This window comes from Pyrus communis, chromosome 4 (genome assembly GCF_041283825.1).
Source record: "Pyrus communis isolate YQ-2024b chromosome 4, ASM4128382v1, whole genome shotgun sequence".
NCBI classification, from domain to species: domain Eukaryota; kingdom Viridiplantae; phylum Streptophyta; class Magnoliopsida; order Rosales; family Rosaceae; genus Pyrus; species Pyrus communis.
This window is the reverse complement of record NC_142568.1, coordinates 2,019,297-2,303,398: the sequence shown is the minus strand read 5'-3', so window position 1 is coordinate 2,303,398 and position 284,102 is coordinate 2,019,297. Positions and strand designations below refer to the sequence as shown.

Genomic DNA, 284,102 nt, shown 5'->3' with positions numbered 1-284,102 from the left:
GTCATACCCATATTATATTACAACATGAAGCACGTTCTGAGGGATCCAGCAGGTACCAAAATCCGAGCCCTTAAATGAGCAACATGTGCACACTATTACTCCAACGAAAAGTGGAAGTGCGTGCTGCTTTTGCTTTTGCGGTGGCCTTAAAAATTAATAAAATCAACTATTAAGCTATTTGTTTGATAAAATATGGGTAGGAGTACCTTTCAAATTCAACTAGTTTAAGAGCTCGTTTATAAGTGCTTATAAAATAATTGAAAGTATTATTTAAGAAAATATTTTAGGATTTCAAAAGCATTTTTATAGAAGGAGTCCTGATTACATACTTATTGCAGGAAACATTTCAAGTATTTTTTTTAAATTCACTTACACTTTTATTAAGATCGGTTGCATAAACATTTCACCAAAATGTTACCTACCATTTTAAAAGTATTTCCATACAAAACCATTAAATCGCAAAATGGATTTAGACCCATTTTATAATTTAGCTGAAGTCCCGTATCAATCTCGTTGTATGCACACGCAACGAATCTTTTATGCATGTGATGATTCCGAACGATGAGGATGTGCACATAGGCTGACGTTGGAGGTATTACCAACAATATGTGTTCAATAATTAAGAAAATTAACGAAAAGAGTTCGAAAATTTTGAGTTTTAAAACAAAATAAAGGGTAAAATAAATAGTATCAGGATTGAATTTTTAGTGTAAAAATATAGTTTTTATTAAAGTGAACAATACCGAGAGATTTTCGTTAAAATTACCATAATTATTTTGTTAAACTTTTTGTACTCTGGGCTCCTTATCGGGCCTCTTGCATGTTATATTGGGCCTTTTATTTTCTGAATTTCCCTGTTAGACCTCAAAGAAGCCCAAAAAAACCCCAACATTTTCTTACATGCTTATTATTCGGTTATCGGCAATGCAAGACCTTTTATCCTGAGATTCTTATATTTGTATATGTACTATGTTTACTTGACAGAAATGAAATAGGGTAGGAATGTAACAATTTAAAAATAAAAAATTACAGAAGGAAAATCAAATCAACTGGCCTTTTCATGATACTTACGTTTTGGACTACAAATTTCAAGGAAAGTTAAGGGTCTATTTGGTCTCCTATTTGAAATTTTTTATCATTTCTCAAAACATTTATTGAAAACAATTCTCTGGAAGACTCAAAAACTTGATTGGTTTGCAATTTAAAAATTTTAAATATTACGACTTAAACTAGACAAAGATATCTAAAAAGAGGGGATCGTAGAAGAGGGAGAAAGAGGAGAGAGGAGGAAAGAAAGTAAGAGATGAATGAAGGAAAGAGAAAGAACTGAGAGAATGAATAGAACGATTGGAAGAGAGACGAAAAAGGTAAAAAAAAAAAAAAAAAAAAAAAAAGGAGAGAGAAAGACGAAAAGAGAGAGAGATAGATTTGGAGTAAGAGGGGATGGGGGAGAAAAGAAATGAGTAAGTTTAAAATCTCTAAAAACTCTCTTTTTATGTTTTTAGATAATAGACTATATTTTTGAGTTAGTCTTGAGTTTTGTTTTTGAAAATAATCCTACCAAACAAGTTTTTAAGGTCTAAAACTTGAAATTTGTTTTTGAGTTTAAAAAGTTGGATTCAAATAGAGTACCAAACATGCCATAATATATATATATATATATATTTTTTTTTTTTTCTGATTTCTTAAGTGCCAATAAACACAGAGAAAGTTTTGAAGTAAGCTAATCAAAATGATTTCAATCTCATTCCTTGTAAGTAAACATGTTTTGAACAATCAAAACATTTTTAAGATTTGAAATATTACCGACCAGAGAAATGGGTTAACACAAAAACTGGTAGGGTTAACAAACAATAGTTTTTATAAGGTGGTATGATTTTAGGGCAAGGATAACATGACACGGGCCAACCACAATATCTAAGTAGACACTAAAATTAAGGTATGTTGGCCAACACTTAGAAGGTGATGAAATCATAATATGCAAGTGATACGTAAAAAATACGAATAAATTAAAACTGAAGCATGAAATTAAATTATATTGAAGTGCGCAGTGTGGGATGAATCTCTATTACAATTTACAATACATGCAGTATTAGAACACAGATAAAAGTGCAGTAGAGTATAGAATATTTTCATCCTAGATAGAATGAATGTTTATACAAAAAGTAAAAATAATAAACGTTGGATCATTAGTGTTATTGATAACTTCCATTTACTTAATATATTGGTGAAAAATTTGGATCATAGATTTATGTCGTTATCTAACGAGGCCATTCATTTCGTATAATATCAAACTTGATTGTGCAAGTTTTATCACAAAAATCTCGGTGTAAAATAGAACTGATTAGTTGTAGTATATAGAGAGATTGTTCATTAGAAAATTATATTCCAAAAAATGCACTACCACTCAATAACCAAATTGCTACATATATATAGTAGTACCACTACAAACCACTTAAAACACATATGACACCAATTCAATCGATCAGCAACAACAAATAACAACAACAATAATCAAATCTTACTCACTAAGTGGGGTTGAATGCATGAATTCTACAACGTCATTGCACTTGGTTTTGCACCAATTCAATCAATATATCAGCATGGTAAACCAATTCACCCACCGGCCACCTCCTCAAACTCAAAATCCTAGCTATATGCATGCATGCATGCATGCATAATCTGTGGTTAAGAGGCATTAACATCATGATATAGGATGATCAAAGATAAAACGGACCAGGTAGCTTCAATTACTATATTAACTAGCTAAGATCTTTGGGATCTTCCAGCGTCTTGAGATCAACAACGAGCTGCTGCTGCTGCTGCTCAGGTTGGTGGGTGGTCTGTGCAGCCATGGCAAGCTCAAACTGCTTTAAAGAAATTGAAGGGAAAGAAAGTATTTCTGGAGTGTTGAAATTATTTTCCCAGCTGCTAGCTTTTAAGGGGTTTGCGGTGGTATTGGTAGTGGCAGACCCATCCAGTCCTATGTGTGTCACATGCTTCACGTCCGTCGGCAATCCAATTTCCATCTCTCCTTCCTCATCCTCTTCCTCAATCTCTTCCTTGTAAACTAAAAAATAAACATATAGAGGATTACCAAAAGCATAAACGTACAGATATTAAAAACTAATTAGAAAGAACATATGTTTTTTAATCTTTATAGATATATCATTCACCACAATTAAGTTTTTCTTGGTATGGGACAAAAGGATCTTCTTAGTAAACAACCCAATTCCCCTTTTTTATATTTCTATTTATATATGCGTATCAACATATAACGTATACTCTTTTAAAGACAAAGTTTGTACATTTTTACTAGGATAATACTAGGTGAATCAAAATTTTAAATCAAATTTGCAAATCAAATTATGTTTTACCAATATGAAATAAGTACGTTAATCAACACTTAAAGAATAATTCAATCATCAACAACTACATCATTTGGTTTACTGATATTCACACTCATTTTTATCTCTTAAATATCCTTGTTAATTTTTGTCTATTGATTTTTTTTTAATTTATTCAATCAGACGGCCAGAAATTAAAAGAAATGTGAGAAATAAAAATAGGTATATGAATAACAACATCCTATACATTTTGGTTAACCAAGGAATAGAACCAAGTTTCTCTTTCAAGTATTTGACACTCAAATTTTCTTAGCGGCCGCCCACCAACCTAGTATTTTCTTTCAAAAAAAAAGCCACCGAGTAGCCCGCCTAATAGCAACGCTAAAGTATTTGATCAACTAATTAAAATATTCTAAGCCCGATCTCACTTGCAAAAAAGTTAGCTAACCACCCCATTAAAAATTCCTCGTTCCACTCTTGATCAGAATCACGTAAGATAACACTGTTATCAATTATGCGTTGATCTAATCACAATTTGACCAAAAAAAGATCTAGATTTGATTCATTGCAAGATCATACTAATGTAAATGGGCACTATCTGATCATGCATGCATCAAGAATTCAGTTAGTGGTACATTATTAGGGTTTGTATTCACTATTTGAGCATGCATATATATATATATATATATATACACACACATATATAAGGATTATAGGCAGTGAAATATTGATCCACTTACCGAATATTTGGGAGAAGCTTTTTATGCTTCTGATCAATCTCTGCATCCCACTGGATATTTGAGTCCTCTTAAGAGTCAGGAAGTGAAATGTACCACTCTTCATTTTTTCTCCTTGTGCTTTTGGATCATCTTCCATTGTCAAAAAAACCCAATAAATACCAACCTAGCTAATTAATTTGTGACACAGAGAGAGAGAGAGAGAGAGAGAGAGATACTTGCTGTATGTGGAGGTGGTGCTTTAGATTTTCTTTGTTGATGATCAGCACTTGCTGCTGCGCCAATAGCAACGCTGGACTGAGAAGCGCAGCCAATGCCAAAAGGAAGAACAACAAATCTCTCCATTCGATCCCTCATCCCTTCGGACACAAAAATACAAAGCCTAAGCTTTTTTGTTTTGTTGTGGGACTTACAAACCATGGAAGAACAACGTAATGGTGTTATTATATCGATCAGTTGGTGTTGACTTTATAAACAAGATAGAATGATGCAAATGTGGAATGTTTGATTGATCCACCTTATATATTGTTGTTGTTGCTCTAGTTTGATGCGTGAAGAGGAAAATATATAACAAAGTTATGATTATTGTGGAGTGGGTGCTAGAGTTGTTGGTTAAACTGCAACTTAACCTACTTTTGTGGTGATAGCAAGTCCAATTTGTAGGATTGGTCCACAAACCAACCTTTCAACTGTTCCTATAATAATAATAATAATTATACTTTGATCATTTTATGGTGGGCACTCCTTACTTGCCTCTCTTTGAGACCAAGCCACCTCTCCTTGCTCTCATTCCTTTTCTAGCCAGCCTAGTCATTTTTTTTAAGGAATGCAACACTTATCACAATTTCCATACAACAGTTATACCACTTTTCTAATAGTGATCAGGTCCACAGACATAATAAGAATAACATTTTTATTCTTCTTTTGATAGATATAAATCGATATTAAGAATTAAGTCGTTTTCTAAGTAAATAATTTAATAGATAATATTGATTTATCCAGCTCAAGTGACAAAATGAACTTATCATAAATCCACTAGAAATTTTTATATAGCTATACTTCTTTCTTACACACCTTTAGATTATCTTCAATGGAGAAAAATATTTGTAGTTAGAAGTTATATTTGTATCTAAATTTGACTTAATTCATTTCTAAGTACGCTTTGGCAGTTCCCGCTAACCACAGGGAAAAATAAGCAAGCTAATAGTATATCAAAGCTGTTCGCGTTAAGGCCGCTTGGCGGCGAGATGAGCCTTGGGGCCTAATGATTGTAGACTTTTTAGGCGCTATGCCGAATAGAGTCTTGTAAGCCCTTCAAGGTACGGATAACATCTGCATGGTCCGTCAAGGGAAGGACAATCATATTGAGCTGATAATACACATGATGTACTCTAACAAGTCGAGATATTTTATGTCCTAACATATGACTTTGGTGCTATGTATATGCAAAGTCATATTTTATTTGGATATAACTCTAGAGTTAAAAGTAGGACCTCCACTTTAGAAGATTCAAAAGTTACATTTAAGACTTTAATAATTCTCTAATGTATAAGAGTTAAAAGTTAAAAGTCAAATTTAACTCCGTATGCATAAGATGTTAAACTTACACTACCACATTTGGAATCAAATATGACTTCATAACTTTTAACTTTTTGTTGTAGGATCATGGATAAGCTAGAGATAAAACAAAAGTTATAATATTTAGTGTTTTTTTTAGTAGAATCGATAGTCTACACTAATCTATAGTAAGGGAAAGGAGAAGGATGCCTTGAACTAGGAATGTAGGAAGCTAAAAAGGAAGACCCTAATCACTAGAATAATTCACCACTTATAAAATTATAATATTTAGTTTTCAATGTGGGTAACTTACTTATAAAATTATTATATTTAGTTTGCAATGTGGGTAACTTAGTCATAATAAATTTCAAAACTAAAATGTTTTCAAGTGGGGGAAAGCAAACTAAGGGGCTCCAAAGGTTTCGGACTTCATTCTCTATTGGAGTTTCAAACTCCGTTACTCCTTCTCCTAGTCGTACACTTTGGTTTATTTGTTTGACTAGCACCCGAAAGATGAATTTTTATTACTCTCATACTAATTGATAGCTTTGCTAACATGAACTTGTCTTCCTAAACCTTGGTGTGGCATGACTCACCTCCGCTGAAAGTTTTTGCTTCTTTGCACTTATATTCTTTTGACTCTCATGGTTTCCGATTTTCAAATTAAAGTACATCTCAGCTTATAAGTTAGTCCCGTTTCATGATGAGTGATTTTAATTTTTATACCATGAACCGTGATTAGCCTTCCCATTATTGTATTTATCAAACATGTGAATAGAATTTCAATTTTATTCCCAAGCCATTGGCTTTTTATTTATTATTTTGTTCTAAAAGCTTTGGAGGCAACATACAACGAAGAGAAGAAGAACAGCTGATTCAAAAAGCTTTATTCATATGATGACAACCGCAGATACATACACGTATCACGTCCATAGAGCTTTAGACCTAAAAAATATTACAAAAAAAAAAACACCAAAAAGATAATCAGAGGATAAAATATAGATCCAGCACCCATCCCACGATGAAAATTAAATAGTTTTATTTGAATAGAAAAGTGAGATGGTTGGCTCATTTTTTTCAGGCCGAGTGAGCTCTGCTCAGGCTTTTAAAGAGCAACCTTGATGAGGAAATGGTTCCAACTATCCCAAGAAGGGTGCCAAATGCAATTAGGGTGAGGTTGAGGAACATGAGAGGCCTTGAAATTTGACCCCAGCATATCTTGAGGTAGAAGGCACAGGGCAAAATGATACAAATGCCAACACTCACAAGTGATCCAGTGAGGCTGAGAACATACCCAAAATACGGAACAGAGAGAGCTAGTGCTAGAATCACCAGAAGTAGGACTGAACCGACGCTGCCCCGGATGAGAAACTTTGTTCTGGAGCTCAAAGAGGGAGGAAGGTTATGCTCAAGCTGGATAGCCATTGGTGCAAATTCAAGAGCATATTTGGTCATTGGTGTCAGCACAGTTGCCCACAGTGCAATCTTTGTCACTATAAGATGTGGAGGCATGCTCAGAGTGATTTGAGGATTCACCTGAGGACCATACAACTTGGCTCCCGTGAATGCTAGGGATGCGTAAAGTATTGTCACTAGAGTGAAGCTTATTATTGATACCTGCAAGAATTTAAAACATATAAAAGGTTAAATTTGGAGAAAACAAAGTAAAAATATAGGTCGTATTTAGTTCGGTCTTGCTGACTTTCAGTAGTTTAAGTTCGATACCTAATTATTATTGGCTCATTGGGTTATTACTTAGTCCAAATCCCCACCTACCAATACCGTTATCTAGCGGTTCCATAACTATTTCATTTTAGGTTAGATTGTGCTCATACTCTAACAAATTAAGTCCATGATCACCGAGTTTCAATCAAAATAGAATGATTTGTACTGAAGTTTTGTTCACATCCTAATTAGATTGTTATCCAACAGTTGTGTGATCTGAATTATTTCTTCATGGTTAACGGCGATCAAGAGATTGGGAATGATAGTTTATTTATGTACATGATTGGAGAAATTAGTTAATTAACTTATTAACCATATGATTGGAGAGACTATAAAAAGTATACCTTGGTGAACTTGGATGGGTCTTTCATGGCCTTGTATAAATTGGGGAAAACAACATGTCCTGCAAAGCTGAAGCTATAAAGGCCAGATATTGCAGGAATGTTATGAATCTGGAGGGCAGGTATGGTGTGGTTCAATTTCACCCCTCCGAAAATGGCGGTGCATGCCACTGATATAAAAATGACGAGTGACATGAGAACTCCGCCGAAGGAAAGGAAAGATATGGAAGAGAGATCTCTCAACCAAAGACTAGGGAGAGCTACGAAGACAGCAATCAAGGTTAAGAGCTGAGATTTCTGTAACTTAGCCCACGAAACCTTGAGTTGAATCCCGGAGAGCACTGTGGCTAGATTGTCATGCAGAGAGATGGTGTAGGACACAAGGGCCATGAAAATCTCCACGTAAATGAAGGATGCTGCTATAATTTTTCCTCTGGATCCAAATGCATTGTGTCCAATATCTGTGTAGCTTCTTGACTTGGGATGTTTGTCCAGACATTTTCCAAGGATATGGGAACAATATGCACATATTACCCCAAGTCCTATCAATAGGAATGCAGAAGACCAACCCCCATTTTCTAAGGCATATGGAGTTGATAACTGTCCCAAACCTGCAACCCAAAACGTATGCAAAAACTAATTAATTTACAACATATTTGTTGAAGTTGAAGTTAATATTTTTTTTTTGTAGTGTAACTGGTGTGAAAAGCTAAATGATATATATATATAACGATCTCGATCAAGGATTATCTTTGCAAAAAAAAAAAAAAAAAAAAAAAAAGATTTGGGTTGTTAGATAAAGTGGAAATGAAAATGCAATCAATTTAATGACTAAGATATTGTTGATTAAGCGAATTTGTGGCATGAAAGAGTATCTAAAAAATAAACAGTCCGTTGACTGTACCCCAGAAATTGTACCAACTTTCTCAAGTTGACATCCCTAGTATAACCTAGAAAGCTTAAGCGATCTTGTATATATAAACACACAACCGAAACCAAAAACAAAGCTAAGCACTGTAGTTACATGCACATCTTAGACCTTTTGATCAAATAACTCTAGTTCATGAAAAATTCATTACCTATGAGCATCCCACTCATGTTGACAACAGACTGAGTAACTGAATTGTTGGCCTCTGCATGGTGCTCAACACCACCCGTGACTCTCTTGCCGCTCTCGAAGCTTTGGTCACACGTACATACTTTGGTTTCCTCCAGACAAACGTTGCAGCTCAGATTCGCACGCTGCACTGCGTCGCTCTCAAGAACTTGATTCTGGTGTGGGAGGCAGTTTGATCTTGATGTTCCGAACAATTTGTTCCACATGTTCATGTTCTAGGTAAGCAAATAAAAGGTTCTAGCTAAGAGATACTTGGTGAATGCTTCGTACAAGAAGTGAAAGGGTGGTATATATACACATCATGAACAGAAGCAATATTCCTACAGTACTATACTGCTCACTACTATCTGAAAGAAGTTGTAAGATGTATAAATTTTTGCGATCTTCCAAATCTAGAGGAATAAGAGTGGGTATATTTTTTTAACAAAATGAAATTTATACAGGTATACTTTTAATTACTATTTGCAATTAGAATCTGACTTAAAAATTTTGAAGATGTCTCACCTGGTAGATACCCAGAGAGAGTTAATTAATTTGGTGTCCACCAGGTTGATGCTAATGGGAAAGTTGGCAAAGGGAACAATTTGAAAAAAGTTGACGTTCCACCATAAAATCAGTTGGTGATATGGGGAGTAGTACTATTTCTTATAAACCCTCGCATGATTTGGTTCTTCACCGATGTGGGACTTTATCCTCACATTCTCACAAGCTTCCTCATTTGTGAAGGATTTTCATGCCTAATACGTGGACAACACAAACAAGGTAACGTGGAGCACGTGCCATGAAGAAAGTTGAAGTTTCACTTTAAAACCAATTAACAATATGAGAATAAGAAGTAGCTCAATATCTTGCAAGCCCTAACATGGTTTGGTGCTTCACCGATGTGAAACTTTGTTCTCACATTCTCGCATAATTTGCTAACGCAACCAACTTGACCTCATAACTATTCCCAAATCTATCGAATGCATGTGAATCATGATCAAGGTGCTTCACTCATGTATTAAAATTGAATTTCGGCAATTAATTGGCGGGAAAAGTGCACTTAAAAAGCACATAGACAATTATTCGTATGCCGAGGCTAATTCCCTTTAATTAAGGAATTAATCCCTTTGCAATTTGGCAACATCACGAACCGGCGTAACATGTACGATACAACAATCTTACTCAAAGGTTGATAGCGTTAGAAGAGAAAACGAAAAAGCTAGACACAACGTTAATTCTCCACTAAAAATTTAACAACATGAATTAAGTGAATCAAACAAAATTTCCCACGTTAATAATTGGTTATCAGGTGGAATATCTTTTTCGGCCTAGATATGATGAAATCTATACATGAGTACTTTTAATTTGGTGTTTAAGGATTCGTTTAAAAGTACTTTTAAAATAATTGAAGCGCTTTTGATGATGGTGTTTTGGAACCAATTTTTAGTAAAAATGCAAGTGAATTATAGAAAAACACTTGAAGTACTTCCTGCAAGAAGCACATAACTAGTGCTTCATGCATGAAGCACTTTAAGTACTTTTGGAGTTGATAAAAAACAGTTTCCCCAAAAGCGTTTTTAGCCATTTGAAAAACACTTTCAAACGAGCCCAAAGTTCAAATACAATTTCGGTGTATTGCATTGGCATCTCAGGCGCTACACCTAAACGAATGAACATTTTTTTTTAGGAAATGTTATTAGCACTTCAAAAATCTTATTCTACACTCCTTTACAAGTGTATTTTTCTTTTTAATTATAGAAACTTTGAAGTGCCAAATGAGATTTTTGGAGTGCTAATAACAATTCCATTTTTTTTTTTTTTCATATTTAAGTTGAAGACTATATCAATCTAGCTGCAACTCATTACTAGCATTGTCAAGGTATAACATAAACGGCTGAAAACCTTAGGTCCCATGCAACACCAAGTACCTTCACATCAGCACCTTCACATCAGCACCAAGAATATGATGACACAAGAGCTTCGGTAAATTTCAAGTCAGAAATCCTATGTATGGCTGAATGCGAATTTTCTCATACTCATTATTCTCACAATGTATATATTCGTTTGCTATCTTTAAAGTATAACGAATTGTATAACTAGCATGTTGGATTTCTACCCATGAATCTTAGATTGGATTTTCACTCATGCATTACAGGTTCCAAACTCTTGTAATGGTGATGTTGAGTTTCCATTCATGCATTCCGAGTTTGAAATTCCCTCTTTGTAATAGTTTCGAACCCTTCTTCCCTCCTTAATACTAATAACTTTTTTGTTTAAAATCGAATTCCAAAAACTAGTGAGTTTTGTAGGAAAGCGATGCCAAAAAAATAAAAAATAAAAAATAAAAAATAAAAAAGATGTGAAACGAATTAAGGTATCAAATTGTGACATGGCCTACCCTTTCCCTCCATAAAACGTTTTTATTTGAAAAATGAGACAAGACCTAACTGAGAATATGTAGGGGAAGTTGATTCCAAACGAACCAGATGCGACTGCCAAACAACCTTCATTCCCCTTGCAGCTTGGAGAAGAAAAACATATGATACCATTCATATTGCCTAGAACGCCTAGCAAATATTCTACGATATCTACTTCTTTTTATGGAAATTGTGGGGAGTTGAGATCCTCTCCGGATCTTTGTGTCCGGATCGAGGACCGAGAAATCCAGACCAATCATTTAAAACCCTACGGCGTCTAATTGTTTATTTCATCCGCTCACCTCACACAAACTAAGGATTCAAATCTCTCTCTTATTTTTTAAACGGCCCGAATTTTTTAATCCGTGTGCTCCGGACTTGGGGAGATCTGGAGAGCATAATTGATTCTACTGAGGGTTTGTGCCTTTTATGCACTGCATATTTAATTGTTGCATCTACTTTTTGACATATATGGTTCTAATACATGTCTAGATGGCTAAAAAAAAAATTAGGAAAATGGGTATCAAACTTCATCCGCATCAGTGCAAGAGATCGTGAAGAATGAGAATCTAGCATATGGTTTTTCTAGAAGAAAGCAGGTTTAAAAGGAGGTTAATTTAGATGGAAATGGGCAAAAATGACTTCTAGAGGGGGAGAAATGGCCATGGCTACAAGGACATGTTTGGCATTGTTGTGGGTTAAAAAAAGTAGTTTTGATGTGCTGTGAGAATAATTAGGTGTGAAATAAATCAATTACATGTTTGACAAACTAAGTCTGTAAATGCACTTCGACACAAAGCGCTGTCAATGTGCTTATTAAATTTTGAATAATACTTGTGTCTCGCCCTTGGTGAAACCTCCTCATTCTACCCATTTTATTTAACAAAATTTCTTATGCATATGTTATATTCGAAACTGGTCAGCTCCTAAATCATCATTTCAAGATTATCTATGCAAACTTCAAATACATAGTGATAATTTAGTAATATGTATGTATTAAACAAATAAATGGTTTTGGTAACGATTAAGATCGTCATAGTGAACTTTCCATTGAATTTATACATATAAATGATTAAACAATTTCGAGTTCGGTTGATTTTTTTTTATAAAGATGATCTTGAAATGATGATGATTTAGGAGATGAACGTTTCTAATTATGTAATCTATATAGAAAAAATTCGTTAAATGAAAAAGGTGGAAGTAGAAGAGATGTAAATATGTAGAATGACAAAAAAAAAGATAATGTTCAAAGTGTTTCTTACTTATTTGTTTTGCAAAATGAAACTTAATTTCACTACATATGCTCCTTTTTCTAAAGGGAATTGTTATTAGCACTCTAAAAATCTCATTTAGCACTCCAAACTTTCTATAATTAGAAAGAAAAATACATTTGTGAGGAGTGTAGAATCAGATTTTTGAAGTGCTAATAACAATTCCTTTTTAAAAATATGTATCTTAATTTTCTTTTTTTGCCGAAGTTCGAGGTATCCCACGTTCCGAAAAATAAGACTAATCTAAATTTCCAATATTGAAAAAAATGGAGATAATGTTCAAAGTTTTGCTTATTTGCTTTTTATCCTTTAGTATTCATGTATAACCTACATGTAACTTATGGCCTCCTAGGTGTATGTAACCAATAACCCTTCTAAACGTTTGTCAACCTTGACATTTCACATTCATGTCATCATTACTGTAATGTAAAAGGGAAGCATCACCTGCATGATTAAGATCATAAGCTCTGAAAGCAAATTTCGTTGTCTTTCTTTACTTCTTACTTCTCTCTATCTACCATTAGTCTCATACTTCTCAAGTCTATTCAACCTCTCCACTAGTCTCATAAAATACACGTGACCCATAACAAAGCGAGCCATCAAAAATATGTGTCAACATATAAGAGCTACAATGCGGTTAGCTCGCCACACATAAGGAAAATTTTAACCACTTAAAATTAGAGAGGGTATAAATAAAGAACTAAGGCATAAGCATCGTTAGGGCTTTGTGAGAAAGAAATAGGAGAAAACCAAACTCTCTCCCTATCCTCTCTAATAGTCGGCCGCCTAGAGGTGATTTCACTAGCATCAAATCACTTCTAGATCGTCCATCTCTTCTTCACATCTCACCTTGGTGGGGAAATTTAGAGGCTCCAGGAACTTGGAGATCTCATTCAACAAATCTATCCAAGGAGGAAGGAAAGAAGTCTGTTGAAGCTCAATCATTTATCCTTTCAATTTGTGTTTAGTTTTTGTTTACCTTTCACTAGACTTTTGAATTTTCATGGGATAACGATTGGATTTTGAGTTCATACTTTCATTAATTCTGCTCTAGTACTAATTTTAATGCATATGTTGCTCAAATGATCTTAATTTAATAAAGTTTTTCCTTCATTTTGGGCATGGCCCGCCTTTTCTTCTAGAGCAGCAAAGTGAGTAAGTCCATTGTCATGGCATGTTTAGGCAAAGTGTCGGTATGTTGTTTGTTGGGTGTGTGGGCATAGTGACTGGCGTGCTATGTGCTAAGGTGACCAAGAAACTCAAAGAATGGCATCGAGCTACTAAGAGCGAGGACTTCTTGACTTCAAGTATGAAAAGTGGCGCATATGTCTCCAAGTGCTTAGAGGAGCTTTGCAAACATAGATGGTTGTTGGGCCTTGTACACATGGAGTCATATGATGACACACCTCGACCCAGAATGTCCACCTAGACTCCGAATCGAGTTGTGCTGGCCGACACTAGGAGGATGACGAAGCCATAAAGTGTAGTGACGTGGAAAATGTGAATAAATTTAAACCTAAAAGTGCCTAAATATAAGAGTGCACTTGTGAGCGGGAATGAACTCATTTCACACGTGATGTCAGAGCATAAGTAAAATATAGTAAAGTAGGATGAGAATCATACTATTGAAGGTAACCACTTATACCAAGATTTTCCAAGAATCCTCTTTGACACGAAAGCTCAGCACTAAAACCTGGAGGGGAGAAAAATAAGGGTGAGTGGCCCTAAAAATAAATCTTTGTAAAAACCTTTTCGAAAACATAATAACCCATTGTCGTAAAACAAGTATAGTTTCCAAAATATACATACTACATACAGTAAGAAAATACTTACCGTAGCATGCAATATCTCAAGAATTCAATACGTCATAATATTTCATAAATAAACACATGACGTCCATAATCACATAATCTCACATAAGCAAACATATCATATCGAGTGCTCATCGACACATGCTGACACACGAGTTCATGCAAAGATATCCTGACATGAACATGACTGGGTGTAATAATGATATACATTCTAGTACTACAATCACGTGAAGACTGGCGTTATGCGCATCACATACGAGTCTTAATTGCCTATGGTAATTTAGGACATGACCGACACCTTCAGTGGATCCAAAGTGAGCATACGGTGCGATGTGAACATACACATGAAAGACTGGCCTAGGCCTCGGGCGAGTACTAACACCGGTGCAGCAACGATGAGCATATAACGTAAATATAATCATGCCACAATGATTTGATAAGTCTAGTCAACATAATACTATTCATGTCTGCAAATATAATTAAGACAACCCATAATAGTATGCATACCTATGCATCCCCTATGATTCATAATAATTTCATAGTTTCTATCAACACGCTAAATCTTATAAACGTTAAGCTAATCTAGGTGTATCATAGCAAATTCTTTATGAAATATATAAATGGAAACCAACAAATAAATAAATACTACATAAAAGAAAAGATCCACTCACAAATCATGTCGTCGGGTCGAACCCGCCACCTAGAAACGAAACCATTTACATAAACATAATGTACTAGCGTATAAACGCATTTTTCGTACAAAGTACGACTAATAAATGAACTATTTTAAAACGGTCAAATTTCAAAAAACGGAGGGCAGATTCGGATTCGGCACGTTGAGAAACTTAAGGAGAGACCTCGAGTTCCTCCACGTGTAGCCACAATGTGACTGCACAGGCAGCCACGCGTTGGCCATCACACGCACTACGTGTCGGTCACCATGCACCTTGTTTGTGGTTTCTAGATTTTGCAAATTTTCTTCCCAACTTTTAAAGCTCATTTCGAGATCGATCCTTAACCAAATTCAATGATTTAAAAGTCAATATGAAGCTAGAAATGTACAAAACCATACCAAAATATGGTCGAGCTATGGTCGGCCTTGACTAGAAAAATGTTCTAAAGGTGGTCAGATGGTCACGAACCCTTGCTGGAAAAACTGTAGAATTTTCTTCTTCTGAGGTATTTCAACGTCAACCCTTCACCAAAACGCCTAAACTAAGTCACACATCTACAATTTCAATGAGAGAAGTTAAATCTAATGTTCTCGGACCTTACCTTAGTCATAATCGACGAGAACTCATCGAAGAAGATGATGAACAATGGCAATGGCAATGCATTGTGCAGTGCAAGTTCCACGTCTGGGTTTGATGTTCATGGTGTGAGCTTAACACCGATGAGGAATAACAAGGTGTGGTGGTGATTTGATGGTTTGGCTCGTTAGAGTTGACGAGTGATGGCGGTTCAGGATTACAATTCATAGAGAGTACAAAGACTAGAGGGAGAGAGAGATGAGCGAGCTCGAGGCTATGTCCCTTCGGTTTTAACTTCACAGATGGGTGGTGATCTGTCGTGACATTGATAGGGTCGTGGTACTTCGGCGACTCTGTATTTACAAATAGGGAGAGTGATAGAGAAGGTTTGAGAAAGAGAGTTATGGTAAGGGATGAGAGAGAAATATGTGGAGGAGAATGAACAATGGAGGAAAAAGAGAGTTAGAAGAGAGAGAGAAAAAGTAAGACGTCTGAGAGAGTTGGAAGACACATGAGTGAGGGATGAGTACGGGGTGTAAGCTCTACGTGGTACATAGCCCAAGGCCCAAAAAAAAAAAAAATTATCTCCCATAAACGTGAAATTACTAAAATGCCCTTTACGATCGTAGTTTGGTAAAATTTTAACCGTAGCTCCGATTTCGATTCCGCTTGAGTCTACATGTTTGTACCATCGAGTACTTTGAAAATACGGTAAAATAGTAGGTCGTATGTGTCATGAAATAACGGTCAACGAAAGCCAACAAACTTATATTAAGGGCATTTTCGTTAATTCACTCCATTAAAATTAATAAAATTGTAAAATTAGGGACGAGTTGTTACCTATGACCTGCCCCCAACCTGTGTAAGCATGGGTATTTTTTTTTAAAATTTTTATGTGGGCCTTTCCCAATGATCAACGGGAAACAGGAAAGTAGTGAATTGTCAGGTCTATAGGTTCGTGTTGACTTTGTGCTCAATAATCTTCATGCTCTGCTTCCCAAATTATGCACCTTGTGTTGGCATAATGATGTTGATTGCTGATCATCTTTACTTTGCTTCGAAGATACATCGATTGTGAGAAGAACAAGGTCGCCAAGTTGAATTTGTGATTGGTGCACGACTTAGGCATGTGAAACGTGAGGCTGGAAAAATGGTGAGCAAGTCTTGGTGGTTTTGTGGCGGTCAGGAAGGACAATCCTGCATGAGTTACTGACTCTTCATGTCGGCAAGCCGCGATCACTATATTAGGCGTCATTTTGGTTGGTGAGGAGGATTTAGCTGGCAACTGGGAAGTCCGTATCTATGTATGCAAAATCTTCCCTGGCTTGGGAAAGGTCTAAGGAGGCAGTTGTCAATAATATCATTTTTAGATGGATAAGATTTTCATTCCAAAATTTCGAAATCAGATCAGATCAGATGCATATTACAATTTTCAAAATTAGAGTAATCTCAAAAATTTCGAAACATAATTAAGGAATTCATTTATTTGATAGGTTTTTTGAATATTTTCAAACTTTTTTACATGCAATTTATTGTTCTTTATTAATATTTGGTATGTTATGTGTAAATTTACTTAATTATGTGGTATACTAGCATGTTTATCATTTTTATTATACAATATGTTTAATTAATATATATAAAAAAACGAACAGTTAGTCACTAAAACTAACAATAAAATACAAAAGTTGATTACAAAATACATAAGTTGAATAATTAACTAAAATCGCAAAATGGGAGTTTGGACTTCTCGGAGCCCATTAGGCTCTATGGGCAAGGAAGGCCCAATAATATAATCCGTCGACAGCTAGGGTTTCGATATCACATTCAATTTACATAGAGGTTCCTCCGCGCTTGAGAGAGAGACACAAGGCTTCCCATATTCTTACTGATCCGTCGTCTCCGTCTCTCTTCGCTTCTTCTGCTGCCTCCGCGACTTGACAACATGGCGACCCGTAAGTACAATTCCCCATCTGTAATTTTATCTGTAAATTTCAATGTCTGTTTTCTCTGCTGTATGTGTAAATTTTGGGTTTGGTTTTTGTTGATTTGTACAGCGGGGGCAAGATCGTTTCTTCAGGTGGCGGCGACAGAAGAGGTTGCTTCTCCTCTCAGAGTCGTTCAGATCGAGGGACTGGTAACTCTCTACGGCTTCGGACTTTTTATTGTTCTTCTGCTACTGTACTGCTATAGAATAATGATATCGAATTTGTTTGTAATTTTTAGGGAAAAATAAAAAACCCTGCTCAAATTTTGTTAATATCATTCGAATTGGTCAAATTTTGAGATAATATTTGTTGTGTGAAATCCCTGTTGGTTGCTACTGGAACTGGGCTTGGTGGATTGCCTGATTGTTGGTTTTAATGTGGTTTTTGGTTTTTTCGAAAAACAGGTTATCTTGAAGATAATCAAACACTGCAAGGAGTTTTCGCCGGCTTTGGTCACGGGGCAACTTCTTGGGTTAGATGTTGGCAGCGTTCTCGAAGTTACCAATTGTTTCCCCTTCCCGGTATGTAGATGCAGGAGCTTCTTTTTTTGTGATATCTGAATGGCTTTCTCGCTCCTCTCTTGTTATCAAAATATGCCGCTATATCTGTATGTGTAACTTTTTTTATTCAGGTTAGAGAGGAGGATGAAGAAATTGAAGCCGATGGTGCCAATTACCAGCTTGAGATGATGAGATGTTTGAGAGAGGTTAATGTTGACAACAACACTGTTGGATGGTAAGTAGTTTTGATTTGTCAAATTATTACTTCATTAAAGAAGCAAAGCATGCCAAAAGGGGTCAAATTTTGTGTTTTGTAATATTCATCTCCGACATGTGTATAGTATACATTGTGATGTATGAAGCTCTGAGTATTCAGAGTCAAGTGTGAAAAGGGAAGATATTGGTCATAAGGTTCTCATTCTTTTATTGTCCTCTGCAATATATAAGTCTCTTTACTAATGTTTTTCAGGTACCAGTCTACGTTGTTGGGTTCTTTTCAAACAGTGGAGCTGATCGAGACATTCATGAACTACCAGGTAATGATTTTGCAATTATTATTTTAGTTATATGTACATTCACATCTTTCATTTACTCACATTGTTTGTGGCAGTCATAACCCCACAGAAAAGAGTTTATGGCTAATTTGAGTTACTGAAATTTAAGAAGCTGCACATCTATGTGATTTAGAAATCTGCCTCCAAGTGTTTTTGTGGTTGGATTTCAAGTCTGATGATGGTTTTAAAACCATTTAGTTGTAGGAGGATTTGAGGATTTGTAAGTTAATTTTTGCAAGGATGCGTGGGCCAGTCATATGAATTGAAGGTGGTTTTGTTGTATCCGGTTAAGGATTCAGCAGCAAAGCCAGTTTATTTTTATTTTGTACTGGAAGAGTCTTCGAAAGTTTGCATCAGAGGATGTTCAATATAGAACAATATAGGGTATTGAGAATGCAAAATGACAAAGAAGAAATTTTTTGACAAGCTTGTGAAATGCATTTGCTCTTTTTTTAGAAGAGACAGGAAGAGTGTAGTGCTACCCAGTAGCCACACTGCTAAGTAGCCTTTAACAAACCAAAAGACTTTAATAGAATAAAGTAGGGAGAAGAGGTAATCTTTGAGGAGGAGCTTAGGTGATAGAAATAAAAAGTTCCATAGGGTTGGATGGTTTCTCTATTTTGGCATCCAAATAATGTTGCGAGGTTCTGAAAATGGACTGGTTGGTTGTTTGCAGATTTTGATTGTATTGAGGCGGTTGTTGCTATCAAAAGTTTGATTGTTATCTGCCTTTGTAAAAAAAATTGGTTCTTTGCTGTTACGTTTCAGCCCATTTGTCTAGTCTTAATTTCATGAACAATGTCCTAGGCATTGGAAATAAGGGTGGTAGTGGTGTGAAGGAGCAACCTCACGATCCAAGGATGTTTGTTTGAGGGACACAGATCTTCGATGCGACTCATCTTCACCAAAACTGGCTTTATGCAACACACACATAAAGTCAGTTTTGGTGAACGTGTGATGCAGGCAGACATGTGAGGCAGTTTGAATGCTCATGTATGTTTGTACGAGGGACAACAGATCTTTGATGTGACTCACGTTCACCAAAACTGGCTTTATGCAACACACACATAAAGCCAGTTTTGGTGAACATGTGATGCAGGCAGACATGTGAGGCAGTTTGAATGCTCATGTATGTTTGTACGAGGGACAACAGATCTTTGATGTGACTCACGTTCACCAAAACTGGCTTTATGTGTGTGACTGGCTTTATGCAACACACACATAAAGCCAGTTTTGGTGAACGTGTGATGCAGGCAGACATGTGAGGCAGTTTGAATGCTCATGTATGAGCATTTGAAAGCCCTATCGCAGATCTGCTCACTGATTCTTGCACTTCAACAGTTTCCTATATGCTTATTAAATACTAATTGGTATATTTTGAGTTTATAATGTGATACCCGTAGTTTTAACCTAATGTAAATTTGGTTTCGATCTTGTTTGAAGTTTGTTAGGTATGAAAATGATACCATACTCCATTGAATGAAAGTCAATTAGAACGTTTGACTAAAATATCAATATTGGAAAAACTCTATCATGGAGACTTGTTTTTTTGGCCAAACCTCTTGTTTTGGCATTGTAATAAGCACTGCTGTAGCCTTGGGCTTCCAAAAAAGAAAGCAGCTAAAAGTGATTATGCATGCTTTAGTTTCTACTGCGTACTTTTTGTATTTTTTTCTTTAACATGGCTGTTGTTTCACTTAATTACTTATGTCTTTCCATAAATTTTTTTGTGTTTGAAGGAAAATATTAGACGTTGTGTGTGCATAATTTATGATCCATTGAAGTCCAATCAAGGTGTTCTAGCACTCAAGGCACTGAAGCTTTCTGATTCATTCATGGATCTCTACCGCACTAACAATTTTACGGGAGAGAAGTATGATATCATTTTGTTTCAGTGCTATTATACAAACCTATACGAATGGATGGAAACTCATTTTGTTATTTGTTTTGTGGCATTAGGTTGAGGGAGAAAAACCTATCATGGGTGGATATTTTTGAAGAAATACCTGTAAGTTTGTTGAACTGGATTATTTCGTGCACTAGGATAATACAGTCTATAGATCCTTTATATCAAGACCTATTTGTATAATTTCTCTATGATATCACTTTTCAACTTTTGAATGAATCACAGTTAACCTATCATTTATTCAATATGCGGAACTAGTAATCAGAGACGCTTATTGATGGTCATGCCAGTCACCTGTACTGGAAAAGTAGTCAGATAATTGTTAGAAGTAGTACTTTTTCGTTTTGATAAGAGAAGTAGTTCTTTTTAAGTATGTTAGGTCGGGCATATCTTTTAGCTTTTAAAAAACGAACTTGTTATGGGTCCAAGAAAATTTTTCTTTACGTTATTGAAAACTGTAAGGACCAAAAAGGATGATGCGCTATTGGGTTACTCTTAAAAAACCAGAATAAAGATCTCAGATTTGTTCCTTGTTCGTTATCAAGTTATGTGGTCTAACATGAATATTTCATGCTCTCCAGTATTCCTGATAAAAGGTGGTGATTTTTGGTCCCTCTTTTTTCCTTTATTTTTTTTGCCTGATGTTTGTCTGAAGGTTGTGTACGGATTTACTATTTTCTTTTGATATTTATGCTGCTTGGACTTGGCAGATCAAAGTTTCGAATTCTGCACTTATCAGTGCCTTTATGACTGAGCTGGAAGCTGATACACCTGTTGTCCAGGTTTGTATACGATATTTTTATGAGAAATTCTATATGAGTCTTGAAATTGTCTTAGTAATTATATCTATTTGCTGTTTTAGTGTGATTACGACCGCCTGCAATTATCCACAAGCCCATTTCTGGAGAGGAATATGGAATTTCTCATTGAATGCATGGATGATTTGTCAATGGAACAGCAGAAGGTTTGTCTTCTCCTTATCTGAGTGTTCTCATGTTATGATTGCTCATTTGCATGTCTTAATTTGTGTCTTGTCTTCCAGTTCCAATACTATTACAGGAACCTGTCACGTCAGCAAGCCCAACAGCAAGCATGGATCCAAAAGAGAAGGTAATATATTTCATTTGAAATGGATTCTTTTATTCATGATATTTGATAGATTTGTTATTATGGTGTTTGGCTTCGTTTTTTTTTTTTTGGGATTTTACATGTTGAATGGCGTCAACACTGCTCTTTAATGGTTTAATTATATGTGATTGGCATGTGTTCGTTGGCTTTACAGTTTTTTGTGTACTAGTCATTCAGTTTCCTCTTCTGTGTTTCATAGGGTGGAGAATATGGCACGAAAGGCCGCAGGAGATGAACCTCTACCTGAGGAGGATCCTTCAAACCCCGTTTTCAAGCCACTACCCGAGCCTTCACGTTTGGATAGCTTTCTCATAACAAATCAGATCTCAAACTACTGCAACCAAATTAATGGGTATGTTGCAAGCAGATGCTATCCTCTTATATTTTTGGGCGGCAGAAAGTGGTTTTGCATGGCACTTTCATAACCACCCATGATTCTGAATGGTAGTATTTCTTCTGGCAATTCTAACACGTATTGTGCAATTTACAGGGTTACTGGCCAGAGCTTCAGCAGATTATATTTGACGAAGGCGTTGCACGAGAATTGAAGTAATGCAGTGTTTCAAATGTTAGTTGTAAGGAGAATTAACTTTCCTGTTCTGTTCTACCTGTATAAGATGATGAACATTTAGAAATTTTCCAATTTTACAAATCTGTCAAGTTTTGAGCAATATTTTATGCCTTTAGACCCGGATGTAAGATGATGCTGGTCGTATTCTATCTGATTCCGTTTCCTTTACTCTGAAAATCGTTTGTAATTGCAAATTAATCGTTGCTTTATTTTTTTATAAAACCACAACTATACTAAACTGATTCTTAAAATTTGATCGGCCGGTTTGGTGGGTTCGATGGGATTGGGCCTTTGGGGTGGTTGGATTGGTAGAACTTGTCAAACAGGACTTGTAATTCAGGTTTAAGAGTCTTCTCAAAAAAAAAAAAAAAAAAAGAATGGGTTTAAGAGACCTTTTTTCGGAGTGATTCATCATCATTCCCGAATGTAGCATACAAGTCTCTGTTGTACTGTGTTTTGCAAGTGTGCTTGTTCCTCTCTTCTCTCTGACCATGACAAGTCTGAAATAACTCTGATGAGAAGAAAAAAGAAGGCGTTAAGAGACCCTCATGGCTTAACTCTAGACACTTTCGGATCCTTATTCAAACCTGCTCCTATTTCGAGTCAAAAGATGGATAAATACACATCCCATTGCATTGTTCGGGGGCGTTTCGTAGTGACTGAGGGGGTCAAAGACCAAGCAGTGTGTTAGTTATTAGTCAAGCATTCTTCTTATAGCTAGATCCAATCTCCTGGTCTCTAAGGAAAGGAAAAAGAATTTCACGTTATTCCTTTTCGGAAGAGAGGATTAGGAAAATCCTATTGCTTGCTGCTATAACTCACTCAATTGTGTATTCATAATACATTATGTCTAGTGCGTTTATTTCACATTTTGACACAACAAACAATGAACTAGACACAAGTTCATTTAACTTAGTCACAACTTGTTCCATCCAACCCACCAAACAGGACAGAAGTACCTTGCAACTGACATGTTTATTTATCACCCATTTTTGGCACGACATTACTAGGAGTAGGATTTTCTCCTCTTCTATTCCCATCCCCTTTCCTCCCCTCCTCACCCACATTGCTTTTTGTATTATTGTCTCTATAAAAAAATCAATATAAGATGTTGACATGACTTAACCATAATCGTTCAAGTAGGAGGGAAGAGAAAAGAAGAAAGATTAGGAGGGGAGAGAATTCTCCTACACATTATTGCACCCATCGATATATATTTGGAGAATTTTATGGAGAAAAGAAAAGGAGTAATGTTAGGGAGACAAAATTTGTTACCTAAATGATATGTCACCAATAGGAATGAACACATTTATCAACACTTAAATAATAAACCAATCATCGACTTTCATGTTCTTTAATTTCTAAAATTTTGTTTACAAATTTAATCGCCTTAGCATTACCTGAAAGAAAATAATGAAAAATAATCACGAGCGAACCACTTAAGTAAATTGGCTTACCTTGTTCCCCGTTTTGTATTGGAGGAGGATTTCCTACCCTTCTAATCTCTTTACCCTTTCATCTTCTCCTATTTGAACGGTTACTGTTAAACCGCGTCAACATCTCTTATTATTTTTTTTATAAAGATAATAAGATAAAAAAACAATGCGTGAGAAGAAATGATAAAAGGAGATGAGAATAAGAAGGTAGAGAATCTTCCTCCTTTTTATCGGGGATGAAACGATGATGCAAGATTCCTTGATATTATTTATTATACACAGCTTCATGTCGTTTTATACCACATGATAACATATAATAATATAAATTGATTTCTGTAACGTCACCCGTGAAGAAAACGTTATGTCGGCTACCCCACATCCACAACGAAAGCGTCCAAATATTGACATGTAATTTTGATTTTATCTACCAAATTCACACTTTCATTGTGATAACCTTCTCTCTCTCTCTCTCTCTCTCTCTCTCTCTCTCTCTCTCATGTTCGTGTATAACAGTATAAACCCCGTGAACAAGTCTTTAGCGTTACAATTCTAGTGGATGAATCATGGAGATGCCCCGAGTGTTACAAGTACAATAATTTAAAACTTATTCTCGTAGTTTAAATGAATTTAGTGTAACTGAATTGTTCGTTAAAAAAATAAATAAAGTTTTACTTTCTAAAATTTTGAATTGTATTGAACTGAACTTGATTGTCCCTTATTATATGAAACTAGAGTAAACACTCAAAATTTTACGATGGTTAAGATTAGTCATAACTTGATCGTGCTAACGAGTTTAAAAAAATCCGAATAGTGCAAGAGTGCAGTATGGTCCAGTCTAATTTAATATTTACTTTACTACATTTTACCAAACAAGTCTTAGTTTAATACAAGAGACTCGTAGTTATCGTGGTTCAGAGCATTTTATCTTGTATCAGATATCCTGCCTTGAATGGTAAAACCTAGTCTAGTTCAGCTAACAAACCCATCAAATGTAATGGACATAAAACTTTCATTTCTTCCTCTGGTGCTACAATTCCTTGAGGTGCAAGATTCCTAAACTCCAAGCCAACAAGGCTCCCAGCAAGGATCGGAGGTGGAAGAAACGTCTATCGTATGCAGTCATATATTTGCTTTGCAAAAAGGCTGTTTCCATGACTTGAACCCATAACCTTTCGGTCACAAAGGGACAACCTTTCCACTGCGCCAAGGCAAAAGATTCCTAAACCGATTTTAAAAGTTCACATTGCAATGACACTAACCATTCACATTGAAAACATATGGAAGATCAATTCAAGCTTAGAAAAAACTGATTAAATACACAGAAACAACAAAAGAAAAAACAAACATTGCATATGGTCCAATATCCTAGTGGATAAGATGTTAGGTTTCTACCCATGCGTCCCGTGTTCGAATCAGTAAGCCTCCATTGTTTGTGGAATTGGGGTCTTGATAATCTGCATAATTTGAACAACTTCTGCCATGGTAGGCCTGCAGGATGGAATCTGTGAGGTGCAAACCAAAGCCAACTTAAGCACTGGTAGGACTTCATCCTCTGGGTAGTCACGCATGCTAACATCAATGCACCCCAACGCATTCCCTTGCTCAAGCAAAACCCTAACATGGTCATTCAGTATTACCACATTGTCCTCCCCATACTCCACAGGCCTCCTCCCAGTCACGATCTCAAGAATCAACACGCCGAAACCATACACATCACATTTTTCATTCACCCTTAAGCTCTGGCATGCCAGTTCCGGCGCCACATAACCTAGTGCACTCTGAAATCTGTTACTCACTACATGCCGGTCTATCTTTGTCAGGAGCCTTGCCAGTGCAAAGTCTGATATCTTCGCGTTGTAACTCTCATCGAGCAAGATGTTACTAGGTTTGATGTTGTAGTGGATGATTGGTGGGCGGTATGAGTGGTGCAAATGAGCAAGTCCCTTTGCTGTTCCAAGCAAGATTTTGAACCTATTAGCCCATGAAAGAGGTGGACTTGAATGAGGTCTTTCATGGAGTTTGGATTGAAGGCTGCCATTGGTGGCAAACTCTGTTACTAACAGCTGCATCCGTGGAGTCCAATAGTACCCTTTTAGAGCGATTAGATTCGGGTGTCTTGCTTTCCCCAGAATTCTAACCTCTCTATCAAAATCTTCGAGGCACTGGATTATATTTGATGTGACCAGCTTCTTGATAGCAACTACTCTTCCTTGAGCTCCAAGTGGAATTTTGTAAACTGTTCCAAAGACTCCCTCGCCGATCTCTGAGGCCTTGTTGAGTAGGGATTCAGGACTGCTAATCCATTCCGGGGATGACCTTGAATCGAAGAGAATGAGCTTCCCCGATGCCAAACTACCTGATCGTGAAGAGCTCGAACACATGCTCTCCAAGGCAGTTTCCACAAATGCAGGCCTCCTTCTTGCGGATGCATTCAGAAGACTTATAACAATCACTCCCAAAACAATCAGGCTAGCTGCTGAAATTGCCACAATGGCGGATAAGCTAAGGAAGGTGTGGCGCTGGTCTTTTGTGGATGTTGCAGATTTGTTATGGTGTCTATGACCGCCCATTTGGTTGTTGTACGCAGTTGGATCAAGAACAAGAGGCTTAGGCACATTTAGCGTACACGGTCCCTGTAACAATGGTGAGCAAATTCCCAAATTTCCTTGCAGCGCAGTTTGATCCAAGCTCTGAAATACGCTCCCAGCAGGAAGCCTCCCTACCAACCTGTTATATGATATGTTCACAGCAAGTAGATTTTCTAGTTTTCCAAGTTCTTGGGGTATCTCTCCACTCAACTCATTGAACTCCAATTTAAGAATCTTGAGCTTATTTAGCTTCGAAATGGATTTCGGAATAGTACCACTTAAATTGTTATGTGACAAGCTCCTGAAACAAAAAAATGTGACGTTTCTTTTAGTTCAAATTCATAAGTAAATAAAAAGGCAAATGGGAAAAATTTAGGGAAAAAATAGGCAATCATGGACTTACATCAAATAGAGAGATGAGCAGTTGCCAATTTCATCAGGAATTGAGCCAGTCAATGAGTTTCCATCCAATTGGAGAATTGCCAGGCTTCCTGAATCACATACATCCTCTGGGATAGAACCGAACAAGGCGCTGTTTCGAAGATCTAGCACCGTTAAGTTCTGAAAGAAGCCGAGCTCTGGAGGCATCCTTGACTGAAGGTTGTTCCAGGACAAATTCAAGTACCTCAAGTTGGAGAAAAGTCCCACTTCTGCTGGAATATTTCCTTTGAGATTGTTGCTTGACAAATCCAACATCCTTAAAGATTCGAAGAGTCTGCTGGAACCCGGAGGAATAGAACCTGTAAGTCCCATGTGGGAGAAGTCAATTTCCTCCAACCCCAGATTAAACAAGCCCTCTGGTATGCTTCCAGTGAAAGTGTTACCCCTCAACCGAATCACCGACAAATCATTGCAGTATGCAAGAGAAGTTGGAATAGTACCAACAAGTTTGTTGTTTGACAAACTCAAATAATTGAGTGCTCTGAGGTCACTCATTGAAGGTGGGAGGCTTCCGGTGAAGCCATTGTTCGAAAAATCCAAATATTTGAGGCTGCTCATGCTACCAATCCACTGAGGGAAATCACCAGAGAACATGTTACCTGATAGACTGAAAAATGTCAAAGAATTCAACCTCTGAAGTGAGTCTTGTAATGCATCAGTGAACATATTATAGCTCAAATCAATCTTCTCTAAGTGAGGACATAGCCCTATATCCGCCGGCAAAGATCCCGAAAAGTGATTGCTTTGTAACAGAAGCTCTTTCAAGTTGTGTACGGCTGATATCCCTTGTGACACAGACCCGGAAAAGGCATTGTTCGAAAGATCTAGAGTGCGCAATCTTGCCAAAGACCAAATCCCAGAAGCGAAATCAGGGTTACCGGAGAAATGGTTGTTTGAGAGATTGAGACCGTTCAAAGAAGAGCATCTAGGCAGTGTGCTAGGCAAAGGACCTTCAAGCAAGTTACCAGATAACGAAAGATAGCGAAGCGAAAAGCAGTTATCAAACAGGTTATCAGGGAGTGGCCCTGAGAGTGAGTTCTCGGAAAGATCAAGAAATTTGATGGAGCTCATGTTGAAAAGATTAGTGGGAATTAATCCTGATAAACTGTTGTGGCTTAAATTGAGCTTTTCGAGATTCGGAGGCAGAGCAAGCTTCTCCGGACTAATATCTCCGCTGAAATTGTTGCTTGACAAAGAAAGTACCTTCAAATTTTGCAAGTTCTGAAGCCCTTTTCCGATTTTTCCCCTTAGGCCTAGGCCTTCGAGTGACAGCTGAGAGACTCTTCCGGTGGCTGGATTGCATTGTACATATTCCCAAGAACAAGGGGAGTTCTCATCTTCGTTCCATGAAGCGAGGTACGAGGAAGGATCATGGATGTCGGATTTGAAGACAAGTAGGCCTAGAACGTCGCTGTTGAGCTGTGAAGGAACTGTGGCGTCTCCCATGCAGGCGTGAAGAGATGCTAATATCAATATTGATGGCAGCATATGTTGGAGGAATCCGAGAGAAGCCATTGTTGACGAGAATACAGTTTCTAATGCTGATGGTTTCAGAAGTTATGGAAAGAGTGATGCTTTTACTTGTGTAACACCGTACGTACTTCACGAAAAATCCGCCATAAAAGACTGTTCGATTGCATTATTAGTTACTGTGAACTCACGAGAGAGAGAGAGAGAGAGAGAGAGAGAGTTGTCAAATACCAAATGGAGTGCGTAATGGTTGCTTTGTAAAGGCCAAAATGGGGGAAAAGGGAGAATGTGAGTGTGAAACTGGGACTTTTGAGTAAACTGATCGTCTTCACAGAGAGAGAGAGAGAGAGAGAGAGAGAGAGAGAGAGAGAGAGAGAGAGAGAGAGAGAGAGAGAGAGAGTATTTTCTTGCGTCACCAAATAGGGTTTGTATGGTCCCTTGTGAAGGCCCAAGAGATGAAAATTGTGGGTGAGTAGGCAAAGCTGTGAAAAATAATATTCTTCTACCATCATTTTCAGAAGACGTGTAGCTTTGGGTAAAAAAAAAAACATGTATTTTGTTGTTAGACTATGAATTTACGACTTAAATTCAAAGAAGAACTAACATGAAGTGAGTTAGCATTTGATTTCCATGGGAAAAAAACATTTTTAGTTATATTTTGCTAAAACTATTGCATGTATTTTTTGGAATTTTTAACCAATATTGGTTGGGAGAGAAATGGAGGTGCGAAGTACCACCTAAGATTTACACGTATAATTACATTATTAATAAGGTGATACTAGAAAGATCATTATTTGAAATTTTGAATCATATTTTGCAAATTATATGAAATGGTGGTTGATGGTTGGATTATTTATTTAAATTATTAAAGAATGTATCTTACCATTAACCAACACATCATCTGGTCTACAAATTATGGTCTAAAAATATGGTGTTCCTAGCATTTTACTCTTTACACTTGATTCTCTCTGACTTTAACCCTTACACTCATTATTTGTGTCTCATTTTATCCCATTCCGTCAACGGTTAAAGAATTGCGGGTTCCACTTACGTGGGAGTGACTCTTTTGTTTTTTTAATTCATTTTCACATTTAAAACATCTGAAATCATAAAAAACACTTTTAGAAGAATAATTACCCCAAATTTCATTATTAGCAACCCTAAATAGCTCAATTTCTCAAGATTGTTATTGAAACGCACAATTTCATTAATCTACTCCTAAATTAACGGCTTAAAAAGACTACACAACCCTTATCACATCAACGAAACTGAAACTAACTTTTCTCTCCACCCGTTGACGAAATGAAGTAATATTATAGGACGTGGAGGACAACCGCACAAGGAGTAATGTAAGACACAGTAGAGTATTGGAGGGTAAGGTGCGATTTTATGTCGAGTGTATTGACATATCTAAAAGTATGTCTTACTAATAATCAAGATTCACACATTTGACAACAGAAACATCTTACATTTCCCTAAACGTGAAAGAAGAGAGTGTTGGATGAGAGATAAGAGATTGAAAATTTGAAGCACCAAGGTTACGACAGTTTTGGTCAATAACGTGGGTCTAAGGGTTCCTTCTAATTACATGTGCCTGCCAACCGCATACCAAGTCAAATTTTCTTTATCTTTGTCGCTTGCTTCAGCTTCTTTGTTGCCTCGTTACTTCACTTTCCGTTTCCAAATAACATCTAATAATGCAAATGCAGGACCAGCTGCATCTGCATGCAATCCATTTTTTCCACAGAAGATTATTTTTTACTATTATTGCTAAGGAAAGTGAATTTGTATACATGCAAAAACATATTTTTGATGAAAAATACAAGGACTTTGAGTACCACTTGCACTTGCCACTTGGTAGAGTTAATGATCTCAGACATAATAATTCCAACTCTAATAATCTGTTTGCATATCAGCAGATTGAACGATTTGATAAAAATATTACATTGTGAGTAGTAAAATATTCCCCTTTTGAGTCCTTTTTATGCAAGAATATTATATTGCATGCTTGAAAAACACGTATTAATATAAATGGTATTTGTCACTTAAGTAGTGGAAAGTATATGCTGGAAACGGCTACATGATTGCATTCATGCCATGAAACTAGAGGGTGGCTTGAGTGCATCCGTGGAAAGCCCTTTAGGTAGCAACCAACCTCTATTACCACCCGAACCTCATCCACAATGGCTCAAACCCACCCAAAATTTTCCGGCATCATTGTCTGGACCCAAGATTTTGTGTTCAATTCCTTCATCTTTAGCGTAGCTTGTATTATAAAATAAAAAATAAAAAAAAATAAAACCCAGATTGAGACTAAATATATGTTGTGTTTGCATGTTTCAGGAGTTCCAAAAGCTCGCTAGTAATCCATTATTTTCATGTTTTACCTAATTTTGCGTATAATTGTTTCTTTGTTTGTATTCATTTGTCATTTTTACTACCTTTGAATTCCCAAATTTCAATCAAACCGTAACCGGTCGAGGATTCCTTTCGAATGTGTGTTGTTTTGGCCTGATAAAATATTAGGAGGAATTCCTACTTTTAGTGAATATTTTCTGCACTCTAAGCATCTTTTAAATTTTAATGAAACACAAACGACAGATTTATTCATTTTCTTGTGTCCTTCGAACCTAAGTTTAACAGTTTATGATTAAATAAAAAACATTCTTGTCTCTCCTCTCTCTGCCACTTTCGACCCCAACACCTTTTGGATTTGAAATTTTGAAATGTCGTTCAAACTCGAAGTAGGGCTTTCTCTCCTCCAATCCCCTCTCCTTCTCTTCGCTCTCACTTTTTTCTTCGTCTTTCTCTCTCTCTATAAACAATCAACAAAGATGTTGACGTGGCTTAATTGTGACTGTTCAAATAGGAAATGAGGGGAGAGGAGGAGAATTTGAAGAGGAGAAAATCATACTCCCTCAAACCCAACAACATATAAGGGAATTAGCAAATAAAAAACATTCACTCCTGAAATCTACCAGGAACCAACAATTGGTATATAGATAATTAGGTAATGCTTAAACCGATTCATGATAATTTTACAAACCTAACTACGAACCGAAGAAGAAAAAATTGAGCAGAATATCGACACGTTTGGTGTGCGTGCTCGTATTAATAATTTCAAACCTAACAACCAACATAAGAGGAAAGAAATGAGAAGAATCTATACGCAAGTAGGCAATTGAGTAAATCGAAACACATATGCATGCATGGTGGGTTGTGACTTGAGAGAAAGACACCGGCAGGGCTCACTCACATGGACCAACGTATGGTTCACGGGGACGCCCTTGGCAGCTAGCAAACATGTCACGGGCAAGGACAAAAGCAGCCCACTCGCCTCCTCACTTTGCATCGCTGTCAGTGTCACAGCCGAGGGAAGGAGTAAATCAAGATCTAATGGTTAAAACATTCGGAGTAACATCCAAGAATTTTTGTTCCACGGACAGTCTTAACTAGATATTGGAGCAGTGGGGTTCCTCTGTCTTTTTACTACAGGAGAACCTTGGCTTCCAGTTCCATTGGGACAGTGCAGAGATGACTCACACTAGTCTTACTCTTACAGATAGATTTGCAGTTTCATCAATTTCATAACCTTACCTTTTTTACATTTCATTGGCACCACAGATGAATTAGAGCATGACACTGGATAACGGAGATCAAAGAGAAATCACAAGTGAATACTCGAAGATAAACAACTCGCCACTCTAAGGAATCCACCAAAGAGATAAGAGTTTATGGATAGGAAGAAAAACACTCTTCACTAAACCAAGTTTAAAAATAATTCTTAATTTCTGAATAATTGTATTTCCATACATAAGTAGTGGTTTTAAATAGTTAGGCATGGAATAACCTTCTACCTTCCATGAAGAGGTTACTAAGCATAAACTTAATGTAAGACTAATCATGAACTTAACTGAAAATATGAACCATCTTTAAATTAAATATGATGAATGCACCATGATAATTAGACGAGTCCAAATTCGGTGTCAGAGCATTTTGAAGAGATGCTGCAAAATAACCAAAATTCTATTTTTTGGAACAAACGATATAGTATATACACTAAGAAGGGGGGAGGAGTAATGTGGTTTAAATTAAAGAGTCAAATTAAAAAAAAAAAAAACACATAACTTCATAAAAGAATCTCTCTTATGGCAAACTGAACAGTCACTCTTTAAATTTATAGATTATTAACCGTTCATCAGCTAAATATTAAAAAAATAATAAGACTCTAGCCTTGAGTTAGGAGAAAAGAAAGAGAAAGAAGACTGTATTAGAAAATAAGTGGGTTGAGTTTGAATTGTTAATAGTAAAATATTCAAAGTTCGTTAAAATATAGTGTTGCTATAATTGAAAAGTTGAGTAGAGTAGCTTAATTAATTTTTTAACATTGTTCATTAGCTTGTTTAACAAAAATTTAGAGCTTCTCTTGGAAATGCTCTTAAACAATGCAATCCAAGAATTATACTGTAGAACTCTAATCATTCATGATTAGTTATTACAAATGATAAAAAAAGAGAGTATAAAATTAAGAGCATGAAGTATTGAGATTAAGAGCTCGTTTGGAAATGTTTTTAAAATAACCTATAACAAAAACACTTAAAAGTACAAAAAATGTTTCATATATATAGTACAAAAAATAAAAAATAAAAACAAAAACAGTTAACAAACATACTTGACGATATCACATATTGTATTTCGGGCTTGTCTTCAATAATTGAAGACTGCTGAGTAGTCCGGAAAATGAATGACAAAGATGAAAAAGATTTCTTAAAGTAACCCTTCACGCTTATTTCCTAGACTACTAAGCGGTCCGGAACTATTGAACAAAATTGTTGTATTTCACTTTGCTACAGGAGAGAAAAAGGCACAAGGAACAGCGAAAAAAAGAAGAAGAAAAGATTAGGAAAAAGCAAAAAATGGGTTTATCAGGAAATGGTTTAACAAACAAGGGTTTCACATCACTGTACAAATTCTAAATTCTAATCAATCATTGGCTTATTCCAACTTTAAACTTGGTTTATCAAACTAACCTACACACAAAAAATAGTTAAAAACAAAGAGTTCGTAAACTGCAACCTCAGAGCACTCTTTCTGCTTTTAACTTCTGAGAAAATCACATTGCCAACACTGATGGACAGCCCTTCGCCAAAAGGATCAAAAATAGGAATCCAGATATCCGTACGTATGCCTTCTGTTATACTGTAGCAAGCTGGCGTATGTTCGGTCCCAGATTCCTATATACAGAGACTCATCATCGGGACTCATTGATGCACCGGATATCTCCCCAAAGAAATCAATCTCTTGCCGCCCTTTGTAATCTGCCTTTGTGCTATATATATGCACAAAATATGCAGGTTCCACGACCACCATGAACTGACCATCTGATGAAAAGCAAATTGACCTAGCAGCACCAAAGTTATTCTTCAGAACGGCAACTGGCAATGAAAGATTTCTTATGTCCCAGACTCGGGAAGTCTTGTCCTGGTTTCCGGTGGCAAATATGCGACCATCAGGATGCCATGCTGACGCAAAAGAGTAATCCAGATGACCAACGACCTTAGCAATAGTCTGAAATGACAAAAAAAAAAAAAAAAAAAAAAAAAGCAAAGTTGTATATAGTTAGTAAACTGTTCCCATCTTTGAAAATAAAACCTGGAAAATGCTTTTAGGTGTAAATTTGGAATTTAGAAGCACAACTGCTCTGCTAACACGAAGTTAAGGTATACTAAAAAATAAACAAAAAGTAGATATCTCCACGCTGAACAATTATAAAAACAACTGTGTAAGCAAAAATCTGTTATCGTATTAAAGATTACACTTGTATTGGTATTTTTCCACCATTAACCATTTCCTCAAAGTCTACATGTCTCGCGTTCAATTTTCACAAAGTTTACCTCATCTTATTAGCAAAAATATTTCTATGGAAAGAAACGCAACAAAATAAGTTGCAGACAAGAGTATCATGATCAGAAAAAAGATCTTGGTACCTTCCCATTCTGCGAATCCATGAGCAATGCATCTACATGATCACCAACAACCGCAACCAGCCTACGATCTGGGCTTATTGATGTATGCTGCAAATAAGGTCAGCTCCACGTTAAGAAAAGGAGTTATGGGAGGAATAACCACAGAAACCAACACATTAATTCCAGTTTAAGCAATTGCAGATCACTTCCAGTTTACAAGCACTTAAGTATATTGCACTCTTCTATTTCAAAGAGGTAATTTGTTTGAAGTCTGCAAAATATTTTCAATACTAGGATTGGCTCAATCAACATTTTGTGCTTTTAAGGAGACGGTCAATGAAGAAAAATTTGGCAAGTGGTATCGACCTTAGTTGGAGAGGAAAATTGTTCCTATGTCATTAGCTGAAAAGGAAAATTGCTTCAATTTATCTATAAAAGAACGAAATGTCCATCAAGCTAAACCAAAATATGAAATTAGTCTGCGACCTATACCAGTCACCAATTTCCTTTTATTTTAAAAATTGTCCTTGTCCTCAGCACAACCAATTGAACAAAATAAAACTGATTTGAAAGCTTGACTTCCTAGTTGACATCTCAACAATTTCCAAATATATCAGAAATAATACTCTTCAATGCACAACTTAGCCTTCTAATATTAATATCTAGGGAGGTTGGAGTCAATGAAACTCACAGAAAGTGAAAGTGTAAAGACAAATATGTAGATTCTTAGTATAGAAATAGAAAAAGGCGGGTAAGTTTATCTGACCGAAACCATCAATATGAATTAAGTTCTTAGGATGACTCACATTCACTGGCCAAGGGAAACAAAAGTGATTCAAAAGCTGAAACTTCTCCACGTCATATTCTCTTATGCCGCAGTCATTATTGGATGCCATGAAATGCATTCCACCCCTGGAAAAGCGTTTCTATATCAAGTTGTGTTTTATTAAAAGAAAAAATTCAGACGAACAGATTTTCAGAACTAGCTAAAATACCCCAATCTATCGTATATTTGTGATGGCTTACTCCTTGTTTATCAAGAGACTGCAGATAAAGACAGAAAAATATGATTTAATACTTAACTGAACATTAACCAGAAAAATAATCCTTTAACAGACTAAAGAGCTAGTTTGCATCTGATAATGACAAATATAGAATTACAAGAAACAAATTACACCCAACAAGAAATGAGCGCCTAAAATGCCATCAGTAGCTACCACATCAGTTGAATTTAATCATTTCATTAACAAACCATTGCGGAAACCAAAGATATGAATGCACGGACTAGGTCAAACCATTCTTACTAGTAGTACAACAAAAGAGCAACAAAACCACTTTCCTTATCCAAAAACTGAGCTCAGTGCGGATCCTAGTACACCGTATTAGTTATGCACTTTCCTAATCTAATTCCTAACCAGCATTTGTTTCAGGTTCAAGTCCGGAAGGTGTCTCTTAAGTTGCCTATCCAAGAACAGCTTCCATTACCCTCAACCTCAAGACTATTCCAAAACGTTTTCACATACTTCAACAAACACTTACTGGCACACTGTCACTGATATCCAATATTAGTCGGTTCTTACATTTCATTTAACTTAAATTCAGTCAAACATTTTACAAGATATTTAGACAATTCCCTGTCCATACTAGAATCTCAGCTTCTACATGCAACAATCTTGTGTACAAAATGGTACTCACACTCAATACAACATGTAAAAAATAAATATTAACCACCCCTTTCACAAAAGTTAATAATATTGTTACACAATTCATTTTTGTTTTCCTAGGTAGAAATTATTAATTTCAAGACAGAAATTACAAGCACCACACAACATAGCTCATAATATAAAAACCAAGCTATTCATGTCTGACTCCCCTGAAAGCCGCTATTGCCAGTTGTTCTGATTGGTAAAGGACAAACGAAACTGGAGTTAAAACTCTGGTAGCGAGGTCATATCTCTACCCCAAAAAGAAGTAATTTTCCAAGATCAAATACGGTAACCAAATTTCCAGCCAGCTAATGGCATTAGCTCTTTTCTTGACAAGTCAATGGCAAAGCAAAATCACCAGAATGGCAGGATCCCAGACAAGTCTAATTGTCAGATTTACCAAACAATACGTCTAATGTGGAAATACTTAACTCTCATCAAACAGCCATGCACTGTCAACATGCTATTGAGATGTAAACATTAGAAACTCACTTTACAAGTACGCTCTCCTTAAAAGCCACCAGCAACAAGAAAATTGTCCTTGACTGCCAGTGTGCTTATCTGAGTCTGCATAAAACCCTCCAATAAACTTCCTGCATGTTTCTGCAAGACCATAGAACTTGGCAAACTTAAACTATGGACATAAGTAGAGGACAAATCGCAATTATAAGGAACACTTCAATGTATGTAACATAATTGGGAGAAGGAGAGAGCATAAACCAACAAAAGCTGAAAAAAAATGAAAAACAATCCATTTGATTACTTTATTTTCTTTCAAAGAAACTAGATCATACAAATTATGTACAGGAGGTTGTACTACCTCTGTTGGGGCAACATGTCCTGCAAAATTGAGAACATCAGACAAATTCCCAGATAGAGAGGACCAATGCATGACTGAAAAGTTGGACATGAGGTAGACATCATGCTTTGAAGTGGCCCAAACCAAATTTCTCAGCTGCATGTAAAAATCAATAAAGAACGTCAAGTAGGATATAAAGGTAAACTTCATGAACATTATCGTGCAAAAGTTTTATGAACATTAGCTTGCGAAAACAGCTAAAAGGAGTGGATAACTTTATCTTGTTAGAATAAAAAAAAGTATCATTTAACTAAAGCAAAATTATCTAAGGCAATAAGTTCATACACACAAAACCCATGAATGAGAGAGAGAGAGAGAGAGTGGGACTAGTGGTGAAGTATACCTTCAAAAAATGTAAAACTAATACACAGTTATGGCATTGCAGGTCCACAAACCTGGAAATAAAGGATTGTAGGTTTAACCAGTCCTGTATTATGGAAGAAGTCATAGTAGTTTCCACCTTTCTGCATTTGTTTGCACTCCTGGTCAAAGTTAACACATATTATCAGTGACGTCTGCTAACTTCAATAGTGACTTGCTAATTGGGGAAATGAAATGAAATGAAGAAAATGCTCGAGAACAAGAAGAAAACCTTGTCCACAGCTTCCCCAGATAAAGGGATGTTCTCATAATTCCTGTACTGTTCTAGCCTCGTCAATCATTATTTTTCCCTTGTTATGTTCAATCTGTCCCATGGAATACCTTGAATGTCCTTTCCCCTTCTCGCTTGTGCAGATGACGTATCTGACACTTTGGTAAGCTGCTCAAACTCAAAAACAAGGGATTTCAAGTCCATTTAGTACAACAGGAAAAAACAAAGGATTGAACAATGGGAGCCAAGAGTTGATGGAAACAAACCATGTCATACTCATCAAGACCCATATCTCCACCTTGATTTTCTTCCTCCACATCCTCGACGAAATCAGACATGTCCCCTTCATCCGCCATAAAATCGAACTGATAGCCCTGCTGGTAAGACATGCTCTATCTGCATTCAAGTTCACAATTTCAACATCTTCAACAATTCCAGCACACTTAATAATCACCAAACACACCCAGACATACTTTTCTGGCATCGTTGTCATTATGAGGAAGTTTGACTGGAGCTTCTCGCATCTGTATAATGCCTGCAATTTGAAATTAGACACCCTATGAGATCTTGCGGAGAATTTCCAAACGCAGCTCTGATCACATAATCCTTATTACACTCAATTCATAACTCATAAGTAATTGCTGTAAGAGTAACTAGGCAAAATAAGTTCAAGCTCATACAGAAATTTCATCCTGTAAACTGTTTTTCGAACAATACTGTTTTGTTTTCATGCATATCCTAGATACCAACAAAACTGTGAAATGGATATTTTAATAACACTACTACCTTGACATGATTGATTGGAAATCAAATACAACTTCCTGTGAACTCAATTCCACGTCACCAACCTGCTCACTCAACGAGCAACAACAGCAGTAAGTAATAGAGCTGCGCAATATCATTCTTGCCATGTTGAAGTAGCAAATAACATAGTGAATTATCTGTACCTAGTACATAAGTATGTGAACAACGATGCATTTAAACAAGTGCAGAGATATGAATAATAAAAACCTGAATTTCTGACCTTCTGATGATTCACCATGAAAATGGCTTTGGAGCAGTAAATAAATTCTAGCAGCAGAGACCTGCTGCATATTCTCATTAAGCAACATCATCTGAAAGCCTTGGTGCAGAACATCGAAACTGTGTCATATGGATACAATTTAGGAAATGTGAGTTGATACTGCAAAATCACAATTTTCCAAAAACTAGATATGAAGACCACAAGGAATATTACAATCAAGTAAGATTCTAACGAATTGTTTTGTTTTCATATTAACTTATTTAACATCTTAAAATGCCCACCAAGATGCCCTTTTTCAATCCTACCCCCCATTTCTTCTATAGAAATTTTACAAATAACCCTTCTACTCTTGCTTGTATCCCTTGTGTATCCATTGTATATGGCTCACACATATCCATCCCATACCCAAAAATCAAAATTTCCAAGAAATTAACAAGATACAGATTTGGAATATCTGATATCCATCAAGGCATCATGGGGATGTATTGGTATTGGATCCTGCATTCTCAAGAATTTTGGGGTAACCATGCTATGAAATTATATAAGATGACTTACCTCCTTTGAATAGGTAGGAGATAAAAGTTCTAGTTTTCTTGAATTTCTAGCCGCTTTACAAAGTGGAGTAAAAATGTAGTCACTTCATTAAGCAAGCAACAGTCATTCGCATCCTCATGTTGCATATACTTGCACACGGACTCTGATAGAAATGCGCTCCACTCCTCAACAGAACCGTCAACCAGGTCACCAGGTCCAGTGAGTCATCAGATGGTGCATGAGTAACAAACAATGATGGTCTAGAAAACACACTAATTTCTGTCAGATGTCTCTTCTTGCATATGCCAATGGATATCCTGTGCAAATAATTGAGATATATAAGAACAATAAAAAACAAAAACAAATAATTTACAGTGACAAGCAGAGGCAATTAGATATCCGCAGCACCAACCGTTTCACACATATCATTAAATAGAAATTTTGGGATAAAAAAAAAATTGTTCTGTTTTTTTATTTAAAAAAAAAAAAGGAAAAAAAGAAGCCAACGTAAGAACTAGAGAGCAGAAGCAATCCTACTGGTTACTACTGTGGTATCAAAGATCTGTGTGATCATTATCTTTCAAAGATCTTTCCAAAATGAATCTAAAATTCTGGACTAACCTCTAAATGCTACTGAAAGGGTCTTTACAAACCTTAAAAAAAGCACAAAAGACAACTTATAGGTAGATACTGTAAATTTACAGCTTGAGGCAGCTCAATCACATACTGCAGCAAAGTAAGATAGGTCATCCACAACAAATCAGAAGGCACTTATGCGAAATGCTACCAAGACAGTAAGGCAAAGTTGAGAGATAAGAACAAAACTGCTCCTGAACAGACAAGTCGGCCAAACCATTCAACATAAGATACACAAACAAACAATTCATTCAAGTAGTTGTCCATGAGTTCCAATATTGTCACATTTTCTTAATTCATTCCTTTAAATAGTCAATAATGGCTTAAAGGTCCATGCACAGATGTAAAATGCATGGCCACTCATAAAATTTACATGCTGATACAGAAACAAATAGACTTGTTACCGTGCTTCCTTAATTGTGCATGTGCTCACACAACACAAAATGTCACATTAAATTCAACACTTCTCAAAATTAAAACCAGTATAGAAGAAGTAGTTCAACGTTTTATCTATGCAATATTTCTTAAATGCAAATTAGATGTTCTCTATGCACAATTCTTTATGAGCACTGGATTGAGGTTTATTTGGTTAGGGTTTGATTTTGGGGCTTAGGGATATAAAGGTAAAGGCCTAAGAAATAAAAGCCATAGGAATTTTTTTTTTTTTTCATTTTCTAGGGCATTAAATGTATCATATTCCCACCTAAAAGATAGAACCAAATAAAGAAAAGAAATGATTGAAAATATACATGAAGAGGAAAAAGACATTTTCATGTAAAAGAAATAGTTGAAAACTACAGTATGGAAGAAAAGATGAATTAGAGAGGCAAACCATGTGGCATATGCTATCTGTAGTTGAAGAGCTTCGTCCCAATTGTTAGCTTTAATAAGCCCTTTAATAAGATGAAAGAATGTATCCAGCTCTGGAAAACCACCATGCCTCATCATGTCTGCAAACATCTCCAGTGCCTTACCGACCTTATTTGCATGTGAAAGACTCTCAATCAATGAAGTGTACATATTCTTGTTCACAGATGTAAACGGTGAAGAGGACGAAATCTCTTTAAGCAGCTCAAGAGCCACTTCCAACCTTCCAGCCTTTACAAAGAACTTCGTATATGTGAGTAATTGGCACTGTGTCACATTCACTCATCTCATTTAAAAGCCCAAGAGAGGTCATGAACTCTCTAATGTAACCTTCAATAACATTACGGTAGCCTACCATATGCTTAGGCCAATGTGTTTGTTTCATTTCATCCATAAGCTTATGAGCTTCATCCAGTAGTCCAGTTGAACAGCAATGATTTATCAAAACCCCGTAGGAGATAAAATTTGGAGCACAACCCTCAGAGCTCATTTGTTTAAAAAGCTCAACACACTTTTCGATATTACCTGCTTTCCCAAAGCCATCTATCATTGCGGTATAAATCACAACATTCGGATAACACCCTTTTTCTTCCATCATCAGCATAAGCTTATAGGCTTCATCTGTTTTTCCAACTTTACACAGGGCATCAATCATCTCTGTGTAGATAACAACATTTGGTGCACATGAGTGTTCTAACATTTTGGACAAGACTTTTGAAGCGAGATCCAGTCTTTTATCCTTAAACAACCTATCAATCAAAGAACTGTATGTATACACATTTGGACTGTACCCTTGCTCTGACATCTTAGCAAACACCTCTTGTGCTTCATCTAGCTTCCCATACTTGCAAAATCCATCTACAAGAGCATCATAAATAATATGGTTAGGTTCACAACCTTCTTCTGACATAGCATGCAATAAATCACGGGCCTCTTTAACCTTGTGTGCTTTGCATAAACCACCCACCAAAGCCCCACATCAACATCAGGGACGTCCACATTACCTCTCATTCTCTCATATATCTGGCAAGCCTTTTCAATTCTACCAGCTTTACAATGACCATCAATTAAAGCAGTATAAGTAATAACATTAGGACTGCAACCTTCAGTCAACATCATCTCAAAGAGTTGATCAGCATCAGACACCTTCTTTGCTTTAAGGTATGCATGTATAAGAGCAGTATATGTCACCACGTTTGGAGCACAACCATTTCGTATCATTTCATTAAACCAGCTCTGAGATTGTTCAATAAGACCAGCTTTACAAAAACTATCAATTAAAATAGTATAGGTATAGACATCAGGAACAATACTATTCCCTTTCATTTCTTTAAACAACAAAAATGCTTGTTCTACCTTGGAGGCATTACACAAAAAGCCAATAACATTAGCATACGTATTAGTGTCAGGAACAAAACCCCTGTTCATCATTTCGCTGACAACCTTATAGGCTTTCTCAAATTTTCCGGCACCGCAAAGACACCATGCAAAATTGCTCACATTGACCTTACTTAGCATAACCCCTGCATCAAGCATCTCACCATAAGCTTTTTCAGACCAATCTAACTTATTTGGGCTTGGTAATTCCTTGTTTCCACATATACCATCAATCAAGATATTGTAAACCACGTAGCCTGTCTGGCACTCACATCTTACCATTTTCTTAAGTAACTTATGAGCATAAGAGTAATCTCCGGACCTACAATAAGCATGTACAAGAGAACTAAATATCTGAGGGCTTGGAATACGACCTTCTGTGATCATCATACTAAGAATTCTCTTGCACCTACCGAGCTGTCTTTTCTTCAAACACCCATAAAGCAAAGTCCTATAGGTCACAACATTAGGAATGCAAGAATCGCATCGCATTCCGTTCAAAAAATCCTTAGCTTCCTCAAAAAGTGAAGCTTCACACAACCCAGATATCATCTTCGTGTAAAGAATAGTATTGGGCACAAACTCTTCCTTCTCAACCAATGCGAGAGCTTCCTTCCACCTCCCAGCTTTGCAAAGGGTGTGAACAAATGAACCAAATGTATACTCATCCATCTTAAACCCTGAATCCAACATCTCCACATGGACCAAGTGTGCTGTGTCCAACTTATCTGCTTCTAGAACCACTTGAACTAAAGCATTGTAAGTTGCTTGAGTTGGCTTGTATCCGATATCCTTAAGACTCCCCAGCTCTTCCAAAGCTACATTCCACAACCCATTTTGGCAGTACTTCCGAATCAACACATTAAGCAACTTCCTAAGCACCTCTCTATCAGCACCCTTAATTTCTTGCAGAAACTGTTCCGCTACCCTCTTATTACCACACTCCAATAACTCTAACAACGCGTTGTACACGGGAGCAGTGTGACTATACCCAATTTGTTTACCTGCACATATGAAAAATTTCACACCCAATTCAGGATTTTGTATAAGCTTCAACACCTCCACCACCAGAGTTTCATTCAGATTATCCCTAAACTGCCTAAGAAACTTCTGGGTTCATCAAACTCATCATTATTATTCCTGATAGCATTCGAAATCAAAATGGCATTGTTAGAAAACTTAGCTGATTCAAATTTTGCTATCGAAGACCCACCACCAGCACTGGTATCCAACACCGAATCGCGCAGAGAGGCGAATTCCTCTGCTGAAATAGACTCAACTCCAGAACTCTCCGGCTTGAACAAATAGTTGGGATCGAACAGACCATCGAGATTGTCCTGCCAAGAAGTGCAAAGTAATCTGGGAAAGCAAAGCTTTAGACTTTGGTGGGAGGATTTGAATGGAGAAGGGAATGGTTGTGATGGGTTTGTGGAGAAAAATGGGTTGGACTTCGGAGGGGACGGAGATATGGCGGAAATTGATTGCCAGAGGAGAGTTTTCAACCGCCTTCTGCTCATTTTTGAGCTGCGAGAAGCTTGGAGCGGGTGATTGTTTTCAGGGTTTATGCTGGGGTTTTGTTTTCAGGCCGGGTTTAAAACTGGTTTTGAAAAGACTAAAAAGCGCTTTTACCTGTATTTGGAAGCAAAACACTGTGTGTCTTTAAAATTGACTGAAATCGGTTTTAGAGAAATTTCTGATGCTTCTTCCAAGAAATATTTAAGTTTTTTTTTTAAGATTTACTAGCATTTTACTAAGAATTGTTTCAAAAAATATTTTCAGACATTTTAAAAACACATCTAAATAAGCTCTTCAAGTGTTTTATTTAAAATGTAACTCTTCAGATATAAGTTTGTTGAACTATGTTGCAGTTTGACAACTAAAATTTGTTCATTCACAATTTTACTCCAACTGACTCCACACATTTTATAGTATTTTTAGGAGCTTTGTAGTGTCATTACCATTTCTAAGAAAAACTTCAAAAAAAAAAGGATATTTTTAGTTTAGGTACCAATTGAAAAATCAATCCAATCATCTTATAAATATCACTGTACTTCAAAATAATGGAATAATTGCTACTCAATCTCACTAAATTTTTTGGTAACTAGTGGCCGGCCAATCAACTTTCAGGTGACTTTTATGGCAACCTTCGACTTTTTCGGTGATCGATTGGTCAACTATCCAGTGACTGGTGACCAGTAGATCAATCCTAAACCATTTTGAAAGAAAACATGATTTCAAAATGTCTTCAATGAGATTTGAACTTAAAACTACAAAATAAAACTATCAACATACCAAAGTCGGATCGGATCAAACTTAATTCATATCCAGATCCATGTATAATCAAATTAATGGATTCAAATCATTAGATCTAACTTGTTAATCCATGTCCCATTTAGTATCGAATCAGATCAGATTAAGACATAGCAAAGATTAGAATATCATTAGCAACCTCATTCTTTTATTATATATTTTTTTATTTTTGAGTTTTATCACAAATGATACTTTATGTTTTGTCAATGCATCAATTTGGTCCCTCATATTTCAAACTCATCAATTTCGTCATTTATCTGTTACTCCATTTCATCAGTGTGATGTGTGGGACCCATAGGGGCCTATAAAGCCAATCATAATGATGCCATATGGACTAATCCTTCGTGTTTTTTTTTTTTTTTTGAACAAATAATATTCTCTATACTAAAGGGGTGGGGAAGTGGGCTAGCCATAATAATGTTGTTCAAATTCACCGTTGGCAAGAATCAAACATAAGACTTCTCAATTACAAATGAAGTTGAATACCACTAAACTGTAATACTAAGTGACTAATCCTTCTTTTTTAAAAATAATTTAAAATTCTGAAACAATAAACAACCACTCTCACTCCCTGTATCCACTTTTAAAGCCAATCATAAGGCATTCTAGTTTTGACAAACAAAAAAGTTGGAATTTTCAAATGCTAGTGTTTTTATCCCAAATGGTCCATTATATTATGTCAACTTATTAGTTTGGTCCTTTATGTTCTAAACTCATCAATTTCGTTCTTCATCTCTTGCTTTGGTCGTCAATGTTGTCATTCCATCTTACCTTGTTAATGAAATCCAGGAGTGTATGATGGGGCACCCATATGAGGCCCACAAAGCCAATTACGTAATGCCAAGTGGATTATGTGTAAAACAACAAATAATATAAATAAAAAGATATAAACCCGGCCAAAATGAATTTAGGATACATTTTAAATGCAAATTCATTTGAATTTTAAGTAAGTAATAAAATCCTACAACGTCACTTAAAACAAAAATTACTGACATTGTGCGCTGGTCCCAATTTAAATATGACCGTTGTCTAAATGTGCCACATGGACAAATATTTTGAGGAATATCACATGTTATTGCCACTCTACATACACCACATGGACAAATACTATAAGAGATATTGACATGTTACTACCAATCTGCATACTCCACATGGACAAATACTATAAGAGATATTGACGTGTTACTGCCAATCCGCATATAACACGTGTGCCTTAAACGTATTTGATGGTAATTCTATATAAATCTATTCGATGTTATTGCCAATCCACGCACATTCAGTCTTCCTCAAATCACTATGCATTGCAATTCATATTGCTTTGTAATCACTCTTGTTCTTTGCTTTTATGTTCGACCTTTGTGCCATTCTCGACATCTTGCCAAATTGGCTTGAGCTCCTTGAGCCATGAGGCTTGTTCAAATCCAATCACTGCAATCGGGTTCTAGGTTGGTAGAACAAGTTGTCTGAGGCAAGGGGTTTTTGCGGCTGCGTAGATCAAATGGTCATCGATTACAAACACACAGAAATGGAAAACCAAGGAAGATTAATTCCCCAGCCGAGACGTGAAGCACTCTTCAATATTCCTTTCAGTGTTTCGCTTGATTGATCATCGGACCAAGTCCACAATCTTCGAGGAGCATCGGAGAAGTTGAACTTTGGCAGAGTCAGGTCAAGCTGCATTCCAAGGAGCTTCAGACCCGAGTTAGAGGTATGAAATCTAGAAAATATAAAGTGATGAATATTTTTAACAGCATATCATAGTCCATGTTTGCACAATTTTTAGCTCTGGATCTCTGTCATTTCGAAAGAGATTGTACCTCTACAATGACAGCTTGTCGATCCAAGTAGCTAAAAATTGGTGGTTCTCAACATAAATATATCTTGTCGTAGACTCGTAGAGAGTGTATCTTGGTGCTCTTTTGTTGTGGTTCTTAAGACTTTGTGACGAGACATGCATGAAAGAAATGAGACAGGTTCTTATAGAGGGTATTTTAGGACTTAAAATTACAGAAAACTCCTTTGCTTTGTAACGGCAATCTAAACTTTCAATTTGTTGATTGGATACTTGAAGTGTTTATGTTTATGAAACTAAACCTTACATGCAGTCTGACATGTGTATGAGGAAACATAATGAAACTAGCGGGACTCCTCTCAATTGTGTTCTAAGAGCACATATTTAGGACACAATTGGGTATTTATTCCTTCCAATAATGTGCGCATATGACACAATTGGGAGTAATAATAAGCACCATGACGCTAGGTTAATTCTAGTTCCTCCTACAGAAGTCAGATTGCATGTAGGGTTCAATCTAAGAAACATAAGACACTTCAAGTCTTCAAGTCTCCACCAACATATATGAAGTTTCAGATTGCCGTTACAAAGCAAAGAGAGTTTTCTATAATTTCAAGCCTGGAACACCCTCTATAAGAACCTATCTCATTTCTTCCACGTATCATCACATAGTCCTCAGAGCTACAAAAAAATAGCACCAAGATATACTCTCTTAAGACTTGTAGCTCATAAGACTTGTGATGACACATGGAAGAAATGAGAAAGGTTCTTATAGAGGGTATCCTAGGACTTGAAATTGAAGAAAACTCATTTTGCTTTGTAACGACAATCTAAAACTTTCTATATGTTGGCTGGAGACTTGAAGTGTCTTATGTTTTTTAAACTGAAACCTGCATGCAGTCTGACATGTGTATGAGGAAATGGAATGAACCTAGCATCATGAGTGATTACTCCTCTCAATGAGCAAATATTGAGGACACAATTGGGTGCTTATCCCTACCAATAATGTGCCCGTATGACATACTTGGGGGTCATAATAAACATCCATGAGGCTAAGCTTTTCCAATTCCTCCTACAGATGTTAGATTGCATGCAGGGTTCAATCTGAGAAACATAAGATGCTTCAAGTCTCCAACCAACGATTTGAAAGTTTTAAATTGCCGTTACAAAGCAAAGAGAGTTCTCTGTAATTTCAAGTCTAAGGACATCCTCTTTTAGAACCTATCTCATTTCTTCCACGTCACTGTCATCACATAATCTTAAGAGACATAACAAAAGAGCACCAAGAAACACTCCGTGATAAGATGTATTTATGTTGATCATAATTCGAGCCACCAAATTTTAGCTACTTGGATGTACAAGTTGTCATTATTCAGGAACTATCTCTTCTACAATGGCAGAGGTCTAAAGTTTGAAACCGTGCGAATATGGACTACGCTATCCTCGTGCGAATATTCATCACTTCTAAATTATCTGAATTTGATATCCGTTTCTCGGGTTTGTAGGTCATGGAATGCAGCTTGCTGCAATCCAACCCATGGAAAAAAGCTTGACCTGATTGTGATCAAGATTATTTTGTTGCTTGGACATGCCAACAAGCCTTTGAGTAGTCCGTAAGAAGAAAGGCCAACATAGATGGAAAGAAGAAGAAAAGGCATGCTCAAGCAAATAAACAATGAGCATACAGTGGGTATGATATTCGAGTCTCCAATGTCCTTGGTGCATATATGCAGAATGGAATTGACTGAGAAAGCTGAGGCATTGCATCTGCACACATTGGAGAGAGACTGTCAACCAGATTATAACACATGGGAGTTCCTTATGGAAGGAAGGTTGACAAGCCATAACATAACAAGGCCATTGAAGCGATGAAAAAGGGGTTTAGTATGTTGCAAGATTGTCATTGGAGACCATCGGACAATACTGTAATGGCCTTTGCTGATTATTTCGAAAAGCATGGGAACATTGAGGATGCCAATTGGTATACCAGATTGTGCATCGAAACAAATCCGTTTTATGTTGTCACTAGAAAATTATGCACTGAAAAAATTCTTTTAGATTGTGCACCGAAAGAAATCCTAAGAAATCTATGAAAGAAATCCTTACAAAGTCATAGAAATCTATAATAAACTTACTTGCAAATCTGCCAAAATCCATATAGGATTGTAAAGCGTATTAAAATCATTTAAAATCCTCTGAAATACAAATTGACTATAGTGCCATGAACTTGATAGCTTTTTTTTTTCTTTCATTTTTTTTTTTTCTATAGTTTGTGTGTTTCTTGTTCCACTACAATTGTCCTTTTGGGCACGTTATTTTGTTGACTTATTTTTTCATGGTGATAAAATCGACTTTAGTGCCAAGGACTCGGTAGTTTTTTTTTTTTTTTTTTTTTTCCAAAGGAATTTATAGTTTGTGTGTTTCTTATCCACTACAATTGTCTTTTTTGGGCACGTTATTTTGTTGCCTTATTTTTCGTGGTGATAAAAAGAGGAACACAATACAACTATACTTGGTGGTAATGGTGGATGCACATAGGGACTAGGGTGGTACCATGACTCACCAGATGTAACAACTCGTTCCGGAATTTATGGAACGAAAGGGCATTTTGGTAACTTTATTTTGTTGGGCTAGATATTTGGTTTTGTTGCTTTTTGGTCTTAATTGGTATGCCAAAGGGCCCACACTTTTTTACTTTGTCTCCGGCCCAATTCCACTTTCCTTCTCTTCTCTCTATGTACCCGGTTCTCTCTCTTACTCTCTAACTCTCTCTCAAAATATCTCAACTCTCTCGCTTCTCTCTCATTTCCTTTCACTCCCTCCCTACCCATGAGCAACACTCACCCACACACGCTTAGATCGTGTGTAGGAGTGAGTTTGTGATGTTTCTAAGTAGTGTTTGTGGTTTATGGATGAAGAACCCTTGAGGAAGACACTCCCCAGTTTTCCAGTGAGGAACCCGAAGCTTGTAAGCCATTTTTTGGCCAAACCATGGGGAGTTAGCTGTTGAGAAAAGTACCATTCTCTTCGTCTCGTCGAGAAGTATGATTTTTTTTTTTTTTTGAATCACTTGATTTCGTCGAGTATTGAAGAAGTTATGAACGTTTAAAGTTTTCCCAGTTTTCCGGCGAGCACTATCAGTTTTGAGGCGTTTTCCGACCAAACCATGGTGAGTTAGCTGTTGTGCAAGGCATTCTCTTCATTTTGTTGAGTACTGCAACTTTGGTTTTGAATCACTTGATTTGGTTGAGTATCGAAGAAGTTATGAGCGTTTGAAGCCCTACCTAGAAACCGGCCAATCCTTGGCCTGAAACTAGGTCGACCCGACCCGTGACCCAAGGGTTCGACCCATAAGCCCAGGCCCAAACCCATAAACCAATTACCTAAGCCCAGAACCCAAGCCCAAACCCAAGTCCAGAAACCAAGCCCAACCCAAAAACCAAACCCGAGCCATAAACCTAGGACCGGATCTAACCCGTTGACTATTGACCCGACCCGTTAACCGATGACCCAACCCATTAACTGTTGACCGTTGACTTCTCGGGTTTCGACCGGGACCCCTCCTAGACTAATTTCGACGTCCCGAGTCCGTTTACGATGTCCATTTTCCCAAATTCAATGGTTATAGTATAGTTTTATTAATTGGTTCATTTATGTGCTTATGTGCGTTTGTTAGTGGCATTTCCATCCACCCTTGCTTGCACGGCTCTGCGCCAAAGGTGTAAGGTGAGTGAACCCCTTTTAAAATGCATGATTTCACTATTAGAAATGCATACATGAAAAGCATGATTTTATGGCTACATTTTTTAGTAAATTGGTTCCACTCTTTATGAATTATTATGCTTTATCGATTCTACATTCTTTGTGGTATATATGATGGATGACTATATACTCACTTATGAACGTGGTTTTACGATACTACGTTTCAGTTATTGAGTTTCAATCTGAGATTGATATATATATATATATATATATATTATTTATTTATTTATTAGAAATAGTATGTTAATGTTTTTATGTGCTTATACAATGGTCCTGCCTACGGGTAAATGATATCTATATGTGACTTCGGTTGGGTGATGTAGGGGTCTACGGGTCAAATGATATCTATATGTGGCTTCGGTTGGGTGATGTAGGGGCCTACGGGTCGAATGAAGGCCTATGGGCGAATGAAGAGTTCTATATGCCTACATGCGAATGAAGGCCTTCGGGCGATTTTGATACCACTACTAAGCACACTATATATGATATATGTTTTACGAAGGTTTTATGGCATGTTAGGGTTTTCAGAAAACCTATTACTTATTATGCTACATGAGTTTCATACACCTTGGGGTTAGTACGTTGTTGAATAACTATGTTAGTACTACTTATATATCAACTTGGTCCACTCATGTTTTGTTTTGCGCCCCCTTCAGGACTTAGAATCGAGGCGTATAATCTCGGTGTCAAAACACTCCTGCATCGGCATCTTCGAGTCTTCTCGGTGTAGGGCCTATTCATTTGTTCATTCAATTTTAGATTATTTATTTTTAGTGTCTTGGATTAGTTGTATGCTCTGAACACATTCCTTAAGTGCATAATCATTGTATTTAAATTTATAAGTTTTAATTAGGTTCGATACTTCTCATGCATGTTAGTATGGATTTGTCACCTTCAGGTGTCGGCTAGCACGTACCTACCCTGGTGTTTGGAGGATATCAGGGTCAAGCGTGTCACCAGAGGTTCGAAAAATTCCATTGAAGGTCCTCTAAGAATCTTTTAAACGTATGGTACGAGACTCTTTTGTATCCACAAGTATTCTATAAAATACTTGTATCGCATATCTCAACACTCGAGATCCCTTAAATTAGGACCCCCAGATAGTACTGGATCCAACAACTTTGGTGGTGTTCAAAGAAAATGAAAATGAAAATGAGTGCCCAACAACCAACTATTTCCTTTCCTTTTTCAAAGAAAAAACCAACTATTTCTGAAAGAGAAGTTTATTTGTCTCCTTCCTTTGAAAATAGTCATTGTTCATTGCTATTTACTAGTCAATCACAATTTAACATATCTCCGTCATTTAATATTACGATGTAGCGATGCTTTTTTTACTAGTAAATAAAATCTTAATTTTTACTCTCGTAAATAACAAGTTCGATACAAATTGTCTCAAAATAAAAGAAATATCTGTCCAAATCAAGAATAAAGAATGATTTCTTTTATATGCCGAGCTTTTTTTTTATTCTTTTGTCGAAAAACAAGAAATTTCATTGATGAGAAAAGCCGAATACAATTACATTAAACTAGTCCAGTAAGGTGGGGATAACTGAAGCCCATTCAACAAAAAGGCAAGAAAAAAAAAATCCTAATCTTCAACCACAAAGGCTGACCGTTGTCGCCTCCTTCACCTCCCCAGTGACCACAAGGGTAGCCACCCAAAAAAAAAAAAAAATATTTAATTCCGCGTTGTATTCAATGAAGGTATTCTGGTGCAAAACAATTCAACGTGCAGCAAAAACCACCACACCAAAGAATAGCCAACAAATCCGGGCCACAAACACAAGTCCCTACAAGTAGAACAAAAAGCCCAAAACACAAGGTAAGCAATGGGGCTAAAGGTGCATTTAAACACTGTCACTTTATGCAACACGCTTGGGCCCTATTTTTTGCTTTACGCAATTTCTCCCCACTTCGGACCACAGCCAGCCAGAGACCAAATCCACCGCATTTTCTTCGCCTCTAGTCGTCGTCTAGTCTATAGATAGATGCCCCACAAGTCACCTAAAACATAAATTCATGATTACATCAATAAATAGTTGGATACTATTATTTTTGTCATGAAACAAATGATTAATATTATTTTATAATCCTTAGTGCTTAGTACATCAATTAATTTGTCAAAATGTTGTTCGGCCTTAACAATCATTTCATCTGTCAATTAATTAAACTCACACCCTTTCAGGTTTATCTTGTTTTTACAAAATCCCTTCACGTTTGAATCATAACACTAACATCCCTTGAGGTTCTAACTGGCTTTCACATAACCTCTTTAGGGCTGACATCACCTTAAAACATTTTCTTAAAGACAAATTTGCCCTGATTTTTAATTACTTTAAAAATAAAAACAACTTTTTTTAAAAATCAATATTGGGGTTAGGGCCTCCCCTCTGCATTCACCACAATATAATAAAAATTCTTAACATGTTTCGCCTCCTCCCTAGCCATCCTCCCATGAAGCTACTCCTTCGTCTTGGTTTTTCGATCAATCAGCGTCTCCACAAGCTTGGCCTCACTCTCCACCATAAAAAAATATGAAAACCATCGAATTCCCAAGAATCTTCCTCACGAAATGCAAGTTGTCGTTGGAAACCTTTAATTTTTTTATGCCAAATTCTAGAGAAGATCCAAGTCCATGGTAGAAGAAGAAAGATAACTATATTTCATTAATTTTGTTTTTATTTATTTTTTAATTATAATGAGAGAAAATTTGACCAGAAGGAGTTATGTGAAAGTGAACTAAAACGTTAAGGGGTATTAGTGTTATGTTTCAAACGTGAGGGAGTTTTGTGAAACATAATAAACCTGAAGGGGTGTTAGTGTAATTATATTTTTTTCTTTTTTTTAACAAACAATATTATCTATCGTAAAAAGAAGGAGGGGAATGGGTCAAACCTCACAATGAGTTACCAATAATATGGTTCAATTTGCCTTTGGCGAGAATCGAATCTAGGACCTGTCACTTACAAGTCAAGATGAATATCATTAGATCGTATGTTTGAAATTATTACAATAATTTAAAAGAGAAGAAATTCGAACCCGGGACGCATGAGTATAAATCAACACCCTTCTTCAAACAGTGCGTGAATGGTACACAAAATTCAATGCTTATTATCGAGATCCTATATAGTATGCATCACTATGTAGATACTATCTCTGGAAAAAAAAAATCAACACATGATCTATGAAATCTGTTGCTGGCTATTGGCACATTTTGGCGAGTATTGAATTTGTAGAGATATTAAAGTCGTATGTATCACTTCTGAGAAAACAAGAAAGTCGTGTGTATGATGTATCGAAAATAATTTTGTGGTTTGTTGCAAGTTTTGGTGATCGTTTGTTGCATCCTGGCCACCTTGTCAGTGGTGTTGGTGATTGTTACAAGTTGGAGCATGAAGCTGCTATATAATTTCTCAATACAAATTGAATAATATGATGTCCATCAATGTTTCATCAATCCATCGTGGCATCCTAAACTAATAATGCACGGATTAGGATCTTATCTGAATCAATTTTTGTAGGGATCCAGATGATTAATCAATTTTATCTGTTCATCGTACATTGTGTAGTTAGAAATTATTTTGAATTTTTTATTTAAAATTGAACACAAATAATACCTAAAGAAAACTAGAATACAATGTATGATAAATGGACACGATTGATTGATCATCTAGATTTCCACACAGAGAATCCGAAGCGGATCCTCATCTAACGCACCAGCAAGTACGTCATCCAAATGCTACAGTAGTTCTTGTTGAGATCAGATTACATTAGATGCTCTGCTGAAGATGAAATCGAGCAACAAAGTTGGCACATAAAACGCGTAAGGCCCGGAAGCGGAGCCTATTGGCTTACTGTGTGTTTGCCACTACCATTAATCGTGACTTGTGAGTAGTCAGCTAGCTTTACTAAAAGGTATGAACTGATGATGTTGTTCCCTTAATTTGTCTTTCTTCATGTGTGAACCCGTTGAATTTTTGTCCGCGGAAGGTAAAGGTGCTTGAGTCGGGGCATTTTTCTTTCTTCTCTTTTATGATTTTCTAAGAAAGTCTGAGCACCATAAATTTTTTAATAACTTAAATCAATCTCATTCATCTCAAATATCCCGTTCTCTTTCTTTTGATACATTATCAAGCGTTCGCATCTTTCTCTTCTTTTTTATTCGCAAGTTATCTATTGTTAGTTCCTTAAGAGAAACCCAAATAGATGGATTGTATCATGACTATCTTGAAGAAACTATATTATTTATACTAAAGGATGAGAAAATGGGTTAAATCTCACAATAGGCATAAAAACCGTAGAACCGCGAAACCAAATTGAACCGCGAGAAAATAAACCCTAATTCTAGTTTTCATGTTGATAGAACTGTTTTGAACCGCGAAACAAAAAAAAGTCAACGTAGGTTCAATAACGGAACTGAACCTTTCATACCGATTTTGATTCTAGTTTTCATGTTGATAGAACTGCTTAGAACCGAACTGAACCATGAATATAAATAATTAATTAAATTTAATAGTTGCATACAGATATCATTAAATGAGTGGTGAAAAGTGAAAACCAAACTGGTTTCAACTAGTGCGGCTGCATGGGAGCATTTCGCAATTAGGTTTTTCACTTGCATGTTCACCTATTAAGATAAGGCACATAATTGATAATAGAAAAAATAAAAATAAATAAATAAATAAAAAAGGGGTCATTTTCTATCCTAGGTCTCCAAATTTGAAATTCAGATTTCAAATTCATATTTTTCTTGGATAGAATGATCTTAAGGTGATTTGCATCCTGTTTTTTTATTTCCCTTTTTCCTGGGCATTTTTTTAAATCGCTTGATAAGTTCCTTTTAGGCTTAAGTTATTGTATTCGTACTAAACATTCTTACTACACATTGGATGTATTTGTATTATGAATTTATATGTTCCTTTTTCTTTTTTTTTGGCTTGGTGTCAAGGACATTTGCATTTTGATTTAGTATTTGAAAATGATATGTTTGTTTGTAACTTTTGTATAACCATTTTAAAAGTTGTATTTAAATGCAAGCATGCAAAAACCACAAAAAGAAAACAAGTCAACTTTGAATACCATTTTGATTTGATATTCAAATATTCGGAACTGTAAACCGGCATAAACAAAACAGTGTAAACCAAATCGTACGGTTTTGGTAATAAATTTAAGCGGAACCATACCAAACCAAACCTTTGATATTTTCTAGTTCAAGTTCCTATTTGAGACTGAAACCACACCGTACCCATGCCTAAGCAATAATGTGGTTTGATTAATATTATTATATACTCCTTAGTGCTTAGTCCACATCAATTAATTTGTCAAAATGTTGTTTTGCCTTAACAATTATTTTATCCCTCATTTAATCACTATAAAAAAATAGTAGTTTTTTATTTTTAGCAAACGATATTATCTACACTAAGAGGGTCGGGGTGGACTAAACCTCACAATGGACTAGCAATAATATGATTCAAATTCTCTTTTGGCAATAATTGAATCTAAGATCTCTCACTTCCAAGTGAAGAGTAATACCACTAAATCGTAGTACTAAATGGCGTAATATTCTTCTTTACTTGTAGGTGATTAAGTGCGTAATTTTATGACCGACCTTCAAATATAATGAATTTGATACCAATTTATTGTAACCAACTGATTGAGCGATTTGCTCAAATTTCCTCACTATAGTGCAGTTGTATTAAAAAACCCAATAATTTACATTGCTTCGGTCCACAAAATTGTGAAGAATTCTTTTTTTTTTTTAAAGAATTTATTATTATTAAGAGGAAGGGGGGGGGGACGGGGTTGTTGATGATGATGTTCCCTTAATTTGTCTTTCTTCATCATGTGTGAACGCGTTGAAGCTTTCTACGCGGAAATGATGATGATGTTCCCTTAATTTGTCTTTCTTCATGTGTGAACGCGTTGAAGCTTTCTACGCGGAAATAATGATGATGTTCCCTTAATTTGTCTTTCTTCATCATGTGTGAACGCGTTGAAGCTTTCTACGCGGAAGGTAAAGGTGCTTCAGTTTCTTCTTTTTCCTCTCTTCGATGATTTTCTAGGAAAGCCTGAGCACCATAAAATTTTTAATAACTTAATAAATCTCATTCATCTCAAATATTCCGTTCTCTTTCTTTGCCTCTTTCTCTTCTTTTTTACTCACAATTTACAAGTCTATTGTTAGTACCTTGAGAGAAACACAAAAACAGATGGAGTGTATCATGACGATCTTGCAGATTTGCTGCAGATGGTTAACATTTTCTTCTCCGTCATCTGCTGCTGCTGGAGATGATGATGATGATGGTATTGTAGCTAATATCTCCCCTCGTCGGGAAAAGTATGATGTGTTTATCAGTTTCAGAGGTGAGGACACCCGCCGTGGTATTACCAGCCATCTTCATGCTGCCTTACTTCTGAAGAAAATTGAAACCTACATAGATTACAGACTTCAGAAAGGAGAAGAAATCGGACATGCCCTTCTAAAGGCAATCGAGAAATCCACGCATTCGGTGATCATTTTCTCCCAAAACTATGCTTCTTCCACATGGTGTTTGGATGAGCTTGTGCATATACTCAAATGCAAGGAAACATTTGGCCAGAAGGTTATACCCGTATTCTATGACATCAATCCATCTGATGTACGAAAACAACGCGGGAGTTATGCGGATGCATTTGCTCAACTTGAAAAACGTTTCAAGGACAGTATTGATAAGGTGCACAAGTGGAGGGATGCTTTGAAGGCTGCAGCCGATCTGTCTGGGTTTGATTATTCAAACAATCACGGGTAAGTAACTCATTATTTAACTTGTATAAAATTATAAATTTTATTTAAACTTGTGAGAATTTGATTAGATTTGGTAAAGCATTACTCTATTTTAAACTTGGGGAGGGGTGGGGCACTGTAGCTTTGCTGCAATGCAATTGGGGGGAGATTTTGGTTTTAACAAGACTTCATGCCCGTCCGTTGCTACAGGTCGAAAAATTTGTCATGTAATTAAATCAAATCATAAAGAAGAGTGGAATTTTTCTTGTAATTTAGAAAACAACATCACATCAAAGTAACATGTAAAGAATGGAATAAAATAGAACATTTTAATAGACGGTGCAATCACAAAATATAATATCTTTGCATAAGAAACAGATGTAGAATGCAGTTCAATTAGCTTTTCAAACTTATTACAACAACTCTATCGGCACATATATGTACAATCATATTTACTATTATTTTTACACAAATGCTAATCAGCTTTTTCAAACTTCCTTGGGCAACACTCAGAGTTTGTTTTGCCCTCATATGTATGCTTCTATTTTACAAATTAAAAAATAGAAGTTAATGTAAATCTAAGACATTTTAGTGAAGATGACGGAATAAAAGTGTAATTATTGAAGAGAGACTCTTAATTGCTAAAAACAATTGAATACTCAAGTGCATTTAATATTTAATAGGGAAGTGTTATTGACACTCTAAAAGTCTCATTCTACATTCTTCAAAATTGTATTTTTCTTTCCAAATATAGAAAGTTTGGAATGTAAAATGAGATTTTTGAAATTCTAATAACAATTTCCTATTTAATATAAGTTAAAAACAAAATATATGTTGATGTACGAATTTAAGTCTACCGGAAGGAGAAAAATAAAATTTCTTTTGCTCATGAATAATTAAAACTGACATATGTTAAAGCGTACATATGAAAAGAAAGTGGACTTTTCAAATTGTTCATATCACATTTTCTATTAAGCTAACCACAATAGACTTTTCTATCACAATTATCCGCATCCAAGTATGAATAAAGGTTAACTAATGTGATTATTTTCATCCTATTGTAAATGGTAATATAACTTGCATTTTGCTGAATTGTAAACTGGGAGAAAAATATGCATAAATGTTGAAAAAGATTTATAAGATCTTGAAAATGTAGAAAATGAGTAACAATTACCCTTCCAACTCAACTGGTAAACGAGAAGGAGGAAAACATAAACCAATGACTGGGTTTTCATTTTTTGTCACTGCTCTTTATCATATTTGAAGCAAGCAACCAAATAGCATATAATAATTCCAATTTCGATCCACCCATCACAATCCCTGACCTGAAACTAATTACAACTCTGCAGTATGTACTTCCTAAAGAATATGAACATATAATTGTCACGCCTCGATCCCGACATACGTCCAGGATCGACACGTGACACAAAGACGTAGCGAACATCTTAACATATGTACAAGATACCAAATGAAATACTGGAACTAATACCACAAAATAAACACGATAGTGAACTCTCCCCCACAAAATATATACAAATCTGTACATTCAAAATACACAACCCTCATTAGGGCCAAGACATGACCATAGGCGGTCAAAATATAAGTTCCAAAAGAAATAATACAAAGAAAGATAAAGGGGCAACCTAATCACTCTAAATCTTTGATCTTTGCATTGCTACCCCCATCGGCTCCTTGTAAATCTCCTCAGGCTTGTCACATGTATAATCAGTGCCTAGACTTTGCGTTAACGCACCATAGTGAGTCAAAAAAGCTATCTTTTCTATGTCATCATCTTGGATCCTCAATTGATGATAACCAATCCGCAAATCGAGCTTACTAAAATATTGAGCACCTTGAAGTTGGTCAAACAAGTCATCAATCCTCGATTGCGGGTACTTATTTTGCACTCACTTTATATCCATATTAAGCTCACGATAATTGATGCGCAAACACATGATCTGTCTTTTTTCTTCACAAAGAGAATGGCAGCACCCTAAGGTGAAACATTAGGTCGAATTAAACCTTTATCCATTAACTTCTGTAACTGCGCTTTGAGCTTTCCAAGTTTCAAAGGCGCCATACGATATGGAGCCTTAGAAATAGGTGTTGTCTCTGGCATAAGGTGAATAGTGAACTCAATCTCCCTTACTGGAGGCAAGCCATGTAACTCTGCAAGAAATACGTTAGGGAATTCTCTAGCTACTGGAATGACATTAATTTCACTATTTCCTTGCTCAATGGGTATGACATGAGCCAAATAACCCTGACATCCGTGTCTCATGAGTCGTCTAGCCTTGGCAACTGATACCATTACTGGTGGTGGAACATGTTTATGAACTTTAGCAAACTAAAACGGAGGCCTGTCAAGTGGTTGAAAGGTTATCACTTTCTAAAAACAATCGAAATTCGCGCGATATATCGATAGGTAATCCATGCCTATAATGACATCATGATCTCGCATTAGAATAATCATCAAATATGCTAGCATCTCACCCTGATCCACCTAAGCCTCACAAGATCAAACTACTTGGTCAACAATATGAGGCCTCGAAAAATGAGAGGAAATGGAGTATGTCACATCCATCGTCTCAATAGGTTTACCCAAAGACTTAACAAAAGTACTTGATGTAAAAGAATTCCCAGCTCCAAGATCAAACAATGGCCTAGTAGGGAGCGAATCAAGATGAATAGTACTTGTGACTATGTTAAGCTCAGCCTTGGCCTCCAAAGTGGATAGTGCACAAACCTTGCCAACTCGCTGAGAACCCATTTGAGATGTCCCAACTCCATTGCTCTAGGCCCTAACTCGCTTAGAACTTCTTCCAAGCTGTCTGTCGCTTTATTATCTGGTCATTTGCTGCACAATCCTCTACTGAACCAAGTCAGAATGTTCTTTAGAAGGCCTACTCTATGCCGAATATGCTACTGAGCCCCCAGCAGTAGTAGCAGGTCTACCAGCTCTGTTAGCAGTAGTATGTGGTCAATCTTAAAATAGTGACCAATCTCGCCGCACTGGTACAAGTCTTAGAACCATCTCTACATGCGTCATAGTGTCAGCGTCCTCAGTGAGTACAAATCCATGGAAGTGTCTTCTATGGCTGGTATCGAGATCTTCTAAAATAAATTTTTGAATGTCTTTCAAAAAAAGTTTGGGGTCCGCTCATGTATGCGCTATGAGTACCTCCTCGAAAACGACTCTAAGGACTCACCTCAACAGAATGTTGAGAGCCTTCTCTAACTTAGCTTGGAAATCTCCATGAAAAGTACCCTGTTTTTCTCTATGTGACAATCCATGAGAACCACCAAACGAGAATCTTTGGCATTTTTTGGATATACCCGAAAACGCATCAGATGACTGGCTCTCTGACCAGGCCCTCTTCCTTTGTTTTCCACTCGTTCGTGCCTCCATTCATCATTAAGCTCTGTTGTGCATGCACGATCAATCGCCTAAGCGAATAAAGGCAATCCCTAAACAGATAACAGATTCCTTATACTAGGCTTGAATGCCAAAATAAGTTTCTTCGTTTTCTTTTCCTCATAGAGGTGTTGAGAGAAACAGTAAAGTTAAATAAAACGGGCCACATGATCAGCAACTGTGGTGGTGCCCTGCTCAATAGTGGTGAAATCTGCCTCCAGCTCATCCCAAAATGACTGAAAAATATTGCCCAAAGAATGCAGTCTGAAATCACTCCCAAGTTAAGGGTCCTTCGACTATCAATAAAGAACAAGTGATATACCGCCACTCGTAAGCCTACCTGTTAACATATTCGCTGCAAGGTCTACCTACTCCTCAGGTGAGCATCGCAGAACGGTGAAAACTTTGGCGATCCAATTGGTCCAGGACTCAGTCATTCACGTATCAGTACTACCATCGAATGAAAGCAGTTTATAAGTACGAAACTCTCCATATAGAGACTTCTCCCTACTAGAAGTCGCACGTATGTAAGCCTGCGTCAACTGTGTCAAATCATCAATGGCCTAAAAAGCACCATCGGGTCCATCATAATCGTGGCTAGCCTTTTAATCAATAGCAGAAGTGTCGAGGACATCATCTCCAAGCGGCCGAACAACACCATGTGGGGTTGTCAAAATATATCTAGTGCATAGAAGAATTCAACATAAGCATATACACGAAATTAGAGAAACGAATCCACACGACCTAATTCAGGTCTAGTACCCAACCTACCCAAGGCTTCCTCACTCTAAGGTTAAGTAAATACAGGTACGTAGGGGACGTCTTAACTACTTACAAGATACAAAATGAAATATTAGAACTAATACCTCAAAATAAACATGATAGTGGGCTCTCCCCCTCAAAATATATACAAATCTGTACTCTCAAAATACACAACCATCACTAGGGCCAAGACATGCCCATAGACGCTCAAAATATAAATCACAAAAGAAATAATACAAGGAAGGATAAAGGAGTAACCTAATTGCTCCAAGTCTCTGATCTTTGCACTTCTACCCCACTGGTTCCTCATAATCTACTCAAGCCTGTCACATGTGCAATCAGTGCTGAAGTGCATGTTAGCGCACCCTAGCATGAATATCAAGACGTCACGTACTATCGTCGCCTAGGTCGTGGTCCAATTTGGTCGAGAAGTGGCCTGAAATCACCCAAGACCATTGGAATCCTAAGATGAGTGTTCTTCGAACCCTGAAACCCCAATCAATGCTTGGGTCTTGTTTCTAGGTTCAAGGACAATCTATTGGTGGCGTTGGTCGAAGGAACAAGCTTCAGAAACGGCCAATCGCCATCGAATATTCACGGACCCGTTAGTGGAGTTTTTCGTGAAACCAAGGCAAAAATCTCGTCGAGCTTGTGGTGGAAGGTCGAGAAAAGCCAAAAAAAATTGACAGAAATCATGCCGAAAATTGCAGAGGGTTCGAGTCAGAAGCTGGGTCACAAAGGGGGAATGGGTCATGCTAGGTTCCCTCATCTCTTCTTTGATTGGTCACCTCACTATCACTCGCTCTCTCTCCAATTAGCCCTTCCCCTAAATTAATGGTTGCTTCTAGTTATATATATATTAAACATTTTTATTTTATTTTCTTAATCGAATTTCAAATGTCCATAGCATCTTCGTTATCACTCCAATTTGCGAACGGCTTTCACCCACGCGCTCGTGGAATTGAGTTTGATTCGAAAACACTAATTGTGACCTCGAAAGGTCTACAAATTTTGAAAGATTAATTACAAAAAGTCATACCTTGTAACTACAAAATTCAAATTCTAAAATTGACGGAATTAGAATAAAATAAAAATAATGTAAATACGAAATACGAAATTAAATAATGAAATGCATAATTAATAATGAAATTCTAGGAACTGAATTTCACATATACAATAAAGCAGCATGTTTGGTGAAATTTAGGGTCGTTTAATTGAACATCCAAAACATTCAATCTTATACAAATGAATAGTGTTGCAACCTATGACCCATTCAAACATTCAATAAAGCAACTCCCTCTCTTTCTCTCTATGTAACCCTTCCACTTACCGAATCGCAAATCTCGTATGAACAGGTCATACTTGCCCATGTTCACGGCTCCATCTCTCCTTCTCTCTCTCTGTAACACTTTCCTCAATCTCACCGACTGCAACCCGCACCTCTACCTATTCTAAAATGATAATTGCCTACATCTTTTACCTCAGACCGTTGGATCTAAAATCTGGATGGGCATTACGGTCATTTGACATCGAATCAGGCCTTCCTCCTTAGCCACCCATAACAAAGCCCACTTTAGGCCCAAACACACCAATCATACCCCCGCGTATAGGAATTTTTTTTTTTCAAAGGATAGAAATTCCGTAAATAAATCAAACTCCCCAATTGAAATTGCCCTATAGCTTAGCTACAAGGCCACCCCTCCCAACTTTAGGCTAGGGTAATTACGAAATTCCCATTTTTTAGTGGGTTTGGGGTGGGGTGGCCCTGTTCTTTGGCCAAGCATGTAATTAGTTGTAGTTCATTTAAACGTATCCGATTTCTCTTTAGGGTTAACGATTTCATTAGGGGGACAAGTTCATTTTCTTCAAAGAGATAGTGGGTTGAATGCTATAATATGCAAGCTTACTTAGTTGTATTGTTGTTTACCTAAAAACAAATGTATTTCTATTTTAATATTGCTTTAATTTTATTTTGAGGAGAGAATACACAAGATTTCTTTTCTTGCACAAATATACGGTGTTAAAACTTTTAGTATATTTCTTTATTTACGTGACAACTTTTGCGACTAGCCTTTAGGGCTAACTATTGTTTTTTTCTACATAATCATACATGTATATATGCCAGGACGGAGGCAGATCTAATTAATAATGTTGTCAATCATATTTGGACAAACTTGAATTGTGAATCATCATGTGATTTAGAGGACCTGGTTGGAATTGAAAGCCGCACTCAGCAAATTGAATCGCGGCTGGGCATTGACTCAAAGGACGCCTGCATCACTATAGGTATTTGGGGCATGGGTGGTATTGGCAAGACCACCCTTGCTGAAACTGTATTTCACAAACTCTCTTCTAAATTCGAAGCTTCTTCTTTTCTTAAAAATGTCAGGGAGAAATCAGAACAACTAGATGGACTAGATTGCCTGCAAAAGAAACTTCTAAGTGACATTTTCAAGGAAGAAAATCTATCCATAGAATCAACTATTGTTCGAAGGAGGCTTAGCCGCACAAAGGTCCTCATTGTTATTGATGATGTGAGTAGTCCACTGCAAATGCAATGTTTAGCTGGTGATCTTCAACGGTATGGCACTGGAAGTAGAATCATTATCACAAGTAGAGATAAGGACACACTTAGACAAATTGTTGAAGAGGAGAATATCTGCGAAGTTAAGGTATTAAAATCAGATGACGCTCTTCAGCTCTTCTGTTTGCATGCTTTCAAGAATAACACTACTCGTAGAACAGATTATGAGGAGTTGTCAAAAAAGATCGTGGATTATGCCAGTGGCGTTCCCTTAGATCTTATAGTTCTGGGGTCCTTGTTCTTCAATTGCCAGAGCAAAGAAGACTGGGAAGATGAATTCAACAAATTGAAACGATTTCCTAGACAAGATATCCAGAAAGTGTTGATAATAAGTTACAATAGATTGGAAGAAAATGAGAAGCAAATATTTCTGGATATAGCATGTTTTCATAAAGGGAAGGAAGTGAAGGAGGTAGAACGAATGTTACGTGTTCGTGGATTCTTTGCGATATCGGGAATTAGAAATCTCCGTGATAGGTCTCTCATATCAATTTCAGACAAATGGGAAAGGAAATTCATAGAGATGCACGATTCGCTACAAGAAATGGGAAGGACAATTGTTCAGAGACAATGTATTGAAGATCCTGGTAAACGCAGTAGGTTGTTCACGAAAGAGGAAATCTATCGTGTACTGAATGGTAACATGGTAAGAGCCAAATGCATTCAATGCTTTCTTTTCTTTTCTTTTTTTTAAAGAAAAAATAAATAGCAAACCTGAGAAGATAACACAACAAAATAAAACTCATTTATAAAAAGAAGTCAAATTCTTAAAATATTAATTTGATTGAATTTTATTGCAAAAATGCTATTCTTAATATTTATTTATACCATTATTTGTATCATCTCTCTAATAAAGATGAGACCCCCATGCAATGACGGGTCCTACTTCTATTAGAAAGATAGTACAAATGATGGTACAACTAAGTGATAAGAATAACTCTACTATTTTTTTATTGTGATAGGAAGTCTATGTAGTCTTTGTTATTTTATTAAAATTATCTTGGATATTTTACTAGAAACTTGTACATCATTACCATCGCAAATACTCTAGATTATTCTATAACTTTGTTGAATTCTTTTTCCAAATAAGCATTACATTTTAACATGTTGAAAATATATACATTTAAACTTTGTTCTTATTGTCAGGAAAGTCCAATTGTTGAAGCCATACTCCTTAAATGGCGTAAGGGTGAAGAGCGACGACCATGGAACTTCAAACTGATGTCAAACCTAAGAATGCTATTTGTGCTTAATTCTCAAGTACTTCACTTCGAATTCGTTTCTGTAGACCTTCCCGATTCTCTTCGTTACCTTCACTGGTTAGGATATCCACTGGAATTTTTGCCGTCAAAATTTTCGCCTGAAAATCTAGTTGAGCTTCATATGCCATTTAGCCAAGTTAAGAAGCTTTGGCAAGAAGACCAGGTATATTATATGCCTATTCTAACTTGTATAAAATTTAGTGTAGAAATTATGTTAATTCTTGATATTTCTCTCTACTCTTGTTACAGAGACTTGTCAACTTACAAGTGCTCAATCTGTTTTGCTCTGAAAATCTAACTGAAGTTCCAAATCTCTCTGGGAGTCAAAAAATGGTGCACATAAATCTTTCTAGCTGTAGAAGTTTGGTTGAAATTCCAGAGATGCCAGGAAATATTAAATACTTGGATTTATGTGGCACTGGTATAAAGGAGTTGCCCCAATCAGTTTGGTCTCACGAAAAAATTTCTTACTTGAATATAAGTCGTTGCAGAGACCTTGAGAAACTTCCAACCAACATTTGTAAGTTGAAATATCTCAAGGAGCTCGATCTCTCCTGCTGCTTTAAACTTGAAAACTTTCCAGAGATCTTGGAGTCAATGGAACATTTGGAGTCTTTAAATTTAAGTAGAACAAGGGTTCAAGAGCTACACTCATTAATCGAGTTTCTCCATGCTCTCAAAATACTTGATCTAAAATGTTGCGAAAGGCTTTCAAGTATTCCAAAAAGCATTTGTAAGTTGAAATATCTCGAGAAACTCGATCTCTCCTGCTGCTTTGAACTTGAAAACTTTCCAGAGATCTTGGAGCCAATGGAACATTTGGAGTCTTTACATTTAAGTGGAACAGCGGTTCAAGAGCTACACTCATCAATCGAGTTTCTCCATGCTCTCAAAATACTTGATCTATATGGTTGCGAAAGGCTTTCAAGTATTCCAAAGAGCATTTGTAAGTTGAAATATCTCGAGAGACTCGATCTCTCTAGTTGCCTCAAAATTGAAAACTTCCCAGAGATCTTGGAGCCAATGGAACATTTGAAGTCTTTAAATTTAAGTGGAACAACGGTTCAAGAGCTACACTCATCAATCGAGTTTCTCCATGCTCTCAAAATACTTGATCTAAATGGTTGCGAAAGGCTTTCAAGTATTCCAAAAAGCATTTGTAAGTTGAAATATCTCGAGAAACTCGATCTCTCCTGCTGCTTTGAACTTGAAAACTTTCCAGAGATCTTGGAGCCAATGGAACATTTGGAGTCTTTACATTTAAGTGGAACAGCGGTTCAAGAGCTACACTCATCAATCGAGTTTCTCCATGCTCTCAAAATACTTGATCTACATGATTGCAGAAGGCTTTCAAGTATTCCAAAGAGCATTTGTAAGTTGAAATATCTCAAGGAACTCAATCTCTCTGGGTGCCCCAAACTTGAAAACTTCCAAGAACTTGAAAACTTCCAAGAGATGTTGGAGCCAATGGATCCATTTGTATTCCATTACCATGAAATCAGCGGTTACTGCTCCAGCGTTTCTCCCCATGCTCCAATTTAGTTGATGCTCTTCCAGCGAAGGAAAAAATTTCGGTAAGTAGAACATTGGTTGAACAGCTGTCAAAAATCCCTTTTTAAAACCACTGACAGATGTAAGCAAGATCATAAAGTTAAAGGGTAGGGCAACTTATAGCTTCCAAAAGTCATATGCAATAACATGTTCTCTTTCAAGATAATGTGGCATGAGGGATGGGTACTCATTCTATCAATCAAGATTGCACATTCACACATGACTCAATTTAATTGTATTTATGGATGTTTGTATGTCAATTGGCCAGCAAAAAATTACTCCCAATTACAAATAAAATTTTATATCTACAAAGTACCCATGGCATACGTAAGTTTTTACATCTAAATACGAACACATTATGCAAAGGACGAACATCCAGCCGCAAAGCATCTCGCAGAAAAATATGCTTGATCTAGCCTGTTATGTTCAGGGATTCAAGCTAAACTCCAACAACTAAAACATTGTCAATCATCCACCACCCAGAAGAGGAAAAATAAACAACCTTAACTCCGGGATAGGGATAGTACAAGTTTTGCAAAGATGGATCAGTTCAGTTAACAGCTAACATGAAGAGAAACAAACTGAAGAAAAGAGCTTCAATAAGCACATATATGGCACCTGTGCCTGTAAAACACAAGCCAAAAGATGAATAAAAAGAAAATAGGACTACCTCTTGGTCGTCCCTATTTCAGAAATAGGTCGCGGGTTTGTGCACCAGTGATCTTCCCATCTGTATGCGTCAACTTTCACAAAAATATCGGTGTACTTCTGAACATCAGTTTGCGTCAAACTAAGCCATGATATATGAGACTGACTAGAAGCACAGTTCCCAGCACTGGATGAAACTCTAGTAGCACTGGTCTGAGACCTGCTGGTTTGCTTTTGCAAATGACTGGGCCTGCTGAGGCTGGCTACCAACCTGGGTACTTGGGCAAGCTGAAGACTGGGTCCCAACAAATACTGGCACAATGGCTGATGAGATAAGTACGTTGCCAGGAGGAAAATTCTGCTTTGGTTAAGATGGGGTTGCAGAAAACACATCATCTCCAAACGATGAGTCGGGTGTTGCTGCAAGATTTATCTTGGGTGCAGGTATTCTAGCTTCAGCCGGGCCATATCATGCTGCCTTCACCATTTCTGGCGTAAGTTTCTCTCTTACTTGTGCCACAGTGACAATTCTAAGGGCATTGTAAAACTCTGCCTGACCAAGGATACTAGTCTGCCCCGGGTCTGCACGTGCCCAGCTGCAGGTTTTCACTACTACACAATTGTAATGTAATAAACAATTCTTGGGTCATATAAGTTTATAACACATTTCTAAAGTCTGCTTACCACCTAAGGTCGAAAGAATACACCAAAAAGTAAATTAATGACCTGATAACACAACTATCTCAAATTCACTAACTGTAGTATTGAGTCCTTCATCCTCTTATTTTCTACCATTTGAACATCAATTCCGTATTATACTACGATCGGGAGGGGCTAATTCAAACCCCTCGGGTAAAATAAGAACAGCCCCGACACAAAATAAAAATCTCAGCTTAGATCAGCGAATTACAACATCCCAAGCTCACATTAACCACTTCAACTACAATTAGACTAAAAATTCAAAATCAATCTGATTTGGAACACATTTCCACCAGCATAAATCCCGATCAACCACTATAATTACACAAATATAATCATACACACTACAATATACATCCACTTATACATATAAATATATATAATATATATACACACAAGCATATACATGTGGAGAGAGAGTAACTGCGCAAGACAGCGACTGCTTCATTGCCACTAATCTGGCCATTGCGTTCCAAACTGGCTCGTCGAAAATACGCATTGAAGAGATCCACTTTTGTCGATTGGTTCTACGCCGACGCAATCGCCACCGTCGGATTGCGATTGGCGGAACATTAGACCATGGAATCAATCGAGACCTCCACTCGCTCAGGCTGCCGTACACGTGAGTAGCGCCTGGAAGAATCAGAAAACCACGAATTCGAAGGACAAAGGTTTCGATGCCTTAGAAAACGACGACGTACAACAGGGATTTGGTAGCTCTAAACCCTAAACTTTCAATATGTTAAATGTCTTATGCTTCTAAAACCAAAACCAGCATGCAATCTGACATGCGTATGAGGAAATTAGCATCATTGAGCGCTTGTTCCTAGGACACAACTGGGGGTGTTTATTCCTACCAATAATGTGACCGTATGACAGATTTTAGGCTAGGCTTATTCCAGTTCCTCCTACAGATGTCAGATAGCATGCTGAGTTCAATCTGAGAAACATAAGATGCCTTCAAGTCACCAACCAACTGTTTGAAAGTTTTAGATTGCCGTTACAAAGTAAAGAGAGCAGTCCATATGAAAAAACCTTTGAGTAGTTTCCTTGCTTGCACATGCCAACAAGCCTTTGAGTAGCCCTTATGAAAAAACGCCAACATAGATGGGAGGAAGAAGAAAAGGCATGCGCAAGCAAGTGAAGTTAATCAACACTTAAAGTGATAATCCAAATTAGTTGTCCAAAATTTTAAACCAAATTTGAAAATCAAATGATGTATCACCAATATAAAATACACACGTTAATCAACACTTAAGTGATAATCCAATCATCAACAACCACATATTTGGTTTGCAAATTGGTTTAATATTTTGGTTTCCCTAGCATTACCTTATATATAAACTAATATTACAAACTTTGTCCATTCAAATAAGAAGTTTACCGACTTTGAGCCATTGATTATTTGCTTATAGAATTTTGTTAACCATACCAGTTACCATTGCCTTTGCAAAAAGAAGTTTTTCAAAATTAACGTTGATCAAATCTTTTCTTCGATCAACTATGTCACAAGAACTATTGAATGAGTTAGCTATTTTATGAATTACAAAAAGAATTGGTTGATTAGATTGTGTAAACTTAATTAGTACATTTGCGTCATAAAAAGCGAGACGTGTAATATTTAAGTAATGTTTGTATATCTTTCTTCAATTTATCATTGGTCTTACTCTAAAAACTAATTGTATAAACTACCATGTGAAGTTGCATTCCATAACATATATTTAGAGTTGCTGGTGACCCAACAAACCCAACAATGCTCGGGTATTCCATAACTTTTATACACGTTAATTTAGTTTCATATCCAATGTTTAAGAATCATTTTGATACCCATAAACACAATGTATGAGTTATCAAAGCTTCTTCAAATCACAAAGATAGAACTATGCACAAGTGGGAGAGTACAAGTGCACCTTAAATGCTTCCTTGATAGCCATATCGACTAAATATTCCTCGGTCAAGATTTTAAGCTCATCCACCCTGCACCACAAACAAATGTAGACAACCATTAACAAACCTACTCCACTTTTGTTCATGGCCAGCGATTCTTCAAAAATGATGCCCACGCATCCTATTCCAAACAGCAGTGCCAAGGCAACTCCTGTATCATGAGTTTGTCTCATCAACTTAGCGTTGTAACAAAGCATCCTTTTTAAATGTGTACAATTATATGCTGAAGAAGTACTTACGAAATCATGGGAAAGGCACTTTTCAACAACCATGCTGGAAATAAAATGTTATCTAATTGGCAGCAACCCAGGATTGGTTAATTGCCACTACCCAGTTCCAGCTGCTGCAAATACTGCAATAGCTTTTAGCAAATCAGGCTTTGGCCGGTAACCGGCCTCAAATTCTTGCGAGCTCGTTTCATCAACCGAACATAAAGGATCACATGATCAAGAACTTAGAGTTCGACAATTCAGTTTTCAAACAGCATCAAATAGGCAATCCATGAGAAACCCATGTCTTAACCTATTAGGCAATTCCATTCCCATGAACTAATTACTAAAATTATGTGCAGGTGCAACTGATACATTTCAAATACTCATATCAACGACTCGATCAAAGGGGCTTTCAAAGTTGCTAATTTTCACAAGTTTATCCGAGTATATTAAACTTTTCAGGAATTACACAATTCAAATTTAGACAAAGTTTGCCAAAATTAACCAAAAAATATGGCAGAAATAGCAAAACTAACAACTGGGCACGGTTAAAAACGAGAGCTCCTGCTCCTCTTCCTTATCGCCACCAATATTGTTGGCACCGCTGCTGCCATTCTCCACCAACATCTATCTGCTGCTAGCGTAAAACTTTAAGCTTTAATCGCTAGCGGAGTGCAGAAAAATCAATTCAAAAAGAAAATCCTAGAAATCACTTATGTTGTTATGGAATAAGAAAAGAGAGAAGATGATTCTAGTGCCTTACGAAATTTTCGATTGCGCTTCAGGATCTCCGATTGTGGTCCATAATTTCCGATGATTCTCCCAAAATCTCTGATTGGATGGATTAGGGCTCTCATTTTTCGGTCGAATATGAAAGATGAGAAGGTGGAGGGAGAGAGGAATGAAAGGCGCGCCCGTTCTTTTTCGTCTGAAAAATAAAGCGCCTAATTGAAAACTTAAAACAACATTTAGGCGCTATATTATTATCAGCGACACCATTTGCGACGCATTTAAAAATCCTTGGATCCCTTACATCAGGACCCCTGGATAATTCTGGATACACCAATGGATGGTGCCATGGTGGTGTTCAAAGAAAATGAAAATTGGGTAAAGTACGAAAAACTATCTTGGTGTCACGATATTTTCATACCTTATTTTTTAAAATTGATAATGTCATATCTTATCTTACGAATTTGTGCCAATGTCATTTTTTCTGTTACTTTTTCTGTTAAATGCTGATATGGCTAAAAACAGGACCCATTTTTATTAAAACAATAATTAAATATTAAAAAATTAAAAAAATAAACAATAAACAATAAACCAAAAAAAAAACAATCAACCCGTGTGCCCCCTCCCCAAAAACCCAGATCCCCTCTCTGAGTTCTCCCCCACCCAACCCTCTATCTCATCTTTCGCCTCTCTCTCTTCTCGCTCCCTACAACCTGCATCCCTAAAATTCCAAAACCCAGAAACCATTCTCACCTGAGTCGTCACCGTCGGCGAGCTCTCAATCCTTTGAGCCGACAATCGCCGATTAACCCCAAACCTTTCCCCGCCACTCCCGCTAGCGTCAGAGCTCTCCTTCTGGCACCACATGTGCTTCTGGTTCCCCCACTTCAAATACCAAGTCAAATTGTAATATCCCAAAAGGCAAATATAATCTACATGCAGATTATACAGAAACAAATAGACTCGTTACTGTGCTTCCTTAATTGTGCATGTGCTCACACAACACAAAATGTCACATTAAATTCAACAATTTTCAATATTAAAACCATTAACATAGAAGAAGTAGTTCAATGTTTTATCTATTCATTATTTCTTAAATGCAAATTAGATGTTCTCCGTGCAATTCTTAGTTTGAGCACTGGATTGAGGTTTATTTGGTAAAGGCCTAAGAAATAAAAACCACAGGAATTTTTTTTTCATTTTCTAGGGCATTAAATGTATCATATTCACACCTAAAAAATGGAAGCAAAGAAAAGAAAAGAAATGGTTGAAAATGTACATAAAGAGAAAAAAGAAATTTTTATGTAAAAGAAATAGTTGAAAACTACATTATGGAAGAGAAGACGAATTAGAGAGACAAACCATGTGGCATATGCTATCTGATAGTTGAAGAGCTTCATCCCACTTGTTAGCTTTAATAAGCCCTTTAATAAGATGAAAGAATGTATCCAGCTCTGGAAAACCACCATGCCTTATCATGTCTGCAAACATCTCCAGTGCCTTGCCGACCTTATTTGCATGTGAAAGACTCTCAGTCAATGAAATGTACATATTCTTGTTCACAGATGTAAACGGTGAAGATGATGAAATCTCTTCAAGCAGCTCAAGAGCCACTTCCAACCTTCCAGCCTTTGCAAAAGTATCAATCAGAACTTTGTATATGTGAGTAATTGGCACTGTGTCACATTCACTCATCTCATTTAAAAGCCAGGAGAGGTCATGAACTCTCGATTGTAACCTTCAATAACTTTACGGTAGCCTGCCATATGCTTAGGCCAATGTGTTTGTTTCATTTCATCCAAAAGCTTATGAGCTTCATCCAGTAGTCCAGTTCAACAGCAATGATTTATCAAAACCCCATAGGTGACAAAATTTGGAGCACAACCCTTAGAGCTCATTTGTTTAAAAAGCTCAAGACACTTTTCGATATTACCTGCTTTCCCAATGCCATCTATCATTGCAGTGTAAGTCACAACATTTGGATAACACCCTTTTTCTTCCATCGTCAGCATAAGCTTATAGGCTTCATCTGTTTTCCCAACTTTACACAGGGCATCAATCATCTCTGTGTAGATAACATCTGGTGCACACGAGTTTTCTAACATTTTGGACAAGACTTTTAAAGCGAGATCCAGTCTTTTATCCTTAAACAGTCTATCAATCAAAGAACTGTACGTATACACATTTGGACTGTACCCTTGCTCTGACATCTTAGCAAACACCTCTTGTGCTTCATCTAGCTTCCCATACTTGCAAAATCCTTCTATAAGAGCATAAAAAATAATATGGTTCAGTCACGGGCCTCCTTAACCTTGTGTGCTATGCATAAACCATCCACCAAAGCCCCCGAAGTATAGACATTAGGTTCTCTAATACTCTGATCATCACTCCCAAAATACTTATCAACATCAGGGATGTCCACATTACCTCTCATTCTCTCATATATCTGGCAAGCCTTTTCAATTCTACCAGCTTTACAATGACCATCAATTAAAGCAGTATAAGTAACAACATTAGGATTGCAACCTTCAATCAACATCATCTCAAACAGTTGATCTGCATCAGACACCTTCTTTGCTTTAAGGTACACATGTATAAGAGCAGTATATGTCACCACGTTTGGAGCACAACCATTTTGTATCATTTCATTAAACCAGCTCCGAGATTGTTCAAAAGGCCAGCTTTACAAAAACTATCAATTAAAATAGTATAGGTATAGACGTCAGGAACAATACTATTCCTTTTCATTTCTTTAAACAACAAAAATGCTTGTTCTACCTTGGAGGCATTACACAAAAAGCCAATAGCATTAGCTTCCCGATCCATGTAGGCTTTCTCAATCCATGTACGATTAGCATCAGATTTGGATTAGATGGGACTAAGACCTAGAAATAGGGATGACAATTCTAACCGTTAAACCCGATAACCGTGAATAACCATCTGAATAGAACGGATTTGGATATGGAAGTTTGGGTATATTTTGGATATGGGGAAAAACCGTTTATATTATTCGGTTATGGTTTTGGATATGGTTATAGGGATCCCCAAACCGTATTCGTAACCGAATCCGACCCGAATAGTAAACAATATAATTCATATATAATATAATAGTATAATATATGTATATATATATATGTATGTAGTTGTATATCCATTATTCTCCGAACCATTACCTTGAGAATACACAAGTTGCATTTTGTAGGAAAGTAAAGTTTTGAAGTGCTTATGAGAGATATCAAAGACAAGCCAACATCATCAATGTTTTAATTTTTATACTCAACAAAATCCATTCATTGGATCATTTTATACATCAAATGTTTAATAATGAAATTAATACCTACAAACTTATAATGTCTCAACTAAACGAATATATTTTTTGTATTGACGAAGATGGATATACCCATTATGATACACCCCGACCTAGAATGTCCACCTAGACTCCGAATCAAGCTGTGCTGGCCGTCATCAAGAGGGTGACGAAGCCATAAAGTATAGTGATGTGGAAAAGTGTAGTGATGTAAAAAACAAGGGTGAGCGGGCCTAAAAATAAAGTTTTGTAAAAACCTTTTTGAAAACATAATAACCCCTCACCGTAAAACAAGTATAGTTTCCAAATATAAATATTATGTTTAGTAAGAAAATATTTACCGAGCCTGCAACATCTTGAGAACTCAAAATGTCAGTAAAATTCGTAAAGAAGCATATAACTTCTAGAAATCACCAAATCTTGAAGAAATAAATATATCACATCGAGTGCTCATCGACACAAGCTGACACACGAGTTCATGCAAAGATATTTTGACATGAATAGGATTAGGTGTAATAAGGATTTACGCTCTAGTACTACAATCACGTGAAGACTAGCGCTACAAGCATCACATACGATTCCTAATTGCCTATAGCAATCTAGGACAGGACTGGCACCTACAATGGATCCAAAGTGAGCGTGTGGTGCAATGTGAACATACACGTGAAAGACTAGCCCTGGCCCAGGCGAGTACTAACACCAGTGCAGCACACAATGAGCAGATAACGTAAATATGATTATGCCACAGTAAATTGATAATTTGATAATTCTAATCAATACAATGATATTCATTACCGTAAATTCAATTTAAGGCATAAATAAGACTATGCATACATGTGCATCCCGTAGGGTGTTGTATAATTTCATAATTTCCTTTAATACGCTAATTCTTATACATGTCACGATAATCTACGCATATTGTAGAAAACTCTTTATGAAATGTGTAAATGGAAACTAACAAATATATATACACACACACGCTATAGAAAAGAAAAAACCCACTCACAGATACCGGCAAAGACATAGCCGTTCGAACTAGGAAAGTCGAAGTCTCCGATAGTAATTGCACCTAAGTACAACATTGGGACCCGTTAGTAAAACTTGATTTAAATGTTTGAATTTGGGAAAACGGGGTGCGGATTTAAAATCAGAGAGTCGAAATACGCTAAAGAGAGTCTAGGGAAATTTTCGTAAAAAGTCAACGGTCAACCCTAAAAAGTCAATTAAGACGTCCCGGTGATCAACTACGTTAAAACTTTGGAATTTAACTTTGGTATTTTATGAGTGCGTTTGCGATGTGTAACGTTGTGAGTCAAGCCTATGTTGTTCTCCTCACTTTTTTTACTTATTCCTACCCCCCACACCCCCCCCCCCCCCCAAAAAAAAAAAAAAAATTTCTCCCTCAGTAATTTGTCCCCAGTTTGGACCCGCCAAATAATTTCTTTCCAGTTTGGACCACAGCCGGCCTCAGACCAACTCCACCGCATTTTCTGGGTCAAAAGTAATCACAAGTTAACTAAAATATAATTCGTGATTACATCAATAAATAGTTGCGTACTATTATTTTTGTCATGAAACACACAATTAATATTATTATATACTCCTTATTGCTTAGCCCACATCAATTAATTTGTCAAAATGTTCTCCGGCCTCAACAATTATTTTATCTGTAGGTGATTAAGTGCGTAATTTTATGACCGACTATTAGATACTAACTTATTGTAGCCCACTGATTAAGAGATTCGCTCAAACTTTTTAATTTGTGATTACATCAATAAATAGTTGCGTACTATTATTTTTGTCATGAAAGACACAATTAATATTATTATATACTCCTTATTGCTTAGCCCACATCAATTGATTTGTCAAAATGCTCTTCGGCCTTAACAATTATTTTATCTGTAGGTGATTAAGTACTAAATTTTATGACCGACTTTTAGATACTTAACTTATTGTAGCCCACTGATTAAGAGATTCGCTCAAACTTTTGAAGCATGGGTATAGACGAACACCCTTCTTCAAACACTGCATGAATGATATAAAGTTCAATGCTTATTATCGGGATCAATATATTATAAATCACTTCGTAAATACTATCTCTGGAAAAAAAAAAAATTTCAACATGAGCTATGAAATCTGTTGCCGGCTACTGGCCCATTTTCGTTATTATTGAATTTGTTGAGATACTAAAGTCGTATGCATCGCTCCAGAGAAAAAAACAAAAGCCATGTGTTGCGTCCTGGCATCTCGTCACTGATGTTGGTGATTGTTTATTGCAAGTTTAAGCATGAAGCTACTACATAATTTCTCAATAAATTGAATAATATTATGTCCATCAATGTTTCATCAACCCTAGCGGGCAGCCCTTGGCCTTACCTGTTGTCTTGGCTTTGAACGCGTTGAATTTTTGTACGCGGAAGATAAAGGTGCTTGAGTTGGGGTTTTTTTATTTCTTCTCTTTAACGATTTTCTAAGAAAGCCTGAGCGTCATAAAATTTTCAATAACCTAAATATCCCTTTTTCTTTCTTTCATATATTATCAATCGCTTGCTTCTTTCTCTTCTTTTTTACTCACAATTTACAACTCTATTGTTAGTACCTTGAGAGAAACACAAAAACAGATGGAGTGTATCATGACGATCTTGCAGATTTGCTGCAGATGGTTAACATTTTCTTCTCCGTCATCTGCTGCTGCTGGAGATGATGATGATGATGGTATTGTAGCTAATATCCCCCCTCGTCGGGAAAAGTATGATGTGTTTATCAGTTTCAGAGGTGAGGACACCCGCCGTGGTATTACCAGCCATCTTCATGCTGCCTTACTTCAGAAGAAAATTGAAACCTACATAGATTACAGACTTCAGAAAGGAGAAGAAATCGGACCTGCCCTTCTAGAGGCAATCGAGAAATCCACGCATTCGGTGATCATTTTCTCACAAAACTATGCTTGTTCCACATGGTGTTTGGATGAGCTTGTGCATATACTCGAATGCAAGGAAAGATATGGCCAGAAGGTTATACCCGTATTCTATGACATCAATCCATCTGATGTACGAAAACAACATGGAAGTTATGCGGATGCATTTGCTCAACTTGAAAAACGTTTCAAGGACAGTATTGATAAGGTGCACAAGTGGAGGGATGCTTTGAAGGCTGCAGCCGATCTGTCTGGGTTTGATTATTCAAACAATCACGGGTAAGTAACTCATTATTTAACTTGTATAAAATTATAAATCTTCTTTAAACTTGTGAGAATTTGATTAGATTTGGTAAAGCATTACTCTATTTTAAACTTGGGGAGGGGTGGGGCACTGTAGCTTTGCTGCAATGCAATTGCGGGGAGATTTTGGTTTTAACAAGACTTCATGCCCGTCCGTTGCTACAGGTCGAAAAATTTGTCATGTAATTAAATCAAATCATAAAGAAGAGTGGAATTTTTCTTGTAATTTAGAAAACAACATCACATCAAAGTAACATGTAAAGAATGGAATAAAATAGAACATTTTAATAGACGGTGCAATCACAAAATATAATGTCTTTGCATAAAAAACAGATGTAGAATGCAGTTCAATTAGCTTTTCAAACTTATCACAACAACTCTATTTACACATATTTACAGCAACTCTATCTGCACATATATGTACAATCATATTTACTATTATTTTTACACAAATACTAATCAGCTTTTTCAAACTTCCTTGGTCAACACAGAGAGTTTGTTTTGCCCTCATATGCATGCTTCTATGTTACAAATTAAAAAATAGAAGTTGTTAATGTAAATCTAAGACATTTTAGTGAAGATGACGGAATAAAAGTGTAATTATTGAAGAGAGACTCTTAATTGCTAAAAATAATTGAATACTCTAGTGCATTTAATATTTAATAGGGAAATGTTATTAACACTCTAAAAATCTCATTCTACATTCTTCAAAATTGTATTTAACAAGACTTCATGCCCGTCCGTTGCTACGGGTCGAAAAATTTGTCATGTAATTAAATCAAATCATAAAGAAGAGTGGAATTTTTCTTGTAATTTAGAGAACAACATCACATCAAAGTAACATGTAATCTTATACAAATGAATAGTGTTGCAACCTATAACCCATTCAAACATTCAACCCGCACCGACTGCAACCCGCACCTCTACCTATTCTAAAATGATAATTGCCTACCCACCTTTTACCTCAGACCGTTGGATCTAAAATCTGGATGGGCCTTACGGTCATTTGCACATCGAATCAGGCCTTCCTCGTTAGCCACCCATAACAAAGCCCACTTTAGGCCCAAACACGCCAATCATACCCCCGCGTATAGGAATTTTTTTTTCAAGGGATAGAAATTCTGTAAATAAATTGAAATTGCCCTATAGCTTAGCTACAAGGTCACCCCTCCCAACTTTAGGCTAGGGTAATTACGAAATTGTCATTTTTTTGTGGGTTTGGGGAGGGGTGGCCTTGTTCCTTGGCCAAGCATGTAATTAGTTGTAGTTCATTTAAACGTATCTGATTTCTCTTTAGGCTTAACGATTTCATTAGTGGGACAAGTTAATTTTCTTCAAAAAGATAGTGGGTTGAATGCTATAATATGCAAGCTTACTTAGTTGTATTGTTGTTTACCTAAAAACAAATGTATTTCTATTTTAATATTGCTTTAATTTTATTTTGAGGAGAGAATACACAAGATTTCTTTTCTTGCACAAATATACGGTGTTAAAACTTTTAGTATATTTCTTTATTTACGTGACAACTTTTGCAACTAGCCTTTAAGGCTAACTATTGTCTTTTTTCTACATAATCATACATGTATATATGCCAGGACGGAGGCAGATCTAATTAAGAATGTTGTCGATCAAATTTGGACAAACTTGAATTGTGAATCATCATGTGATTTAGATGGCCTGGTTGGAATTGAAAGCCGCATTCAGCAAATTGAATTGCGACTGGGCATTGACTCAAAGGACGCTTGCATCACTATAGGTATTTGGGGCATGGGTGGTATTGGCAAGACCACCCTTGCTGAAACTGTATTTCACAAACTCTCTTCTAAATTCGAAGCTTCTTGTTTTCTTAAAAATGTCAGGGAGAAATCAGAACAACCAGATGGACTAGATTGCTTGCAAAAGAAACTTCTAAGTGACATTTTCAAGGGAGAAAGTCTATCCATAGAATCAATTATTGTTCGAAGGAGGCTTAGCCGCACAAAGGTCCTCATTGTTATTGATGATATGAGTAGTCCAATGCAAATGCAACGTTTAGCTGGTGATCTTCAGCGGTATGGCACTGGAAGTAGAATCATTATCACAAGTAGAGATAAGGACACACTTAGACAAATTGTTGAAGAGGAGAATATCTACGAAGTTGAGGTATTAAAATCGGATGACGCTCTTCAGCTCTTCTATTTGCATGCTTTCAAGAATAACACTACTTGTAAAGCAGATTATGAGGAGTTGTCAAAAAAGATCGTGGATTATGCCAGAGGCGTTCCCTTAGATCTTATAATTCTGGGGTCCTTGTTCTTCAATTGCCAGAGCAAAGAAGACTGGGAAGATGAATTCAACAAATTGAAACGATTTCCTAGACAAGATATCCAGAAAGTGTTGAGAATAAGTTACAATAGATTGGAAGAAAATGAGAAGCAGATATTTCTGGATATAGCATGTTTTCATAAAGGGAAGGAAGTGAATGAGGTAGAACGAATGTTACATGTTCGTGGATTCTTTGCGATATCGGGAATTAGAAATCTCCGTGATAGGTCTCTCATATCAATTTATTCAGACAAATGGGTTAGGAAAGTCATAGAGATGCACGATTCGCTACAAGAAATGGGAAGGACAATTGTTCAGGAACAATGTATTGAAGATCCTAGTAAACGGAGTAGGTTGTTCATGAGTGAGGAAATCTATCGTGTACTGAATAGTAACATGGTAAGAGCCAAATGCATTCAATGCTTTCTTTTCTTTTCTTTTTTTTTTAAAGAAAAAATAAATAGCAAACCTGAGAAGATAACACAACAAAATAAAACTCATTTATAAAAAGAAGTCAGATTCTTAAAATATTAATTTTATTGCAAAAATGCTATTCTTAATATTTATTTATATCATTATTTGTATCATCTCTCTAATAGAGATGAGACCCCCATGCATTGACGGGTCCTACTTCTATTAGAAAGATAGTACAAGTGATGGTACAACTAAGTGATAAGAGTAACTCTACTATTTTTTAATTGTGATAGGAAGTCTATGTAGTCTTTGTTATTTTATTAAAATTATCTTGGATATTTTACTAGAAACTTGTACATCATTACCATCGCAAATACTCTAGATTATTCTATAACTTTGTTGAATTCTTTTTCCAAATAAGCATTACATTTTAACATGTTGAAAATATATACATTTAAACTTTGTTCTTATTGTTAGGAAAGTCCAATTGTTGAAGCCATATTCCTTAAATGGCATAAGAGTGAAGAGCGACGACCATGGAACTTCAAACTGATGTCAAACCTAAGAATGCTATTTGTGCATAATTCTCAAATAATTGACTTCAAACCCACCGCTTCTGTAGACCTTCCCGATTCTCTTCGCTACCTTGACTGGTTAGGATATCCACTGGAATCTTTGCCGTCAAAATTCTCGCTGGAAAATCTAGTTGAGCTTCATATGCCATGGAGCCGAGTTAAGAAGCTCTGGAAAGAAGACCAGGTATATTGTATGCCTATTCTAACTCTTGTATAAAATTTAGTGTAGAAATTATATTAATTCTTGATATTTCTCTCTACTCTTCTTACAGAGACTTGTCAACTTACAAGTGCTCGATCTGCATGGCTCTATAGATCTCACTGAAGTTCCAAATCTCTCTGGGGGTCTAAAAATTGTGGACATAAATCTCTCTGGCTGTGGAAGTTTGGTTGAAATTCCAGAGATGCCAGGAAATATTAAATACTTGGATTTATCTTACACTGGTATAAAGGAGTTGACCCAATCAGTTTGGTCTCACGAAAAAATTTCTTATTTGAATATAAGTCATTGCGGAGACCTTGAGAAACTTCCAAGCAACATGTGTAAGCTGAAAGTCTCTGGTTCTTTTAATCTAGATGGCTGCACATCTCTTGCCGAGTTTTCTGAGCTTCCGAGGGATATAACTAAATTATCATTGATTCATTGCCAGAGACTTGTGAGTCTACCAACCAACATTTGTAAGTTGAAATATCTCAAGGAACTCAATCTCTCCAACTGCTTTAAACTTGAAAACTTTCCAAAGATCTTGGAGCCAATGGAACATTTGGAGTCTTTAAATTTAAGTGGTACAACGGTTCAAGAGCTACACTCATCAATCGAGTTTCTCCATGCTCTCAAAATACTTGATCTACATGGTTGCGAAAGACTTTCAAGTATTCCAACGAGCATTTGTAAGTTGAAATATCTCGAGAAACTCGATCTCTCTTGGTGCCCCAAACTTGAAAACTTCCCAGAGATCTTGGAGCCAATGGAACATTTGAAGTCTTTAAATTTAAGTGGAACAACAGTTCAAGAGCTACACTCATCAATCGAGTTTCTCCATGCTCTCAAAATACTTGATCTACATCGTTGCGAAGGGCTTTCAAGTATTCCAAAGAGCATTTGTAAGTTGAAATATCTCGAGGAACTCGATCTCTCTTGGTGCCCCAAACTTGAAAACTTCCCAGAGATCTTGGAGCCAATGGAACATTTGAAGTCTTTAAATTTAAGTGGAACAACGGTTCAAGAGCTACACTCATCAATCGAGTTTCTCCATGCTCTCAAAATACTTGATCTAAATCGTTGCGAAGGGCTTTCAAGTATTCCAAAGAGCATTTGTAAGTTGAAATATCTCGAGGAACTCGATCTCTCTTGGTGCCCCAAACTTGAAAACTTCCCAGAGATCTTGGAGCCAATGGAACATTTGGAGTCTTTAAATTTAAGTGGAACAACGGTTCAAGAGCTACACTCATCAATCGAGTTTCTCCATGCTCTCAAAATACTTGATCTAAATCGTTGCAAAGGGCTCTCAAGTATTCCAAGGAGCATTTGTAAGTTGAAATATCTCGAGAAACTCGATCTCTCTTGGTGCCCCAAACTTGAAAACTTCCCAGAGATCTTGGAGCCAATGGAACATTTGAAGTCTTTAAATTTAAGTGGAACAACAGTTCAAGAGCTACACTCATCAATCGAGTTTCTCCATGCTCTCAAAATACTTGATCTACATCATTGCAAAGGGCTTTCAAGTATTCCAAAGAGCATTTATAAGTTGAAATATCTCGAGGAACTCGATCTCTCTTGGTGCCCCAAACTTGAAAACTTCCAAGAGATCTTGGAGCCAATGGAACATTTGAAGTCTAACTTTATTTGGAACAGCGGGTCACGCTCCAGCGTTTCTCCCCCGTCGTCCAATATAGTTGATGCTCTTCCAGCGAAGGAAAAAATTGCGGTAAGTAGAACATTGGTTGAACAGCTGTCAAAAATCCCTTTTTAAAACCACTGACAGATGTAAACAAGATCATAAAGTTAAAGGGTAGGGCAACTTATAGCTTCCAAAAGTCATGTTCGTGGTCATACTATATAGGCTCATAACTGTAACCATGGACAGTGTTCATGCCTGCACTATCAGCTTAAAATGTCATGCAATAACGACGTGCTCTCTTTCAAGATAACGTGGCATGATGGATGGGTACTCATTCTATCAATCAAGATTGCACATTCACACATGACTCAATTTAATTGTATTTATGGATGTTTGTATGTCAATTGGCCAGCAAAAAATTACTCCCAATTACAAATAAAATTTTATATCTACAAAGTACCCATGGCATACGTAAGTTTTTACATCTAAATACGAACACATTATGCAAAGGACGAACATCCAGCAGCAAAGCATCTCGCAGAAAAATATGCTTGATCTAGCCTGTTATGTTGAGGAATTCAAGCTAAACTCCAACAACTAAAACATTGTCAATCATCCGCCACCCAGAAGAGGAAAAATAAACAACTTTAACTTCGGGATGGGACCTGTGCAAAGATGCATCAGTTCAGTTAACAGCTAACATGAAGAGAAACAAACTGAAGAAAAGAGCTTCAATAAGCACATATATGGCACCTGTGCCTGTAAAACACAAGCCAAAAGATGAATAAAAAGAAAATAGGACTACCTCTTGGTCGTCCCTATTTCAGAAATAGGTCGCGGGTTTGTGCACCAGTGATCTTCCCATCTGTATGCGTCAACTTTCACAAAAATATCGGTGTACTTCTGAACATCAGTTTGCGTCAAACTAAGCCATGATATATGAGACTGACTAGAAGCACAGTTCCCAGCACTGGATGAAACTCTAGTAGCACTGGTCTGAGACCTGCTGGTTTGCTTTTGCAAATGACTGGGCCTGCTGAGGCTGGCTACCAACCTGGGTACTTGGGCAAGCTGAAGACTGGGTCCCAACAAATACTGGCACAATGGCTGATGAGATAAGTACGTTGCCAGGAGGAAAATTCTGCTTTGGTTAAGATGGGGTTGCAGAAAACACATCATCTCCAAACGATGAGTCGGGTGTTGCTGCAAGATTTATCTTGGGTGCAGGTATTCTAGCTTCAGCCGGGCCATATCATGCTGCCTTCACCATTTCTGGCGTAAGTTTCTCTCTTACTTGTGCCACAGTGACAATTCTAAGGGCATTGTAAAACTCTGCCTGACCAAGGATACTAGTCTGCCCCGGGTCTGCACGTGCCCAGCTGCAGGTTTTCACTACTACACAATTGTAATGTAATAAACAATTCTTGGGTCATATAAGTTTATAACACATTTCTAAAGTCTGCTTACCACCTAAGGTCGAAAGAATACACCAAAAAGTAAATTAATGACCTGATAACACAACTATCTCAAATTCACTAACTGTAGTATTGAGTCCTTCATCCTCTTATTTTCTACCATTTGAACATCAATTCCGTATTATACTACGATCGGGAGGGGCTAATTCAAACCCCTCGGGTAAAATAAGAACAGCCCCGACACAAAATAAAAATCTCAGCTTAGATCAGCGAATTACAACATCCCAAGCTCACATTAACCACTTCAACTACAATTAGACTAAAAATTCAAAATCAATCTGATTTGGAACACATTTCCACCAGCATAAATCCCGATCAACCACTATAATTACACAAATATAATCATACACACTACAATATACATCCACTTATACATATAAATATATATAATATATATACACACAAGCATATACATGTGGAGAGAGAGTAACTGCGCAAGACAGCGACTGCTTCATTGCCACTAATCTGGCCATTGCGTTCCAAACTGGCTCGTCGAAAATACGCATTGAAGAGATCCACTTTTGTCGATTGGTTCTACGCCGACGCAATCGCCACCGTCGGATTGCGATTCGCGGAAAATCAGACCATGGAATCAATCGAGACCTCCACGAGCTCAGGCTGCCGTACACGTGAGTAGCGCCTGGAAGAATCAGAAAACCACGAATTCGAAGGACAAAAGTTTCGATGCCTTAGAAAACGACGACGTACAACAGGGATTTGGTAGCCCTAAACCCTAAACTTTCAATATGTTAAATGTCTTATGCTTCTAAAACCAAAACCAGTATGCAATCTGACATGCGTATGAGGAAATTAGCATCATTGAGTGCTTGTTCCTAGGACACAACTGGGGGTGTTTATTCCTACCAATAATGTGACCGTATGCCAGATTTTAGGCTAGGCTTATTCCAGTTCCTCCTACAGATGTCAGATTGCATGCTGAGTTCAATCTGAGAAACATAAGATGCCTTCAAGTCACCAACCAACTGTTTGAAAGTTTTAGATTGCCGTTACAAAGTAAAGAGAGCAGTCCATATGAAAAAACCTTTGAGTAGTTTCCTTGCTTGCACATGCCAACAAGCCTTTGAGTAGCCCTTATGAAAAAACGCCAACATAGATGGGAGGAAGAAGAAAAGGCATGCGCAAGCAAGTGAACAATGAGCATACTGATAAGCCCACGACCGCTCCTGAGGGTAGCCGGAGTAGGCGGGGCAGTCTAGGACCCCACTTCGGAGGGGTTCCCTAATTATACATACATACATATATATATATATATATATGGGGATAATGTTAGGGATATCAAAATTTTAAAGGAGTTTTAATGAAACACTCCCGGTATTGTTCACTTTAACGAAAAATGACAATTTTACTCTAAAAAGTCACTCCCGGCACTATTCACTTACAACACCTTTTTATCCTTTTAATTAAAACTCAAAGTTTTAAAGCCCTTTTCATTAGTTGTCCAAAATTTTAAACCAAATTTGAAAATCAAATGATATGTCACTAATATGAAATACGCACGTTAATCAACACTTACGTGATAATCCAATCATCAACAACCACATATTTGGTTTGCAAATTGGTTTAATATTTTGGTTTCCCTATCATTACCTTATATATAAACTAATATTACAAACTTTGTCCATTCAAATAAGAAGTTTACCGACTTTGAGCCATTGATTATTTGCTTATAGAATTTTGTTAACCATACCAGTTACCATTGCCTCTGCAAAAAGAAGTTTTTCAAAATTAACGTTGATCAAATCTTTTCTTCGATCAACTATGTCACAAGAACTATTGAATGAGTTAGCTATTTTATGAATTACAAAAAGAATTGGTTGATTAGATTGTGTAAACTTAATTAGTACATTTGCGTCATAAAAAGCGAGACGTGTAATATTTAAGTAATGTTTGTATATCTTTCTTCAATTTATCATTGGTCTTACTCTAAAAACTAATTGTATAAACTACCATGTGAAGTTGCATTCCATAACATATATTTAGAGTTGCTGGTGACCCAACAAACCCAACAATGCTCGGGTATTCCATAACTTTTATACACGTTAATTTAGTTTCATATCTAATGTTTAAGAATCATTTTGATACCCATAAACACAATGTATGAGTTATCAAAGCTTCTTCAAATCACAAAGAAAGAACTATGCACAAGTGGGAGAGTACAAGTGCACCTTAAATGCTTCCTTGATAGCCATATCGACTAAATATTCCTCGGTCAAGATTTTAAGCTCATCCACCCTGCACCACAAACAAATGTAGACAACCATTAACAAACCTACTCCACTTTTGTTCATGGCCAGCGATTCTTCAAAAATGATGCCCACGCATCCTATTCCGAACCGCAGTGCCAAGGCAACTCCTGTATCATGAGTTTGTCTCATCAACCTAGCGTTGTAACAAAGCATCCTTTTTAAATGTGTACAATTACATGCTGAAGAAGTACTTATGAAATCATGGGAAAGGCACTTTTCAACAACCATGCTGGAAATAAAATGTTATCTAATTGGCAGCAACCCAGGATTGGTTAATTGCCACCACCCAGTTCCAGCTGCTGCAAATACTGCAATAGCTTTTAGCAAATCAGGCTTTGGCCGGTAACTGGCCTCAAATTCTTGCGAGCTCGTTTCATCAACCGAACATAAAGGATCACATGATCAAGAACTTAGAGTTCAACTCCTAATAATATGCTAAAAGGTGATTCAAAACTTTCAAGTTTCGACGATTCAGTTTTCAAACAGCATCTAATAGGCAGGCAATCCATGAGAAACCCATGTCTTAACCTATTAGGCAATTCCATTCCCATGAACTAATTACTAAAATTATGTGCATGTGCAACTGATACATTTCAAATACTCATATCAACGACTTGATCAAACGGGCTTTCAAAGTGCTAATTTTCACAAGTTTATCCGACTATATTAAACTTTTCAGGAATTACACAATTCAAATTTAGACAAAGTTTGCCAAAATTAACCAAAAAATATGGCAAAAATAGCAAAACTAACAACTGGGCACGGTTAAAAACGAGAGCTCCTGCTCCTCTTCCTTATCGCCACCAATATTGTTGGCACCGCCGCTGCCATTCTCCGCCAACATCTATCTGCTGCTAGCGTAAAACTTTAAGCTTTAATCGCTAGCGGAGTGCAGAAAAATCAATTCAAAAAGAAAATCCTAGAAATCACTTATGTTGTTATGGAATAAGAAAAGAGAGAAGATGATTCTAGTGCCTTACGAAATTTTCGATTGCGCTTCAGGATCTCCGATTGTGGTCCATAATTTCCTATGATTCTCCCAAAATCTCTGATTGGATGGATTAGGGCTCTCATTTTTCAGTCGAATATGAAAGATGAGAAGGTGGAGGGAGAGAAGAATGAAAGGCGCGCCCGTTCTTTTTCGTCTGAAAAATAAAGCGCCTAATTGAAAACTTAAAACAACATTTAGGCGCTATGTTATTATCAGCGACACCATTTGCGACGCATTTAAAAATCCTTGGATCCCTTACATCAGGACCCTGGATAATTCTGGATACACCAATGGATGGTGCCATGGTGGTGTTCAAAGAAAATGAAAATTGACTAAAGTACAAAAAACTACCTTGATGTCACGATATTTTCATACCTCATTTTTTAAAATTGATAATGTCATATCTCATCTTACGAATTTGTGTCAATATCAGTTTTTCTGTTACTTTTTCTGTTAAATGCTAACGTGGCTAGAAACGGGACCCATTTTTATTAAAAAAATAATTAAATATTAAAAAATTAAAAAAATAAACAATAAACAATAAACAAAAAAAAAACCAATCAACTCGTGTGCCCCCTCCCCAAAAACCCAGATCCCCTTCTCTGAGTTCTCCCCCACCCAAGCCTCTATCTCATCTTTCACATTTCTCTCTTCTCTCTCCCTGCAACCTGCATCCCTAAATTTTAAACGATCGCCGATTAACCCCAAACCTTTCCCCGCCACTCCCGCTAGCGTCAGAGCTCTCCTTTTGGCACCACAGGTGCTTCTGGTTCCCCCACTTCAAATACCAAGTCAAGTTGAAATTGTGCAGAGGCTTCGCCCTCTCAGAACCCATCGCGATGGACTTCACCTCCACTCTCTTTTCCTCATCCGACCCCCCTATATACACCATTTATCGAAAACTCATACCAAAGAGAGCCACTCTCAGATCACAACTCTCTCCCTCTCTCTATTTCTCGCACCTCCTCTGATTTTCTCGGAAAATCTCGGAATTTTCTGGGGAAAACGAAGAGTTTTTCTATTGGGATTGTTGTTGTTGTTATTATTGTTTTGTTTTTCTCTCGCAAATCGCCGGAGGGAAAACTCCGGGGGCGAGGAGGAGAAGGGAATGTTGTTGTGGAGGTTGTGGCTAGAGTTAGGGTTTGGGGGCGATTGGGAGTCGTGGCTGTCATTGCTAGAGTCAACGACAGAGGTAGGGTTGTCATCAGTGGGATTGGAGAGAAAGGTTGGGAGGGGACGGGTGGGAAAGATTTCTGGGTTTTGGCATTTTAGGGATGCAGGTTGCAGGGAGAGAGAAGAGAGAGAGGCGAGAGAGAGAGGAGAGAGAGAGAGGGTTGGGTGGGAGAGAACTCAGATAAGAGGATCTGTTGGGGAGGGGGGACACGGGTTGATGGGTTTTTTTTGTTTTGTTTTTAATATTTAATTAATTTTTTAATAAAAAATGGGTCCCGTATTTGGCCACGTCAGCATTTAACAGAAAAATTGACGGAGGTCTAACATTGGCACAAATTCATAAAATGAGGTATGACATTGTCAATTTTAAAAGATGAGGTATGAAAGTGTCGTGACACCAATAGTTGAGGTAGTTTTTTTGTACTTTACCCATGAAAATTTGATGCCCAACAACCAACTATTTATTTTCCTTTTAAAAGAAAAACCAACTATTTCTCAAAGAAAAAAAAAATATATATGTCTCACTTTGTAAACAGTCATTTTTATTTACCTACTCACAGTTAAACATATCTTTGCCATTTAGTATTACAGTTTAATGATATTTTTCTTATTAATAGTTAAATGATCTTAACTTTCGCTTTCATGAATAACAAGTTTGAAACAAATTATCTCAAAAAAAAAAAAAAAAAAAAAAAGAAAAGGAAGAAATGTGTCTAAATCTAGAATAAAGAGTGACTTCTGCTATAAGCCAAGCTTTTTCTTCTTCTTTTGTCGAAAAATAAGAAATTTTATTGAATGAAAAATGTCTAATACAATTACATTAAACAAGCCCAATAAGGTGGGGATAACTAAAGCCCATTCAACAAAAAGGTAGAAAAAAAAAGGGGGTTTTTTGAAATAGGTCCAAAGTAACTAAAAATTGGACCTATTTCAAAAGTCAAAAGTTACTAAAAATTGGACCTATTTCAAAAGGTAGTCTATAAAATTGGATCTATTTCAAATTTTCCCAAAAAAAAATTCCTAATCTTCAACTCGCAAAAGCCGACCATTGGCGTCACCATCACCTTGTTCACAACCACAAAGGTAGCCACCCGAATAAAATCAACTATGCATTAAATTCGATGAAAGGTATAACAGCGCAAAACAATTGAACATGCAACAAAACCGTCACACCAAAGAAAAGCCAACAGATGTCGACCGCCAACACAAGCCCATGCAAGGAGAACAAAAAAACCAAAACAAATGGGAAGCAGATGGGGCTAAGGCGGCACCTAAGACCTTGTTTGGTACTGAGGTGATTCTGAAAAAAGCTGGTATCAAAAAAAGCTGAGAGCTATTTTTGTGTTTAGTAAACATTCAGCTTCAGCTTTTTTTTCACAGTTTTGGGTGAAAAAAAGCCAAAAACAAGAAGCTGCAAAACTAGCTTTGAAAAATCGGTTTTTTTTCACATTTGTTTTACATAAAAGTTTACCAAACGCTATAATACTGTTTTTTTTTTCAAAAGCACTTTTACAAAAAAGTTTACCAAACACTCTGCCGCTTTATTTCACAGCCGCTTATTCTCACAACACAGCAGAATCAGCTTTTTTTCAAAGCACAGCAATACCAAACCAGCCCTAAACACCATCGCTTTGGGAAAAGTTGCAACAAGCTCAGCCCTTGATTTCATAGATGGATATTAAATCCCTAGCATATTATCTTTCACTCTAATTTCATGAGTGCATCTGGAATCCTACTAATACTCTATATATAGATGCCACTGAGTGCGTATGGATCCTTACATTTTGTTAAGTCTGTGTGTGTCTAGATCCCTGCATTCTGCACAATTCCATCGGGTTCATCTGAAACCTTACATTTTGTTAGGTTCCGAGTGTGTTTAGATGCATTCTGCGATTCCATTGGATGCGTCTAGAACGTTCATCTTATGGATTCTATAGAGTGAGTCTGGAATCCTACTTCTTATCTTGTATGTCAATTCTATCTGATTCCATAAGTGCGTCTGGAAGGCGAAACATTATGATTTATGTTAGTTCTTGTGTATTTGATCTATTTGATTTCATGAGATCTCGAATGTAGAATGTTTGTGAGTGTGTTGCTCCTATTATTTTAATGTATGTATGAAAGGAAAGCTGGTTGATCGTCTGTAAGGATTCTTCAATTAATTTTGTGAGTTAAGATATTTTATATATGCAAGGGATTGTCCATGTTTTATAAATGAGATCAATTGACTTTTCAATCACATGCGTTTACTGTCATTCACATCATCTTTATAGCTTATTTGGGTTTTTGCTTTTTGCGATGTACTATTACCACTGTGTAGAGAGCCATTTTGAAGGTTCATAAATGTTGATATGTACGAGGTGTCTTGAGTAGCAATGCTAGGAAATGAATTAGGATTTTCTCTCATCCTCTTCCCAACCCCTTTCATCCCCTCCTCTCACATTATCTATTTTGTCTTTCTCATTCTATAAAAAATTAATATAAGATGTGGATGTGGTTTAACCGTGACCATTCAAATAGGAGAGGAGAGAAGGGGAGAGAAGGGGAGAGAAAAAAAGAGGAGATAGAATCCTACTCCCTGAGAAATTGAGCGCTTGGAATGGTTAGGTTAACCTTTTACCTTACTGTCATATTTTGCAGACTTTTTGCATTGTATGTAAGTGGGATAGACCTTACCAATATGTAAATTATGTTTTAAGTGTTTTGGTTGTATAAGTTATACAGTTACGTCTTAAAATTATGTGTCAATCCTAGACCTATCTTGAAATCGGGACATGACATTGTATCAAAAAGAACGTTAGACCATATTCAAAGGAGATGTCAAATAGGATAAAAAGACATTCAAGTGTTCTCCAATGGATATGTCATATATGATGTGGCATATGAGTCATTTGACTCCTTACTTTCTAGCTGCCTTTTTTTACATCAAACAAAGAAAGAGTCAAATAATTTAATTTAATTTTTTAATGCAGAGTCATGTTAACAACCAATAGAATAAAAACTAAAACTAATTTTGATTATTTTTTTAATAGTTAATATAACACTAGGCCCAATAAAATAATAAAATAAATATTTGACACATGCATTCGAAAAAAAAGAGGATTTAGTACTTGTATTCAATTTGCCACATTAGTTATCAAATAAAATTTTGACATATTATATTTGACATCTCCTTTGAAGATACTCTTAGGAAGGTGTAGTCAAATTTGGATTTGATAGGACTTGATAGTATTTTAATAAGACTTTAAAATCCGGGTTTAGTCAATCAGATTTTAAAAGATTTTGAAATCCGTGTATAGTCAAATTAAGATTTTAAATGATTTTAAAGAATACATCAAAATTCATAGGTAGTCGATTATGATTTTAAAAAGTCCACAAGAGTCCAGGTGCAATGAAAAATTATATCAAAGATTTGCAAGGATTTTAGTGAATGATGGATTTTGATGGATTTGAGAGTGGGTGGTATAGATACCAAACACCTTAAATAATCCAAGCTCCACCCATAAGATTTCATTTCTCCTCTATTAAGGCCATCTCCAAGCAAATGGTCCAGAGGACCGAAAATAGCCCGAAAATCTCCTCCAACCGAGGGCTAGGCCGGAGGGCTCGTGGGCCCCATAGAATCTAAAAGGGCCCAAGGGCTGACCCAATCCAGCTAGCTAGCTTGCTCGGGGCTAGCCAGAAATTTAAGAATTGTTGTTGGATATAACCGACAACATTGTTATTATTCTTGTCGGTTATATCCGATAGTATCCGACAACATTGTTATTAATCTTGTCGGTTATATCCGATAGGAATTCTTAAACAAATTTTTTAATCCAACGGCTAGCTGACGTCAACTAACTGTTATTTTTGAATTTTTTTTTTACAGTTTTTTTTTTATTTACAAATTTTTTTTCCTATAACTTCTATTTTTAAATTCTTTTTTTTTATAACCTCTATTTTACAAAATTTGTTTCATATTTTTTTTAAATTCCATTTTTTTCCTATAACTTCTATTTTACAAAATTTGTTTCATATTTTTTTTAAATTCCATTTTTTTCCTATAACTTCTATTTTACAAAATTTGTTTCATATTTTTTTTAAATTCTATTTTTTTTTCCTACAACTTCTTAAGCCATTGTACAACATTAAATTAAATTAAGTAACATGAAACAACATTAAACAATATGAAAAAACATTAAATAACATTAACCAACATAAAAAAAAACATTTAACAACATGAAACTTAAACAACATTTTTTAAAACATTTAACAACATAAAACTTAAACGCCTACTCCATGCTTCTTCTGGCCCAAAGATGTGCAACAAGATCCTGTCGTAAGTACTTGTTTGTGGCACGGGAACGTATCATTCCATAGCCCCTCATGTACTTATTTACAGAGATACTACCAGTTCTTGGATTGAAAGGCAAATTAGGCCCATCATATATTTATAGAGATACTACCAGCCCACTCGCCTCCTCACTTTGCATCCCTGTCAGTGTCACGGTCGAGGGAAGGAGTAAATCAAGATCTAATGGTTAAAACATTCGGAGTAACATCTAAGAATTTTTGTTCCATCGACAGTCTTAACTAGATATTGGAGCTGTCACATCCCGACCCGAGGTCCACCACATCCTAGGCCCAACCCGGAATGTCCACTAGGATCCCGAATCGAGCTGTGCTGGCGGACATGCCTTGATTTCGGTCGAGGTGTGTCAGGAGCAGTGGGGTTCCTCTGTATTTTTACTACAAGAGAACCTTGGCTTCTAGTTCCATTGTGACAATGCAGAGATGACTCACACGAGTCTTACTCTTACAGATAGATTTGCAGTTTCATCAATTTCATAACCTTACCCTTTTTACATTTCATTGGCACCACAGATGAATTAGAGCATGACACCGGATAACGGAGATCAAAGAGAACCCACAAGTGAATACTCGAAGATAAACAACTCGCCACTCTAAGGAATCCACCAAAGAGATAAGAGTTTATGGATAGGAAGAAAAACACTCTTCACTAAACCAAGTTTAAAAGTAATTCTTAATTTCTGAATAATTGTATTTCCATACATAAGTAGTGGTTTTAAATAGTTAGGCATGGAACAACCTTCTACCTTCCATGAAGAGGTTACTAAGCATAAACTTAATGTAAGACGAATCATGAACTTAAATGAAAATATGAACCATTTTAAAATTAAATATGATGAATGCACCATGATAATTAGACGAGTCCAAATTTGGTGTCAGAGCATCTTGAAGAGATGCTGCAAAATAACCAAAATTCTATTTTTTGGAAAAACGATATAGTATCTACACTAAGAAGGGTGGAGGAGTAATGTGGTTTAAATTAAAGAGTCAAATTAAAAATAAAAATAAATAAATAAAAAATAAAAAAAAACACATAACTTCATAAAAGAATCTCTCTTATGGCAAACTGAACAGTCACTTTTTAAATTTATAGAGTAACTGTTCATCAGCTAAATATTAAAAAAATAATAAGACTCTAGCCTTGAGTTAGGAGAAAAAAAGAGAAAGAAGATTGTTTTAGAAAATAAGTGGGTTGAGTTTGAATTGTTAATAGTAAAATATTCAAAGTTCGTTAAAATATAGAGTGTTGCTATAAATGAAAAGTTGAGTTGAGTAGCTAAATTAATTTTTTAACATTGTTCATTATCTTGTTTAACGAAAATTTGGAGCTTCTCTTGGATATGCTCTTAAACAATGCAATCCAAGAATTATACTGTAGAACTCTAATCATTCATGATTAGTTATTACAAATGATAAAAAAAAAGAGTATAAGATTAAGAGCATGTAGCATTGAGATTAAGAGCTCGCTTGAAAGCGCTTTTAAAATAACTTAAAACATTTAAAAAAAAAACGCTTAAAAGTACAAAAAATGTTTCATATGTATAGTACAAAAAATAAAAAATAAAAATAAAAACAGTTAACAAACAAATTTTACAATATCACATATTGTATTTCGGGCTTATCTTCAATAATTCAAGACTACTGAGTAGTTCAGAAAATGAACGACAAAGATGAAAAATTGTTGTATTTCACGATTATTTTCCAGACCACTAAGCGGTCCGGAACCCTTGAACAAAATTGTTGTATTTCACTCTGCTATAGGAGAGAAAAAGGCACAAGGAACAGTGAAAAGAAAAGAAAAGATTAGGAAAAAGCAAAAAATGGGTTTATCAGGAAATGGTTTAACAAACAAGGGTTTCACATCACTGTACAAATTCTAAATTCTAATCAATCATTGGCTTATTCCAACTTTAAACTTGGTTTATCAAACTAACCTACACACAAAAAAAAAAAAAGTTAAAACAAAGAGTTCAGAAAAAGTAAACCGCAACTTCAGTGCACCCTTTCTGCTTTTAACTTCTGAGAAAATCACATTGCCAACACTGATGGACAGCCCTTCGCCAAAAGGATCAAAAATAGGAATCCAGATATCCGTACGTATGCCTTCTGTTATACTGTAGCAAGCTGGCGTATGTTCGGTCCCAGATTCCTATATACAGAGACTCGTCATCGGGACTCATTGATACACCGGATATCTCCCCAAAGAAATCAATCTCTTGCCGCACTTCATAATCTGCCTTTGTGCTATATATATACACAAAATCTGCAGGTTCCGCCACCACCATGAACTGACCATCTGATGAAAAGCGAATTGACCTAGCAGCACCCAAGTTATTCTTCAGAACGGCAACTGGCAATGAAAGATTTCTTATGTCCCAGACGCGGGAAGTCTTGTCCTGGTTTCCGGTGGCAAATATGCGACCATCAGGATGCCATGCTGACGCAAAAGAGTAATCCAGATGACATCTCAACAATTTCCAAATATATCAGAAATAATACTCTTCAATGCACAACTTAGCCTTCTAATATTAATATCTAGGGAGGTTGGAGTCAATGAAACTCACAGAAAGTGAAAGTGTAAAGACAAATATGTAGATTCTTAGTATAGAAATAGAAAAAGGCGGGTAAGTTTATCTGACCGAAACCATCAATATGAATTAAGTTCTTAGGAAACGAAAGTGATTCAAAAGCTGAAACTTCTCCATGTCATATTCTCTTATGCCGCAGTCATTATTGGATGCCAAGAAATGCATTCCACCCCTGAAAAAGCGTTTCTATATCAAGTTGTGTTTTATTAAAAGAAAAAATTCAGACGAACAGATTTTCAGAACTAGCTAAAATACCCCAATCTATCGTATATTTGTGATGGCTTACTCCTTGTTTATCAAGAGACTGCAGATAAAGACAGAAAAATATGATTTAATACTTAACTGAACATTAACCAGAAAAATAATCCTTCAACAGACTAAAGCGCTAGTTTGCATCTGATAATGACAAATATAGAATTACAAGAAACAAATTACATCCAACAAGAAATGAGCGCCTAAAATGCCATCAGTAGCTACCACATCGGTTGAATTTAATCATTTCATTAACAAACCATTGCGGAAACCAAAGATATGAATGCACGGACTAGGTCAAACCATTCTTACTAGTAGTACAACAAAAGAGCAACAAAACCACTTTCCTTATCCAAAAACTGAGCTCAGTGCGGATCCTAGTACACCGGATTAGTTATGCACTTTCCTAATCTAATTCCTCACCAGCATTTGTTCCAGGTTCAAGTCCAGAAGGTGGCTCTTAAGTTGCCTATCCAAGAACAGCTTCCATTACCCTCAACCTCAAGACTATTCCAAAAAGTTTTCACATACTTCAACAAACACTTACTGGCACACTGTCACTAATATCCAATATTAGTCGGTTCTTACATTTCATTTAACTTAAATTCAGTCAAACATTTTACAAGATATTTAGAAAATTCCCTGTCCATACTAGAATCACAGCTTCTACATGCAACAATCTTGTGTACAAAATGGTACTCACACTCAATACAACGTGTAAAAAATAAATATTAACCACCCCTTTCACAAAAGTTAATAATATTATTACAAAATTCATTTTTGTTTTCCTAGGTAGAAAGTATTAATTTCAAGACAGAAATTACAAGCACCACACAACATAGCCCATAATATAAAAACCAAGCTATTCATGTCTGACTCCCCTGAAAGCCGCTATTGCCAGTTGTTCTGATTGGTAAAGGACAAACGAAACTGGAGTTAAAACTCTGGTAGCGAGGTCATATCTCTACCCCAAAAAGAAGTAATTTTCCAAGATCAAATACGGTAACCAAATTTCCAGCCAGCTAATGGCATTAGCTCTTTTCTTGACAAGTCAATGGCAAAGCAAAATCATCAGAATGGCAGGATCCCAGACAAGTCTAATTGTCAGATTTACCAAACAATACGTCTAATGTGGAAATACTTAACTCTCATCAAACAGCCATGCACTGTCAACACGCTATTGAGATGTAAACATTAGAAACTCACTTTACAAGTAAGCGCTCCTTAAAAGCCACCAGCAACAAGAAAATTGTCCTTGATTGCCAGTGTGCTTATCTGAGTCTGCATAAAACCCTCCAATAAACTTCCTGCATGTTTCTGCAAGACCATAGAACTTGGCAAACTTAAACTATGGACATAAGTAGAGGACAAATAGCAATTACAAGGAACACTTCAACGTATGTATAATTGGGAGGGGGAAGGAGAGAGCATAAACCAACAAAAACTGAAAAAAAAATGAAAAACAATCCATTTGATTACTTTATTTTCTTTCAAAGAAACTAGATCATACAAATTATGTACAGGAGGTTGTACTACCTCTGTTGGGGCAACATGTCCTGCAAAATTGAGAACCTCAGACAAATTCCCAGATAGAGAAGACCAATGCATGACTGAAAAGTTGGACATGAGGTAGACATCATGCTTTGAAGTGGCCCAAACCAAATTTCTCAGCTGCATGTAAAAATCAATAAAGAATGTCAAGTAGGATATAAAGGTAAACTTCATGAACATTATCGTGCAAAAGTTTTATGAACATTAGCTTGCGAAAACAGCTAAAAGGAGTGGATAACTTTATCTTGTTAGAATAAAAAAAGTATCATTTAACTAAAGCAAAATTATCTAAGACAATAAGTTCATACACACAAAACCCATGAGAGAGAGAGAGAGAGAGAGAGAGAGAGAGAGAGCAGGATTAGTGGTGAAGTATACCTTCAAAAAATGTAAAACTAATAAACAGTTATGGCATTGCAAGTCCACAAACCTGGAAATAAAGGATTGTAGGTTTAACCAGTCTTGTATTATGGAAGAAGTCATAGTAGTTTCCACCCTTCTGCATTTGTTTGCACTCCTGGTCAAAGTTAACACATATTATCAGTGACGTCTGCTAACTTCAATAGTGACTTGCTAATTGGGGAAATGAAATGAAATGAAGAAAATGCTCGAGAACAAGAAGAAAACCTTGTCCACAGCTTCCCCAGATAAAGGGATGTTCTCATAATTCCTGTACTGTTCTAGCCTCGTCAATCTGTATTTTTCCCTTCTTATGTTCAATCTGTCCCATGGAATACCTTGAATGTCCTTTCCCTTTCTCGCTTGTGCAGATGACGTATCTGACACTTTGGTAAGCTGCTCAAACTCAAGAACAAGGGATTTCAAGTCCATTTAGTACAACAGGAAAGAACAAAGGATTGAACAATGGGAGCCAAGAGTTGATGGAAACAAACCATGTCATACTCATCAAGACCCATATCTCCACCTTGATTTTCTTCCTCCACATCCTCGACAAAATCAGACATGTCCCCTTCATCCGCCATATAATCAAACTGATAGCCCTGCTGGTAAGACATGCTCTATCTGCATTCAAGTTCACAATTTCAACATCTTCAATACAATTCCAGCACACTTACTAATCACCAAACACACCCAGACATACTTTTCTGGCATCTTTGTCATTATGAGGAAGTTTGACTGGAGCTTCTCGCATCTGTATAATGCCTGCAATTTGAAATTAGACACCCTATGAGATCTTGCGGAGAATTTCCAAACGCAGCTCTGATCACATAATCCTTATTACACTCAATTCATAACTCAAAAGTAATTGCTGTAAGAGTAACTAGGCAAAATAAGTTCAAGCTCCTACAGAAATTTCATCCTGTAAACTGTTTTTCGAACAATACTGTTTTGTTTTCATGCATATCCTAGATACCAACAAAACTGTGAAATGGATATTTTAATAACACTACTACCTTGACATGATTGATTGGAAATCAAATACAACTTCCCGTGAACTCAATTCCACGTCACCAACCTACTCACTCAACGAGCAACAACAGCAGTAAGTTATAGAGCTGCGCAATATCATTCTTGCCATGTTGAAGTAGCAAATAACATAGTGAATTATCTGTACCTAGTACATAAGTATGTGAACAACAATGCATTTAAACAAGTGCAAAGATATGAATAATAAAAACCTGAATTTCTGACCTTCTGATGATTCACCATGAAAATGGCTTTGGAGCTGTAAATAAATTCTAGCAGCAGAGACCTGCTGCATATTCTCATTAAGCAGCATCATCTGAAAGCCTTGGTGCAGAACATCGAAACTGTGTCGTATGGATACAATTTAGGAAATGTGAGTTGATACTGCAAAATCACAATTTTCCAAAAACTAGATATAAAGACCACAAGGAATATTACAATCAAATAAGATTCTAACGAATTGTTTTGTTTTCATATTAACTTATTTAACATCTTAAAATGCCCACCAAGATGCCCTTTTTCAATCCTACCCCCCATTTCTTCTATAGAAATTTTACAAATAACCCCTTCTACTCTTGCTTGTATCCCTTGTGTATCCATCGTATATGCCTCACACATATCCATCCCATACCCAAAAATCAAAATTTCCAAGAAATTAACAAGATACAGATTTGGAATATCTGATATCCATCAAGGCATCATGGGGATGTATTGGTATTGGATCCTGCATTCTGAAGATTTTTGGGGTAACCATGCTATGAAATTATATAAGATGACATACCTCCTTTGAATAGGTAGGAGATAAAAGTTCTAGTTTTCTTGAATTTCTAGCCGCTTCACAAAGTGGAGTAAAAATGTAGTCACTTCATTAAGCAAGCAACAGTCCTTTGAACAGGTAGGAGATAAAAGTTCTAGTTTTCTTGAATTTCTAGCCGCTTCACAAAGTGGAGTAAAAATGTAGTCACTTCATTAAGCAAGCAACAGTCATGCACATCCTCATGTTGCATATACTTGCACACAGACTCTGATAGAAATGCGCTCCACTCCTCAACAGAACCGTCAACCAGGTCACCAGGTCCAGTGAGTCATCAGATGGTGCATGAGTAACAAACAATGATGGTCTAGAAAACACACTAATTTCTGTCAGATGTCTCTTCTTGCATATGCCAATGGATATCCTGTGCAAATAATTGAGTTATATACGAACAATAAAAAACAAAAACAAATAATTTACAGTGACAAGCAGAGGCAATTAGATATCCGCAGCACCAACTGTTTCAGATTACAGCTTCCCATACTTTTGAAGTTTGCACCAAACAAGCATAGATTACCTCTTGATAATAGTTTTAAAAATTGATAAAACAAAATAAATAAAGCATATTATCTAAAGTCATTAAATAGAAATTTTGGGATAAAAACAAAATTGTTCTGTTTTTTTAAAAAAAAAAAAAAAAACGGAAAAAACGAAGCCAACGTAAGAACTAGAGAGCAGAAGCAATCCTACTGGTTACTACTGTGGTATCAAAGATCTGTATGATCATTATGTTTCAAAGATCTTTCCAAAATGAATCTAAAATTCTGGACTAACCTCTAAATGCTACAGAAAGGGTCTTTACAAACCTTAAAAAAAGCACAAAAGACAACTTATAGGTAGATACTGTAAATTTACAGCTTGAGGCAGCTCAATCACATACCGCAGCAAAGTAAGATAGGTCATCCACAACAAATCAGAAGGCACTTATGCGAAATGCTACCGAGACAGTAAGGCAAAGTTGAGAACAAAACTGCTCCTGAACAGACAAGTCGGCCAAACCATTCAACATAAGATACACAAACAAACAATTCATTCAAGTAGTTGTCCATGAGTTCCAATATTGTCACATTTTCTTAATTCATTCCTTTAAATAGTCAATAATGGCTTAAAGGTCCATGCACAGATGTAAAATGCATGGCCACTCATAAAATTTACATGCTGATACAGAAACAAATAGACTTGTTACCGTGCTTCCTTAATTGTGCACGTGCTCACACAACACAAAATGTCACATTAAATTCAACACTTCTCAAAATTAAAACCAGTATAGAAGAAGTAGTTCAATGTTTTATCTATGCAATATTTCTTAAATGCAAATTAGATGTTCTCTATGCACAATTCTTTAGGAGCACTGGATTGAGGTTTATTTGGTTAGGGTTTGATTGTGGGGCTTAGGGATATAAAGGTAAAGGCCTAAGAAATAAAAGCCATAGGAATTTTTTTTTTTTCCTCATTTTCTAGGGCATTAAATGTATCATATTCCCACCTAAAAGATAGAACCAAATAAAGAAAAGAAATGATTGAAAATATACATAAAGAGGAAAAAGACATTTTCATGTAAAAGAAATAGTTGAAAACTACAGTATGGAAGAAAAGACGACTTAGAGAGACAAACCATGTGGCATATGCTATCTGTAGTTGAAGAGCTTCGTCCCAATTGTTAGCTTTAATAAGATGAAAGAATGTATCCAGCTCTGGAAAACCACCATGCCTCATCATGTCTGCAAACATCTCCAGTGCCTTACCGACCTTATTTGCATGTGAAAGACTCTCAATCAATGAAGTGTACATATTCTTGTTCACAGATGTAAACGGTGAAGATGACGAAATCTCTTTAAGCAGCTCAAGAGCCACTTCCAACATTCCAGCCTTTACAAAATTATCAATCAGAACTTCGTATATGTGAGTAATTGGCACTGTGTCACATTCACTCATCTCATTTAAAAGCCCAAGAGAGGTCATGAACTCTTTATTGTAACCTTCAATAACATTACGGTAGCCTACCATATGCTTAGGCCAATGTGTTTGTTTCATTTCATCCAAAAGCTTATGAGCTTCATCCAGTAGTCCAGTTGAACAGCAATGATTTATCAAAACCCCGTAGGAGATAAAATTTGGAGCACAACCCTCAGAGCTCATTTGTTTAAAAAGCTCAACACACTTTTCGATATTACCTGCTTTCCCAAAGCCATCTATCATTGCGGTATAAGTCACAACATTCGGATAACACCCTTTTTCTTCCATCATCAGCATAAGCTTATAGGCTTTATCTGTTTTTCCAACTTTACACAGGGCATCAATCATCTCTGTGTAGATAACAACATTTGGTGCACAAGAGTGTTCTAACATTTTGGACAAGACTTTTGAAGCGAGATCCAGTCTTTTATCCTTAAACAACCTATCAATCAAAGAACTGTACGTATACACATTTGGACTGTACCCTTGCGCTGACATCTTAGCAAACACCTCTTGTGCTTCATCTAGCTTCCCATACTTGCAAAATCCATCTATAAGAGCATCATAAATAATATGGTTAGGTTCACAACCTTCTTCTGACATAGCATGCAATAAATCACGGGCCTCTTTAACCTTGTGTGCTTTGCATAAACCATCCACCAAAGCCCCACATCAACATCAGGGACGTCCACATTACCTCTCATTCTCTCATATATCTGGCAAGCCTTTTCAATTCTACCAGCATTACAATGACCATCAATTAAAGCAGTATAAGTAATAACATTAGGACTGCAACCTTCAGTCAACATCATCTCAAAGAGTTGATCAGCATCAGACACCTTCTTTGCTTTAAGGTATGCATGTATAAGAGCAGTATATGTCACCACGTTTGGAGCACAACCATTTCGTATCATTTCATTAAACCAGCTCCGAGATTGTTCAATAAGACCAGCTTTACAAAAACTATCAATTAAAATAGTATAGGTATAGACATCAGGAACGATACTATTCCTTTTCATTTCTTTAAACAACAAAAATGCTTGTTCTACCTTGGAGGCATTACACAAAAAGCCAATAACATTAGCATACGTATTAGTGTTAGGAACAAAACCCCTGTTCATCATTTCGCTGACAACCTTATAGGCTTTCTCAAATTTTCCGGCACCGCAAGACACCATGCAAAATTGCTCACATTGACCTTACTTAGCATAACCCCTGCATCAAGCTCTCAACATAAGCTTTTTCAGACAAATCTAACATATTTGGGCTTGGTAATTCCTTGTTTCCACATATACCATCAATCAAGATATTGTAAACCACGTAGCCTGTCTGGCACTCACATCTTACCATTTTCTTAAGTAACTTATGAGCATAAGAGTGATCTCCGGACCTACAATAAGCATGTACAAGAGAACTAAATATCTGAGGGCTTGGAATACGACCTTCTGTGATCATCGTACTAAGAATTCTCTTGCACCTACCGAGCTGTCTTTTCTTCAAACACCCACAAAGCAAAGTCCTATAGGTCACAACATTAGGAATGCAAGAATCACATCGCATTCTGTTCAAAAAATCCTTAGCTTCCTCAAAAAGTGAAGCTTCACACAACCCAGATATCATCTTCGTGTAAAGAATAGTATTGGGCACAAACTCTTCCTTCTCAACCAATGCGAGAGCTTCCTTCCACCTCCCAGCTTTGCAAAGGGTGTGAACAAATGAACCAAATGTACACTCATCCATCTTAAACCCTGAATCCAACATCTCCACATGGACCAAGTGTGCTGTGTCCAACTTATCTGCTTCTAGAACCACTTGAACTAAAGCATTGTAAGTTGCTTGAGTTGGCTTGTATCCGATATCCTTAAGCCTCCCCAGCTCTTCCAAAGCTACATTCCACAACCCATTTTGGCAGTACTTCCGAATCAATACATTAAGCAACTTCCTAAGCACCTCTCTATCATCACCCTTAATTTCTTGCAGAAAATGTTCCGCTACCCTCTTATTACCACACTCCAATAAACAACGCGTTGTACACGGGAGCAGTGTGACTATACCCAATTTTTTTACCTGCACATATGAAAAATTTCACACCCAATTCAGGATTTTGTATAAGCTTCAACACCTCCACCACCAGAGTTTCATTCAGATTATCCCTAAACTGCCTAAGAAACTTCTGGGTTCATCAAACTCATCATTATTATTCCTGATAGCATTCGAAATCAAAATGGCATTGTTAGAAAACTTAGCTGATTCAAATTTTGGTATCAAAGACCCACCACCAGCACTGGTATCCAACACCGAATCGTGCAGAGAGGCGAATTCCTCTGCTGAAATAGACTCAACTCCAGAACTCCCCGGCTTGAACAAATAGTTGGGATCGAACAGACCATCGAGATTGTCCTGCCAAGAAGTGCAAAGTAATCTGGGAAAGCAAAGCTTTAGACTTTGGTGGGAGGATTTGAATGGAGAAGGGAATGGTTGTGATGGGTTTGTGGAGAAAAATGGGTTGGACTTCAGAGGGGACGGAGATATGGCGGAAATTAATTGCCAGAGGAGAGTTTTCAACCGCCTTCTGCTCATTTTTGAGCTGCGAGAAGCTTGGAGCGGGTGATTGTTTTCAGGGTTTATGCTGGGGTTTTGTTTTCAGGCCGGGTTTAAAACTGGTTTTGAAAAGACTAAAAAGCGCTTTTACCTGTATTTGGAAGCAAAACACTGTCTTTAAAATTGACTGAAATCGGTTTTAGAGAAATTTCCCATGCTTCTTCCAAGAAATATTTAAGTTTTTTTTTCAAGATTTAATAGCATTTTACTAAGAGTTGTTTCAAAAAATATTTTCAGTCATTTTAAAAGTACATACAAATAAGTTTTTTAAGTGCTTTATTTAAAAGCACTTAAATATTTAACGGTTAACAACATTTTGCAGTGTAGAGCATTTCCAACCATTTTCTAAATGTAACTCTTCAAATATAAGTTTGTTGAACTATGTCGCACTTTGACAACTAAAATTTGTTCATTCACAATTTTACTCCAACTGACTGCACACATTTTATAGTATTTTTAGGAGCTTTGTAGTGTAATTACCATTTCTAAGAAAAACTTCAAAAAAATTAGGATATTTTTAGTTTACGTACCAATTGAAAAATCAATCCAATCATCTTATAAATATCACTGTACTTCAAAATAATGGAATGATTGCTACTCAATCTCACTAAATTCTTTGGTAACTAGTGGCCGGCCAACCAACTTTCAGGTGACTTTTATGGCAACCTTCGACTTTTTTGGTGATCAACTGGTCAACTATCTAGTGATTGGTGACCAATAGATCAATCCTAAACCATTTTGAAAGAAAACATGATTTCAAAATGTCTTCAATGGGATTTGAACTCAAAACTACAAAATAAAACTATCAACAGAACGAATTCGGATCGGATCAAACTTAATTCATATCCAGATCCATTTATAATCAAAATAATGGATTCAAATCATTAGATCTAACTTGTCAATCCATGTCCCATTTAGCATCGAATCAGATCAAATTAAGACCTAGCAAAGTTAGAATATCATTAGCAACCTCATTCTTTTATTATATATTTTTTTATTTTTGAGTTTTATCACAAATGGTACTTTATGTTTTATCAATGCATCAATTTGGTCCCTTATATTTCAAACTCATCAATTTCGTCATTTATCTGTTACTCCAATTCATCAGTGTGATGTGTGGGACCCATAGGGGCCTATAAAGCCAATCATAATGGTGCCATATGGACTAATCCTTCGTTTTTTTTTCTTTTTCTTTTTTTTCTGAACAAACGTTATTCTCTATACTAAAGGGGTGGGGGAGTGGGCTAGCCATAATAATGTTGTTCGAATTCACCGTTGGCAAGAATCAAACCTAAAACTTCTCAATTACAAATGAAGCTGAATACCACTAAACTGTAATACTAGGTGACTAATCCTTCTTTTTTTTTTAAATAATTTAAAATTCTGAAATAATAAACAACCACTCTCACTCCCTGTATCCACTTGTAAAGCCAATCATAAGGTATTCTAGTTTTGACAAACAAAAAAGTTGGAATTTTCAAATGCTAGTGTTTTTATCCCAAATGGTCCATTATATTATGTCAACTTATTAGTTTGGTCCTTTATGTTCTAAACTCATCAATTTCGTTCTTCATCTCCTGTTTTGATCGTCAATGTTGTCATTCCATCTTACCTTGTTAATGAAATCCGGTAGTGTATGATGGGGCAACCATATAAGGCCCACAAAGCCAATTACGTAATGTCAAGTGGATTATGTGTAAAACAACAAATAATATAAATAAAAAAAGATATAAACCCGGCCAAAATGAATTTAGGATACTTTTTAAATGCAAATTCATTTGAATTTTAAATAAGTAATAAAATCCTACAACGTCGCTTAAAACAAAAATTACTGACATTGTGCGCTAGTCCCAATTTAAATATGATCGTTGTCTAAATGTGCCACATGGACAAATATTTTGAGGAATATCACGTGTTATTGCCAATCTGCATACACCACATGGACAAATACTATAAGAGATATTGACGTGTTACTGCCAATCCGCATATAACACGTGTGCCTTAAACGTATTTGATGGTAATTCTATATAAATCTATTCGATGTTATTGCCAATTCACGCACATTCAGTCTTTCTCAAATCACTATGCATTGCAATTCATATTGCTTTGTAATCACTCTTGTTCTTTGCTTTTATGTTCGACCTTTGTGCCATTCTCGACATCTTGCCAAATTGGCTTGAGCTCCTTGAGCCATGAGGCTTGTTCAAATCCAATCACTGCAATCGGGTTCTAGGTTGGTAGAACAAGTTGTCTGAGGCAAGGGGTTTTTGCGGCTGCGTAGATCAAATGGTCATCGATTACAAACACAGAGAAATGGAAAACCAAGGAAGATAAATTCCCCAGCCGAGACGTGAAGCACTCTTCAATATTCCTTTCAGTGTTTCGCTAGATTGATCATCGGACCAAGTACACAATCTTCGAGGAGCATTGGAGAAGTTGAACTTTGGCACAGTCAGGTCAAGCTTTTTCCAGCAAGCTGCATTCCAAGGAGCTTCAGACCCGAGTAAGAGGTATGAAATCTAGAAAATATAAAGTGATGAATATTTTTAACAGCATATCATAGTCCATGTTTGCACAATTTTTAGCTCTGGATCTCTGTCATTTCGAAAGAGATTGTACCTCTACAATGACAGCTTGTCGATCCAAGTAGCTAAAAATTGGTGGTTCTCAACATAATTATATCTTGTCGTAGACTCGTAGAGAGCGTTTCTTGGTGCTCTTTCGTTGTGGTTCTTAAGACTTTGTGACGACACATGCATGAAAGAAATGAGACAGGTTCTTATAGAAGGTATTTTAGGACTTAAAATTACAGAAAACTCCTTTGCTTTGTAACGGCAATCTAAACTTTCAATTTGTTGATTGGATACTTGAAGTGTTTATGTTTATGAAACTAAACCTTGCATGCAGTCTGACATGTGTATGAGGAAACATACTGAAACTAGCGGGACTCCTCTCAATTGTGTTCTAAGAGCACATATTTAGGACACAATTGGGTATTTATTCCTTCCAATAATGTGCGCATATGACACAATTGGGAGTAATAATAAGCACCATGACGCTAGGTTAATTCTAGTTCCTCCTACAGAAGTCAGATTGCATGTAGGGTTCAATCTAAGAAACATAAGACACTTCAAGTCTTCAAGTCTCCACCAACATATAGGAAGTTTTAGATTGCCGTTACAAAGCAAAGAGAGTTTTCTATAATTTTAAGCCTGGAACACCCTCTATAAGAACCTATCTCATTTCTTCCATGTATCATCACATAGTCCTCAGAGCTACAAAAAAATAGCACCAAGATATACTCTCTTAAGACTTGTAGCTCATAAGACTTGTGATGACACATGGAAGAAATGAGAAAGGTTCTTATAGAGGGTATCCTAGGACTTGAAATTGCAGAAAACTCATTTTGCTTTGTAACGACAATCTAAAACTTTCAATATGTTGGCTGGAGACTTGAAGTGTCTTATGTTTTTTAAACTGAAACCTGCATGCAGTCTGACATGTGTATGAGGAAATGGAACGAACCTAGCATCATGAGTGATTACTCCTCTCAATGAGCAAATATTGAGGACATAATTGGGTGCTTATCCCTACCAATAATGTGCCCATATGACATACTTGGGGGGTCATAATAAACATCCATGAGGCTGAGCTTTTCCAATTCCTCCTACAGATGTCAGATTGCATGCAGGGTTCAATCTGAGAAACATAAGATGCTTCAAGTCTCCAACCAACGATTTGAAAGTTTTAAATTGCCGTTACAAAGCAAAGAGAGTTCTCTGTAATTTCAAGTCTAAGGACATCCTCTTTTAGAATTAGAACCTATCTCATTTCTTCCACGTCACTGTCATCACATAATCTTAAGAGACATAACACAAGAGCACCAAGAAACACTCCGTGATAAGATGTATTTATGTTGATCATAATTCGAGCCACCAAATTTTAGCTACTTGGGTATACAAGTTGTCATTATTCAGGAACAATCTCTTCTACAATGGCAGAGGTCTAAAGTTTGAAACTGTGCGAATATGGACTACGATATCCTCGTGCGAATATTCATCACTTCTAAATTATCTGAATTTGATATCCGTTTCTCGGGTTTGTAGGTCATGGAATGAAGCTTGCTGCAATCCAACCCATGGAAAAAAGCTTGACCTGATTGTGATCAAGATTATTTTGTTGCTTGGACATGCCAACAAGCCTTTGAGTAGTCCGTAAGAAGAAAGGCCAACATAGATGGAAAGAAGAAGAAAAGGCATGCTCAAGCAAATAAACAATGAGCATACAGTGGGCATGATATTCAAGTCTCCAATGTCCTTGGTGCATATATGCAGAATGGAATTGACTGAGAAAGCTGAGGCATTGCATCTGCACACATTGGAGAGAGACTGTCAACCAGATTATAACACATGGGAGTTCCTTATGGAAGGAAGGTTGACAAGCCATAACATAACAAGGCCATTGAAGCGATGAAAAAGGGGTTTAGTATGTTGCAATATTGTCATTGGAGACCATCGGACAATACTGTAATGGCCTTTGCTGATTATTTCGAAAAGCATGGGAACATTGAGGATGCCAATTGGTATACCAGATTGTGCATCGAAACAAATCCGTTTTATGTTGTCACTAAAAAATTATGCACTGAAAAAATTCTTTTTAGATTGTGCAACGAAAGAAATCCTAAGAAATCCATGAAAGAAATCCTTACAAATTCATAGAAATCTATAATAAACATACTTGCAAACCTGCCAAAATCCATATAGAATTGTAAAATCTATTAAAATCCTTTAAAATCTGTCTTTTGAAGAAAGTCCTTTAAAATCCTCCGAAATACAATTTGACTTTAGTGCCATGAACTTGGTAGCTCTTTTTTTTTTATTATTAATTTTTTATTTTTTATTTTTTTTTCCAATGAATCTATAGTTTGTGTGTTTCTTGTTCCACTACAATTGTCCTTTTGGGCACGTTATTTTGTTGCCTTATTTTTTCGTGGTGATAAAATTGACTTTAGTGCCAAGGACTCAATAGTTTTTTTTTTTTTTTCTTCAAATGAATTTATAGTTTGTGTGTTTCTTATCCACAACAATTGTCTTTTTTGGGCACATTATTTTGTTGCCTTATTTTTCGTGGTGATAAAAAGAGGAACACAATACAATTATACTTGGTGGTAATGGTGGATGCACATAGGGACTAGGGTGGTACCATGACTCACCAGATGTAACAACCCGTTCCAGAATTTACGGAACGGAAGGGCATTTTGGTAACTTTATTTTGTTGGGATAGATATTTGGTTTTGTTGCTTTTTGGTCTTAATTGGTATGCTAAACGGCCCACACTTTTTGACTTTGTCTCCGGCCCAATTCCACTTTCCCTCTCTTCTCTCTATGTACCCGGTTCTCTCTCTAACTCTCTCTCAAAATATCTCAACTCTCCCTTCTCTCTCATTTCCTTTCACTCCCTCCCTACCCATGAGCAACACCCACCCACACATGCTTAGATCGTGTTTAGGAGTGAGTTTGTGATGTTTCTAAGTAGTGTTTGTGGTTTATGGATGAAGAACCCTCGGGGAAGACACTCCCCAGTTTTCCGGTGAGAAACCCGATGCTTGCAGGCCATTTTTTGGCCAAACCATGGTGAGTTAGCTGTTGAGAAAAGTATCATTCTCTTTGTCTCGTCGAGAAGTATGATTTTTTTTTCGAATCACTTGATTTCATCGAGTATTGAAGAAGATATGAACATTTAAAGTTTTCCCAGTTTTCCGGCGAGCACCGTCACTTTCGAGGTGTTCTCCAACCAAACCATGGTGAGTTAGCCGTCGTGCAAGGCATTCTCTTCATTTCGTTGAGTACTACAACTTTGATTTTTGAATCATTTGATTTGATTGAGTATTGAAGAAGTTATGAGTGTTTGAAGCCTTACCTAGAAACCAGCCAACCCTTGGCCTGAAACTAGGTCGACCTGACCCAATAACCCTAAAACCCGACATGTGACCCAAGGGTCCGACCCATAAGCCCAAGCCCAAACCCATAAACCAATTACCCAAGCCCAAACCCAAGTCCATAAACCAAGCCCAACCCAGAAACCAAACCTAGGCCATAAACCCAAGACCGGATCTGACCCGTTGACTGTTGACCCAACCCGTTGACCGATGATCTAACCCGTTGACTGTTGACCGTTGACTTCTCGGTCAATGTTGATTTTTTGTTGACTTTTTTATGGTTTCGACTAGGACCCCTCCTAGACTAATTTCGACGTCCCGAGTCTGTTTACAACATCTATTTTCCCAATTTCAATGGTTATAGTATATTTTTATTAATTGGTCCATTTATGTGCTTAGGTGCGTTTGTTAGTGGTGTTTCCATCCACCCTTGCTTGCACGGCTTTGTGCCAAAGGTGTAAGGTGAGTGAACCCCTTTTAAAATGCATAATTTCACTATTAGAAATGCATACATGAAAAGCATGATTTTATGGCTACGTTTTTTAGTAAATTGGTTTCACTCTTTATGAATTATTATGCTTTATCGATTCTACGTTCTTTGTGGTATATATGATGGATAAATATATACCCACTTATGAACGTGGTTTTATGATATTACGTTTTAGTTATTGAGCTCCGATCTAAGATTGATATATATATATATATATATATTAGAAGTAGTATGTTAATGTTTTTATGTGCTTATACAATGGTCCTACCTATGGGCAAATGATATCTATATGTGGCTTCGGTTGGATGATGTAGGGGTCTACGGGTCAAATGATATCTATACATGGCTTCAGTCCGGTGATATAGGGGCCTACGGATCGAATGAAGAGTTCTATATGCCTACAGGCGAATGAAGGCCTTCAGGCGATTTTGATACCACTACAAAGCACACTATATATGATATATGTTTTACGAAGGTTTTATGACATGCTAGGGTTTTCGGAAAACCTATTACTTATTACGCTATATGAGTTTTCATAAATCTTGGGGTTGGTACATTGTTGAATAACTATGTTAGTACTACTTATATATCAACTTGGTCCACTCATGTTTTGTTTTGTACCCTCTTCAGGACTTAGAATCAAGGCGTACAATCTCGTTGTCAAGACACTCCTGCATCAGCATCTTTGAGTCTTCTCGGTGTAGGGCCTATTCATTTGTTCATTAAATTTTATATTATTTATTTTTAGTGTCTTGGATTAGTTGTATGCTCTAAACACGTTCCTCAAGTGCATAATCATTGTATTTAAATTTATAAGTTTTAATTAGGTTCGTTACTTCTCATGCATGTTAGTATGGATTCGTCACCTTCAGGTGTCGGCCAGCACGTACCTACCCTGGTATCTGGAGGATATCAGGGTCAGGCATGTCACCAGAGGTCCAAAAAATTCCATTGAAGGTCCTCTAAGAATCTTTTGAACGCATGGTACGAGACTCTTTTGTGTTCACAAGTATTCTATAAAATACTTGTATCGCATATCTCAGCAACACTCGAGATCCCTTAAATTAGGACCCCCGAATAGTACTGGATCCAACAACGGTTGGTGGTGTTCAAAGAGAATGAGTGCCAAACAACCAACTATTTCCTTTCCTTTTCGAAGAAAAAACCAACTATTTCTAAAAGAGAAGTTTATTTGTCTCCTTCCTTTGAAAATAGTCATTGTTCATTGCTATTTACCAGTCAATCACAATTTAACATATCTCCATCATTTAATATTACGATGTAGCGATGCTTTTTTTTTACTAGTAAATGAAAGATCTTAATTTTACTCTCGTAAATAACAAGTTCGATACAAATTATCTCAAAATAAAGGAAATATGTGTCTAAATCAAGAATAAAGAATGATTTCTTTTATATGCTGAGCTTTTTTTTTTTTTTTTTCTTTTGTCGAAAAACAAGAAATTTCATTGATGAGAAAAGCCGAATACAATTACATTAAACTAACCCAGTAAGGTGGGGATAACTGAAGCCCATTCAACAAAAAGGCAAAAAAAAAAAAAATCCTAATCTTCAACCACAAAGGCTGACCGTTGTCGCCTCCTTCACCTCGCCAGTGACCACGAGGGTAGCCACCCAAAAAAAAAAAAAAAAAATTTAATTCCGCGTTGTATTCAATGAAGGTATTCTGGTGCAAAACAATTCAACGTGCAGCAAAAACCACCACAGCGAAAAAATAGCCAACAAATCCGGGCCACAAACATAAGTCCCTACAAGTAGAACAAAAAGCCGAAAACACACGGTAAGCAATGGGGCTAAAGGTGCATTTAAACACCGTCACTTTATGCAACACGCTTGGGCCCTATTTTTCCCTTTACGCAATTTCTCCCCACTTCGGACCACAGCCAGCCAGAGACCAACTCCACTGCATTTTCTTCGCCTCTAGTCGTCGTCTAGTCTATATAAATTCATGATTACATCAATAAATAGTTGCATACTATTATTTTTGTCATGAAAGAAATGCTTAATATTATTTTATAATCCTTAGTGCTTAGTACATCAATTAATTTGTCAAAATGTTGTTCGGCCTTAACAATCATTTCATCTGTCAATTAATTAAACTAACATCCTTTCAGGTTTATCATATTTTCACAAAACCCCCTAACGTTTGAATCATAACACTAACACCCCTTGAAATTCTAACTGGCTTTCACATAACCCTTTTAGGGCTGACATCACCTTAAAACATTTTCTTAAAGACAAATTTGCCCTGATTTTTAATTGTTTTAAAAATAAAAACAACTTTTTTAAAAATCAATATTGGGGTTAGGGCCTCCCCTCCGCATTCACCACAATATAATAAAAATTCTTAACATGTTTCACCTCCTCCCTAGCCGTCCTCCCATGAAGCTACTCCTTCGTCTTGGTTTTTCGATCAATCAGCCTCTCCACAAGCTTGGCCTCACTCTCCACCATAAAAAATATGAAAACCACCGAATTCCCATGAATCTTCCTCACGAAATGCAAGTTGTCGTTGGAAACCTTGAGTTTTTTTATGCCGAATTCTAGAGAAGATCCAAGTCCATAGTAGAAGAAGAAAGATAACTATATTTCATTAATTTTCTTTTTATTTATTTTTTAATTATAATGAGAGAAAATTTGACCAGGAGGAGTTATGTGAAAGTGAACTAAAACCTTAAAGGGTATTAGTGTTATGTTTCAAACGTGAGGGGGGTTTTGTGAAACATAATAAACCTGAAGGGGTGTTAGTGTAATTAATTCTTTTTTTTTTTTTTTTTAACAAACAATATTATCTATCATAAAAAGGAAGGGAATAGGTCAAACCTCACAATGAGTTACCAATAATATGGTTCAATTTGCCTTTGGCAAGAATCGAATCTAAGATCTCTCACTTACAAGTCAAGAAGAATATCACTAGATCGTATGTTTGAAATTATTACAATAATTTAAAAGAGAATAAATTCGAACTCGGGATGCATGAGTATAAACCAACACCCTTCTTCAAACAGTGCGTGAATGATACACAAAATTCAATGCTTATTATCGAGATCCTATATACTATGCATCACTATGTAGATATTATCTCTGGAAAAAAAAAAAAAAATCAACACATGATCTATGAAATCTGTTGCTGGCTACTGGCACATTTTGACGATTATTGAATTTGTAGAGATATTAAAGCCGTATGTATCGCTTCTGAGAAAACAAGAAAGTCGTGTGTATGATGTATCGAAAATAATTTTGTGGTTTGTTGCAAGTTTTGGTGATTGTTTGTTGCGTCCTGGCCACCTTGTCAGTGGTGTTGGTGATTGTTTGTTACAAGTTGGAGCATGAAGCTGCTATATAATTTCTCAATACAAATTGAATAATATGATGTCCATCAATGTTTCATCAATCCATCGTGGCATCCTAGACTAATAATGCACAGATTAGGATCTTATCTGGATCATTTTTGTGGAGATCCAGATGATCAATCAATTTTGTCCGTTCATTGTACATCGTGCAGTTAGAAATTATTTTGAATTTTTTATTTAAAATTGAACACAAATAATACCTAAAGAAAACTAGAATACAATGTACGATAAACGGACACGATTGATCAATATCTAGATTTCCACAAAGAGAAACCAAAGCGGATCCTCATCTAACGCACCAGCAAGTACGTCATCCAAATGCTACAGTAGTTCTTGTTGAGATCAGATTACATTATATGCTCTGCTGAAGATGAAATCGAGCAACAAAGTTGGCACATAAAACGCGTAAGGCCCGGAAGGGGAGCCTATTGGCTTACTGTGTGTTTGCCACTACCATTCACTGTGACTTGTGAGTAGTCAGCTAGCTTTAATAAAAGGTATGAACTGATGATGTTGTTGTTGGAATCTTATTTGGACTCTACAAATCATGATAAGGAATTGTCACATTATAATTATAATTATAATCAGTTAGAGTTAATTATTAGGTTAACTTCCTTTAAAGTAGGACCTTAAGGCAAACATGTTGAAGTGATGGAAAGCCCCACGTCTCTAAGGATTGAGTAGTGCTCTCAGTTACCAACTGCTGTCCATAATAGGTGGAATGCAGTTTGGATCAGCATCTATATATGGAATGGTCCCTGCTCAAGAGGAAATGGTTCTATACGGAAACTAGCCCTATTCTAGCGAGAACATAAGGTCCCCATTGAGTATAAGATTCTTCCTTATTCACCGTTTCACGGCTTTATCAGACATACAACAACCAAAGGTGAGAAGTTATTTATTTCTTACCATCAAATGCATTTGGGTTGAATTGATAACCAAACTCTTGTTCAGATACATGTATGTGGATTGTGATTTAGGGATCTTGCTAATTGTAAAGTTCCAACAGTTGTTCCCTTAATTTGTCTTTCTTCATGTGTGAACCCGTTGAATTTTTCTCCGCGGAAGGTAAAGGTGCTTTAGTCGGGGCATTGTTCTTTCTTCTCTGTGATGATTTTCTAAGAAAGTCTGAGCACCATAAATTTTTTAATAACTTAAATCAATCTCATTCATCTCAAATATCCCGTTCTCTTTCTTTTGATACATTATCAAGCGTTTGCTTCTTTCTCTTTTTTTTTATTCGCAAGTTATCTATTGTTAGTTCCTTAAGAGAAACACAAACAGATGGATTGTATCATGACTATCTTGAAGAAATCATATTATCTATACTAAAGGATGAGAAAGTGGGTTAAAGCGCTCGCTTCTTTCTCTTCTTTTTTATTTGCAAGTTATCTATTGTTAATTCCTTAAGAGAAACACAAACAGATGAAGTGTATCATGACTATCTTGAAGAAACTATATTATCTATACTAAAAGATGAGAAAGTGGGTTAAATCTCACAATAGGCATAAAAACCGTAGAACCGCGAAACCAAATTGAACCGCGACAAAATAAACCCTAAAAAATCGGGTTGACAAAAAAAAAGTCAACGTAGGTTCAATAACGGAACTGAACCATTCATACCAATTTTGATTCTAGTTTTCATGTTGATAGAACTGCTTAGAACCGAACTGAACCATGAATAGAAATAATTAATTAAATTTAATAGTTGCATACAGATATCACTAAATGAGTGGTGAAAAGTGGAAAGCAAACTGGTTTCAACTAGTGTGGCTGCATGGGAGCATTTCTCAATTAGGTTTTTCACTTGCATGTTCACATATTGAGATAAGGCACAAAATTGGTAAAAAAGAAAAATATAAAAAATAAATAAATAAAAAAGGGGTCATTTTCTATCCTAGGTCTCCAAATTTGAAATTCAGATTTCAATTTCATATTTTTCTTGGATAGAATTATCTTAAGGTGATTTGCATCCTGTTTTTTTTTTTTTCCCTTTTTCCTGGGCATTTTTTAAATCGCTTGATAAGTTCCTTTTAGGCTTAAATTATTGTATTCGTACTAAACATTCTTACTGCATAGTGGATGTATTTGTATTATGAATTTATATGTTCTTTTTCTTTTTTTTTTTTTTTTTTTTGGCTTGGTGTCAAGGACATTTGCATTTTGATTTAGTATTTGAAAATGATATGTTTGTTTGTAACTTTTGTATAACCATTTTAAAAGTCGTATTTAAATGCAAGCATGCAAAAACCACAAAAAGAAAACAAGTCAACTTTGAATACCATTTTGACTTGATATTCAAATATTTGGAACCGTAAACCGACATGAACCGAACAGTGTAAACCAAATCGTACGGTTTTAATAATAAATTTAAGCGGAACCATACCAAACCAAACCTTTGATATTTTCCAGTTCAAGTTCCTAATTGAGATTGGAACCACACCGTACCCACGCCTAAGCAATAATGTGGTTTGATTAATATTATTATATACTCCTTAGTGCGTAGTCCACATCAATTAATTTGTCAAAATGTTGTTTTTCCTTAACAATTATTTTATCCCTCATTTAATCACTATAAAAAATAGTAGTTTTTTATTTTTAGCAAACGATATTATCTACACTAAGAGGGTCGGGGTGGACTAAGCCTCACAATGGGCTAGCAATAATATGATTCAAATTCTCTTTTGGCAAGAATCAAATCTAAGATCTCTCACTTACAAGTGAAGAGGAATACCACTAAATCGTAGTACTAAATGGCGTAATATTCTTCTTTACTTGTAGGTGATTAAGTGCGTAATTTTATGACCGACTTTCAGATATAGTGAATTTGATACTAATTTATTGTAACCAACTGATTGAGCGATTTGCTCAAATTTCCTCACCATAGTGCAGTTGTATTAAAAAACCCAATAATTTACATTGCTTCAGTCCACAAAATTGTGAAGAATTCTTTTTTCTATTTTTTTTAAAGAATTTAATATTATTAAGAGGAGGGGGAAGGGTACAAAATTATTCAAAATTATTACAATAATTTAAGAGAGGAGGAATTCGAACCCGGGATCCATGGGTTAAACCAGCACTTTCTTCAAACACTGCGTGAATGATACACAACATACAAAGTGCTTATTATTGAAATCATGTATATTATAAATTACTTTGTAAATATTATTTCTCAAAAAAAAATCAACGTAAGCTATGAATTCTGTTGCTGGCTACTGGCCCATTTTGGTGATTATTGAATTTGCAAAGATACTAAAGCCGCATATATCGATTCTGAAGGGGGGGGGGGGGGGGGGGGGGGGGGGGGAAAGCCGTGTGTATGATGCATGGAAAATAATTTCGCGGGTTGTTGCAAGTTTTGGTGATTGATTGTTGCGTCCTGGCATCTTGTCACTGGTGTTGATGATTGTTTGTTGCAAATTGGAGCATGAAACTGCTATATAATTTCTCAATACAAATTGAACGATATGATGTCCATCCACGTTACATCAACCCATCGTGGCATCCTGGACTAATAGCGCACCAACTTCACCCAAATGCTACAGTAGTCCTTGTCGAGATCAGATTACATTGGATGCTCTGCTGATCAAAAGATGAAATCGAGCAACAAAGTTTGTACATAAAACGCGTAAGGCCCCCCGGGGGCTCGAAAGTTTGTACATAAAACGCGTAAGGCCCCCCGGGGGTGGGGTGGTGGGGCGGTGGCGGCGCCGGGCCTATTGGCTTACTGTGTGTTTGCCACTATTATGCATTGTGATTTGTGAGTAGTCAGCTAGCTTTACTAAAAGGTATGAACTGATGATGATGTTCCCCTTAATTTGTCTTTCTTCATGTGTGAACGCGTTGAAGCTTTCTACGCGGAAGGTAAAGGTGCTTCAGCTTCTTCTTTTTCCTCTCTTCGATGATTTTCTAGGAAAGCCTGAGCACCATAAAATTTTCAATAACTTAATAGATCTCATTCATCTCAAATATTCCGTTCTCTTTCTTTGACATATTATCAAGCGCTCGCCTCTTTCTCTTCTTTTTTACTCACAAGTTACAAGTCTATTGGTAGTTCCTTGAGAGAGACACAAACAGATGGATGGTATTGAAGCTAATATCCCCCCTGGTCAGGAAAAGTATGATGTGTTTGTCAGTTTCAGAGGTGAGGACACCCGCCGTGGTATTACCAGCCATCTTCATGCTGCCTTACTTCAGAAGAAAATTGAAACCTACATAGATTACAGACTTCAGAAAGGAGAAGAAATCGGACCTGCCCTTGTAGAGGCAATCGAGAAATCCACGCATTCGGTGATCATTTTCTCACAAAACTATGCTTCTTCCACATGGTGTTTGGATGAGCTTGTGCATATACTGGAATGCAAGGAAAGATATGGCCAGAAGGTTATACCCGTATTCTATGACATCAATCCATCTGATGTACGAAAACAACACGGGAGTTATGCGGATGCATTTGCTCAACTTGAAAAACGTTTCAAGGACAGTATTGATAAGGTGCACAAGTGGAGAGTTGCTTTGAAGGCTGCAGCCGATCTGTCTGGGTTTGATTATTCAAACAATCACGGGTAAGTAACTCATTATTTAACTTGTATAAAATTATAAATCTTCTTTAAACTTGTGAGAATTTGATTAGATTTGGTAAAGCATTACTCTATTTTAAACTTGGGGAGGGGTGGGCCACTGTAGCGTTGCTGCAATGCAATTGAGGGGAGATTTTGGTTTTAACAAGACTTCATGCCCGTCCGTTGCTACGGGTCGAAAAATTTGTCATGTAATTAAATCAAATCATAAAGAAGAGTGGAATTTTTCTTGTAATTTAGAGAACAACATCACATCAAAGTAACATGTAATGTAAAGAATGGAACAAAATAGAACATTTTAATAGACGGTGTAATCACAAAATATAATGTCTTTGCATAAGAAACAGATGTATAATGCAGTTCAATTAGCTTTTCAAACTTATTACAACAACTCTATTTACACATATTTACAGCAACTCTATCTGCACATATATGTACAATCATATTTACTATTATTTTTACACAAATACTAATCAGCTTTTTCAAACTTCCTTGGTCAACACAGAGAGTTTGTTTTGCCCTCATATGCATGCTTCTATGTTACAAATTAAAAAATAGAAGTTGTTAATGTAAATCTAAGACATTTTAGTGAAGATGACAGAATAAAAGTGTAATTATTGAAGAGAGACTCTTAATTGCTAAAAACAATTGAATACTCAAGTGCATTTAATATTTAATAGGGAAGTGTTATTGACACTCTAAAAATCTTATTTTACATTCTTCAAAAGTTTATTTTTCTTTCCAAATATAGAAAGTTTGGAGTGTAGAATGAGATTTTTGGAATGCTAATAACAATTCCTTATTTAATATAGGTTAAACACAAATATATATTGATGTACGAATTTAAGTGTGCCGGGAGGAGAAAAATAAAATTTCTTTTGCTCATGAATAATTAAAACTGACATATGTTAAAGCGTACATATGTAAAGAAAGTGGACTTTTCAAATTGTTCATATCACATTTTCTATTAAGCTAACCACAATAGACTTTTCTATCACAATTATCTGCATCCAAGTATGAATAAAGGTTAACTAATGTGATTATTTTCATCCTATTGTAAATGGTAATATAACTTTCATTTTGCTGAATTGTAAACTGGGAGAAAAATATGCATAAATGTTGAAAAAGATTTATAAGATCTTAAAAATGTAGAAAATGAGTAGCAACTCAACTGGTAAACGAGAAGGAGGAAAAAGTAAACCAATGACTGGGTTTTCATTTTTTGTGTCACTGCTCTTATCATATTTGAAGCAAGCAACCAAATAGCATATAATAATTCCAATTTCGATCCACCCATCACAATCCCTGACCTGAAACTAATTACAACTCTGCAGTATGTACTTCCTAAAGAATATGAACATATAATTGTCACGCCTCGATCCTGACATACGTCTAGGATCGACACGTGACATAGAGACGTAGCGAACATCTTAACATACGTACAAGATACCAAATGAAATACTAGAACTAATACCACAAAATAAACACGATAGTGAACTCTCCCCCACAAAATATATACAAATCTGTACATTCAAAATACACAACCCTCATTAGGGCCAAGACATGACCATAGGCGGTCAAAATATAAGTTCCAAAAGAAATAATACAAAGAAAGATAAAGGGGCAACCTAATCACTCTAAATCTTTGATCTTTGCACTGCTACCCCCATCGGCTCCTTGTAAATCTCCTCAGGCTTGTCACATGTATAATCAGTGCCTAGAGTTTGCGTTAACGCACCATAGCGAGTCAGAAAAGCTATCTTTTCTATGTCATCATCTTGGATCCTCAATTGATGATAACCAATCCGCAAATCGAGCTTACTAAAATATTGAGCACCTTGAAGTTGGTCAAACAAGTCATCAATCCTCGATTGCGGGTACTTATTTCTCACTCACTCTATATCCATATTAAGCTCACGATAATTGATGCGCAAACACATGATCTGTCTTTTTTCTTCACAAAGAGAATGGCAGCACCCTAAGGTGAAACATTAGGTCGAATTAAACCTTTATCCATTAACTTCTGTAACTGCGCTTTGAGCTCTCTGAGTTTCAAAGGCGCCATACGATATGGAGCCTTAGAAATAGGTGTTGTCTCTGGCATAAGGTCAATAGTGAACTCAATCTCCCTTATTGGAGGCAAGCCATGTAACTCTGCAAGAAATACGTTAGGGAATTCTCTAACTACTGGAACGGCATTAATTTCACTATTTCCTTGCTCAACGGGTATGACATGAGCCAAATAACCCTGACATCCGTATCTCATGAGTCGTCTAGCCTTGGCAACTAATACCATTACTGGTGGTAGAACAGGTTTATGAACTTTAGCAAACTAAAACGGAGGCTTATCAAGTGGTCGAACGATTATCACTTTCTAAAAACAATTGAAATTCGCGCGATATATCGATAGGTAATCCATGCCTATAATGACATCTAGATCTCGCATCAGAATAATCATCAAATCTGCTGACATCTCACCCTGATCCACCTAAGCCTCACAAGATCAAACTACTTGGTCAACAATATGAGGCCTCGAAAAACGAGAGGAAATGGAGTATGTCACATCCATCTTCTCAATAGGTTTACCCAAAGACTTAACAAAAGTACTTGATGTAAAAGAATTCTCAGCTCCAAGATCAAACAATGGCCTAGCAGGGAGCGAATCAAGATGATAGTACTTGTGACTATGTTAAGCTCAGCCTCGGCCTCCAAAGTGGATAATGCACAAACCTTGCCAACTCGCTGAGAACTCATTTGAGACGTCCCAACTCCATTTCTCTAGGCCCTAACTCGCTGAGAACTTCTTCCAAGTTGTATGTCGCTTTATTGTCTGGTCATTTGCTGTACAATCCTCTACTGAACCAAGTCAGAAGGTGTAACATCCCATATCGCCCAAGGGAGTGATCCTTAAATGTATATTCCTATCCCTACCTAGCACAAGGCCTTTTGGGAGCTCACTGGCTTCGAGTTCCATGAGAACTCCGAAGTTAAGCGAGTAGCGCACAAGAGCATTCCCAAGATGGGTGACCCATCGGGAAGTTCTCGTGTGAGTTCCCAAAAACAAAATCGTGAGGGCGTGGTCGGGGCCCAAAGCGGACAATATCGTGCTACGGTGGTGGAGCAGGCCCGGGAAGTGGTCCGCCTCGGGCCGGGATGTGACAATTTGGTATCAGAGCCTAACCCTGACCGCGTGTGTGCCGACGAGGACGTCGGGCCCCTAAGGGGGTGGATTGTGACATCCCACATCGCCCAGGGAAGTGATCCTTAAATGTATATTCTCATCCCTACCTAGCACGAGGCCTTTTGAGAGCTCACTGGCTTCGGGTTCCATGGGAACTCCGAAGTTAAGCGAGTAGCGCACGAGAGCATTCCCAGGATGGGTGACCCATCAGGAAGTTCTCGTGTGAGTTCCCAAAAACAAAACCGTGAGGGCGTGGTCGGGGCCCAAAGCGGACAATATCGTGCTACGGTGATGGAGCGGGCTCGGGAAGTGGTCCGTCCCGGGCAGGGATGTGACAGAAGGTGCTCTAGAAGGCCTACTCTACGTCGAATATGCTACTGAGCCCCCAACACTAGTAGCAGGTCTACCAGCTCTGTTAGCAGTAGTCTGTGGGCAATCTTAAAATAGTGACCAGTCTTGCCGCACTGGTACAAGTCTTAGAACCATCTCTACATGCGTCATAGTGTCAGCGTCCTCAGTGAGTACAAATCCATGGAAGTGTCTTCTGTGGCTGGTATCGAGATCCTCTAAAATAAATTTTTGAATGCCTTTCAGAAAAAGTTTGGGGTCCGCTCATGTATGCGCTATGAGTACCTCCTCGAAAACGACTCTGAAGACTCACCTCAACAGAATGTTGAGAGCCTTCTCTAACTTAGCTTGGAAATCTCCATGAAAAGTACCCTGATTTTCTCTATGTGACAATCCATGAGAACCACCAAACGAGAATCTCTGGCATTTTTTGGATATACCCGAAAACGCATCAGATGACTGGCCCTCTGACCAGGCCCTCTTCCTTTGTTTTCCACTCGCTCGTGCCTCCATTCCTCATTAAGCTCTGTTGTGCATGCACGATCAATCGCCTGAGCGAATAAAGGCAATCCCTAAACAGATAACAGATTCCTTATACTAGGCTTGAATGCCATAATAAGTTTCTTCGTTTTCTTTTCCGCATAGAGGTGTTGAGAGAAACAGTAAAGTTAAGTAAAATGGGCCACATGATCAGCAACTGTGGTGGTGCCCTGCTCAATAGTGGCGAAATCTACCTCCAGCTCATCCTAAAATGACTCTGAAAAATATTGCCCAAAGATGCAGTCTGAAATCACTCCCAAGTTAAGGGTCCTCCGACTACCAATAAAGAACGAGTGATATGCTGCCACTCGTAAGCCTACCTGTTAACATATACGCTGCAAGGTCTACCTACTCCTCAGGTGAGCATCGCAAAACGGTGAAAACTCTGGCGATCCAATTGGTCCAGGACTCAGTCGTTCATATATCAGTACTACCATCGAATGAAAGCAGTTTATAAGTACGAAACTCTCCATATAAAGACTTCTCCCTACTAGAAGTCGCACGTACGTGAGCCTGCATCAACTGTGTCAAATCATCAATGGCCTAAAAAGCACCATCGGGTCCATCATAATCGTGGCTAGCCTTTTTAATCAATAGCAGAAGTGTCGAGGACATCATCCCCAAGCGGCCGAACAACACCATGTGGGGTCGTCATAATATATCTAGTGCATAGAAGAATTCAACATAAGCATATACACGAAATTAGAGAAACGAATCCACACGACCTAATTAAGGTCTAGTACCCAACCTACCCAAGGCTTCCTCACTCTAAGGTTAAGGTATGGGAACCTAAACCTAAGCTTTGATACCACCAAAAGTTGTCACACCCCGATCCCGACGTACGTCCAGGATTGACACATGACACAGGTACGTAGGGGACGTCTTAACTACTTACAAGATACAAAATGAAATACTAGAACTAATACCTCAAAATAAACATGATAGTGGGCTCTCCCCCTCAAAATATATACAAATTTGTACTCTCAAAATACACAACCCTCACTAGGGCCAAGACATGCCCATAAACACTTAAAATATAAATCACAAAAGAAATAATACAAGGAGGGATAAAGGAGTAACCTAATCGCTCCAAGTCTCTGATCTTTGCACTTCTACCCCATCGGTTCCTCATAATCTACTCAAGCCTGTCACATGTACAATCAGTGCTAAAGTCCACGTTAGCGCACCCTAGCATGAATATCAAGATGTCACGTACTATCGTCGCCTAGGTCGAGGTCCAATTTGGCCGAGAAGTGGCCTGAAATCACCCAAGACCATCGGAATCCTAAGATGAGTGTTCTTCGAACCCCAAAACTCCAACCAATGCTTGGGCCTTGTTTCTAGGTTCAAGGACGGTCTATTGGTGGCGCTGGTCGAAAGAACAAGCTTCAGAAACGGCCAATCGCCATCGAATATTCACGGACCCGTTAGTGGAGTTTTTCGTGAAACCAAGGCAAAAATCTCGTCGAGCTTGTGGTGGAAGGTCGAGAAAAGCCAAACAAAATTGACAGAAATCACGCCGAAAATTGCAGAGGGTTCGAGTCAGAAGTCGGGTCACGAAGGGGGAATGGGTCATGCTAGGTTCCCTCCTCTCCTCTCTGATTGGTCACCTCACTATCACTCGCTTTCTCTCCAATTAGCCATTCCCCTAAATTAATGGGAGCTTCTAGTTATATATTAAACATTTTTATTTTATTTTCTTAATCGAACTTCAAATGTCCGTAACATCTTCGTTATCACTCCAATTTGCAAACGGCTTTCGTCCACGCGCTCATGGAATTGAGTTTGATTCTAAAACACTAATTGTGACCTCAAAAGGTCTACAAATTTTGAAAGATTAATTACAAAAAGTCATACCTTGTAACTATACAATTCAAATTCTAAAATTGACGGAATTAGAATGAAGTAAAAATAATGTAAATACGAAATACGGAATTAAATAATAAAATGCATAATTAATAATGAAATTCTAGGAACGGAATTTCACATATACAATAAAGCAGCATGTTTGGTGAAATTTAGGGTCGTTTAATTGAACACCCAAAACGTTCAATCTTATACAAATGAATAGTGTTGCGACCTATAACCCATTCAAACATTCAATAAAGCAGCTCCCTCTCTTTCTCTCTATGTAACCCTTCCACTTACCGAATCGCAAGTCTCGTACGAACAGGTCATACTTGCCCATGTTGACGGCTCCATCTCTCCTTCTCTCTCTGTAACACTTTTTTCAATCTCACCGACTGCAACCGTACCTCTACCTATTCTAAAATGATAATTGCCTACCCACCTTTTACCTCAGACCATTGGATCTAAAATCTGGATGGGCATTACGGTCATTTGCACATCGAATCAGGCCTTCCTCGTTAGCCACCCATAACAAAGCCCACTTTAGGCCCAAACACACCAATCATACCCCCGCGTATAGGAATTTTTTTTTCAAGGGATAGAAATTCCGTAAATAAATCAAACTCCCCAATTGAAATTGCCCTATAGCTTAGCTACAAGGCCACCCCTCCCAACTTTAGGCTAGGGTAATTACGAAATTCCCATTTTTTAGTGGGTTTGGGGAGGGGTGGCCCTGTTCCTTGGCCAAGCATGTAATTAGTTGTAGTTCATTTAAACGTATCCGATTTCTCTTTAGGGTTAACGATTTCATTAGGGGGACAAGTTCATTTTCTTCAAAGAGATAGTGGGTTGAATGCTATAATATGCAAGCTTACTTAGTTGTATTGTTGTTTACCTAACAACAAATGTATTTCTATTTTAATATTGCTTTAATTTTATTTTGAGGAGAGAATACACAAGATTTCTTTTCTTGCACAAATATACGGTGTTAAAACTTTTAGTATATTTCTTTATTTACGTGACAACTTTTGCGACTAGCCTTTAGGGCTAACTATTGTTTTTTTCTACATAATCATACATGTATATATGCCAGGACGGAGGCAGATCTAATTAAGAATGTTGTCGATCATATTTGGACAAACTTGAATTGTGAATCATCATGTGATTTAGAGGACCTGGTTAGAATTGAAAGCCGCATTCAGCAAATTGAATCGCGGCTGGGCATTGACTCAAAGGACGCCTGCATCACTATAGGTATTTGGGGCATGGGTGGTATTGGCAAGACCACCCTTGCTGAAACTGTATTTCACAAACTCTCTTCTAAATTCGAAGCTTCTTGTTTTCTTAAAAATGTCAGGGAGAAATTAGAACAACCAGATGGACTAGATTGCCTGCAAAAGAAACTTCTAAGTGACATTCTCAAGGGAGAAAGTCTATCCGTAGAATCAGCTATTGTTCGAAGGAGGCTTAGAAGCACAAATGTCCTCATTGTTATTGATGATGTGAGTAGTCCACTGCAAATGCAACGTTTAGCTGGTGATCTTCAATGGTATGGCACTGGAAGTAGAATCATTATCACAAGTAGAGATAAGGACACACTTAGACAAATTGTTGAAGAGGAGAATATCTACGAAGTTAAGGTATTAAAATCAGATGACGCTCTTCAGCTCTTCTGTTTGCATGCTTTCAAGAATAACACTACTCGTCGAACAGATTATAAGGAGTTGTCAAAAAAGATTGTGGATTATGCCAGAGGCGTTCCCTTAGATCTTATAGTTCTGGGGTCCTTGTTCTTCAATTGCCAGAGCAAAGAAGACTGGGAAGATGAATTCAACAAATTGAAACAATTTCCTAGACAAGATATCCAGAAAGTGTTGAGAATAAGTTACAATAGATTGGAAGAAAATGAGAAGCAGATATTTCTGGATATAGCATGTTTTCATAATGGGAAGGAAGTGAAGGAGGTAGAACGAATGTTACGTATTCATGGATTCTTTGCGATATCGGGAATTAGAAATCTCTGTGATAGGTCTCTCATATCAATTTGTTCAGACAAATGGGAAAGGAAAGTCATAGAGATGCACGATTCGCTACAAGAAATGGGAAGGACAATTGTTCGGGAACAATGTATTGAAGATCCTAGTAAACGGAGTAGGTTGTTCACGAATGAGGAAATCTATCGTGTACTGAATGGTAATATGGTAAGAGCCAAATGCATTCAATGCTTTCTTTTCTTTTCTTTTTTTTAAAGAAAAAATAAATAGCAAACCTGAGAAGATAACACAACAAAATAAAACTCATAAAAAGAAGTCAGATTCTTAAAATATTAATTTGATTGAATTTTATTGCAAAAATGCTATTCTTAATATTTATTTATACCATTATTTGTATCATCTCTCTAGTAGAGATGAGACCCCCATGCAATGACGGGTCCTACCTCTATTAGAAAGATAGTACAAGTGATGGTACAACTAAGTGATAAGAATAACTCTACTATTTTTTAATTGTGATAGGAAGTCTATGTAGTCTTTGTTATTTTATTAAAATTATCTTGGATATTTTACTAGAAACTTATACATCATTACCATCGCAAATACTCTAGATTATTCTATAACTTTGTTGAATTCTTTTTCCAAATAAGCATTACATTTTAACATGTTGAAAATATATACATTTAAACTTTGTTCTTATTGTCAGGAAAGTCCAATTGTTGAAGCCATATTCCTTAAATGGCATGAGAGTGAAGAGCGACGACCATGGAACTTGAAACTGATGTCAAACCTAAGAATGTTATTTGTGCATAATTTTCATATATTTGGCTTCAAATCCGCCGCTTCTATAGAACTTCCTGCTTCTGTAGACCTTCCCGATTCTCTTCGCTACCTTGACTGGTTAGAATATCCACGGGAATCTTTGCCGTCAAAATTCTCGTTGAAAAATCTAGTTGAGCTTCATATGCCATGGAGCCGAGTTAAGAAGCTCTGGAAAGAAGACCAGGTATATTATATGCCTATTCTAACTCTTGTATAAAATTAAGTGTAGAAATTATATTAATTCTTGATATTTCTCTCTACTCTTGTTATAGGGACTTGTCAACTTACAAGTGCTCGATCTACATGGCTCTCTAGATCTAACTGAAGTTCCAAATCTCTCTGGGAGTCTAAAAATTGTGGACATAAATCTCTCTCGCTGTGTAAGTTTGGTTGAAATTCCAGAGATGCCAGGAAATATTAAATACTTGGATTTATCTTACAGTGGTATAAAGGAGTTGCCCCAATCAGTTTGGTCTCACGAAAATATTTCTTACTTGAATATAAGTCATTGCAGAGACCTTGAGAAACTTCCAAGCAACATGTGTAAGCTGAAAGTCTCTGGTTCTTTTAATCTAGATGGCTGCACATCTCTTGCCGAGTTTTCTGAGCTTCCAAGGGATATAACTAAATTATCATTGATTCATTGCCAAAGACTTGTGAGTCTACCAACCAACATTTGTAAGTTGAAATATCTCAAGGAACTCAATCTCTCCAGCGTATTTAAACTTGAAAACTTTCCAAAGATCTTGGAGCCAATGGAACATTTGGAGTCTTTAAATTTAAGTGGAACAATTGCTCAAAAGCTGCACTCATCAATCGAGTTTCTCCATGCTCTCAAAATACTTGATCTACATGGTTGCGAAAGGCTTTCAAGTATTCCAAAGAGCATTTGTAAGTTGAAATATCTCGAGAAACTCGATCTCTCTCGGTGCCCCAAACTTGAAAACTTCCCAGAGATCTTGGAGCCAATGGAACATTTGAAGTCTTTAAATTTAAGTGGGACAACGATTCAAGAGCTACACTCATCAATCGAGTTTCTCCATGCTCTCAAAATACTTGATCTACGTGTTTGTATAAGGCTTTCAAGTATTCCAAAGAGCATTTGTAAGTTGAAATATCTCGAGGAACTCAATCTCTCTTGGTGCCGCAAACTTGAAAACTTCCCAGAGATCTTGGAGCCAATGGAACATTTGAAGTCTTTAAATTTAAGTGGAACAACGGTTCAAGAGCTACAATCATCAATCGAGTTTCTCCATGCTCTCAAAATACTTGATCTAAATGGTTGCAAAAGGCTTTCAAGTATTCCAAAGAGCATTTGTAAGTTGAAATATCTCGAGATACTCGATCTCTCCTGGTGCCCCAAACTTGAAAACTTCCCAGAGATCTTGGAGCCAATGGAACATTTGAAGTTTTTAATTTTATGGGGAACAGCGGTCACTGCTCCAGCGCGAAACGCGTTTCTCCCCGTGCTCCAATATATTTGATGTTCTTCCAGCGAAGGAAAAAATTTCGGTAAGTACAACATTGGTTGAACAGCTGTCAAAAATCCCTTTTTAAAACCACTGACAGATGTAAACAAGATCATAAAGTTAAAGGGTAGGGCAACTTATAGCTTCCAAAAGTCATGTTCATGGTCATACCATATAGCCTCATAACTGTAACCATGGACAGTGTTCATGCCTGCACTATCAGCTCGAAATGTCATATGCAATAACGACATGTTCTCTTTCAAGATAATGTGGCATGATGGATGGGTACTCATTCTATCAATCAAGATTGCACATTCACACATGACTCAATTTAATTGTATTTATGGATGTTTGTATGTCAATTGACCAGCAAAAAATTACTCCCAATTACAAATAAAATTTTATATCTACAAAGTACCCATGGCATGCGTAAGTTTTTACATCTAAATACGAACACATTATGCAAAGGACGAACATCCAGCAGCAAAGCATCTCGCAGAAAAATATGCTTGATCTAGCCTGTTATGTTCAGGAATTCAAGCTAAACTCCAACAACTAAAACATTGTCAATCATCCACCACCCAGAAGATGAAAAATAAACAACTTTAACTCCGGGATAGGGATGGTACAAGTTTTGCAAAGATGCATCAGTTCAGTTAATAGCTAACATGAAGAGAAACAAACTGAAGAAAAGAGCTTCAATAAGCACATATATGGTCGCGGGTTTGTGCACCAGTGATCTTCCCATCTGTATGCGTCAGTTCAGTAAAACACAAGCCAAAAGATGAATAAAAAGAAAATAGAACTACCTCTTGGTCGTCCCTATTTCAGAAATAGGTCGCGGGTTTGTGCACCAGTGATCTTCCCATCTGTATGCGTCAACTTTCACAAAAATATTGGTGTACTTCTGAACATCAGTTTGCGTCAAACTAAGCCATGATATATGAGACTGACTAGAAGCAGAGTTCCCAGCACTGGATGAAACTCTAGTAGCACTAGTCTGAGACCTGCTGGTTTGCTTTTGCAAATGACCGGGCCTGCTGAGGCTGGCTACCAACCTGGGTACTTGGGCTAGCTGAAGACTGGGTCCCAATAAATACTGGTACAATGGCTGATGAGATAAGTACGTTGCCAGGAGGAAAATTCTGCTTTGGTTAAGATGGGGTTGCAGAAAACACATCATCTCCAAACGATGAGTCGGTATTCTAGCTTCAGCCGGGCCATATCATGCTGCCTTCACCATTTCTGGCCTAAGTTCTCTCTTACTTGTGCCACAGTGACAATTCTAAGGGCATTGTAAAACTCTGCCTGACCAAGGAAACTAGTCTGCCCCGGGTCTGCACGTGCCCAGCTGCAGGTTTTCACTACTACACAATTGTAATGTAATAAACAATTCTTGGGTCATAATAGTTTATAACACATTTCTAAAGTCTGCTTACCACCTAAGGTCGAAAGAATACACCAAAAAGTAAATCAATGACCTGATAACACAACTATCTCAAATTCACTAACTGTTGTATTAAGTCCTTCATCTTCTTATTTTCTACCATTTGAACATCAATTCCGCATTATACTACGATCGGGAGGGGCTAATTCAAACCCCTCCGGTAAAATAAGAACAGCCCTGAAGCAAAATAAAAATCTCAGCTTAGATCAGCGAATTACAACATCCCAAGCTCACATTAATCACTTCAACTACAATTAGACTAAAAGTTCAAAATCAATCTGATTTGGAACACATTTCCACCAGCATAAATCCCGATCAACCACTATAATTACACAAATATAATCATACACACTACAATATACATCCACTTATACATATAAATATATATAATATATATACACACAAGCATATACATGTAGAGAGAGAGTAACTGCGCCAGACCTGTTTGGGGAGACCGGAGCCCTGGAAGAAAGCGACTGCTTCATTGCCACTAATCTGGCCATTGCGTTCCAAACTGGCTCGTCGAAAATACGCATTGAAGAGATCCACTTTTGTCGATTGGTTCTACACCGATGCAATCGCCACCGTCGGATTGCGATTCGCGGAAAATTAGACCATGGAATCAATCGAGACCTCCACGCGCTCAGGCTGCCGTACACGTGAGTAGCGCCTGGAAGAATCAGAAAACCACGAATTCGAAGGACAAAAGTTTCGATGCCTTAGAAAACGACGACGTACAACAGGGATTTGGTAGCCCTAAACCCTAAACTTTCAATATGTTAAATGTCTTATGCTTCTAAAACCAAAACCAGTATGCAATCTGACATGCGTATGAGGAAATTAGCATCATTGAGTGCTTGTTCCTAGGACACAACTGGGGGTGTTTATTCCTACCAATAATGTGACCGTATGCCAGATTTTAGGCCAGGCTTATTCCAGTTCCTCCTACAGATGTCAGATTGCATGCTCAGTTCAATCTGAGAAACATAAGATGCCTTCAAGTCACCAACCAACTGTTTGAAAGTTTTAGATTGCCGTTACAAAGTAAAGAGAACAGTCCATATGAAAAAACCTTTGAGTAGTTTCCTTGCTTGCACATGCCAACAAGTCTTTGAGTAGCCCTTATGAAAAAACGCCAACATAGATGGGAAGAAGAAGAAAAGGCATGCGCAAGCAAGTGAACAACGAGCATACATGGCTGATAAGCCCACGACCGCTCCTGAGGGTAGCTGGAGTAGGCGGGGCAGTCTAGGACCCCACTTCGGAGGGGTTCCCTAATTATACATACATACATATGTATATATATATATATATATATATGGGGATAATGTTAGGGATATCAAAATTTTAAAGGAGTTTTAATGAAACACTCCCGGTATTGTTCACTCTAACGAAAAATGACAATTTTACTCTAACAAGTCACTCCCGGCACTATTCACTTACAACACCTTTTTATCCTTTTAATTAAAACTCAAAGTTTTAAAGCCCTTTTCATTAGTTGTCCAAAATTTTAAACCAAATTTGAAAATCAAATGATATGTCACCAATATGAAATACGCACGTTATAATCCAATCATCAACAACCACATACTTGGTTTGCAAATTGGTTTAATATTTTGGTTTCCCTATCATTACCTTATATATAAACTAATATTACAAACTTTGTCCATTCAAATAAGAAGTTTACCGACTTTGAGCCATTGATTATTTGCTTATAGAATTTTGTTAACCATACCAGTTACCATTGCCTTTGCAAAAAGAAGTTTTTCAAAATTAACGTTGATCAAATCTTTTCTTCGATCAACTATGTCACAAGAACTATTGAATGAGTTAGCTATTTTATGAATTACAAAAAGAATTGGTTGATTAGATTGTGTAAACTTAATTAGTACATTTACGTCATAAAAAGCAAGACGTGTAATGTTTGTATATCTTTCTTCAATTTATCATTGGTCTTACTCTAAAAACTAATTGTATAAACTACCATGTGAAGTTGCATTCCATAACATATATTTAGAGTTGCTGGTGACCCAACAAACCCAACAATGCTCGGGTATTCCATAACTTTTATACACGTTAATTTAGTTTCATATCTAATGTTTAAGAATCATTTTGATACCCATAAACACAATGTATGAGTTATCAAAGCTTCTTCAAATCACAAAGAAAGAACTATGCACAAGTGGGAGAGTACAAGTGCACCTTAAATGCCTCCTTGATAGCCATATCGACTAAATATTCCTCGGTCAAGATTTTAAGCTCATCCACCCTGCACCACAAACAAATGTAGACAAACATTAACAAACCTACTCCACTTTGTTCATGGCCAGCGATTCTTCAAAAATGATGCCCACGCATCCTATTCCAAACCGCCGTGCCAAGGCAACTCCTGTATCATGAGTTTGTCTCATCAACTTAGCGTTGTAACAAAGCATCCTTTTTAAATGTGTACAATTATATGCTGAAGAAGTACTTACGAAATCATGGGAAAGGCACTTTTCAACAACCATGCTGGAAATAAAATGTTATCTAATTGGCAGCAACCCAGGATTGGTTAATTGCCACCACCCAGTTCCAGCTGCTGCAAATACTGCAATAGCTTTTAGCAAATCAGGCTTTGGCCGGTAACTGGCCTCAAATTCTTGCGAGCTCGTTTCATCAACCGAACATAAAGGATCACATGATCAAGAACTTAGAGTTCAACTCCTAATAATATGCTAAAAGGTGATTCAAAACTTTCAAGTTTCGACAATTCAGTTTTCAAACAGCATCTAATAGGCAATCCATGAGAAACCCATGTCTTAACCTATTAGGCAATTCCATTCCCATGAACTAATTACTAAAATTATGTGCATGTGCAGCTGATACATTTCAAATACTCGTATCAACGACTTGATCAAACGGGCTTTCAAAGTGCTAATTTTCACAAGTTTATCCGAGTATATTAAACTTTTCAGGAATTACACAATTCAAATTTAGACAAAGTTTGCCAAAATTAACCAAAAAATATGGCAAAAATAGCAAAACTAACAACTGGGCAAGGTTAAAAACGAGAGCTCCTGCTCCTCTTCCTTATCGCCACCAATATTGTTGGCACCGCCGCTGCCATTCTCCGCCAACATCTATCTGCTGCTAGCGTAAAACTTTAAGCTTTAATCGCTAGCGGAGTGCAGAAAAATCAATTCAAAAAGAAAATCCTAGAAATCACTTATGTTGTTATGGAATAAGAAAAGAGAGAAGATGATTCTAGTGCCTTACGAAATTTTCGATTGCGCTTCAGGATCTCCGATTGTGGTCCATAATTTCCGATGATTCTCCCAAAATCTCTGATTGGATGGATTAGGGCTCTCATTTTTCAGTCGAATATGAAAGATGAGAAGGTGGAGGGAGAGAAGAATGAAAGGCGCGCCCGTTCTTTTTCGTCTGAAAAATAAAGCGCCTAATTGAAAACTTAAAACAACATTTAGGCGCTATATTGTTATCAGCGACACCATTTGCGACGCATTTAAAAATCCTTGGATCCATTACATCAGGACCCCTGGATACTTCTGGATACACCAATGGATGGTGCCATGGTGGTGTTCAAAGAAAATGAAAATTGGGTAGTACAAAAAACTACCTTAGTATCGCGATATTTTCATACCTTATTTTTTTTAATTGATAATATCATATCTCATCTTACGAATTTTTGCCAATGTCAGTTTTTCTGTTACTTTTTCTGTTAAATGCTGACATGGCTAGAAACGGGACCCATTTTTATTTAAAAAATAATTAAATATTAAAAAATTAAAAAAATAAACAATAAACCATAAAAAAACCAATCAACCCGTGTGCCGCCTCCCCAAAAACCCAGATCCCCTTCTCTGAGTTCTCCCCCACCCAACCCTCTATCTCATCTTTCGCCTCTCTCTTTTCTCTCTCCCTGCAACCTACATCCCTAAAATCCCAAAACCCAGAAACCATTCCCACCTGAGTCATCACCATCGGCGAGCTCTCAATCCTTTGAGTCGACGATCGCTTATTAACCCCAAACCTTTCCCCGCCACTCTCGCTGGCGTCAGAGCTCTCCTTCTGGCACCACAGGTGCTTCTGGTTCCCCCACTTCAAATACCAAGTCAAGTTGAAATTGTGCAGAGCCTTCGCCCTTTCAGAACCCATCGCGATGGACTTCACCTCCACTCTCTTTTCCTCATCCGACCCGCCTATATACACCATTTATCGGAAACTCATACCAAAGAGAGCCACTCTCAAATCACAACTCTCTCTCTCTCTCTCTCTCTATTTCTCGCACCTCCTCTTATTTTCTCGGAAAATCTCGGAATTTTCTGGGAAAAACGAAGAGTTTTTCTATTGGGATTGTTGTTGTTGTTATTATTGTTTTGTTTTTCTCTCGCAAATCGCCGGAGGGAAAACTCCGGGGGCGAGGAGGAGAAGAGAATGTTGTTGTGGAGGTTGTGGCTAGAGTTAGGGTTTGGGGACGGTTGGGGGTCGTGGCTGTCATTGTTAGAGTCAACAACAGAGGTAGGGTTGTCGTCGGTGGGATTGGAGAGAAAGGTTAGGGGGGGACGGGTGGGAAAGATTTTTGGGTTTTGGGATTTTAGGGATGCAGGTTGCAGAGAGAGAGAAGAGAGAGAGGGGGGTTGGGTGGGAGAGAACTCAGATAAGGGGATCTGGATTTTTGGGGAGGGGGGACACGGGTTGATGGGTTTTTTTTGTTTTTGTTTTTAAAATTTTTAATATTTAATTAATTTTTAAAAATATTTATTAATTTTTTAATAAAAAATGGGTCCCGTATCTGGCCACATCAGCATTTAACAGAAAAACTGACGGAGGTCTGACATTGGCACAAATTCGTAAAATGAGGTATGACATTGTCAATTTTAAAAGATGAGGCATGAAAGTGTCGTGACACCAATAGTTGAGGTAATTTTTTGTACTTTAGTAACTTTACCCATGAAAATTTGATGCCCAACAACCAACTATTTATTTTCCTTTTAAAAGAAAAACCAACTATTTCTCAAAGAAAAAAAATATATGTCTCGCTTTGTAAACCGTCATTTTTATTTACCTACTCACAGTTAAACATATCTTTGTCATTTAGTATTACAGTTTAATGATATTTTTCTTATTAATAGTTAAATGATCTTAACTTTCGCTCTCATAAATAACAAGTTTGAAACAAATTATCTCAAAAAAAAAAAAAAAAAAAAAAAAAAAAAAAAAAAAAAAAAAAAAAAGGAAGAAATGTGTCTAAATCTAGAATAAAGAGTGACTTCTGCTATAAGCCAAGCTTTTTCTTCTTTTGTCGAAAAAAAAGAAATTTTATTGAATGAAAAATGTCTAATACAATTACATTAAACAAGCCCAATAAGGTGGGATAACTAAAGCCCATTCAACAAAAAGGTAGAAAAAAAAAGTCCTAATCTTCAACTCGCAAAAGCCGACCATTGGCGTCGCCATGACCTTGTTCACAACCACAAAGGTAGCCACCCGAATAAAATCAACTATGCATTCAATTCGATGAAGGTATAACAGCGCAAAACAATTGAACATGCAACAAAACCGTCACACCAAAGAAAAGCCAACAGATGTCGACCACCAACACAAGCCCATGCAAGGAGAACAAAAAAACCAAAACAAATGGGAAGCAGATGGGGCTAAGGAGGCACCTAAACACCATCGCTTTGGGAAAAGTTGCAACAAGCTCAGCCCTTGATTTCATAGATGGATATTAAATCCCTAGCATATTATCTTTCACTCTAATTTCATGAGTGCGTCTGAAATCCTACTAATACTCTATGTATGGATGTCACTGAGTGCGTCTGGATCTTTACATTTTGTTAGGTTTGAGTGTGTCTAGATCCTTGCATTCTGTACAATTCCATCGGGTTCATCTGAAACCTTACATTTTGTTAGGTTCCAAGTGTGTTTAGATGCATTATGCGATTCCATTGGATGCGTCTAGAACGTTTATCTTATGGATTCTATAGACTGAGTCTAGAATCATACTTCTTATCTTGTATGTCAATTCTATCTGATTCCATGAATGCGTCTAGAAGGCGAAACATTGTGATTTGTGTTAGTTCTTGTGTATTTGATCTATCTGATTTCATGAGGTCTCGAATGTAGAATGTTTGTGAGTGTGTTGCTCCTATTATTTTAATGTATGTATGAAAGGAAAGCTGGTTGATTGTCTGTAAGGATTCTTCAACTAATTTTGTGAGTTAAGATATTTTATATATGCAAGGGATTGTCAATGTTTTATAAATGAGATCGATTGACTTTTCAATCACATGCGTTTACTGTCATTCACACGATCTTTATAGCTTATTTGGGTTTTTGCTTTTTACGATGTACTATTACCACTGTGTAGAGAGCCATTTTGAAGGTTCATAAATGTTGATATGTACGAGGTGTCTAGAGTAGCAATGCTAGGAAATGAATTAGGATTCTCTCTCATCATCTTCCCATCCCCTTCCATCTCCTCTTCTCACATTCTCTATTTTATCTTTCTCTTTCTATAAAAAAATTAATATAAAGATATTAATGTGATTTAACCGTGACCGTTCAAATAGGAGGGGAGAGAAGAGGAGAGAAGGGGAGAGAAAAAAAGAGGGGAGAGAATCCTACTCCATGAGAAATTGATCGCTTGGAGTGGTTAGGTTAACCTTTTACCTTACTGTCATATTTTGCAGACTTTTTGCATTGTATGTAAGTGGGATAGACCTTACCAATATGTACATTATGTTTTAAGTGTTTTGGTTGTATAAGTTATACAGTTACGTCTTAAAATTATGTGTCAATCCTAGACCTATCTTGAAATCGGAACATGACACTGTATCAAAAAGAACGTTAGACCATCTTCAAAGGAGATGTCAAATATGTCAAATAGGATAAAAAGACATTCAAGTGTTCTCCAATGGATATGTCATATATGATGTGGCATGTGAGTCATTTGACTCCTTACTTTCTAGTTGCCTTTTTTTACAGCAAACAAAGAAAGAGTCAAATAATTTAATTTAATTTTTTAATGCATGAGTCATGTTAACAACCAATAGAATAAAAACTAAAACTAATTTTGATTATTTTTTAATAGTTAATATAACACTAGGCCCAATAAAATAATAAAATAAATATTTGACACATCCATTCGAAAAAAAGAGGATTTAGTATTTGTATTTAATTTGCCACATCAGTCATCAAATAAAATTTTGACATATTATATTTGACATCTCTTTTGAAGATACTCTTAGGAAGGTGTAGTCAAATTTGGATTTAATAGGACTTGATAGTATTTTAATAAGACTTTAAAATCCAGGTTTAGTCAATTAGATTTTAAAAGATTTTGAAATCCGTGTATAGTCAAATTAGGATTTTAAATGATTTTAAAGAATACATCCAAATCTATGGGTAGTCGATTATGATTTTAAAAAGTCCACAAGAGTCTAGGTGCAATGAAAAATTATATCAAAGATTTGCAAAGATTTTAGTGAATGATAGATTTTGATGGATTTGAGAATGGGTGGTATAGATACCAAACACCTTAAATAATCCAAGCTCCATCCATAAGATTTCATTTCTCCTCTATTAAGGCCATCTCCAACCAAAGGGTTTAGAAGGCCGAAAATAGCCCAAAAACCATCTCCAACCGAGGGCTAGGCCGGAGGACTCGTGGGCCCCACAGAATCTGAAAGGGCCCAAGGGCTGACCCAATCCAGCTAGCCAGCCTGCTTGGGGCTAGCCAGAAATTTAAGAATTGTTGTCGGATATAACCGACAACATTGTTATTAATCTTGTCGGTTATATCTGATAGGAATTCTTAAACAAATTTTTTAATCCAACGGCTAGCTGACGTCAACTAGCCGTTATTTTTAAATTCTTTTTTTATAGTTTTTTTTTATTTACAAATTTTTTTTCCTATAACTTCTATTTTTAAATTCTATTTTTTTTATAACCTCTATTTTACAAAATTTGTTTCGTATTTTTTTTTTTAAATTCCATTTTTTTTCCTTTAACTTCTATTTTACAAAGTTTGTTTCATATTTTTTTGAAATTCTATTTTTTTCCTATAACTTCTTAAGCCATTATACAACATTAAATTAAATTAAGTAACATGAAACAACATTAAACAATATAAAAAAAATTAAATAACATTAACCAACATAAAAAACACATTTAACAACATGAAACTTAAACAACATTTTTTAAAACATTTAACAACATAAAACTTAAACGCCTACTCCATGCTTCTTTTGGCCCAAAGATGTGCAACAAGATCCTATCGTAAGTACTTGTTTGTGGCACGGGAACGTATCATTCCATAGCCCCTCATGTACTTATTTACTGAGATACTGCCAGTTCTTGGATTAAAAGGCAAATTAGGCCCATCATATATTTATAGAGATACAACCAGCCCACTTGCCTCCTCACTTTGCATCGCTGTCAGTGTCACGGCCGAGGGAAGGAGTAAATCAAGATCTAATGGTTAAAACATTCGGAGTAACATCCAAGAATTTTTGTTCCACTGACAGTCTTAACTAGATATTGGAGTTGTCACATCCCGACCCGAGGTTCACCACATCCCAAGCCAGACCTGGAATGTCCACTAGGACCCCGAATCGAGCCATGCTGGCCGACACGCCTTGATTTCGGTCGGGGTGTGTCAGGACCAATGGGGTTCGTCTGTATTTTTACTACAAGAGAACCTTGGCTTCCATTTCCATTGTGACAGTGCAGAGATGACTCACACTAGTCTTACTCTTACAGATAGATTTGCAGTTTCATCAATTTCATAACCTTACCCTTTTTACATTTCATTGGCACCACAAATGAATTAGAAAATGACACCAGATAACGGAGATCAAAGAGAAACCACAAGTGAATACTCGAAGATAAACAACTCGCCACTCTAAGGAATCCACCAAAGAGATAAGAGTTTATGGATAGGAAGAAAAACACTCTTCACTAAACCAAGTTTAAAAGTAATTCTTAATTTCTGAATAATTGTATTTCCATACATAAGTAGTGGTTTTAAATAGTTAGGCATGGAACAACCTTCTACCTTCCATGAAGAGGTTACTAAGCATAAACTTAATGTAAGACTAATCATGAACTTAAATGAAAATATGAACCATTTTAAAATTAAATATGATGAATGCACCATGATAATTAGATGAGTCCAAATTCGATATCAGAGCATCTTGAAGAGATGCTGCAAAATAACCAAAATTCTATTTTTTGGAACAAATGATATAATATCTACACTAAGAAGGGTGGAGGAGTAATGTGGTTTAAATTAAAGAGTCAAATTTAAAAATAAATAAAAAAACACGTAACTTCATAAAAGAATCTCTCTTATGGCAAACTGAACAGTCACTTTTTAAATTTATAGAGTAACTGTTCATCAGCTAAATATTAAAAAAATAATAAGACTCTAGCCTTGAGTTAGGAGAAAAAAAGAGAAAGAAGATTGTTTTAGAAAATAAGTGGGTTGAGTTTGAATTGTTAATAGTAAAATATTCAAAGTTCGTTAAAATATAGAGTGTTGCTATAAATGAAAAGTTGAGTTGAGTAGCTAAATTAATTTTTTAACATTGTTCATTATCTTGTTTAACGAAAATTTAGAGCTTCTCTTGGATGTGCTCTTAAACAATGCAATCCAAGAATTATGCTGTAGAACTCTAATCATTCATGATTAGTTAAATGATAAAAAAAGAGAGTATAAAATTAAGAGCATGTAGCATTGAGATTAAGAGTTTGTTTGGGAGCGCTTTTAAAATAACTTAAAACATTAAAAAAAAAAAAAAACGCTTAAAAGTACAAAAAATGTTTCATATGTATAGTACAAAAAATAAAAAATAAAAATAAAAACAGTTAAACAAACAAATTTTACAATATCACATATTGTATTTCGGGCTTATCTTCAATAATTCGAGACAACTGAGCAGTTCAGAAAATGAACGACAAAGATGAAAAATTGTGGTATTTCACGATTATTTTCCAGACCACTAAGCGGTCCGGAACCCTTGAACAAAATTGTTGTATTTCACTCTGCTATAGGAGAGAAAAAGGCACAAGGAACAGTGAAAAGAAAAGATTAGGAAAAAGCAAAAAATGTGTTTATCAGGAAATGGTTTAACAAACAAGGGTTTCACATCACTGTACAAATTCTAAATTCTAATCAATCATTGGCTTATTCCAACTTTAAACTTGGTTTATCAAACTAACCTACACACAAAAGAAAAAAAAGTTAAAACAAAGAGTTCAGAAAAAGTAAACCGCAACTTCAGAGCACTCTTTCTGCTTTTAGCTTCTGAGAAAATCACATTGCCAACACTGATGGACAGCCCTTCGCCAAAAGGATCAAAAATAGGAATCCAGATATCCGTACGTATGCCTTCTGTTATACTGTAGCAAGCTGGCGTATGTTCGGTCCCAGATTCCTATATACAGAGACTCGTCATCGGGACTCATTGATACACCGGATATCTCCCCAAAGAAATCAATCTCTTGCCGCACTTGGTTATCTGCCTTTGTGCTATATAAATGCACAAAATCTGCAGGTTCCGCGACCACCATGAACTGACCATCTGATGAAAAGCGAATTGACCTAGCAGCACCCAAGTTATTCTTCAGAACGGCAACTGGCAATGAAAGATTTCTTATGTCCCAGACTCGGGAAGTCTTGTCCTGGTTTCCGGTGGCAAATATGCGACCATCAGGATGCCACGCTGACGCAAAAGAGTAATCCAGATGACCAACGACCTTAGCAATAGTCTGGAATGACCAAAAAAAAAAAAAAAAAAACAGAGTTGTATATAGTTAGAAAATGGTTCCCATCTTTGAAAATAAAACCTGGAAAATGTTTTTAGATGTAAATTGGGAATTTAGAAGCACAACTGCTCTGCTAACACGAAGTTAAGGTGTACTAAAAAATAAACAAAAAGTAGATTATGCTGAACAATTATAAAAGCAACTGTGTAAGCAAAAATCTGTTAATCGTATTAAAGATAACACTTGTATTGGTATTTTTCCATCATTAACCATTTCCTCAAAGTCCACATGTCTCGCGTTCAATTTTCAAACAGTTTACCTCATCTTATTAGCAATAATATTTCTACGGAAAGAAACGCAACAAAATAAGTTTCAGACAAGAGTATCATGATAAGGAAAAAGATCTTGGTACCTTCCCATTCTGCGAATCCATCAGCAATGCATCTACATGATCACCAACAACCGCAACAAGCCTATGATCTGGGCTTATTGATGTATGCTGCAAATAAGGTCAGCTCCACGTTAACAAAAAGAGTTATGGGAGGAATAACCACAGAAACCAACACGTTAAGCAATTGCGGATCACTTCCAGTTTACAAGCACTTAAGTATATTGCACTCTTCTATTTCAAAGAGGTAATTTATTTGAAGTCTGCAAAATATTTTCAATACTAGGATTGGCTCAATCAACATTTTGTGCTTTTAAGGAGACGGTCAATGAAGAAAAATTTGGCAAGTGGCATCGACCTTAGTTGGAGAGGAAAATTGTTCCTATGTCATTAGCTGAAAAGGAAAATTGGTTCAATTTATCCATAAAAGAACGAAATGTCCATCAAGCTAAACCAAAATATGAAATTAGTCTGTGACCTACACCAGTCACCAATTTCCTTTTATTTTAAAAATTTTCCTTGTCCTCAGCACAACCAATTGAACAAAATAAAACTGATTTGAAAGCTTGACTTCCTAGTTGACATCTCAACAATTTCCATGTATATCAGAAATAATACTCTTCAATGCACAACTTAGCCTTCTAATATTAATATCTAGGGAGGTTGGAGTCAATGAAAATCACAGAAAGTGGAAGTGTAAAGACAAATATGTAGATTCTTAGTATAGAAATAGAAAAAGGCGGGTAAGTTTATCTAACCGAAACCATCAATATGAATTAAGTTCTTAGGATGACTCACATTCACTGGCCAAGGGAAACGAAAGTGATTCAAAAGCTGAAACTTCTCCATGTCATATTCTCTTATGCCACAGTCATTATTGGATGCCATGAAATGCATTCCACCCCTGAAAAAGCGTTTCTATATCAAGTTGTGTTTTATTAAAAAAAAAAATTCAGACAAACAGATTTTCAGAACTAGCTAAAATACCCCAATCTATCGTATATTTGTGATGGCTTACTCCTTGTTTATCAAGAGACTGCAGATAAAGACAGAAAAATATGATTTAATACTTAACTGAACATTAACCAGAAAAATAATCCTTTAACAGACTAAAGCGCTTGTTTGCATCTGATAATGACAAATATAGAATTACAAGAAACAAATTACATCCAACAAGAAATGAGCGCCGAAAATGCCATCAGTAGCTACCACATCAGTTGAATTTAATCATTTCATTAACAAACCATTGCGGAAACCAAAGATATGAATGCACGGATTAGGTCAAACCATTCTTACTAGTAGTACAACAAAAGAGCAACAAAACCACTTTCCTTATCCAAAAACTGAGCTCAGTGCGGATCCTAGTACACCGTATTAGTTATGCACTTTCCTAATCTAATTCCTAACCAGCATTTGTTCCAGGTTCAAGTCCGGAAGGTGTCTCTTAAGTTGCCTATCCAAGAACAGCTTCCATTACCCTCAACCTCAAGACTGTTCCAAAAAGTTTTCACATACTTCAACAAACACTTACTGGCACACTGTCACTGATATCCAATATTAGTCGGTTCTTACATTTCATTTAACTTAAATTCAGTCAAACATTTTACAAGATATTTAGACAATTCCCTGTCCATACTAGAATCTCAGCTTCTACATGCAACAATCTTGTGTACAAAATGGTACTCACACTCAATACAACGTGTAAAAAATAAATATTAACCACCCCTTTCACAAAAGTTAATAATATTATTACAAAATTCATTTTTGTTTTCCTAGGTAGAAAGTATTAATTTCAAGACAGAAATTACAAGCACCACACAACATAGCTCATAATATAAAAACCAAGCTATTCATGTCTGACTCCCCTGAAAGCCGCTATTGCCAGTTGTTCTGATTGGTAAAGGACAAACGAAACTGGAGTTAAAACTCTGGTAGCGAGGTCATATCTCTACCCCAAAAAGAAGTAATTTTCCAAGATCAAATACGGTAACCAAATTTCCAGCCAGCTAATGGCATTAGCTCTTTTCTTGACAAGTCAATGGCAAAGCAAAATCATCAGAATGGCAGGATCCCAGACAAGTCTAATTGTCAGATTTACCAAACAATACGTCTAATGTGGAAATACTTAACTCTCATCAAACAGCCATGCACTGTCAACACGCTATTGAGATGTAAACATTAGAAACTCACTTTACAAGTAAGCGCTCCTTAAAAGCCACCAGCAACAAGAAAATTGTCCTTGATTGCCAGTGTGCTTATCTGAGTCTGCATAAAACCCTCCAATAAACTTCCTGCATGTTTCTGCAAGACCATAGAACTTGGCAAACTTAAACTATGGACATAAGTAGAGGACAAATAGCAATTACAAGGAACACTTCAACGTATGTATAATTGGGAGGGGGAAGGAGAGAGCATAAACCAACAAAAACTGAAAAAAAAATGAAAAACAATCCATTTGATTACTTTATTTTCTTTCAAAGAAACTAGATCATACAAATTATGTACAGGAGGTTGTACTACCTCTGTTGGGGCAACATGTCCTGCAAAATTGAGAACCTCAGACAAATTCCCAGATAGAGAAGACCAATGCATGACTGAAAAGTTGGACATGAGGTAGACATCATGCTTTGAAGTGGCCCAAACCAAATTTCTCAGCTGCATGTAAAAATCAATAAAGAATGTCAAGTAGGATATAAAGGTAAACTTCATGAACATTATCGTGCAAAAGTTTTATAAACATTAGCTTGCGAAAACAGCTAAAAGGAGTGGATAACTTTATCTTGTTAGAATAAAAAAAGTATCATTTAACTAAAGCAAAATTATCTAAGACAATAAGTTCATACACACAAAACCCATGAGAGAGAGAGAGAGAGAGAGAGAGAGAGCAGGATTAGTGGTGAAGTATACCTTCAAAAAATGTAAAACTAATAAACAGTTATGGCATTGCAAGTCCACAAACCTGGAAATAAAGGATTGTAGGTTTAACCAGTCTTGTATTATGGAAGAAGTCATAGTAGTTTCCACCCTTCTGCATTTGTTTGCACTCCTGGTCAAAGTTAACACATATTATCAGTGACGTCTGCTAACTTCAATAGTGACTTGCTAATTGGGGAAATGAAATGAAATGAAGAAAATGCTCGAGAACAAGAAGAAAACCTTGTCCACAGCTTCCCCAGATAAAGGGATGTTCTCATAATTCCTGTACTGTTCTAGCCTCGTCAATCTGTATTTTTCCCTTGTTATGTTCAATCTGTCCCATGGAATACCTTGAATGTCCTTTCCCTTTCTCACTTGTGCAGATGACGTATCTGACACTTTGGTAAGCTGCTCAAACTCAAGAACAAGGGATTTCAAGTCCATTTAGTACAACAGGAAAAAACAAAGGATTGAACAATGGGAGCCAAGAGTTGATGGAAACAAACCATGTCATACTCATCAAGACCCATATCTCCACCTTGATTTTCTTCCTCCACATCCTCGACAAAATCAGACATGTCCCCTTCATCCGCCATATAATCAAACTGATAGCCCTGCTGGTAAGACATGCTCTATCTGCATTCAAGTTCACAATTTCAACATCTTCAATACGATTCCAGCACACTTACTAATCACCAAACACACCCAGACATACTTTTCTGGCATCTTTGTCATTATGAGGAAGTTTGACTGGAGCTTCTCGCATCTGTATAATGCCTGCAATTTGAAATTAGACACCCTATGAGATCTTGCGGAGAATTTCCAAACGCAGCTCTGATCACATAATCCTTATTACACTCAATTCATAACTCAAAAGTAATTGCTGTAAGAGTAACTAGGCAAAATAAGTTCAAGCTCCTACAGAAATTTCATCCTGTAAACTGTTTTTCGAACAATACTGTTTTGTTTTCATGCATATCCTAGATACCAACAAAACTGTGAAATGGATATTTTAATAACACTACTACCTTGACATGATTGATTGGAAATCAAATACAACTTCCCGTGAACTCAATTCCACGTCACCAACCTGCTCACTCAATGAGCAACAACAGCAGTAAGTTATAGAGCTGCGTAATATCATTCTTGCCATGTTGAAGTAGCAAATAACATAGTGAATTATCTGTACCTAGTACATAAGTATGTGAACAACAATGCATTTAAACAAGTGCAAAGATATGAATAATAAAAACCTGAATTTCTGACCTTCTGATGATTCACCATGAAAATGGCTTTGGAGCTGTAAATAAATTCTAGCAGCAGAGACCTGCTGCATATTCTCATTAAGCAGCATCATCTGAAAGCCTTGGTGCAGAACATCGAAACTGTGTCGTATGGATACAATTTAGGAAATGTGAGTTGATACTGCAAAATCACAATTTTCCAAAAACTAGATATGAAGACCACAAGGAATATTACAATCAAATAAGATTCTAACGAATTGTTTTGTTTTCATATTAACTTATTTAACATCTTAAAATGCCCACCAAGATGCCCTTTTTCAATCCTACCCCCCATTTCTTCTATAGAAATTTTACAAATAACCCCTTCTACTCTTGCTTGTATCCCTTGTGTATCCATCGTATATGCCTCACACATATCCATCCCATACCCAAAAATCAAAATTTCCAAGAAATTAACAAGATAAAGATTTGGAATATCTGATATCCATCAAGGCATCATGGGGATGTATTGGTATTGGATCCTGCATTCTGAAGATTTTTGGGGTAACCATGCTATGAAATTATATAAGATGACATACCTCCTTTGAATAGGTAGGAGATAAAAGTTCTAGTTTTCTTGAATTTCTAGCCGCTTCACAAAGTGGAGTAAAAATGTAGTCACTTCATTAAGCAAGCAACAGTCCTTTGAACAGGTAGGAGATAAAAGTTCTAGTTTTCTTGAATTTCTAGCCGCTTCACAAAGTGGAGTAAAAATGTAGTCACTTCATTAAGCAAGCAACAGTCATGCACATCCTCATGTTGCATATACTTGCACACGGACTCTGATAGAAATGCGCTCCACTCCTCAACAGAACCGTCAACCAGGTCACCAGGTCCAGTGAGTCATCAGATGGTGCATGAGTAACAAACAATGATGGTCTAGAAAACACACTAATTTCTGTCAGATGTCTCTTCTTGCATATGCCAATGGATATCCTGTGCAAATAATTGAGATATATAAGAACAATAAAAAACAAAAACAAATAATTTACAGTGACAAGCAGAGGCAATTAGATATCCGCAGCACCAACTGTTTCACATTACAGCTTCCCATACTATTGAAGTTTGCACCAAACAAGCATAGATTACCTCTTGATAATAGTTTTAAAATTTGATAAAACAAAATAAATAAAGCATATTATCTAAAGTCATTAAATAGAAATTTTGGGATAAAAAAAAAATTGTTCTGTTTTTTTTTTTAAAAAAAAAAAGGAAAAAAAGAAGCCAACGTAAGACCTAGAGAGCAGAAGCAATCCTACTGGTTACTACTGTGGTATCAAAGATCTGTGTGATCATTATGTTTCAAAGATCTTTCCAAAATGAATCTAAAATTCTGGACTGACCTCTAAATGCTACAGAAAGGGTCTTTACAAACCTTAAAAAAAGCACAAAAGACAACTTATAGGTAGATACTGTAAATTTACAGCTTGAGGCAGCTCAATCACATACTGCAGCAAAGTAAGATAGGTCATCCACAACAAATCAGAAGGCACTTATGCGAAATGCTACCGAGAAAGTAAGGCAAAGTTGAGAGATAAGAACAAAACTGCTCCTGAACAGACAAGTCGGCCAAACCATTCAACATAAGATACACAAACAAACAATTCATTCAAGTAGTTGTCCATGAGTTCCAATATTGTCACATTTTCTTAATTCATTCCTTTAAATAGTCAATAATGGCTTAAAGGTCCATGCACAGATGTAAAATGCATGGCCACTCATAAAATTTACATGCTGATACAGAAACAAATAGACTTGTTACCGTGCTTCCTTAATTGTGCACGTGCTCACACAACACAAAATGTCACATTAAATTCAACACTTCTCAAAATTAAAACCAGTATAGAAGAAGTAGTTCAATGTTTTATCTATGCAATATTTCTTAAATGCAAATTAGATGTTCTCTATGCACAATTCTTTAGGAGCACTGGATTGAGGTTTATTTGGTTAGGGTTTGATTGTGGGGCTTAGGGATATAAAGGTAAAGGCCTAAGAAATAAAAGCCATAGGAATTTTTTTTTTTTTCCTCATTTTCTAGGGCATTAAATGTATCATATTCCCACCTAAAAGATAGAACCAAATAAAGAAAAGAAATGATTGAAAATATACATAAAGAGGAAAAAGACATTTTCATGTAAAAGAAATAGTTGAAAACTACAGTATGGAAGAAAAGACGACTTAGAGAGACAAACCATGTGGCATATGCTATCTGTAGTTGAAGAGCTTCGTCCCAATTGTTAGCTTTAATAAGATGAAAGAATGTATCCAGCTCTGGAAAACCACCATGCCTCATCATGTCTGCAAACATCTCCAGTGCCTTACCGACCTTATTTGCATGTGAAAGACTCTCAATCAATGAAGTGTACATATTCTTGTTCACAGATGTAAACGGTGAAGATGACGAAATCTCTTTAAGCAGCTCAAGAGCCACTTCCAACATTCCAGCCTTTACAAAATTATCAATCAGAACTTCGTATATGTGAGTAATTGGCACTGTGTCACATTCACTCATCTCATTTAAAAGCCCAAGAGAGGTCATGAACTCTTTATTGTAACCTTCAATAACATTACGGTAGCCTACCATATGCTTAGGCCAATGTGTTTGTTTCATTTCATCCAAAAGCTTATGAGCTTCATCCAGTAGTCCAGTTGAACAGCAATGATTTATCAAAACCCCGTAGGAGATAAAATTTGGAGCACAACCCTCAGAGCTCATTTGTTTAAAAAGCTCAACACACTTTTCGATATTACCTGCTTTCCCAAAGCCATCTATCATTGCGGTATAAGTCACAACATTCGGATAACACCCTTTTTCTTCCATCATCAGCATAAGCTTATAGGCTTTATCTGTTTTTCCAACTTTACACAGGGCATCAATCATCTCTGTGTAGATAACAACATTTGGTGCACAAGAGTGTTCTAACATTTTGGACAAGACTTTTGAAGCGAGATCCAGTCTTTTATCCTTAAACAACCTATCAATCAAAGAACTGTACGTATACACATTTGGACTGTACCCTTGCGCTGACATCTTAGCAAACACCTCTTGTGCTTCATCTAGCTTCCCATACTTGCAAAATCCATCTATAAGAGCATCATAAATAATATGGTTAGGTTCACAACCTTCTTCTGACATAGCATGCAATAAATCACGGGCCTCTTTAACCTTGTGTGCTTTGCATAAACCATCCACCAAAGCCCCACATCAACATCAGGGACGTCCACATTACCTCTCATTCTCTCATATATCTGGCAAGCCTTTTCAATTCTACCAGCATTACAATGACCATCAATTAAAGCAGTATAAGTAATAACATTAGGACTGCAACCTTCAGTCAACATCATCTCAAAGAGTTGATCAGCATCAGACACCTTCTTTGCTTTAAGGTATGCATGTATAAGAGCAGTATATGTCACCACGTTTGGAGCACAACCATTTCGTATCATTTCATTAAACCAGCTCCGAGATTGTTCAATAAGACCAGCTTTACAAAAACTATCAATTAAAATAGTATAGGTATAGACATCAGGAACGATACTATTCCTTTTCATTTCTTTAAACAACAAAAATGCTTGTTCTACCTTGGAGGCATTACACAAAAAGCCAATAACATTAGCATACGTATTAGTGTTAGGAACAAAACCCCTGTTCATCATTTCGCTGACAACCTTATAGGCTTTCTCAAATTTTCCGGCACCGCAAGACACCATGCAAAATTGCTCACATTGACCTTACTTAGCATAACCCCTGCATCAAGCCTCTCACCATAAGCTTTTTCAGACAAATCTAACATATTTGGGCTTGGTAATTCCTTGTTTCCACATATACCATCAATCAAGATATTGTAAACCACGTAGCCTGTCTGGCACTCACATCTTACCATTTTCTTAAGTAACTTATGAGCATAAGAGTGATCTCCGGACCTACAATAAGCATGTACAAGAGAACTAAATATCTGAGGGCTTGGAATACGACCTTCTGTGATCATCGTACTAAGAATTCTCTTGCACCTACCGAGCTGTCTTTTCTTCAAACACCCACAAAGCAAAGTCCTATAGGTCACAACATTAGGAATGCAAGAATCACATCGCATTCTGTTCAAAAAATCCTTAGCTTCCTCAAAAAGTGAAGCTTCACACAACCCAGATATCATCTTCGTGTAAAGAATAGTATTGGGCACAAACTCTTCCTTCTCAACCAATGCGAGAGCTTCCTTCCACCTCCCAGCTTTGCAAAGGGTGTGAACAAATGAACCAAATGTACACTCATCCATCTTAAACCCTGAATCCAACATCTCCACATGGACCAAGTGTGCTGTGTCCAACTTATCTGCTTCTAGAACCACTTGAACTAAAGCATTGTAAGTTGCTTGAGTTGGCTTGTATCCGATATCCTTAAGCCTCCCCAGCTCTTCCAAAGCTACATTCCACAACCCATTTTGGCAGTACTTCCGAATCAACACATTAAGCAACTTCCTAAGCACCTCTCTATCATCACCCTTAATTTCTTGCAGAAAATGTTCCGCTACCCTCTTATTACCACACTCCAATAAACAACGCGTTGTACACGGGAGCAGTGTGACTATACCCAATTTTTTTACCTGCACATATGAAAAATTTCACACCCAATTCAGGATTTTGTATAAGCTTCAACACCTCCACCACCAGAGTTTCATTCAGATTATCCCTAAACTGCCTAAGAAACTTCTGGGTTCATCAAACTCATCATTATTATTCCTGATAGCATTCGAAATCAAAATGGCATTGTTAGAAAACTTAGCTGATTCAAATTTTGGTATCAAAGACCCACCACCAGCACTGGTATCCAACACCGAATCGTGCAGAGAGGCGAATTCCTCTGCTGAAATAGACTCAACTCCAGAACTCCCCGGCTTGAACAAATAGTTGGGATCGAACAGACCATCGAGATTGTCCTGCCAAGAAGTGCAAAGTAATCTGGGAAAGCAAAGCTTTAGACTTTGGTGGGAGGATTTGAATGGAGAAGGGAATGGTTGTGATGGGTTTGTGGAGAAAAATGGGTTGGACTTCAGAGGGGACGGAGATATGGCGGAAATTAATTGCCAGAGGAGAGTTTTCAACCGCCTTCTGCTCATTTTTGAGCTGCGAGAAGCTTGGAGCGGGTGATTGTTTTCAGGGTTTATGCTGGGGTTTTGTTTTCAGGCCGGGTTTAAAACTGGTTTTGAAAAGACTAAAAAGCGCTTTTACCTGTATTTGGAAGCAAAACACTGTCTTTAAAATTGACTGAAATCGGTTTTAGAGAAATTTCCCATGCTTCTTCCAAGAAATATTTAAGTTTTTTTTTCAAGATTTAATAGCATTTTACTAAGAGTTGTTTCAAAAAATATTTTCAGTCATTTTAAAAGCACATACAAATAAGTTTTTTAAGTGCTTTATTTAAAAGCACTTAAATATTTAACGGTTAACAACATTTTGCAGTGTAGAGCATTTCCAACCATTTTCTAAATGTAACTCTTCAAATATAAGTTTGTTGAACTATGTCGCACTTTGACAACTAAAATTTGTTCATTCACAATTTTAGTCCAACTGACTGCACACATTTTATAGTATTTTTAGGAGCTTTGTAGTGTAATTACCATTTCTAAGAAAAACTTCAAAAAAATTAGGATATTTTTAGTTTACGTACCAATTGAAAAATCAATCCAATCATCTTATAAATATCACTGTACTTCAAAATAATGGAATGATTGCTACTCAATCTCACTAAATTCTTTGGTAACTAGTGGCCGGCCAACCAACTTTCAGGTGACTTTTATGGCAACCTTCGACTTTTTTGGTGATCGACTGGTCAACTATCTAGTGATTGGTGACCAATAGATCAATCCTAAACCATTTTGAAAGAAAACATGATTTCAAAATGTCTTCAATGGGATTTGAACTCAAAACTACAAAATAAAACTATCAACAGAACGAATTCGGATCGGATCAAACTTAATTCATATCCAGATCCATTTATAATCAAAATAATGGATTCAAATCATTAGATCTAACTTGTCAATCCATGTCCCATTTAGCATCGAATCAGATCAAATTAAGACCTAGCAAAGTTAGAATATCATTAGCAACCTCATTCTTTTATTATATATTTTTTTATTTTTGAGTTTTATCACAAATGGTACTTTATGTTTTATCAATGCATCAATTTGGTCCCTTATATTTCAAACTCATCAATTTCGTCATTTATCTGTTACTCCAATTCATCAGTGTGATGTGTGGGACCCATAGGGGCCTATAAAGCCAATCATAATGGTGCCATATGGACTAATCCTTCGTTTTTTTTTTTCTTTTTTTTCTGAACAAACGTTATTCTCTATACTAAAGGGGTGGGGGAGTGGGCTAGCCATAATAATGTTGTTCGAATTCACCGTTGGCAAGAATCAAACCTAAAACTTCTCAATTACAAATGAAGCTGAATACCACTAAACTGTAATACTAGGTGACTAATCCTTCTTTTTTTTTAAATAATTTAAAATTCTGAAATAATAAACAACCACTCTCACTCCCTGTATCCACTTGTAAAGCCAATCATAAGGTATTCTAGTTTTGACAAACAAAAAAGTTGGAATTTTCAAATGCTAGTGTTTTTATCCCAAATGGTCCATTATATTATGTCAACTTATTAGTTTGGTCCTTTATGTTCTAAACTCATCAATTTCGTTCTTCATCTCCTGTTTTGATCGTCAATGTTGTCATTCCATCTTACCTTGTTAATGAAATCCGGTAGTGTATGATGGGGCAACCATATAAGGCCCACAAAGCCAATTACGTAATGTCAAGTGGATTATGTGTAAAACAACAAATAATATAAATAAAAAAAGATATAAACCCGGCCAAAATGAATTTAGGATACTTTTTAAATGCAAATTCATTTGAATTTTAAATAAGTAATAAAATCCTACAACGTCGCTTAAAACAAAAATTACTGACATTGTGCGCTAGTCCCAATTTAAATATGATCGTTGTCTAAATGTGCCACATGGACAAATATTTTGAGGAATATCACGTGTTATTGCCAATCTGCATACACCACATGGACAAATACTATAAGAGATATTGACGTGTTACTGCCAATCCGCATATAACACGTGTGCCTTAAACGTATTTGATGGTAATTCTATATAAATCTATTCGATGTTATTGCCAATTCACGCACATTCAGTCTTTCTCAAATCACTATGCATTGCAATTCATATTGCTTTGTAATCACTCTTGTTCTTTGCTTTTATGTTCGACCTTTGTGCCATTCTCGACATCTTGCCAAATTGGCTTGAGCTCCTTGAGCCATGAGGCTTGTTCAAATCCAATCACTGCAATCGGGTTCTAGGTTGGTAGAACAAGTTGTCTGAGGCAAGGGGTTTTTGCGGCTGCGTAGATCAAATGGTCATCGATTACAAACACAGAGAAATGGAAAACCAAGGAAGATAAATTCCCCAGCCGAGACGTGAAGCACTCTTCAATATTCCTTTCAGTGTTTCGCTAGATTGATCATCGGACCAAGTACACAATCTTCGAGGAGCATTGGAGAAGTTGAACTTTGGCACAGTCAGGTCAAGCTTTTTCCAGCAAGCTGCATTCCAAGGAGCTTCAGACCCGAGTAAGAGGTATGAAATCTAGAAAATATAAAGTGATGAATATTTTTAACAGCATATCATAGTCCATGTTTGCACAATTTTTAGCTCTGGATCTCTGTCATTTCGAAAGAGATTGTACCTCTACAATGACAGCTTGTCGATCCAAGTAGCTAAAAATTGGTGGTTCTCAACATAATTATATCTTGTCGTAGACTCGTAGAGAGCGTTTCTTGGTGCTCTTTCGTTGTGGTTCTTAAGACTTTGTGACGACACATGCATGAAAGAAATGAGACAGGTTCTTATAGAAGGTATTTTAGGACTTAAAATTACAGAAAACTCCTTTGCTTTGTAACGGCAATCTAAACTTTCAATTTGTTGATTGGATACTTGAAGTGTTTATGTTTATGAAACTAAACCTTGCATGCAGTCTGACATGTGTATGAGGAAACATACTGAAACTAGCGGGACTCCTCTCAATTGTGTTCTAAGAGCACATATTTAGGACACAATTGGGTATTTATTCCTTCCAATAATGTGCGCATATGACACAATTGGGAGTAATAATAAGCACCATGACGCTAGGTTAATTCTAGTTCCTCCTACAGAAGTCAGATTGCATGTAGGGTTCAATCTAAGAAACATAAGACACTTCAAGTCTTCAAGTCTCCACCAACATATAGGAAGTTTTAGATTGCCGTTACAAAGCAAAGAGAGTTTTCTATAATTTTAAACCTGGAACACCCTCTATAAGAACCTATCTCATTTCTTCCATGTATCATCACATAGTCCTCAGAGCTACAAAAAAATAGCACCAAGATATACTCTCTTAAGACTTGTAGCTCATAAGACTTGTGATGACACATGGAAGAAATGAGAAAGGTTCTTATAGAGGGTATCCTAGGACTTGAAATTGCAGAAAACTCATTTTGCTTTGTAACGACAATCTAAAACTTTCAATATGTTGGCTGGAGACTTGAAGTGTCTTATGTTTTTCAAACTGAAACCTGCATGCAGTCTGACATGTGTATGAGGAAATGGAACGAACCTAGCATCATGAGTGATTACTCCTCTCAATGAGCAAATATTGAGGACACAATTGGGTGCTTATCCCTACCAATAATGTGCCCATATGACATACTTGGGGGGTCATAATAAACATCCATGAGGCTAAGCTTTTCCAATTCCTCCTACAGATGTCAGATTGCATGCAGGGTTCAATCTGAGAAACATAAGATGCTTCAAGTCTCCAACCAACAATTTGAAAGTTTTAAATTGCCGTTACAAAGCAAGGAGAGTTCTCTGTAATTTCAAGTCTAAGGACATCCTCTTTTAGAACCTATCTCATTTCTTCCACGTCACTGTCATCACATAATCGTAAGAGACATAACAAAAGAGCACCAAGAAACACTCCGTGATAAGATGTATTTATGTTGATCATAATTCGAGCCACCAAATTTTAGCTACTTGGATGTACAAGTTGTCATTATTCAGGAACAATCTCTTCTACAATGGCAGAGGTCTAAAGTTTGAAACTGTGCGAATATGGACTACGATATCCTCGTGCGAATATTCATCACTTATAAATTATCTGAATTTGATATCCGTTTCTCGGGTTTGTAGGTCATGGAATGCAGCTTGCTGCAATCCAACCCATGGAAAAAAGCTTGACCTGATTGTGATCAAGATTATTTTGTTGCTTGGACATGCCAACAAGCCTTTGAGTAGTCCGTAAGAAGAAAGGCCAACATAGATGGAAAGAAGAAGAAAAGGCATGCTCAAGCAAATAAACAATGAGCATACAGTGGGTATGATATTCGAGTCTCCAATGTCCTTGGTGCATATATGCAGAATGGAATTGACTGAGAAAGCTGAGGCATTGCATCTGCACACATTGGAGAGAGACTGTCAACCAGATTATAACACATGGGAGTTCCTTATGGAAGGAAGGTTGACAAGCCATAACATAACAAGGCCATTGAAGCGATGAAAAAGGGGTTTAGTATGTTGCACTATTGTCATTGAAGACCATCGGACAATACTGTAATGGCCTTTGCTGATTATTTCGAAAAGCATGGGAACATTGAGGATGCCAATTGGTATACCAGATTGTGCATCGAAACAAATCCGTTTTATGTTCTCACTAAAAAATTATGCACTGAAAAATTCTTTTTAGATTGTGCATCAAAAGAAATCCTAAGAAATGCATGAAATAAATCCTTACAAATTCATAGAAATCTATAATAAACATACTTGCAAATCTGCCAAAATCCATATAGGATTGTAAAGCCTATTAAAATCCTTTAAAATCTGTCACTTAAAGAAAGTCCTTTAAAATCCTCTGAAATACAAATTGACTATAGTGCCATGAACTTGGTAGCTTTTTTTTTTTTTTTTTTTTTTTTTCCCTATAGTTTGTGTGTTTCTTGTTCCACTACAATTGTCCTTTTGGGCACGTTATTTTGTTGACTTATTTTTTCATGGTGATAAAATTGACTTTAGTGCCAAGGACTTAGTAGTTTTTTTTTTTTTTTTTTCAAAGGAATTTATAGTTTGTGTGTTTCTTATCTACTGCAATTGTCTTTTTTGGGCACGTTATTTTGTTGCCTTATTTTTCGTGGTGATAAAAAGAGGAACACAATACAACTATACTTGGTGGTAATGGTGGATGCACATAGGGACTAGGGTGGTACCATGACTCACCAGATGTAACAACCCGTTCCATAATTTATGGAAGGAAGGGCATTTTGGTAACTTTATTTTGTTGGGCTAGATATTTGGTTTTGTTGCTTTTTGGTCTTAATTGGTATGCCAAAGGGCCCACACTTTTTGACTTTGTCTTCGGCCCAATTCCACTTTCTTTCTCTTCTCTCTATGTACCCGGTTCTCTCTCTCACTCTCTAACTCTCTCTCAAATATCTCAACTCTCTCGCTTCTCTCTCATTTCCTTTCACTCCCTCCCAACCCATGAGCAACACCCAACCACACACGCTTAGATCATGTTTAGGAGTGAGTTTGTGATGTTTCTAAGTAGTGTTTGTGGTTTATGGATGAAGAACCCTTAAGGAAGACACTACTTAGTTTTCCGGTGAGGAACCCGAAGCTTGTAGGTCATTTTTCGGCCAAACCATGGGGAGTTAGCTGTTGAGAAAAGTACCATTCTCTTCGTCTCATTGAGAAGTATGATTTTTTTTTTTTTCGAATCACTTGATTTCGTCGAGTATTGAAGAAGTTATGAACGTTTAAAGTTTTCCCAGTTTTCCCAATTTTCCGGCGAGCACCGTCACTTTTGAGGCGTTTTCCGACCAAACTACAGTGAGTTAGCTGTCGTGCAAGGCATTCTCTTCATTTTGTTGAGTACTACAACTTTGGTTTTGAATCACTTGATTTGGTTGAGTATCGAAGAAGTTATGAGCGTTTTAAGCCCTACCTAGAAACCGGCCAACCCTTGGCCTGAAACTAGGTCGACCCGACCCAATAACCCTAAAACCCGACCCGTGACCCAAGGGTCCGACCCATAAGCCCAGGCCCAAACCCATAAACCAATTACCCAAGCCCAGAACCCAAACCCAAGTCCAGAAACCAAGCCCAACCCAAAAACCAAACCCGGGCCATAAACCTAGGACCGGATCTGACCCGTTGCCTGTTGACCCAACCCGTTGACCGATGACCCAACCCACTGACTGTTGACCGTTGACTTCTCGGGTTTCGACTGGGACCCCTCCTAGACTAATTTCGACGTCTCGAGTCCGTTTACGGCGTCCATTTTCCCAAATTCAATGGTTATAGTATAGTTTTATTAATTGGTCCATTTATGTGCTTAGGTGCGTTTGTTAGTGGTGTTTCCATCCACCCTTGCTTGCACGGCTCTGCGCCAAAGGTGTAAGGTGAGTGAACCCCTTTTAAAATGCATGATTTCACTATTAGAAATGCATACATGAAAAGCATGATTTTATGGCTACGTTTTTTTAGTAAATTGGTTTCACTCTTTATGAATTATTATGCTTCATCGATTCTACATTCTTTGTGGTATATATGATGGATGACTATATACTCACTTATGAACATGGTTTTATGATATTACGTTTCAATTATTGAGTTTCAATCTGAGATTGATATATATATATATATATATTTATTTATTTATTTATTAGAAATAGTATGTTAATGTTTTTATGTGCTTATGTCACAACCCGTCCCGGAATTTTAATTCCGAGGACGTGAAGTTATGAAAATGCCCTTAAACGGGACTAAGGGGCGTAAAATATGTTGTAACTTGATGATTTGGGGATTGGGTAGGATCCCACCTCCCTCAAATCTCTCCCTCATTCCCGTACCTTGTCTCTCTCTCTCCTCCCTCACAAATCTCTCATTCACTCTCCGTTCTCTCTCTCTCCTTCGAACTCACACGGACCACCCACAAAACCACCCTAAAACTATACCAACGAAGGATCTAAGACCACCATTGTACTCCTGAAGACCACACGAACACGATGGTACCAATTTCAGGTGAGTTTCACTTCGGAAAACTTGGATTTCAATTTCACTGTGCGTGTGCACTGTTCATGCACACGTAAAACTTGATGTTTTTTGGGATTTTGAAGCTTGTAGGAAGCTTGGTGAGGTCCTAAGGAAGCTCGGAGTGCTTCGTTTGAAGGATTTGGACGTTGGGATCACGAACTGTAAGTCCGGCCGAATTTTCGTATTTTTGGAAAAATTTGATTCCGTCGTATTTAGGCCCTAAAACTAGTCCAACGTGGTAGATTATGATTAGGGCTTCATTTTGGTATAAATTTCGTGAAAAATGGACGTAGGAACACGGAGAACGACAAGTTCAAAGTTTGGCCGGAGCTTTCGAGGGTTTTTCCGGCGAATCCACGGCGATTTAGGGGTCAAGTCAGGTATGGATGTGTTCGTCTCGTCAATACCTTCATTTTGATATATAGTACGTCGAAAATGGTTAAGAAATGAAGAAGTTATGACACTTTGAAATTTACCCAGAAATTCCGGCAAAACACCACCGCCGGCGAAACCAGTCCGGCGACGCGAGGAAGAAGACGCGAGCGTGGGCAGCGCGTGAACAGTGCGCGTGGGGGAGCGTGAGAGCTCCAAATTGAGTTCTGAAAATTGTCACGCGTTCGTGACGTCGTGTAGATCACCGTGGTATATTCACACACCCAATTTGAGTAACGTATGAGAAAGTTATGGACGAATGTTTGGTGTATGTGCATTAAATAACGTCAATTTGGTTACTGTTTGTATAGGTGAAAATTATACAAAAGAAGAATGTAACCAATCTAGGGGAGGCTCAGGGACCTACGAGACGTCGATGTGATCTGTGAGTGGGCAGTTATTTTTCAGTATATATATATACGTATGCTTGACGTATTTTAAAAGAAATACGAATTAAATATTCTGTCATATATGCATCATATTTTAATATGTGCATTACCATAATTATGCATACTGTTGCATGGTGCTGAGGAGGCCCAGGTAAGCTACATTTCAACTACATTTGATATACGTATGAAATACGTTTGGAATACGATTGAAATACTATCATCACATGCATTAGTAGTGGCATACATTTATATGTGTATTTGGTGCTGTGGACGCACAGGTAAGTGCCAGGTAAGTGGTATTCATGTTTGTGTGCAATAGTAGTTTGAGAGGATTAGAGAGCTCATAATCTGCACCCCCGGTGTTAGTGCTCCCGCCCGAGGCCAGGGCACAGCCTTCACGTGTATGTTCACCAGCACCGCATGCTCGCCTTGGATCCAAGTTAGGTGCAAGCCTGTCGTACAGACCACATTAGGTGGTTCCGACTTGTAGGTGACCCGCGATTTATCGCACAGCTTCACGTGATCGTAGCACTAGAGCATATATATATATTACACTCAGCCTGTCGTACAAACCACGATAGGTGGTTCCGACTCGTGTGCAGATTCAGTTATTGAGTTGAGAGTGGAGCTCTAGATGCAGCCGTACAGGTCACGTTAGGTGACTCCCGGCTGCCAGATTATATGTTATTGATGTGAATTACGCTTGAGCACTTACATTTGATTATGAGTTTCCATTGTGGCATATTCTCGAGCATGAATGGCATATTTATGAGCATGAATGATATATCTTTGAGCATGACTGGCATATCTATACATACGTATATATGTTATTTTCTGGGAAACTATACTTGTTTTACGGCGAGGGGTTAGTATATGCAAAAGAGAAAAGAAGGTTTTGAATACGTTCGTTTTGCTGACCCACTCAATTTTGTTTTGCGCCCCTCCAGGTTCAAGAATTGCAAAGGTGTGGTGACTATGAGGAAATTCAACGGAGTTCTGACAGAATGGACCAAATGAGGACTCACCTTCGGGTGTTTCATCTTAGAAGTTGTATATTTTAAAGCTTCCGAACTGTGCAAATGGTTACGTCACTCTCACGTGACGGCCAGCATGCCCTCCTTCGGGACGGGGTGTGTCAGCTTATACAATGGTCTTGCCTACGGGTAAATGATATCTATATGTGGCTTCGGTTGGATGATGTAGGGGTCTACGGGTCAAATGATATCTATACGTGGCTTCGGTCGGGTGATGCAGGGGCCTATGGGTCGAATGAAGGCCTATGGGCGAATGAAGAGTTCTATATGCCTACAGGCGAATGAAGGCCTTTGGGTGATTTTGATACCACTACTAAGCACACTATATATGATACATGTTTTACGAAGTTTTATGGCATGCTAGGGTTTTCGGAAAACCTATTACTTATTATGCTATATGAGTTTTCATAAACCTTGGGGGTTAGTACGTTGTTGAATAACTATGTTAGTACGATTTATATATCAACTTGGTCCACTCATGTTTTATTTTGCGCCCCCTTCAGGACTTAGAATTGAGGCGTACAATCTCGGTGTCAAGACACTCCTGCATCGGCATCTTCGAGTCTTCTCGGTGTAGGGCCTATTCATTTGTTCATTCAATTTTATATTATTTATTTTTTATGTCTTGGATTAGTTGTATGCTCTGAACACGTTCCTCAAGTGCATAATCATTGTATTTAAATTTATAAGTTTTAATTAGGTTCGTTACTTCTCATGCATGTTAGTATGGATTCGTCACCTTTAGGTGTTGGCCAGCACGTACCTACCCTAGTGTTTGGAGGATATCAAGGTCAAGCGTGTCACCAGAGGTCCGAAAAATTCCGTTGAAGGTCCTCTAAAAATCTTTTGAACGCATGGTACGAGACTCTTTTGTGTCCACAAGTATTCTATAAAATACTTGTATCACACTCGAGATCCCTTAAATTAGGACCCCTGGATAGTACTGGATCCAACAACGGTTGGTGGTGTTCAAAGAAAATGAAAATGAGTGCCCAACAACCAACTATTTCCTATTTCTGAAAGAGAAGTTTATTTGTCTCCTTCCTTTGAAAATAGTCATTGTTCATTGCTATTTACTAGTCAATCACAATTTAACATATCTCCGTCATTTAATATTACGATGTAGCGATGCTTTTTTTACTAGTAAATAAAAGATCTTAATTTTTACTCTCGTAAATAACAAGTTCGATACAAATTGTCTCAAAATAAAAGAAATATCTGTCCAAATCAAGAATAAAGAATGATTTCTTTTATATGCCGAGCTTTTTTTTATTCTTTTGTCGAAAAACAAGAAATTTCATTGATGAGAAAAGCCGAATACAATTACATTAAACTAGCCCAGTAAGATGGGGATAACTGAAGCCCATTCAACATAAAGGCCAAAAAAAAAAAAAAAAAAAAATCCTAATCTTCAACCACAAAGGCTGACCGTTGTCGCCTCCTTCACCTCGCCAGTGACCACAAGGGTAGCCACCAAAAAAAAAAAAAAAAAATTCCGCGTTGTATTCAATAAAGGTATTCTGGTGCAAAACATTTCAACGTGCGGCAAAAACCACCACACCGAATAATAGCCAACAAATCCGGGCAAAAAGCCAAAAACACACGGTAAGCAATGGGGCTAAAGGTGCATTTAAACACCGTCACTTTATGCAGCACGCTTGGGCCCTATTTTTTCCTTTACGCAATTTCTCCCCACTTCGGACCACAGCCAGCCAGAGACCAACTCCACCGCATTTTCTTCGCCTCTAGTCGTCGTCTAGTCTATAGATAGATGCCCCACAAGTCACCTAAAACATAAATTCATGATTACATCAATAAATAGTTGGATACTATTATTTTTGTCATGAAACAAATGATTAATATTATTTTATAATCCTTAGTGCTTAGTACATCAATTAATTTGTCAAAATGTTGTTCGGCCTTAACAATCATTTCATCTGTCAATTAATTAAACTAACACCTTTTCAGGTTTATCATGTTTTCACAAAACCCTGAAACGTTTGAATCATAATACTAACATCTCTTGAGATTCTAACTAGCTTTTACATAGCTCTTTTAGAGCTGACATCACCTTAAAATTTTTTCTTAAAGACAAATTTGCCCTGATTTTTAATTACTTTAAAAATAAAAACAACTTTTTTAAAAATCAATATTGGGGTTAGGACCTCCCCGCATTCACCACAATATAATAAAAATTCTTAACATGTTTCACCTCCTCCCTAGCCGTCCTCCCATGAAGCTACTCCTTTGTCTTGGTTTTTCGATCAATCAACCTCTCCACAAGCTTGGCCTCACTCTCCGCCATAAAAAATATGAAAACCACCGAATTCCCAAGAATCTTCCTCACGAAATGCAAGTTGTCATTGGAAACCTTGAATTTTTTTATGCCGAATTCTAGAGAAGATCCAAGTCCATGGTAGAAGAAGAAAGATAACTATATTTCATTAATTTTCTTTTTATTTATTTTTTAATTATAATGAGAGCAAATTTGACCAGAAGGAGTTATGTGAAAGTGAACTAAAACCTTAAGGGGTATTACTGTTATGTTTCAAACGTGAGGGGGTTTTGTGAAACATAATAAACCTGAAGGGGTGTTGGTGTAATTAATTAATTATTTTTTGTTTTTTTAACAAACAATATTATCTATTATAAAAAAAAAGAAGGGGAATGGGTCAAACCTCACAACGAGTTACCAATAATATGGTTCAATTTGCTTTTGGCAAGAATCGAATCTAAGACATCTCACTTACAAGTCAAAAAGAATATCACTAGATCATATGTTTGAAATTATTACAATAATTTAAAAGAGAAGAAATTCAAACCCAAGACGCATGAGTATGAACCAACACCCTTCTTCAAACAGTGCGTGAATGATACACAAAATTCAATGCTTATTATTGAGATCCTATATAGTATGCATCACTATGTAGATATTATCTCTGGAAAAAAAAAAAAAAAAAAAAATCACCACATGATCTATGAAATCCGTTGCTGGCTACTGGCACATTTTGGCGATTATTGAATTTGTAGAGATATAAAGCTGTATGTATCGCTTCTGAGAAAACAAGAAAGTCGTGTGTATGATGTATCGAAAATAATTTTGTGGTTTGTTGCAAGTTTGGGTGATTGTTTGTTGCGTCCTGGCCACCTTGTCAGTGGTGTTGGTGATTGTTTGTTACAAATTGGAGCATGAAGCTGCTATATAATTTCTCAATACAAATTGAATAATATGATGTCCATCAATGTTTCATCAATCCATCGTGGCATCCTAGACTAATAATGCACGGATTAGGATCTTATCTGGATCATTTTTGTGGGGATTCAGATGATCAATCAATTTTGTCCGCTCATCGTACATCGTGCAGTTAGAAATTATTTTGAATTTTTCATTTAAAATTGAACACAAATAATACCTAAAGAAAACTAGAATACAATATACGATAAATGAACACGATTGATTGATCATCTAGATTCCCACAAAGAGAATCCGAAGCGGATCCTCATCTAACGCACCAGCAAGTACGTCATCCAAATGCTACAGTAGTTCTTGTTGAGATCAGATTACATTAGATGCTCTGCTGAAGACGAAATCGAGCAACAAAGTTGGCACATAAAACGCGTAAGGCCCGGAAGGGGAGCCTATTGGCTTACTGTGTGTTTACCTTCATGTGTGAAGGTAAAGGTGCTTGAGTCGGGGCATTTTTCTTTCTTCTCTGTGATGATTTTCTAAGAAAGTCTGAGCACCATAAATTTGTTAATAACTTAAATCAATCTCATTCATCTCAAATATCCCGTTCTCTTTCTTTTGATACATTATCAAGCGTTCGCTTCTTTCTCTTCTTTTTTATTCGCAAGTTATCTATTGTTAGTTCCTTAAGAGAAACACAAACAGATGGAGTGTATCATGACTATCTTGAAGAAACTATATTATCTATAAAAAAGAATGAGAAAGTGGATTAAATCTCACAATAGGCATAAAAACCGTAGAACCGCGAAACCAAATTGAACCACGACAAAATAAACCCTAAAAAATCGGGTTGACAAAATAAAGTCAACGTAGGTTCAATAACGAAACTAAACCATTCATACCAATTCTGATTCTAGTTTTCATGTTGATAGAACTGCTTAGAACCGAACTGAACCATGAACATAAATAATCAATTAAATTTAATAGTTGCATACAGATATCACTAAATGAGTGGTGAAAGGTGAAAACCAAACTGGTTTCAACTAGTGCGGCTGCATGGGAGCATTTCTCAATTAGGTTTTTCACTTGCATGTTCACCTATTGAAATAAGGCACATAATTGATAAAAAGGAAAAATATAATAAATAAATAAATAAAAAAGGGGTCATTTTCTATCCTAGGTCTCCAAATTTGAAATTCAGATTTCAATTTCCTATTTTTCTTGGATAGAATGATCTTAAGGTGATTTGCATCCTGTTTTTTCTTTCCCTTTTTCCTGGGCATTTTTTAAAGCACTTGATAAGTTCCTTTTAGGCTTAAATTATTGTATTCGTACTAAACATTCTTACTGCATAGTGGATTGTATTATGAATTTATATGTTCATTTTTTTTTTTTTTTGGCTTGGTGTCAAGGACATTTGCATTTTGATTTAGTATTTGAAAATGATATGTTTGTTTGTAACTTTTGTATAACCATTTTAAAAGTTGTATTTAAACACAAGCACGCAAAAACCACAAAAAGAAAACAAGTCAACTTTGAATACCATTTTGAATTGATATTCAAATATTCGGAACCGTAAACCGGCATGAATTGAATAGTGTAAACCAAATCGCCCAGTTTTGGTAATAAATTTAAGCGGAACCATATCAAACCAAACCTTTGATATTTTCCAGTTCAAGTTCCTATTTGAGACTGGAACCACATCGTACCCACGCCTAAGCAATAATGTGGTTTGATTAATATTATTATATACTCCTTAGTGCTTAGTCCACATCAATTAATTTGTCAAAATGTTGTTTTGCCTTAACAATTATTTTATCCCTCATTTAATCACTATAAAAAATAATAGTTTTTTATTTTTAGCAAACGATATTATCTACACTAAGAGGGTCGGGGTGGACTAAGCCTCACAATGGGCTAGCAATAATATGATTCAAATTCTCTTTTGGCAAGAATCGAATCTAATATCTCTCATTTACAAGTGAAGAGGAATATCACTAAATCGTAGTACTAAATGACGTAATATTCTTATTTACTTGTAGGTGGTTAAGTGCGTAATTTTATGGCCGACTTTCAGATATAGTGAATTTGATACCAATTTATTGTAACCAATTGATTGAGCGATTTGCTCAAATTTCCTCACCATAGTGCAGTTGTATTAAAAAACCCAATAATTTACATTGCTTCAGTCCACAAAATTGTGAAGAATTCATTTTTTTTTAAAGAATTTATTATTATTAAGAGGAGGGAGAAAGGTTCAAAATTATTACAATAATTTAAGAGATGAGGGATTCGAACTCGGGATGCATGGGTTAAACCAGCACTTTCTTCAAACATTGCGTGAATGATACACAACATACAGAGTGCTTATTATCGAAATCATGTATATTATAAATTACTCTGTAAATATTACTTCTAAAAAACAATCAACCTAAGCTATGAATTCTGTTGCTGGCTACTGGCCCATTTTGGTGATTATTGAATTTGCAGAGATACTAAAGCCGTATATATCGATTCTGAAGGGGGAAAAAGAAAGCCGTGTGTATGATGCATGGGAAATAATTCCGCGGGTTGTTACAAGTTTTGGTGATTGATTGTTGCGTCCTGGCACCTTGTCACTGTGTTGGGGATTGTTTATTGCAAGTTGGAGCATGAAGCTGCGTCCTGGCACCTTGTCACTGTGTTGAGGTCCATCAATTTTTTATCAGCCCTTGGTCTTTCCTCCACCGACCGCCTTATAAAAAGGTGTGAACTGATGATGATGTTCCCTTAATTTGTCTTTCTTTATGTGTGAACGCGTTGAATTTTTGTACGCGGAAGGTAAAGGTGCTTGAGTTGGGGTTTTTTATTTGAATTTTTGTACGCGTTTTTGAATTTTTGTACGTGTTCAATAGCTTAATGTGTCTCATTCATCTAAAATATTCCGTTCTCTTTCTTTGACATATTATCAAGCGCTCGCCTCTTTCTCTTCTTTTTTACTCACAAGTTACAAGTCCATTGTTAGTTCCTTGAGAGAGACACAAACAGATGGATGGTATTGAAGCTAATATCCCCCCTGGTCAGGAAAAGTATGATGTGTTTGTCAGTTTCAGAGGTGAGGACACCCGCCGTGGTATTACCAGCCATCTTCATGCTGCCTTACTTCAGAAGAAAATTGAAACCTACATAGATTACAGACTTCAGAAAGGAGAAGAAATCGGACCTGCCCTTCTAGAGGCAATTGAGAAATCCACACTTTCGGTGATCATTTTCTCACAAAACTATGCTTCTTCCACATGGTGTTTGGATGAGCTTGTGCATATACTGGAATGCAAGGAAAGATATGGCCAGAAGGTTATACCCGTATTCTATGACATCAATCCATCTGATGTACGAAAACAACACGGGAGTTATGCGGATGCATTTGCTCAACTTGAAAAACGTTTCAAGGACAGTATTGATAAGGTGCACAAGTGGAGGGATGCTTTGAAGGCTGCAGCCGATCTGTCTGGGTTTGATTATTCAAACAATCACGGGTAAGTAACTCATTATTTAACTTGTATAAAATTATAAATCTTCTTTAAACTTGTGAGAATTTGATTAGATTTGGTAAAGCATTACTCTATTTTAAACTTGGGGAGGGGTGGGCCACTGTAGCGTTGCTGCAATGCAATTGAGGGGAGATTTTGGTTTTAACAAGACTTCATGCCCGTCCGTTGCTACGGGTCGAAAAATTTGTCATGTAATTAAATCAAATCATAAAGAAGAGTGGAATTTTTCTTGTAATTTAGAGAACAACATCACATCAAAGTAACATGTAATGTAAAGAATGGAACAAAATAGAACATTTTAATAGACGGTGTAATCACAAAATATAATGTCTTTGCATTAGAAACAGATGTGGAATGCAGTTCAATTAGCTTTTCAAACTTATTACAACAACTCTATTTACACGTATTTACAGCAACTCTATCTGCACATACATGTACAATCATATTTACTATTATTTTTACACAAATACTAATCAGCTTTTTCAAACTTCCTTGGTCAACACACAGAGTTTGTTTTGCCCTTGTATGTATGCTTCTATGTTACGAATTAAAAAATAGAAGTTGTTAATGTAAATCTAAGACATTTTAGTGAAGATACGGAATAAAAGTGTAATTATTGAAGAGAGACTCTTAATTGCTAAAAACAATTGAATACTCAAGTGCATTTAATATTTAATAGGGAAGTGTTATTGACACTCATCTTATTCTACATTCTTCAAAGTGTATTTTCTTTCTAAATATAGAAAGTTTGGAGTGTAGAATGAGATTTGTGAAGTACTAATAACAATTCCCTATTTAATATAAGTTAAACACAAATATATGTTGATGTACGAATTTAAGTGTACCGGGAGAAGAAAAATAAAATTTCTTTTGCTCATGAATAATTAAAACTGACATATGTTAAAGCGTACATATGAAAGAAAGTGGACTTTTCAAATTGTTCATATCACATTTTCTATTAAGCTAACCACAATAGACTTTTCTATCACAATTATCTGCATCCAAGTATGAATAAAGGTTAACTAATGTGATTATTTTCATCCTATTGTAAATGGTAATATAACTTTCATTTTGCTGAATTGTAAACTGGGAGAAAAGTATGCATAAATGTTGAAAAAGATTTATAAGATCTTAAAAATGTAGAAAATGAGTAGCAATTACCCTTCCAACTCAACTGGTAAACGAGAAAGAGGAAAACGTAAACCAATGACTGGGTTTTCATTTTTTGTGTCACTGCTCTTATCATATTTGAAGCAAGCAACCAAATAGCATATAATAATTCCAATTTCGATCCACCCATCACAATCCCCGACCTAAAACTAATTACAACTCTGGAGTATGTACTTCCTAAAGAATATGAACATATAATTGTCACGTCTTGATCCCGACATACGTCCAGGATTGACACGGGACACATAGACGTAGCGAACATCTTAACATACGTACAAGATACCAAATGAAATACTAGAACTAATACCACAAAATAAACACGATATTGGACTCTCCCCCACAAAATATATACAAATCTGTACATTCAAAATACACAACCCTCATTAGGGCCAAGACATGACCATAGGCGGTCAAAATGTAAGTTCCAAAACAAAATAATACAGAGAAAGATAAAGGGGCAATCTAATCACTCCAAATCTTTGATCTTTGCACTGCTACCCCCATCGGCTCCTTGTAAATCTCCTCAGGCTTGTCACATGTATAATCAGTGCCTAGAGTTTGCGCTAACGCACCATAGCGAGTCAGAAAAGCTATCTTTTCTATGTCATCATCTTGGATCCTCAATTGATGATAACCAATCCGCAAATCGAGCTTACTAAAATACTGAGCACCTTGAAGTTGGTCAAACAAGTCATCAATCCTTGGTTGCGGGTTCTTATTTCGCACTGTCACTCTATATCCTTACTAAGCTCACGATAATTGATGCGCAAACACATGATCTGTCTTTTTTCTTCACAAAGAGAATGGCAGCACCCTAAGGTGAAACATTAGGTCGAATTAAACCTTTATCCAATAACTTTTGTAAATGCGCTTTGAGCTCTCTGAGTTTCAAAGGCGCCATATGATATGGAGCGTTAGAAATTGGTGTTGTCTCTGGCATAAGGTCAATAGTGAACTCAATCTCCCTTACTGGAGGCAAGCCATGTAACTCTGCAGGAAATACGTTAGGTAATTCTCTAACTACTGGAATGGCATTTCACAATTTCCTTGCTCAACGGGTATGACATGAGCCAAATAAACTTCACATCCGTGTCTCATGAGTCATCTAGCCTTGGCAACTGATACCATTACTGGTGGTGGAATAGGTTTATGAACTTTAGCAAACTGAAACTGAGGCCTGTTTAGTGGTCGAAAGGTTATCACTTTCTAAAAACAATCGAAATTCGTGGATATATTGATAGGTAATCCATGCCTATAATGACATCTAGATCTCGCATCTAAATAATCATCAAATTTGCTGGCATCTCACCCTGATCCACCTAAGCCTCACAAGATCAAACTACTTGGTCAACAATATGAGGCCTCGAAAAATGAGAGGAAACGGAGTATGTCACATCCATCATCTCAATAAGTTTACCCAAAGACTTAACAAAAGTACTTGATGTAAAAGAATTCTCAGCTCCAGGATCAAACAATGGCCTAGCAGGGAGCGAATAAAGGTGAATAGTACATATGACTATGTTAAGCTCAGCCTCGGCCAAAGTGGATAGTGCACAAACCTTGCCAACTCACTTAGAACCCATTTAAGACGTCCCAACTCCACTGCTCTAGGCCCCAACTCGTTGAGAATCTCTTCCACGCTGTCTGCCGCTTTATTGTCTGGTCATTTACTGCACAATCCTCTACTGAACCAAGTTAGAAGGTGCTCTAGAAGGCCTACTCTACGCCGAATATGCTACTGAGCCCCCAGCACTAGTAGCGGGTTTACCAGCTCCGCTAGCAGTAGTCTGTGGGCAATCTTAAAATAGTGACCAATCTCGCCGCACTGGTACAAGTCTTAGAACCATCTCTACATGCGCCATAGTGTCGGCGTCCGTAGTGAGTACAAATCTATGGAAGTGTCTTCTGTGGCTGGTATCGAGATCCTCTAAAATAAATTTTTGAATGCCTTTCAGAAGAAGTTTGGGGTCAGCTCATGTATGCGCTATGAGTACCTCCTCGAAAACGGCTCTGAGGACTCGCCTCAGCAGAATGTTGAGAACCTCTTCTAACTTAGCTTGGAAATCTCCATGAGAAGTACCTTGATGTTCTCTATGTGACAATCCATGAGAACCACCAAACGAGAATCTCTGGCATTTTTTTGATATACCCGAAAACGCATCAGATGACTGGCCCTATGACCGAGCCCTCTTCCTTTGCTTTCCACTCGCTCGTGCCTCCATTCCTCATTACGCTCTGTTGTGCATGCACGATCAATCGCCTAAGCGAATAAAGGTAATCCCTAAACAGATAACAGATTCCTTATACTAGGCTTAAATCCCATAATAAGTTTCTTCGTTTTCTTTTCCTCATAGAGGTGTTGAGAGAAACAGTAAAGTTGAGTAAAACAGGCCACATGATCAGCAACTGTGGTGGTGCCCTGCTTAATAGTGGCGAAATCTGCCTCCAGCTCATCCCAAAATGACTCTGAAAAATATTGCCCAAAGAATGCAGTCTAAAATCGCTCCCAAGTTAAGGGTCCTTCGACTACCACTAAAGAACGAGTGATCTGCCACCACTCATAAGCCTACCTGTTAACATATACGCTGCAAGGTCTACCTACTCCTCAAGTGAGCATCATAGAATGGTGAAAACTCTGGCGATCTAATTGGTCCAGGACTCAGTCGTCCACGTATCAATACTACCATCGAATGAAGGCAGTTTATGAGTATGAAACTCTCCATATAAAGACTTCTCCCTACTAGAAGTCGCACGTATGTGAGCCTGCGTCAACTATGTCAAATCATCAATGGCCTGAAAAGCACCATCGGGTCCATCATAATCGTGGCTAGCCTTTTAATCAATAGCAGAAGTGCCCTCATTGAGGACATCATCCCCAAGCGGTCGAACAACGCCATGTGGGGTCGTCATAGTATATATGGTGCATAGAAGAATTCAACATAAGCATATACACGAAATTTGAGAAACGAATCCACACGACCTAATTAAGGTCCGGTACCCAACCTACCCAAGGCTTCCTTACTCTAAGGTTAAGGTATGGGAACCTAAACCTAAGCTTTGATACCACCAAAAGTTGTCACACCCCGATCTCGACGTACATCCAGGATCAACGCATGACACAGGTACGTATGAGACGTCTTAACTACGTACAAGATACAAAATGAAATACTAGAACTAATACCTCAAAATAAACATGATAGTGGGCTCTCCCCCACAAAATATATACAAATCTATACTCTCAAAATACACAACCCTCACTAGGGCCAAGACATGCCCATAGACGCTCAAAATATAAATCACAAAAGAAATAATACAAGGAAGGATAAAGGAGTAACCTAGTCGCTCCAAGTCTCTGATCTTTGCACTTCTACCCCACCGGTTCCTCATAATCTACTCAGGCCTGTCACATGTACAATCAGTGTCTAAAGTCCACGTTAGCGCACCCTAGCATGAATATCAAGACGTCACGTACTATCGTCGCCTAGGTCGAGGTTCAATTTGGCCGAGAAGTGGCCTGAAATCACCCATGACCATCGGAATCCTAAAATGAGTGTTCTTCGAACCTCGAAACCCCAACCAATGTTTGGGCCTTGTTTGTAGGTTTAAGGACAGTCTATTGGTGGCGATGGTCGAAGGAACAAGCTTCAGAAACGGCTAATCGCCATCGAATATTCGCAGACCCGTTAGTGGAGTTTTTCATGAAACCGAGGCAAAAATCTCGTCGAGCTTGTGGTGGAAGGTTGAGAAAAGCCAAAAAAATTGATAGAAATCACGCCGAAAATTGCAGAGGGTTCGAGTCAGAAGCCGGGTCACGAAGGGGGAATGGGTTATGCTAGGTTCTCTCCTCTCTTCTCTGATTGGTCACCTCACTATCACTCGCTCTCTGTCTAACTAGCCCTTCCCCTAAATTAATGGGAGCTTCTAGTTATATATTAAACATTTTTATTTTATTTTCTTAATCGAACTTCAAATGTCCGTAACATCTTCGTTATCACTCCAATTTGCGAACGGCTTTCGCCCACGCGCTCGTGGAATTGAGTTTGATTCGAAAACCCTAATTGTGACCTCGAAAGGTCTACAAATTTTGAAAGATTAATTACAAAATGTCATACCTTGTAACTATACAATTCAAATTCTAAAATTGACGGAATTAGAATAAAATAAAAATAATGTAAATACGAAATACGGAATTAAATAATAAAATGCATAATTAATAAAGAAATTCTAGGAACGGAATTTCACATATACAATAAAGCAACATGTTTGGTGAAATTTAGGGTCGTTTAATTGAACACCCAAAACATTCAATCTTATACAAATGAATAGTGTTGCAGCCTATAACCCATTCAAACATTCAATAAAGCAGCTCCCTCTCTTTCTCTCTATGTAACCCTTCCACTTACCGAATCGCAAATCTCGTACGAACAGGTCGTACTTGCCCATGTTCACGGCTCCATCTCTCCTTCTCTCTCTGTAACACTTTCCTCAATCTCACCGACTGCAACCGCACCTCTACCTATTCTAAAATGATAATTGCCTACCCACCTTTTACCTCAGACCGTTGGATCTAAAATCTGGATGGGCATTACGGTCATTTGCACATCGAACCAGGCCTTCCTCGTTAGCCACCCATAACAAAGCCCACTTTAGGCCCAAACACGCCAATCATACCCCCGCGTATAGGAATTTTTTTTCAAAGGATAGAAATTCTGTAAATAAATCAAAATCCCCAATTGAAATTGCCCTATAGCTTAGCTACAAGGCCACCCCTCCCAACTTTAGGCTAGGGTAATTACGAAATTGCCATTTTTTTGTGGGTTTAGGGAGGGGTGGCCTTGTTCCTTGGCCAAGCATGTAATTAGTTGTAGTTCATTTAAACGTATCTGATTTCTCTTTAGGGTTAATGATTTCATTAGTGGGACAAGTTCATTTTCTTCAAAAAGATAGTGGGTTGAATGCTATAATACGCAAGCTTACTTAGTTGTATTGTTGTTTACCTAAAAACAAATGTATTTCTATTTTAATATTGCTCTAATTTTATTTTGAGGAGAGAATACACAAGATTTCTTTTCTTGCACAAATATACGGTGTTAAAACTTTTAGTATATTTCTTTATTTACGTGACAACTTTTGCGACTAGCCTTTAAGGCTAACTATTGTTTTTTTCTACATAATCATACATGTATATATGCCAGGACGGAGGCAGATCTAATTAAGAATGTTGTCGATCAAATTTGGACAAACTTGAATTGTGAATCATCATGGGATTTAGATGGCCTGGTTGGAATTGAAAGCCGCATTCAGCAAATTGAATTGCGACTGGGCATTGACTCAAAGGACGCTTGCATCACTATAGGCATTTGGGGCATGGGTGGTATTGGCAAGACCACCCTTGCTGAAACTGTATTTCACAAACTCTCTTCTAAATTCGACGCTTCTTGTTTTCTTAAAAATGTCAGGGAGAAATCAGAACAACCAGATGGACTAGATTGCTTGCAAAAGAAACTTCTAAGTGACATTTTCAAGGGAGAAAGTCTATCCATAGAATCAACTATTGTTCGAAGGAGGCTTAGCTGCACAAAGGTCCTAATTGTTATTGATGATGTGAGTAGTCCAATGCAAATGCAACGTTTAGCTGGTGATCTTCAACGGTATGGCACTGGAAGTAGAATCATTATCACAAGTAGAGATAAGGACACACTTAGACAAATTGTTGAAGAGGAGAATATCTACGAAGTTGAGGTATTAAAATCGGATGACGCTCTTCAGCTCTTCTGTTTGCATGCTTTCAAGAATAACACTACTCGTAGAACAGATTATGAGGAGTTATCAAAAAAGATTGTGGATTATACCAGACGCGTTCCCTTAGATCTTATAGTTCTAGGGTCCTTGTTCTTCAATTGCCAGAGTAAAGAAGAATGGGAAGATGAATTCAACAAATTAAAACGATTTCCTAGACAAGATATCCAGAAAGTGTTGAGAATAAGTTACAATAGATTGGAAGAAAATGAGAAGCAAATATTTTTGGATATAGCATGTTTTCATAAAGGGAAGGAAGTGAATGAGGTAGAACGAATGTTACATGTTCGTGGATTCTTTGCAATATCGGGAATTAGAAATCTCCGTGATAGATCTCTCATATCAATTTATTCAGACAAATGGGTAAGGAAAGTCATAGAGATGCATGATTCGCTACAAGAAATGGGAAGGACAATTGTTCAAGAACAATGTATTGAAGATCCTGGTAAACGGAGTAGGTTGTTCACAAATGAGGAAATATATCGTGTACTGAATAGTAACATGGTAAGAGCCAAATGCATTCAATGCTTTCTTTTCTTTTCTTTTTTTTAAAGAAAAAATAAATAGCAAACCTGAGAAGATAACACAACAAAATAAAACTCATTTATAAAAAGAAGTCAGATTCTTAAAATATTAATTTGATTGAATTTTATTGCAAAAATGCTATTCTTAATATTTATTTATACCATTATTTGTATCATCTCTCTAATAGAGATGAGACCCCTATGCAATGACGGATCCTACCTCTATTAGAAAGATAGTACAAGTGATGGTACAACTAAGTGATAAGAATAACTCTACTATTTTTTTATTGTGATAGGAAGTCTATGTAGTCTTTGTTATGTTATTAAAATTATCTTGGATATTTTACTAGAAACTTGTACATCATTACCATCGCAAATACTCTAGATTATTCTATAACTTTGTTGAATTCTCTTTCCAAATAAGCATTACATTTTAACATGTTGAAAATATATACATTTAAACTTTGTTCTTATTGTCAGGAAAGTCCAATTGTTGAAGCCATATTCCTTAAATGGCATAAGAGTGAAGAGCGACGACCATGGAACTTCAAACTGATGTCAAACCTAAGAATGCTATTTGTGCATAATTCTCAAATAATTGACTTCAAACCCACCGCTTCTGTAGACCTTCCCGATTCTCTTCGCTACCTTGACTGGTTAGGATATCCACTGGAATCTTTGCCGTCAAAATTTTTGCCGGAAAATCTAGTTAAGCTTCATATGCCATGGAGCCGAGTTAAGAAGCTCTGGAAAGAAGACCAGGTATATTATATGCCTATTCTAACTCTTGTATAAAATTTAGTGTAGAAATTATATTAATTCTTGATATTTCTCTCTACTTTTGTTACAGAGACTTGTCAACTTACAAGTGCTCGATCTGCATGGCTCTATAGATCTAACTGAAGTTCCAAATCTCTCTGGGAGTCTAAAAATTGTGGACATAAATCTCTCTGGCTGTGGAAGTTTGGTTGAAATTCCAGAGATACCAGGAAATATTAAATACTTGGATTTATCTTACACTGGTATAAAGGAGCTGCCCCAATCAGTTTGGTCTCACGAAAAAATTTCTTACTTGAATATAAGTCATTGCGGAGACCTTGAGAAACTTCCAAGCAACATGTGTAAGCTGAAAGTCTCTGGTTCTTTTAATCTAGATGGCTGCACATCTCTTGCCGAGTTTTCTGAGCTTCCGAGGGATGTAACTAAATTATCATTGATTCATTGCCAGAGACTTGTGAGTCTACCAACCAACATTTGTAAGTTGAAATATCTCAAGGAACTCAATCTCTCCGGTTGCCTTATACTTGAAAACTTGCCAAAGATCTTGGAGCCAATGGAACATTTGGAGTCTTTAAATTTAAGTGAAACAACGGTTCAAGAGCTACACTCAGCAATCGAGTTTCTCCATGCTCTCAAAATACTTGATCTACATGGTTGCAAAAGGCTTTCAAGTATTCCAAAGAGCATTTGTAAGTTGAAATATCTTGAGAAACTCAATCTCTCTGGGTGCCCCAAACTTGAAAACTTCCCAGAGATCTTGGAGCCAATGGAACATTTGAAGTCTTTAAATTTAAGTGCAACAACGGTTCAAGAGCTACACTCATCAATCGAGTTTCTCCATGCTCTCAAAATACTTGATCTAAGTGGTTGCAAAAGGCTTTCAAGTATTCCAAAGAGCATTTGTAAGTTGAAATATCTCGAGAAACTCGATCTCTCTTGGTGCCCCAAACTTGAAAACTTCCCAGAGATCTTGGAACCAATGGAACATTTGAAGTCTTTAAATTTACGTGGAACAACGGTTCAAGAGCTACACTCATCAATCGAGTTTCTCCATGCTCTCAAAATACTTGATCTACGTGGTTGCAAAAGGCTTTCAAGTGTTCCAAAGAGCATTTGTAAGTTGAAATATCTCGAGGAACTCGATCTCTCTTGGTGCCCCAAACTTGAAAACTTCTCAGAGATCTTGAAGCCAATAGAACATTTGAAGTCTTTAAATTTACGTGGAACAACGGTTCAAGAGCTACACTCATCAATCGAGTTTCTCCCCGTGCTTGGATATAGTTGATGTTCTTCCAGCGAAGGAAAAAATTTCGGTAATTAGAACATTGGTTGAACAGCTGTGAAAAATCCCTTTTTAAAACCAATGACAGATGTAAACAAGATCATAAAGTTAAAGGGTAGGGCAACTTATAGCTTCCAAAAGTCATGTTCGTGGTCATACTATATAGGCTCATAACTGTAACCATGGACAGTGTTCATGCCTGCACTATCAGCTCGAAATGTCATATGCAATAACGACATGTTCTCTTTCAAGATAATGTGGCACGATGGATGGTTACTCATTCTATCAATCAAGATTGCACATTCACACATGACTCAATTTAATTGTATTTATGGATGTTTGTATGTCAATTGGCCAGCAAAAAATTACACCCAATTACAAATAAAATTTTATATCTACAAAGTACCCATGGCATACGTAAGTTTTTACATCTAAATACGAACACATTATGCAAAGGACGAACATCCAGCGGCAAAGCATCTCGCACAAAAATATGCTTGATCTAGCCTGTTATGTTGAGGAATTCAAGCTAAACTCCAACAACTAAAACATTGTCAATCATCCACCACCCAGAAGAGGAAAAATAAACAACCTTAACTCCGGGATAGGGATAGTACAAGTTTTTCAAAGATGCATCAGTTCAGTTAACAGCTAACATGAAGAGAAACGAACTGAAGAAAAGAGCTTCAAGAAGCACATGGCACCTGTGCCTGTAAAACACAAGCCAAAAGATGAATAAAAAGAAAATAGGACTACCTCTTGGTCGTCCCTATTTCAGAAATAGGTCGCGGGTTTGTGCACCAGTGATCTTCCCATCAGTTTGCGTCAAACTAAGCCATGATATATGAGACTGACTAGAAGCAGAGTTCCCAGCACTAGATGAAACTCTAGTAGCACTAGTCTGAGACCTGCTGGTTTGCTTTTGCAAATGACTGGGCCTGCTGAGGCTGGCTACCAACCTGGGTACTTGGGCTAGCTGAAGACTGGGTCCCAACAAATACTGGCACAATGGCTGATGAGATAAGTACGTTGCCAGGAGGAAAATTCTGCTTTGGTTAAGATGGGGTTGCAGAAAACACATCATCTCCAAACGATGAGTCGGGTGTTGCTGCAAGATTTATCTTGGGTGCAGGTATTCTAGCTTCAGCCGGGCCATATCATGCTGCCTTCACCATTTCTGGCGTAAGTTCTCTCTTACTTGTGCCACAGCGACAATTCCAAGGGCATTGTAAAACTCTGCCTGACCAAGGAAACTAGGCTGCCCCGGGTCTGCACGTGCCCAAATCTGCCAATAAATGTAAGCAACCAATATTAAACTAAAACATATCCTCGTCCAAAGCAAAAACCAGAACATATCCAAACTTCTGTTACAAAAGATAATGAGAAAGTGCCTATTTGTCAATGTGGTCATGACAAATATAAAGCTCCAAGAACCTATTTGTCAATGTGGTCATTTCCCTTGTATGCTACAATCCTAACTATTCCGTAGTCATCTTATGCTGCAGGTTTTCACTACTACACAATTGTAATGTAATAAACAATTCTTGGGTCATATAAGTTTATAACACATTTTTAAAGTCTGCTTACCACCTAAGATCGAAAGAATACACCAAAAAGTAAATTAATGACCTAATAACACAACTATCTCAAATTCACTAACTGTAGTATTAAGTCCTTCATCCTCTTATTTTCTACCATTTGAACATCAATTTCGTATTATACTACGATCGGGAGGGGCTAATTCAAACCCCTCGGGTAAAATAAGAACAGCGCCGGCACAAAATAAAAATCTCAGCTTAGATCAGCGAATTACAACATCCCAAGCTCACATTAACCACTTCAACTACAATTAGACTAAAAATTCAAAATCAATCTGATTTGGAACACATTTCCACCAGCATAAATCCCGATCAACCACTATAATTACACAAATATAATCATACACACTACAATATACATCCACTTATACATATAAATATATATAATATATATACACACAAGCATATACATGTAGAGAGAGAGTAACTGCGCATGGCCTGTTTGGGGAGACCGGAGCCCTGGAAGAAAGCGACTGCTTCATTGCCACTAATCTGGCCATTGCGTTCCAAACTGGCTCGTCGAAAATACGCATTGAAGAGATCCACTTTTGTCGATTGGTTTTACGCCGACGCAATCGCCACCGTCGGATTGCGATTCGCGGAAAACTAGACCATGGAATCAATCGAGACCTCCACGCGCTCAGGCTGCCGTACACATGAGTAGCGCCTGGAAGAATCAGAAAACCACAAATTCGAAGGACAAAGGTTTCGATGCCTTAGAAAACGACGACGTACAGCAGGGATTTGGTAGCCCTAAACCCTAAATTTTCAATATGTTGGCTGGAAACTTTAAATGTCTTATGCTTCTAAAACCAAAACCAGTATGCAATCTGACATGCGTATGAGGAAATTAGCATCATTGAGTGCTTGTTCCTAGGACACAACTGGGGGTGTTTATTCCTACCAATAATGTGACCGTATGACAGATTTTAGGCTAGGCTTATTCCAGTTCCTCCTACAGATGTCAGATTGCATGCTGAGTTCAATCTGAGAAACATAAGATGCCTTCAAGTCACCAACCAACTGTTTGAAAGTTTTAGATTGCCGTTACAAAGTAAAGAGAGCAGTCCATATGAAAAAACCTTTGAGTAGTTTCCTTGCTTGCACATGCCAACAAGCCTTTGAGTAGCCCTTATGAAAAAACGCCAACATAGATGGGAGGAAGAAGAAAAGGCATGCGCAAGCAAGTGAACAATGAGCATACATGGCTGATAAGCCCACGATCGCTCCTGAGGGTAGCCGGAGTAGGCGGGCTAGTCTAGGACCCCACTTCGGAGGGGTTCCCTAATTATACATACATATATATATATATATACATACATACATATTTATATATATATATGGGGATAATGTTAGGGATATCAAAATTTTAAGGGAGTTTTAATGAAACACTTCCGGTATTGTTCACTTTAATGAAAAAGAACAATTTTACTCTAAAAAGTCACTCCCGGCACTATTCACTTACAACACCTTTCTATCATTTTAATTAAAACTCAAAGTTTTAAAGCCCTTTTCATTAGTTGTTCAAAATTTTAAACCAAATTTGAAAATCAAATGATGTGTCACCAATATAAAATACGCACGTTAATCAACACTTAAGTGATAATCCAATAATTTTGGTTTCCCTAGCATTACCTTATATATAAACTAATATTACAAACTTTGTCCATTCAAATAAGAAGTTTACCGACTTTGAGCCATTGATTATTTGCTTATAGAATTTTGTTAACCATACCAGTTACCATTGCCTCTGCAAAAAGAAGTTTTTCAAAATTAACGTTGATCAAATCTTTTCTTCGATCAACTATGTCACAAGAACTATTGAATGAGTTAGCTATTTTATGAATTACAAAAAGAATTGGTTGATTAGATTGTGTAAACTTAATTAGTACATTTACGTCATAAAAAGCAAGACGTGTAATATTTAAGTAATGTTTGTATATCTTTCTTCAATTTATCATTGGTCTTACTCTAAAAACTAATTGTATAAACTACCATGTGAAGTTGCATTCCATAACATATATTTAGAGTTGCTGGTGACCCAACAAACCCAACAATGCTCGGGTATTCCATAACTTTTATACACGTTAATTTAGTTTCATATCTAATGTTTAAGAATCATTTTGATACCCATAAACACAATGTATGAGTTATCAAAGCTTCTTCAAATCACAAAGAAAGAACTATGCACAAGTGAGAGAGTACAAGTGCACCTTAAATGCTTCCTTGATAGCCATATTGACTAAATATTCCTCGGTCAAGATTTTAAGCTCATCCACCCTGCACCACAAACAAATGTAGACAACCATTAACAAACCTACTCCACTTTTGTTCATGGCCAGCGATTCTTCAAAAATGATGCCCACGCATCCTATTCCAAACAGCAGTGCCAAGGCAACTCCTGTATCATGAGTTTGTCTCATCAACTTAGCGTTGTAACAAAGCATCCTTTTTAAATGTGTACAATTATATGCTGAAGAAGTACTTACGAAATCATGGGAAAGGCACTTTTCAACAACCATGCTGGAAATAAAATGTTATCTAATTGGCAGCAACCCAGGATTGGTTAATTGCCACCACCCAGGCTTTGGCCGGTAACTGGCCTCAAATTCTTGCGAGCTCGTTTCATCAACCGAACATAAAGGATCACATGATCAAGAACTTAGAGTTCAACTCCTAATAATATGCTAAAAGGTGATTCAAAACTTTCAAGTTTCGACAATTCAGTTTTCAAACAGCATCTAATAGGCAATCCATGAGAAACCCATGTCTTAACCTATTAGGCAATTCCATTCCCATGAACTAATTACTAAAATTATGTGCATGTGCAGCTGATACATTTCAAATACTCGTATCAACGACTTGATCAAACGGGCTTTCAAAGTGCTAATTTTCACAAGTTTATCCGAGTATATTAAACTTTTCAGGAATTACACAATTCAAATTTAGACAAAGTTTGCCAAAATTAACCAAAAAATATGGCAAAAATAGCAAAACTAACAACTGGGCACGGTTAAAAACGAGAGCTCCTGCTCCTCTTCCTTATCGCCACCAATATTGTTGGCACCGCCGCTGCCATTCTCCGCCAACATCTATCTGCTGCTAGCGTAAAACTTTAAGCTTTAATCGCTAGCGGAGTGCAGAAAAATCAATTCAAAAAGAAAATCCTAGAAATCACTTATGTTGTTATGGAATAAGAAAAGAGAGAAGATGATTCTAGTGCCTTACGAAATTTTCGATTGCGCTTCAGGATCTCCGATTGTGGTCCATAATTTCCGATGATTCTCCCAAAATCTCTGATTGGATGGATTAGGGCTCTCATTTTTCAGTCGAATATGAAAGAGGAGAAGGTGGAGGGAGAGAAGAATGAAAGGCGCGCCCGTTCTTTTTCGTCTAAAATATAAAGCGCCTAATTGAAAACTTAATACATTTAGGCGCTATATTATTATCAGCGACACCATTTGCGACGCATTTAAAAATCCTTGGATCCCTTACATCAGGACCCTGGATAATTCTAGATACACCAATGGATGGTGCCATGGTGGTGTTCAAAGAAAATGAAAATTGGGTAAAGTATAAAAAACTACTTTAGTGTCACGATATTTTCATACTTCATCTTTTTAAATTGACAATGTCATACCTCATCGTACGAATTTGTGCCAATGTCAGATCTCCGTCAGTTTTTCTATTACTTTTTCTGTTAAATACTGACGTGGCTAGAAACGGGACTCATTTTTATTAAAAAAATAATTAAATATTAAAAGATTAAAAAATAAACAATAAACAATAAACCAAAAAAGAACCAATCAACCCATGTGCCCCGTCCCCAAAAACCCAGATCCCCTTCTCTGAGTTCTCCCCCACCCAACCCTCTATCTCCTCTTTCGCCTTTCTCTTCTCCCTCCCTGCAACTTGCATCCCTAAAATCCCAAAACCCAGAAACCATTCCCACGCGAGTCATTACCGTCGGCGAGCTCTCAATCCTTTGAGCCGACGATCGCTGATTAACTCTAAACCTTTCCCCGCCACTCTCGCTGGCGTCAGAGCTCTCATTTTGGCACCACAGGTGCTTTTGGTTTCCTTGCTTCAAATACCAAGTCAAGTTGAAATTGTGCAAAGGCTTCACCCTCTCAGAACCCATTGCCCTCTCAGAACCCATCGCCATGGACTTCACCTCCACTCTCTCCTCCTCACCCGACCTGCCTATATACACCATTTATCGGAAACTCATACCAAAGAGAGCCACTCTCATATCACAACTCTCTCTCTATTTCTCGCGCCTCCTCTGATTTTCTCGTAAAATCTCGGAATTTTATGGGAAAAACGGAGAGTTTTTCTATTGGGATTGTTGTTATTGTTTTGTTTTTCTCTCGCAAATCGTAGGAGGGAAAACTCCGGGGGCAAGGAGGAGAAGGGAATGTTGTTGTGGAGGTTGTGGCTAGAGTTAGGGTTTGGGGGCGATTGGGGGTCGTGGTTGTCATTGCTGGAGTCAACGACAGAGGTAGGGTTGTCGTTGGTGGGATCAGAGAGAAAGGTTGGGGGGGGGGACGGGTGGGAAAGATTTCTGGGTTTTGGGATTTTAGGGATGTAGGTTGCAGGGAGAAAGAAGAGAGAGAGAAAGGGTTGGGGGGGAGAGAACTCAGATAGGGGGGATCTGGGTTTTTGGGGAAGGGGGACACGGGTTGATGGATTGTTTTTGTTTTTTTTTTTTTTAATTTTTAATATTTAATTAATTTTTAAAAATATTTAATTAATTTTTTAATAAAAAAATGGGTCCCGTCTCTGGCCACGTCAGCATTTAACAGAAAAACTGACGGAGGTCTGACATTGGCAACAAATTCGTAAGATGAGGTATGACATTGTCAATTTTAAAAGATGAGGTATGAAAGTGTCGTGACACCAATAGTTAAGGTAATTTTTTGTACTTTACCCATGAAATTTTGATGCCCAACAACCAACTATTTCTTTTCCTTTTGAAAGAAAAACCAACTATTTCTCAAAGAAAAAAAATATATGTCTCGCTTTGAAAACAATCATTTTTATTTACCTACTCACAGTTAAACATATTTCTGCCACTTCGTATTACAGTTTAATGATATTTTTCTTATTAATAGTTAAATGATCTTAACTTTCGCTCTCATGAATAACAAGTTTGAAACAAATTATCTCAAAAAAAAAAAAAAAAAAAAAAAAAAAGGGAAAAGAAAAGGAAGAAATGTGTCTAAATCTAGAATAAAGAGTGACTTCTGCTATAAGCCAAGCTTTTTCTTCTTCTTTTGTCGAAAAATAAGAAATTTTATTGAATGAAAAATGTCTAATACAATTACATTAAACAAGCCCAATAAGGTGGGGATAACTAAAGCCCATTCAACAAAAAGGTAGAAAATAAAATTCCTAATCTTCAACTCGCAAAAGCCGACCATTGGCGTCACCATCACCTTGTTCACAACCACAAAGGTAGCCAGCCGAATAAAATCAACTATGCATTAAATTCGATGACGGTATAACAGCGCAAAACAATTGAACATGCAACAAAACCGTCACACCAAAGAAAAGCCAACAGATGTCGACCGCCAACACAAGCCCATGCAAGGAGAACAAAAAAACCAAAACAAATGGGAAGCAGATGGGGCTAAGGAGGCACCTAAACACCATCGCTTTGGGAAAAGTTGCAACAAGCTAGCTCAGCCCTTGATTTCATAGATGGATATTAAATCCCTAGCATATTATCTTTCACTCTAATTTCATGAGTGTGTCTGGAATCCTACTAATACTCTATGTATGGATGTCACTGAGTGCGTATGGATCCTTACATTTTGTTAAGTCTGAGTGTGTCTAGATCCCTGCATTTTGCACAATTCCATCAGGTTCATCTGAAACCTTACATTTTGTTAGGTTCCGAGTGTGTTTAGATGCATTATGCGATTCCATTGGATGCGTCTAGAACGTTCATCTTATGGATTCTATAGAGTGAGTCTAGAATCCTACTTCTTATCTTGTATGTCAATTCTATCAGATTCCATGAGTGCGTCTGGAAGGCGAAACATTATGATTTATGTTAGTTCTTGTGTATTTGATCTATTTGATTTCATGAGATCTCGAATGTAGAATGTTTGTGAGTGTGTTGCTCCTATTATTTTAATGTATGTATGAAAGGAAAGCTGGTTGATTGTCTGTAAGGATTCTTCAATTAATTTTGTGAGTTAAGATATTTTATATATGCAAGGGATTGTCCATGTTTTATAAGTGAGATCAATTGACTTTTCAATCACATGCATTTACTGTCATTCTGTTTGGGCCCAAAATATTATTGCTGGGCCGAGCAGCAGGATATGCTCGGCCCAAAGTGATGGTAAATACTATGGGCCGAGTAATAAATCCCGGGCCAGCTGGCAGGATCGGCCAAATCCTATCCTAAGTAGTCCGGATGAATAGGAAAGGTCGAGGAAGTCCTAGTGCGACCAGGATTCTCGACCAGCAAGGAATGGAGTCCCGAAAAGAAGGAAAATTCAGAATCCCAGTAGGAATAGGTTTGTTCGAGTTAGAGGCGAAATGGGACAAGGACTCCCAATCTAAATCAGAATTGGTTTCAAGGAATGGGGGACTATAAATACAAGAAATCATGCAACAGAAAAGGCCTTCAAAAATCAGCATACAATTGCCCTGCGCAAAACCTCTCAAACACCTTGAGATTTTTCCTTTTCTTTTCCTGCCGACACACCTTCAGTTTGGATAAACAGCACTGTGGAAGCACCCGGCGAGCATCTTCAGTTTGGATAAACAGCACTGCTGCCGCAGAATCAGCCGACCGAGAAGCACCTTCAGTTTGGATAAACAACACTGCGTCGAGGTCGACCGGTTATCTATCTAAGTCTCGGCCGAGAAGGGTTTTCGAACCTTTGTTGGCAGAGGTCACCTTGCTAGCCTTCTCGGCATAGTCAGGTGTTACGAATTGCATTGCTCGGTGATGCGAGAATTATACGCACACAAATTAAACCCTCTTTTTGACAATTGTAGTAATGATGTAAGTAGGGATCGTTCTTAACTGGGGATTAGGAGGGATTGTTAATCACTTGGATTTGACTCAAAAAAGTAAAAACACAATATAAAACACTATACTAGACTCAAAGAATGCAAAACTAAACTTTAAAACATTAAGACAAACCAAAAGACTTAAAACAAGTTCAAAAGACTCAAAACTGCCAAAAAAACTAACTAGGCAGTTTCTGACCTTAAACCCAATTTTGGACGAATTTAAGATTATGGCTTGATTCAAAATACTTTAAAACATAAACTAAACAGATTCTAACTAAATTAGACAATAAAGTAAAGGGGGATTGAGTTTTGGACGAAATTAAATTAAATGGACAGATTATAATTAAGGGCAAAATGTAAATATGAATGCGATGAAAATATGGATGGAATGCTAGCTAGAAGGTTCTTCTCCACACATGTTACACTTGCATACAAGATTGATTTTCAGTTGGTCTTTCGATAAATTATGAATCTCAACGCCCCAGATTAACCGTGAATTGCACTAATTAACCCTCAGATTTTCCTAACGTTATTGAATTGGATGATTGCATACGACAATCCAAAACATTCCCCACAAGTCCCCTACATGATTGCATAATAGAGATACAAGAAAGAATCATTAAGTTCTTTGAAAACCATAAGCATTGACGAAGCACTTGTTACTATGATTGCATGAAACTTATGCCAAGAATTCATTTAACGCGATTGTTTATAAGCAACCTCCACTACTTGTGAATATAAGTTCATAACGATTAGGTGAAACTCACTTATATTCTAGCGTCATATTCATGTATGAAAATTAAGCGTGCACTCTCAATAAACATACGTAAATAAGTTATCAATCAAACAGTTAAACAAATTGAATCCACAACTTATGAAATTCCAACCAAATGTAATCAATTCATATTGCAAGCATAAACATATATTTCGAATCACCCCCTAGCTAAAGGGGGTTTAGTTCCTCATACGTACAATACAAAGAGAATTGAAATTAAACATTGAAATCAAAGAAACACCTAAACATTCCAACAACTCAAACTTGAATTGTATGAACGTTTAGGCCCTCTTCTCTTCCTCTTTGTTGCTGCACAAGGTCTAAGGTGAGTTTTGGAGTGGTGTGAAGTGTTTTGGATTTCTGGAATGGTGGAGGAAGGCACGGCACAAAGGGATTGTTTTTGTGCCGTGTGTTGTGTGATTGAATGGATGGAATGGTGGAGTGAATGGATGAATTTCTGTGGTGAATGGGAATGAATGTTTTGTGGCTGCAATGGATGCTTATTTATAGGTAAATGAATGATTAAAAGAGGGAACATGACAGCTAGGAGAGAATGTGGCTGCCATCATGAAGAGTGAATGGTTGTGCTGGAATTGAGTGGATGTGTTGCTGCCAGGATGGGGGAAAATATAGAAAATGGAAGTGTGATGCACGGCAAAGCTGGAAATGCAATGTGTATGCATGTGGCTGATTTATGAAGGGAATGCATGTGCAAAACAGCTAGGAAAAGCTGTGGGAAGCTGGAATGAAATGTGTATGCACGGGTTGGCTTCATTTCTGGAATGTTGAATGTGCATGTGAATTAAAGCTAGGGTGATGATGATGAATGCATGTGCAATGACTGGAAATGAAGGAGTAATGCACGGCTTTGAAGTGATTGTGCTGAAAATGAATTAAAGGGTGCATGTGGGTTGGAAATGCATGTGGAATGGCTGAAATGCAAGGGGAATGTGCACGGCAATGGGAGGAATTTCTGGAATGATGGCAGGTTTTGTATGTGAATGATTAGGGTGAATGTGCATGTGCTTTGACAGCTAGGTTGAATTAATTAAAGGGAGTGCATGTGGCTTGGCTGGAATGAATGGAATGCAATCTGAAATGGGATGAGAGTGCACGGCAAAGGGTGAATGGGTGATGTGTGATTGAATGTGCATGGCTGGAATGAATGTGTTTGCATGTGCAATGACAGCTAGATTGAATGATGATAAATGCATGTGGATTAAAGAGTGAATGATTATGAGTGCATGCGGGTGAATTAAAGGATGGAATGCATGTGAATTAGGTTGGAAAGTGGCTGAATGAATATGTAAATGAAAAATGAAACAATGAAAAGGCCCTTGGGTTAGAAAATAGGTGCGGCTGAGATGGTTTCATAGATCAATGGGAGGCTACGGATTAAAGGGATTTTTGTGGCTGAGATGGTTTGATGAATGAGTGGATGGGGAATGGGAGTGAGGAATGTGGTTTTAAGTAGTTAGAAATAGGAAACAAAGCCCTTCCTTGCATGGCAAGGAAAGGAAACACAAGGAAACACACGGCATTGTCCTAAGGTTGCAAGGAATGTTGTTTTTGTGTTCTAAAATGCGTAGGAGTCTTCAATGATGCTCAAACATGAGGTCTTTTAGGATTTAACTTTCCTACTTCAAGTCTTCAATTTCGTCCATCCTCTTGGCTCCAAGCATATGATATCCATTCCAATCTCTAATTTGCTCCAAAAGGCTCCAAAAAGCTCTTTTTGCATACTTTGCCCTTAGAACCTGAAAACACACAAAAGAAGCATAAAGGACTAAAATAACTAAAGAAACATAACGTAAATGCACGAGAACAAGCCATTTAAGTCGCATGAATATGCTCCTATCACTCGGCGTACAGGACGCCGAGTTATTTTATGATTGGATACTCGCAAGTAGGTTTCAGGGTTCGGCATTCCGACGGCCGAACTACGTTTACCATCAAGACATACATCACGTTTGAGTACCTGTACCCATATAGTTTGGTCTCGATTCGACGTGCTTATACTCTTACGAATATAATCACAGTGACCGAATCGGGCTCCGACGATTTGTGAACTCCGCAGAATTAGTAGCCTTATCTTCAGGCTGTAGAACCCAGAGACCGAGAGTGTTCATTCCTCGGTCGCAATCGCAAGATAGAGAAGTCAACGACGCGCTCAAAGCGACATCAACAAATTTTACTCCTCGGCCAAGCTCGGCCGACGAGTTGGCACGCTCCGCATTCGACCGAATGACGTAGTTAGCTTACTAGTTACTCGGCCTGCGCGCCACGTAGGTTTTGTAATTTTTAGAGTCAACATTTTGGCACGCCCGGTGGGACCTTTGTGCTAAACCTTCGGAGTTCATGACCGTTGAAACACGGTCTACAAAGAAGAAAACAACCATGGGAAAGTCAACAACTGACTTGCCAGTGCAAGGCCTTGGGCAGGATTTGCACCCTATGAAAAATCTGATCATTGCTGCGCCGCCCGAGGCCGCAAATGTAGCACGTCGAGAAAATGAAATCTGTCTCGGCGGACAACCTCACAACTCAGCAGTCCTAAATCAAATGGCGGGAATGTTTGTGGAAGGGATAGTGGAAGATTGTGACGACGATGGTGGGGAAGGTTCCGATCCACCAACTAGGACATTCCTTCGGAGACGACTGGATGAACAATATCGTCAGGTCGAGCAGTCGATTGGTCAGAAGATGAATGATTTGCTAGAAGTAATACGTAGTAACAACGATACACAGACCAGAATGCTTGAACTATTGGTTAGTAAAGCCTTTGAAGATGGCCAGGTCGGCCCACCTCGGCAACTTTCGACGAATGTGCCAATACCAGCCGAGAGAGGGCCCGCCCGGCCGCAACCAATCACCTTAGAAAGAAGAGGTGGACCGGGAAATAGATTCGAGGGACCAAGCCAGGGAGAAGAAGCCGCTTCCATAAACGTGACCGAAGTCCAGAGAATGATTGATTCGGCCCTAAAGAAAGGGCAGAAGTTTCCAAAATTCATTCATCCATACCCGGCTTATGTGGAAAGGTTTGAATACCCACGAGGATTTAAGATCCCTGATTTCAGCCTCTTCGCCGGGGAATCATCTTTATCCTCACTAGAACATGTAGCTCGGTTCACAGCGCAGTGTGGGGATGTCAATAGCGATTTCTACAAACTACGGCTATTTAACTTTTCACTGACAGGCTCAGCTTTCGCCTGGTACATTAATCTTCCACCCAACTCCGTGCAGAGTTGGGAAGAGTTAGTCGAAAAGTTTCATGAACAATTCTATCGGCCAGGGATGGAGATGTCCGTATCATCGTTGGCCAGGATGGCTCAAGCATCTGACGAATCTCCAATGGAATACCTAACAAGGTTTAAATCGGCCAGGAATTGGTGCCGAGTGCCACTCCCCGAAGTGGAATTCGTCAGGATCGCCCTCAACGGATTAGACGTGGAGTACAAAAAGAAGTTCCGGGGGGCAAACATCCGAGATATGTACGAACTTGCTCAACACGTTGAGCAATATGATTATCTGCTCCGAGAAGAAAAGATATCGAAGTCACCATCTCGGGGAACGTTGTATAAGAATCTCACGGTTAGCTACGCATCGGCCGAAAGTGAAGACCCTCAGTATGCTAGTGTAGATGCGGCCGAGATAGTAATAGACAAACCCTATGTTTGCAAGGCCTTGGCGCAGGTGAATTCCAAAGACACCAAAACCTGTTTGGCCGCCGAGGAAATGAGTAAGTCATCGAAAGTATACACTTTCGATATCACCAAAGCTGATGCAATCTTCGATCAATTATTGGCAGCAAAAATCATCAAGCTTCGGCCGGGACATAATATCCCTAAGGCCGATGAATTAAAGGGAAAGATATACTGCAAGTATCATAATTCTAATAAGCATGCAACCAATAATTGTGTTGTGTTCCGAGACACAATTCAAAGTTAGATCGACAAAGGAAAGTTGAAATTTCCGGTAAAGCAGATGGCGGTCGACGTCAATCCCTTCCCTTCAACAACGATTGGTATGGTGGATGCTCATATCCCTAAAAACAAAGGGAAGGCCGAATACGTCCCGGTGCAGCATATCCATCAACGGAATGGCCGAACAAGACTAAAGCTTGATTTGTTTTCAAATGCAACACCTGTGAAACAATCAGGGCCACCCGCCGATGATCCTATGACGAGATCAAGTCCCGACGGAACTCATGAATCAACAGTTTTATGTGATCATTGTAAAACACCAGTTGACCCTGGGAAGAAGACATCCTCAACACTCCCCACGGCCCCTGTAACATCACCGAAGGGACTTGGTAACGGTCCACGACGTCAAGTGTTTGATCAACTCGGCCCACAAGTACGGCCGAAAGACCAGACCTCGGTCAGGCGGCGTCTGGATTTCGACGCACCTTTCTACAATGAGGATTATTACTCGCGCAATACCAACAGTTCAGGCTCACCAGCCGATCGTAAAACTTTCAAACCACCCAGGACATCGGATCAACGCTAGTACAGTTACAATTCTCCGACTAGCTTATATACGGAGCTGTCCAAATCCCAAAAACGTCGTCGTCAGCGGATAGATTGCATGGCTCGGCGACGAGAAGCACAGGCCAGCCCGGCCAACCAGTGGCAACCAAAGAAGGTCGTGGAAGACATTAGCGAACGGCCAACCCCGACTATCATAACCGAGTTAGCCGAAGGGAAGAAAATAGCAGCTACCGATTTCGAAACCACCATTGAGGAATCTGAGAAACGTATTAAGATCCTTCTCCGGCCTGGGGAAACGAGAGCTCGTCTAGAGTACTTTTGACAAGAGGCCGAAAAGAGACTTTCTCCGTTACCACCGCGCGAGCCGTTTATTAAAATACGGCGCAACTTACACCCTCCATTCCTCGGTGAATCCTTGGAATACATGCGAAATTTTCATAAGAAATACTTCGCCAATGACTTCTACGGATTACCCAAGGCGTGTCAGGAAGCCCTCGACCTAGCTTTAACTTGCCCTGATGCCGAGCAAATTATCCAGAAAACTTCCGACCCAGCAATTAAAGCTAGGTTCCAACATATACGGGAGGCTCGGGTCCTTGGTTTTGAGGTCGATCCCTATACAGACATCGACACCGCCGAATTACCCTTTTCGCTTGAAGACCTCCAGCATTTACGCTATCATTTCGAAGTTTTCTCGGCTGTATCACTTTTCGGCCTCACGGCCGACGAGGAACAACGGATAGCACGGTTGGATACATATCTAGACACGAGGAACGCCCGTATTGCCTATGAAGAACGAGCCCGTGTAGCCAAGGACTAACGTAAATCTTTGGCAGTCAACATCGTCGAGGGAAATAGCCCACTCGCACTCGATTTGGTTCCCACGTCTCAGATACCAGTTCTTACCAAGGAACTCAAAAGTTTAATCGAGGATGTTCCGCCGACTACTACTGAGGTTAGTTCTGCAGAGGACGACGACCACGATCCAATAGGTCCCTCGGTCCTCGAACATATGGAGATCAGTATGGTCCACGTCCTACCAGCTGAATTCCAGCCAGGTACCCACCAGTCGAATTTCTTGGACGGGGACGTAGTTGCCGAGGAAGCAACACAAGTAGACTTCGTCGCAAACGACGATGACAGAGAAACCTGAAGCGGGGACAACCTTAAGACAGCTTTGGCCGAGCTATTTCCCCGCTCCCCCTCGGTTAATCTCCAACACCTGAAGCCGTTGTATGTCACGGCTCACATCGAAGGATTTCCCATTTCTAAGGTGTTTGTCGACTGTGGTGCCACAATCAACATTATGCCAATCTCCGTCATGAAGGCTTTACGCCGTTCTGATAATGAACTCATTCCGTCAGGGATCACTATGAGCAGCTTCGTTGGTGATAAGTCTCAGACCAAAGGAGTACTCCCGTTGGAAGTTAGCATTGCTGGTCGTCAACACATGACGGCTTTCTTTATCATTGATTCCAAGACCGATTATAACGCATTACTTGGTCGCGACTAGATCCACCAAACCAGTTGCATTCCTTCATCACTCTACCAAGTCCTCATCTTTTGGGATGGCAAATCGGTCGTGGTCCACCTAGCCGATAACCAGCCATTTGAAACCAACATGATTCAGGCTCGCTATTACGATGATCACGTCGGCTACATCACCCTCCAAGGCCTCAACGAGGATGGGCGACCGACGAGAATTTCGGTACAGAAAGTGATTGAGGTCGGCGCCGAGACTGTCCAACAAGATTCGGCGAGACTTGGTTTAGCAGATTTGGTCACCAATGCCGATGATTGAGCACACCACGCAAGAACGACGTCAGGCCGCGGTTTCATCCACAATGGAACGTCTGCTGGCCCATTGGTACGCCATTACCAAGCAACCACATTCTGGCATCAATTTAATCGAATTTCTGACCGAAGCAGATAACGACCCCGTTCTATCTTTCGATAAAGTTCAGGCTGCGCCGGCCGAACTCGAAGACCATCGGCCTCAAGTCAAGGACCCGTTAGAAGAAGTTAACGTAGGCACGGCCGATGATCCTCGAACATTGTTTATTAGCGCGTTACTCCCAGAGTCCATGAAGGTCGAACTCCGGAAGTTACTCCATGAATTTAGAGATTGCTTCGCGTGGAGCTATCATGAAATGCCAAGCCTCGACCGGAACCTTGTGGAACATGAGCTACGCATCAAGGAAGGATGTAAGCCTTTTCGACAACCCTCTCGTCGATTTTCGACCGAAGTACAGCTCGGCATTAAAGAAGAATTAGTTCGGCTTCTAAAAGCCAGGTTTATTAGGACCGCTCGGTATGTCGAATGGTTGGCCAATATCGTCCCCGTGTTGAAGAAAAACGGTGCCCTTCGCATCTGCATCGATTTCTGAAATTTGAATCTAGCTACCCCCAAGGACGAATATACAATGCCAATCTCAGATTTATTAATTGATGTCGCAGCTAATCATGAACTGCTATCTTTTATGGACGGTCACGCGGGTTACAACCAGATTTTCATCGCCGAAGCTGACGTCCACAAGACGGCTTTCCGTTGCCCTAGGGCACTTGGTACTTACGAATGGGTAGTCATGCCTTTCGGCCTCAAGAATGCCAGCGCCACATACCAACGAGCCATGAATATGATCTTCCACGACTTAATCGGTACAATCGTCGAAGTTTATATCGATGATGTGGTCGTAAAATCCAAACGTCGTCAAACACACCTGGACGACCTGCGACAAGCGTTCCTTCGCATGCGCAAGAACAACCTCAAAATGAACCCAGCCAAGTGTGCTTTCGGTGTTTCGGCTGGTAATTTCCTAGGCTTTTTGGTGCACCATCGCGGCATCGAGGTCGACGAAAATAAAGCTCGCGCCATCATTAGTGCCCCACCTCCGACGACAAAGAAACAGCTTACTCGGGCAGATCAATTTCCTCCGTCGTTTCATCGCCAATTCGGCCGGTAAGATGAAGGCATTCTCTACGCTCTTTAAACTTAAGGATACCGACAAATTTGAATGGCGCGAAGAGCATCAAACTGCATTTACGCAAATCAAGGTAGCCCTTTCCACTCCACATGTGCTCGTTCCACCTCGTCGCAACAAACCTCTTAAATTATACATTTCGTCAGCCGCTGAATCCATTGGTTGTCTCCTCGCGCAAGATAACAATGTAGGACGTGAACAAGCGATCTTTTATCTTAGCCGAAATCTGAATTCACCAGAGCTTAATTACTCACCTGTCGAAAAACTTTGCTTAGCTTTGTTTTTCGCCGCATCCAAGCTTCGGCATTACATGCTCCCATCAGTCACGCAGGTCATCGCCCAAATGGATGTAATTTGATACATGCTAACTCGGCCTATTGTCAAAGGCCGAATCGGGAAATGGACGCTCGCGTTATCCGAGTTCAGCCTTCAGTATGTACCCCAAAAGGCCGTCAAAGGGCAAGCTCTCGCCGATTTCTTGGCCCAACATCCTTCCCCCTATGGTTCTGAGGAAGGCGACGTCGACATCGGTTTAGTCACCACACGCGATAGCCATTGGACTATGCATTTTGATGGTTCCAGTACATCGACCTCGGCAGGTGTCGGTATCGCTATTCAGTCGCCTGACCACTGCCGATGGTATTTTTCTCTCAAGTTAGATTTCAGTTGCACCAATAATCAGGCCGAATATGAAGCCCTCATTATCGGCCTCCACGTTTTACACGATCTACGGGCCCCCCGCGTTCTCGTCTTTGGTGATTCCGAACTTGTGATTAACCAACTGAACGACATGTTTCGTTGAATGAGTTGTACTTTAGCTCCCTATCACATGGTCGCCACTTACCTGGCCGAGTCGTTCGAACGGATCACATTTGAACACATTTCACGTGTTCACAACACAGACGCCGATGAACTCGCCCATATCGCCTCCGGAGCACAACTCATGGGGGGCAAACTAGGTCGAATTGTGGGAATCGCAACCACGGGTCAACGCTGGTACCCCGCCTTGATCAATCAGCAAACTCTCCAACGCGCGCACGTAATACGCACTAGGGTAATGTCGCTCCCATCCTTACTAGAACGAGGAGATCCCATAGAAGTATGTGTCATCGAAGTAGAACCAGATGATTGGAGAAAGACGATGTTACGATACCTCGATAACCCCAATGGGAAACACGACCGAAGAACGAAGGTGCTCGCCACGAATTACGTGTCATATCAAAATGAATTATATCGCAAGGGCGAGGATGGTTTACTACTATTGTGCCTCGGCCCACACGAGGCTGCCCAAGCAATGGCCGAGGTACATGAAGGAATTTGCGGGGCACACCAGTCTGGACGAAAGATGCGCTGGTTGCTACGACAACACAGTTATTTTTGGCCCAATATATTAAAGGATTGCATCGAATATGCACGGAGATGCGTATCATGCCAAATTCATGGACCCGTGCAGAGAGCCCCGGCCGAGTTACTACACTCGGTTACTAAACCATGGCCGTTTAGGGGTTGGGCAATGGACGTAATTGGCAAAATCACTCCATCATCGGGGGCAGCGAAACACGCGTGGATAATTGTAGCAACTGATTATTTCACTAAGTGAGTCGAGGCAAGGTTATACGCCGAATTAACTGCTAAAGAGGTATGCAACTTCGTAGAGGAGAATATTGTGACCATATTCGGCGTGCCAGAAACGATCATAACTGATAATGGCACTATATTTACGGCCGATAGGTTTAAGGAATACGCGGCAAGATTGAATATCCGAATCGAGCAATCTACGCCGTACTACCCACAGGCAAACGGGCAGGCCGAGGCAAGCAATAAAGTGTTGATCGGCATCCTTGAAAAAATGGTAAAAGAGAAACCTGGGTTGTGGCATTTGAAGTTAAATGAAGCATTATGGGCATACCGAACTTCACCCTGGTCGGCCACTGGAACCACTCCTTACGCGTTAACTTATGGACACGACGCTATGTTACCGGTCGAATTAAGGATAAGCTCGTTACGAGTAATCGAGCAGAGTGATGTGTGCAGTATCGAATATAGTCAAGCGATGCGACAAGAGTTAGAAGACTTAGAAGAAAGTTGAATCGACGCAGGTAACTTATTGGTAGCACAAAAGAAAATTGCCGAGCGAGCGTATAATCAGCGTGTAAGACAAAAAACGTTCGGCGAATGAGAATTGGTTTGGCAAACTGTGTTGCCTGTTGGGATTAAAGACCCCAGATTTGGCAAGTGGTCGCCAAATTGGGAAGGGTCATTCATCGTTCACAAAGTCCTTAGCAAGGGGGCATATCATTTAAGAGATCGGACGGGTTCAGTTCACAAATTGCCGATTAATGGAAAGTTTTTAAAGAAGTACTATCCAATTACATGGGAAATGCAAGAGTAAGATCATTATATTGATAGCAAAACGACCAGTGTATTGATAGCAAAATAACCATTGTATTGATAACAAGAGAATCATTACAAGAGAACAAATACGAATACAATGATAAATTCCTAAGGGGTCGAGGGGAGGAAAGTCTCAAGGGCAGCTTTTAGCTCCAGCCACTTTGCTTCGCTCAAAATTATCTCAGCCTGCCGCGTCTTCTTGTTGCACTGCAGTTGCTGGATACGCCGTGCACCGGCAACGAAGGCCGTCAGCCGAGCCTTGTTGGCCTCAAAGTCCTTCTCAAGCTCGGAAGCAGCAGCCGACCTTTGCCGTTGAAGGTCAGAAATTTGACGTTGGAGGTCAGAGATCTGACGATCAAACTCGGTCAGCTTTGCTTTCTTCGCCTTGATTGCCTCCATCTCTACCCGGCCAGCCTCATGCGCGACCTTGGCCACCTTCAAGTCGTCCTCAGCTTGTAAGGCTCGCTCGAAGATGAGAAAGTGTTGCCGAGTCCGCTCCAGGAGATCGGTGAAAAAAGAGATACCCTCCGGGCTCAGGTGACCACCGCTGGCGAGGTCATTGAGACACTCTCCAACAAAGTCAAGACCCTTGCACCGGAGAGCTTGGGAGGCAGTCAGAGACAAAACTTCGTGCAGCTTCACGAAAACTTCGGCCTCGGGCACGGCGCCTGCCGGTTCGACGGGAGCAGCAGAAAAACCGGCCTCACCAGTCGTGCTTTGAAGAAGAGCGTCGAGCTCTATTTCCCACGATGGCTGCACATAAAATGAGAACTTTGTGAAGGAAAGTAAGACGTCGTGATATAGTGCATAAAGAAAAAGGGGATTGTTTTAGACCTGCCGAGAGGAGACTTCGGCCATGCCCTCTGGGTCATTGCTCGAACCCAGGAAGCTTAATGGCCGAGCCCAGTGCCTTAGACCGCTACGCAATTCACGCGGCCGATGGAGGTTATCTACATTTGATGGCCACGACGGCGGCCAGGAAATATAGACAACGCCCCTCGGCGCATAAAATTACCGGTGAAATGAATGTTCGGGCACCTAACATTTAATAGTTTTTTAAGAAAAACATGTGTCACGAAAAAATCAATACAAAAGAACGAGACTTACAAAGGCCGAAGAGACTTTCTGTGGAGGAATGGGAGGGTCTTCATCCTACGGATGGATCGGCGTTTCGGCCGTGGCCTCAGGATCGGCCATAGGCCTCTTGCCCCGATCCGCCGCAGGAGAACGCGGTCGAGCGGTCGCCTCAACGACCGGAGGAGGATGGACGGGAGGGGAGTTGACTGGTCGACGGCGGCGTTGCAGCGGGACTTCGTCACTCTTACTCTCGACATCCTGAACAAAAAGAAAAAAACATTTAGCATTACGACCAGAAACCTAAAGAAACAAGTGGAAGCAGAATTATACCTCCAAAACGACCGTTGGAGTCGAGGGTGCTTCGGCAGGCGCAACCGACGCCACGACCGGCTCCGAAGCTGGAGCGGGTGCGACGATTGGATCGGCCAAGGAGACGGCTGGAGGAATCGGGGTTGGAGATGCCGGGGCAGCCGGAACAGATGGAGAGCCGGCAGGAGCAGGTGTCCCAGTAGTGTCATTGGGAACGACATGAATTTCCCGGTCGCTCTTCTTCGCCAATTTCTTGACGCGTTTAGAAGGGCGAGGGGCCTCCTATGCCGGCTCGGCCCCTCGGTGGGGGCGTTTGGCAGGGACCGGCCGCTCGGTGACAAGGGTCCTCTTCGTGGGCACCTTCTTTGCCCTTGCCACCGCGGCGACCACTTCGACCGTCCTCGACCCGCGGCCCGCTGAAGAACAAAGTAATTAATAACAAAAATGATGAGTAAAAACAAAAAGAATTCAAGAAGAACGGAAAGACTACCTTGGGCCGACTCCTTAGGTTGAGCCGAGGACGTTGACCTGGGACGGTCGCCGAAGATCTTCCTCACCAGATCTTCGGCCGGGGCGCCGAAGAAGTCGTCGGTGTACTCCTCCCACCAGTCCCCGAAGGTGTCGGTTCCCAGCGATTCAGGAACTGTCGGCCGAATCCGAAACTTCCTGCACTTCTCTTGGAATTCCTGGTCCGACGTCTTGCATTCCCTTTCAGAGGAACCGGTAAGACGCCCCCGACTCAAGAGAGACCGAGAAGCAAGCAGGGGGACGGGGCAGCCTTGAAGATAGCCGAGCTGCCGGGCGACAAAATGGGGGTGGTAGACCTCCCAGCTGGCTCGGCGGGCATCGCAACCAAGAGGAAGGTCGCGAGCCAGAATGAACGACCCCCAGCACTGACGGATGCCCGCATCCTCGAACTCGGCCCATGCTGCCGTAGGGAGCCTGAGCGAGGAAGGGTACTCCTGGCGTCGGCATACCAGGAACTCGTCATCCGAGAGGACGTCGAGGTTGAGGAAGTGTCTGAAGACCTCGTCGGCTCGGTGAAGTGGCGCCGGTCGAGAGGCCAGTTGAAGGCCGAGGGCGGCCGTTCGCTGGAAGACAGGAACCTCTGGTCGAAGGGTGGAGAAGTAAACCTGCAACCAGAGTTGGAACACCCAGAGGGGTCCGTTCTGGTGCGGGTTAATCTTGCCAATAGTCGCCTCGGCCAGGCAACGGTAGAGGTTGGCGAGTATGGCTGGACTGAGCGCCAGCGAGCGACCATTAGCCAGTGCCTGGGCCACCGGCATATTCTCCACCAGGCATTTGTTTGACCTGGTACAACAGATGAATTTGTTGTACCAGTAGAAGAGGAAGGCCTCGTGCTCTCCCTTCCTAAGGCCTTCCTCGCCTCGGCCGGCGAAATGAAGGATGAGAGTGTTGTAGTTGAAGAAGTTCTTGTGGAGCTTCTGAACTTCTTCCCTTGAGGGCTCCCGATCGCCCCGGCTTAGCGTTTCGACGGCCCTTTCATCGAATAGTGCCTTCAGGTCGAGAGGAGAAGGGTATCCGGAAAGGGCGGCGTCAATAAGAAGGCCGGTCGGGGAAGTCCCAAGGATGGCCGAGACGTCGAGGACTGTGGGGCCGAGAGGGCCGAAGGGTAGGATCATGGTGTTGGTGGCCGAACACCATAAGCTCAGGGCCGCCATAAGCAGCTCCTTATCCATGGCAATCTCCATGGTCGATAGAACGATGACATCATAGATGCCGAGAGCCTTCCATTCCTCGTCGAAGAATGCTCTCATTCGATCAACCCAGGCAGCCCAGGCCGTGGTGGTCGAGGGCCAGGCTCCCTGAGGCCGCGCCAGAATCCACTTTGACCAATCATACCCCTGCAGCAGGGGTGTTAAACACTGCTCCTTGAGCAGGTTAGTGACAGACGACGGCACTACGTCTCTGAAGAGGGGACCCAGAATCTGGTGGGTGGTGGCCATGTCATTTTCGAATCGCAGCATCTTGACGACGCTCCGATCGATGAAGTCTTTACACTTGTTGACTTCATCGGAAAGTTTCGAGATAAAGGAGGCCATTGGAAGAGATGATAGGAGATAGTTTGGAAGAAGAAGAGATTGCAGAAGGGAAAACTGGAGAAGAAATCGCAGAAGGAAGAACTGGAAGGATTTTTGCTTAAACGAACAAGTATGATAAAATTGGGATTTTGGAGTTTCTGAAAGCGTAAGATACGAATGGCAGAAATGTGGTCATTTATAGGCTTTTCATAATGAATATCAAACGTCTGGAATTCGAAAGGCACTGGAATTCGAAAAGCACTGGTTCAATTTGGGGGGAAATTTAACCGGGAAAGGTTCTAATCATTTCGGATATTTTGGGAACCTGCGAAGAGGGGATCGAGGAGTCGAAAATCCAGGACGCACGATTGCGTGCGGCGCCAGTTTTAATGCATTAATGAGGATAAGACGTTCCAGTTAGTGCACGGTCTCGAGGCCCATGATTGAAAGTTTTAAGAGCGGCGAAAAATCGACACGTGGCCACGCGTTGAGGGCAACGAGGAAAGTGCAATCATGTCTCATAAATGCGCAGGAATAATGGTCATTAAGGAAGTAAAATCCACAAAAGCAATAAACGTTTTCGCTTCTTCAAGGCCGAGGCCCGACCAAGAGTTAACAGTCGGCGACCTCAGAAGCGAGGGGGCAATGTTTGGGCCCAAAATATTATTGCTGGGCCGAGCAGCAGGATATGCTCGGCCCAAAGTGATGGTAAATACTATGGGCCAAGTAATAAATCCCGGGCCAGCTAGCAGGATCGGCCAAATCCTATCCTAAGTAGTCCGGATGAATAGGAAAGGTCGAGGAAGTCCTAGTGCGACCAGGATTCTCGATCGGCAAGGAATGGAGTCCCGAAAAGAAGGAAAATTCAGAATCCCAGTAGGAATAGGTTTGTTCGAGTTAGAGGCGAAATGGGACAAGGACTCCCAATCCAAATCAGAATTGGTTTCAAGGAATGGGGGACTATAAATACAAGAAATCATGCAACAGAAAAGGCCTTCAAAAATCAGCATACAATTGCCCTGCGCAAAACCTCTCAAACACCTTGAGATTTTTCCTTTTCTTTTCCTGCCGACACACCTTCAGTTTGGATAAACAGCACTGTGGAAGCACCCGGCGAGCATCTTCAGTTTGGATAAACAGCACTGCGTCGAGGTCGACCGGTTATCTATCTAAGTCTCGGCCGAGAAGGGTTTTCGAACCTTTGTTGGCAGAGGTCACCTTGCTAGCCTTCTCGGCATAGTCAGGTGTTACGAATTGCATTGCTCGGCGTACGGGACGCCGAGTTATTTTATGATTGGATACTCGCAAGTAGGTTTCAGGGTTCGGCATTCCGACGGCCGAACTATGTTTACCATCAAGACATACATCACGTTTGAGTACCTGTGCCCATATAGTTTGGTCTCGATTCGACGTGCTTATACTCTTACGAATATAATCACAGTGACCAAATCGGGCTCCGACGATTTGTGAACTCCGCAGAATTAGTAGCCTTGTCTTCAGGCTGTAGAACCCAGAGACCGAGAGTGTTCCTTCCTCGGTCGCAATCGCAAGATAGAGAAGTCAACGACGCGCTCAAAGCGACATCAACAAATTTTACTCCTCGGCCAAGCTCGGCAGACGAGTTGGCACGCCCCGCATTCGACCGAAGGACGTAGTTAGCTTACTAGTTACTCGGCCTGCGCGCCACGTAGGTTTTGTAATTTTTAGAGTCAACACATTCACACCATCTTTATAGCTTATTTGGGTTTTTGCTTTTTGCGATGTACTATTACCACTGTGTAGAGAGCCATTTTGAAGGTTCATAAATGTTGATATGTACGAGGTGTCTTGAGTAGCAATGCTAGGAAATGAATTAGGATTCTCTTTCATTCTCTTCCCAACCCCTTTCATCCCTTCCTCTCACATTATCTATTTTGTCTTTCTCATTCTATAAAAAATTAATATAAGATGTTGACGTGGTTTAACCGTGACCGTTCAAATAGGAGGGGAGAGAAGGGGAGAGAAAAAAAGATGAGAGAGAATCCTACTCCATGAGAAATTGAGCGCTTGGAGTGGTTAGGTTAACCTTTTTCCTTACTGTCATATTTTGCAGACTTTTTGCATTGTATGTAAGTGGGATAGACCTTACCAATATGTAAATTATGTTTTAAGTGTTTTGGTTGTATAAGTTATACAGTTACGTCTTAAAATTATGTGTCAATCCTAGACCTATCTTGAAATCGGGACATGACATTGTATCAAAAAGAACGTTAGACCATCTTCAAAGGAGATGTCAAATATGTCAAATAGGATAAAAAGACATTCAAGTGTTCTCCAATGGATATGTCATATATGATGTGGCATATGAGTCATTTGACTCCTTATTTCTAGCTGCCTTTTTTTACATCAAACAAAGAAAGAGTCAAATAATTTAATTTAATTTTTTAATGCAGAGTCATGTTAACAACCAATAGAATAAAAACTAAAACTAATTTTGATTATTTTTTTAATAGTTAATATAACACTAGGCCCAATAAAATAATAAAATAAATATTTGACACATGCCTTCGAAAAAAAGAGGATTTAGTACTTGTATTCAATTTGCCATATCAGTCATCAAATAAAATTTTGACATATTATATTTGACATCTCCTTTGAAGATACTCTTAGAAAGGTGCAGTCAAATTTGGATTTGATAGGATTTGATAGTATTTTAATAAGACTTTAAAATCCGGGTTTAGTCAATTAGATTTTAAAAGATTTTGAAATCCGTGTATAGTCAAATTAAGATTTTAAATGATTTTAAATAATACATTCAAATTCATAGATAGTCGATTATGATTTTAAAAAGTCCACAAGAGTCCAGGTGCAATGAAAAATTATATCAAGGATTTGCAAGGATTTTAGTGAATGATGGATTTTGATGGATTTGAGAGTGGGTGGTATAGATACCAAACACCTTAAATAATCCAAGCTCCACCCATAAGATTTCATTTCTCCTCTATTAAGGTCATCTCCAACCAAATGGTCCAGAGGACCGAAAATAGCCCGAAAACTGCCTCCAACCGAAGGCTAGGCCGGAGGGCTCGTGGGCCCCATAGAATCTAAAAGGGCCCAAGGGCTGACCCAATCCAGCTAGCCAGCTTGCTCGGGGCTAGCCAGAAATTTAAGAATTGTTGTCGGATATAATCGACAACATTGTTATTATTCTTGTCGGTTATATCCGATAGTATCCGACCACATTGTTATTAATCTTGTCGGTTATATCCGATAGGAATTCTTAAACAAATTTTTTAATCCAACAGCTAGCTGACATCAACTAACTGTTATTTTTGAATTTTTTTTTTATAGTTTTTTTTTTTTATTTACAAATTTTTTTCCCTATAACTTCTATTTTTAAATTCTTTTTTTTTTTTTATAACCTCTATTTTACAAAATTTGTTTCATATTTTTTTTTAAATTCCATTTTTTTCCTATAACTTCTATTTTACAAAATTTGTTTCATATTTTTTTAAATTCTATTTTTTTTTCCTATAACTTCTTAAGCCATTGTACAACATTAAATTAAATTAAGTAACATGAAATAACATTAAACAATATGAAAAAACATTAAATAACATTAACCAACATAAAAAAAAACATTTAACAACATGAAACTTAAACAACATTTTTTAAAACATTTAACAACATAAAACTTAAACGCCTACTCCATGCTTGTTCTGGCCCAAAGATGTGCAACAAGATCCTGTCGTAAGTACTTGTTTGTGGCACGGGAACGTATCATTCCATAGCCCCTCATGTACTCATTTACAGAGATACTACCAGTTCTTGGATTGAAAGGCAAATTAGGCCCATCATATATTTATAGAGATACTACCAGCCCACTCGCCTCCTCACTTTGCATCGCTGTCAGTGTCACGGTCGAGGGAAGGAGTAAATCAAGATCTAATGGTTAAAACATTCGGAGTAACATCCAAGAATTTTTGTTCCATCGATAGTCTTAACTAGATATTGGAGCTGTCACATCCCGACCCGAGGTCCACCACATCCTAGGCCCGACCCGGAATGTCCACTAGGATCCCGAATCGAGCTGTGCTGGCGGACACGCCTTGATTTCGGTCGGGGTGTGTCAGGAGCAATGGGGTTCCTCTGTATTTTTACTACAAGAGAACCTTGGCTTCCAGTTCCATTGTGGCAGTGCAGAGATGACTCACACTACTCTTACTCTTACTGATAGATTTGCAGTTTCATCAATTTCATAACCTTACCCTTTTTACATTTCATTGGCACCACAGATGAATTAGAGCATGACACCGGATAACGGAGATCAAAGAGAACCCACAAGTGAATACTCGAAGATAAACAACTCGCCACTCTAAGGAATCCACCAAAGAGATAAGAGTTTATGGATAGGAAGAAAAACACTCTTCACTAAACCAAGTTTAAAAGTAATTCTTAATTTCTGAATAATTGTATTTCCATACATAAGTAGTGGTTTTAAATAGTTAGGCATGGAACAACCTTCTACCTTCCATGAAGAGGTTACTAAGCATAAACTTAATGTAAGACTAATCATGAACTTAAATGAAAAGATGAACCATTTTAAAATTAAATATGATGAATGCACCATGATAATTAGACGAGTCCAAATTCGGTGTCAAAACATCTTGAAGAGATGCTGCAAAATAACCAAAATTCTATTTTTTGGAAAAATGATATAGTATCTACACTAAGAAGGGTGAAGGAGTAATGTGGTTTAAATTAGAGAGTCAAATTAAAAATAAATAAATAAAAAAATAAAAAAAAAAAAAAAAAAACACGTAACTTCATAAAAGAATCTCTCTTATGGCAAACTGAACAATCACTTTTTAAATTTATAGAGTAATTGTTCATCAGCTAAATATTAAAAAAATAATAAGACTCTAGCCTTGAGTTAGGAGAAAAAAAGAGAAAGGAGATTGTTTTAGAAAATAAGTGGGTTTAGTTTGAATTGTTAATAGTAAAATATTCAAAGTTCGTTAAAATATAGAGTGTTGCTATAAATGAAAAGTTGAGTTGAGTAGCTAAATTAATTTTTTAACATTGTTCATTATCTTGTTTAACGAAAATTTCGAGCTTCTCTTGGATATGCTCTTAAACAATGCAATCCAAGAATTATACTGTAGAACTCTAATCATTCATGATTAGTTATTACAAATGATAAAAAAAAAAAAGAGTATAAAATTAAGAGCATGTGGCATTGAGATTAAGAGCTCGTTTGGAAACGTTTTTAAAATAACTTAAAACATTTTTAAAAAAAAGCGCTTAAAAGTACAAAAAATGTTTCATATGTATAGTACAAAAAATTAAAAATAAAAATAAAAACAGTTAACAAACAAATTTTACAATATCACATATTGTATTTTGGGCTTATCTTCAATAATTCGAGACTACTGAGTAGTTCAGAAAATGAACGACAAAGATGAAAAATTGTTGTATTTCACGATTATTTTCCAGACTACTAAGCGGTCCGGAACCCTTGAACAAAATTGTTGTATTTCACTCTGCTATAGGAGAGAAAAAGGCACAAGGAACAGTGAAAAGAAAAGAAAAGATTAGGAAAAAGCTAAAAATGGGTTTATCAGGAAATGGTTTAACAAACAAGGGTTTCACATCACTGTACAAATTCTAAATTCTAATCAATCATTGGCTTATTCCAACTTTAAACTTGGTTTATCAAACTAACCTACACACAAAAAAAAAAAAAGTTAAAACAAAGAGTTCAGAAAAAGTAAACCGCAACTTCAGTGCACCCTTTCTGCTTTTAACTTCTGAGAAAATCACATTGCCAACACTGATGGACAGCCCTTCGCCAAAAGGATCAAAAATAGGAATCCAGATATCCGTACGTATGCCTTCTGTTATACTGTAGCAAGCTGGCGTATGTTCGGTCCCAGATTCCTATATACAGAGACTCGTCATCGGGACTCATTGATACACCGGATATCTCCCCAAAGAAATCAATCTCTTGCCGCACTTCGTAATCTGCCCTTGTGCTATATATATGCACAAAATCTGCAGGTTCCGCCACCACCATGAACTGACCATCTGATGAAAAGCGAATTGACCTAGCAGCACCCAAGTTATTCTTCAGAACGGCAACTGGCAATGAAAGATTTCTTATGTCCCAGACTCGGGAAGTCTTGTCCTGGTTTCCGGTGGCAAATATGCGACCATCAGGATGCCATGCTGACGCAAAAGAGTAATCCAGATGACCAACGACCTTAGCAATAGTCTGGAATGACAAAAAAAAAAAAACAGAGTTGTATATAGTTAGAAAATGGTTCCCATATTTGAAAATAAAACCTGGAAAATGTTTTTAGATGTAAATTGGGAATTTAGAAGCACAACTGCTCTGCTAACACGAAGTTAAGGTGTACTAAAAAATAAACAAAAAGTAGATTATGCTGAACAATTATAAAAGCAACTGTGTAAGCAAAAATCTGTTAATCGTATTAAAGATAACACTTGTATTGGTATTTTTCCATCATTAACCATTTCCTCAAAGTCTACATGTCTCGCGTTCAATTTTCAAACAGTTTACCTCATCTTATTAGCAATAATATTTCTATGGAAAGAAACGCAACAAAATAAGTTTCAGACAAGAGTATCATGATAAGGAAAAAGATCTTGGTACCTTCCCATTCTGCGAATCCATCAGCAATGCATCTACATGATCACCAACAACCGCAACAAGCCTATGATCTGGGCTTATTGATGTATGCTGCAAATAAGGTCAGCTCCACGTTAAAGAAAAAGAGTTTTGGGAGGAATAACCACAGAAACCAACACGTTAAGCAATTGCGGATCACTTCCAGTTTACAAGCACTTAAGTATATTGCACTCTTCTATTTCAAAGAGGTAATTTGTATGAAGTCTGCAAAATATTTTCAATACTTGGACTGGCTCAATCAACATTTTGTGCTTTTAAGGAGAGGGTCAATGAAGAAAAATTTTGGCAAGTGGCATCGACCTTAGTTGGAGAGGAAAATTGTTCCTATGTCATTAGCTGAAAAGGAAAATTGCTTCAATTTATCTATAAAAGAACGAAATGTCCATCAAGCTAAACCAAAATATGAAATTAGTCTGCGACCTACACCAGTCACCATTTTCCTTTTATTTTAAAAATTGTCCTTGTCCTCAGCACAACCAATTGAACAATATAAAACTGATTTGAAAGCTTGCCTTCCTAGTTGACATCTCAACAATTTCCAAATATATCAGAAATAATACTCTTCAACGCACAACTTAGCCTTCTAATATTAATATCTAGGGAGGTTGGAGTCAATGAAAATCACAGAAAGTGAAAGTGTAAAGACAAATATGTAGATTCTTAGTATAGAAATAGAAAAAGGCGGGTAAGTTTATCTGACCAAAACCATCAATATGAATTAAGTTCTTAGGATGACTCACATTCACTGGCCAAGGGAAACGAAAGTGATTCAAAAGCTGAAACTTCTCCATGTCATATTCTCTTATGCCGCAGTCATTATTGGATGCCATGAAATGCATTCCACCCCTGAAAAAGCGTTTCTATATCAAGTTGTGTTTTATTAAAAGAAACAATTCAGACGAACAGAATTTCAGAACTAGCTAAAATACCCCAATCTATCGTATATTTCAACAGCATTTGTGATGGCATTGTCATCATGTGTGGTCCGGGTACAGAAACTTACTCCTTGTTTATCAAGAGACTGCAGATAAAGACAGAAAAATATGATTTATTACTTTAACAGAACATTAACCAGAAAAATAAGAATAAAGCGCTAGTTTGCATCTGATAATGAAAAATATAGAATTACAAGAAACATATTACATCCAACAAGAAATGAGCGCCTACAATGCCATCAGTAGCAACCACATTAGTTGAACTTAATCATTTCATTAACAAACCATTGCGGAAACCAAAGATATGAATGCACATAGAAAGGACTAGGTCAAACCATTCTTACTAATAGTACAACAAAAGAGCAACAAAACCGCTTTGCTTATCCAAAAACTGAGCTCAGTGCGGATCCTAGTACACCGGATTAGCTATGCACTTTCGTAATCTAATTCCTAACCAGCATTTGTTCCAGGTTCAAGTCCGGAAGGTGTCTCTTAGGTTGCCTATCCAAGAACAGCTTCCATTACCCTCAACCTCAAGACTATTCCAAAAAGTTTTCACATACCTCAACAAACACTTACTGGCACACTGTCACTAATATCGAATATTAGTCGGTTCTTACATTTCATTTAACTTAAATTCAGTCAAATATTTTACAAGATATTTAGACAATTCCCTGTCCATAATAGAATCTCAGCTTCTACATGCAACAATCTTACGTACAAAATGGTACTCACACTCAACACAACGTGTAAAAAATAACTATTAACCACCCCTTTCACAAAGTTAATAATATTATTACAAAATTCATTTTTGTTTTCCTAGGTAGAAAGTATTAATTTCAAGACAGAAATTACGAGCACCACACAACATAGCTCATAATATAAAAACCAAGCTATTCATGTCTGACTCCCCTGAAAGCCGCTATTGCCAGTTGTTCTGATTGGTAAAGGACAAACTAAACTGGAGTTAAAACTCTGGTAGCGAGGTCATATCTCTACCCAAAAAACAAAAAAGTAACTTTCCAAGATCAAATACAGTAACCAAATTTCCAGCCAGCTAATGGCATTAGCTCTTTTCTTGACAAGTCAATGGCAAAGCAAAATCATCAGAATGGCAGGATCCCAGACAAGTCTAATTGTCAGATTTACGAAACAATACGTCTAATGTGGAAATACTTAACTCTCATCAAACAGACATGCACTGTCAACACACTATTGAGATGTAAACATTAGAAACTCACTTTACAAGTAAGCTCTCCTTGAAAGCCACCAGCAACAAGAAAATTGTCCTTGACTGCCAGTGTGCTTATCTGAGTCTGCATAAAACCCTCCAATAAACTTCCTGCATGTTTCTGCAAGACCATAGAACTTGGCAAACTTAAACTATGGACATAAGTAGAGGACAAATAGCAATTATACGGAACACTCAACGTATGTAACATAATTGGGAGGGGGAGGGAGAGAGCATAAACCAACAAAAGCTGAAAAAAAATGAAAAACAACCCATTTGATTACTTTATTTTCTTTCAAAGAAACTAGATCATACACATTATGTACAGGAGGTTGTACTACCTCTGTTGGGGCAACATGTCCTGCAAAATTGAGAACCTCAGACAAATTCCCAGATAGAGATGACCAATGCATGACTGAAAAGTTGGACATGAGGTATACATCATGCTTAGAAGTGGCCCAAACCAAATTTCTCAGCTGCATGTAAAAATCAATAAAGAATGTCAAGTAGGATATAAAGGTAAACTTCATGAACATTATCGTGCAAAAGTTTTATGAACATTAGCTTGCGAAAACAGCTAAAAGGAGTGGATAACTTTATCTTTTAGAACAAAAAAAAGTATCATTTAACTAAAGCAAAATTATCTAAGGCAATAAGTTCATACGCACAAAACCCATGAGAGAGAGAGAGAGAGAGAGAGAGAGCGGGATTAGTGGTGAAGTATACCATCAAAAAATGTAAAAATGATAAACAGCTATGGCATTACAAGTCCACAAACCTGGAAATGAAGGATTGTAGGTTTAACCAGTCTTGTATTATGGAAGAAGTCATAGTAGTTTCCACCTTTCTGCATTTGTTTGCACTCCTGGTCAAAGTTAACACATATTATTAGTGACGTCTGCTAACTTCAATAGTGACTTGCTAATTTGCGAAATGAAATGAAATGAAGAAAAAGCTCGAGAACAAGAAGAAAACCTTGTCCACAGCTTCCCCAGATAAAGGGATGTTCTCATAATTCTTGTACTGTTCTAGCCTCGTCAATCTGTATTTTTCCCTTGTTATGTTCAATCTGTCCCATGGAATACCTTGAATGTCCTTTCCCTTTCTCGCTTGCGCAGATGACGTATCTGACACTTTGGTAAGCTGCTCAAACTCAAGAACAAAGGAATTTCAAGTCCATTTAGTACAACAGGAAAAAAAACAAAGGATTGAACAATGAACAATGGGGGCCAGGAGTTGATGGAAACAAACCATGTCATATTCATCAAGACCCATATCTCCACCTTGATTTTCTTCCTCCACATCCTCGACAAAATCAGACATGTCCCCTTCATCCGCCATATAATCGAATTGATAGCCCTGCTGGTAAGACATGCTCTATCTGCCTTCAAGTTCACAATTTCAACATCTTCAATACAATTCCAGCACACTTTATAATCACCAAACACACCCAGACATGATTGATCATAATTCATTTCCCACATAAACATATGTACCGATATATATAAAATAAAAAGAAAAACCCAATTCCCATGAAATGAACAAACAAGAACATATAGATATGTCAACATAACAGATAGAAGAATCTATACATGTTATTGAAAGTCTACAGTTCCTCTGACATCTATAAAGATCTTAAAAAACTACATACCACCAAAGAAAACAAATTTATAGGAAACCCAAATCCTACTTCTAACAAAATATTAATAAAATTTGCATATACTTTCATTACATACACACAAACACAAACACCCCAACCAGAAAGGACATGACTTCGAAAACCATGTCTGAGCATTTTCAAATCAAACTATTCAAAACAACAACAACAACAACAACAACAAACTAAAATTGAATAATAATAATTCAAACCCAGAAACTCTAGGTCAAAAAGTGGGGGAAAAAAAATTAAAATTGAGAGAGATTAGCAGAAGGGAGGAAAGAAAAAGCACCTGCCTGAAAAACTGAGATTTGGGCTTTTCTTTTTTGCAAGGGAAATGAATGGATTTCAATCAATCAATCAATCAGGCAACAGCTACCCAGTTGTTAGCATGATTTGAATTGCAAAGCCTGGAAAGAAAACTACACAAAAGGGGAAAGAAAACGCTCCTCCTTCAACCCCTCTTTCTCTCTCTGCGTGCGTGTGTCAATTGTGTCGAATTGCGTCAAAACTGTATCAAATTGTGTGTGAATGAGAGAGGAGAGAGAAACAGATGAGAGATAACGATGGAAAAATAATAATTTGATATTTTCAGTCGGGGCGATGGATGGATGGATGGACTGCGAAGATATAAATGTCACGTGTTCATTTGTCGGCAGGAAACCCCATTTGCACGCTGCTTAGTGCAAAGCTCCTCACTCATTTGGCAAGCATGCTTCTTTGTGAAAGGTGAAGTGAAATCATACGGGAGGTTTGAGAGGGTGCGAAGATCAAAAGAGAGATGGGGACTTCGACCATGAAAAGAGTTGCCCACTCCATACTTCAACGTGCTACCACTCAATTCTTCTTTTCTTTACTTTTTGTAATTCACTTGTTTGTGTTCTTTTATTTGTGTATGACTCGTACGTTTAAAGGACTTCAGTGTGATTTGTCCTTTTTTTTTCAATCACTCTATTTGATGACGACTTCTTGTTGTTGTATAGCTTGTTTATGGGAAGATGTGGTGCGTTCAATGGCAGAGCGGCTTCGATTAATGGTGATTGTTATGATTTAGGGTTATGGATTCATTTAGGTCTCGTTTGGTGGATTAGATGAGATAAGTTATGGTCAATTAAAATAGACTTGAGTTCAATCTGTTGTTTATTGTGTCAAAGTGTGAGATGAACAAAATATGAGTTATAAATCCACAATAGAATAAGTATCTAATATATCATTATATATGCGTTACAAGTCATGTCTTACAAGTTCCTACCAATCCAATTATATCTCTAAAACTCAATCTCATCCAATCCACCAAACAGGTCCTTAAGGTCTTGGTTGTTTTGAGCTATATAGGCTCGGATGTGGGTTTATGTCAAATTTTTTGGTGTTATGGGTTTTCTAATTGTTAGTTTAGTCATTTGGAGCTATTGTTTTTACAATTATGTTGAAATTTTTGTTTTGTACATGTCTTTGATGTACTTATTATTGAAATTGTTTTAATGAATATCGTTATTTCTTTAAGGGAAAAAAAATCACTGGTAAATAGATCAGTAATTAAGTGATCAAAGGTTTCGACACTTGACTCATCAAGTTGATTGAGAAAAGTCACTTGTCCTACACAAATTACATGTGAAACCTGAATTACCAGGTAAAATGGAATTACCATAAGTGATACATGTTAGGATCTAAATCAAATGTATTATGTCCAAAACATCAAGTAAGTTGGTAAGTAGAACCATGAAAAGAGTTGCCCACTCCATACTTCAACATGTTACCACTCAATTCTTCTTTTCTTTACCTTTGTAATTAACTTGTTTGTATTCTTTCATTTGTGTATGACTCATATGTTTGAAGGATTTTAATGTGATTTGTCTATTTATTTTTAGTCATTTTGTTTGATTACGACTTCTTGTTGTTATTACGCAATGCGCAGTTGGATTATGAGAGATTGACTTTTCCCCATATCCTCTCTTTGTTATACAAGTTGTATATGGGATGATGCAGTGTGTTCAATGGCAGAGCGACTCCCATTCATGGTGATAGTTATGATTTAGCTTTATGAATTCATTTAGACACCGTTTGGTGGGCTAGATAGGATAGGTTATGGTCAATCAAAATGGATTTGAGTCTAATTCGTTGTTTGTTGTGTCAAAAAGTGAGATTGACAAAAGTGGACATGATGAGTTATGAATCCACAATAGAGTGGGTTATCTAACATATTCCTATACATGAGTTACAAGTAATGTCTTATTATATGTCTCTGCCGATCTAATCATATCCCTAAGACCCAATCTCATCCAGCCCACTAAAGGGCCCTTAGGGTTTTGGTTGTTTTGAGCTACGTGGGCTCGGATGTGGGTTTATGTCAATTTTTTTTGGTGCTATAGGTTTTCTAATTGTTAGTTTAGTCCTTTGAAGTTATTGCTTTTACAATTACGTTAAAATTTGTATCTTGTACACGTCTTTGATGTACTTATTATTGAAATTATTTTAATGAATATCGTTATTTCTTAAAAAAATAATAAAATTCACTAATAAATTGGTTAGTAATTAAGCTGACTGAGAAAAGTCGCAGGTCTCACACAAATTACATGTGTAACTTGAATTACTGAGATAAGATGGAATTACCATAAGTGATAAATGTCAACATTTGAAATTACTGTAGGCTAATCTCAATTGGTTAATTTCATCAATTAAGATAGTATATTTGAGAGAGGATCATCGCCGGATTCTCTTTGTGAGGATCTCAAGGATCTTCTAATCACATTCGTTCATCGTACATCGTGCGGTCAGTTTTCATCAAGTACTGTTTATATTCAATTTTAAATAAAAAAATTACAATGATTTCTGACTGCACGATGTATAATGAACATATGTGATTGAAGGATCATTGGGATCCTCTCTCATTATATTTAACGTTAAGGTCTTAGATTTGAATCAGGATCTATTCAAATGTAATATGTCCAAAACATCAAGTAAGTTGGTAAGTAGAATTTGCTTTAGGGAAAATTCCAAAGACTAATGATGCAAGAAAATGGACTCGTCGCCGATAAGTCATTGTCTGTTTGTTGTGTCCATAAATGAACCTTGATAAGTTGATAGATCACAAAATGTATCTACAATAATAAATATTATCTTAATTGGAATTTCCCCATATTATATACTTTTTTTTTGTTTGAATAAATAAATTATCAAGTTCGGTGATTAAAATAAGGAAATCCAACGTGAATGGTTTCAGTAAACCTCTTAGAGCTTGTTTGGAAAATACTTTTAAATGACTGAAATTACCTTGTTTGAAGTCAATTCTTAGTAAATATGCAAGTTAATCCTAGAAAGGCACTCAAAGTGCGTTTTACAAGAAACACATAACTAGTGCTTCTTGCAAGAAACACTAAGGGTGCGTTTGTTGCACTGGACTATCTCGGACTAGACTAGCTTCAGGGACTAAGCTGGACTGGCTTAGACTAAACTAAGCTGGACTGACTTAGTGAAGCGTTTGGTGCAATGTCAGACTAAGAAGCAGAATAACTATTAAATTTAGATACTATATTATTTAATCTCTATTTATTAATATTTTATTATTAATCTATCATTTTACTTGTTTCTAGAAACGGATTTGGATCCTCTCCTGAGCTAATGGAGAGGATCCTCCTGACCCATCATTGTGGGCTGTTAGATTTTTATCCAACGGCTATAAACAGGAGGGTCCCTTTAAAGTTATAATAATTGTAGTCGTTGGATAAAAATTCAATGGTCCACGATGATGGGTCAGGAAGATCCTTTCCATTAGCTCAGGAGAGGATCCAAATCCTCTAGAAACACCTATCTAATGGCCAGTATTTTTTTTTTCCAAGCATATCACTCTAACCCATTCCTCTTTCCTCTGCTACTCTCTCCCTCTCCTTTCCCTCTTTTCATGTGGTTCACCATTTTCTAGAATTCTCTTCCACTTTCCGTATACATCTCTATATTTTCCTCCATCCATCTCCTTCCCATCCCCTCTTTTCCACTGTCCACTCTCTCCCTAACCTCTCCCTTTTTTCCTTATGCAGATGATTCATCAGAGCTCACAACCCAACCCATCCTCTGATTTTCTGGTGATTTTGTGTTTTTGTTTTGAATTTGGGAGATTCGTCTGCATGTGCTTTTGGGGGAATTTTAGATGTTGGATTTTGAGATTTAGGCAATGGGTGGGGGGTGGGTTTCAAATCTGGATAGGGGTAAGGGAGTTGGAGTTGCAGACGACAAAGGTGTGCAAACGATGTTGGAGACGGGATTAGCAATCCCTTGGTTTTTGGGGGATCTCACTAGGACGACTTAGCGAAGCTCTTAGTTAGAATGAGTCCGACTTAATCTCATTTAAGTTTAGTCCAGCTTGCACCAAATATAGGATTAATAGTCTTAGCAAAGTAGTCCAATCCAATGAACTTTAACGAGGGCAAACAAACACATATGCTTTGAAACTAGAAACATTTTCTCAAAATGCGTTTTCAATATTTAAAAACACTTTCCAGACGGGCCACTTAGTATGACAGTCTATGTGGCATTCATCTTCATTTGTATGTGAGAGATCTTAAGTTCAATTCTCGTCAAAAATAATTTTAAACCACATTATTCAAAGATAGACGCGTGTCTTAATTTTATCAGTTTCTTACCAATGTGATGAAAAGATCAAGAGTAGGAAATTCAATCGGATAATCAATGGAACTATGACTCACACATAAAGACTTGTATCTAGGCTCACTTGGTTTGTATTTCGGCCCTACCCACCCTCCTTTAATCTCACTCAACGTGTCCTTTCCGGCCGGGTGGCCCACACAATGTGACGTTCGGTACAAGGACTTTCTCCTTTATGTTTGACAGTTCTTGATGCTAATGAAAAACGCTTTAAAAAGAACAAATTATAGAAATGAACCCCTTTCGTTATGTAATGTTAATGTCAGATACAGGGATGAAACCATAAATTTAACTAAGAGGGGGTACCTTAAAAAATGTGAGCTTTTTTTTTGGACAAATAAAGCTAGTTCTTTTACAAATGCTGAAAAAATTAATTACAAAATGCTTAATTTTATTACTCTATTGTCTAATTTTGTCTTTAATTGTTGACAATATAATGGTCATTTGTACTAATTAACTAAATGCATGCAACTCAACAAGATTTAGACATTAGTGCGTAAGAAAAATATACAAGACGGAGGAGCATTTTAAAAACTAAAAGAGGATTTTCACTATTGTAATATAATTAATTGAATAATCTACAAAGCAAAAAAAAAAAAAGGAATAATTAATTGAATAATTCGTGATGGAAAAAAAAAAAGGGATGAGAGTGGGCATGTGCCCCCACTGGGCCTTACCTCCCTCCGTCCATGGTCAGGTACGATAATAGTCGATATCAGATTCATAAGCTAGTTTTTGGTTAAGAAAATCTTGAATATGCTGATTAGAGTGTAGTAAGCAAACTTATATTTTCTTTCCTCCCCCTATTCCCAATATATAAAAGGTGAGTAACAAAGCCTCTACCACTTGAGGGACATCGTGCAATCATAAAACTACTCTACGTGGGCCTAATATGCGCCTACGAAGAAATAAGAACATTTTTATTCAAAGACTATATCCAAAGGATATGTCAAATACGCCATTTATGACTAAAAGACATGTTATAATTGACGTGACAATTGAGTTATTTGAATCATTACCATTTAGCTGTCTTTTTTTTACAACAAACAAAGATAGAATGAAATGCTTTTAATTTATGTTTTTCATGCATAAGTCTCATTGACAACCAATAGGATGAAAATTAAAATCAATTTGAATTATTTTTTAATAGTTAACGTAACTATGAATGGGGCCTAATATATTACTAAATAAATTTTAACACATTCATTGAAAAAGAAGAAGATTTAACATCTATATAAATTCAATTGCCACATTAGTCATCAAGTATTGACATATTATATTTAACATCTCGTTGCATGTGATCCAATATCCTAGTGAATAAAGAGTTGAGTTGCTACTTATACATCTCGGGTTCAAAAGTCCAGTCCAACAGAATGTTTGATTCAACGGAAGAAATTGAATAATTGTGGATTAGGATGACGACTCTATTGTTTAATCTACAAAATTTATGAAAGTCAAAAGCATGACCATTCAATTAGAGAATACCTTCAAACCGAGGGTTCCTAACGAAAAAGGAACGTGTTTTGCAAAGTGTAGATTAAAAATTGTTGATGCCAAAAGTCTGATCAACGGTCCCGCAGCCTAAACACATTCTAACTGGTTAGAGGACACTCAGTTTGAATGTCTTCGTCCCGTTTCACTAACTGCGGACTTCTGAACAGTAGCGAGACGGGATGAAGACTGTTTGGCATATAAGAAAATATAATATCACATGGAAGAAGCCCAAAAATAGTCAACCGAATGCCACTCTCGTATGAACACCCTGCCATCCTCCTTCCCCAGCATAGTGCTGCGGGTGCGGGACTAGCTGCTCCACCCCACATTCCTCATATTCTTCATGAAATCTGCTCCTCGTACCAATCATAGAATTTAAAGGTCTCCCTTGACGCGCACCTAAGTGCAGGACTCCTTTTAAGTGCCACTCTTGAACCAGCATGGCAGCACCCACCATTGGTCTAGTATTAATGTCCAATATTACCATCACAAGTGAATCAGTTTGGCAGTTGCTTCAGTAGATATATTGCCTCACTGTACCTGAGTTAAGGATATAAGTTATGTCAGCGTGCGGAACAGCACCTTTTCCCTTTCCCACGAGTTTTCCATAGATGTTTATGAGAGCTTACGGAAAAATAGTGTGTATATGTGCTTGATGAGTTCTAGTTTTGGCAGTAATGACGAGTTCTTGTATTGGCCAACAACAATTTGCTGTGTTTTGTAGTAATGAAATAATGTATCAACTATTTCATTCACAGATGTTAATCAAACATTAGGAGTAACAGCGTAGTCGAAATATATCAAAGTGAGTTGAATCAACGTGAAAAAATGAAAGGTAATTCCATTCTCCATACCTATGCTCATGCTTGCGAAAGGAAATTCCAAGTGAAACCACTTTTTGAGTTGACATACATAGCAGAACAGCACGAAGGTAATGGAGCCATTGATGCAGAGGTTGAGAACCGAGAAGCTGCAGTGGATATACACGAACCAGCTATCTTTGTGCATATGTTAACTCCATGAAGAGCTTGATCAATTATCTGACCACTTCTTGGCCTGCAAGGCCAAAAACATTTAGTAAGGTAAGGGCAACAAAGGAGTCCAACACTTTCGCAAAGACACAAACAACAACTCTTCATAAGCAAGCAGGCCATCTCTGAGAAAATTTGTGGTGAAATTATGCACTTGTAAGTTAGAGACTTGACTTTTCCCAAATCCACCAGTAGGTCAGGAAGAAAAGCCTCTGCATAGAACCAAATCCCGGTTACTGTGGTAACAGAATTAGAAAAATGTTTGACCCGTATCTGTCCACATAGTAGGGCTCGTACTATGTAGTCATCGAAAGCCAATGCATCATTTTAGGAGCATAAACTAGGATACAACCAAATTTAGAATGATCCATAGAACACGCTCCATTTTATCAAAGATGATAATCTAATACATTGAAAAGATTAGGGTTACACCTTCAGTTTCCAAACTACTAGAGAAGACCAAGTAAAATGATTACTGATTACTCATCTAGGAAAACTTTTAAAAAAAACAGTTATAATTCCTCGAATAAAATAAGAGAATATGAAAAGCACACTCAGCACAAACTTAGATACCTTAAATTAAGCTTCAATTATGTAGGTTGCCTACAATCTGCTTCTTCCATAAGCCAATTTTATTAACAGGAAAGTGAAGTGAAGTGGTTTTGAATTAAGTAAACTTTTCAACTCAGGATAATGTAAGGTATTACAGAAAATTACCCTTTAGGTGAAGGGCCATTTGCTTCATATATATAGATACAGACCGTGAGACTTCATTTTTACAGTCATTCATATCACTGCCATAATACTATCCTCGCACTTTGATTATTTTCGGGTAAGATCTGAACAATTGACATTCTCTTCTACCAAGGTTCCATTTGTTGCTTCCCGCCATCATGAACAGAATGAGCATCAACAGTCCAAAACTGCCCCTTCTCCCTGTAGTCAATTGTCTCACCCTTCTTATCACCATCATCATCCCCATAAAAATCTTCAGGCTCAAACAAACTCTGAAAACCATCATCATAGTCGTCGTCGTCGTCATCATCATCATCGGACTCAAAGTCATCAGTAGAGCCACCAATCTCAGTGTTGTTAATCCTAGCTTTCTTCCTCTCTCTTCTTAGTCTCTTGCTTTCTCTGACCAACTGCATCAACTTTTCCTTTATCACCAAAGTCTCTTTCTTCTCCAACAGTGCACCCTTGTCATCAAAACCCTCCACTAAAAACACTGAATCTCTCTGCCCTTTCAAGCTCACATAGAATAACTCCGGGTGCCGTATGATCATCCCTCTCAACTTGTTGGACAGCACAAAATCATTCCTAAAATGAGTCAAGTGGTCTGTCAAAGTTCTCTTTTCAACCGTCAACCCAAGCACTTCTCTCACCACCAAACAAGCTCTCTTCTCTGCCTCAATCGACTCTTTAGGCAAGTCCGAGATGGGGGTATTGTATGGGCGCACATCCGGAATTTCTTTGAATTTGAGCAAAAAATCTTGGCGATGCCTCTTCAACTTTAGACCCATTCGGAGCGTCAACTGCTTGAGTTTCAAAGGTCGGTCTACTATTAGCTCACGTGACTGAACTTCTGGAGATGATAAAGGCTTTGCAGCTGGGGTTAGTAGACGGACACAGAGTTGTGATAATGATTTAGTTGCATTGGATGGCAATGGAGCTGTTGGGATCGAGAAGAGTTCAAAAATAGTAGGGTATCGATGAATCACTGAGAGAATGGATCGTGGCTTCGATAGGGAAAGGTAGGCTCGACACTTAATGAGAATATGAATCGGAATATAGCATTTCGGTTTGGAAAGAAGCAGTGTTTGTAGCTTTTGGACAAAACGTATCTTGTTTTGCTTCACAACATGCTTGTCTAGTGAAGGACTGCGGACAGTTTTGACAGACAAGCAAGAAACTGAAAAAGGGTTATTTTCTGAGATCCTATTGTTTTTATAATTCCTCTTGATTGTACCTAATAAGCAAGGAGGATTCCGAGGGAGGAAGCTGGATCTGAGAGAAGTGATGGGTAAATCCCTTTGCACCGAGAAAGGCAAAGACAACTCCATATTTCACACTCACAATCTTTACACCCTACACAATACACACGTGTGGTGACATTATATAGGGTACAACAATACCATCTGGCTCACTATCCACACGAGGGTTTCCACCCTTAGTGGTTTCCTATGAGCGAGATGAAGCAAAGCTATACACACGAGGGTTTCCACCCTTAGTGCCTTCTGTTATACTGTAGCAAGCTGGCGTATGTTTCGTCCGAGATTCCTATATACAAAGACTCGTCATCAGGACTCACTGATACACCGGATATCTCCCCAAAGAAATCAATCTCTTGCCGCACGTTGTAATCTGCCTTTGTGCTATATATATGCACAAAATCTGCAGGTTCTGCGACCACCATGAACTGACCATCTGATGAAAAGCGAATTGACCTAGCAGCACCCAAGTTATTCTTCAGAACGGCAACTGGCAATGAAAGATTTCTTATGTCCCAGACTCGGGAAGTCTTGTCCTGGTTTCCGGTGGCAAATATGCGACCATCAGGATGCCATGCTGACGCAAAAGAGTAATCCAGATGACCAACGACCTTAGCAATAGTCTGAAATGACAAAAAAAAAAAAAAAGCAAAGTTGTATATAGTTAGTAAACTGTTCCCATCTTTGAAAATAAAACCTGGAAAATGCTTTTAGGTGTAAATTTGGAATTTAGAAGCACAACTGCTCTGCTAACACGAAGTTAAGGTATACTAAAAAATAAACAAAAAGTAGATATCTCCACGCTGAACAATTATAAAAACAACTGTGTAAGCAAAAATCTGTTATCGTATTAAAGATTACACTTGTATTGGTCTTTTTCCACCATTAACCATTTCCTCAAAGTCTACATGTCTCGCGTTCAATTTTCAAACGGTTTACCTCATCTTATTAGCAAAAATATTTCTATGGAAAGAAACGCAACAAAATAAGTTGCAGACAAGAGTATCATGATCAGAAAAAAGATCTTGGTACCTTCCCATTCTGCGAATCCATGAGCAATGCATCTACATGATCACCAACAACCGCAACAAGCCTACGATCTGGGCTTATTGATGTATGCTGCAAATAAGGTCAGCTCCACGTTAAGAAAAGGAGTTATGGGAGGAATAACCACAGAAACCAACACATTAATTCCAGTTTAAGCAATTGCAGATCACTTCCAGTTTACAAGCACTTAAGTAATTGCACTCTTCTATTTCAAAGAGGTAATTTGTTTGAAGTCTGCAAAATATTTTCAATACTAGGATTGGCTCAATCAACATTTTGTGCTTTTAAGGAGGGTCAATGAAGAAAAATTTTGGCAAGTGGTATCGACCTTAGTTGGAGAGGAAAATTGTTCCTATGTCATTAGCTGAAAAGGAAATTGCTTCAATTTATCTATAAAAGAACGAAATGTCCATGAAGCTAAACCAAAATATGAAATTAGTCTGTGACCTACACCAGTCACCAATTTCCTTTTATTTTAAAAATTGTCCTTGTCCTCAGCACAACCAATTGAACAAAATAAAACTGATTTGAAAGCTTGGCTTCCTAGTTGACATCTCAACAATTTCCAAATATATCAGAAATAATACTCTTCAATGCACAACTTAACCCTCTAATATTAATATCTAGGGAGGTTGAAGTCAATGAAAATCACAGAAAGTGAAAGTGTAAAGACAAATATGTAGATTCTTAGTATAGAAATAGAAAAAGGCGGGTAAGTTTAACTGACAGAAACCATCAATATGAATGAAGTTCTTAGGATGACTCACATTCACTGGCCAAGGGAAACGAAAGTGATTCAAAGGCTGAAACTTCTCCATGTCATATTCTCTTATGCCGCATTCATTATTGGATGCCATGAAATGCATTCCACCCCTGAAAAAGCATTTCTATATCAAGTTGTGTTTTGTTAAAAGAAAAAATTCAGATGAACAGATTTTCAGAACTAGCTAAAATACCCCAATCTATCGTATATTTCAACAGCATTTGTGATGGCTTTGTCATCATGTGTGGTCCGGGTACAGGAACTTACTCCTTGTTTATCAAGAGACTGCAGATAAAGACAGAAAAATATGATTTAATACTTTAACTGAACATTAACCAGAAAAATAATCCTTTAACAGACTAAAGCACTAGTTTGCATCTGATAATGAAAAATATAGAATTACAAGAAACAAATAATATCCAACAAGAAATGAGCGCCTAAAATGCCATCAGTAGCTACCACATCAGTTGAACTTAATCATTTCATTAACAAACCATTGCGGAAACCAAAGATATGAATGCACAAAGAAAGGACCGGGTCAAACCATTCTTACTAGTAGTACAACAAAAGAGCAACAAAACTGCTTTCCTTATCCAAAAACTGAGTTCAGTGTGGATCCTAGAACACCGGATTAGTTATGTACTTTCCTAATCTAATTCCTAACCAGCATTTGTTCCAGGTTCAAGTCCGGGAAGGTGTCTTTAAGTTGCCTATCAAAGCACAGCTTCCATTACCCTCAACCTCAAGACTATTCCAAAAAGTTTTCACATACGTCAACAAACACTTACCAGCACACTCTCACTGATATCCAATATTAGTCGGTTCTTACATTTCATTTAACTTAAATTCGGTCAAATATTTTACAAGATATTTAGACAATTCCCTGTCCATAATAGAATCTCAGCTCCTACATGCAACAATCTTACGTACAAAATGGTATTCACACTCAACACAATGTGTAAAAAATAAATATTAACCACCCCCACCCCCCTTTTTCTCCTTTTTCTGCTCTTTCTTTCTTCCCCTTCAAGCATGTTAATTGAACAAATTGTTTTTTTAAACATTTTGGGCAAACACCCTAATACCATCTTTGCCTACCAAAGCATGGCTAAAAATTTTCAACCAGAATGCTACCTAATAAAACTAAGCTAAATCTTATTCAGCTTTGAACTCTTAAGGGGAACATCTGTATCCCTTCCAAGCTCCAAAACTTCCCCTCCTTCAACATGTGAAATACTTATAAGGTAGTTTGACCAAATTGATGCTTTTATCCAGAATATCAAAACAAGGAAAAGAGCTGTAGTCCAGCTTCAAAACAAGGTGCTTTTGATTTAGTACAAGAAATTCTTGCAAGTACCATTGCGTCAAAGTTCAAATAGGATTATTTAAATAACCTTTCACAAAGTTAATAATATTGTTACAAAATTCATTTTTGTTTTCCTAGGTAGAAAGTATTAATTTCAAGACAGAAATTACGAGCGTCACACATCATAGCTCATAATATAAAAACCAAGCTATTCATGTCTACCAAAAAAAAGTCATTTTCCAAGATCATATACAGTAACCAAATTTCCAGCCAGCTAATGGCATTAGCTCTTTTCTTGACAAGTCAATGGCAAAGCAAAGTCGTCAGAATGGCAGGATCCCAGACAAGTCTAATTGTCAGATTTACCAAACAATACGTCTAATGTGGAAATACTTAACTCTCATCAAACAGACATGCACTGTCAACACGCTATTGAGATGTAAACATTAGAAACTCACTTTACAAGTAAGCTCTCCTTCAAGGCCACCCACAACAAGAAAATTGTCCTTGACTGCCAGTGTGCTTATCTGAGTCTGCATAAAACCCTCCAATAAACTTCCTGCATGTTTCTGCAAGACCATAGAACTTGGCAAACTTAAACTATGGACATAAGTAGAGGACAAATAGCAATTATACGGAACACTTCAACGTATGTAACATAAATGGGAGGGGGAGGGAGAGAGCATAAACCAACAAAAGCTGAAAAAAAAATGAAAAACAATCCATTTGATTACTTTATTTTCTTTCAAAGAAACTAGATCATACACATTATGTACAGGAGGTTGTACTACCTCTGTTGGGGCAACATGTCCTGCAAAATTGAGAACCTCAGACAAATTCCCAGATAGAGATGACCAATGCATGACTGAAAAGTTGGACATGAGGTAGACATCATGCTTTGAAGAGGCCCAAACCAAATTTCTCAGCTGCATGTAAAAATCAATAAAGAATGTCAAGTAGGATATAAAGGTAAACTTCATGAACATTATCGTGCAAAAGTTTTATGAACATTAGCTTGCGAAAACAGCTAAAAGGAGTGGATAACTTTATCTTGTTAGAATAAAAAAAAGTATCATTTAACTAAAGCAAAATTATCTAAGGCAATAAGTTCATACACACAAAACCCATGAGAGAGAGAGATAGAGAGCGGGATTAGTGGTGAAGTATACCATCAAAAAATGTAAAAATAATAAACAGCTATGGCATTGCAAGTCCACAAACCTGGAAATGAAAGATTGTAGGTTTAACCAGTCTTGTATTATGGAAGAAGTCATAGTAGTTTCCACCTTTCTGCATTTGTTTGCACTCCTAGTCAAAGTTAACACATATTATTAGTGACGTCTGCTAACTTCAATAGTGACTTGCTAATTGGGGAAATGAAATGAAATGAAGAAAATGCTCGAGAACAAGAAGAAAACCTTGTCCACAGTTTCCCCAGATAAAGGGATGCTCTCAAAATTCTTGTACTGTTCTAGCCTCGTCAATCTGTATTTTCTCCTTGTTATGCTCAATTTGTCCCATGGAATACCTTGAATGTCCCTTCCCTTTCTCGCTTGTGCAGACGACGTATCTGACACTTCGGTAAGCTGCTCAAACTCAAGAACAAGGAATTTCAAGTCCATGTAGTACAACAGGAAAAAACAAAGCATTGAACAATGGGAGCCAAAAGTTGATGGAAACAAACCATGTCATATTCATCAAGACCCATATCTCCACCTGGATTTTCTTCCTCCACATCCTTGACAAAATCAGACATGTCCCCTTCATCCGCCATATAATCCAGTACACTTTATAATCACCAAACACACCCACAGACTTGATGATTGATCATAATTCATTTCCCACATAAACATATGTACCGATATAAAAAACCGAAAAGCAAGACCCAATTCCCATGAAATGAACAAACAAGAACATATAGATATGGCAACATAACAGATAGAAGAATCTATACATGTTATTGAAAGTCTACAGTTTCTCTGACATCTATAAAAATCTAAAAAAAAACTACATACCGCCAAAGAAAACAAATTTATGGGAAACCCAACTACAAATTCTAACAAAATATTAATAAAATTTGCATATACTTTCATCACATACACACAAACACAAACACCCCAACCAGAAAGGACATGACTTTGAAACCATGTCTGAGCGTTTTCAAATCAAACTATTCAAAACAATAAAAGCAACAACAACAACAACAAAAAACTAAAATTGAACAATAATGATTGAAACCCAGAAACCCTACGTCAAAAATTGGGGGAAAAAAGTTAAAATTGAGAGAGATTAGCAGAAGGGAGGAAAGAAAAAGCACCTGCCTGAAAAACTGAGATTTGGGCTTTTCTTTTTTGCAAAGGAAATGAATGGATTTCAATCAATCAATTAATCAGGCAACAGCTACCCAGTTGTTGCCATTAATTGAATTGCAAAGCCTGGAAAGAAAACTGCAGAAGAGGGAAATAAAAAAACGCGCCTCCTTCAACCCCTCTTTCTCTCTTCTCTCTGCGTGCGTGTGTCAATTGTGTCGATTGCGTCAAAACTGTATCAAATTGTGTGTGTGAATGACAGAGGAGAGAGAAACAGATGAGAGAGAGAGGGCAAATTGTGTGTGTGAATCATAGAGGAGAGAGAAACAGATGAGAGAGAGGGAGGCAGATTCTCTGCCCTTCAATTTTTCCGTGTTCTCCTGTTTTGTTTTGTGTGGTCACAGTTAAGCCACGTCAACATTATATATATATATATATATATTTTTTTTTTATAGAGATAATAAGATAAAAATAAATGGTAATATAAAATGTTGAAGTGAATTAACTGTGACCATATAAACAGGAGGGCACGAGAAGTGGGAGGGCAGAGAATCTGCCTCTGAGAGAGGGCGAGAGATAACGATGGAAAAATAATAATTTGATAAGGAGTAGGATTCTCTACTTCTGATGTCTCTACCTTCTCATCCCCTCCTATTTGAACGGTCACGGTTAAGCCACGCCAATATTTTATATTGATTTTTTTTTATAGAGATAATAAGACAAAAAACAATGTGTGAGAGGAGGGGATGGAAGGGGGTGAGAATAGGAGGGTAGAGAATTCTTCTCCTTTTCAATGGGGGCAATGGATGGATGGATGGATGGATGGATCGTGAAGATATAAATGTCATGTGTTCATTTGTCGGCAAGAAACCTATTTGCACGTTGATAAGAGCAACTCCACCGTTGCTAAGGCCCTTGGGGCTATCCACTATTTAATCCAACGAGTGAACGGTAACTATCATTAATGAACAGTAACGGTCTTTTGCATTTCCACACCTAAACTGAATAGCCCTAGCAATGGATAATAAAATATTCTTATTATTTTTTATTTATAAAATAATACAAAATAATTTTATTTGTAATTTTGGATAAGATTTTTAATCGTTCTCATTGCGCCACGTGTCATTATCTGAAAAGACAATTATTGGTGATGGATTTTTTATCCAATGTCTTTGTGCCATGTGTCGTTATCTTTTCAGAATCGTTGAGGATAGATTTCCGATAAGATTTTTAACAAATGACAGCATGCCACGTGGCATTATCTACAACCTAATCCTTTTTTAATTCTCCATATAATCCACCATTCATCCTCAGAAATCTCACACCAATTTTCTCAAGATCTCTATCATTATTCATAGTTTCTGCTTCCTTCTTCACCAAAATTAAAATTTGTATCATTATTCATAGTTTCTGCTTCCTTCTTACAATATCTTCTTCTTCAAGGATGATGTGGGAAATCGATCAACAAGAGGAAGAATTGTTTAACCAATCAGAAGGAATGTTCGATCTCCAGGTGGCCCAAAATGAGATGAAAGAGGATGAGAAGCGTAGAATGAGAGATGTCAAAGCAAGAATGGCCAAAGCCTCACATTCCCATCGAGTCATCCAAGTTGTGGCTCAGATCTGCAGGCCCAGCCATTCCGTAGACCTCAATAAAAGTAGGCAACGACAAGGTATGGATCTCTTGGACGATTATTTTATCTGTAACAATGCATTTCCTGATACATACTTTAGACATCGTTTTAGAATGGAACGACATTTGTTCAACAAAGTCATGATTGTTGTTTGCAACCATGATTCTTATTTTGTGCAAAAGAATGATGCTTTTGGTGTTATGAGTCTCATTCCTGAGCAAAAAATTAATGTTGCCTTGCGGATGCTTGCATATAGAGTATCTGCAGACCAAGTGGATGAGATAGCGAGCATGGGGAAATCAACCATTCTTGAGTCCCTAATAAGGTTTTGTGAAGCAATCGAATCTATCTGCACCGCAGAGTACCTCTAGAGACATACTGAGATGGACTTGCAAAGGCTTCTAAAGAAGGGCGAGATGTGAGGTTTTCTTGGGATGATTGGAAGCATCGACTGTATGCACTGGACCTAGGAAAATTGTCCAAGTGCATGGCAAGACGCTTTTGGGGACAGAAAATGAGCAAAAAAGTATCATTTTTTAGGCAGTGGCATCTTTTGATACATGGATTTGGCACACCTTTTTCGGGGTTCCGGGAGCTCAAAATGACCTCAATGCCCTTGCCCAATCCCCAATGTTCAACAAAGTCTTGCAAGGAAAAGCACCAAAAGTCACGTACTGGGTCAACAGACATAAATACCACAGGCCATACTACCTAGCAGACGACATTTACCTAAGGTGGTCATCGTTTATCAAAACAGTGCCATGTCCGCAAAGTGCAAAGGAAAAACACTTTGCAAGCTGTCAAGAGGGGTGCATGAAGGATGTGGAGCGTTGTTTTGGTATCCTCCAAGCTCGTTGGACAATTGTCAGGGGTGTTGCCAGAATATTTGATTTAGAGTCGCTTCGATCCATTATGATGACGTGCATCATTCTTCACAACATGATTATGGAAGATGAGTACAATTATGATGCCGTTGATGAATATGAGCCAGACACGTGAATAATTCTAGAAGACAAATATATTGTGTTCATGACTTTACCGAAGAACCTGTGCAACACGAGCCATTAGAAAGGGATGGACGTTACAATGAAAGACTCATTCGACGATATACTGCACTTCAGGAGCCTTACATACACAATGCCCGGCAAATTGACTTGATAGAGCACTAGTGGGAATTGAAACAAGTTCAAGATATTTAAGTTCATTTAGTGTGTTTGTTTTTATTTGGTGTGTTTATTTAATTTTATTTGGTGTGTTTTTTTTAGTTCATTTAGTGAGTTTTTTTTATTATTTGGTATGTTTATGTAATTTTATTTGGTGTGTTTTTTTTTAATTCATTTAGTGAGTTTTTTTACTATTTGGTATGTTTATGTAATTTTATTTGGTGTGTTTTTGTCATTTGAATAAAGATTCTCTTAGTATAAATAAATTACCAAATTAAATAAATTTACTTTTACTTTAATTAAAGTACTAAATTCAATAAATTGGAAACAACATAAAGTACTCTATTCAATAAATAATAAATTACAACCCAAAGTGATTGGAAAATTATGGGCTCCGATTACAAACAAAGTGATTGGAAAATTATGGGTTCGTGAATGGATCATCATCACCTAACCAATTTGCGGTGCTAGGATGATTTTCTCTTGTCGTGCTAGGACCATTTCCTCTTGCTCTCACTTCTCTTGCACGCCTCCTTTGCACCACGTCTGCTTTCTTCGACTTCCAAAAATATTTAGAATTCGGAGACTTCCTTTATGAATGCGTGTTCATAATATCACGATCTCGTTGAGCCATTATTTCTTCTCTAACATGTTCCCTTTCTTGCCTAAGTAGCTATCTTTCTCTCTCATTAGCTTGAAATTCTCTTTCAACAACTGCAGGTTTTGGCTTCTCTCTAGCCTTATCAGCCTTAAATTTAGTCATTTCCCGCGCCAAAGTCAATTCACCTTAGCGAACAAGTTCTTCCATATACTTTGCATAATCATTCTTAGAAGCACTCCATTTTCTCTATGAAGCCTTCTTACCTTGAGGCCTAATTGGATAACGGGTTGACCCCGACGCTTGTTCAAGGGGCATTTCGGGCACTTCTTCTGCGTTGTCTTCATGAACATGTGAGGCATGATCTGGCGTAGAGTGTAGAGGGGTGCTGTTCAAGAAAACTTCTAGACCAACATGCATAACTCTAAATTTAGGACAATCTTTTGACAATATTTCATCATTCCCACCGGTTGAATGCTTTGTTTTTGCTTTTGGTTTTGGCATTATACCAAGCTTGTGCTTGAAGTGCCTACACAATACGGGAGAATAAATAATTATAATCAAAGTAGGTAATGTAAATTTGGGTATAGTACAAACAAACAAATAATATATTGTTACCTGATCCGCTAAATTTTTCCCACTTCGAAGATTACTACTAGCTTGTGCCAAGGCCTTTCTTCACATACTAAACGATTGGCTGAGTATTCTCCAACGACTAGACATCGATTCTTTGGTTCTTTTCCCACCAATTTTCTCAAGATAATTGGCATGAATAAGACTCCACATTTCTCGCAACTGCATCTCATTACCCGTAATCGGGTCATAAGTAACTTCAACCAAGCTAGTACACAACGTTACATCTTCAATAAGCATCTAATTCGTACCTGCATCATTGGTCATTTTGTTGGAAAAAAATTGGATTGAAACTTTGAGAGAAAGATAGGAATGTGGTTGAAACTAGTTGACAAAATATGAAATTGTGGTGTAAGGTAGAAGATAATGAGAAGGTATTTATAGAAAAGTAAATTTTTTTTTTTTTTAATTTTTCAAATTTTATTTTCCGGATTTTTATTAATTTTTTATTCACATAATTAATCTCTGCCTTTGGATTAAAAAAAAATTGAATTCCAACACTCCAGATTGTGCCACATGGCACAACGGTAAGATTTCAGAATTTTAAGCTGTTTTTTTTTATTAATTTATAAAGCCGAATAACGTAGACCGTTGCTCTTAGATCCAACGGTTGAAATTAAATACGCTTTTAATTTTTTTTAACCATTGGAAATCCAACGGTCCATAAAATGTTGTCATTTGAAATCCAATGGACGTGGGGAAACCACGTGGCCTTCCCAACGGTAACATCTCAGAAAAGCGTCGAGGACCCCAGCTTTGAATTTGTGTCGGTCGACGCTCACTTGAAGCGCACGCGCCTGACACAAAAAAGAGACAACACGTGGCTGATGTTACCCTGACATCAGCCTTGCATCATACCCACTCCGGGCTCTCAGGCCAGCGATTCCCCACGAGCCTCTCGCTCGGGGACCCTTTCATCCACATGCCACTGTGGGCTAGAACATGCAGCTCGGGCCATTGGGTTGATGTGGGAGCCTGTCCATCGGGCTATTGCCCACGGTGGAAGTGCTCTAAGTGCTAAGCTCCTTGCTCATTTGGCAAGCATGTTTTTTTTTTTTTTTTTTGTGAAAGGTGAAGTGAAATCATAAGGGAGGTTTGAGAGGGTGCGAAGATCAAATGAGAGATGGGGGCTCGACCATGAAAAGAGTTGCTCACTCCATACTTCAACATGCTACCACTCAATTCTTATTTTCTTTACTTTTTGTAATTCACTTGTTTGTATTCTTTCATTTGTGTATGATTCGTGTGTTTGAAGGACTTCAATGTGATTTGTCCATTTATTTTTAGTCACTCTATTTGATGACAACTTCTTGTTGTTGTTATGCAATTCTTTTATGTTATTAGGCACAGTCGGATCATTGGAGATTGACCATTCTTCATTTTCTCTTTGTTTTAGAGGTTGTTTATGGGAAGATGCGGTGCATTCAATGACGGAGCGGCTTCGATTCATGGTGATTGTTATGATTTAGGGTTATGGATTCATTTATGTCTCGTTTGGTGGGCTTGATAAGATAAGTTATGATCAATTAAAATGGACTTGAGTTCAGTATGTTGTTTGTTGTGTCAAAATGTGAGATTGACAGAACTTGACATTATGAGTTATAAATCCACAATAGAGTAAGTATCTAAGGGCTTGTTTGGTATCCTATTTGAAAATTTTTATAATTTCTCAAAACATTTCTTAAGAATTTTTCTTGAAAACAATTTTCTTTAAAACTCAAAAATCTTATGACTTAAACCGGACAAAGAGATCCAAAAAGATGGGATCAAGAGAGAAAGAGGAGAGAGAAGGAAAGAGAGTAAGAGATGATTGGAGGAAAAAGAAAGAAGTGAGAGGATCGGATGAGATAAAGAGGAAGATGAGTGCGAAAAAGAACCAGGAGAATAAAGAGAACGGATTGAAGGAGAGACGAAAAAAGTAAAAAAAAAAAAAAAAAAAAAGAGAAGGGGGAGAGAGAAAGAAGAAAAGAGAGAGAGAGAGAGATTGTTTTGGAGTGAGGGGGAGGAGGGAGAGAAAAGAAATGAGTGAGTTTAAGTTTAAAAACTCTAAAAACTCATTTTTTTTGTGTTTTTAGAGAATATACTATATTTTTGAGTTAGTTTTGAGTTCAATTTTTGAAAATATTCATACCAAACAAATTTTTAAGGCATAAAACTTGAAAATTGTTTTTGAGTTTAAAAAGTTGGATTCAAGTAGAGTACCAAACAGACTCTAACATATCATTATACATGAGTTACAAGTCATATCTTACAAGTTCCTACCAATCCAATCATATCTTTAAGGCTCAATCTCATCCAGTCCATCTAACGGGCCCTTAAGGTTTTAGTTGTTTTGAGCTATATGGGCTTAGATGTGGGTTTATGTCAAATTTTTTGGTGTTTTGGGTTTTCTAATAGTTAGTTTAGTCCTTTGGAGTTATTGCTTTTACAATTATGTTGAAATTTGTATCTTGTACATGTTTTTTTTGTATTTATTATTGAAATTGTTTTAATAAATATCGTTATTTCTTTAAAGAAAAAAAAATCACTTGTAAATTGATTAATAATTAGGTGATCAAAGGTTTTGACACTTGACTCGTCAAGTTGACTGAGAAAAGTCACACGTCCCACACAAATTACATGTGAAACCTGAATTACCAGATAAAATGGAATTACCATAAGTGATACATGTTAGGATCTAAATCAAATGTATTATGTCCAAAACATCAAGTAAGTTGGTAAGTAGAACCATGAAAAGAGTTGCCCACTCCATACTTCAACTTGCTACCATTCAATTCTTCTTTTCTTTACCTTTTGTAATTAACTTGTTTGTATTCTTTCATTTGTTATACTATGTTTGAAGGATTTTAATGTGATTTGTCTACTTATTTTTAGTCATTTTGTTTGATGATGACTTCTTGTTGTTATTATGCAACTCCTTTTTGTTATTATTCGCAATCGGATTATGGGAGATTGACTTTTTCCCATATCCTCTCTTTGTTCTACAAGCTGTATATGGGTAAATGCAGTGTGTTCAGTGGCAAAGCGACTTCAATTCATGGTGATAGTTATGATTTAGGGTTATGGATTCATTTAGACCCTGTTTGGTGGGCTGGATGGGGTAGGTTGTGGTCAATCAAAATGGACTTAAGTTTAATCCATTGTTTGTTGTGTCAAAATGTGAGATGGACAGAATTAGACATGATGGGTTATGAATCCACGATAGAGTAGGTTATCTAACATATTCTTCTACATGAGTTACAAGTCATGTCTTATATGTCTCTGCAAATCCAATCTTATCTCTAAGGCCTAATCTCATCCAGCCCACCAAAAGGCCCTTGGGGTTTTGGTTGTTTTGAGCTATGTAGGCTTGGATGTGGGTTTATGTCAAATTTTTTGGTGTTACGGGTTTTCTGATTGTTAGTTTAGTCCTTTGAAGTTATTCTTTTACAGTTATGTTAAAATTTGTGTCTTGTACATGTTTTTAATGTACTTATTATTGAAATTGTTTTAATGAATATCGTTATTTCTTTAAAAAATAATAAAATTCACTAATAAATTGGTCAGTAATTAAGTTGACTGAGAAAAGTCGCATGCCTCACACAAATTACACGTGTAACTTGAATTACCAAGATAAGATGAAATTATCATAAGTGATACATGTTAGCATTTGAAATTACCGTATCCTAATCTCGATTGTTTAATTTCATCAATTAAGATATTATATTTAACATTAAGGTTTTAGATTTGAATCAGGATCTAAATCAAATGTATTAGTCCAAAAGATTCAAGTAAGTTGGTAAATAGAATCTGCTTAGGGGATATTCCAGGGGCCCAAGATGCAAGAAATGACTCGTCGATGATACGTCAATGTCTGTGAAAAGTGAGTAACAAAGCCTCTACTATTTACATGATGCCGTCCAATCAAACAACAACTCCACATGGGCCTTAACTTGCTCATATGAAGAAATAAGACATCAAGTATTCTCCAAGTGAGATGTCATAAATAAAGTGGCAATTATTTGTCTTTTATTACAACAAACAAAGATGGAGTTAAATGCTTTTATTTTTATATTTTTAATGCATGAGTCTCATAGACCACCAATAGGGTGAAAACTAAAATCAATTTTAATTTTTTTAAAAGTTAACGTAACCTCCTATGGGCCTAATATATTACTAAAATAAATTTCAACACATTCATTGAAAAAGAAGAAGATTTAACATTTATATCTAATTGCCAAATTAGTCATCAAATATTAACATATTATATATTTGACATCTCGTTAAATATGATTCAATATCCTAATAAATAATGTGTTAAGTTTCTACTACCTATACATCTCAGGTTCAAAACTCCAGTCCAACATAATGTTTGATTCAACGAAAGAAATTGAATAATTGTGGATTACGATGACGACTCTATTGTTTAATCTACAAAGTTTATGAAAGTCAAAAGCATGACCATTCAATTAGAGAGAATGGTAATGCTCATTTAATCAAAATTTCCACGTAACAAGGGTTTACAGAAACTTTAGTCTCCGTTATATTTGAAATAATTTCCATTCAAAAAGTTGTATGAACAAAAAATTTAAAACGCAGCAGTTGAGTATACCTTCAAACCGAGGGTTCCTAACGAAAAGGAACGTGTTTTGCAAATAGTGTAGATTAAAAATTGTTGATGCCAAAAGTTTGATCAACGGTCACGCAGCCTACACACATTCAAACTGGTTAGAGGTCACTCAGTTTGAATGTCTTCATCCCGTTTCACTAACTGCGGACTTCTGAACAGTAGCGAAACGGGATGAATACTATTTGGTATATAAGAAAAATATAATATCACATGGAAGAAGCCCAAAAATAGTCAACCAAATGCCACTCTCCGTATGAACACCCTGCCATCCTCCTTCCCCAGCATAGTGCTGCGGGTGCGGGACTAGCTGCTCCACCCCACATTCCTCATATTCTTCATGAAATCTGCTCCTCGTACCAATCATAGAATTTAAAGGTCTCCCTTGACGCGCACCTAAGTGCAGGACTCCTTTTAGGTGCCACTCTTGAACCAGCATGGCAGCACCCACCATTGGTCTAGTATTAATGTCCAATATTACCATCACAAGTGAATCAGTTTAGCAGTTGCTTCAGTAGATATATTGCCTCACTGTACCTGAGTTAAGGATATAAGTTCTGTCAGCGTGTGGAACAGCACCTTTTCCCTTTCCCACGAGTTTTCCATAGATGTTTAGCTTACAGAAAAATAGAGTATATATATGCTTGGCGTGTTCTAGTTTTGGCAGTAATGATGAGTTCTCATGTTGGCCAACAACAATTTGCTGTGTTTCGTAGTAATGAAATAATGTATCAACTATTTCATTCACAGATGTTAATCAAACATTGGGAGTAACAGCATCGTTGAAATATATCACAGTGACTTGAATCAACGTAAAAAATGAAAGGTAATTCCATGATTCATACCTATGCTCATGCTCGCGAAAGGAAATTCCAAGCGAAACCACTTTTTGAGTTGACATACATAGCAGAACAGCACGAAGGTAATGGAGCCATTGATGCAGAGGTTGAGAACCGAGAAGCTGCAGTGGATATACACGAACCAGCTATCTTTATGCATATGTTGCCTCCATGAAGAGCTTGATCAATTATCTGTGCCACTTCTTGGCCTGCAAGGGCAAAAACATCTAATAAGGTAAGGGCAACAAAGGAGTCCAACACTTTCGCAAAGACACAAACAACAATTCTTCATAAGCAAGCAGGCCATCTCTGAGAAAATTTGTGGTGAAATTATGCACTTGTAAGTTAGAGGCTTGACCTTTCCCAAATCCACCAGTAGGTCAGGAAGAAAAGCCTCTGCATAGAACCAAATTCCGGTTACTGTGGTAACAGAATTAGAAAAATGTTTGACCCGTATCTGTCCACATAGTAGGGCTCGTACTATGTAGTCATCGAAAGCCAATTCATCATTTTAGGAGCAAAAACTAGGATACAACCAAATTTAGAATGATCCATAGAACAAGCTCCATTTTATCAAAGATGACAATCTAATACATTGAAAAGATTAGGGTTACATCTTTAGTTTCCAAACTACTAGAGAAGACCAAGTAAAATGATTACTGATCACTCATTTGGGAAAACTTTTAAACAAAACAGTTATAATTCCTCGAATAAAATAAGAGAATATGAAAAGCAAATTGAGCACAAACTTAGATACCTTAAATTAAGCTTCAATTATGTAGGTTGCCTACAATCTGCTTCTTCCATAAGCCAATTTTATTAACAGGAAAGTGAAGTGAAGTGGTTTTGAATTAAGTAAACTATTCAACTCAGGATAATGTAAGGTATTTCAGAAAAATTACCCTTTAGGTGAAGGGCCATTTGCTTCATACATATAGATACAGACCGTGAGACTTCATCTTTACAGTCATTCATATCACTGCCATAATACTATCCTCGCACTTTGATTATTTTCGGGTAAGATCTGAACAATTGACATTCTCTTCTACCAAGGTTCCATTTGTTGCTTCCCGCCATCATGAACAGAATGAGCATCAACAGTCCAAAACTGCCCTTTCTCCCTGTAGTCAATTGTCTCACCCTTCTTATCACCATCATCATCCACATAAAAATCTTCAGGCTCAAACAAACTCTGAAAACCATCATCATAGTCGTCGTCATCATCATCATCATCGGACTCAAAGTCATCAGTAGAGCCACCAATCTCAGTGTTGTTAATCCTTGCTTTCTTCCTCTCTCTTCTTAGTCTCTTGCTTTCTCTGACCAACTGCATCAACTTTTCCTTTATCACCAAAGTCTCTTTCTTCTCCAACAGTGCACCCTTGTCATCAAAACCCTCCACTAAAAACACTGAATCTCTCTGCCCTTTCAAGCTCACATAGAATAACTCCGGGTGCCGTATGATCATCCCTCTCAACTTGTTGGACAGCACAAAATCATTCCTAAAATGAGTCAAGTGGTCTATCAAAGTTCTCTTTTCAACCGTCATCCCTAGCACTTCTCTCACCACCAAACAAGCTCTCTTCTCTGCCTCAATTGACTCCTTAGGCAAGTCCGAGATGGGGGTATTGTATGGGCACACATCTGGAATTTCTTTGAATTTGAGCAAAAAATCCTGGTGACGCCTCTTCAAATTTAGACCCTTTCGGAGCGTCAACTGCTTGAATTTCGAAGGTCTGTCTACTATTAGCTCACGTGACCGAACTTCTGGAGATGGTAAAGGCTTTGCCAAGTCTTGGTCCCAGGAGACAAGCTCAAGTGCACGGCCATAGGAGGTGTCAATAGTCTTGAATTTATTTGGATAGTCATTGCATAGACGAGAGCGAAAATTAGGGGGAAGACCAAGATCTGGAGCTAGGTGAACCAACTTTGACAGAAGTAGTCGATGATGAGAAGAGAGCATAAGAAGTTTCTGGAGTTTTGTGGCCAAGGAGTCAGAGATGGCTGATTTGAGACATAATTCCTCAGCAGCAAGGGCTGCTGCAGCTGGGGTTAGACGGACACAGAGTTGTGAAAATGATTTAGTTGCATTGGATGGCAAGGGAGCTGTTGGGATTGAGAAGAGTTCAAAAATAGTAGGGTATCGATGAATCATTGAGAGAATGGATCGTGGCTTTGATAGGGAAAGGTAGGCTCGACACTTATTGAGAATATGAATTGGAATATAGCATTTCGGTTTGGAAAGAAGCAGTGTTTGTAGCTTTTGGACAAAACGTATCTTGTTTTGCTTCACAACATGCTTGTCTAGTGAAGGACTGCGGACAGTTTTGACAGACAAGCAAGAAACTGAAAAAGGGATATTTTCTGAGATCCTATTGTTTTTATAATTCCTCTTGACTGTACCTAATAAGCAACGAGGATTCCGAGGGAGGAAGCTGGATCTGAGAGAAGTGATGGGTAAATCCCTTTGCAATGAGAAAGGCAAAGACAACTCCATATTTCACACTCACAATCTTTACACCCTACACAATACACATGTGTGGTGACATTATATAGGGTACAACAATACCATCTGGCTCACTATTCTCACAAGGGTCAAATTAAACGTTTCCAGCCTTAGTGGTTTCTTATGAGCAAGACGAAGCAAAACTGTCACAAAGAAGCACAACTATCCAACTATCCAACTATCCAACTATCCTGTAAACAAAAACAAATTTAAGTCACATAATCATGTAAAAGGTTCAAAATACATGCATCAGCCCTAAGTTTAGCCACACATACAAGCAAACACAATTTCAACCACAGTGCAAAGCAGTGTTCTTAGGAAACTGATATCTATAAGCGGAAAAAGGAACCTGCATGTCCCATATTCAGAAGGAGAAGACGTTGTACATCTATGACTAACAAAATTAGCAGTATCAATTTGCCAATTTGACTCAACCTAACCACCAGAAGACAGAATTCTTCTCCATAAAGGAATCCTACCTAACTATCCGAATCGACAACGTTTTCCATTGTGTATGAAACAAACACTAGGTTTCTCTGCAGAAAAATTGAACTTTCCGCTGGGTCTTAAGCAAACACCCAGCCATGACCTAGTCATCGAATTCTCATGCTCCAGTTATACAATCACGGATAAAAAAAAGATGGTTCAACAACAAAAACCCTACCAAATAAAAACCAAAACAATTATGATATTGTATCACGAAATGACAGAGGGCAAGTCTTGGTGCAACGAAAAGGTTGCTCCTTTGTGACTGAAAGGTCACGGGTCCGAGTCGTGGAAACAGCCTTTTTGCAAGCAAGGGTAAGGTTGCGTACAATAAATGTTCCCCCAACCCTCGCAAAGCGAGGAGCCTTGTTGAGTTGGGGTCGCCCCTTTTTTTTTTATCACCAAATGACACAACGACATACATATATACACATCAACAGGGAAGAGGCGCCAGAGGGAGCGATCGCATCACAACTCACAAGAACATTAAAAAGAATTCAACCAAAAAGAAAGAACTGTCATGCAAAAAATAAAAACATGAGATAAGAAAAAATAATCATTTGTTCAGAGATTGAGATTGATTAAGAACTTATGCAAAATTGAGTGAAAAGCACAGATTTAGCCTTAATCAAAAGGGTTCTTCAATACATAAGAAATCAAAAGAAGCAAAATTTCTGGTACACAACAATGATAGAAAGTGGTTTATCCATCCCAAACCAATCCTAGATGCCAAACGAGGACTAAGAAACCCACAAAGAAAATATATCAGTGTTTTCAAATAGAACAATAAAAACATTGAAATAATAACAATAATATTAATAACCAAACACTGGAAAAAAGAAGGTGGGAGTAAGAGGAAGGAACAAACACTTGCCTGGAAAACAGAGGGTCGGGAGGGAAGGAAATGAAGGAATTGCAATCCAGGCAGCTAGCTAATCCAATTGCTGTTCTGATTTGCAGAGTCTGGAGATAAGTAAGAGATGGAAGGGAAACGCTACTCTCTCTTTCTCTCTCTCCGCCGTCTCTCTTTCTCTCCCTCTGCGCGGCTCCGCCGTCTCTCCTTTCTCTCTGTGCGGGCGTGCGTGTGAGAGAGGAAGGAGATAAAGTTCAGATGAGGCCCATTTACACGGATGATACTTAGGTGCTGTCCGGGTAGTACTCACTTTACTCACCGAGCTATGTGGTCCAACAGGAATACAACATCTGTCATTTGAAATTCTCTCCCACACCCCTGCTATCTTAGTAACCAAACAGCCTCAAATAACCAAGCATTCATCTTTTCTTGTTCCTTTCTTTCCATGGCCGATCTACCATGACAGACCACCTAAACCAAAATAATAATCTTCTTCCCATGGCAGATGTAAACCAAAATGATAAAATTCAACAATCGTCGACTCCACCCAGCAGTGAATGCCACCGTCTTCTGCGGCGGTGAGGATGACGACTTGGGGCTTCTCGCTTGGTGGTGAACAAGGACTCCACGCCGGCTTTGCGAGTGAGGTCGAGACCGTCGCGAGTGCGAGGTTGTTGAATCCTAGAATATGGAGCTTGCAGGATTATGGCAGAGCCGACGAGGCCGCGGTGGCCGGTTATGAGTATCGTCATCAATTTGTTCGAGCGGAAGGCAGACGAAGCGGCGAAGAAGATTTATGTTTGGTAACAGTTTTAAGGGTGAGGTTGTGTTTGGTTACAAAGATAGAAAAGAGTAGGGAAATGACATGTTATATTTTTATTGGGCCATAAAATTTGGTGTGTAAATGGGTACTGACTTGTCAGTAGCCAAGTATTTCCCCAATGGCTCCTCGTATTAATCATGTTTATGTGTCAAAGGAAAATGTTAATTTACTTTTACCATTGGGTTTTCTACAGTAGGCACTGTTCCAATTAAATCGGTTTCACTCTAAAATCAGACATGATAAACAAGATGTATTTGTCATGTTTGTGTTAATCCGTCATTTTGATGTATCACATCACGTCAACTCATTAAGCTAATGAGTGATGAAATTCAAACTCAAACATGACTCTTTAGATAACGGGTGACATAACTCCTTAGATAACAGATGATATAACTTAAGCTGTGACACACATTAGAAATTATGTTTTTTTGGCAAATGGAACTTGAAATCTCATGACAAACAACTAACGCCAAACAACAATCAACAAGACGTTATATCCAACTATAATCTTCCAATCATGCACTATAAAAACTATTTGTCTTTCTGAAATTCGAGAGTTAGTGATGAAGTGGTCTGAATGAGCTTGATAGGGGTATATAAAATTATTAAAAGATGCATGCATTTAATGGGATGAAACCAGTACCCATGGGTAATACTAACCCATGTCATGCTAACAGGTCATGTAAGATATTGTTTAGCCTACTAAAAACTACAACTAAATCAACTATAGTATTAAAACTTGGGGATCACCAGCAATATTTACACTTATTCCATATAACTACCATTTGACGGTTAGATATAATTCTTGTGAATATATATTTAATATAATCATCATTTGATGTTTAAATATAATTCATATGAATCTAAGTATTTAATGCAATTACCATCTGACTATCGAGATGATAATTGTATTTTATACGTATAAGTATTGTAGCCAAATCCTACTGTTTGATTTCTTTTGAATTTGACAAAAATCCATAAGGAAACTAAAGCAAACCAAACAAAAGTTCGACGATCGGGTGTTAGTGAGTGACTTGGTTTGGGTCGTTTAGAGCTAAACATTATTATATTTTCATTTGCATATTTCAACTTTGTTCAACGATCTGATCTGAATACCTTTAACAACCAACGGTGGGGATCGACCGAATTAGCGTTTATGTTCGATTGGCGAAGATTGAACATCTGAAAAAGAATTCAGCATGGTAGAATGAGGAATGACAAATTGTTCAAACGTGGAACATCAACCAGGATAAGCAAATGTAAACAAAAACAAACAAGACTATCCAAACCTGAGCCACTTGCATAAAGTGTTGTTGCCATTATTTGCAAAGTGATTCAACTGCAACTCTTTCAGGAACTTATGGAGCACTAAATTTTCAACTCCATTTGCAGCTGAATTTATTTGGAACACTTGGTTGCAAAGACGTGCAATGGACCAAAGATCGTTGAGCAACAAAATTTGAACTTAAACAGCTCGATAACACAGAACCTGATGTTGAAAAACGGAAAAAGCATTGCAAATTCATTGTTTAACTTTAATGGAAATGGAGTTAGAGAGAGGGGGAGGACTCTCAGGTGATGAATAGTTCTCTGATCAAGTACAACGGTTTGTTCTACATGATCTTGATTAGGATCTTCGACGTTTAGAGACTAAACAGGTAAACCGTAAATCCTAGGCCCAAAACAAGGTCATTTAGGCTCTAGGGATAATTAAGGTAAACTTTAGCAGGTTTGAGGGGGTTTAGGCTCTCTTCTGGCAATTCCATACACAGTTGTTAATCAAATATAGATGGTTAAAACATAGTTTAAACATGTCGACGTGAGTTCTGCTACTCAAATATGCTTATGCTGCCGCTCAAGAAAGAGAGTGAAAACCACTTTTGAGTAGAGATGCGAAGCACAGAGGCAGGAAAGCAATGGAGTTCAGACGTTGGGAATTGAGTTGCTTCACGAACATACGGGGATCAACTATATGCATTTTAACACTGGTCTACCGTTGCTTCCGTCAAGAGCTTCATCAGTTATCTGTGCCACTTCACTGTCCCGAAAGGGTACGAAATCCTTTAAAGCTTTTGCATACAACAAAGCAACACCACTTGGTAAGCAAGCAAGCCATCTCAATCCGAGAAACTTTGTTGTCAAATTATGCACTTGTTAGTTGGATACTTGATTATACCCAAACATACCAGTATAAATCTAGGCAAATCAAGCTCTCCATTAAGGAAGAAAAGTCGTTTTGAACCAAAAAGAGACTATAGCTATAGGTCAAAGTTCAAAAGAAGACATAAGAACGCTGATTGCTAAATTATAGTCTAAATCTGTTCAAAAACTTGACAAAAGAATCAAAAGAGAGCTTCCCTTTTTTGAACCAAAAAGACAGGGTACATAGAATAGAATGCATACCCCAACAAGGAATTCAACATTCGAAAAGATCAATAGTTCCTTGTCGTCCAAATACACCCCCAAAAGAGGCGAATCCACAGTGGGACCAAGGTGGTCCCGGGATCCTTCAAAGGCCCAAAAAACACCTATGAAGGTCCTTCGGGGACCCTCCAAATGTTTCGATAGGGGAACCAACTTACGCCTAGGGTTCAGGCCATGTCCAGACAGTTTGTTTATTTTGTTAAACCACGTATAGTTAGTCCAATCAAAATTCTGGTGCATGATGCATCCATGGAGGAGGCGTGAAGTTACAGACGCTTTCCCGCAAGGAAGAAAACCCATGCTGAAACTCATTTTTTCTTGGTTACAAATTATAATAGATTTTGCTCGGAAAAAATATTTTGAAGAACATGAATATAATAATTTGTTGTAGTTGTTAAGGGTGGTTCGGTATGGGATCATGTACAAAAAATGGGATCCCAAACCGAAATTTCGGTATTTCAGGACGGATCAGCACAACATGTTGAGTTTTGAGCTTTTGAGCTTTTGTGCTGAAACTTGAGATTTTGAAGAATCACTTTTTTTCAAGGACACATTCTAAAGAATCCCATGGAAGCTAATCATAAGGTGCAAATTTCAGAGATACATTCTCATTTCATAAACCTCAACTCTGAAACTTACTAACACATAGCTTGCGATCACAACATGCTTTCACGGACACATTCTGAAGAATTACAGAAAGCATGCGATCATAAATTGTATTTCATAAACCTCAACTGTCCAAAAAAGAATCACAGAGACACATTTTTAAGAACCAAGGGTTGAAATTAATTACAACTATAATTAAAAAATATTTATATGCATTTGCGGTTCGGTATAGGAATCCCGAACAATCGAATAAGTAATACCAAATCCCATACTGAATGGTTGGGGATCGGGATTTTTTTGGCTTGGTTCGGGAATTTTTGGAAATTTTTTTCCAGCCCTAATTACATGTTCATGAAGGATGGCCGTGTTTAGAAATATTTAGAAATCTTGGGGCAGACAAATATCTGGAATATGGAAACGAAGATCCAGCCTAGTTCAAAAGCTAGGAAGGACAAGACTCTCGACCAAATATGAGAGAGAGGCTTGGTTTATTAGCCGAGTTCATGGTTTGAGGGGAAACGCCCTGGAACCAGAGAAGTTTCCTGCGTTCTTCACGAAGCTTATGGAGAGAAGTTACTAGAGAGAAAAGAAAGGTTTTCTGTGTTATTTGGTTGCTAGTCTTAAGTTTGTTGCATTTAATAACTCGATACAGCTTGAGCTCAGCATCGACGTTCAAGCTTTTAAGCTCACTTGAACTCGACTCGTATAAAAAGCAAGTCAAGTTAAGAACCAAGTCAAGTCTAACTTGAGCTTGAAAGTGAACCAAACTTAAACAATATTTGCGGTTTGACTAAGCTCGTCTCCGGTCGTACGAGGAACTTGATTTGTAGGTTATAGGTGTTTCGTTGTTCCCCAAAGAAAACCAAGTCTTGGGCCTACGAGTCAATAGGGCCCAGTAGGAGAGCCGAGGAAATGAAAATAAAAATAAAAATAAAAAATAAAATAAAAAAATTATATTTAAAATGGCAAACCGACTCTATGGCCTTGTATAAAAGCAAAACTAGGTAATTCCTGCAGAAATTATATACCCTCGTTTGATTGTCAGCTAAGTTATATCAACATATATACATGGCGAAGAAATCAGCTCCAGAAGAAAATGGAAGCATGAAGAGAAAGAAGAATATCGTTAAGGAGGAGGAGTACCTGATCGGAAACGGAAGCGGTTATTTCTCGGAGCTTGAAAAAGACGCGGCGGAGCAACTCATACAACTCAGCGGATCACTGTCAACGTCAGACAACAACGTTACCGGCGGCAAAGAAGAAAGCGATGCCAAAAGTGGTCTAGCTGCTGCTCGTGGCGGTGACTGTGACGGTGACCGTGATCGTGATGGTCAGGTATGTTCCTCGAAATATAGAACAATATTTGGAGAGGATGAGGTCGAACAAGAAGAAGAAGAAGAAGATGATGGTGAATTAGATATAAGTTTGGGGTCAAGGAGGAAGACGAAGAGATGTCGATCGATGGCGGAGCTGTACAAGTTGACCAATCCTCTTAATCTTATCAATGTCGTAAATAATCGAAAAAGGAGTCGTGTGCACGTACCTAAATGATATGTAGTATATCATTTACATGTTTAATTTTATGTAATTAAGTTGTAATTAAGGGTATGTTAATTGTAGTGTTGTGTGAATTTCGATTAATTTTCTGTTGAATTTGGGATCTGGCCATGTCAATTGAACATGAGTGGAAATGCTCTAAATGCGATCAATCGATATATATTTTCAAATTTAATAATATCTTTATTGAGGTGTATTGTTCCATATATAGTACGTTTGATCGCCTTGATCAAGGGCCACTGTGTATCATAAACATTGTTCATCTGTGCAGAAACAAAAAGTAAATGCAGCAGATTCAGACATGTTTATTTGGGTAAATTGATTGAGGTTGATCGGTTTTTGTTCCAAGACTATTTATCTTTTTAGAAAAACTCGACAAAACAAGTGATATTCATAGTAATTAAATTCATATGAACTACGAGGAGAGGAGAGGAATTCAAACTTGGCTAATCTTAGGTCTACATCCAAATCGAAAGTACTGTTTGTCGTTTGTATCATCATTCACCCCCACCAAAAAGAACCAGCAGGATGATCCAAACCGGGAGTCTGAATTAATCCTCCTGACTAGCCAAGATTCAGGTTTTGTACTTTCGCTGTATATTATGTGTCATATGAATCTCCTATCGAAATTATGTTCACGCGCGTATCATTTCCGTCCCTAACATATATATCATATGTTTACTGGTACGAGGAATGAAAGAGTAAGTGGATTTCATGCGCACTGATGAAATTAGGTATGCATATTTCAACCAGGTTTCATACCTAAGGAGCGGTTGTTTATCTCATATATGTACAACTAGGTATCAGTATTATTATTTGCGTATCGTTGTTCCCATATATATATATATATATATATATATAGACACACACACACACACACACACACACACACACACACATACCAGCTGAAGTGCCTAAACATGGCAGAAGTAAATAATACTGAGAAATTGCTTAAGAAGACAAGACCCCAAGACTAAATTACAAGCACACGGAAAATGGTGGAGGGCCAAGTCAAACCCAGTTATTTCTTAGAAAACAAGCTGCTACCTCCCAACTGTTAAACGAATGGAGTTGGTAGAAACTGGTTATATGTTATAACTTATAACCAATATATTAATGAACAAATGAAATCACCAAACTGCATGTATGACTGCTGAGTCATCACTCATGATCAGAAGGCAAATCAAGATTTTATGTATGTTGTCAATTTCTGTAGTTGTATTGAATCTTTAATTACATGATTTAAAATTTTTCATGTCAATGTGTTTATACCTGATTTTGCACTATTGGGACACATGTTTGGAGCCATTAGATCAAAAGAAGAAATGATGTTTAATTACTTTTCAAGATATTATTGTGGTTTTAATAATCATAGTATTATCTGACGTGTTATTGGAAATTATTTGAAAGTTCTAGACGGATGTAGGTTTGTTTAAGGATTAGGATTGGTCTTTGGATGAGATTTGAATTAATTGTTTAAGGATCATGACTGCTTTTTTGGATGAGATAAGAATTAGTTGCGTAGTAATAGGATCAGAATCTTAGTTCGAGTCGAAGAAGGTGAGATTCGGCAATGATAGAGTTTCGGTGGGAGCATGATTTGTGAGGAAATCAGCTAAAGCATAGTATTTCTCCACTGAATCAAAGATGATAAATTTGTCATTTCCCTTCCTCTACTCGACCATGAGACTGTTAAATCAGCTAAAGCATCATCATAAAGGATAACTAAACACGCCAAAGATGATATGTGTAGTGTAACATCAATCAAAACTAAAAGGTACGGTTTTTTGTGTTTCGACTTGTTACGCTAACCTTCAGGTACAACCTAGCCACAGGCTACAGCTAGAAAATCCATCTTCCTCCGTACGTCAACTGCTTCTTGTGGTTACGTTTGTCTCATTTTTGCTTGTGTTTCAGTTCAGCAGCTAAAGTGTCAATTTGGTATGGTAGCAAGTCGAATGCTCATCTGTGGGAACTATGATACTGGAAACTACATGGGGGGATTAAAGTCAGTAGTGTTTTATTCATTCATACGACTACTGTATTTCAAGGAGATAAATGGCAATGCGCTGAATTAAAAGTTTCGATACTGGTTCCTCAGTGTACAGTTTGCACTCATCTAATTTATCTCCTGCTCAACAGTACGTATCTGGTAACTTGTACTCAAGGTAATCAACATTTTTATCATCTTATTGAGGACAATTTACACCGCCGAGGAGCTCCCTGGAGTGATTACATAGCTGATAGCTGAATTATGGGATTGAGGGGGCGGCAACACCTCATTATACAGTGCTGGGCTTGAGAAAATATGCGAGTATTTCTCTGGAAATAGGCAGTTAGAAAAAGACATCTCTAAGCAAGAGCCGTTGTACCTACTGCCTGCTATGGAAATAGGTAGAAATAAGAGGAAGCTTGTTGATTGTTCGAGGAACGCATTGCAACTCATTATTTAACAAAAAAATAAACCTATCGTCGATCCCAAAATAAGTCCGTATCAAGCATAACCTAGAAGTTTATTTTACTCCGAAACTGTTCATGAAACATTTGAAGAAAACAAAATGTCCATGATAAGATATAACAAAATGCACTTCTACTAAAAAAAATCTCAGAAAAGTGTGTTAAATAGAAATTTAGAGTGCAAACATGAGAGGGGGAGAGAGAATATCAATCAACTTAGGGAAAAAGGACTTCATTTCTGGTTCACCATGAATATTTTTTGCAGCTATATATTTGTTTTTCTGCAGAGGTTGCGAAACCCCAGGATAGACCATAGCGATAAATTAATAAATGATCAAGCACCACAACAGAAACAAACCCAGTTAAAGTTGTAGCCATTGCAGCAATACCGGTTACGGAACAAGAAAGCATGAGGCCAGATGGTTCATAAAATTTAGTAAATTCAGAAGCAACCGGCCAAGAACCGTTTGACCCAGCAAAACAATAGAGAAGGGTAGGAGGAAACTTATTCGACGTCTCGTCTCCTGGATTATACCAGATGATACTAGATTCTTAACTCTTGATGTATTAGAGAATCTTGGTAAGGTTCTGGTGATTCTCAACATAAGTCTGGTGAGGCAAGAGAAAACCAAAATTTCATGGAAGTTAGTTGGCACATAAGAGCCTTTCATTTTCAATTACTTCTCTTTATTATTCTGAGAAACTAAACTTAAACTAATTGGGAATAGTAATTCAAGTTTAAAACGAAAAAACGTAGGGCTGGTCTAGTGGCTAGGATTGTCGAGGTGAACGAGTTTTCATTTTGACAGAATTAAACATGAAAGAAACTTAATTCTTCTAAGTTCTAATCCTAACATTTTTGCGGGGATAGAGAAGGAATAAGTTTCCTCGGTCGATGTTCAAGTTAGACACAATTTGTTTTCATTTCTTCCTTCAACATAGCTTGGATATAGCGAGTTACCATTCCAATCCAGTCCTAGACACCAAGCGTGACCATGGCCTTGCCATTAATAGAAACATGTCTTAGCTACTTCAGTATTTCTAAACATGCGACCGTGCCAACAGTCCAAATAAGAAATAAAATCGTCTAACGTCTCATTATTCACAGGTGATGATTTTTTAGGCAAGCAATATCCAATAAGTTGTATTCTTCACAAAAATTTATACTTTCTTTTGGCTGATCGATCTCCTCAGATTCTCAATAATATTAGAATGTAAATAAGAATCAAGACAAGGAGTAAAAGATGACAAAGAGTGAGCAACCCTAGTACAAGTACATTCTCTGGGAATCCACTCAAAAGAAAATAAAAGAAGAAACTGCTACGGTAACACTGTCTCGTCAATAAGATTGTTAACTGCTTGAGGGCAATGGAACCATCTACTTTGTTGAGTTATCGTCGAGTCATAGAAGGACATTTCGAGTGAGCAAGTATAGGTTTCTGACGTGTCACAACAGGTGCATTAGCTCGGTGGCATTCATCAAGGAAAGAAAATGACTTGAAAAGATGACCATGACCACTCAGCTATCTCAATCCCATGGAACTCAACGATGAATAAGTTGGCATCATATGGCAATATTTTGTGGCGCGCTCTCCGGAGAAAATCTGAACCTTGGCTGGAAATGCAAGAGGCCATATGTGTTTTCCTTAGCTTGGATATGGTTTGAGATAAACAGCTGGATGCACCCCACCATCGAGCAGGCATCCTTTAAATAACGTACGTCACACCCAACCGAGAAGTTCATGGTGCTGGACTTTCTAACTAAACTATACTAAAAGAATAAATTTTGACAAAATCCTTTTTCTTGCACAGAGATCTTAAGCCATGAAGGACAAACCTGCATAAGTTGACAGATAACATGACTTACAGCAGAGCTAATGAGTTCGGAACCACTACAACTAAAGTGAAAATATGAAGTCTGATAAACAAGAATTTCAAAATATTCAAAGGGAAAGCTGGAAAACGTACATGCTTTGAGAATGTTTATCGGTGTTAGCTGTATCATGTTCAAAGGGAAGGCCGGAAAATATACATGCTTTGAGAATGCTTATCGGTGTTAGCTGTATCATTATTGTTTTTGTTTATAGGAATATGTATTAGATAACAATCTAGGAACACAGTTTTTGAAATGAAATATCAAATCAGACATTTCTCGTTTCAGACCATTTTACAAACTGTACGACTATGAATGGGTGCATGCAGATGCAATCAAATCAAGTGTAACTAAATCCTTCAAACTTATGAGCATAGATAGTCAATCAAGGGAGAAAGATAATGAAGCTGAGATTTACCTCATAGAATGTGCGATATTTTTAATATATGTTTCAGACATTCGATTTGCAACCGCTAAACGTGAACTTCACTACAAATTTTTTGCTGGACTGCATGCTGAGATTCGCTGCTTCACTACCATCTCTCTCAGGCTTTTCACTCGAGTAATCCTTGGTTAGATCAGAGTTGCAATCTTGCTTAGCATCGATCAAAGTCTCAATTCCTTCACCCCCGTTCTCAAGAGGTACGCTTGAAACACAGCACAATCTTTTAATTCTAAGGAGATCCTCCGGTGTACAAGGCTTGGCTACATCTAAGATATTCCCCATCGACCTCTTCTTATGCTTACCCTTGTGTCGTTTTTTCATATGCCTTGGCTTCCTAGAAGAAGTCAAAGTTTCATTGCACCCAACAACATTAAGGTGTGAACTTGGTATTGTAGTTGAAGGTTGATCAGTTGAAACTATGCTATTGGATGATATGTGGGAACTAAAGTCCGCCTTGTTTTCTTCACGCTCACGACTACTATTCGAAGGAGAGAAATGGCAGTGCTGATTTGAAAGTTTTGATATTGCTTCCTCATTGTCAGAGCACAGTTTACCCCCATCTTCAGTCTCCTCAATGATATCTGGTACTCCGCTTTCGAAGTCAACAGCATTGTTATCATCTTGTTGAGTACAATTCAAACCTACCGCTCCTCTGATCGATTTGATAGCTGAAGTATGGGATTCAAAGGGCGGCAACGCATCGCTAATACCATGGTCGAGACAAATTTGCAAGTATTTCTCTGGAAATGGCCAGTTAGAAAATACATCTTTCTGGCGACAATCAAGAACATACTGTCTGCAAAACCAAATTGAAATAGTTACAAACGACGTCAACCTAGTTGACTTTTATGAGCAAACAACTTTGACATGCAACTCATTTCATTAACATGCATATGTTACTATTACACACAAGGTGAATGAAAATTTGAAATGAACTTCAGCCTTGAAAATTTCACCCAGAAAGGAACAAAGTAATATACAAATGGAAACCTAGTTGAAATGAAATACCAATTACAGTGAAAGTTCAGATAAACATACACAGCATAGACGAGAACCGAAATTTGTTCACAAGTGTAACATATTCAACCCATTCCATAAAAAGAAACCCACAAATAAATTATAGATGGGAAGAACAATCACCTTATGGAGAAGGGCGATTCTGGTTGACCAGGGTTATCATTTGGAGCTACTTGTTTCTGCAGAGATTGTGAAACCCCAGTCCCGGCCCGAGCTGGGTTTTTCAGCTGAGATTCAAGCATGAGTGATCAATCAAAACATTAATTTTGGGCACAAACAAAACAAACCCACTTCAAATTTACGGAGCAATATGGGATAATGGAACAAGAATTACATCCAAAGCAACCCAAGAACCCTTTGAGCCAAAGAAACGATCGAGGATTGAGAAAATAAAGCGCAAATTAAGCCACAGCTGGTGAGGTGAGGTTGAGGAGAATACAAGGAGCGTTATCGATAATTAATTAAATTAATGAAACGAAATAAGAAAGGGGAGAGAAATGTGTAACATTGGGTTGGAAATTACAGAGGAAAAACAACGGTGATTAAGCTCAAAAGGGTTTGGAATTTGGAATGGAAAGGGTGTGTGTGGAGCTCAAGAGAAGGAGAAGGAGATGAACATATGTAGAAAAATGGATGCCACGGAAGAATTTAATAGAGAGAGATATCTACAGAATAGTTGTGCAAGAACCATTTCTGTTTCTGGGAAATCTGAAGAATGTTATAGATGGAAATTGGAAGAGAAATTTGAATGGACTGAGATTGTTTCCTTGTGAGTCGACTTTGAGAGAGAGAGAGAGAGAGAGAAATGGAGAGAGAGAGGAGGAGACGAAGTAGAAGAAGAAGGTCGAAGAGGCGCTACTTGTAGTTATTTTCCTCTCTTTTTTTTTCTTATTTGGGGCTTGCTTGTTTTTTTTTTCCTTCTTTTTCCTGGAAAAAAAAAATAAAAATAAACGAGAAGACAGACTGAGGGTTGGTTGACAATATAGGGGCACCCAGAAATGGGGTCAGCCTAACTTGTCCTAGCCTCCTCAAGTGGAGAAATTCTTGTGTCCGAACGCCGTATGTGGCCACCCGGCACAAGGGCGTGGACCGGAGGGCGGGCGAGAGCAAAATATGGAAAGTGAGGTGTTTTATGCGTGCTGTTGGATGACCATGCGGTCCGGTTGTCAGCACGGTAGAATGTCTCCTCACCTTGAGCTTCTTTTTTCCTCCTTTTCAATCTCCATTTCCGTTGCTGCCACAGATCCATTGGAGAAAAAGAAATTTAGATTTTAAAGGACATACATGCAAGGGAAAGAGCTTCTGCAGATGTCTGCAAAATATTGATTGGAAACCACATTTCTGCATAAGATTAGCACCAAATAATACTGAATAATGCATGCCATTGCCATCCCATCACTCGGATAGCTAGAGAGAAATCGATCCCGGAATTCTGTGGTTGTGAGTCTTGTGACTGTGAGAAGCAGAGCTAGTTTACTTGTATGATTGCATTAGGAGGTCTTGTTTGCTTTGTTTTTTAACTTTGCGGTTATGTCTGCCTCAGGTCGTAATATCTGTAGCCTGTTGATTGCATGCTTGCTCAGGCATTCGCATTTGGTGTTTATGATTTTATCTTTCTTTTGGTACCTCGGTCCTGACCAATCAAAAAAGTTTCATCCATCCCACATCCACGAATATACAGGCGACAAGCTGCTAGAGCATTTGATATATATTCTCCACCATCCGTTATCCGTATGATGAAGCGCAGGCCCATCACATTTCATCTTCAAACTTGTCATCGATTGTATGGTTCCATTCGGTGTCTACCGGTGGCCTTTGCAAATTGCATAGCAAAATTTGTTGGACAAATGCCTGCATTTGGTGATGGAGGATCTGTAGCTCCGGATCTCATATTCTGTGCAATATTTGTGTGCGGTGAGGCTGAAATGAGAAGGCTGTCAATATTATGGGTACCCAACGTACATCGGCAAAAAGTTTAACAGATATGAGACTATATAGCTAGGAAGGAACAAGGGATGCCGCGGCAACTTTGGTGTATCCTCCTCTGATGATACTGACTTCTCCCAAGTGCAGAAGGTTAAGATCTCTTCTCCTTGAGGCACATATACACCTACATCACATATATGTGGTTGACAGGTGCCCACATTTGATCCTCCCCCAAGCTAACTCTAATTTTCAGCTTTCGGATGAACGATTACCAGAAGATGAAACGGGTAATGGCTGTGTATAGAATCTTGATATTTGAGTCTGTCAACTGTTCCTTACTCTCCATCCCTAGCAGTATGGTATTTTGTAAGAAGGTACAAAAATGAAACTGCATCCGCCGGGAGTGTGTGAACTGTTGGAACATTTGCAAGAAATCTAGGGCGTGTGATAAAATGTTATAACAAGGGGGTGGTTGTTATGCACTTGTACTCAGGATCTTCAAGCTTAATTTAGGAGCAGAACCAAAGGAGGCGAGGTTAACGATTGCTCCCTCGATTACTGGTGACGTTGCCAACAGCAACATACTCATTCTCCAAGGTCTTTCTATAACTAACTAATCCTCATTTACTTTGATTCTGTGAATACGCTAAACTGTTGACGGCTGAACCTTTAAGCTGAATATCGTACGACGAGTTAAGGAGAAATTGCATGTTTGAGCTGAACGTAAATGATTAATTGGGTTCTTTGTGTACAAGAATTTGTTTAGGATTATAATTGATTCTCCACTCGATACAAGAAGGCAAACTGATACACTCTATGAGCTGCTCGGGTAAATGTTGTAGGACGAAACTGCAAAGAATTAGAACGAAACCATGAAAAGAGCATGTAAATCTCCTTCACCATACGGCATTACAATCCAACGTAAAACAATCATTTTGGAAAGGAAACTGCAGAGCTTGCAAGGAGCCAGATTCAAGGACACAGTGAGTTGAACCAATATCGGAAGCGAAGCTGAAGCTCAGCAGATGATGCCGGAAAAGCTCGCATAATAAACAACAACGAGCTTGCACGAAAATCAAAAGGGCTAACAAAGAACGGAGACCAAAATGCTAAAAGTGCAGAAGGCAAATTGCGTATCATTGTTCTCGTCGTTGAGCGACCCTTCCCCCCCAGGGCCGTGGCATATCATTGTTCCCATCGTTGAGCGAACAGCAGCCCTGTCGTTGCCATGGATGCACATGTGTGAAATCTTGCGTTTGCTTGAAACAACCGTTTTTTTTGCAGCAATTCGAAAGCATGACGGTTTGCTCACTTTCAACAAAACTTATGAGAAATAAAAGATAAGAATTGCATCTTTCTTTTCCTCTTAAACCTGCTTCCACTTCTCAATTCATCTTGTACAAGTGAAATTTTACTCGTATCGATAACATCCACCTGCGTTCTTCCACTCATCGTTACTCCAAAACTAAAGCCAACAAGAACAAGTCGACAACGGAGGTTTAAAGAAATGGAAAGAAAAAAATTGCAGGAACACGAAAAAAATTCAGAGAGTAATGTATTAGCTATTTGATTCAATATGGGAGCGGAATTCTTTGTACAAGTCAAAACTGTTTTGCCATTCTACAAATTGTTTCTTCAATACATTATATGCACTCAATTCCTTCTGCTTAAACGTCATGTCAGATGCATCAAACTTCAACTCTACTGGACAAAGATCATCAAACAGTTCCAGTCCGACGTTATCCTCACTACCGTTGGGAGCAGGATTCTTCTCAGACACTTTAGAAATTACGGTGTCAAATCTGTCATCCTTAAAGACAGATTTGTCCCGTATATGGTCCATTGGAGATCCTGTACCTGCAACTGGCTGGTATGAAAAGAAAGGTTTCGGTTGTTGAGTGCATCTCCATGTCTCCTCTCCATCATTAGCTAGGGATGCCGCTTGTTCATCAACAATCTCAAGGTCCGGTTTAGAAACAGTCATTTCGCTGGCGACCTGCATGATCTCATTACAGCTGCGACTAATTTCTGCCTCTACTGAAAATTTACCTGACTGTTCATCTTGCGAATTCAGACACCCATTGCGAAGTTCGTGAAGTGTAAGCAATATAGGAAGAGGAAGAACTGGACCGACAAGGGCATCACCGGGTTTCACTTTCTGTGACCACTTACTGCTGCGGCATGAAGGCTTCCTTAAAATAAAAGGAGGCAACTGGGATTGGTCCGGTACGGCAGAGAATTCCAAAGCCGACCTCTTTTCGTCCACAAGCACTTCAAGGATTTCAGGGTAGTTAGAAAAGGCCAGTTGCAGAAGTTCCATTGGTAATTCTGACCACAATCTCTTCAAAACTACTTCATGTATGCTTGTTGGCAAGCTGATGTCATTTAAAACACTTGTGACCGCAGGAGATGATCTAAACTGACCAAAACCACAAGCCCGTAACTTTTTACATAAAAGCTCATGGTATTCTGGGCTAAAAAGTTCCGTCCCTTGAACAATCTTAGAGGGAACTTTCATTTTTGTATCTAAGACTTCATCAAGCTTATCATTTAGATAAGCACAGAGGTAGTCCAGTTTAAGGTAATTAAATCTCCTAGGGAATTTGTACTCCTCATCAGCTAGGGAATCCAGAAAATAATCCTTAAAATGCAGCAATTCCCTATGCGATTCTTCTACCTTTTTTACAGGATCCCACGATGCACAGTATCTCTGTAATTCTAGCTTCCCCGAGGACATAAGCCTGATCAATGTAAAACCACCGAATTCATCTGGCTCAGAAAGCAGAGAAGACAATTCTTTGTTTACAATGCCAAAACCCAAAACTATTTCTTTCTTCTGTTGCAAATCAACCCATTCAGGAAGAGCGTCTTTTACAAACTCTTCTCTTAATATACAGTTTCCACAATGGCACTCGTGGCCCGGCAGTAAAACATCTGAAGGTAGCTCCCATGCATAAAATGACTTCCGAAGTTCTGCTACTTTGGAAGCAACTGATCCTATTGGAGTTGGGAGGGAAGGGCCATAGCAAAAGGTATTAAACTGACAATTCCAAAATGACCCCATCACAATGCAAAAACCCGAGTCAGAAGCCCACTTATACATGTCCTCCCTCAAGTGTGACCTCAATTCTGACATTCTAAACACATCAAGATAGCTTGGTTTATCAAGGCCATGAGCCCATTGCAACACCGGCATCAATGGTTTGCGCACATCACAAAGAAGTAATAACGTGTCAGAAGCTAAAACAAAGTGAAAATCATCAGAAGCAGTCCTTGAAAGCACAAGGAACTGCTCCTTTTCAACCGGGACATACATATGCAACATCTCAATCTTCATCAGACAAGTCACACTACATTCACAGGACCTCAAATCAACTAAGAAAACTGCATCCGAACGCGCAATGACCAAAACTCTAGGATGCCAACTGAATTCACAACTCAACCACCTATAATTTCTTGAAGTACTCGAAACATCACCATTATCCCATACTACTTTCAATCTGGTCCCTTTAAACTTAAAATTATGGGCTTTCGGACGAGACTCCAAATCAAACAAAAACAAAGCACCATTTTCTAACAAAACCACACTCTCTTCCTGTAAATGTGGACTCCAAGAGGCATGTACAACACAGCAAGTCTTGAAAACCTTACTGCCCAAGTAACTTAAACTAACTTTATTACCCAAATTCGAACTTGTATCTCCAACCTTTACAGTAAACCACTGGACAGAGTGCATAGTAGAAGCCAACAAATACCCAATTACAACAGAAGAATCATTACCTCTTGAACTTGAAAACCCTGGAACCGGGTTCACTGAAATCCTCGAAATCCGGTAATTGGATGGACCCCTCAAACCCAAAACCTCACCGCTTTCATCAGCTTTGACACCAAAGGTCGAATCTTTTAGCACCAACTGCAAGAACCCAACTTGGTCAGAGTTCTGGCCAGTGGGGAAGAAAACAACAATGGTGTTAATCTGCGGGCACTGGAGGAGCTCAAGGCGGTTGTGGAGGAGGGAAGAGACGACGTCGTGTTTGTGGTTGTGGGGGCCCAATAGAGAGGCGATGGAATGGGAGGTGGAGGGAAGAGGAGCGGAGTCTGGGGAGGAGGTGAGGAGGAAACGGGGGAGAGAGAGGTGGGGTGGAGGAGGGAGATGGGGGAGGAAGCAGGAGGAAGAGAAGAGGATGGCGGCGGAGTTGGGTTTAGGGTTGAAGATGAGGGGACCGAGGATGGGTTTAAGTGAAGGGTTTGAGAGGAGGAGAGGAGGCTTGAAGACTGATGAGATTGGGAAGAGAGATTTCCATTCCTCTGGGATTATGTTCATGTCCACCGTTGATTGATTGATGGATCGATCGTTTCAAAAGTCCCTCCAAACGCTTCTGCAAAATTGGAGAATTTTTTAGGGTTTTAAATTCGTAGTTTACAGCAACTATAAATCATTTCCAAAAAAGCAGACAAAGTTTGGATAATAGCACATAATAATGAATTGATATCAAAAGCTACCAACAGCTTAACTGCATTCACAAACACATATATCGCTATACACATAATACATATTTTACTTCTGGAAATCCCAAAAAACCACAAATCAATACATTCATCTAAATAATTCAAAAATTAACAAAACAGCTAAACCAACATAGTAAAATAAGTCTTTAAGTTACATTAACATTCTATTTACTTTACATCAAGAGCATATGTGCAATCCAAAGGGGAGATTTCTATGTTAAAGTTATATACATTTCCAAAAGTTTCCCACATTGATTAGCGTTCAGTTTGCAACTGCATTTTACTAACTCTACGTTTAAGAGTTATATGTACAACCAAAAAAAGCAGAAATCAACGACTAATAAAACTAATACACATTCCTAATTTTCTAGGAAGATAACATCATGACAGAATATTCTAAAACAATATGAGAGCATTAACATGCAAAAACATTCTAGGAAAGAATAGCAACACAAATAGTCTTCACAGAACATTGCAAATACAGATAATGTTCACAGAAGACTGCAAATTAACATGTTCCATCTAAAAAGGATCACCATAGTCTTCTTCCTGCCATTATGTTCACTTAGTCATACCATGTACTAAAGTACAGACACGACCAATCGCATAAGATATGACTTGAAAATGTAATAATATTCAGATGAAAAGCAACCAGGTTCCGACCACAGCGATATGCCAAAGAAAATATCATTCAAGACCACAGCATACGGCCCATCTCGTCGTTCCAAAATTTGTGAAAAAAAATCAACTGCAATCCAAATGCAAATGCCAAAATTATCAAATAGTGTTTTAAAAGATTATAAATTTTTTTAACTTAATCAATTAGTTTAGTTTCAATGAACTCCTCAACATTTTGGAAAGGCAAGAACTTTGCCCAGAGAGCCAATATCTGTCTACAAAAACTCTACCTCAAGTGGGCAAACTCCCAAAATAATATGAAAATAACGCAAACCCATAAACCCTTCCAAACCCTAGCAATCGATATAATTTTGAAACCAAGAAAAATTGGGGGATAATCAAATTTACTTGAGGAGATAAACAGGGCAATTTTCGCTTACCTTCAGTCAGGAGGAACTTGTAAAACGTGGTAGTGGATGAAGTTGTGGCGGCAGCTGTTTGGGTTTTGGATGAGCAGACAGCAGTCTGGGTTCTGGGTCTAGAACGATGTGGAAGAATATGGTGGTGAAGGAAGAGGTGCGTGTCGATTCAAACTGGAGCAAGACGGAAGAAGGAAACAGTGCTGAGGAATGAAGCTGCAAGTTTCTGTATACTCTACTTTTTTTTCTCTCTATCAAATCAGCAATAGTGAAGAGGGGACTAGCACCCTATACATATTTGTAAACACCTATTTGTCGATTTTTCTTCCAAACTTATAAGGTCGAATGATTTTTCAGTGTTTTTGGCTCCGGAACACTAGGTGAAAGGGCTGGTTCGGTATGGGATACCGAACCGAAACCCTTGTCCCAATTCCTAAACCGAAGTTTTCGGGAATTCCAATTTCAAGACCGATCCCAAACCAAATTTTCGGGAATCCCAAAATAGTTTTGGGCTTTTGGACTTTTGGGCTATTGGACTAAAACTTGACATATTAGGCTAAAATTTAACCTTCTGTATTAATCGATTAATTAACTCCGGCACATCAATGCCGTCTCCACATTGTTAGATTTGCTTTATTATTATTATCTCTATATAATTCTTTCAAGATAAGGCTGACTGGATGTGACTGTGATGCATGCCCAAACAAATTTCAAATACGTGAGATGCCTCCCCATTACCACAGGAGACAGAAAAAAAAAAAATTCTGAATAACTTGTTATTACCTGTGATTTATTCACAAGGTCCTCTTCTTTCCTGTAAAAGGAGGCAGCTTATGGCTTCTCAGTTATGATAGCAATCCACTGGTAAAATTCATGGCAGAATTCCCTAAATCATCACAGAAAGGTGCACCTTAGTAATTTTACATATGACTCATTTGACTACTTTTGGCATACTCAAAGCAAACAAAGTAATAGAAGACTTGGCCGTAGTCACAGTTAGCTACAACAATATGCTTCCCCCTATACACCCAAGTTCGAATCCCCCTCCCCATAGTCTATATTAGATTAGAAAATCGATCGAATACAAATAAAAAAAACAAAGTAATAATTCATGTTCTTTTCCTAAACCATACCTGCTACTATTTGATAAAGAGAATGATCTAGTAGTTTTGTGCACAATCTATTTAGCAAAATGTGCTTGGTGTGCTAGACACAATGTCTCCAACTCTTGTAGAAAAATTAAAGGGGTTCCTCATGTTTCTATTAGAATCAGGCACGCTACGTTAGGGGTACATAGAAAACACTCCTGATTTTAGTTCATTTAAATGACATTAATATTTGTAGTTTTATAGACTTTCAAATGAACGACAAAATGACTGCAATAGGATAAATAGTTCTCAAAATAGCTGCTGGAAATGAAATGAAAGAACAGAGACCAATATATTGGTGTTGTTTCCATATTCATATCGACTTTCTTTCCTGTTTCTTATATTTGAGAACAAACCAACTTGTAACTTCCACCCCATTTCCTCTTTATAATTCAGCTGCCAATAGGAATCAAATTACCAAGATTGATAATTATAGTGTAAAAGGACTCATCCTTCTGATCTATACAAATCAAATGAAAATCACAATCCGCAAAAAGTTCTAAACGTTGGTGAGAAGAACATGTTTAGAGGGTAGAAACGCTAAAATTTCTAATACTATCGTTCAGCCATTACATATCTTCTACCTCCATATCAGTTCCAAGTGCTAAATTTCACAAACCCTAAATTAATTCCAAAATTTACCTGGAATCTAGATGAAGAAGTCGAGAGAGATCAGAGAGGTGAGCGGCGCCGGTGGCCGTGGCTCTGCCTCTGTGCCATGAAGGAAGGCTCCTCCACAGTGAGGAGGGTCCGAGGGATGAGAAGTCGAGAGAGAGAGAGAGAGAGAGAGAGATCAAAGAGGTGAGTCACTTGTGTGATGTGGGTGTGACCGGATTCTGAGGTGAGGTCGAGTCGAGAGACGGAGAGAGAGAGCAACTGAGCTGAGTTCTCTGAGGGTTTGAACTTTGATTTGTATTCATCGGTTGAAATTAAATCTCAACTAAATCGGACGGCTATTACAATTTTAAATATATATTTAAAATTAAATAATATATATAATTTTTTCGGCTCCGTTCGGCATTACCGAACGAATGAAAGTGTAAGACCAATTCTCATACCGAAAATTTCAGGATCAGTTCGGAATTGGGTATTGAAATTTTTGAGATTTTTAGTTCAGAATCGGGATTTTTTCGGTTTGGTTTGGAATTTTCGGTAATTTTTTCCACCCCACATCACATCCTTGAAAGACACTTGAAAAAATAAATTCCTCCAATCATATACTGACATATATATGGGATATTCAGCCCTGTATTCCAGACATAGTAAAAAGTCTCCCGTTAACATTACCAATTTCTTCCTAAACTTTAATTTTAGTCCATTACCTCCAATTTCTCACTACGGTTAGATTTTCTAATTTCCTATCTAACAATTCGTCCATCTTGATCACGTGATGTCCACTTGAGAAATTTATAAGGACATAAACGTTATTTAAAATGCAGATTGACTTTTATCTCAGTCTCCTCTTACTCAATACTCTATCTATTAAAATATTGAACAACAAAAACATGGTTTATGGTTAAATAGTGGTCATTTTGGTATTTTCGTTATAGCATCATATTCGTCCATTTTTTTTGTTACTTCAAAATATCTTAATAATTTTGAATATGTTTAATTTTTGCAATAATGATCTAAAAATAATAAAATAAATTATACACAACTTTGAATCATTTAAAAAAAAAAAAAAAAAAGGAATGAGCCTTACTTGGTGACCCTTAGATATCTTATTCGATGGATTCTTGACCAGATGAGGATTGATACCATACATGTCGCATTGTCGTTGTTCATGCGATCTAGCGAAATCCCCCTAAGTGGAATAAAAAACGAGAAAGGTTTGACCCTTTAAGATGAAAGAGGAGTTCCTCCTCAAAGATACTTTGCGAATGATTTATGAAATTTTGCGTTAATAATTAGAACCGTTTATAATATAAATCAATATATAAAGATCATCTTTGTAAAAAGTCAATAAAAATAAGAGATCTAACAAAATAGATAGATAGTTGGTAGTAACCCCTTGTCTCGCCTTTATAGACTCTCCTTCTCGTTTGCTTACCTAGCTCTTGTCTAAGCGACTCTTCCTCTTTCTAGGTTTTTACATGGATGAGATCGATCACATCTGATCAACGAGAAATTCTGACACCAATAATTTACACGTGAGTATTTTTTATCGAATTTGTTCATATGTTTTCATATAGTTTGATGACTAAACGATCGCGTATTTGTATAGAAGATCTTTATAGAGTGATTAATAAGAGGAGAGTTTTGATCATGAGCACGAAATCACGTCTGAGTAACTCCTCATTAATCTTAAAGGGCCAAGTTAACTCCATTACTACTGTAAATTAACAATTTCTTTTATGCCAAATTTCATCCATTTATCGTAAGTAAAGTTCTAAAAGACATTAGGTGTTAGTCGGGCGGTGAGCTAAGGTTTAGAGCCTACATAGCTCGGCTGGGACCTAGGCGGACTAGGCGAATTTAAATAAATTTATTATATATTGTATAAATAAGTGCGTATTTATACTTAAAAGACAAATAATTGTATACTTAAGTTGCAAAATAAAATAACATATAGATTATAAAGTATTAAAACATATTGAAAACATGAGAAACAAATATATAATGAGTGTTCATCTAAGTATTCAACAAGTCTCTTACATTTTATTGAAAAAATAGAATGCAAAATAAAAGTTATTGATTTTCTATTTAAGTGAGAGTTATGACCTAGCGGGTGTCTAGGCCAGTTTAGGCAGGCTAGACAGACACCTAAGCGAGTCTAGGCGATCTTTTTTAATTTTCAAACGCCTAAGAACTAATCGTGACCGTGATCAACCACCTAACGCCTAAGTGGGGCTTAGGCGACGCTTGCCGGTAATTTTGACAACAGTGATTATAGGGTGAAGAACTGTTCCAAGAAGCATGACTATTGACTAGTACAATATTGCTCTAATTCTTCCTGGAGCTTCTGGATAATCATGTCCTTCTCAGCAATGATCTCAGCAAGTCTCCTATTCTCCTCCCTCAGCACCTCAAACTGACACACCACACTAGCAATCTGTGCTTCAATGGCCTCATCACTCAACTCAAAAGCACTCTCAACCACCCTAACAACACGCCACAAACTGGCCACAACAAGCAGCCCGCCACCTTTTCTCTCAAAAAACGCTTCTAAAAACAAAGCACCCATCAAAACAACCCCGTCGACCATGTACCCCGGACGCCTGAAAAACGTGGACATACCGAGCGCAACGGCCTGAGCCACCGTCTTCGCCGAAAGCAGGGCGAGAATAGCAATCCCCACCCAATGGTACCAGATTTCTTGTGTCCTAATGCTCTTGTTTGGTGGTGCTGTGTTGCACTTGGTAAATAAAGATGAGGAGAGTTCGAGGATGGTGAGGATGAGATCAGTAATCAGCAACGAAATGCAAATAGTATGAACAGGTTTGGACTCGAGGAAATTTGCCAAGTGAGTCCTCCATGGTGCTCTATTAACATTAAGGTCTTGAAACTGTGTGGAGTTGTTGCAGAGAAACTTCTGCCATTGTTGCCTTCTGTGCCAGCTCCTTGTGAGATGTTGGATTAAGGATTCAATGGATTCAATGGAGAATGATGAGGTGGTGGTTGTGAGAGGGCCAGGTGGTTGTTGTTGAATCTGAGATGATGAGGGCCCTTTGTTTTTCATTTTTTTGGTTGATTGGAATTCTTTTAAGTTTGTATTTGGTTGATTACGATGATATTTATGAAGGATAAGTTTTATGTTTGGTCCTTGTAGTTTGATTTCTTGTTCACTTGAGGCCCCGCCATTTCAACGTTAGCGATTCTAGTCATCTAGTTTTGTTTGGTTTGGTTTGACGTACTACGGGCCTATTTGCTTTCTTCTTGGTGAACTTGGGGTTCGGATGACTTCTCCTATTTTACTGCATTATGATAATTTGAGTGCCACTTACCTTGCAACTAATCCAATTCATCATGCTCGCATGCGTCATATCCATCTTGATTATCACTTTGTACGTGAAAAAGTTGCTATTGGTAGTCATTGTGTTTGTTATATTCCATCAGCTGATCAACGGGCCAATCTTCTCACTAAAGCTCTTCATTAGCCTCGTCATGGTCTACTTTGTTTCAAACTTGTCTCATTCGGCTCGTCCAGTTTGCAAGGGAGTTAGACTAGTATTAATTGCTCCGAAACCTCTCCGTGATTGTAGCATGTAATATAGGAATGTAGTTTCTAATTGTAATAGGGTAAAATTCCTACCTCATTAGAGATTAATACAACCCTATATGCTTTGTAATAATTTTCACACGTCAATATAGTGAGTCATAATTCTACATAAAACCAAGGACTTGAATGCTTACTAAAAAAATTACATGGCTAAAATTGCCAAAATAAAATGTTCAGGTCTAAAATGATGAAAAGGTCAAAACTAGAAAGGTGACAAATGTGATTTGCTAAGAAGAGACATCCATACTTGAAGTGTAAGCTTTATATGCTTTGCGGTCACGTTGAATGCCATACCGCAGTTGTACTTGTATTGCATGCGACACCAGGAGTTTGGAGAATGCGTCAAGCATCGTGCACCGATCAAGCTTGAGCCTTTTTCAGTTTTTGTTTTTGTTTTCTTCAATTTTAATACCAAGTAGAAAAAAAATAAGATAAGGGAAGGGGAAATGAAAGAAACAAATTGATGATAAAAGCAAATTCATCGAAGAAAGTTGAGGGTTCTATTTACAGAACTCTAAAATCAATTGGCAATATGAGAAGTAACTTAATAAATTCAACAACTTACAAGTATGTGTAAGGTCTCTTATGCTCAATAACTTATAAGCATACGTAAGATCTCATCTTTTGTCAGTTCTCAACAACCATATTATTTCGGTATGAAGGAGAGATTTTCTCTTAAGACTAATTTATCATTTTAGTGATGTCGTTTGAAAATTAATAATTGCTAGTTGTTACTTGCTTAAAACGTGAATTATTCGTCCAATAGTAGCTTGTCACGTGATAAATTGGTGACAAAAGAGTATCCCCGTTAAATAGGAGAATTGATCAAATATAGCAAAAAAATAGCCCTTAATTCAAAAATGTTAATTTTTTTTAAACTTTCAAATATATCCAAAATCTCACTTAAATAAATACAAATACCCTCAATTTACATAAATAACAAGTTGTTGACTAAAAGACTTCTTGTGCTATGTATAATCAAGTGTTGAACTCACTAATATTTTTCTCCTTTTCTTTTTCGAAGAAGGATTTTCTCAAATTTATTTTTTAATAAATAACCAAAGAAACCTTTCTTGCATGGTTCCCACAAAATATTAGAATGGTTACATACTTTATTCATATAGCAGAAAGTGAACTACTGGAGTAAAGAAATAAAAGTAAATTTAACTTTAGTTGTCTTCAATTTAAAGGATTGTAAGTACAAACAAAATAAACAATAAAATGATCAAAAGAAAATATTTACTCACCACACCCTAAATTTAAAAAGAGTTTTATAAAGTAGGATGAAGTGGAACAAGATTTTCAACAACGGCCATTCGAACCATGTTGATGCACGAAATCGGGTTGATCTTGGACCAACCTAAATCCAACCATAAATCATAGCCACACAAGAACACAATGATATATCATGGTTCACCCCAAGTTGGGGCTACGTCCACATTGATGTAGATTCAATTTCACCATGTAAACTAAGAGTTACATTGTACATAGAGGTTTGTTGCTGGAGAGGTTAGGGTTTGCCATCCTTCTAAAGTGAAGGTGAGAGGTTCCTTTTATAGAACTAGGGTTTCCCTCCCCTCTTACATACTACATGGGCGTAATAGGAAGGGCCAAATATTAAGTCCCAATCTATGGTACAAAAAAATCAAATTTTGAACACTTCCGAGTTAAATTTTTCTTATCCACGTGATGAGATCCTCTTTTCATTTTGCGCCTACCATATCTTCTTCATGTAACTGGTGGAAGGACAATTCTTTCCTGCACATCATCAGTTACTGTCCAATCGATCTGATCACCAACTAGCCAATAGCTTTTTTTTTTTTTTTTTTTTGGTCAAAGTGCAACTTTTATTACAAACCAAAACTAAACAAACATACAACAAAAGACCCAAAACAAACACATGGAAAAGCAAAAAGTGGGCCAAGACAAAACACAATACAACAGGACCAACCAACTGTTGCAGCCCAAACACACAAACAACTTTACAGACGCTAGAAGCATCCACGGCAACCGTCGCCACTGCATCAACCTCAATCCGTCTAATATCTCATCCCCTACCGATTATCTCCTCTTCAGATACAACATCCTACCCCGATCTGCTCCACGAGCACAGCCACAACGAATGGATAGCCAGCAACAACACAAAGGAAGCCAGCTATCGGGATGAAGTCCGTGGAAACCTACGAACAACACTACCGAAAAAGATAGATAAGCCGGAGAAAGTGGTGGTGTTGGAAACACCTGAGCCGATGAAAACGCCGAAGCTTGACACACGATTTCCACAATATTCATGACTGAAAACCAGAATAAAGAATAACATAGAAGAGGGACACCAACTGGGCAAGAGGGATAGACTAAATCAGGGTTGAAAGCAGGGGAAGAGAGCAGTAGAAACAAAAAACAGAGAAGAGAAATATGACCAAAAGTTTGTAGTATAATAATGAGAACACATAGGATAACGTGAAATTTGTCAATATCTACATCATGTAGGGATGGCAATTTAACTCGTCAAATCTGATCCCTACAAGTAACCGATCCGAATGGTTCGGTTTTGGGCATAAAATTTCGGGTATTTTAAGGTTATGGGAAACCGTTGGGTAAATTTTTCGGTTTCGGTTTCGATTTCGGGCTTGGTTATGGTTATTGGGGTATCCGCCCCAAACCCATTCTCGAAACTGAACCATTTCATCTATGAATAAAAAAATATAAATATTTATTATATGAAAATGGGTTGTTATTAATCATGCATTATTAAATATGAAATTAATTATTTACTTTTATATCATTAATAATAGGAATTATATGCTTATAATTTTCAAGAGTGTAAATGTTTTCTTAGTAATATAAATTTTTAATCTTACTTATTAGATGACACACCCCGACCGAGATCGGAGCGTGCTGGCCGTCACACGAAGGTGACGTAGCCATGTGCACGTGCGGAAGCTAATAAAGTAGCAATATAAAAGTTCGAATAAATAAAAACTAGCATACAAGTACTAAAATAAGTGCTAGTGAGTGAGATACAATTTCAGAGCAGGTCTATAGCAGCCCAAACGAAAACGACAACAGTAGTACGCCCAAAGGCGACCCTACAATGGGGAGTGTCTGTCAGAAACGCCGGAAAGCCCTCAGGGGGAAACCACCGCAACGGCTAAGCAACTAGAACCTGGAGGGGTGCAAAACAAAAGTGTGAGTGGGCAAAAACAAAGCTTTCGAAAACCATTTATAAAATCCTTTCTAACCCCTCGCCGTAAAACCTGTATACTTCCCAGAAAATAAACATATATACGTATGTATAAATATGCCAAACATGCTCAAGGGTATGCCAATCATGCTCAAGATATGCCATGCCAAAGCCTCATAATGAATGTAAGTGCCCAGGTATAAATCATATCAACATCATAACATCTGGCAGCCGGAGTCACCTAACGTGACCTGTACGGCTGCATCTAGAGCTCAAATCTCAACTCAATAACTGAACCTGCCCACGAGTCAGAACCACTCAAGGTGGTCTGTACGACAGGCCTGGGTGTAACATATATATACGCTCTAGTGCTATGATCACGTGAAGGCTGTGCGAATAATCGCGGGTCACCTACGAGTCGGAACCATCTAATGTGGTCTGTACGACAGGCCTATGCACCTAACTTGGATCCAAACTGAGCGTGTGGTGCGGGAGGTGAACATCACGTGAAGGACTGTGCCCTACTCTGGGCGAGAGCACTAACACCGGGGGTGCAGGTTATGAGCTCTCTAATCATCTCAAACCACTACTGAAATGTAAACATGCATACTTCTTACCTGGTACTTACCTGTGCGTCCACGGCACCCAATACGCATATATGAATGTATGCCACTACTAATGCATGTGATGATGCATAAACGATAATAATAAAGTGCATGGCATAACATACATAACCCTTATTAAACAATTTCTGGGAATATAAATGTATATAGGTATATACGGAAAACAAAAGCCCACTCACTGGTAAGTGGAAGGGTCGTAGCCCCCCTGCCTCGAGTGCAAACGCTCGTCCTCGGGGTACGTGTCACCTAAATGCGAAACAACTATAAAAACGTTAACTTTAAAGCACATAATCAATTTCTCGTAATAACTTCTCATACATTGCTCAAAATGGACAAATGAATATACCAACGTGATCTACACAACCTCAGGATCACACCCATATTTTTAAAATAATTTTCCTCCGCCGCATGCGCCCCCACGCGCAGGCCAAGGCACGGACCTACGCGCCCCCCACGCGCGGCCACGTGCCATGCACACTGACGGTGTCAACTGACGCCGTCAGGAATATTCCGTTAAACTAACGGAATATTCCGTTAAACCTAACTGACGCCGTCACTGCCGTTAGGAATATTCCGTTAAACTTAACAGAATATTCTCCTTTCTTCTCCGATCTACCCTCGCCGGACTCCGGCCACCGGAAAACTGGGAAAGTTTAAAACTCACTATTCTCCGTCGTTTTTCATCCATTTTTCACGTACTTTATACCAAAATGAAGCCCTAAACCTCAACTACCACGTTGGACTAGTTTTAGAGCCTAAAAACAACGGAATCAAACTTTCTAAAAATAAGAAAATCCGGCCAAACTTACAGTTCGTGATTTCGACGTCCAAACCCGTCCAACGATGCACTCCCAAGCTCCTTGGGACCTCACCAACACATCTACAAGCTTCAAATGTCCAAAAACTAAGTAAATTAATGTTGCATGAACAGTACTCAAATCGGAGTTTAAGAAATCGACGTGAAAACGTCGATGTTCTTACCTGAAAAGGGTATCACTAGACTCCTCACAGCCTCACAAACTCGATGGTGTCCTTGGTTCCCTCGATCTGTCCAGGTTTGAGGGGTTGTGTGAGTGTCCGTACGTTTTTTTTTTTGAAGAAGAAGAATAGAGGACTCGGGGGGAGAGGGAGAGAGAGAGAGAATGACAGAGGGTGAGGGAGAGTGAGACAGTGTGGGTGTGTGGCCCAACACATGTCCACACCACACAAAACATCCAATAAACGTACACGAAACGAACTAGGGGCAGAGTTGTAATTTCACACGTACTTTTCCGATAATTCCGGGACGGGATGTCACATTAGATGCATTGTATCAATTGTATTAATAGTAGCAATTTATTTAATATCCTTTTTTTTAATATTCTTCATTTAGTTAATAATATAAATAAATATATAAATATCATAAAGGGAAAACCATTCCCCGATCTAAAATCAGTCACCCGACAGGTTCGGTTATGAGGAAAATCCGTTCGAGGATTCTACAGGTTTGAGTTTGGAGAAAATAAACGAGTTCAAGTATGGGAATGGCACATCCGAACCTAATCCGCCTTGTTACTATCCCTACCTACATGCAACACAAGCATGTGAGCAAGGTAGTTGGTCAAGATCAAATTGCCTGCATGTATAAGTACAACTCTTTTCCTCTAAATTCACAACTCCAACATGAGATACATCATGTAAATAAAATGAGTAAACTGTGACGGACAATACCTACATAATCACATGCATATACATACATATTGCTCAAACAAAAGAATAACTGAACAACAAAAAGAAATCTGCATAGAAACTATAAAAGCAATTTGCACATAAATGATCTGTATATTAATATAATGATCAACAATAATTCTTGTTAAAATGATATGCTGATTGAGATTAAAAAAAAAAACAGACAAGTGAGATAAAAGATGAGATGTAGGACTTTTATTCTTCTTCTAATAGGGTTTTGATTTTGCTGTCAGGTTCTCTAATTGTTCACCTAATAGGATTTTGGTATTTTAGTTTATTTGATTATTAAACTTAATGGTATTGTAATTATTTAAGTTAGATTTTGAATATATTTAAAATTTTCGATAAAAGCTGATATTTTGGAAAATTGAGCACTAGTTTTTATCTATATTTGATAAAGAGTTTTAACGAAATTGTTTCCTCCTGGTCCTCCCGACTCCTCTCATTTCACAGTTCACTCAGACCTCTCTCCTCCTAAATCTCTCCTCCTAACTCTCTCCGATCGTCCTAGCTCCATACATCGCTACCCTCCGTCCGCTGCCATCATCATCAGGCTTCGATCTTCTTTTCCTGACTCACTCTCTGGAAATCAGTTTCTCTCCCTCCGACGAACAACGAAGTCGAACAACTCGTGTACCCAGCAAGGTAAATATTTTCTTCTGCTTCCTTAGATTTGTAGATGCTATTCTGGGTTCTCAAAGTGAGCAAGACCCCAATTGAAAATTCATGTGGGTTCTGTGACTGTGTGCTTTTCCCAGTCTGCGTTTTGACCCCAATTGAAAATTCATGCTAAAATTCGTTTTTTCTTGTCCATTTTTGTATGATTGTTAGGTTGATATGGAGGGTTTTGGGATTTTTGGTTGATTGTTTGAGATATTGGAGTTTTGGGGATTTTTTGGTGTTGATCAGGGGTAGGGGTTTTTGATTGTTGATCAGGGATTGTAAGTTTCGGGGTTTGGGAATTGTTTTTGGTGTTGTTATCGTAGAAAGTGGGCTTGCAGGTAAAATGTTAAGGTTTATGTCCTAAGAGCTCTCTCTCTCTCTCTCTCTCTCTCTCTCTTTCTCTCTCTCTCTCTCTCTCTCTCTCTGTGCCGGGGCTGTGTGTCGATTTCAGAGTTGTTCTTACATTTTTTCCCTTCCCCTCTCTTTTCTGTCCGTTTTTGTAGTTGATCTTTTCCCTCTCTCAGGTCATTCGACGGAGGTGGCTTTTTTGTTGTGTGTTTCTTCATTCGTGCACTGTGCGCAAATCGGCTTCAAAGGGCAGTCATGTTTCTTCTTTATTGTCATGTGGTTTTACAATGTGGTATACCTTTTTTATTTAACTATGTTCAATTGGGTGGTGCCTTATTCTTGCCGCTCTGTAAGTGAAGGAGAATGTTTTGCAGAGCTGCAATGAGTCACGAACTTTTTAGGCTGTTTGGTTGGTAAAGATAGCATAGTATGCGAGAAAAAAAACTGGGAAATATAGTAGTAAGTGGACATGAAAAAGATCATGATTAATGAGACTAAACCATTAAAACAGAGCATGATTAAAGAGGCCATGATTTATTAATGGAACCATGACATTACAAGTTAACTTTATGTTTTTGGATGTACATATTGTTTATCTTTTGTTTTGAATCAATGTCTCAAAAAGTACCAGGATTTGGTCATGATAGTTCCCTTCTTGTAGTTTTTCTTTTACAATATGTTCATAAATTAATCTTCTTGTAGTCCCACACACATGAAGAATTCTGATAAGAGGGATAGAAAACACAAACCTTGGAAATGGTTAGTGCCGGGCTCCATTGCTCTTTGAGAATATCAAGACATATGCTTCCGTTGCTATTAATGTTTGGGTGAAAGACCTTGGTCCTAAATGCAACCTGAAATGTAACTTGAGTTAGAATCCAAATTCTAGACTACCAAGAGATGTACTCAATTAACGATGAAACAATAACAAGATGAGAAAAGCATTAGAATTTGGATGTCTTGGATTTTCGGATATTTTGTATGTTGATTTGATTTTTAGATGTTGGAAGATGTAATATTATTATTTTGGATGTATTGTTAATCTATGAACTTGGATGTTGGACTTTGTATTTAGATTGGATGTGAATCTGTGCAGTTTGCAATCTGTGCAGTTTTGTGCAGATTGCAATCTGTGCAATCTGTGCAGTTTTCTGTGCAGTTTTGTGCAGATTGCAATCTGTGCAGTTTGCAATCTATGCAGTTTTGTGCAGATTGCAATCTGTGCAGTTTTTGTGCAGATTGCAATCTGCAATCTGTACAAATTTTTTTTTTTTTTTTTCAAACAACCAAAAAAAAAAGGACCCGTGGACCCGGCTCGAACCGGCCCGCTTCAACCGGGCCGGGTAATGTCCGGTTCTTATATTAGAAAATGTAATCCCCGGCCCGGCCCGTCTCGTTCTCTTTGAACCTAGGTCTGGTCCGGTCCCTTCAAAATTGGGCCCGGCCCGGCCCGTGCCCAGCCCTAGTGCCTGATTCTAATAGAAACATGAGGAACCCCTTTAATTTTTCTACAAGAGTTGGAGACATTGTGTCTAGCACACCAAGCACATTTTGCTAAATAGATTGTGCACAAAACTACTAGATCATTCTCTTTATCAAATAGTAGCAGGTATGGTTTAGGAAAAGAACATGAATTATTACTTTGTTTTTTTTATTTGTATTCGATCGATTTTCTAATCTAATATAGACTATGGGGAGGGGGATTCGAACTTGGGTGTATAGGGGGAAGCATATTGTTGTAGCTAACTGTGACTACGGCCAAGTCTTCTATTACTTTGTTTGCTTTGAGTATGCCAAAAGTAGTCAAATGAGTCATATGTAAAATTACTAAGGTGCACCTTTCTGTGATGATTTAGGGAATTCTGCCATGGATTTTACCAGTGGATTGCTATCATAACTGAGAAGCCATAAGCTGCCTCCTTTTACAGGAAAGAAGAGGACCTTGTGAATAAATCACAGGTAATAACAAGTTATTCAGATTTTTTTTTTTTTCTGTCTCCTGTGGTAATGGGGAGGCATCTCACGTATTTGAAATTTGTTTGGGCATGCATCACAGTCACATCCAGTCAGCCTTATCTTGAAAGAATTATATAGAGATAATAATAATAAAGCAAATCTAACAATGTGGAGACGGCATTGATGTGCCGGAGTTAATTAATCGATTAATACAGAGGGTTAAATTTTAGCCCAATATGTCAAGTTTTAGTCCAATAGCCCAAAAGCCCAAAACTATTTTGGGATTCCCGAAAATTTGGTTTGGGATCGGTCTTGAAATTGGGATTCCCGAAAACTTCGGTTTAGGAATTGGGACAAGGGTTTCGATTCAGTATCCCATACCGAACCAGCCCTTTCACCTAGTGTTCCGGAGCCAAAAACACTGAAAAATCATTCGACCTTATAAGTTTGGAAGAAAAATCGACAAATAGGTGTTTACAAATATGTATAGGGTGCTAGTCCCCCTCTTCACTATTGCTGATTTGATAGAGAGAAAAAAAAGTAGAGTATACAGAAACTTGCGGCTTCATTCCTCAGCACTGTTTCCTTCTTCCGTCTTGCTCCAGTTTGAATCGACACGGACCTCTTCCTTCACCACCATATTCTTCCACATCGTTCTAGACCCAGAACCCAGACTGCTGTCTGCTCATCCAAAACCCAAACAGCTGCCGCCACAACTTCATCCACCACCACGTTTTACAAGTTCCTCCTGACTGAAGGTAAGCGAAAATTGCCCTGTTTATCTCCTCAAGTAAATTTGATTATCCCCCAATTTTTCTTGGTTTCAAATTTATATCGATTGCTAGGGTTTTGGAAGGGTTTATGGGTTTGGGTTATTTTCATATTATTTTGGGAGTTTGCCCACTTGAGGTAGAGTTTTTGTAGACAGGTATTTGTTTTTGCGTCGCAGTTTTCTGGACTATTGATGGATTTTTTTTCCTTGTTTTCTTTATTTTATGTTCTTCTGGTTAGATATTAAAGTTAAAGGCGCAAAATGTTCGGTATTTCGTACGGAGAGTTCTTCCTCTTGATCGGTGCCACAGCTGCTCTAGTCGGTACACACAGAAACTCTCTCTCTCTCTCTCGCTCTATATATATATATATCTTATGTGTATAGCTACAGCATTATTCTCAAAATTGGTTCAGAATTCTTTTACTTTTCTTTGGTAAGGTCAAAGCTTTTCTGGGTTATCTGAGATTTTGGTGTTTTATCTAAGATTGCTAATTTTACTGGAAACAGAAACTGAAAAATTGATCTGGGTTTGATGTGTAATGGGTTGTAGGACCAAAGGATTTGCCTAGAATTGCCAGAGCAGCAGGGAGGTTAGCGGGTCGGTCCATTGGGTATGTTCAGTTAGCTCGAGGCCAATTCGATAATGTTATGCAGCAGTCTCAAGCTCGCCAGGTACTTGATTGATAACTATGCATTGTGCACAATACCGTAATGATAACTTCAATGTTCTTGAACCAAAGGCCGTTGTGTTAATTTATGTCCCTTGCTTGACCTTTAGGTTCATAAAGAGCTTCAAGATGCATTGGCTCAGCTAGAGTCGATTCGTTATGAAGTCCGAAGCATATCACTTATGAACCCCGGTCCTATGACTCGAAAGCTGATTGATAATATTCAAGACCCGGCTCCTTTGAGTAGTGGTAGTATTCTTAGCAGCCATACATTATTTCCAAGTAGTGTTATGCTTCTCTCATGATTACAAGTGTATATGTCAACTTGTTAGGAACCAACATTTCACTTGAGAAGCCCAAGGAGGAGCGGAAGTCAATAAATAGTGTAATGAAGGTTTCAATAATACGATTTCTTTTTATAAATGGTGTACTTCGCATCGCCTTGAATTCCTTGTACCTGTCTTTGACAGGATAGTACTTTGAGAACCTCCGACGCACCTAATTTTCATAGTCAAGCAACTGCGTATGCAAAATTGGCTGAATCTGATGCTGTGAAGGCTGGCACTTTAAAAAGCGGTGCAGTGAAAGATGACCTTTATGATGAGAGTGGTCTTTTCATTGTTCTCCCAATTTCAGCTGAAAGCACTGGGATGCTACCAAATCGCAAGGGTAATAGTCATCTTGATTATAAAACTTAGTTTTGTTATCATTTATTTTATCCCCCGGGAACAACTTATCCTTAAATTTTCTTTTGTAGATCACTTACTTTTCTGTATTTCCCAAATTATCTTGAGTTATAGAGGTCAGGAATTTCTGTGCTGCACATATTATGGTTTCATATCAATGGTTGTGTTTAGTAACCATTTTTTATCTATACCCTTGTATGGTTTTTCGACAAAGGTGTTGCTCTTACTTTTAGTCTAGTTGTGCATGATTCCCCATATGAAATTGATTCGCTATTGTTGGTGGTTCTTTCGGGGTTGTTGAGTTTCCCACTTGCTGGGCTTGGGCTTAAATACGCGTCACAGGAATACTCTTCAAATATTTCCTGATTGCTGAGTAATACTCTTAAATACACATCATAGGAATACAATTCTTGATTGCTTAGTGTGTAAAATCTTGCACATTAAACTATTTCCACAAACCTTTATTCTGACACACACACATATACTATTGTTATTTCATAACTTAACATACCTAAGAGTTTCCTGAGAATTTGTAAACAGTTTTCCTTTTCATCTCAGATATGTATATCCGAATAATAACCAGTGGTTGTGATGACAGAGAATGTTAAAGGATCGGACCTTGTGTTGGAAGCGGTAGTTGAAGCAGAGGTAGCACGTAATGCCAAAGATTTCTTTTCACAACCTGAAAATCAAATACAGGGAACTGAAAAGTGACTGAAAAGGTGAGGACCTTCTTCTTTAAAAAAAAAATCATCACTTTGTTTGTGTTTGGCATTGTTGGCACAGAACCGAGCACAATGGCGTTCTACGATTCACACAACCGACCCTACTTAGTGGGAAAAGGCTTTGTTGTTGTTGTTGGCATCGTTGGTCTTAAACAACAAACTTTACTTCTTGTTGCAGCGTCATTAGGAACAACTAAAATTGTCATGTAATAGAGGAATTTTGTTCCCATTTAAATTGGTTGGTTTATTAGTATGTGGGAATGTTTAGGGTGTAGGGGATAAGGGCAGGGGTATATCAGATGCGAGTCAACTTGTTTTTGGCTGTGCATATTAAACACATTAGTTGCTCGTCGCAATTTTCAGTTTGCGTTTCCACATGTTTGCAGTACAGAATATGTTTTATGTTTACATGAAACTTTTTTAGCTAGGTTTCCTCGAACAAGCAGCTAGTGAAACATTTTAAAAAGGAAGTATCAGCTGGATGCAGAACTGCATACCCTTTACCCTCTAGGGGGAAGTTTTAAAAGTTCAGCAGGTGTTCAATAAAAATAAAAATCTTGCTTGATATGTTATTTGTACGTGTTTGGGGATGTGTACGTTAGTAATATGTATGTAGTCGTATGTGCTCATCACTTTACCGAAATGGAAATTAAGAATCACCCAATAGAGACCTTGCTCAATTTCAAGTGGATGAATTATGCCAAAAACTTCCGGCCGGCCAACATGTCTATTTCCCATTCTCCGTCCCACCCATGCACGAAATTCTAAAACTTGAAAACTTGCCGGAGCAGTTTGGATTTCTATGGATTAGCAGGTGGGAAAATAGCCATGTCAGTCAACTTGAAGTTTTTGATGTAATTCTTACACTTACGGGGCTATGAAAATTGTCTTTCTATATCTGTGCAAATCTTTTGTACTAACAATTGCTGAGAACATCTCAAAATTGGAAAGGAAAAGGGAGCGCAGCGCATTTAGACGAAGCAAAAATTATGAAGACGGGTTCATAGCGATTGTTTGAAGTGGGTTTTGAAACCTGAAACGAAGAAGGATTGTTTGAAGTTGTAGCTTGGTCTACGGTGACTCAAGTTTGTGAAATGAATTAAGTAGACACGAATAAGTTACAGACAACGAGATTGTCAAAAATTATAGGGAGTTTAACAAAACATTTCCGGTACTGTTCATTTTTAACGAAAAATCACATTTATACCTTTCCCTAATACTATTCACTATACCTTTAAAAAGGGATTTTCATTAAAAGGGAAGGTTTTTTGGACTTTTCGTTAGTTTTTCTAAAATTCTATTGTGCTCCGTGGTATCAAATCCCCGATGATTTGTACAACACGGTCTTTTGTGTTATTCACGTCAATCAAAACCTTACGTCTGTGTTGGTTTTTTTTTTTTTTTTTTTTCCCAGATAATCTAAACGTATGATGAAGAGATTGACAAGGCTAATGACAAATATATTACAAGTAGGCATCTAAAGCCATACCTCTAGCCCAGAGGTTTTTCAATGTATTGGGAACACGGTTTGGTAGACTAAGTGTAATTTTACATTTGGCTGAAAACTTGGAAGTAAATAAAATTCAACTAATTATATTATGATACTGGTATACCGGGTTGTGTTCCCTATACTAATATTTTCTCCTTCTAGCCAACTCATTGAACATTTGAGGAGTTGACGATGCAAAGGGCCACAGAGGAACCCCCTCATTCCCCTGGAAGATAATCGAATAGACAGATTAAACTAAAAATATACTATTTTAAATAACCCCAGATAACTCTATCATGAGGACTTGACGTCATCCTCACCCCTTTCCGGCTTATCATTGGCAGTCCGCTCATGATTCCAAACTCAAAGGTGTTAACTAAACACGAGGATTGCGTTCGTTGCGGGACTTAACCGATGTCGCTAACATGCATGATGGCAAATATTGCCTGCAATAATTAAACCACAATTTGTGGACTAATATATTTATAAGCATAAATATATTTATATTTTTGTCCTTATTGCACATGACAGACATCCCACTGACCGCTAGTGCCGGAAATTGTGGCAGCCACCGTCATTGGTGTCGGAAAATTTAAATTTATATACATCACTCACTCAATCAACATCACTGTTACGCAGGCCCTTACGTTTACTTATCCTTCTAGAAGTGGAAGATGACTCGCTCCGCTTACGACTCCACCACCGCCGCTGCCACCACCACCATCCATCCTGCTCCCTCATTTTACCAAACTGCCTCCATTCATATCACACACACACACACATATATATACACGTCTCTCTCTCTCACACAAACCCACACAGAGACACTCTCACTCCTCACTTTGCAATTCAGACAAAAACAACAACCGCAGTTATCAAGCAATGGCAGGAGTAGTGAGGAGGATCAAGTTGGGATCGCAAGGCCTAGAGGTTTCGGCTCAAGGCCTTGGCTGCATGGGTATGTCCGCCCACTATGGCCCTCCGAAGCCCGACCAAGACATGATCACTCTCATCCACCACGCCATCGACGCCGGCGTCACCCTTCTCGACACCTCCGACGTCTACGGCCCCTACACCAACGAAATTCTTCTCGGCAAGGTAAAGTTTTGTTTGACTTTTTTGCTCACAATTCACAATCATAATCAGTCACTCTGAGTTTCTGTTAGTAACTTTTGGGTTTGGAATTGTTTGGATTGATGATGAAATGAACTGGGTTGACTTCATTCTTGTTCTTCTAGAGAGAGAGAGAGAGAGAGAGAGAGAGAGAGAGAGAGAGAGAGTAAAATATAAATTTACTTTGTGGGTTTTGTTTGGATTGTTGAATGGAATGAACTGATGATCAAGTGCATTGGGTTCGAATCGATTTACTCTTGTTCCTGTAGTGAATTTATATGTATTTGCTTTGTGGGTTTTGTTTGGATTGATGTTGAATTGAGTGGACTAATGATGGAGTGAATTGGATTTTGTTGGTTTAATGAGGAGCAGGCGCTCAAGGGAGGGGTGCGAGACAAGGTTGAATTGGGCACGAAATTTGGTGGCAGCTCTGTGGATGACAAGTGGGACATTCGAGGTGACCCTGCGTATGTGAGAGCTGCTATTGAGGGTAGCTTGAAGCGCCTTGGCATTGACTCCGTTGATCTCTATTATCAGCATCGCATTGACACCCGTATCCCTATTGAAGTCACGGTTTGTTATTTTCACTCACTCAGTTTTGATCTCCTCTTAATTGCAATTGCAGAACAATGTGGTTAACAACTTCATAGAGTATTATGAACTAAGAAAACATGACAGGTGTATTTGTAAGAACGGTACTCGAAGAGAACCAACTCTTATTCAGCGTGAGTAAGCATCTGCATTTTCAGGTAGTTATTTGGAGATTACGATGTCTTCTATCATTTTAACAAGTCACATATTTTATCAATTCGTCAACTTGATTCCGTTTGTCTCCAAGTCATGTATTGTATCCAAATTAGTTTAAACAAACCACTGTATAATTGCCTTTTTTTTTTTATACTAGAGCGTTTGCATCTTGATTCCTTAAATTTCTTTATGTCTTTACAAGGTTGGGGAACTCAAGAAATTAGTTGAAGAGGGTAAGATAAAGTACATTGGTTTATCCGAGGCCTCAGCTTCCACAATAAGAAGAGCACATGCTGTTCATCCAATAACAGCAGTGCAGTTGGAGTGGTCGTTGTGGGCTAGAGATGTGGAGGAAGATATAATTCCAACTTGCCGGTGAGGCTTAGCAGGACTTATTAATTGTTTTATTAAGGAGGTGGCAATAGATGTTAATCTTGTTTTCCTATTTTCTCAGGGAACTTGGCATTGGTATTGTTGCATACAGTCCTCTAGGAAGAGGATTTTTTTCATCAGGCGCTAATTTAGTCGACAATCTAGCCAATGATGATTTCCGAAAGGTTTGTCGATATGCACATTAGAGAACATTGTAGCTTCCTCATGCTATTATTGTGAATATCCTTATGTCCTCAAATTATGAAATTACATTGTAGCATCCTCGTGCTATTATTGTGAATACCTTAACTCCTCAAATTAGGAATGATCTCACGAAGTTTAGTAATCTCTCCTAGCAGGCTATCCTCTTGCGGAATCCGTGCAGTAAAAATTTGATTTCTAATTTAAGTAGCGAAGTGGACCTGATTTGTTTCGACATTAGAGGTATAAACATCGTTAATATTCTCATTTTTGAAGGTTATGTGTTCATCCCAGGTAGATTAATAGTTTAGTGTCAGGCGAACCTCCCTTAATTGATTTATTTACTACAATCCGAGGAATCTGTGTTGTGTTGTTACAAAGTTATGTTGTACATGCTTATGAAGGCGTATGAACTGTGCTGGCCCTTTATCATGTCATTTTGATAGAGTCATTAATCCTGCTGCTTATATATGTGGTTTATTGGTTGCAGTATCTACCCAGGTTCCAAGCCGAAAACCTAGAGCATAATAAAACAATATTCGAGCGGGTTAGTGATCTTGCAGCAAGGAAGGGGTGCACACCATCTCAGCTAGCACTGGCCTGGGTTCATCACCAAGGGAATGATGTGTGTCCCATACCCGGAACCACCAAGATTGAGAATTTTAACCAGAATATTGGAGCTCTGTCTGTGAAACTGACACCAGAAGAAATGGCCGAGCTTGAATCTTATGCTTCAGCCGATGCCGTTAAAGGTGACAGATATATGGATGACGCTTTTACTTGGAAGGACTCCGAAACTCCGCCACTGTCTTCATGGAAAGCCGCATGAGTATGTGCAGTGCCACTGTCGTATTAGTGATGTCTCTTTGTACTTTACGCTCTTCTGAATTTCCTCGTGGTTCCGAGAATAAGTAGTGTATGCTACATTGTATGTAATTGCTTTCTTTGAGACAAAAACATTTGGTATATTTCAACGTGCTGTTTGAGTATCAAAACTGGCAGCTCTTTCCCACTTTAGGAAATGATTTGAAATATTGCTCGCGTTGCTGCGGGATTAGAAACTACACGAAAAAATATGTTTTAGAAGGATAAATGATTGTTATAGATGGTTAATGTTATTTACACTAAAATATGGCTTTAACTTATTGAAAGAACTTTTACATAAAAAGTATAAATTGGTACAACTGAAAATGAAGAGTTTAATCAAACTTCATGAGCCTAATTGAAACAAATTAATACCTTGACTAACAAAATGAGCCGAAATGAAAACATCTAAACCAACATTATGAAACTCATGGAACACTATGAAAGAATATGAAAACATAATATTTTTTTTTTAAAATTACTTTAGCCGTTCGATTTAAATTTGGACCATTAGATTTTTTTTTTATTTTTTATTTTTTTTTACCGGTGGTTTTGATCATATTAGAATATTAATAGTTGGATTCAACGAATTTATAAATATTAAATTAAAAAAAAAAAAAAAAACTAATGAAAAGAACTTGAAAACTTTGAGTTTTGATGATAAGGACAAAATAAAAGGTAAAGTGCATAGTACCAGGATTGACTTTTTAATGTAAAAATGTGGTTTTTTGTTAAAGTAAACAGTACCGTGGACTTTTCATTAAAACTCCTTTAAAAAATACATATATATGGTGGGCCAGCCACACTAACTCTTTGCCCCATAAATGAGTTTCGGGTTAAAACTCATATTTGCTCCAAGGATTGGAGCAAGTTGGGATAAATTTAGAACCTAAAATTTGAGTTTTACTCCAAAGATTGGAGTGAGTCTTTAAACTTTTAGAATAGATAATATCGTTTATTTAAAAAAAAAAAAAACATATTTTTTTCGAAAGTCACTATTGGACAGGTCAAAATACGTAATACCATTGGTATTTAAACTGAAAGATCGCATTCCACGCTCCGGAGCTCCATAAAAAAACTTTTGTGATTACGAAATAATGTTTGTTTGACTTGAATCTTTGCAGTCTTGATCCCGACAGAGAATACAATACAAACAATATCCTCCATTTTGGTCAATATCAGTGTAACGCAGGCCCTTGCGTTTGCTTAATACTTATAGAAGTAGAAGATGACTCACTCACTCCACTTACCACTCCGCCGCCGCCGCCGCCCCGCCACCACCATCTTTCCTGCACCCTCATTTTACCAAACTGCCCCCATCCTTCATATCACATGTATGCATACATACATATACACACACATCTCTCTCTCTCTCTCTCTCTCTCTCAGACACACACAGAGTCACACTCCCTCACCTTGCAATTCAGTCATAAACAACAACCGCAGTTATATATCAAGCAATGACAGGAGTAGTGAGGAGGATCAAGTTGGGTTCGCAAGGCCTGGAGTTTTCGGCTCAAGGCCTTGGCTGCATGGGCATGTCCGCCTTCTATAGTGCTCCGAAGCCCGACCAAGACATGATCACTCTCATCCACCACGCCATCGACGCCGGAGTCACCTTCCTCGATACCTCTGACGTCTACGGTCCCTTCACCAACGAAATTCTTCTTGGCAAGGTGGGTAGGCCATAAAGTTAATTATGTATATGATTCACTTCGTCACTTGTAGTTTTCAATCTATCTCAACTTGCCGGTTTGTTTGGATTATAGGATGAACTGAATCGGGTTTGATCGGTTTGCTTCCTGTTTCTTTTTTCTTGTACAAGTGTTTTCTGGAAAAGCACCTGCCAGGTGCTTCTTTAAGAAGCTCTTCCAAGTACTTTCAAGGAAGCAGTTTTTATCGTATAAGTCACTTTTAACAAAAACGCATATGAGCAAAAATCCTTCTATATAAGGAGCAGTAGTAAACGATATAATTTCTTTGTGGGTTGTATTTGGATTGTTGCGTTAATTGTACACTCTATATGTCCTGCATTTAGTTGAATTTACTGGACAGAACATGGTATTTGGATTTGTTTTGGATTAATGCTGAATCGAGTGATGAGGAGCAGGCTCTGAAAGGAGGGGTACGAGATAAGGTTGAATTGGCCACCAAGTTTGGTATCAGACTTGCGGAGGGGTACAAGATGGAGGTGCGAGGTGACCCTGCTTATGTGAGAGCTTCTCTCGAGAGTAGCTTGAAGCGCTTGGGTGTTGATTCTGTTGATCTCTATGATCAGCATCGCATCGACACCTCCATCCCCATCGAAGTCACGGTTGGTCTTCTTACCTCTTGAATTGTGTATCCTTTTAATTCAAATGTCATAAGTATTTCTCAGGTGCTAAGTTCGTCGAAAATCTTGCCCCCGATGATACTCGAAAGGTTTCTCAATGTCACAGAGTTTTTCATTCTAATGTCATAAGTATTTCTCAGTTATAGAAGTGCTTTCTTAAGAAGCACATACCATATGCTTCTTCAGTCTAATGATTCATTGGTTGCAGTATCTAGCCAGGTTCCAACCCGAAAACATAAAGCACAATGAAGCACTGTTCGAGCGCGTTAGTGAACTTGCAACAAGGAAAGGATGCACGCCATCTTAGCTAGCGCTGGCATGGCATGGGTTCATCACCAAGGAAATGATGTGTGTCCCATACCTGGAACCACCAAGATCGCGAATTTTGACGAGAACATCGCAGCTCTGACTGTTAAACTGACACCGGAAGAATTGGCCGAGATTGAATCTTATGGTTTAGAAGATGCCGTTAAAGGTGATAGAATGCCCTCCCATAGTACTTGGAGGAACTCCGAAACTCCGCCATTGCCTTCACTTTAAGCACTTCTGTAACGTATGTTCCTTCTGTTATGTCATTAAAAATGAGTAATGGCTCTTTGTTATTTCATTACCCTCGTTGGAATCAGTCGTTTATGTCAAACGGTATATACGTAACTTCCTTAGTTTATATGGAAATGAATTGTGTCAAATAGGATTTGAACCGATACAGAAAGGGGTAGTCACTTTCTTGGGTACAATTATTCTTTACTTGACAATTTTCAAGTCTATTTATTATTTCTCTTTCCGTCTAATTAGGCGTGTGAGAATCTTTGGCTCATGTTGCACCGGTGTGAAAGAGAACTCCGTTGGAACTTTTTCATCGAGGCATATGTGACTTTCTATTTACCTCCCCCATCACTTATGTGGGAATGCAAATGTGGTTTATCTTTGTCATCTTCTTTTTATGTTGTCATCTTCATCAAGGTGCTAAGAGACAATTGAGCTTACTTTTTCGAAAATATCTTGTGATTTTGTTTTTTTCTAACATAGGATTATCTAAATTAATGATTATGACCATATTAGAGAAGACTAAGCTTACAATAAATTAATTGTAACAATTTGGTTTGTGGCGATAATCTAACCTAAGACTTCTTACTTATGATCGAAGAGAAATATTGTAATACTAAGCGGCGTAAATTTGAGTTAAACTCAACAAATATATAAGAGAAATGTTAGAGCATCTCCAAAAGAAATGTCAAAATATCCAAATCAGCAATAACTGTAAAAAAGACAACAACAATGTTTTCCAACCAAGAAGTCAAATGTGATGTGACATAATATGGAATAACATCTCTCCCTTGCTGCCAAATTTGACAGCAGTTACAATTTTTTTTTAATTAATCATTAAATGCTTTTTTCGTTTGTTCAAAAAAATTTATTAAATGTTTTTTTTATTGATTTAAAGCATTGCATTTTAATTTCTTTTCAATACCGATTTAATGTTTAAATATTTTTATACCTTTTAATTGATTTCCTTTCATTATCAATGCAAAAAAAATAAATAACTGGGAAATTTTATTTGAACCCTCGTAACCTCTTTTTACATCCAACTTATTCTTTACACCCATGTTATTTTTAATTAAAGGATTAATATATTTTTAAACCCAATTTTATTACCTAGAATACCCTCCCAAACCCAATTCAAAATGTAAATTTATCTTTGCACCCATTTAAAAAATGAAATCCCAAATTGAAAATTTGATTGAAGTTTGTATCCGTGCACCAGGGGAAACAGATCTCCAATGTGTTCCTGAAAAGTTTGAATATGTTGAGGAGTATGTTAGAATATTTGAACTGCTTTTGTTTAAAGAATGCCGGCACAACTTTATAGTACCTAGGAGAAATTAATAGAGGGTGTTTCTAAAGAGGCTCATATGAATGTTCGTGTAAGAAGCATTGAAGGGAGAAGGAGAAAGAGATGTCCCATGTCCAATTTGTTTCCTCCTACTTTAGTGATACATCTAGGTACATATTTTAGAAATAATGAAAATAAAATAGGCTAACCATGTATATAGGGTTGGCCAATGGCCAGTATAGCTTATAGTACATATGCTTTTTTCGTGACTCTATGATTCTGTGAACCGACTAAGGTGTAACTTTTGGTGGTTAGGTTGGTATGATGTAATAGTCCATCAAGTTGGTGAATGCAAGATGACATTTAAAGAGGGGATGTGGCAACTCTCTCAACTCCACGGCCTTTGGGAATTCTTCTCTATGTATCCATGTCGACAAGGGGTCAATAAATTCAAGAGGCATATAATTACCATTCATCGATAAATCCATGTCGGCAAGGGATTAAAGCTTCAAAATCATGATCCATCGATAAAAAAAATAACTTGTCTTCCTCTACAAGAGTTATTAGGATTTTAGTCGGAATGAACGTAGGATAAGCAAGGAGTGATGGTAGAGTTTAATTATAGTGTGTGGGTTTATTGAGACATTTTTAGTTTTATTATTAATTTCATCTTATACTTGATGGTAATTGTACAAGAGGGTAAAAAGGACAATTAATATTTAAAATTTAAGTTGGGTGTAAAAAGAAGTTATATGGGTTTAAATAAAATTTCTCATAAATAACGTATGTTCCTTTTGTTATCTTCTTATATATAAAGCCAATGGAAAAGTGAATAGTGGTTTTGGTGTCACCAAGCTTCAACAAAAATATTTGGACAAAAATGCCCCCAATGCAAAAAACTTCAAAGGTATCCCAAAATAATGCATCAAATAAGGCAAGGGCATTTTCGTCATTTTAATAGTATTTTTTTAATTATTAATTTTTTTTTGTGCTTTAAAAAAAAACGAAAAATTAGTGCCTCACAATAGACTAGCAATAATGTGATTCAATTTCTCTATTTTTAAACACGTTCAAAATATCTTAAGAGGCGTATAATGCCGGTTATAAAAAAAAGATCTTTCGCGGATAATAATGTGATTAAATTAGTTGTTAAATGATTTTTTTTTTTAACAAACGATATTATCTACACTAAGGGGAGAGGGTGGACTTAGCCTCACAATGGGTTAGCAATAATGTGATTCAATCAGTTGTTTATTAAATATTATTTTTCTCTATTTTTAAACACATCCAAAACATCTTAAGAGACGTGTAATGCCAGTTATAAAAAATGTCTTTCGCACGCGGATAATAATGTGATTAAATTAGTTGTCAAATGATTGTTTTTTTATTTATTTTAACAAACAATATTATCTACACTAAGGGGGAGATAGGTAGGTTTAGCCTCATAATGGGCTAGCAATAACGTGATTCAATCAATTATTTACTAAATATTATTTTCTCTATTCTTAATGTAAATTCTATAAAGATCGATTTTATTATGTGAATTTAGCTGTTTTAATTGCCCCCAAGACAAAAAACTTCAAATGCATACCAAAATAATGCATCAAATAAGGCAGGGGTACTTTCATCATTTTAACAATATTTTTTTAATAATTAATTTTTTTGTGCTTTTTTTTAATTAGTGCCTCACAATAGGCTAGTAATAATGTGATTCAATTTCTCTATTTTTAAATACGTTCAAAACATCGTGTAATGCCGTTTATAAAAAAGTCTTTCGTGGATAATAATGTGATTAAATTAGTTGTCAAATGATTTTTTTTCTTAACAAACGATATTATCTACACTAAGAGGGAGGGGGTGCGCTTAGCCTCACAATGGGTTAGTAATAATGTGATTCAATCAGTTATTTATTAAATATTATTTTCTCTATTTTTAAACACATTCAAAACTTCTTAAGAGGTGTGTAATGCCAGTTATAAAAAAGGTCTTTCGCACGCAGATAATTATGTGATTAAATTAGTTGTCAAATGATTGTTTTTTTTACAATATTATCTATACTAAGGAGGAGGGGGTGGGCTTAGCCTCACAATGGGCTAGCAATAATGTGATTCAATCAATTGTTTATTAAATATTATTTTCTCTATTCTTAATGTAAATTCTATAGAGATCGATTTTATTATGGGAATTCAGCTGCGTTAATTAGTTTATGAGGGTTGTCTTTTAGCATGATATAAGATTATTCATTTACTTCAAATATTTGACTTTCCTTTTGTCAATTTACGCTAAATACATTTAAAACATGTAAGTAGTTGTTGACCCTAAAAATCACAAAGCCTACGTGGCGCGTATGCCGAGTAACTAATAAGCTAACTACGTCATTCGATTGAATGCGGGGCGTGCCAACTCGTCAACCGAGCTTGGCCGAGGAGTACAATTTGTTGATGTTGCGTTGAGCGCGTTGCTGACTTTTTGATCTCGCGACTATGGCCGAGGAAGGAACAAACCTCAACCTTTGGATTCTCGAGCCTGAAGACAAGGCTGCTAATTCTGCGAAGTTCACAAATCGTTGGTGCCAGGTTCAGTCACATTGATTATATTCGTGAGAGTATAAGCACATCGAATCGACACCAGACTATACGGACATAAGTACTCAAAGGTGATGTATGTCTTGATGGTAAATGTGGTTCAGCGGTCAGAATGCTGAACTCTGAAACTCATTTATGAGTATCCAATCATAAAATCACTAGGCGTTCAATGCGCCGAAGGTCGTAACTCGTAATACCTTACCTCGCCGAGAAGGCTAATAAGATGACCTCTACCAATAAGGATTCGGAAACCCTTATCGACCGAGACTTGGATAGGTAACCAGTAGGCCTCGACACAGTGCTGTTTATCCAAACTGAAGGTGCCTCGCGATTGGTTGATTCTACGGCAACAGTGTTGTTTATCCAAACTGAAGGTGTTCACCGGTTGCTTCCACAATGCTGTTTATCCAAACTGAAGATGTGTCGGCAAAAAAAGAAAATAAAAAATCTCAAGTTGTTTGAGAGGTTTTCGCAGGGCAATTATGTGTTGAATTGGAGGGGGCCCTTGAATGATGCACTTTGCTCTCTATTTATAGCAACAAATCCTCCTTCAGATTGAGTTGAAACTATATATGAATTAGGACTTCTTATTCTACTCCAATTCTACCTCGACCACTCCTACTCCTTTTAGGACTTTGAACATACCCCCCTTTCGAGGCCGTATTCATTGCCGGTCGAGAATCCGTTTTGCACTAGGCTTCCTTATCGTATCGGGACTCCTCCGACCCCTCTGCTCATCTGAACTATTCCTTCTTGTGATAGGACTCGACCACCTTCGCTAAACGGCCTGGGACCACCAGGCGGCCCACATAATACACTCGGAAAAAGCTTTGGGCCGAACTTACTCTTGGCCCAATAACATTTTGGGCCCAAACAATAGCACACTGTGATTCAAAAAATGCATTCTGCACGTGCATGAAGGCTAGTATCATAGAAAATGAGTGATGGCTCTTTGTTATTTCCTTACCCTTGATGGAATCAGTAGTTTATGTCAAATGGTATGTACATTACTTTCTGAATTTATATAACTTTATTTGCCAGTTTCATTGTTGTATAAGTTTACAAAATCAAGAAGTCATTTATTTCATTTTACGCTGAAATTGCGCCATAGAATATTTTGAATTGTGGGCACATGAGAAAGAATATGATTAAGAACG

The 284,102-nt window shown here is 37.6% G+C and overlaps 20 protein-coding genes, 5 long non-coding RNA genes and 7 pseudogenes across 79 annotated transcripts; 10 read left to right on the top strand and 22 right to left on the bottom strand.

Annotated features, from left to right (window-relative positions):
• Nucleotides 1–2,411: 2,411 nt before the first annotated feature.
• On the bottom strand, nt 2,412–4,618 carry LOC137721899 (CRIB domain-containing protein RIC4-like). Its single transcript, XM_068460923.2, has 3 exons — nt 4,303–4,618; nt 4,088–4,216; nt 2,412–3,070 (listed from the first exon to the last, which is right to left on the bottom strand). The coding sequence occupies exons 1-3, from the start codon at nt 4,502–4,504 to the stop codon at nt 2,763–2,765; spliced, it is 639 nt and encodes a 212-aa protein (XP_068317024.2). The 5' UTR covers nt 4,505–4,618; the 3' UTR covers nt 2,412–2,762.
• A 1,895-nt stretch (nt 4,619–6,513) lies between these two features.
• Nucleotides 6,514–11,149, bottom strand: LOC137723639 (amino acid transporter AVT1H). The gene is made up of 3 exons (XM_068462835.2): nt 8,787–11,149; nt 7,711–8,318; nt 6,514–7,258 (listed from the first exon to the last, which is right to left on the bottom strand). The coding sequence occupies exons 1-3, from the start codon at nt 9,034–9,036 to the stop codon at nt 6,719–6,721; spliced, it is 1,398 nt and encodes a 465-aa protein (XP_068318936.2). The 5' UTR covers nt 9,037–11,149; the 3' UTR covers nt 6,514–6,718.
• Nucleotides 11,150–17,304: 6,155 nt separating this feature from the next.
• Nucleotides 17,305–22,376, top strand: TIF3H1 (translation initiation factor 3 subunit H1). Its single transcript, XM_068461866.2, has 12 exons — nt 17,305–17,507; nt 17,610–17,689; nt 17,945–18,061; nt 18,172–18,275; nt 18,510–18,576; nt 20,334–20,467; nt 20,554–20,602; nt 21,211–21,282; nt 21,363–21,464; nt 21,543–21,610; nt 21,828–21,980; nt 22,119–22,376. Exons 1-12 carry the CDS (start codon nt 17,498–17,500, stop codon nt 22,174–22,176), a joined length of 1,014 nt encoding a protein of 337 aa, XP_068317967.1. The 5' UTR covers nt 17,305–17,497; the 3' UTR covers nt 22,177–22,376.
• Nucleotides 22,377–24,878: 2,502 nt separating this feature from the next.
• On the bottom strand, nt 24,879–28,566 carry LOC137723124 (Leucine-rich receptor-like protein kinase family protein). The gene is made up of 2 exons (XM_068462293.2): nt 26,627–28,566; nt 24,879–26,524 (listed from the first exon to the last, which is right to left on the bottom strand). The coding sequence occupies exons 1-2, from the start codon at nt 28,177–28,179 to the stop codon at nt 25,048–25,050; spliced, it is 3,030 nt and encodes a 1,009-aa protein (XP_068318394.2). The 5' UTR covers nt 28,180–28,566; the 3' UTR covers nt 24,879–25,047.
• A 4,467-nt stretch (nt 28,567–33,033) lies between these two features.
• LOC137723213 (putative WD repeat-containing protein C2A9.03) lies at nt 33,034–38,851 on the bottom strand (annotated as a pseudogene). Its single transcript, XR_015961395.1, has 13 exons — nt 38,837–38,851; nt 38,282–38,400; nt 38,044–38,105; nt 37,731–37,792; nt 37,524–37,653; nt 37,258–37,425; nt 37,061–37,147; nt 36,627–36,761; nt 36,299–36,409; nt 35,067–35,144; nt 34,907–35,026; nt 34,122–34,208; nt 33,034–33,702 (listed from the first exon to the last, which is right to left on the bottom strand). The product of XR_015961395.1 is annotated as a putative WD repeat-containing protein C2A9.03 (transcript).
• Nucleotides 38,852–38,936: 85 nt separating this feature from the next.
• On the bottom strand, nt 38,937–43,311 carry LOC148697290 (uncharacterized; annotated as a pseudogene). The gene is made up of 2 exons (XR_015961394.1): nt 40,284–43,311; nt 38,937–39,132 (listed from the first exon to the last, which is right to left on the bottom strand). The product of XR_015961394.1 is annotated as an uncharacterized LOC148697290 (transcript).
• A 12,053-nt stretch (nt 43,312–55,364) lies between these two features.
• Nucleotides 55,365–66,116, top strand: LOC137723212 (disease resistance protein Roq1). Its single transcript, XM_088692250.1, has 4 exons — nt 55,365–56,343; nt 62,625–63,729; nt 64,230–64,508; nt 64,595–66,116. The coding sequence occupies exons 1-4, from the start codon at nt 55,769–55,771 to the stop codon at nt 65,885–65,887; spliced, it is 3,252 nt and encodes a 1,083-aa protein (XP_088548376.1). The 5' UTR covers nt 55,365–55,768; the 3' UTR covers nt 65,888–66,116.
• Nucleotides 66,117–70,534, bottom strand: LOC137723585 (uncharacterized). 2 transcript variants are annotated; one of them, XR_015961392.1, is made up of 4 exons: nt 70,166–70,534; nt 69,939–70,066; nt 69,430–69,542; nt 66,117–69,341 (listed from the first exon to the last, which is right to left on the bottom strand). It is a non-coding gene; the product is annotated as an uncharacterized LOC137723585 (long non-coding RNA). The 2 variants fall into 2 exon arrangements; XR_015961391.1 differs by having other exon boundaries at nt 69,430–70,066.
• Nucleotides 70,535–70,737: 203 nt separating this feature from the next.
• Nucleotides 70,738–72,957, bottom strand: LOC148697289 (uncharacterized; annotated as a pseudogene).
• A 2,966-nt stretch (nt 72,958–75,923) lies between these two features.
• On the top strand, nt 75,924–82,233 carry LOC148697288 (disease resistance protein Roq1-like). Its single transcript, XM_088692251.1, has 5 exons — nt 75,924–76,634; nt 78,254–79,361; nt 79,854–80,135; nt 80,224–81,384; nt 81,807–82,233. Exons 1-5 carry the CDS (start codon nt 76,060–76,062, stop codon nt 81,849–81,851), a joined length of 3,171 nt encoding a protein of 1,056 aa, XP_088548377.1. The 5' UTR covers nt 75,924–76,059; the 3' UTR covers nt 81,852–82,233.
• Nucleotides 82,234–82,466: 233 nt separating this feature from the next.
• LOC148697287 (uncharacterized) lies at nt 82,467–86,824 on the bottom strand. 3 transcript variants are annotated; one of them, XR_015961390.1, is made up of 4 exons: nt 86,515–86,824; nt 86,288–86,415; nt 85,454–85,842; nt 82,467–84,506 (listed from the first exon to the last, which is right to left on the bottom strand). It is a non-coding gene; the product is annotated as an uncharacterized LOC148697287 (long non-coding RNA). The 3 variants fall into 3 exon arrangements; XR_015961388.1 differs by lacking the exon at nt 82,467–84,506 and having other exon boundaries at nt 85,223–85,842; nt 86,515–86,812; XR_015961389.1 differs by lacking the exon at nt 82,467–84,506 and having other exon boundaries at nt 85,223–85,520; nt 86,515–86,811.
• A 6,885-nt stretch (nt 86,825–93,709) lies between these two features.
• On the bottom strand, nt 93,710–98,203 carry LOC137721656 (putative WD repeat-containing protein C2A9.03; annotated as a pseudogene). Its single transcript, XR_015961375.1, has 10 exons — nt 98,096–98,203; nt 97,858–97,919; nt 97,545–97,606; nt 97,336–97,465; nt 97,070–97,246; nt 96,873–96,959; nt 96,428–96,562; nt 96,098–96,208; nt 94,866–94,943; nt 93,710–94,825 (listed from the first exon to the last, which is right to left on the bottom strand). The product of XR_015961375.1 is annotated as a putative WD repeat-containing protein C2A9.03 (transcript).
• Nucleotides 98,204–98,684: 481 nt separating this feature from the next.
• Nucleotides 98,685–103,308, bottom strand: LOC148697286 (uncharacterized; annotated as a pseudogene). The gene is made up of 2 exons (XR_015961374.1): nt 100,300–103,308; nt 98,685–99,048 (listed from the first exon to the last, which is right to left on the bottom strand). The product of XR_015961374.1 is annotated as an uncharacterized LOC148697286 (transcript).
• A 13,206-nt stretch (nt 103,309–116,514) lies between these two features.
• LOC137722578 (disease resistance protein Roq1-like) lies at nt 116,515–128,181 on the top strand. The gene is made up of 4 exons (XM_068461615.2): nt 116,515–117,605; nt 124,631–125,738; nt 126,235–126,534; nt 126,623–128,181. The coding sequence occupies exons 1-4, from the start codon at nt 117,118–117,120 to the stop codon at nt 127,832–127,834; spliced, it is 3,108 nt and encodes a 1,035-aa protein (XP_068317716.2). The 5' UTR covers nt 116,515–117,117; the 3' UTR covers nt 127,835–128,181.
• On the bottom strand, nt 126,801–132,891 carry LOC148697285 (uncharacterized). 5 transcript variants are annotated; one of them, XR_015961384.1, is made up of 4 exons: nt 132,525–132,891; nt 131,744–132,425; nt 129,708–131,655; nt 126,801–129,186 (listed from the first exon to the last, which is right to left on the bottom strand). It is a non-coding gene; the product is annotated as an uncharacterized LOC148697285 (long non-coding RNA). The 5 variants fall into 5 exon arrangements; XR_015961385.1 differs by having other exon boundaries at nt 126,801–129,170; XR_015961386.1 differs by lacking the exon at nt 126,801–129,186 and having other exon boundaries at nt 131,238–131,655; nt 131,744–131,856; nt 132,298–132,425; nt 132,525–132,862.
• A 6,471-nt stretch (nt 132,892–139,362) lies between these two features.
• Nucleotides 139,363–142,706, bottom strand: LOC148697284 (putative WD repeat-containing protein C2A9.03). Of its 2 annotated transcripts, XM_088692258.1 has the most exons (5): nt 142,618–142,706; nt 141,415–141,463; nt 141,226–141,331; nt 140,452–140,538; nt 139,363–140,042 (listed from the first exon to the last, which is right to left on the bottom strand). In XM_088692258.1, exons 3-5 carry the CDS (start codon nt 141,322–141,324, stop codon nt 139,629–139,631), a joined length of 600 nt encoding a protein of 199 aa, XP_088548384.1. In that variant the 5' UTR covers nt 141,325–141,331; nt 141,415–141,463; nt 142,618–142,706; the 3' UTR covers nt 139,363–139,628. The 2 variants fall into 2 exon arrangements, with proteins under 2 accessions (XP_088548384.1, XP_088548385.1); XM_088692259.1 differs by lacking the exons at nt 141,415–141,463; nt 142,618–142,706 and having other exon boundaries at nt 141,226–141,345.
• Nucleotides 142,274–143,816, bottom strand: LOC148697283 (uncharacterized; annotated as a pseudogene). Its single transcript, XR_015961966.1, has 5 exons — nt 143,584–143,816; nt 143,387–143,473; nt 142,948–143,082; nt 142,618–142,728; nt 142,274–142,375 (listed from the first exon to the last, which is right to left on the bottom strand). The product of XR_015961966.1 is annotated as an uncharacterized LOC148697283 (transcript).
• A 1,550-nt stretch (nt 143,817–145,366) lies between these two features.
• On the bottom strand, nt 145,367–149,828 carry LOC137723216 (uncharacterized; annotated as a pseudogene). The gene is made up of 2 exons (XR_015961373.1): nt 146,819–149,828; nt 145,367–145,562 (listed from the first exon to the last, which is right to left on the bottom strand). The product of XR_015961373.1 is annotated as an uncharacterized LOC137723216 (transcript).
• A 7,468-nt stretch (nt 149,829–157,296) lies between these two features.
• LOC148697282 (uncharacterized) lies at nt 157,297–158,711 on the top strand. Its single transcript, XR_015961393.1, has 3 exons — nt 157,297–157,396; nt 157,498–157,571; nt 158,523–158,711. It is a non-coding gene; the product is annotated as an uncharacterized LOC148697282 (long non-coding RNA).
• Nucleotides 158,712–164,612: 5,901 nt separating this feature from the next.
• On the top strand, nt 164,613–175,191 carry LOC148697281 (disease resistance protein Roq1-like). Of its 2 annotated transcripts, none has more exons than XM_088692252.1 (4): nt 164,613–165,311; nt 171,692–172,799; nt 173,300–173,581; nt 173,670–175,191. In XM_088692252.1, exons 1-4 carry the CDS (start codon nt 164,824–164,826, stop codon nt 174,882–174,884), a joined length of 3,093 nt encoding a protein of 1,030 aa, XP_088548378.1. In that variant the 5' UTR covers nt 164,613–164,823; the 3' UTR covers nt 174,885–175,191. The 2 variants fall into 2 exon arrangements, with proteins under 2 accessions (XP_088548378.1, XP_088548379.1); XM_088692253.1 differs by having other exon boundaries at nt 164,615–165,311; nt 171,956–172,799.
• Nucleotides 175,192–175,256: 65 nt separating this feature from the next.
• LOC137723397 (uncharacterized) lies at nt 175,257–180,026 on the bottom strand. Of its 7 annotated transcripts, XR_015961378.1 has the most exons (5): nt 179,708–180,024; nt 178,969–179,608; nt 178,693–178,880; nt 176,918–178,229; nt 175,257–176,166 (listed from the first exon to the last, which is right to left on the bottom strand). It is a non-coding gene; the product is annotated as an uncharacterized LOC137723397 (long non-coding RNA). The 7 variants fall into 7 exon arrangements; XR_015961379.1 differs by having other exon boundaries at nt 176,918–178,759; nt 179,708–180,026; XR_015961376.1 differs by having other exon boundaries at nt 176,918–178,880; nt 179,708–180,025.
• A 23,129-nt stretch (nt 180,027–203,155) lies between these two features.
• On the bottom strand, nt 203,156–209,101 carry LOC137722334 (putative WD repeat-containing protein C2A9.03). 9 transcript variants are annotated; one of them, XM_088692256.1, is made up of 10 exons: nt 208,389–209,101; nt 207,691–207,824; nt 207,415–207,582; nt 207,218–207,304; nt 206,781–206,915; nt 206,450–206,560; nt 205,203–205,294; nt 205,014–205,119; nt 204,238–204,324; nt 203,156–203,835 (listed from the first exon to the last, which is right to left on the bottom strand). In XM_088692256.1, the coding sequence occupies exons 2-10, from the start codon at nt 207,811–207,813 to the stop codon at nt 203,422–203,424; spliced, it is 1,323 nt and encodes a 440-aa protein (XP_088548382.1). In that variant the 5' UTR covers nt 207,814–207,824; nt 208,389–209,101; the 3' UTR covers nt 203,156–203,421. The 9 variants fall into 9 exon arrangements, with proteins under 9 accessions (XP_088548382.1, XP_068317406.2, XP_068317411.2 ...); XM_068461305.2 differs by having other exon boundaries at nt 207,415–207,591; nt 207,691–207,820; nt 208,389–208,972; XM_068461310.2 differs by having other exon boundaries at nt 207,691–207,820; nt 208,389–208,970.
• Nucleotides 209,102–214,263: 5,162 nt separating this feature from the next.
• LOC137723208 (protein WHAT'S THIS FACTOR 1 homolog, chloroplastic-like) lies at nt 214,264–217,343 on the bottom strand. The gene is made up of 3 exons (XM_088692249.1): nt 215,998–217,343; nt 215,104–215,305; nt 214,264–214,789 (listed from the first exon to the last, which is right to left on the bottom strand). The coding sequence occupies exon 1, from the start codon at nt 217,341–217,343 to the stop codon at nt 216,141–216,143; it is 1,203 nt and encodes a 400-aa protein (XP_088548375.1). The 3' UTR covers nt 214,264–214,789; nt 215,104–215,305; nt 215,998–216,140.
• LOC137722331 (putative WD repeat-containing protein C2A9.03) lies at nt 217,298–223,098 on the bottom strand. Of its 5 annotated transcripts, XM_088692247.1 has the most exons (11): nt 222,856–222,924; nt 222,705–222,772; nt 222,072–222,174; nt 221,806–221,973; nt 221,609–221,695; nt 221,179–221,313; nt 220,846–220,956; nt 219,275–219,366; nt 219,086–219,191; nt 218,304–218,390; nt 217,298–217,894 (listed from the first exon to the last, which is right to left on the bottom strand). In XM_088692247.1, exons 3-11 carry the CDS (start codon nt 222,159–222,161, stop codon nt 217,508–217,510), a joined length of 1,263 nt encoding a protein of 420 aa, XP_088548373.1. In that variant the 5' UTR covers nt 222,162–222,174; nt 222,705–222,772; nt 222,856–222,924; the 3' UTR covers nt 217,298–217,507. The 5 variants fall into 5 exon arrangements, with proteins under 5 accessions (XP_088548373.1, XP_068317403.2, XP_068317404.2 ...); XM_068461302.2 differs by having other exon boundaries at nt 222,705–223,098; XM_068461303.2 differs by having other exon boundaries at nt 222,709–223,098.
• An 8,252-nt stretch (nt 223,099–231,350) lies between these two features.
• Nucleotides 231,351–236,852, bottom strand: EMB1692 (Ubiquitin carboxyl-terminal hydrolase family protein). 4 transcript variants are annotated; one of them, XM_088692245.1, is made up of 5 exons: nt 236,036–236,852; nt 233,072–234,866; nt 232,528–232,565; nt 232,176–232,378; nt 231,351–231,867 (listed from the first exon to the last, which is right to left on the bottom strand). In XM_088692245.1, exon 2 carries the CDS (start codon nt 234,664–234,666, stop codon nt 233,215–233,217), a length of 1,452 nt encoding a protein of 483 aa, XP_088548371.1. In that variant the 5' UTR covers nt 234,667–234,866; nt 236,036–236,852; the 3' UTR covers nt 231,351–231,867; nt 232,176–232,378; nt 232,528–232,565; nt 233,072–233,214. The 4 variants fall into 4 exon arrangements, with proteins under 4 accessions (XP_088548371.1, XP_088548372.1, XP_088548370.1 ...); XM_088692246.1 differs by having other exon boundaries at nt 233,072–234,861; nt 236,036–236,822; XM_088692244.1 differs by lacking the exon at nt 232,528–232,565 and having other exon boundaries at nt 233,072–234,861; nt 236,036–236,822.
• A 4,008-nt stretch (nt 236,853–240,860) lies between these two features.
• On the top strand, nt 240,861–241,616 carry LOC148697280 (uncharacterized). Its single transcript, XM_088691976.1, has one exon. It carries the CDS (start codon nt 240,936–240,938, stop codon nt 241,416–241,418), a length of 483 nt encoding a protein of 160 aa, XP_088548102.1. The 5' UTR covers nt 240,861–240,935; the 3' UTR covers nt 241,419–241,616.
• A 3,407-nt stretch (nt 241,617–245,023) lies between these two features.
• Nucleotides 245,024–248,067, bottom strand: LOC137723708 (uncharacterized). The gene is made up of 3 exons (XM_068462902.2): nt 247,340–248,067; nt 246,173–246,995; nt 245,024–245,718 (listed from the first exon to the last, which is right to left on the bottom strand). Exons 1-2 carry the CDS (start codon nt 247,456–247,458, stop codon nt 246,206–246,208), a joined length of 909 nt encoding a protein of 302 aa, XP_068319003.1. The 5' UTR covers nt 247,459–248,067; the 3' UTR covers nt 245,024–245,718; nt 246,173–246,205.
• A 2,617-nt stretch (nt 248,068–250,684) lies between these two features.
• Nucleotides 250,685–256,802, bottom strand: LOC137723064 (TATA box-binding protein associated factor RNA polymerase I subunit C). Of its 6 annotated transcripts, none has more exons than XM_088692239.1 (4): nt 256,479–256,801; nt 255,472–255,574; nt 254,710–254,862; nt 250,685–253,521 (listed from the first exon to the last, which is right to left on the bottom strand). In XM_088692239.1, the coding sequence occupies exon 4, from the start codon at nt 253,464–253,466 to the stop codon at nt 250,701–250,703; it is 2,766 nt and encodes a 921-aa protein (XP_088548365.1). In that variant the 5' UTR covers nt 253,467–253,521; nt 254,710–254,862; nt 255,472–255,574; nt 256,479–256,801; the 3' UTR covers nt 250,685–250,700. The 6 variants fall into 6 exon arrangements, with proteins under 6 accessions (XP_088548365.1, XP_088548366.1, XP_088548367.1 ...); XM_088692240.1 differs by lacking the exon at nt 256,479–256,801 and adding an exon at nt 254,304–254,399 and having other exon boundaries at nt 255,472–256,457; XM_088692241.1 differs by lacking the exon at nt 256,479–256,801 and adding an exon at nt 254,315–254,399 and having other exon boundaries at nt 255,472–256,457.
• Nucleotides 256,803–258,449: 1,647 nt separating this feature from the next.
• LOC137723206 (voltage-gated hydrogen channel-like protein) lies at nt 258,450–259,523 on the bottom strand. Its single transcript, XM_068462377.2, has one exon. The coding sequence runs from the start codon at nt 259,513–259,515 to the stop codon at nt 258,757–258,759; it is 759 nt and encodes a 252-aa protein (XP_068318478.2). The 5' UTR covers nt 259,516–259,523; the 3' UTR covers nt 258,450–258,756.
• A 6,295-nt stretch (nt 259,524–265,818) lies between these two features.
• LOC137723424 (uncharacterized) lies at nt 265,819–273,018 on the top strand. 14 transcript variants are annotated; one of them, XM_088692232.1, is made up of 10 exons: nt 266,000–266,235; nt 266,778–268,560; nt 269,163–269,315; nt 269,569–269,651; nt 269,880–270,001; nt 270,108–270,246; nt 270,330–270,382; nt 270,468–270,666; nt 271,282–271,405; nt 272,823–273,018. In XM_088692232.1, the coding sequence occupies exons 4-9, from the start codon at nt 269,591–269,593 to the stop codon at nt 271,395–271,397; spliced, it is 690 nt and encodes a 229-aa protein (XP_088548358.1). In that variant the 5' UTR covers nt 266,000–266,235; nt 266,778–268,560; nt 269,163–269,315; nt 269,569–269,590; the 3' UTR covers nt 271,398–271,405; nt 272,823–273,018. The 14 variants fall into 14 exon arrangements, with proteins under 14 accessions (XP_088548354.1, XP_088548360.1, XP_088548362.1 ...); XM_088692226.1 differs by having other exon boundaries at nt 270,330–270,391; XM_088692231.1 differs by lacking the exon at nt 272,823–273,018 and adding an exon at nt 272,360–272,683.
• A 509-nt stretch (nt 273,019–273,527) lies between these two features.
• LOC137723403 (putative aldo-keto reductase 2) lies at nt 273,528–276,325 on the top strand. The gene is made up of 5 exons (XM_068462596.2): nt 273,528–273,995; nt 274,383–274,583; nt 274,960–275,132; nt 275,212–275,314; nt 275,821–276,325. Exons 1-5 carry the CDS (start codon nt 273,780–273,782, stop codon nt 276,157–276,159), a joined length of 1,032 nt encoding a protein of 343 aa, XP_068318697.2. The 5' UTR covers nt 273,528–273,779; the 3' UTR covers nt 276,160–276,325.
• A 1,197-nt stretch (nt 276,326–277,522) lies between these two features.
• On the top strand, nt 277,523–278,646 carry LOC137723205 (putative aldo-keto reductase 2). The gene is made up of 2 exons (XM_088692237.1): nt 277,523–277,870; nt 278,305–278,646. The coding sequence occupies exons 1-2, from the start codon at nt 277,655–277,657 to the stop codon at nt 278,527–278,529; spliced, it is 441 nt and encodes a 146-aa protein (XP_088548363.1). The 5' UTR covers nt 277,523–277,654; the 3' UTR covers nt 278,530–278,646.
• Nucleotides 278,647–284,102: the final 5,456 nt, after the last annotated feature.

Coding starts and splice junctions, on each gene's coding strand:
- LOC137723206 (XM_068462377.2), bottom strand. CDS start 259,515: ATGAAAAACAAAGGGCCCTCATCATCTCAGATTCAACAACAACCACCT.
- LOC137723205 (XM_088692237.1), top strand. CDS start 277,655: ATGACAGGAGTAGTGAGGAGGATCAAGTTGGGTTCGCAAGGCCTGGAG. Junction 277,871..278,304: donor ACGAAATTCTTCTTGGCAAG/GTGGGTAGGCCA, acceptor GATGAGGAGCAG/GCTCTGAAAGGAGGGGTACG.
- LOC137723212 (XM_088692250.1), top strand. CDS start 55,769: ATGGAGTGTATCATGACGATCTTGCAGATTTGCTGCAGATGGTTAACA. Junction 56,344..62,624: donor GATTATTCAAACAATCACGG/GTAAGTAACTCA, acceptor TATATATGCCAG/GACGGAGGCAGATCTAATTA. Junction 63,730..64,229: donor GTGTACTGAATGGTAACATG/GTAAGAGCCAAA, acceptor TCTTATTGTCAG/GAAAGTCCAATTGTTGAAGC.
- LOC137723403 (XM_068462596.2), top strand. CDS start 273,780: ATGGCAGGAGTAGTGAGGAGGATCAAGTTGGGATCGCAAGGCCTAGAG. Junction 275,133..275,211: donor GATATAATTCCAACTTGCCG/GTGAGGCTTAGC, acceptor CTATTTTCTCAG/GGAACTTGGCATTGGTATTG. Junction 275,315..275,820: donor CCAATGATGATTTCCGAAAG/GTTTGTCGATAT, acceptor TATTGGTTGCAG/TATCTACCCAGGTTCCAAGC.
- LOC137722578 (XM_068461615.2), top strand. CDS start 117,118: ATGGATGGTATTGAAGCTAATATCCCCCCTGGTCAGGAAAAGTATGAT. Junction 117,606..124,630: donor GATTATTCAAACAATCACGG/GTAAGTAACTCA, acceptor TATATATGCCAG/GACGGAGGCAGATCTAATTA. Junction 126,535..126,622: donor AGCTCTGGAAAGAAGACCAG/GTATATTATATG, acceptor CTCTTGTTATAG/GGACTTGTCAACTTACAAGT.
- LOC137723124 (XM_068462293.2), bottom strand. CDS start 28,179: ATGGCTTCTCTCGGATTCCTCCAACATATGCTGCCATCAATATTGATA. Junction 26,525..26,626: donor TGCTCATCTCTCTATTTGAT/GTAAGTCCATGA, acceptor TTTTTGTTTCAG/GAGCTTGTCACATAACAATT.
- EMB1692 (XM_088692245.1), bottom strand. CDS start 234,666: ATGGAGTTGTCTTTGCCTTTCTCATTGCAAAGGGATTTACCCATCACT.
- LOC137722334 (XM_068461305.2), bottom strand. CDS start 207,813: ATGTCTTACCAGCAGGGCTATCAATTCGATTATATGGCGGATGAAGGG. Junction 205,295..206,449: donor AAGGAGAGCTTACTTGTAAA/GTGAGTTTCTAA, acceptor CTTTATCTGCAG/TCTCTTGATAAACAAGGAGT. Junction 204,325..205,013: donor GTTTCCCTTGGCCAGTGAAT/GTGAGTCATCCT, acceptor CCTTATTTGCAG/CATACATCAATAAGCCCAGA.
- LOC137723639 (XM_068462835.2), bottom strand. CDS start 9,036: ATGAACATGTGGAACAAATTGTTCGGAACATCAAGATCAAACTGCCTC. Junction 8,319..8,786: donor CATGAGTGGGATGCTCATAG/GTAATGAATTTT, acceptor TTTGGGTTGCAG/GTTTGGGACAGTTATCAACT. Junction 7,259..7,710: donor ACCCATCCAAGTTCACCAAG/GTATACTTTTTA, acceptor AAATTCTTGCAG/GTATCAATAATAAGCTTCAC.
- LOC148697280 (XM_088691976.1), top strand. CDS start 240,936: ATGGCGAAGAAATCAGCTCCAGAAGAAAATGGAAGCATGAAGAGAAAG.
- LOC148697288 (XM_088692251.1), top strand. CDS start 76,060: ATGGAGTGTATCATGACGATCTTGCAGATTTGCTGCAGATGGTTAACA. Junction 79,362..79,853: donor GTGTACTGAATAGTAACATG/GTAAGAGCCAAA, acceptor TCTTATTGTTAG/GAAAGTCCAATTGTTGAAGC. Junction 81,385..81,806: donor TAAATTTAAGTGGAACAACG/GTTCAAGAGCTA, acceptor TATTTGGAACAG/CGGGTCACGCTCCAGCGTTT.
- LOC148697281 (XM_088692252.1), top strand. CDS start 164,824: ATGGATGGTATTGAAGCTAATATCCCCCCTGGTCAGGAAAAGTATGAT. Junction 165,312..171,691: donor GATTATTCAAACAATCACGG/GTAAGTAACTCA, acceptor TATATATGCCAG/GACGGAGGCAGATCTAATTA. Junction 172,800..173,299: donor GTGTACTGAATAGTAACATG/GTAAGAGCCAAA, acceptor TCTTATTGTCAG/GAAAGTCCAATTGTTGAAGC.
- TIF3H1 (XM_068461866.2), top strand. Junction 18,577..20,333: donor AGACATTCATGAACTACCAG/GTAATGATTTTG, acceptor TTGTGTTTGAAG/GAAAATATTAGACGTTGTGT. Junction 21,283..21,362: donor CTGATACACCTGTTGTCCAG/GTTTGTATACGA, acceptor TTGCTGTTTTAG/TGTGATTACGACCGCCTGCA.
- LOC148697284 (XM_088692258.1), bottom strand. CDS start 141,324: ATGCATTTCATGGCATCCAATAATGACTGTGGCATAAGAGAATATGAC. Junction 140,539..141,225: donor GTTTCCCTTGGCCAGTGAAT/GTGAGTCATCCT, acceptor CCTTATTTGCAG/CATACATCAATAAGCCCAGA. Junction 140,043..140,451: donor TGGATTCGCAGAATGGGAAG/GTACCAAGATCT, acceptor TGGTCATTCCAG/ACTATTGCTAAGGTCGTTGG.
- LOC137721899 (XM_068460923.2), bottom strand. CDS start 4,504: ATGGTTTGTAAGTCCCACAACAAAACAAAAAAGCTTAGGCTTTGTATT. Junction 4,217..4,302: donor ACCACCTCCACATACAGCAA/GTATCTCTCTCT, acceptor TGACAATGGAAG/ATGATCCAAAAGCACAAGGA. Junction 3,071..4,087: donor AAGCTTCTCCCAAATATTCG/GTAAGTGGATCA, acceptor TTTATTTTTTAG/TTTACAAGGAAGAGATTGAG.
- LOC137722331 (XM_068461302.2), bottom strand. CDS start 222,161: ATGGCGGATGAAGGGGACATGTCTGATTTTGTCAAGGATGTGGAGGAA. Junction 221,314..221,608: donor CTACAATCTTTCATTTCCAG/GTTTGTGGACTT, acceptor TTTTACATGCAG/CTGAGAAATTTGGTTTGGGC. Junction 217,895..218,303: donor TGGATTCGCAGAATGGGAAG/GTACCAAGATCT, acceptor TTGTCATTTCAG/ACTATTGCTAAGGTCGTTGG.
- LOC137723208 (XM_088692249.1), bottom strand. CDS start 217,343: ATGGAGTTGTCTTTGCCTTTCTCGGTGCAAAGGGATTTACCCATCACT.
- LOC137723064 (XM_088692242.1), bottom strand. CDS start 253,466: ATGAACATAATCCCAGAGGAATGGAAATCTCTCTTCCCAATCTCATCA.
- LOC137723708 (XM_068462902.2), bottom strand. CDS start 247,458: ATGCTTGAATCTCAGCTGAAAAACCCAGCTCGGGCCGGGACTGGGGTT. Junction 246,996..247,339: donor GAATCGCCCTTCTCCATAAG/GTGATTGTTCTT, acceptor TTGGTTTTGCAG/ACAGTATGTTCTTGATTGTC.
- LOC137723424 (XM_088692226.1), top strand. CDS start 269,591: ATGTTCGGTATTTCGTACGGAGAGTTCTTCCTCTTGATCGGTGCCACA. Junction 270,002..270,107: donor AGCAGTCTCAAGCTCGCCAG/GTACTTGATTGA, acceptor CTTGACCTTTAG/GTTCATAAAGAGCTTCAAGA. Junction 270,392..270,467: donor CAATAAATAGTGTAATGAAG/GTTTCAATAATA, acceptor TGTCTTTGACAG/GATAGTACTTTGAGAACCTC.